Genomic DNA, 270,619 nt, shown 5'->3' on the forward strand with positions numbered 1-270,619 from the left:
ATTCAAAGTAACTCGTAACTCTGGTCGCTTCATTCACGAAACGCACTGTACTATATAGTCGGGCACTGGGACACAATGGGCGTGGCTCTGCGCACTCGACTTCGAAATCCAGAGACACCGAGTTGCAGGAACACATTGCACGTGCGTGAGTGCAACAATTGTCCTGCGAACTGCAATTGTGTCATGTCCTGATCGCTGCTCGATCCTGTTTATCCTGCACTGTCCAGCTCGAGAAGTGTACTTTTCCATTTAAGATCAGCGATGTGAAAATTTCCAAGACGTGATTTTTACGTTGTTTTTTCCTCAAAGCGTAGCCATTGAGCCATTGTTTGCGCAGTTCATTAGTTGCCAGGACTCGAGTTCATTTCGGTGGACACGTACATGTCGGGAAAATGCCGCCAAAAACGGTAGGACGGATTTTCCTGCCAAGCTTTGCCGCCTCAGCTGCGGTTGAGTGTTTTTTTGTGTGCTTCTTGCGAGTTTGGTGCTTCGAACATTAAACTAATTTATCACCAATATATGCCAGGATCCTGGGCGCAGGATGGGCTGGGAAAGGACACCCCTTTCGGTGGGAATCGCTCGTGTGTTGGACTTTTGTGTCTACTTACCATAATGAAAACATTTTCAAATATTTTATGCAAAGTCCTGACATGACCTTTGCCGAACCTCAACTGCCGCGTCTCCCGTTGCGCTCGATGTCCTGTCCCGAGTGTCCCGAATGGGAACTGCAGCACACACATGTATGGATATCTCATCCCATCCCTTACCGGTTCGTAATTTGCGATCTGAACTAGTTTTCGGCGTGGCTCTGTCATTATGTAGATTTTTCAGTCCGCGAGTACACGATCGCCCCACAAAAATTGGAAGGGGAATCCGAATACTTAGTGGAATACACCGATGTTGTTGCTGTTAGTCGGGATGTTCCATGTTCATCGGGTTTGTTTACGGGGGTCATCAGAACTGGGATTTGTTCTCACAGGAAATATATGTGTGCTAGACCATAAACCTTGAAAGCACAAAGAGAACCAGATAACGATCCAGTCCAAATGTATCCACCGGCAAATGGGAAAAGGCAACACAAAGCCGCAATTTGGCTGGTGAAAATCATCGAGGTCGATCCATTTGCAGGACCATATACCCATTTATATGTGTAGCTCTCCTACATATCCGCCTCCGCCGCGATGAGTGACTGCCGGGTTTGACTGTCTAGGCCGCAGGTACGTAGCGATTAACCGCCGAGCTATTGCCACCGCAATTAGGATCGCATCGGAGCGGGATGCCCGAGATCCCAATAAAAGCCAAATTGAATCGGATTTGGGAGCGGGCAACTAGTGCAGGACCTGCAAGGATGCAGCTGATAATGGCAAAGAATTGCGTCGTCACAGGTTCACAGAGATGGCCGGCCAAAAAGGAAGACAAGTAGTGCTGGGGGGGAAAAGGTAGAACAATTTTTTAACATCAAACGAATAAAGGTCGCTCTCGCACACTCGTATTTACTTTGGAAAAGGGAGCTCCTGATTTGTTGCAAGATTTCTTCGTAAATGGCATAAAAAACCGCTCGAGAAACAAGGCGACAAGCCGTGGGATCGCCGTGGCTGCGGCTGTGGATCGTTGTTAAGATTGTTAATGGCACCCGACCTGTTCACGTCCACGATCTCACAATGTTGGACAATTAACACGGCCCAGCAAGAAGAAAGCCAGGTTTTTGGAGGCACATCCTTGGGAATGTCGGGCAGAACAGAGGCCGCTACAGAAATCAAGGCCCCCTATTTCATCGCATTTATCGCATTCCCGCGCCCCTTATGAATTGTTCATATTTTGTGGATCATTCGGGCCGAGGCAGTACCGCCATCAGCTGATCCAGGGGATTAATTATGTTGACAGGTTGCTGCGATTCAAGTGCCTTTGAATTGGAATTAACTTCTTGTGTAATATGTTCACGTTTCATTCAAGCAGCTCCTTTCATATCTTCCAGGAATCTACGTAACATCCTTCGGCTTCCCTTAATTTAGAAAGTGTCCAACTTATGTAATGTATGCCATTTCCTTTTAATGAAACTGTTCTTTGATGTTTCTTGGGAAATGTTGCTTAGCTAATATTATATTATATGAAATATGATATATATATGATATGATTTGCATTTGGCAGGTCCTACTTTTTCTGTGCGTACATCTGATCCACAAACTTCGAAATGCTGGGTCGGACTTGCATCTCGCTGAGCTGTAGGTCGACGTAGTTCTTGGTTTTCCGATAAGCTTCCACATTAGTGTAGCAGTGATGGACGTAGTTCTGACCCAAACTGGATAGTACGGCGTAGCGGAGATCTGACTTGGAAACTTTTCGAAGAACAGGTTTGGGCTCAGGCACTAGGGGAGTGATCGGCAGAAGGCTCGGCAAGGATGGGAGCACTGGGCTAGAGTCGGGTGGAGATATCTTAAAAATAACTTTTTGAACGGCTTTATCACTGGAAGTTTGTGGCTCCAGAGTTGGGAGCACTGGACTAGAGGCAGGGGGTGGTGGAGATATCTTAAAAGTAACTTTTGGAACAGATTTACTAGGAGTTTGAGGCACCTTTGGAGCGGGTGGATCAGCAGACTTGTAGGGCACGGCATCCACTTTCTTTCGGATGCTTAGTAGAAGCTTTGCCGAACTGGAAAGACCCTTCTCCAGTGCCCTCACCTCGTCTGAACTGGGTTCGAATTCCAACAAGTTGAAGCTCCAGCGGGAGATTCCATTGTCTTTCGTTAATGCATAGGCATAGTTTCGATCAGATTTTCTGGGGGTAAATGGGTTATAAGCCGTGGGTTCTACCAGTTTTTGAAGAAGCAACGATCTGTTAGTTGGTGGCTTGCAATTCTCCTCTAATTCTTTCTCTGCCTGCCCTACAGGAGCTTTGAGTGGCTGCGAAATCGTGGCCTTTGGTTTATTTAGGGTCCCAGAGTTTTGACGACTTCCATTAATTGTACTTTTCTCTTTCGCCTTGCGACAGTTCAATAGTTGTCCCTTGATCAGATGTGGACTCGATTCGATGGCACGCTCCATGTAAGAAGTGCGACCAAACAGCACCATGGCGTAGTTTATGTTACCCGTGCCGTTCCTCACGCTGACCCTCTCCAAATCCCCGAAATTACTGAAATAGGTGAATACATCCCGATGGGTAATGGCCTGGTCCAGGTCGGGAATGAACATCAGGCGATCGTTTTTCGCCTCGGGAGGCAGTCGTTTGGGTGGCTGGACTACCACTGTGCCAGGCTGGTACGGTTGGAGCTTCTCTTGTAGGGAATGGAAATGTGCTAGAATAGTGGAGGATTGAAAGTCCGTAAGAAGCTCAAAGTCCCTAATAGCCGCCCTCACCTGCCTTTTCCTCATAGACACTAGCTTGTTCAGTGATTATGGCTTCCCCAAGCTGGGCTTCACTAATCCTGGCTCTTTTTGGCGAAGGACACGAATCAAGTCCAGGCAAGTCCAATGGCGTGTTGGTCACCCCCAGGGGTTCAAGGGAAATCAATGAGCCCCACGAACTATCCATGCTTAGCAGTGTTTTTAAAGCCAAGTTGAAATATGCTTGGTTGATATACAATCCCAAAGCCAACCCGATCAATGACTATTTATTCTTAGAGTCGTGGAAGGGTAGTTTTCCTTTAAAAATTGCGATTCATACCAATAAAGTCCCACATTTTTACGCAGAATCAAAAGTCTATCCCCTGAGGTTTCCCCAAATCCTTATGAGTCAAACCTACTCAAACCTTTCCCATTGCATAAATATAAATTGCACTTTCCGTTCATTGAGGCCTGGGAAAATTTGTATCCGTTTCGCACAAGGAAATGATTTGGCAAACTGAGCACAAATATTTTCATCGGAAATTTTATAAATATTTTATGAAACTGAAGGATCAAAGTCGAAGCCCCATTCAAGGTCCCCAGAGTGGTTGCCGTGCCATGAATGAATATTCGTAACGGTCGGCATTCCGGCTGCGATTCATGAAACTGTTGCCACCAAATCGTGGCCAAATGAAAGGAACCAGTAGGCCAAAGGCAAAAACCCAGCTGGAATGCGTTGGGAGTTTGAATGTCGCCTCAGGTGACAAATTGCAAGGCTTGCACAGGTTGTTCAGGTTGCACATAGCCGGTGTAAAAAGGACGACGACTCAATGACGCGGCAGGTTCCGTTGAAAAAATGTGCCATTTCGCACCTCCATAAAAACGTGTCCCGAATGGGTTTCCCTGCCATTTGCCATCAATGGACTGGGCGGCCTTCGGTTTCGGTTGCATAATGTTTGACTGCTGGGCGGAAAGTTGCACATGGCTTCTAATGTGCGATTTGCATTCGCAATCGGTCAAGGGTGCACAGGATGCAATGAATGTTTACCCAACTCGCAGGAATCAGGGCGCATCCTTTTCACCCGTTTAGTTTTCACATCCTTTGCCACCCAGGTTACGTAAGCCATAAACAAGTGGAACATGGCAGACTAATAGACTTGTTGCCAAGGCCGCAGAGATCGCCTCCTTCTCACGCCTCGACTGCATCCGGGATTCCAGCTAAGAACGCGGCAATATCCCTCAGATACTCGGATACTTTGTGCGGACGTGAACTTGGCCGTTGAGCCATTCAGGCATTCATTGATTCATTCATGAACATTCGCCCGCAAACAATAAGGACACAACTAGCAAATCTCTCGAGCACTTCAACGAACAATGAGGAGCCCAAGCAAATTTCTGTACGAGGACATTCGGTGTTCTCACGTTCATTTCGGCGATTTCCTTCGTCTTTGGGTGTTTTTTCGGCTCTTTTTTAATGTTGGCTTAAACCTCAAGTGACCGAGGGTTTGATGATGATTATGATGAGCTCACAGGGAATTTGCGAAAAAATAAGCGAGAGAGGAGAAAGGAAAGCGGATACTCAGCCACTCAACCGGGTGTCCCGGCATCCTCATCAGCCGCCGATCATCCCGGATATAGTTCGATATTTTTTGCGAGTTCGGTGCTATGGCTCTTTCATAACGAAATTCCCTGGAATGCCCCAAGAACACATAATAATCAGCAGATAATGCCGTTGATTATCTCGGGAATGTCTATTCATCGCCTGGCGCTGTGTCCTTCGAGTCCTGCCGCCTCGAATTTCCCTCGCCGTGTGCGGCCTGCCAAAAAGTGAGAATTTATGAGGTTTTCACCAGCGCGGCGCTGGTGGTGAGGGAGTTTCCCTAGAAGTTGCGATTGGAGCCGTGCGGCAACTGTGGGAAAACTGCATTTTCCGGCCTGACTTTGGTGTCTACCAGGAATTTCGGCTTTTATCACGGATGCGAGATGTTGTCGCCTGTCGCTCATTGTTTGTACCAAACACAATTTAATTTGATTACAAATCAGAGACAGACACACATTTGCATTCAAGTCTTTTCCCAGCCACCCCAGAACTTGGGACCAGAACCCGCATCCGAATCCGCATCCGCATCCCTGTGATTTGGTCAAGACATTATGCAGTCGCTCGATAAGCACGAAGTCTGTGTCATTGTCGCCTGATGAAGATGAATGATGTAATAATTCCGTCATAAAAATAACGCATATTCAGCACACTGCTAGCTGGATGTGCAGGGTGGATTTGCTCATACTCGTACTATACAGCTTTAATGCGAACCGGACCAAATTAAAGCTTGGAAATCCTCGGCCAGCTGCCAGCTCAACAAGTTCTGAATGCTGTGTGTATACCATGGGTTTTCATTTAGAACTGGTTTACTCCGCCTAGCCTAACCCCATCATATCCATTTACATTTATCGCATTTCCCGAAAATCCCGAGCAGCTTTGATGTTTCCAAAAATGTCGGATTGTCGGGCCGGGAGGAGAAAGTCGAGAAATCCATTAGCATGCTCAGTCGGGCAAATCCATCATAAGCCATGCCTAAAAAAGTACCTAAATCCCCGTTCGCCTTGACCCTTCTTCAGCTTCATCATCTTCTCCCTCTTCAGAGTATCTTGTGGATGCTATGGTCGTGCATCCTTTTGTTTTCCAGATACTTGGATACTTGTTTTATGTCTTCGTTCCGTCGGCTGGTTGCCCTCGCCTCACCTTTGGCTTCGTTTTCTACAACTCTCTTTTCTACGTGGGCCAGTCTTCGATGGATTTTGTTTTGATTTCGCTGTCCGTTCGGTTGAAGACCCCATTCCCATTCCAATTCCAAGTCCCAATACCCGATACCCATTCCCGAAGACCCCATCCCATCCCAAAACCCCCACACCATTGCCTTTTCCGATTCTTTCCGCCTTCTCGTTTTGTAAAGTCAAAGTGTCGAATTGTAAAGATCAGTCACCTTTTGGTGGATCGCAGGCCTAGGTGGCACATACATAAATGGATGTGTGCATATGTAAGGCATCCATCCCATAGATACATAAACATTTACATTCCTGCCCCCTTTCGACGCCTTCTTTTCGATCACTGGGAAAAAAGAGTTCTGATTCATTCAGATATTTGTAATAGTCCATGGTTAGCTACTGTAGTAAGCACTCATTCTGGATGTGTTTTTCTAGAATGTACTCCACATTGCAATTTTTGTTTTCTTCCAGTGCAGTGTATCCCAGCCATACCCCTTTATTATGGCAAGCATGTCGCCTTCTTCCGCTGCGATTCCACTGTGTGATCACGACCAGGCTCACTCCCTGCCTCCCCAAAAACATATCCAATCCACCGCAGAAGGTATTCGAGATCGGTTCAGTTCTATGGCTGCACGCTTATTTGTTTGTTTGTGGGCTCCAAACTGGTACTGGCATCCGTTCCAGGGCGTTCACTGTACCCGCTCGGGTACAGTCCTCTCCTGCCTTGGTGTTTTTCATGATTTTTCTCCAAGGGGCGCACGTCCAACAGGTTTGTCTAGTAACGAGTACGTGCAGTGCCGCTCCCCACCGATTTTAATGCTTCTGTTGGCTTCTAAGAACCCAGTTGTTTTCCTTTCGGCTCTATCTGAATGCCGATCGAGCCCCCTTTCAGTTGGGCTAGGAGTCAAGTTTACTTACCTACCTCACCGCATCGCTGTTTGCCGAGACTTTCGATGTTGCGGCATGGAAACTCTGGCGGAAACTCAGGGGGAAATCGTTCTATAAGCCGATTTGCTGCCGGCGAAGACGGAAGGAAGTTGACCAAATGATGATGCGTGGAAAATACTAAGCAGCGGCACAAAGGTTAGGAAGTCAGGGCAAAGACCTCCAGCGGACAACTTTATTTGGGGAATCATGAATTTTAATGTGGTCAAGACATGAAAATTGACGGGAAATAATGTTCCAAAGACAGAGAAATTGGAATTTATCCATTAAAATGTGGGAAAAGAAATAGCCATTAGGATCATTTGATGCATATTGAGTAGTTTTTAATTCTGTGCTGTTACAAAACGAGAAATTTAATAAGAACTTCCCTTAATGATCGTATTGATTTTCTAATTTTATGGCCCCTCGTTAATGTTTTAATGGCCAATAATCGTTTAGTAGACCCCAGTCACGCCCATTTGGTAACTCGAGTGTTTCGCCCACGCAGTCGATGCCAAATTGAGATGTTGCATTTTATGGCTAATTGATTTTAATCTCCACTGCCTCCTTGGTGGTCACAGAATCAGCACACAAGTCCCTATACATTTCAAAAAGAGGCCAAGGGAAAATACAGATATGTCTCGATAAGGTGGTCATTTTGCGCACCATCATCATCTCAATTTTTGGAGAGCAGGTCCTCTGCCCGGGGCAAATAATTATGGCAAACGCAGATTAGCTGCGGATGAATGGTTCCAGAGATCTCTGGCCAGTTATCAATGGCACCCACAGTGAGGTCCTTGCAGCCACGTCTATCTGAAGTTTCGGATCTGCCAGATGATAAACGCATCAATGAACGGGACTGTCAACAAAGAGGAAAAGCGAAGGGAAGATATGCGGCAAAGGATTTCATTTAGTTCTATTTATTTTCCCTGCCAGTCAGCTGACTGACCCGAGTTTTCCAACCCACTTGAGGTCCAGCCAGATAATATCTGAGTAACTCCACCTCCTAACCTCGTTGCATGGATTTTTTGTATTTTCTAGTTTTCTGTTTTCTGTTTTCTGAATTCTGTTATCTGGGGTAGAGCAAAACGGCCTAGGACAAAGACATTTTTTGGCGCTCTTTTTCCTGGCTCGGGGAAACATTTTACTGTGAAAGGATTTTTGAAACGATCTTTCAAGAAAAGGATTTGCCGCACTGCTGTTCATTTCTGTTCATCGTTCGGCCGCAGGACCAAAGCCAATAACTCCTAACAGTGTGTGCGCATTTCGTAGTCGGTATCTGCAGACTCACATCGTGAGTTAGGTCGGCTTAGGACTTATATTTCCATTTCCATTTACTATTTTCCATTTCCAGAATTTGCATGTGCATGGGCTGAAACAATATTCCACCCACACAGAGACGGGGAATATTCATTAGGGAAAGCCAAACAAAACCAAACAAAACAGCGGCCAAGTTAGTTATTCTCTCGATGCTTTGCCAGCAATATTTTCAAGTTAAAGCAGGCTTATCCTGCAACCAAATCCATGTCCTGCTGGCCGGGTCCCATTGTAAATTGATTAACTATCCGTCCACAAAGGCAACTACAGGTTGTTCAGTTGCAGTTCGGGTAAGAGCTAGTTAGGAGTTAGATCGTTTTTCAGCATATCTAGGATGGATCTGCCGAACCCGGCCACACATGCAGGACCAATATTCCAATGTCTATTGAGTCGGAAGTAAATGTGCGAAATGGCTTTGTTCCCATATGAGATCATCCAGTTTTTGTTGAGCAAAATGCGAGCTGGCAGATGCCAACTAGTTTTGAATATCGGGTATACATATGTGGATAGATGGATGGATCGATCCATTGAGCAATCTGTCGTCAAACAGTTGCCGCCCTTAGTCCTCGTGCTCATCCCAGGACAGGTTCGGCTCATATGCAAATTATGTCCAAATTGTTCAACTTCCTGGAAGCCCGCACTCATCCAATAGTTCTATGTAGGTCTTCTAGTTCGGGTTTTGGTTTTTGTTTTTTGCACAAGTGTTTCCCTTGCACCGGAAGTTTTTATGATTTTTTCCGAGGAACTTGAAACAGTAGCTGGACTTGCGTAATGTTTTGCCTGAAGAGTCCTGAAGAGTTTATTGTTTTTTGATCAGTTCAGTTTTATTGTCTCGCAGGACTTACGCTCGTGCGGATCCTTTGGAAGATCCTTCGGCGGCAAAGATATATGGGGAAATGCATAATAGTTTTTCACACTCTGCCGCTAAAATCCAAAGGATATTGGATCGCCCGAATTTTGACTCGAATGTAAATTACCTTGATTGTTTGAACAGCGTGTTAAGAGCTAGGAATCGCTATTGTCTATAAGGATTTTATTTTCTATATGTGTTATTTAAGGGAATTTCAACAACATTACAGGGGAATTGATACACTGCTTTAAACCCGATAAGATAAGGATTTCTTGGCTGCTTTGGAAACATTTACATTGCGATAATGATTTAAAATATTAAATCAATTGTTTTGCCCAACAAGCAAGAGTCGGTCCATTTGATGGCTTTGTGAGTTTAACCACAGATCAGAACTTCAAAGATACGGCCGAGGTGATGCAAAAACCAAAGAATGTATCTACTTTTGCCATCTCATTGGGGCATGCTAATTGCCTTTGGCCAGAGTCCCAAAGAAATGAGTTGTAAATGAGCGAAGGCAACTTGCTGCAAACAAATCGTCGACATTGCCAATGTCCTCGAACCGCAGGAGTGATGGTGTCACAATGCTTTGAGGTGGATGCGGATTCCGCCAGGAGATCATTAATAAACCGTTTTGCCAGGAGCCAAGGATGCACATGAAACACGCCGACTTAGAAAGTCATTCTAATGATAATATCATCAAAGGACTTTCGATCCATAACGGTAACCAATTGATTCGCCACCATATAGATGTGTCTATATACACATATGTATCTATCCTATCTTTAGATGGAAATCAAACAGTGAGCACACGCCCACAACCTCAACTAACAAGCCGTGAAATTATTTTTTTATTTTTCGGGTATATGTATCTAATGGGCGATGCATAAATCGCTGCATTATGAAACAGCAATTAAGTGAGGGCAATCAGGGAGTGAAGGATCCTGCCACAAATTGGTTGAATGACCCCCGAGATGATCGTGAGAATCCGAATAACCCTTCGATCAAATGAGTTCTGAAGAGGTTACACTCTAAAAATTAGACGATTGCGTTTTAGTGTGTCATTAAAATCGGACTGTTTGTCTGCGATCTGTGGAGTGTTTCCATCGAATCCCTACCATCTCACATCCAACGCTCCAGCTCAGTTTTTCCGTTGCGGAATCAAAACATATAATTTTCCCCCTCCCCGAGGAACAACAGGTATGGATGGAGGGAGCTAGAAGTAGAGCTGAGAATCTCGGGGCACAGAGGAAAATCCAATACATACAGGTAGGAGGCATATAGGCACATAGGGTCGGAGCTAAACAATAGAACCTGTTTGACGGAGGGGAAAGTCCAACTGGAATCGGGCCCTCATATAAGAAGACCTGCTGAGATTTCCTGCCGCAAGGAAATGGGAAAAACAAACCCGAGAGCAGAAGGATGGGCAAAGGAAAAATGATAAATGCCAAGCAAACAGGTTGAGGACAGGTACCAGGAGGGGTAATCGTAATCTCAGCGGCCTCTGGAGGGGGTGGACTCGCAATCACATGGAAGACCCATCTCCCAGTAGCCCGAGGAGGCCCAAGATCGAAGCGAGACCTGCACGTGGACGTGAATGTGAATGTGGTTGTGGATGCCCAGGATCCATCGAGGTCGTGATGATGAAGCCTTTTCTTCTCTATGCGCACTGCGCACTTCCAAACGTCAAATACCCAATAACGAGTTTTGTATTCAAACGCGGGGAAAACGAGTTGAGGATCTTGTGGTTTTTATGGGGGTTTGGCTTTTTCACAGATTACCAAACAATTTTCCATTCTTCTCCACTGCGCAGGCGTTCCAATGTAGATGACCAAACAAAGGGGCCTGGGGAATGTGTGATATTGGGATCCCTCGTTGGCCTGGGAAAATTGGTAAAAGGGCTGCTGGAGTCCCTCCTTTGGACCTCGGACAGTAAACATTAGAAACTGATTTTTATATGAGCTGATCCGTGTGCTTAAGGTCCGAGCCAATGCATTTGTAAATTAAATATGCATTTTTACGTCCAGTTTGGTATTCGTTGGAGATTTCAAACAAAGGAGATGAGATGAAATCAATTTTTTCAAATCATCATTATGGACTTTATAAATGGGTAGTGAGTTGCTTGTCTTTCCAATTATTTAAAAATATCCAATCCAACTTACTGACCTCGGACAGCATACATAAACATTGGAGAATCAGAGCTCAGATGGACCGACATCTTGGGAATGTTTTCATTTCATTGGCATGTAAATAAAAGTCTCAAACACATGTGGACAATGTTGCAGGACAACGGCGGCATAAACAAAACCCGATCGCCGGGTTTAGAACTCAATAAATTGCCGCTGATCCTGCGAAGTCGCGACTTTTGACCCAAAGTCGAAGACAATTTACTGGACGCTGCTAATGAGTAGCCAGCCAGGGGTTACTTGAGATCTTATCAAAACACAGGACACAGATGAAGACTCACAAATCTGGCAGGATAACGGTAGCGGCGATCGGTTTTCATTAGATCCTTTTTAGCGCTGCCGCTCCGATTTGTTTACGGCTACGTGCTTATTACGGGCACCCAGAAAATAAAAGAGGAGAGTTACGAGCGGTTCTGGAAATCCGAGTCGCCGGCGCGGAATCCTTGAAGTGGTCAACCTCTGGAAACCCGGCCATATGTCGTCGACATTCTTGTCCTCGGTGATATATGCATGTTTTCATTCTTCTCCTCCGTTTTTTGGCTCTCCATCTCGGGATCCTTGGCATGTGGTGTTGATTGAGCAATTTGTGCGATCCTATATGGCATGGTATATGCTATATGGTATATTCTATATATATGTGGTGCTAGTGTGTTCATTGATTTGGAAGCTGTCAGCGTGGCTGCTCCAATTTCATGGCCGATTTGCTCAAGTGCACTCTAATTGACGATCAGATCGAATCCGATTCGGCTTAAGGACTATCTGGCCCTGAAACTTGAGGACATCTGGTGTGTTTTTAATTATGGTTCAAGGTTGCTGGGCCAGAAAGGGTTCATCTGCCTAACGGTTTGCCCAAAGGGTTGGGTATCGAATTTCTGTTTATATCCCTATATTAATAATCAAAAGAAGAGCTTTATATAAAAGTTTGTTGTGTTCTTTAGTTACAAAAGAAAGACGTGATATTTTGTTTTATATAATTGTTATATCCTGGGAATCTTTGTAACCTCCCATACCTTCGTAAATAGCTTCCCCGAATCCATCAATTTACGACCGCAAACATTATCCAATAGCTATAAGGCCACCCAACAATTGAAAAGATCATTAGCAGGAATAAGATCGTAAAAATTCGTGACACGCGAAAATAAAGCAAGTGCCGCCCACTAAAAGACCTGCCAAAAAAAAGGACCTCGACAGCCATGAAATTGCAACATGCTGCAGTCGGTGCCATTACCCAATCCTTGGCCGATCGGCAGATAGATGGACCTCCCGGGAAATCAAAATGTTCAATTGCACACAATTGCGGACTCGAGTGGCGTGCGAAGGACAAAGGACGAGACAGAAGGATGACCGAGGCAACAAATTTATAGGGACACAAACACGGGCCGACTGTCGGCGTCTTAGAATCAAATGCACTGCGTCATCGGCGAGCTCGGCAACCAAAATATATCATAAATGCACACAGGTTCTTGAGTCGCCTTTTATTTTCTGAGGTTTTGCCGCCCTTTTATGGGTTTTATTCTGTGCTGGTGGGGAAGTGCTGGTGGTCAGTGGAATTCCTAGAAGCCAGGCAAATACAAAGAGACTGGGCGAAAATATTATGAGAAAAAACACAGGGAGTTATTAAAGGAGTCCCAGCCACTTGTTCGTATTTCCCCAGCTATATGTACACTTTTCGATATTTCTTCAATAATATTTATTTGCTTGGGTAAAGGATTTGTTTGCTCCCCCAAGGCTGTTTGACTTTCGAGCCATATTCCCAGCGAAGGAGTGTGAAGGAGTTGGCAAGCCGATTATGATTTGCCACCACACAAGTCGAGGTCGAGCTCTGGTGACGCGGGTTTTATGGAGGATTTCGGCGCAGGACTTTGGCTAACGTGTCAAATTGACAGCAGGACACTTCTTCCACTGGCACTCCGATCCTGCTGCAATTTCGCACGGTCGGGAGGGAATACCTGCGCCTGGCCCACGCGGCGCTCGGTGCGGGGTATCCTGCCTGAAGATCCTGACTCGATCCAAGCTATCCAGGCGATCCAGACACCGAGCTCATTAAGCGTTCTCCTGGCTGGCGCCTATCCTGCGGAGTGCTCTCAGTTTGGTGGCTTTGCAATTAACTGCATTGTTTTTCGACCCGGGCACACGCGCAACGAGTGTCCTTTTTCCGAACAGGACTCTGCTGTGACAATCGCTGCGTTTTTCACATTTTTCACTCCTTTGCAGGCCAATCTAATCGCGTTTTGCTCCTTTTACTTCCTCGCCCCTCCACCCGCTGCTTAATTGCTGGGATTAGAAGAGTCAGGACGCAGGACATAGAATCCAACATATGGCTGAGGTCCTGCGATAAAGTAGCCCCGATCGAACGCCCCCCATTTGGTTGGCGAAAAAGAAACGCGAAAAACGTTGGCCAAAACATGTGCTGGACAAAGTGCTCCTGTGGGAACGCCCTCGCTCCACAAACGTATTTTATTGATTTGCCAACCCATAAAGCAGAAATCAGGAGTACACGGCTACCTGCCCAAAGGACCGATCCTGTGCACTTGAACTAATTGACAATTGAAAGGTGAGAGATCGCAGTTAGCTGATAGGACCAACGGATTTTTGCGCTCCTTTGTGCCCTGAATTTATTGCGTTTGTCGAGAGGTTCGTCCTTTGTTTTCCACACAGGTTTCCCACTGCTCGCACCAAAACAAAGTGCCAGTTTCTGGCTCTGACATGGACTATTAATTTGATTTTTATGTGCACTTGTGCAGTTCGCCCTCGCCTTTCGCCTCGATCGTTTTATGGCAGTTTAATATTTTTGCGCCTCGTCTTTGTTCGCAGGAAGCCACACAGGGACCTCCAAGATGTTCTATATGGTGCATGGTATATGGGATACAGTACATGCCCCCTCGGAGCGACCTACTTATAGGGTAACATGTATGTGGAACGATCGGTGGCGGTGTAACTCGATCGCTTTTTGGCAACTTTTGAGTGCTGAGCACATGGTGTGCTACGTGCCTCCAAAGCTGGAATCCCCTCAAGTGTCCATTGATGTGAGCTTCCTGCTGCTCGGACAGCTACTGGAAGGATTAAGTGCCCTTTTAATGTGGGAATATTGTGATGAACACGAAAATTATGGTTATCTTGGGGGCAGAGAGCCCGAACAGTGTATCAAGTTCAGGTTTCAGTGAATCTGCCCAAGAAAATGTCAACAAATTGTAAGACGATGTGGTTGCCCTCGAAACTCTGGGTTCATTAGCACTGTCCTTAGACATTCGAATCGATAAACAAGCATTAACTGGAACAAATCTTCTCAATATATGTCAATGAAATTGATGATCCTCTTTAGAAGTCCTGCGTAGAATCATCAGATCGAATTAAATGTAATGGTTCTCGAACGACTGTGCCGTTTGTCTACGGTTTGTCACTCAATTTCGATCTTCTTAATTTGAGATCATCCATTTATAGTTTTCAATTTTTGTTTCCCTGTCTGAATCCACTTGTGATTCTCCCAGCTGGAGTTCCAGGAAACAGATCATTGCAAACCCAAGCTCGCCCAACTGGTGGTCAACTAGGACCACCCCAAATGACTCGAACTTTCCGGGTCCTTTGTGCAGCGGGCGGAACTTCCCACCGAGCTGGTTCCACTTGAGAAGGTAGCCATATGCCGACGCCTACGAAACCAATCCAGCAATAGATCCTGCCATTCCACCCAAGTGCAGCACGTCCTGGCCTGTTTCCGAAATTAATAATTGCAACATTTCGCGCTAAGTGAAACCAAAAGTCCAGAGTTCCACTCTTGTTGATTTTCGAGTCACACATGGCCGCCAGGAGTCAGTTGGTCAGTTTTATGGGTGAATTACCAGATCGCCAGGGGCTGCGCCGCGTGAAGCTCGAAAAGGGCCGAACAGGGCCGAAAGGACAAAGGCAAACAACACCCACCCATGTGTGGGCCATATGAGAAGGTCCTTGCGTGCGTGACCGTTACAAACAAGCCGCCCGATGACTCAGTGCTATCTGTATCTGAACCACGTATGCATATAGTCCAAGGATCAGGACGCGGGTGCGCAGGCGCGCGTCAGTTGGTCTGCAAGTCCTAACCCTTAAATGCAGCCGGCAAAGTCGAGAGCTCAAAACTCAGGACTCAAAACTCAAAAACTCCCTCGCCCAGCAAACCACCCTGTTCTAGTTTAAAGTAATGCCCAAAAACTACACCTATCTTAGAGTCGAAAAGTATACAAGCAGCCGCCGTTTGGCGCGCCCACATTGCCCAAAGTTGTTGTCCTAGAATATTTTCATTTTAATTGTTATGCTGATGTTGGCACGAGCCAACATATGTCCTGGAAACATCCGTGTGGAGTGTCATTGACTGGCGCTGCTGTTGTCTTTTGGCGCCCAATTCTCGAAAGGAAAACTCCCTGCTATCGCCACTATCGGGGGTTGTCCTTCTCGAGGAAAACTGTTAGTTCAGCCACTGCCACCGCCACCGCACCACCATCCACATTATATCACCACCACCAACGATCACCACCGATCAGCAGAGCGCGACCAAATTATGCACAAGTTGCTCGGCTGCAGCGCTTCGCTGACCCCGTGTCTTTTGCCTTGGGTTTTTCGACTGCGCCTTCAACTTCGACTTCCAGCCCGACTTCTGCTGGCTGTCGACCTTTTGGGCCTCCTTTTCTGGGTCGTGGAGTGGGAATGGGCCAAGAGCACGCGCTTCCACAAGCCATTTCCTCCACTTCCTCCACGACAACCGAAATGTAATGAGTCGGCTGTGTCAGGTGCATATGCAGGATGTACTGAGAGAAACCACATTCCAAAATGATAGTTAAACCTATTGTCAAAACAACTCGAATGTCTTGATAAGACGATTAGGAACCTGGAATACAAATACTCTTTGCTCATAATATATATTATTATTATTACTATGCCAGAGTCATTATAATCATATCTTAATAGTTAAGATTAAGATCGAAGAGTGGTTTTATCAAAAATGAAATATCATAGTATTAGAGTAATGACATGAAATTAGGAGACTAGTAAATTCTATAATATAAAAAAACATTTGGTAAGAAACATCCTTAATCGAAGTACAATACTTTTTCCAACTTTTTCTTTCACTGTTGTGTCGAAATGACCCCGACCGCGACCCCAACCCTAAATGAGCTATGAATTTTCTTATTTTCTAGCCCTCTCGCTCCATCCTGCTGGCTAGGACGCGCCGTCTCTTTCTCGATCGCGTAATTACAGCGGCCAAGTCGAAGTTTTTCCTTATGAGCCAGCCAGGCCAGGTCAAAGTGGCACTACCACTTCCACCGGCACTTCCACTGGCGGCACTGCGACATCGGGAATCGAATGCCGAGGAGCGGTGCTCATTAGACCAAAGCATAGAGGGTGCATAGACATCTGTAGGTTGCACGTAGCACGAGCTATGTCCTTATGTTTAGCGCATTTCGTTGTAATAATTTGAAATTTTGATCAGGTGTTTCTTTTTATGCACTTTGGCTTTCTTTCCGCCCGGCCGGAGGAAGGGGCGGGGTTCAAAGGGGAACTAGGAGCGTTGAGGTCGACGGACCGTGTAACGCAACTGCAACTGCAAGTGGCCGACTGTCTTGTCTTAACCTGGCTCAAAACGCTCAACAAACGGGCAGGAAACTCGGGGAAAAAGCGCGCAATTTCGGGTGGTTCTTGAGCTGGGCTATTTAGCATTTGAACCGTATCGTGTTGGGGTATTCACTCGAGTGAATGCCAAAAGCCTGATTTCGCAGGTGTGGAAATGTTTTCCGGTTGCCCAGCAACACTGCAATAAACAGAAAGACTTATTCTAAATGAATTATATCTCTATAGTGGCACTTCCTGTGGGCCCAGTTATATTCCCAGATATATATTATAAAGACAATGCCCACACTACACCCATTTCACGAGCTCCACATCTGCTTCGCCCACTCTCCAAGATGTGGGCACTCCTAGTCGCGATTCCCTGGGCAACAAATGCGTTGGTGCAACCTGATCCAATCCAATACGACCCGATCCGATCCTCCTGCGTCGGCATGGCTCTGAACTTATTGAGCAATTTAATTTTTTTGGGCGGCAGACATTGCATAAATATAAATATTTCGTTTGCATGGACAGCCTGCTCCAGCAGACGATGACTGCACTGCGAGTACTAATGAGTGCCAGATCAAAGCCAATTTCAGGGGCCCACGTAAAGTCACGCAATATTGTGTGGAGGCAGGATGCCAGGATCGCCCTGAAAGAATGGGGAGCGTCGTCTTGGGCATCCAGGCAAATTGCCCTTAAAGGGGAATAATGAAAATAAAGATTTTAGAAGTATCTGCAAGACACTGTAACTATGTATCTGCACACTTGTATTCAAAAAGTTATGTTTTGATTAACTTTTAAAATAAATTCATTGCTGTTTTTTCCTCACAACGAATCCGTTCGAAAGAAAGTTTGTTACTTAGGAACTGTTTTTTTAGGGTATTTACACTATCGACTTTGTGCACTTTTGGTGTGTTCTTAATTTGTACTTGCAATTGCACAAAGTTCCTTTGTTTTCTTCGCCAGAGAGAAAAGCGTGCAGCGCACGTACCTTTGAAATGATGATCCCGGCAAATTGAGTTTCAGTTCTGGCTGAATGGGTTTTTGGGAGTGCTCACGAAAATTGACGAAAAATGAGCGAAAACGTGCGATCCAATCGAGCCACATGCAAATCGAAATCGAATCGAAACTCTGAACCCAAACACCAGCGGTCTGCGGTCCGAACTCGAACTGAAACCGATCCGCTTAACTTTCCCGACCGGAAAGTGCATCTGAAAGCTGACCAGCGGACAATGGCCAGGAGTTTACAGGGGAAGAGGTTAAGCGATCTACAGTTGGGTAAAACAAACAACTCGACGGGCTGAGGACAATGGAAAATCCGGTGCAGGCTTTTCTAATGCAATTAAAATTTTCTTGTGTCGTAAGTCAAATGCGAATCGAAGCGTAACCCGTTGGTCAAGCCAAGTGTTTGCTTAGTTGCGGTCAGTTGCGTTTGCTCAAAGGATCAGCGTTGGGATGGGATGGGATATTATGTAACCGATCCGGCTCCTTTTTATTCCAGGGGTCAGCGGAAATCGCGTTAGGGCATCGAAATGCCGAAATTAAGCGTTAAATGGAAAAACAAAAGCTTAATCTCAAGAACAAGGCCATGAAAAGACAAACTAAGCGGCGCACAAAGGAGCCATAATTGCGAAGGGGTCATTCATGCACTCCGCGGCATTGCAGGGGTTGCAATGGGTTAAGCAGGATGGGTGGGTCTGGTCAAGAAACGGCAGCGGGATCGGGTCGGAATCGGTTGTAAAATCGGATCTCGATGGGGTGGACACTTGAACCCGCTGCTGGATGGTCAACGGCGCATTTATGACGATGGCAACCGGTTTTCAAGCTGCGGTTATTTGCAGAGTTTTGACGCTGGCCGCGTAATGAAGATAAACGATTTACAATAAAATTTTATTGTCTTTACACCACCGTATAGCGACTTCGAGCATATTAATGATTGGCTGACCACCGAAGAAGGACGAAGGAGTCGAAGACGATAGCCATGCGGGACAGGACCCTGCTGATAATGCATTCAAAAAGGTGTCTTATGCGCAAATCCTGTTTAGATAGGACACCCAGCATAACGTGCTCAAGTGACAGGGATACAAATGTGATTTTTCTTGACCGTCCGATTCGCCAGGGAATCAGTTGATTAGGGAAATTGTTTCATTAGGTAATTCATAACAACTGCCATATATAGGTCCTTTCTGGCACACTGTCGCCACTTTGCTATGATATTTTTGAGTTTGTTTTAAGAACTATAATAGATTGTATGTTTCTTATGATGTCCTTGCACTTTAATCAAATCTATAACAAAGATCTTTCATATTCAAACTTTAAACTTCCTTAATCTTCATAATATTAGAAAACGTTGTCATGGTCACCTTTATTGTAGAAATATTCTTGGCATATTTCATGTATATTTCCATAGACATGTAAAGTAAATGTAGCATGTCTTAGTACTGTCGAGTATGGCTAGATGACGCTTTTATATCCTTTGTAAAAGCTAATGTAAAAATATAGGCTCAACATAAATATCATGATATAGGAAAATATATATATCATTTATCATCATTGGACATATATATCCAGATTTATACTTTCTTAATGGTTCACATATGAATATGAGCATATAAATTAAAAAAAAAGCTAACATCCATAAAAAACTATATTGGTATGCGGTAACTATTGAAAATTTAACGATTCTTTCAAGTTTTTTTTACAGTCTTTTGCGTAAATCCAAAATATATTTGCTTGTTGTCGCAGAAAATATGTGAAAGGTATTTGTTTTAGCATTTTCTAAATCTTAATTAAGCCGTAACACAGGGATTATCCTATTAACGCCGCATCGAACCAATAAATGCAATATTAAAATCAAATAAATATCCAATCTCTCAGAATTGACAAGACATTGAAAATCCAATTAATTTTGATGAATTTTTATCTGCTGCACGTAATCTTTCTGATGAAATCGAGCGTCAATGCTCGACAATTACTGGGATTGGATCTCGGGGAAGACCTTCATGTCCGGAGGCCATTCGCGATTTGATCGGATAATGTCCGGCTTAATTGCACGGAACTTGCCAAAACAGCGCGTAATGAGGGGGACCCATCGCATTCATGCGGCGGAATATTGCAACCCTCAGGGGCAACCCCAAGATTCCATTTTCGCATGGGGTTGAAATGGGGTCTCTTAACTGCAAAAACCTTACATATGGCGTTTTATTTTGCTTACGCATCGATTAGCATCTAGCTGCAATAAAGTCCCCCAAACTTGGGGAACTCCCAGGAGTGTCCACTGCTGACCCATGCCTAAATAAATACTTTTAACCAATTCAGCTCACTCGGAAAGAGGGCAGCACTTAAAAGCCCTGTAAATTGTGGATTCCCGGTTCTATTTCCGACGTTTTATTGTGCTCGAAGGGTTCAGCAAGTCGGCGCCTTTGACAAACGAAAGTCAAAATATTTTTATTAAAATTAAAATGCTTACGCAGACGAAGGTTTGTGGTTCTATTTTTTCATTCGGGTGCAATGGCAACCCTTGGAGCCTTTTGTCTATGCATGAATTATTATGGGGAATCCCCGGCTAACGCATCCCTTACATACATTCTATATTAATATGCGGCGCAGTCTAGCCGCAAAATTTTAATCCTTTTAAGTGAGGCCGGCAGGCATCGGGCAAATCGTTTAATCTTTTTATTGAATGGCCCTGGAGTTCTGGGCAATCGAAGGAAAGAGTTTCGCATCTGTTTGGCGGGCATAAATCTAATTTCGAATGGCCGCCTGTGTGTGACTGAGACTTCCCAACTCCACCTTCTGGCGAATGCAAATCGTCGGCGGCTTACTGTTGTCATAACAATTCCATTAACGAGGACTGTCTGTCTGATTTGGCATATTTATGAGCTTAGGAAATTGAATTGAATTATTCAGAGCGACAAAAAGGAGGCCTCTAATACATGATGGTATCGTTGCTGAAAGTGAACTGTATTGGCGGGGGTTTCCTTCTTTCTTGACTCGCAAAATGATTGTTAAATGTATTTGATACCAGATCGAACAATCGTCCAAATAATGAAAACATTTTGGCATTTGGTAAATGCCCCAAAACCGCACGAATGCAATGTGTCTGGTCTGGTCTGGTCGGCGGCGCCCCACGCACCATCGAGCATAATAAATCCGATTCGAATCTGATCTATGCCAACATCAGGGGTTGACATTTAAATTAACACCCATGTGGTAATGTGGGCATGCCGCCTTTTTGGGGTTGGAATCAGGACCTGTGCGCCAGGACTTGGCTCAGTCCTTTCGCTTAGCTGCTGGCAGTTGGTTGGATTCAAAGGCTGTTGCTTTGGTTTTGACATTTAGTTTTATTTTTCGCTGTAAATTTTCATCGGTACAAATGAAAATGGAAACTTGAGTATAACTAACATACTATTCAATTTCGTTTAAATTACATAATATTAAACTAGATGCTTGCCATTAGATTTCTCTGCTTTATTTCCCTCTTTGTTTGCTTTGTTTGCTGCTTTAGTTTCAGTTGTAGTCGATTTGTTTCCCTCAATTGTCTAGTTGGTGTTTACCATTTTTACACAAATCAAAAGGAGGATCAGCTCCAACTAAATACTATAAAGCGGTGCCATCGGCTGGCTCTGTGTAAGGGTGTTATATATGTATAGGAGATATTGGGACGACAGAGGGTCGAGCACGACAGAAATGCAACGATAATACGGCAAAAGTACGTACAGAGTTGACTAAACCGAAACGCGTATGTGTGTGTGTGTGTGTTTGTAGTTTGAGGGAGATGACGGCTGTCTCGGTTGCTGTTTCGCAACCGCTTGCTTTTGGAATTGGATTAAGTTTTAATTTAGAGTTGCAGTGTTTGTTTTCGGATTCGGCATGTGGGGATGCCCGCTTACTCCTTGCGCGCTTGACGCTTGCGTGTTTTTGTGTTAGATTCCTAAAGAAAGGAGGACGAGATTAGTTCTGCTGGACACAAGCAAACCTATTTTTGAACGCACCTCAGTCTGTGCGGGCTCCCGGTTCTCCGCCGCCTTGGAATCCTCTTCGTTATCATCTAAATCAGACTTTTGGTTCTTCTTGGGACTAGCAGACAGCGGTGTGCTCTCCTTGCTGGTATCGCCAGCGGCCCTTTCGTCGCTCTCCTCCTCCTCGGCCTCGGGCTCATCATCGGGCTGAGGATCGTCGGACTTCTTGGCCTCGGCAGCAGCCTTTTTGGCAGCCGAGTCCTAATATGAAAGGCAGGATTAGTAAATTCCTTAAGAACATCTCAAGTGAAAGCTCGAGCATTACCTGACTCTTAGCAGTACCAAATCTACAGTAGATGGTGAGGGCAACCAGCGCCACAATGGCCACCAGGCCAACGCCCCAGATCGAGGGATTGGCCTTGGCTAGCTCGACTACCTTATTCACGAATGAGTCCTATGAAATGAGAAAGCCAAAGAATAGCAGTAGCAATTACAGGTGCAGGGTGCAGGGCAAATATGAGAGGTGTTCATGTGGGTGTACTGTAGGCACTTCTAATTTAAACTTGAAAGCGAAAGACAAGACCGGGGCCAACCTCTTTGGCGCGTCGGTAGAGATAGAAAACATAGCAACTGGCCGGAATGAGCAGGTACACGAAGTACAGGGCCCACCAGCCGGGCTTGTAGTTCATGCGGCGCATCAGGCGGTGCCAGAAGGTTTTCTTCGAATTGGATAGAGAAGTCTCTCGATTACGAATCCCTGTGTTTATTTGTGAAGGGAAAACGGAAGTGGTTAGGGGCTTAAACTTACCGATTCACGATCGATGTAGCGACGCTTGATGTCGAAGCTGTTGGCGGCAAAGTCACGGGCCACCTCCACGTCGTCCGTGATGATCAGGTTGTCGAAGAGAATGTCGCTGGACATGGACCACAGCTCCAGACCCACAGCGCTCTAAATATAGTTAGTTTGGCTATAGCAATGTGGACAACGAAAGCCAAGCAAATAGCACTTACGATTGGCGTCATTTGGAAGGGCTTCAGATCCTCAAAGAAGTCTGGATTGGCAATCTTCCTGGGGGCCCACTTGCCCTGGTAGTTGGGGTTCTCGATCATTGGTGCACGCCACTTGCCCTTGTAGTTGGGATTGGGGATGAGCGGAGCCTTCCACTTGCCACAGCCGGGAGCCTTCTCGCACACTGGGTTGTCCACCAATGGGGCCTCCCACTCGCCATCGATTTCGGCATCCCAATCCTCGGGTTTGGTGGCAGTTGGATCGAAAATCATGTCGGGCTCATCCTCGAGCCAGCCATTGGGCATGACGGCATCGGTATCGGGCAACTGGGGTGGAGCATCCTCATCCCAATCCTCGGGCTTGTGGGCAGTGGGGTCTGGGATCTTCTCTCGCTCATCCCAAGATTCGGGCTTATGGTCATTGGGGTCGTCGATCTCCGCCGGCGGGTTGACTGGTGGCTTGAAATCGGTCAGCAGGGAACCCTCGTTGATGATCTTGTGGTCAACGCGAATCTCAAAGCTGTTATCGGGACGGACCACCAGCTGGTACAGATGGGGTAGCTTGTCCTTGAATGGCTCTTCCAAACGGTTCCTGAAAGCAAAGAACAAATGGGATTATGATATGGGATTATAAATACACGGCGGTTTATCTGCCTCTTCAGAAATTCAGCTCATCAATGGGGGCAATAGTCCACCATCGGTGACGATGAGCCAAAAGGGTGATAAAGGTCTAAATTGCAGCTAATACACAAGTGAGCAAAGGTGATTTCGGAGAATTTACACGTATGCGCAATGCCGAACACCAATTTTGTTTCTATACAACGCTCGGAAGCTTTCAAGCAAGATGTTAAAGTGTAGATTCTATAGATAGCGATAACGCTTGAACGAACTGCTGATTTCCCATCTGCCGAAGAGTTGTGTTCATTTAATGGACTCACTTTGGCTTGTTGCAGTGCTTCTCGGTGATGGTGCCATTAATTGGATTGACGTGCCGGAATATGAAGTGCATTTTCACATCGTTGCCGCACTTGTCCGGTCCAAACATGATGGTATAGGGTGTCTTGTCATTGAACTACGAGTAAACAGATTCGGATTCGGGGGTTGTTTACGATTTATGCTCTTTGGGGTTCATTCTAGTGTGATCTATGAGGGCATTGGCCCCCGCACTTACCGCTTTTAGTTGCTCCGTGTCTTTTCCGGCGGACAAAAGCTTCAGATACGAGCCGCCGCACTCCTGACCCTCCTAAAAAAAAAACGAGAATAAGCCGGGGGAGAAAGGGAATTGGGTCAGTAAGCGGGTATTAATTGGATTTGCCCAGCGGCTGATGCAATCCCAGAGCTTTTCGCTTGGTGACGAACCTGCAACGTGACCTCATACTGCACCACCAGCGGCTTGTCCGACTTGAATTCGAACGGCTGGCGGAGAGGGGCGGCTATGGCCGCATGCTTGGCCTTTGACTTGAGCACCAGACCCAGGTCGTTAGCCCAAACGATGCGCTGCGGCGACTCCCAGTTCCAGATGCCATCGTACTTGGAGATCTCCTCGGCGATGTCGTCCTTTTTGGCCTGCGACAGCACCCACCGCTTCCTGGACGCCTCCACGTCGTCGAAGTGGTCCGCGAAGTGGAACTTCTTGGCATCGATCACCGGGCTCTCGTAGGCCAGCTTCTCATCACCATCGATTGCGACGGGCTCCTCCTGCAAAGCATATTTGGAAACATTATATAAGGTGCCATAAAATCCGAAGCACGCGGTTGTCAGTGGGGAAAGTGATAAAGAGAGGGAGAGAAAGATGGGTGGCCAGCATGGGTTTAAATTGGAGAGCGCTACACCATGGATCACCAGACTAGTTAAAGCTATTTAATAACATGCTCTGTAACTTAAGTTGCTATTAGCTTGACCTCATGTGCAGCAGTAACTCCCCTAGAAACATTAATGACTTGCATAATTTCTAGAGAAACAAGCACGTTAAATGGAACCCCTCTGCTCAATAAACTTCTGATGTAACCTGTGGAGCAACAGATTAGCGCATTCTTGGGGCTGCCATGGGGAGTTGCTATCTGCTTGACCTCGTCTGTGGGTAAACAGTTTTATTTTCCCTCGCATTCGGATTTGTTGCTGGAAAAGTGAGACACACTCGCATGCTAATTGTGGGTCATAAAGCGAAGAAGCCGGCCGCACCACCCCCCCCATCACTCTTCCCCTACCCCCCAGCAACCGCGTTCGCCTTTTCTTCTAGTAGCTTCCACTGACGTGTACTTTTTTCTCTCGTTTTTTATCTGACGAACCGCATCGCCGACCCACTCACCTGCACATCCTCCACGTAGCCGTCCTCGAAGTCGTCCGACTCCGTATCCAAATCGGCGCCATTGGCCGCACTCAGCAGCAGCAAACTGCTGGCGAAGAGCAACGCCAGCGCTGCGGCCCGGTTTCCTCCCATTTTCCACGCCATTTTCACCCACTTTTCGCTCGCTCGCTGGCTGCCTGGCTGGGATTTAGTATCCGCGGAAAACCAGGTGGTGGACTCACTTGTGCGCGCTGTGCTTTTCAACTGTTTTTCCCTACTGCGGTCTGTTGCGGAATAACGAGAATCGAGATCTGGCACGAATAACTATTTGTAATTAAATTAATGTAAATTATACATTTTCTCTGCTGCGCTGCCTACTGTGTTCTGTGCTTGCTCTTCCCCTGCTTTGGTATGACGCCGCAAAGTACAACTGGTCACACTATCGTGGCGTTGTACCCTACCGTAGGGTATTATAGGTTTTAAGAATGAATTTATGCTAGATAGAAGGGTAGTAGCTAGATTATTGAATAAGCGGAATGTTCTTAGGAAGAGCACAGGAGGTACAGAATGTAATTGATTTGATGCTTAGATTTAATGACAGTGCTAAATAAAAGAAACGAATATGTTAGACTTATTATTTTTATATACTTACTTGCTATTTAGTAAATTAAGAATGCATTTGTTACCTTAAGCATATCGATATGCCTCACTCCAATCGTCGTTACAGGGTTTGGAACTTCGATAGGCTTGTAGTAGAGACTTACCCCAGACGCTGATTGAATGTTGCATACTTTTCACTGCTTATCCTAATTAATACATAATCATACTACAGAATAAAATATATAAGCAAATACAATGTAATGAATAAAGAAAAATTGGTTACAAAAGAAAAGAAAGCTGTATGTTTTCATTTGAGACATATAAATTCACATAAACAAATAAAAATATTCGTTTTTCAGCCATAACTTGAGAAATATTGTCAGAAATATGGATTGCCATACATCGTTGGACTCGTAATCGAATTGCCCATACAATCAAATTAAAATTCTGGAAAAAAAATTTTGAGCCAATTTTTGCAAAAAATGATGATGGTACCCCTTACAAAAAATTCAAAAATGGACAAAATATGGATTTTGGAAAATCGGTCAAAAAGTGATATGCCATGTTACTTCTGGTCAAAAGATACACAAAAAAGTTATTTTTATAGATTTCTGACTATTTTGAGCCAAGTAGTGACAAAAAACGTCAAAAAATACCTATTTCCCATTTTGATTGTTATGCCTCAATTATATCCTATTTTTGTTAATTATGTATGTTAATTTTTGTACAAGTTGTGATTATAAGTAGGCAGATAAAATTTGCATGGCAAATTAATTAATTAAATTAAATCGGAATTAGGAGTATCTAGGACACGTAGCAGGCACCACTCTAGTATTGTGTTGTTTTCCCTCGCCGTCCATATTGAAATTAATATTTGTGCGATGTGCGATTTCCACTGAAATATTGGCATACATTCATTTTCCAACGGACATATCTGAATCAAACACTTCGTGGCATGAAAGTAGTCTTGCATGTTGCAATTATTTTAAAAGCCCGGCGGCTCAATTAATGCCCCACAACGGGAATGGCTAAGCCCCCCAATAAACTTGATGGCTGGCAAAAGTTTCCCTTTTCCACGCGTGGCTCTGTAAAATAAAGTGGCATGCATTTGAGCATAAAATTATAATAAAAATTCCTGGCTTATTGGCAGCATTTGTGGGTGGGGTCCGTTCGATGCCACGCCTTCTTTATGCTGAGAAAATAAGTGTACAAATTTAAGGAAATAACTATAAAGTTAATACAATTTAGAAGCATTGAAGATACGAGCATATGCACATTTGCCACACAAAGCAACAGGTGTGGGATGTAATATTCGAGATTAACAGATTTTTTCCCAGTGCACATCCTTTAACTGTGGCAACTTATCTGCGGCACGCGCAATTCTGCTGCTGCTTCTATTGCTGCCACTGACAGTTTTTCTTTCTTTTTTTGTTTGCAACTGCATACAAAAAGCTTTCTGTTTAATGGAATATTTAACACAATTTAAAAAGTTTTTTTCTAAAGACAAACAAAGACTCGGAAGCACACATGTGGGTGGGTGGTGCACATACATAGTGAGGGGGGTTACGGAAGAAGAGGCAACTTTTGTTGGAGCCTCCGGACTGCAGAAAACTAAACGCACAGACATTTCTTTTTTTATGGAAATTGTGTAATGACAGTTAATGAGGGTACTACATAAACAGACACAAGCACACCTCCAACACTCACACACACACTCGCACATGCAGCTTTCAAAACGCCCCACCTGAGCATAAACAGCCAGTGTTGTCAAGTGTTCTATTAACAACGAGGCCAGCTTACCAGCACTTGAGCCGGATTCCTGCAGACGACGATGATGTTCCACTGCACAGTAAATGTGAGAATTTTATATTTCAAGCTGTTTAACATTTGAACTAAGGTCCCAAGATACAACTCAACATTATTAGATTGCACCTTTCTTTTCAATGTTTTGCCCCAAGTAAAAAAACATATATTTAACGCTTATGATAATGATAGGACTAAGCAAAAGTGTTGCAACTAGTTTGAAGAACGAGCTTTTAGATAAATCTCAGCTAATTACGAATATATAAAGCGCCTTTCAGGAAGCCGAGCGCTGTGCAGTACGAGTTGCAAACTTCTGGGTAATTTATAATAACATTTACCTAGCACATAAATATCCCTGGCTGGCAAGAAACTGGGGCCCAATGTGCTCCGCTTTTAAAACAGCAGCTCTTGTCTACACGAATTACTCAAAAAACATACTTAACACACTCACCCTCTCAAAGGAATTAATGGAGGGGGCGCTGAAAAAGGGGGCGGGTGGAAATGGGGAGTTGCGACTACGGGACATCAATGTTGATGGCATACCAGAAAAGTTTTGTTCTAAGCTTTTGGACAGCACCGGCAGAATCTCAAACATTTTCACCTGCAAGCAAATAGCGGAAGATAGGAGTTTTCCGTGGAGTGGTGGCGCGGAAAATGAAGAGCGGGTGGTCGACGGTTTTTCCGGGCGGGAGTGCGGTGAAGTATCCGTGTGCAGGAGAGAGTATCAAAACATATGAAGGAAGCGCTGCTACAAGCGCACGAGTTCAACTTAGTGTGTACTTAACTTCCGTTACATGGCCGCCAGTTCACCTACACACCTGACTCACACCGCTGCAAACAAATCCTTTCACACGCATGGCCAGCGCAACACATATACATGTACACGCAGAGAAAAGCGGGACTAAAAATAAAGCTATTTTGGAAAAAGGGGTTAAAAGAAAAATAAGGGAAGGGACTATACTTTCAATCCAGGTTATTATTTTAGTTTTACTTGCTTCGTTTCGCCCTGCAGATTTTCACTTCAAATTGTAAATATTTTTTCGCACTGCACGTGTTTGTTTGTTTATGCCAAAAGTGTTGTAAAGTGCGGCGCTTTGTCGGCAGGAAACGCTGAAAATTTATTACCGGACAATTTTGCCAGGGGCATAAAAAAGAGAGCCCCCACGAAAGGTGGGCGGGGCAATGGGCGCCCAGGGGGCGGAAGGGCCTAGGGCCAAGGTCCCCCCTGCCGCCACCAACCCCTGCTAGCCAACGAACACAGACACATGCATATGCATAGTTTGCTGGCCGTAAGTGTATGCAAACATGCCTAAAAAAATCTGGAACAGTCGAGGGGAAAGGAAATGCGGTGCGGGGGGCGGCGGCTGCGGAAAATGTGTAAGCAGGCGGGCCATTTTCCATTAAAAATTCAAAATGCCCGGCGCCCAGCCCGCCATTAACACCCAGGATAGCTGTGTGTGTGGGTATCTGAGTATCTGAGTGTGTGTTCGGGGAAAACCTCTTCAGCTTCACATTTCCCGGCTTTCCTTTGCTCTTCGCAACTCCGCTTTCAACACCTCGTTTTCTCACCTTTCGAATGGGCTCTTTCACTGTGCTGTGTGCTGAGGAATTTGCAGCGCCGTTAAAACCGAATTGATTTGTTATTCATGTTTTCTGACTTATGGCCAACACTTTCGGCTTTCCGCCTACCATTCAATTGACGTGGCCAATGGCGCCGATTTTTCCCCCTCCCTCCGCCACTTTGCCACTCCACCCGCCAAAGGAAATAGTGAAAATTTAATGCAGGCACTGAATTCAGGCACGGATTTCACAAGGACCTGCGACTTTTTCTTTTACGGAATTCCCTGAAACTGCGGAAAATCAACAGATTACAAAAAGTGTCTGAATATAAAGCAATGTGCTTTAATTTAAAAAATAACCCTCAGTTATTCTCGATGATTTCTTCATTAAGAAACAACAATAGAGTTCTTTATAAAGGACAACACTTTCTGCTGCTGAGCAAACCGCTCCTGGACATTCCCATAATAGCCGGTTTGTACTGGAGCCTCTGGCTTGGATTTTATATTTATTAAATTGCCGCAAGGGGAGCATTTAGTGCATGTTTGGGAGCAGGGAAAAGAAAAACAACATGAGCACAGTTCCTTCCTGACTAACATAAATGCTCGTACACACTAACTAAATAAAGTTTAAGACTTGGAAAATGTGTATCATAATATATGGGTTTGATATGCAGAAACTGAGACGTAACTCTTGTATAATTTGTTTCAATTTCAAAGAATTTACTATTTAAATGAAGACCTCATTAACTTAAATTTGAAAACAGCTAAACAAAAATTGAGGTAAGAGATTTAGAAGGGTATGCAGTGGAGGGGACTTGCGACACAAGTGGCCAATAGCTCGGCAATTTAAATGGGAGCGAGCATTCTCGAATGAATTAAAATTCCGCATTATTTTTTAGCGGCACAAAAAACGGAAATTTTAATTAATTCAGAGATGTGCAAAACAAGTGCATAATTGCAATTAATGCATAGAAAAAGCCGTCCTTTCGGAGACGAAAAGGATTAGGTTTTTGGAGTGTCCTTACGGCTAATTCGGAATGTATTTAGATTCCAGGTCATTAAGTCCCATTCATATTCGTTTCGAGACTCAATCCGCCGCTTCAAGCACTCAATCTTTGTGGCAACTTTTACCAGCCAACTAATTTCCATTCGTACCTTTCCCTTTTCACATTTTGACAATTCTTTTCCTTTTGTTGAGCTGGGGCCTCGGGAATGTCTAAATTTTAATCACCTTAGTTGACAAGTCAAGACAAATAAAAGCGGTTCGCCGTTGGGGCGTGAAACCAAAGTTCGGCGGTGGGAAAGTGGGGATTGCTGTTTTTTGAAATAATAAATCAGGGCATAGGCGAAAATATTTAAATTTAAATGTTTCGGGGCCGAAACGTAAACAGGAGCAAAACTCCCGGGGCGGCAGTCACTTTCATTATTGGAAATATAAATCACTTTCTCTTGCCGGCAAAACAAGTCTCGGCCTATACACCCTTTTTTTTCTAATGGGTGGGTGGCATGAAGAAGGCCGTGTGGCAGGATGGACGCTTGTTGTTTGCTCTCCATTCTTTTGGGCGCCTTAGTCTGCGGCAAGTGGGCTGCACGATAAAAACAAACAAATTCATAGCTAATAAAATTGCTAATAAATAAACGAGAATGGCGTAAGCGCAAAAAAGGGACACACGGAGCGAAAACAAAGCAGCCGCAAACAAAATATACCAACAAAGAGTCGAAAAAATGCTCATCATCAACACACACACACACCCACACTCACCTGCGGAAAGGGGGTGGGAAATGGGAAATCGGGGCAGGTGGCAAAATAATGTAAGGCTAAAGCGACGCCAACCTGGTCGCCGCATTGACCAACAGCCAGCGGCTATTTTCGGTGGGTGGCTTGGCTGGGCGCTCAGGTTAGCAGACATTGCATTAAACAGGTAATGGGTTAAAGGGGCGCAGCAGGAGGGGGGCGTGGCTCTCGAGTCGCGTGCGCCTCTGCCAACAATGGCTGCACTGAAACAAAAGTGTGTGCAAAAGTAACACATCACAAGTTTGTCTGGCTCAAAGTAAAGTCTTCAAAGGTACTAAGTATATCTAAGGTTTAAAATTATGTTACTCATACTACATTTTGTCTTATAAAGAACAAATTTACACATGCGATTGAACCAGATTCCTCCACAAATACTGTTCAAAACCACCTTCAATTAGTTTTCGCCGTGTAATAATTTTGTATGTAGCTTTATTTGCATGTTTTTGTTTTTTATCCCCACCTTTGCTGGCGTTATATGCGGCGTTGGTTTTTGAAAATTTATTACCAGAGACCGCACATGCTTTTTTAACTTTTCCTCGCAGCGGTTAGCTTAGTTGCCTGGCCACATTTTTTGGCTGGAAATTTTTAATCAAAAGAATGCTGGCCACACAAATCCAATTACATTCTGATAAGAAAGGCTTAGCCAATGGCCACATTTGTTCTTATGCAAATCAGCCCAGTTTATTAGCCCTTTATGCTCTGTTTTCCCTCGCTTCTGATGATGCTGATTTTTGCGCTTATTTTTTTATATTTTTGTTAGTCCACCGCAGGTGGCGGAGCATGAAAAGTGTCCAGGCTGCAAAATCACATCGGCATGGTCAGAATGACAGACCCCCGGCGTGGGTCGGGTCATCATTCGCTGTCCTCTTCCCGGCCCATAAATCTTCGGGATAAAAATCCGCTGAGGCAGCGAAACTCCCCAGCCACTTACTGACTTACTGACTGACTAACTGACTGACTAACTGACTGAGTGACTGGCTCATAGAGGTCATAATTCCCGTGCAATTTCAGCTTTTGTCCCCGTTTAATGACTGACGCCCTGCTAACAATTTGCATTTTTATGGAATTGAGACATTTGACGAGCTCCAAAGATGAGCCAGAAATTAATGTGCAGCATAAAGATTGCTACGCCCAGATTGCAGATCAACTTTTGATGACAACTCGGCGGGGTCAAAAGTTCTTATTCCTGTTTTTGAACAAGTAAAAAAACCTGGTATACAGACAGCGACGAAGTAAATATAAAAGCCAATGAGTGGGGAAATTGCTTAAAACAAAAGCCAATTAAATACTTTTCTCTTTCCAAGAACTTCTTTCAATATTTAGGGTTTGTATTGCTTTGAACTTACTCCTTCTTGGAGCTTAAGCTTAAGCTTGACCCCAATGAGCTGTAAATAAGAAAAAGAAAACCCGGGCTTTAATGCGAAATTAATAAACCAAAATCAGCTGCTAAGCAATAAACTAAACTAACAGAGCCGGATTTTCTTAACCCAAAGGCGACCTAAATAAACACACACACACACACCAGTGAGCATCCAAGGTCGTTCTTAGGCGCGTAAATAAAACGGGGGGCGTGACAGGGGGCTGCGGGAGCCGAAAAACCGCAAGAGCAGAACGGCAAACGAATTGTGAAGGAGCCGACAAAACAAACCAAAGACAACACAAAACACAGAGTCAAAGAAATAAACCAGGCAAATAATCCTTTAGCTTAAAAAACCAAAGAGACAGGAGCCGGGAAAAAATTTAGTTGAGAGCGCGACTCTAACGAATATGAAGTACCACGCAAAAACAAAAAAAAGAAGATAGGGTAAGCAGTAGCTGGCTAAAAGCATGCTGCGAAGAAAATGTTGCATAGTGTAATAGTTTTTTTGTAATTTCTAATATTTTCTCTTTTAAGTTTCGAAAACAGCATATACCCTTGCTGAAAAGGACTGTTTTCGAATAAAAAACATCGAATGACAAGAAAAGCTAGGCGAGGTTCGAATGAGAGATGTGGCAAAAGGGAAAAATAGGGCATCCTTATTTTGTTTTGTTTTGCTTTGTTATGTCAGCCTTTTTTTTTTTTTTTTTTTTTTTTTTGGAGTAACTAATTCTATTTATTAAGATTTCAAAAGGAATCGTTCAGTAATTCCTCTGAACTTAACCTAATGTGTGATAAAGATAAATGAGACCAAGTGGTATCTTAATTATAAAGTACAAAAGAAAATGTAATATGTTATGTTATCCTCCGGGTAAGGAGATCGCTGGGGTGTACCCTCTTCAGTCTTCGGAGAGAGATGGGATCAGCTAGGATAGTTGCTAGTCGGTTCGGGTGGGCCATAAGCCTGTCGGCATAACGGCTGCTGTGGAAATTAATCTGATCCCCAAGAAGGGTAACTTTCAGATCTCTTTCGATGACTATGTTCGTCACGTACCAGGGGAGCCCAGATGCGTGACGTGCAGCTCTTGACTGGACCACACGGAGCCTATTAAGCTGGGATTTGGCGGCAGTTCCCCACACCTGGATGGCATAACTCCACGTTGGAGCGAGAATGGCTTTGATTAAAAGAGCCTTAGAGCTCATTTGAAGTTTGCTGGAGTGGAAGAGCCAGTCGAGCTTTTTTAGCTTCGCCAGTGACTTTGATTTGACCGACGTGATGTGGGCCCCCCAGGTCAGTCTCCGATCTAGATGAACTCCTAGGTAGCAGTGCGATCTAGCATTGGTGATAGGGCTTCCATTGAAGGTCAGATCTGTGCAGGTTCCGGGTCGCAGGGAAAAAGTTACACAGGCTGACTTTGAGGAGTTAATGGCCACATTCCATTTGGCAGTCCATTTTTCGATTGCGTGCAGCCAATCCTGGACCGCGTTGGAGGCAGTTTGCAGTGAAGGATGAGACGCCAGCATGGCAGTGTCATCGGCGTAAGTGGCCAGGAGCAGCTGAGCCGTATTTATTTCTTTTTTTTTTCAGCTCTATCTAGCTGACTTTTTTTTTTAAAGCGAACGCACCGAAGGGAGGGAAACGGGGCAAAATCCACACGGCCGCATTATCCTTTGCTTATCGCGATGCTCCTGCGACCCTCGAGGTCGTGGGCGCTGCGAAACGAGGGGGCGTGGCTCGCATTCAGACTGCTTGGCGTCGTCGACGCTTTGAACTTGCGTCTTTTGATTTCGATTTTGATGCGGATCGGTATCGCAACGTTCGTCTGTACATATTTTTGGCATTAATTTGCCTAAGTGTTGGCCTTGTTCGGCGCGCTGAGATTCCTGCCGGCGATAGGCGGTCTAATTTTGTGTAATGAAATAAATTAAAAGTCCGTAATAAACACACACTGTCAGCGGCGACAATCAGAAGGCGACGTCATGGCAAATGGAGCGGATGTGGGGGGGGAAAAAAGGGTGGGGATTGGCCGCAAATTGGCTTGTTAATGATTCATTACGCATACGTCACGTTGTGCATGACAAATGAGAGAAAAGGCGGCACAATCGAAAGGAATGACATGGAAAAAGGTTTTTTTACCCAAATTTCCAAAAGGAAACTTATTGTTCTTTGGACACATTCCTTGGAATTTGAATCAAAGAATATTAAAAAAACAACAGTGCACTGCTCCTAATGAACTCCTCAATCGTATTCAACCCAGTTATGGGATTAAAGACTTCGTAGACCGGAATGATTTCCATATGGGTTGAGAACTTGGAATCAGCTTAAAGTCTCAGGAAGAACGAGAATGAAGTGGAAAATTTAGATGAGCGGCGGCGGCAAAGATAAACACAAAGTCTGCTTGCGAGCTCCAACTCCATATATACCCATTTTGTCCGATCTACCCTCTCGCTCTCGCACACTTTTCTTCCCCCTTTTTCACACATATGCATGAGCGCTTTTGTGTACACAATTTGTTCAAATTGGGTTCGGCCTTGCTGTCGAATGTTTAGCCAGCGAAAAGAAATGGCCGCCATCTGCATTTCCGGCTCTGCTCCCCGGAATCCCCTCAACCCGACCACACACACACCACACACACACTGAAATACGTGCTCGTATGCTAATTCAAAGCCAAACTATAAATTTGCGAGCTGGCCGCATATTAAAACGTTTAATTCAATATGGAAGGCGTTTTGCTATTCAAACTTTGGCCAACGCTCGCTCCGAGTCTGTCCGTCAGCCTCGTGTCCGTATATCTGTCCGTCCGGCGGTTTATCCGTCTGTGTTTGTTTAGGCAAAAGCTTAGTCAGGGACACATATGCTTAGCCAAAAGGGGAACAGTTGCCAGAGAAAGTATTCTGACATAAGTCAATTGCTGAGAATTTAAGAATAGGTTTATCCTGTTTGAAGTTAGGATTGTTTCAATACATCAAATTAAGTGACTATAAAACAAATACATATGCTTAATGATTTTCTGAGGCAGATGAGTCTGCGTGCACATACTTCTCTGACTCACTGTTCCTGCTCAAGTGGCATCCACTTGTCTTTGCCCTTGGGCTGCGCAGGCATCTGCGAACGTGCCGCCCCTTGTCCCGCTTATAATCTCATCTGTGACACTCGTTGAACTTGTCGCCATTTAGTTAAATCAACAAAAATAATTTTGTCCAGCGGAGGTCCTTCTGGCCACACATGCCCGCCACACAGGCTCACGTACTCCCGTCAGGACGTAGGTCGGAAGTCGGAAGTGGAAAGTTGAAAGTCGGGTATATCTTGTCCGTCGCTGCTGCCACATTAACGTGACTTTTGCAGCGCCCAGTTTTATCAGCATAATTTAGTTTGTGCCCGGACTCAGGACTTCGGACTTTGGACTTCGGACTTGGGACCCGTTCAGCTGCGGCCTGCGGTCCACTGCATTAGTTAGAGAGTCCTTTGTGCCAACTAGCAGGGTTAGGCGGTTAGGCGGAGGATACTAAATCGGCCCACAAGGGCTTTAATTAAGCCGCCTCTGCTGTCGCAAGTGAATTATTAAAGCGCTGCACGCCAAGTGCGAGAAAATATGAACAAATTTGCCAACATGCACAATCCGGTAATTCAGTTGGCAGTCGAAAGTCGATTTCGTCGACCACACGCTGTGATTTGACTGAATCACTGAGAGAAAAAGCGGGTTTAATGTAAAATACAAATAGTTTCAGTTCATCAGTATATTTGCAGTGCAGCTGTTTGATTAAATGTTAAATATATAAAAATAAAGTTGATTGAAATATTTGTAAGGTATTTCTTTCTGTGCGGCCAGCCTTATGAGCCACTAGCAACAGGCAATCAACGGTTGGTAACTTTGTATTTTTGAAGTAGTTAATAAGTCCACCTGGCTGGAGAAGGGGTTTCGGGGGGAGGGGGCAACTGCCAACAGCCATAAAGACGCTGACTAAGTGCAGTTGGCCGAAAGCAAAAGCGCAAAAAGAAAAATTCGCTAAATATGCCAAGTTGTGAACTCAATTGGCGGCCTCTTTAGCAGCCGAGGAGTGCGCAAAAGTTGGTTAATAAAATCGCAGCAAAGTGTTAATAGAGGGATATTCGAGGGGAGGGCGAGGGGGCGGAGTTAATGGCTGCGGGACAAAAGGCAGTGACAAAAGTGTGACGAGTTGAAATGGAAATGCAGCTCATCCTGGCTTTGCAATCGAGCTGAAGAACCGACTGTTATCCTGGGGAAACGCCGCACTTATCGAAGCAAAGTCGAGATCTTGGCTTTGCACTTGGCAGGGCTGACCTCATAACGGTCCTTCTTATTAAACGTTTGCTCAGCGGCGAAATCTTAGCGGCTCTGTGGCGGCAGCTAACCGCATTTTCCGACCATTTCCACCCGATTTTCCGCCTCTGCCCGCAACATGATGGCAGGGCTAAAGCCAAAACTGTTGCGGATCGGCTTTCGCGTAATTAAAAATTGCGGCTAGTGTTGGCCAGCCGACCGTGCAAAGCCCCCTTCCCCCCTCTTAACGCTTTTCCACTTTCCCGCAGGAAAGGCAGGGAAATTACCGGGGGGCTGGTTAAAGGGGCAAGGGGCAAGGGGGTGCTGGTATCGTCCTGCGGTGGGTCCTTTTCTGCTGATGCTGCCCTTAAATGCGCTTTTTAGTTTAGACCAACATAAGAGGTTTTAGCTCGCAGCGGGTGCCACGCCCCTCCTGCTTACGCCCCCAGGTTGCAGCCACGTTGAATAATTTGCTTGCACACAGCAAACTAAAAAAAAAAAAAAACAGCGAGGGGGGTAACAAGAATAAAAAGAATATTTCAAATTAATTAACGCTAATGAAAATGTTTAAAACTTGAAAGTTGCAGTCACTCGAGTGTGAGGGGATGAGGGGAAGTGGCAGGAGGATGGGGAGGGGGCAGTTGGCCAAGGGGTAAGGACTGCAACTAACTTGGCTGTTTGTTTGCGCCTCAGACAACTCGGCGGAACTCGGAACAGAAAACAAGGTTCTGCTTCCTGTCTTCCTTCACTGCACTGAGAAATGAAATTGGGTTATAAATTAGAAGCAAATTCGCTGTGAAGTTTTGAAAATGATTTACCTATATATAACTACATATAAAGATTAATCAAATTTCTAGGAAATAAGTTGATGTAGGATATTGATGAGATGGGTTTCTTTATCATACTGCCAGCTAAGTAGCTGAAATTCTTCTCAGTGCATTTCCACTTTGACTACTTATTTCCCATCTGCAAACTGATAGTTTTCATTGGTGGAGTGGTGGTGGAGGGATGGAGGGGAGGGGGTCGTGCAAACAAAGCTCCGTGGCAAACTTATTTGTTTTTACATAGAACATAGTAACTCTGCGGCGGCCCAACTGTTGCGCAATCGAACACAAAGCAATTTTAATAAATTTTATGGCACATTTATTTGCATGGCACCTGGGACGATTCGCTTCGTTTGGCCAGAACCAATGCGCTCGAATTATTTGTCGAGTACATTCCGCATTGCATTTGCTTTTATTAGAAAATGCTATAATATTTCTTGGCAAAGTTGCGTTCGCATTGTTTTGCTAACTGGGAAAACAAAAGGAGCTTTGCGCGAAACTTTTCTATTTTGCGAAGGAGCAGGAAAAGTGTGAGCTGAGGCAAGTGGACATTGCACGAGGGTCATAAAAACAATGAGTGCAGTACAAATATATATGTTTTATAAACGCAATTTTCGCCTATGAGTGGCGAGAACTCTTCTGGCCACAAATTGATACCAGCAAGTTTTCTTTATTTCGAGAGGCTTAAAAATAATTGCGTAACTTAAATGGCTGAAAGCTTGGCAAACAGAGAAGCAAGTGAATTTGTCTGATTTTTTCAAGGCTTAAAAATGAGTTTGAAAGTATCTCTTTCTTTTGCCTTTTCTGCAACGAATGTATTAGTTAATTAAAATGTGTGCTCTCGAGATGCTCAACGAATCTTCTAAATACACAAGCGGCTCGAAAAACTTTTCCCAAAAATGGGGCTCACATTTCGGCATAACTTTTGATGCTCACTTTAATTGCACCCTTAATGTCAAGGCCCAGGATAAAGAGTTGTGGCTCGTATATCAAAATGTGAAGACAGTTTTTGCTGGAATACACCTACTCAGACATCAAAAGGTGAGTCCTTCTGGCCCGGCCAAGGAAAACAGGACGTGAAGTGCGTGTTTGTTTTGCTATTTTGCTGTTTTGCTGGCCAGTTGCAGCCAGTTTGCCAGCTGAGCGGCTTTTGCTGGTTTTGTTTGGCTGAGATTTCTGAAGTCTGATGCCAGTTGTGGTGACAGCTAAAGTGTTGTTTCAACCAAATAAATGCCGTGCAAACTCATGCAACGCCGCCAGGTATCCTTGCACAGTGGATATCTGAATTAATATGCGCATGAATGTCATAACTCTTCAACTAAGTATGCTCAGTAATAATAATAATGTTTTGATCTTAAATCAAAGGAATGTAACCTTTCAAATGTCTTCATTATTTTCTGCACCAAAGTATCCTTGCCATTTAAACCCAGACCACTCTCTTTCTTTTTTTTTGGTTTAAACAATGCACTTTCTCATGGCTAATGGGCTTGTCACTGTCCGCCGGAGGCTGCCAGCTGTTTTGGTTATTTTAGCCGGACAAATGCATACACCGAGCACCATAATCAAGTAATTGTTGGCGCTGGTGCACCTGCCTCCCCTCGCCCCGTCAGCCCTGCGTGGTGCCGCGCTGGAAATAAAGAATCCGGGATTAGGCTTTATTTCTTGCTGGCTGGCTGCTGGTCGTTCGGTTGATTTAGTGCCCCCGCTTAGAGGGCCCGACAATTGTGAGCGACGCAACCGCTGACACTTAACTGTGAAAAATTGTGAATTATTATGGCAGTTTCCCCAAGCCCCCGACATTCCCGACTTTTCCCCCCATTACCATCGCATTTTTGTAGGCAGGCGCCAGTCGGTGTTCTTTGGGATTTCCTTTGCCTGTTTATGGCTGCGATTTGTTACGCACAATGGTGCGTGTTGGCCACAAGCGTTTCATCGGCCACGGAGAAACCACAAAAATCACAGGGCTTAGTCACAGCCAATAGGTCGGAGATCCTGATACCCTTACAGTAGCTACGAGATTGACAGCAGCACAGTCAACTGCAGTAAAATTTGATTGGGGTACTTGAGTGTAGCGAATTAAGCTGATAGGATATTAATTGCAATCGGCAGGGTTCTATTAAAGAAAAAATGGATTAAAAGTTATACAGGATACACTGGTCATAAATTTATGACATTACAAGCTAGCCAGATTTCCAAACTAATCGAGGATAAAATGTTGATGTTTTTAAGGTCAGGAATCGCTACGTTTTCTTATCGCATCGATAATGTTTCCACCATGACTAGCCGGTTCATGGCTAAATCTAGATAGCCCCAACCTAGGGCATACGGCTCTAATGAGGGAGAAGGAGGTGTATCCTTCGCTGACTGGTAACTGGTAGCTGGCAAATGGTAACTAGCAGTCAGGTGGGTTGAAAGGCCAGCAGGCAGCCCGGGTAAACAAATAATTCAAAGTCATTTGTGCCATGACTTGGACCCAGTTGCCAGCTGCTCCTGCTCCCCCATTTGCTCGTCAGTTCCTGCTAAGCTGCGTTGTCCTGGAGAAGAGGACGAAGGGATTTGGCCAAGTGTGAAAAAAGTGTCAACGCTTTTTGCCATGTCCTGTGATTATGACGCTAAAGAGGGACCCTGATCCGAGGGAAAACCCTAAGCAATTGGCCAGGTCGAGTGTTTTGACTGTTTCGGAGCTATGTTTCTATTTGGCTTTGCGTTCCTGCATTTGGTATCCGCACTCGTTTTTGGTTTTGCCGAAAAGTAAACAAATTTATTCGGGCTATTAGCAGATTTTGCTGATGTTTAGAGGGCTTAGCCAAGAATTAGAGCCTATTAGGAGGTGTATCTATCATGTTTTGGTTGGGAGCTTCTCATAAATCAGGTTATTCTAGTTGTATGCATTCCTTTCTATGAGAAAATCACTAGAATTTCGCATTGCTGCAGCTGCCTGAGCAGTAAATTTAATATCCTTGCGCCTTTAAAAAGGACGACCTCGCTGCACTGGCACACCCATTGGCACAATTTTAGACATAAACAGTGTTTACCTAAAAAGATGTTTCAAGCCACCTTTCGTGTTTTAGCTTCCTTAGCACCTCATCGCCGAGTCCTTTATCCTTTCTCCGCCCTCCTCCCAATTCCCTTTTCGCCGAGAAAGGCGCCTCCGCATGCTGTTGGCCTGGGCAAACAAAAAATCTCATTAATCCATTAAGTATACGCCAAGAAAAAGTTCAAAGCGTCTGCTCACTCACACACACACACATTCGCGGCAAGGACACTTCCCAGCCACCGTGTGTATTATAGTAATGTGAGTGGGGGTGTGCGAGTGTGGGCGTAAGTTTGTGTTCAGTGTGAAAGAAAGCCTTTTGGGAGCACTAATGAGTTTGACATTGTTTCCTTCTAACAAGCAGCAAAGTTGGCCCAAAGTGTGGGGCCGGGACGGGGCGGGGGCATGGGCGGGGCAGGGTCCAAATCAGTGGAAGCCGACTGCATCGCCAGACATTTTACCTTGGCATCTTTTCGGCGTCTCTATTACGATTTCCGAGGCGGAGACGCTGCGAAGTCCCCCAAATGAATTTCATTCCATTTTCCACATCTTCAGCTTCTACTTACGCTTTTTTCACTAATTAAAACCGTGTTGATAGCCGTTTTCAATTTGGCTTCCGGCTGCAGCTTAAAGTCCATTGCGCTTATTTCCAATCTGGGTTAGTTGATTTACTAAAAACGGGTTCTTGCAAAGAAATCTATTCTGCTTTCCAATTGAAATTATATGTGGAACACTTTGTTATTGTTGGTAAATTAAAATCTTGTTGATTCGCTCTTTAGCTTGGCCTCCAGTGAAAACTTAAAGCTTCTAGGGCAACCGATTTTGCAACCGTTTACGCTTACTTTTTTCACTTTTCCCGGCATGAGTAATGTCTCCCTTTTGACTCATTTGGTTACACATACACATGCACACACACTCACACTCCGGCACCAACTCATGCATGCATAAATATCCGGGTCTCCTTTTCCGGATTCTCTGACTTTCTGCGCATATTTTGGCTCTGCCGGCGTCGATTGTAAATTAAGCCCTAATGCGCCCATTTGTATGCTGCAAAAATTGCCGCTTATTGAATATTTAGCGAGCTACCTGACACAAACTTCCCGCCCGACCTCCTTGGCCTAATGAACTCAGTGGGGATTTGGATTCCAGAAATCGCGACTTAAGAAACCGAAACTTTTGCATTTTAAATAATTAGACAAGATACAAGATATAAGCCAGTTGAAACGCCCCCCGCAGCTGTTTGCGATCCCTTTTTCTTGTCCGCTTTCTTTTTTGGCCCATTGTTTGGGCCCGATTGCGTATCACATTTGGTTGACAGTTGCCAGGCCCATGAGGAATGAAGAGTGACTGACTGGCTGACTGGCTGACAGGAGAAATGAGCCGGGATTACGGGCCAGATAAGCGCTAAACAAGCAAATGAAGCTCGAAATTCGCCCGAGGCCAGGTGACATTGATGGCAACTTGGCCTTTTCCATACAAACTTGTCCCTTTATGAAATTAATCAGCAAGAAAAGCGTCACATTTCATGCTTGGAAGCATTTCTAGCAGGCAAATAGTACCTTCTTGGAATTTGTGGCGACTAAAAATATATTAATTGCATACTTTTGAACACTTCTTTAAGCCCTAGTGAATATCTTGAATCTAGTGATATCTGTTAAAGCCGAAACTTGTGAATGGTTGGTTCTAAGCCACCTTGCTGGCATCTCTGCCATTGCAACTTTTCTTTGGCCTGCGAGGCCGATATAATGCCCAGGAATTTGATTAGTTTTAAGCACTTTTCTGAGAAATCCAGTCCGGTTTTTGTGTGGAAACCCTTGCTTGTGGCAGAACATAATTAGAATGAAACTTTACCGAAACGCCTTTTCATTCGACTGCTCCGTTGCGCCATTGTGTGTCTTTCCACTGAAATGTCATTTAAAAATATCCCTCGCCTCCCCAGGAACCAATCCCAATCCCACCCATACATTCCGAGCTGCCTAGCTCCCGAGCCCGTCTGGCAATCGATACTTCATTAAGATATCGTGCTCTGGTGCCTAGACGCTTTCCGTTTACGTTTCCCTGATTACTTTGCATAGTTCCTCCTTTGGCTTTTACTTGGCTTGGCTTTGACTTTCCTTCTTATCTGCCTGCCGGGATTCTGAACTCGGTTCTTTGTCTTTTGGGCCCGGCTGGCAAATAAATCGCAAAATCGTATTAGAGGCTCGAAAATTATTTGCCACCGGATGTGTGCCCATCGTCGGAAGTCGAGGCCGTTGGTCTGATGGGCTGACATCCCGGTTTCAGTTCCACCCTGGGTGCTAGTTTCACTACCACTCCCAGTTCCCAGTTCCATTTTTAGTGCAAGATCCTGGGTGAAAGGTTCGGGGGTTCGAGGCCTGTGTTTATCACATGAACACAATCAAATTAGCGCACATCGAGTGCAAATAAGCAGAGATAGGACCAGCTGGTACCGAGCAATCTGTTGGCTAGAGTTGGAGGTTGCTTGGTTTGAGGTTCTTGGCTAGTTACTACAAGTTTGCTCAAGAAATGGCTAAGTTTCAATAAGGAACTTGGTGTTTAGAAGAAGTGCGGAACCCACTTTAGCCAATCATACATTGGCATTCCATTGAATATTATGTAGGGATCAGATATTGTGGCAAGTCTGTATCTTTGTATCCACAAAAATACTACAGATTCAAATGTAGAGCGCCTTCCAAGTGCCACGGCTAAGTGGCGTGGCCAGCTCATTTGGCAAGTTTGTCGGGGGATCGTCTTTGAGGTGGCCCGCCTGGGGTCTGTGGCAGCTCCTCTGGATCCTGCTGCTCCTGTCCGCCCAATGAACTTCGAAACGAGGAGGAGGAGGCGGAGAAGGAGCAGGGGGGCTCTGGGCTGACTCACTTTGTTGCCACTCTGATTCTGGAGCTCCTGCTGCTGGGGATGTCAGGACTTTTGTTGGCTGCTGTCAACGGACAACTTCGCTCTGTTGCAGCTCGCAGTTGCATTTGCAGTCGCCTGACAGCTCGACAGAAAATATGAGCAGCCAAAGGGCTTGGGGACCAAGTCGGAATGGTAGTGGGGATGTGGGAACTGCTGACTGGGAGTATGTGGAGTTCAGAAGGAGCAGAGGGAGTGTATATCCACTGCGCTTGTCGCCTGTCACATTGTTGTCATGTGGCTGCCATCTCGTGCAAGACGCCTGGCCTTCGTTTAATCAACATTACTTGTGCTTAAATCAATTAAAAACTAATTACGTTTCATGCCCTGTTGAGCGCAACTTTGTGGCTTTTGCCACATTCCACAGGAATTTCGTGCGGACCAGGAGAAGAATCCTTTGAGTCGGGCGCCCAGGGGCGTTAATAGAATCTCGCCGTTTTTCCAGGGCCCCTCCACAACGTGGCCAAAAGTCTGTTAAGGCCAAAAGCCAGTGCATCTGCCGCATTTGGCTTTGACTCATTTGGGGAATTGCAACTGCTGGCTGCTCGGCAGTGCAAAAATTAGACGACAAAGGTGCAAAGGATCTTAGGTGCGTATCCTCGGGTTTATGAGTGCGGGATTGCAGGTGTTGCGCACACATGAATGTTTCAGTGCAGAATACTAATTACGAATATTTTGTTCGTGTGTTGCAACTGCGGTCACACACCTCGTGTTGGGACACTCCATTTTTTTTTAATTTTCCAGAAAATCCTACATCGTTGCCCTATATTTTGAGAACATCGTTTCAAGCGTGTACAAAAAATGTATAAGGTTATCATTGCACCAATTAGGAAACACCTGAAAGGTGGGTTTCCTGTCTTATTCCAATAATAGTTTCCCATCGGCATGATTTTCCTGTAAAACTTCTCATTTAGCATGTCCGCAATTAGTCTGTCATTTTCCCCTGCCACGCCCACCAAACATTATTACAGCCCCTTCAATGGAGAGCGGCGCTGGCCAAAAGCAACCAATCTAAACTGCAGCTAATCACAAGCTGCAAGTTGAGTAGCTCATAAATATGCATTTACACTTTTGTCCCGAGGAGTTGACGTATTAATTTTTAATATCATACTGCCACTGTGCCTCTATGCCTCTATTCCTCTACAATTTTCCAAGTTGGCAAGTGGACAAAGAGCGCCAGCTAATTAGCCAGCTCGCTCAATGGCCAATTGCCACGCAAAATCAGCCAAGGGTGGCGGCTACGACAACTACAACGGGCCGGGCCCAAAGTCCGCCAGTGCGGACTAAACACAGCGTTTAAAGCCAAAAAATAAACAACAATTTAGTGCAGATTAGCGCCAAACAGGTGAAGTGCGGACGGGATGGGCTGCAAAGGGATGGGATGGAAGGGGGGTTCTCGGCTAAAACAGGTGGACGGATGGGTGGGGGAGGCAGAAGGGGAGACGCCTTTTGTTTATATTGTTGTACGTGTGTCGGCGTGGTGCCATTGTTTCAGCGTTCTGCCCAGTTCAGGTGGAAAACGGCCAGGAGGGAGCGATGGGGGGCAGGTGACATTAGGCTCGGGTTTGAATGGAGCTCGAGCTGCTTACATGCATTGACTGGGGCTACAGGATGCACGGAGGAAAATTCGAGAACTATCTATTTATTAAAAGCTTTTACAAACACAGAACAAAAAATAAAATAAAATATATTAAAATTATTATCTTACTAAGCGTAAGAAAGAAATTATTATTTAATAATAAGAATTAAGAATTATTTATTGATCAAAATGAACATTACAAGCACATTGTAACGAAACCTACTCAAGAATTTTTCTCTCAGTGCTTGGAAGCCTAAAGAGATGGGCCAAAAAGGCAGGGATTCTGCCTTTAGTTAGGCTAATTGCTTGAAGAGCACACAACAAATGGCAAATGGCAAATGGCGATGGTGATGAAGGGAATGATGGCGCTGGCAATGGCGACGTTGATGGGGATGGGGATTGGCCAACTTCCGTTTCCGCTCGCGCCGCTGTTGGTGGTCTTGTTGTTGTTGTGCATCTGCGTTAAGCTGGCAAACTAATTAGATTCGTGCGGCTCATTGGGCCACTTTTGATTTGTGCTGCAACTGTGACTGCGACTTTGCCCCACTGGCGTTGGGGGCAACTTTCTTCGAGGATGCAGAGATTGTGCGAGCAGATGGCTGGAAACTCACAGAAGGGGACTGCATATTTTGTTCAAGTTCGAGCGGAAGACTGGAGGAGAAGCGATTTTTCATCAAATGAAATGCACAAGAAAACTGCGCCAGAACAACAAATAAAAGCAAATGCGACATGTGGCTGGCAGGAAAACAAGACGGCAGAAAAACCCCAAAAGAAAGTTCAAGCCAAGCCGCAAAAACAAAAAACTTTGTGCCCCGAAAACGAAAAACGGTAAGAGCAACAAACAGCCAAAAAAAATTATGCGAAATTTAATTTGACTTTTGTTGTTGTGCCCGTCGTTGGCGTTGTTGTTGTTGTTGTTGGCAGTGGCAGCACTTTTGCGCTTTCCATTTTAGTTTCCTGCCAGCTGGCAAATGCAGCAAGCTGCGCCCGGGGAGCGAGTTTTCCATTTTCCTCCCCCCGAAACTCGTAATTTGCCAGCTTGGCTTGTACACACTTAGTTTGTATTATTTAGTTGCAGTCGAAGGGGGCCAAATCCGGGCGACAGAAGGGGAAAGTTGGAGACGGGGACGGGGGCAGGGCACTCCATGTGAGCAAGAAATATGATTATCTTATGCATGCTCCGCACTGCAGTGGGGGACTTAATAAGCCAAAGGGCAGTGCCAAAATGATGGCCCTAAAACGATTTGCAGTGCCCATTAGGCGGGTTTACCCACAACTCGACATTCGAGGGAACTTGCTCCTCTGATCAGGATACTTAAGACCCACAAGGATAACTGCCAGTCTACCAAGAAGTAGGCAGTGCGAATAAAAACTATGCATCTCAAAAGGATTAAGAAAAGATTCTTATTACCATGGTTACCGCCCAATTTCTAACCTCTTTAGTATCAAGCGATAGTCACTTTTATTTGGAGCTACAAATTTTTAAGGAGTGCCAAGCAAAGTGGTTTTATGTGTACCTCGTAAGTGGCGAGTGTGTGCGCCAAGTTTGCTCCAGTTTCCCCATTTGATTGGCGTCGAAAGCATTTGGCATTACCTTTGATTTATACTGACAATTGCATTGCCAATAAACGTGTTGCTTGATGCAACTGCCACATCTAGCAGCATTTGACTATTTTGGGGAGATAAAACCGCTTTAGCTGCAGATTCACAGCCAGCTTGGGGCTTTCTTTTGTTTTTCGAGAATGAGAGCAATTTGCGAGGGTCAATTAATAATTTATAAGGGTGGAATGAGCCAGCGGGTGGTTGGTGGTCGGTTGGTTGGGTGGGTGCTGCCATGCAATATGCATAATGTGTGCCCTTTGATTTTCTGCTTTGGCATGCACATTTATTTATATTTCATTTTGGCGCTGCTGTCCCTTTCGGTTTTCTTTTGCTGCTTAGCATTTCCTATTTATGTCGAGGACCTGGCTAAGTATTCGGATACAGGAAACAGGACACAGGATCTAGTGGGTGGGGGGTGCTGCCAAGGGGTGGTTTGCCCCATCTTGCTGTTTGCCATGTGTGCTGCTGCTGCTGGGGGTCATTTTGTTGTTTTCGTTTTTGCGGCCAGCAACGGTGCGAGTATAAAAACTAAAAACAAGCAGCGTCAGCATCAACGTTTTATATTAAAAACAACAACCGCAATGGTGCACTGACAAAAAGGGGGGTTTTTTAGCTGCTGCTGTTGGAGAAAAACAACAAACCTTGAACGGAAATACATTTTCCTCCCCTAGGTTTTTAAATATTTGGGTTAAAGGGTATTTATATAAAGCTTCCTCATTACCTATGCATATATTGTTTTTTAAAGAAAGCCGTTTTTCGCTCACTGCAGAAACAACTAGATTCTGAATCGTTAGAGGGCAACCAGCAACAAGGTTGACGGAGGAAAAGAAAAATAAAGTATTTACACTCGCTTTTAGTGGGTCCGATCCCCCATTTTGCCACCCACTTGGGGCATGTTTTCTAATTTTTGTGTACGCTCGTTGCTGCTGCACGTTGTTGCATTTTATTTTTATGTCGCACTCATACGCTTTTGACTTTTAAACTCCTCCGTTGAAGTGTATTTAACATTTTCTCTAATGATACTCAGACCGAGTAGCATTTCGTGTCTGTCCGCCTCTCCGTTTGTCCGTTTGCCCGCTTGTCTGCCTGTCTGTCCGTCTCTTTCTCTGGCTGTGCACCTGTCTCTTTCTATGTCGCTGTCGCAATAAGCCGCTCTGCAAAGTTGGTAAGTGGCAGAGCTTCCCGTTAGCTGCGGTTGGCAGTTGTCAAAGTGACCTCAAAGAACAGGGAAAGATGGAATCTTATGTGAGCTCATCTGTAAGTGTGTCGCCATGACCCCACGACCCCACATCCCCGTCTCGTTCACCCAGCCGAATAGCGCCGTCTCTTTCTCTAAAGAGCTTTGCTTGTTTTGAGCCTGCATATATGAACATTCAGCTGGGCTTCTTGCACCACCTTAGCCACCTGAACCACCCACCCAGACCACCAAAAGCGCCCAAACCCGGCTAATGCATTTGCGTTTGTCTCTTTATTCATCGTCTTTAATTTGCCCTGCCCTCAAGGCCGACTGTGTGTTTGACATTTGAGGAAAATGTGCTTTTATTTTCTTTGAAAGGATTTTAAAGGATCTTATAGGTTTGAATAGTTCGAATATGAATGATATATATAGATAGGTTCTTACGTCTTGATGATGATTAAGGAATTGTGAAATTTTCAGTTAATGCATTGAATTTTTCAAGCAGCTTGAATATGTGTTCTGAATTATAGTTTTAGAAACGTGGAAAAACAATTGCAGTTATGTCCGAAACTGTACCAGCCCGCTGCAGCGGCATATCCAAGGCAGCTTTGGGGCGAAATCGAGCAATCACAAATGGAAATGTCGCCAATTGCAGGCGACGTTGTTGCATGGCAACAGATAGAGACACAGATACGTGAAAACGGCGACAGGTGATGCATGTGAATGGCGAGGTGGGTGGCAAGGAGGGGGAGTGGGAGTAGAACAAAGTGGGTGGGTGTAAGCTACATGGGTGGGCTCGCGTTGATGAAGTACGCACTTGCAGCAACTCGACAACGGCAACTCATTTGATTTACTTTTCATTTCCGGCTGCCTTGCAACAACACCTCCGCACCTATACACCCATACACCTTTACAATGCACATGTGTCGTTGTCACACACACCCACACTGGCACACTCGAGTCCTCGAAGCTGAGCGTTATGCAATTATAACTTTTGTCATTAGCAACTTAAAATGCAAATTGCTGCAATGAAGCGTCGTCAACGTTGTCGTTGTCGTTTTTGTTGCCTTTTTGGGCACTGCTCCGTGGTCCGCAGTCAGTACTTCACTCTCAACTGATTCGGTACTGGGGATCCGGGATTCGGGACTAGGGATTCGGGGTTCCCAGCAGTGCCCTTCATAGTGATGCACTGCAAGAAAACATTGAACATTGTAGGGATTATAACCCTTCGTTTTCATTAGACCACATTCCCCTTATGAAAAGATTCGAATGTTGCTCTCTCTGTTTTTGGTTCCCAAAATCCTTAACTGTCGCACTTATCTTGGGAATAAGTTTTTGCTTCGAGTGTATTGCTGCTGGCAGGGCGTGGCAGTTATTTAAAGTGTTATGACTTAAGTTGCTGTCGTTGGCTTTTAAGCGTTATCTAAGTAGCTCGGCAGCCCCATATCAGCCATATCAGCCATATGGTGGTGACATGACGTCCAAAAGGCAACTGCCGCTCTACATACTGCCAGTTTCTTTGGGCGGGAGTGGAAAATGGGAAAGCGGGAAAACAAAGGGCTCCTTGTCAATTAGCCATCTTCGTCGCAGGTTAATTTGTAAGAGAGTTGCGCGCTTTTTGTGCAACTGCCATAAAGCTGATATTCGGGGTGTTCCCTTCTTTTTGTCCATTTTTGCAGTCAACACTGGTGTTTTGTTTTTCGGCGCTGCGATGGCAACATGCAACATTGTTGGCGAAAAAGCGCAAAAACTATGCGCAAGTTCAACAAGAAGTGACCATAAAAGCTGTGAGTGCACCTTTGCCTTCTGGCTCGCTTGAGTGAAAGTCGTCGGCAACCCATTCTTTCCCATTTGGCTTTCTTTCTCTCCCAGTAGCAGCGCCATTTTCACTGCCTGGGCAAAGTCACGCCGAGGAAATTAAACAGGAAGTGCGGCGATTTTATGCACTTCCTTCCCTGGGCAGTTAAATCATTAAGATGTGGTCCATTGCTTATAAATAAATTGTGGGGGCCATGGGGGAAAATGTTTTACGAGGCATTTAAATGCCGCAAATTGAGCTGTTTCTGCCGGTTTTATTCGCTCGTCCCCTGAGGAATATAGTTCCATAATTGACTGACAATTCCTCATGTCGCGCCGAAAACACTCGTCATTTCTCACAGATCATTGACACCTCAATCGGGCTTCTTTTCGCATACCCGTCATCCAGTTCATTGGTTTTGATTCCCAGTTTTTGGGTCCCATTGTGCCAGCTTCCATTTCCCTTTATCCGGGATATAAAAAGGTCGGGGGGCAACTAGTGTCGAATGCTGTTGCTGAGTTGATTAAATTGGTGTTAAAAAGTTTAAGTGGCTGTCAATGTAGGACAGTTAAATTTCTTTGCCGCATCTCCGCTTTTTCTTTTGCGATTTTCCTCGTTGTTTTGGCCATAAAAGCACGCCGCTAACGCAAACGGCAACGTGTGTAGTTCAAGTGCGCACTTTTGGCCCACTTACACGGGGGTCGCTGTTTTCGCCTCACATTTCCTGCGAGTCCTTGCCCTTCGACCACCACTCCACCCCCCACGATTGTGCCCCTGCCCCTCTGTCGAGTTTACCGTTAACGGCTAACGGTTGTAAGCTCACGGATATCCTCAATCGTCAGGCTCCCGTGAACTCCAGCAGATAAATTACACTTGCGTGCAAGGATCAGGGATCTGTATCAGGACCTTTCTGGATGGGAGTCTTTGCGGCACACAAAACAGTTGTTGACAGCACATTGAAAAGATGAGAAGAGGGCAGATGAGTTGCTCAATAATGACATATTTAAAAATCTTACATAAATATATAGAAAATTGAGACTAAATTGAAGTTCTCTATATTCCCCTTACCTAGAGTAACTTGTTTTAGCCCCGAAACCTGCTTATGAAGCAACAATTTATCAATATCACGTTACACTGATCCCATAACTCATCCTCAAAATCGTGCAGTTCAGTGTTGGCCAAAGCTGACTGCGGATATAAGCTTACGACACGTGTCTGGGCTGTCTAATTGGCAAAACGAACGATTCTATGTGGCAGGAGCGCTTCTCGCAGCTGACCACGTCAGCTCCACCCCATTTCCGCCCCTTTTGCCACGCCCCTCGCGCATCAATCCCCCCCTTCGCCTTGATTTCCGCTCCCCAGTCGAGCATTTTCAATTAGAGGGCGAGTGCGCTTTCGATTTGCGTATTATTTATAGCGTCCGCAAATCGTGCACATTATTCATAAGCCCTCGGAGAGCGAGGGTCGGCTTAATGGCCAAATTGAAGGGGGCAAGCTGGTCCACAGGGGTGGCTATATCCATGCAGCTACCCCTCATTGTCGAGGACTAAGTAATCTCGAAGAGCGCGAACAGTTGGCTTAATTCCACTTCGGTGGCTGCTCTAAGGAACAAACCATAAAACTAAGGTGCTCTAACCAAATATACTATATAGAGCTAAGGATAAGGTATAAATTCACGATATGCATACCTTGAAGAGTTCTTGGCCATCTACCTTTTTATGTATAAATTTAGAGGCGAACTTAAAGGTATTCTCTTCAATAAGCTCACGATTGACCAACTAGTTGTCCACGTAGATCGGCCGACTTTCAACTGACGTGTGTTCCTTGCGGTTGAGTGCAACTCACCTGCATTTCCACCCAGGGGCGCGTTTAATTCCAACGCAGACCTAGCCACGGATCCGCAGACAGGACCATGATATGCGGAGTTGCAACTTTTGGCCAGTCAGTCAGTGGCATTCATTCCCATGTGCGGCATTAGGGATGTGCGTCAGTTTGCCGCTCAAAGCTCAATGAGCAATCGAAGGTGCTTAATTCCATAGCATTTAAGTTAGAAGTGCAAATTTAGCTATCAGTCATAAAAATAGGTCCATAAAAAGCACTAAACTAGCAAAAGTCAGTGCCATTTGTAAAATATCTTAAGGGCGATACGATTTTACTGTATTCAAACACAAACATGAGTTGCAATTGGCCACCTCTAGGCTGCAGAACCAACAGGTTGGGGGAGTGGGTAGGATGGATCCTAGCTGCTGCCAGTGCCATTCATTTGGCAAGGGAAAGACCCCCAAGCACTTAAGACGACCACACAGCCCAACCAAATGTCAGTACACAAATCCACCTAAGTCAACAGGATATACGGTTGCGCACCGGATCCTTGGCCTGAGGTTATGTCGGCTATATGGGCAGCAGTTTAGCAGTTCGGTCTGCAACTGACAACTGCCCTTTAGGAACTTGTGGGGTCTGCTCCTATAACTTTCATTGAAATTATCCTCGTTCCGGGAATAACAGCCGTGAGATGTGCATTTAAAGTAATGAAGGAACTCCCAGTTGAGGTCCTGTTCCACAATGCCAAATCGTTCCTAACAGCATTCGTCTACGTCAGCCTCTGTTACTGTTAAGCTTAACAGCTGTGAGAGTGCGCACTGCACGCGGCCATGCTCTTAAATGTTAAAAAACGCTGCTAATAACAGCTATTTCGTCCACTTCCACAGCGTTCCGCTGCGTTGAGAAAGTAGTGCACTAGGTAATGGTTCGCATGCCAAGTTCACATTTCGGCCGGAGATAAAATATGTGTTTCTCACGGCGCCTTAAAAGAGGTTTCCCTGCCACCCACTCGCACACTTTGGACCCACTTTTTTGGCAGCCATAAGGTTGCATGTTCGGCCCCAATTTTCCGGGCCTCAAAGTGCCCCTTAAGTATCCGTATATATGTATGGCGATGGGCATGGGTATGGGTATGCACTGCATACATACTACATTTCGAGACCCGGCCACTTGATAAAACCTGTTGAAAGAGGGGTCGTTGATTTATTGACTTGGTCGGGGGACTTTCGACCATATTTTAATTAAAAACTCTTTCATATTGCCCCGAAGTTTGCCGTGATTGCACAGGTTTTTGGTTTTATTATCATTATTTCTCGGACTCGCCGGCACTCGAATTCCCTCAGGTAATTTTTGGCCAAAGATGAAGCATATCGGCCGAAAGATGCAGACACCTAATAAAACTTTTGCGACAAGAGCCTGAATTCGAGTGTAACGAAAACAAAAACAATAATTTTCGAGTTTTCCACCAGAAAATAACAAAAAAAAAAATAAAATAAAAAGGGAAAATGATGCCGAAGCCGAGCTGGATGGTCCATCGTCTCCCATTCAAGGATTCTCCGTCTGTCACTGGGACATTTGCAGTTTTCTATTTGCCATCTTGGGCAGTAGTTGTTGTTGCTGGAAAACTATTTGCCATCTCGACAATTTCCCGCACGTGCAGGGCATCGCAAAGCGAAGTTTTTCGATTGCCGGAGATGGAAAATACGGAAAAGTGGGCGGCCCGAACTGGCAGGTGCAATATTTCAATAAAATATATTTACGCAAAGTAGGAGGACAGCAGAAACTTTCGATGATTTCATATTTTTCCAACCATTGAAACTAAATTGGCTAACTGAAGGCATTCGGCAGGTTAAATGCGATTTTTCCCAGAAGAGGGCGCATTTTACGCTGGCGCCGAAATCGGCAATTAATAACAATTAGAATCTCCTAATTGTGGATAATACATAACTCACTGGCCGCGTTTGTGTCTCGTACTTTGTGAAATAATTTATGCCGAAAGCGTAATTAAATTAATTAGGATTAACTTTGGCTGTGCACGCATTAAACTAGCTTTGATTAGCTTATGTTTCTGCATACATTTGACAACTTAGACATGCAGATACAAATGTATCTCAGTCTCGTTGTGTGCCTTTTGCGCGCCTGTTTGTGTGTGTGTGTGTGTATCTGCGACTGCTGCGTGAGCATCTGTATGTGTGTGTCGCACATGTCGCATGCTGTTTAATCTGAATGTTGGCTTTGGGTTGCTTCGGTAATCATAAAGATGGAATAAGCGATGAGCTGTCTGCATGTGCCAATTTGGTTTAGTTATGCCCACGCATTGTTGTTGCCTTTGTCCTTGTTGTCCTGGCCATTGTTGTTGCTGTTGTTGTTATTGTTTTTGGCTACGTGGCACAGCGCCAACCTGAATGGGTCCTAGTTTCATTTAGATCTTTAATTCCGACCATCGAAGTGCTATCATGCACGGAAATGAATCAGGAATGCTTAAAGGAAGTACTATGCTTGTCGCTACTAATACTTCTGAAAACTTACTGCAAGCTCAGCTGATTATTTTCCAAGCTTGTGGCTTCAAACCACTTTAATTAGAATCCAGTTCCCTTGCTCGCCACTTTTCTTAGTCCACATCGGCAGTTAGTTCCAGTGACTTATCAGATTTTTAATGATTTTCCACAAGAATATATGAGTTCAGGATTTATTTCTGCTTTCTGTGGCAGTTGGTCAGTGGCTGGCGTTTTTCTAGTTCGGACTCGTCTAATTTATGTCGCGAATAAATGTGTCGCAAATCATTACGCGGGAAATATTTCTACTTTTTTGCCCCATACCCTTGTTGTGCCATGTGATTGTTGGAGTGTCAGGGCGCTTTATTTAATGGCTTGGAAGTGGAAAAAATAAACAAACAAACACATAGAAATGGGGAGTGCCGGCGATGACGAGGCATTCGAGTTGGAGGACATCAGACGAACGAGCCACCTAAATATAGACACAAATCACAAAAACTCGGCAGGCGAAAGGAGCAAAGGCAAAACAGGACCCATTGTTGATGTTGTTTCTGCTTTTGCTCTTGTTTTTGTCTTTGGCGGTGGCAGAGAATGAGCACATTAAATCAAAAGTGGTGCATAAAGCAGAAACAGGAGCAGAGGTCACTGGACGCTCGGGGTGGGGCAGTTGGGGTGTTCTGGCGGAGTTTACATGGGGCAAAGAGCATCGAGTTGAAAGCACAAGGATTAAAGGCGGCAAAGGACGACGAAAACGAGGCAAACGTTTAACGCCTGCAGGATATTTATGATCATGAATTTTCTTATTGTGCTCCTAGCTGCTGCCACTGCACTGCAATAAAAGGTACTTGAAACTATTTCAGAGAGAGGGAACTCCTTCTTTGTAGTCCATATAATTCATTTGCATACAATCGTTTTAGGTCATAATATTCTTTAATACAGCTTAGCTTCCTAGGCCAACTTCACCATTAATCAAAACAACTTCTTGGCCATTTTTTTAAGTGTACTCCCGTGGGCGTTAGTCCTCCGCCTGCCCCTCTGGCCACGAAGTCTAAGCGATTTATTAAAATGTGCAGCGGAAGGAGCAGCAGAGATGAAGACAGGACCTGCGGAGCTGAGGAGCACCGAGCGGACAGCTGAAGGAACTGTGTCCTGGGAACCTCCTCAGTGGCCTCGACCTCCTTCGGCGGCTATATTTGGACTCCTGCTGGATTCCCAGATCGCCGGCATCGATGGAGCGCCGCGCCCACCAATCGACAGAAATGAGTTATAAAACCTCAATAATCTGAGCGAAATATTTATTCATGTTTAGCACGCAGACGAGGACGAGACGACCTCGATGGTATGCAAAGAGGCGGTGGTGGCGTTGCTGGCGTTGGAGGAGCCTTGGAGCGGCCATTACTTTATTTACATCATATCCTGCAGGATGTGCTTGCCACACCGTGCTCACGACTGTGTGCCGCACTTACAGCGAATCAATAACAAAATAAATCGTTTTACAACCGCAGGACATTGTATTGTGTTACACAAAAGATTGCCAGCACCGAGCCACCCAAAGGATTCGATGGATTCAATGGGTGGCCCGGTGGGCTTCCCCCCAACCCGTGCCACTCCATCTGCACGGAGCACGGAGAAAGGATAAAGAGAAAGCAGAAAGGAAGCACGGGCTACTGGCAGGGCCAATGAAAGCGAAAGAAACGAATCGAGTCGAATCGAAACGGAGCGAAACGATACGAATACTTACACTTAAAAGAAAGTGGTTTACACAGGTAACTGCAAAAAATTAAAGTTAATAATACGAAGTACATCTTATATATTTAATTTCAACATTCAGTAGTATTCTAAAATGTAAAGAAAATATCTCTTTTGCTAGCTGAGCTCATAATTTAACAAGAATAGACCTTTTTGCGCAGTGTCGACTTCAGCAACAACAAGAAACAATGCCAGGCACTTGGCAGAGAAAACAAGCAATGAAAGGATATTATAGTAAAAGTATTTATACAGCGAAAGGGACAAAGCAGCACAGAGAACCGAATGGAGCACCTAGAACATTGAGGTGGTAGATGCACTACGGCGATAAAGTGAAAGGAAGTAGAAAGTATAAATCGTTGCAATCAATTTTCGCTATGTGCTACGAATTGATAAACTGCACCAGCTGCAGCTGCAGCTGCAGCTCTCATCCAACTCTCCTCCAGCGATTCAGGACACTCCAGATCCAGGATCCAGGAGTTTGGAGTTGGGAGTCGGGTTCGCCTGTCAGTTGCCAGTTGGTATGTGGGAGGCTCTATTTGGGTTACCCACATAGCACAGAAAAGTGAGAACTTATGGGTCACCATGGGGTGGCTGGTTTGTTTACGGTGTGCTCCACTCAGAATCTTCCGTCTAAACAAGCTGGGACTAATCCTGGCTTCGATTTTGATGAATTCCCCTCAGGCTTTTGACGCAAACTGAATGCGAAAGTTCTAGTTTCCAGCTTCAATTTGTGTTCAACTAGGGAAGATATGAATTTAATTCGCGGATTAGGCGAATTTCTTTCTCTTCAATGTTTCCTTTGAGCAATATAAATCGCCTTCGAAATGGGAATCGAATTTAGAAACTCACCTATTTACCTATTTTCAACGCGGAAAATGTAGTTTGCTGTGACTGCAAACTAATGTTTGCTAACTGGCGATAGTTCCTTATGTGTTCTCTCAGGAAATAATATGAGAAAATCACTCTAACATGATTTGACATACGGAGGAAAGCGGGAAGGACGAACACATGCTGACACATGCCGGCAAAATATTGTGTATACGCCGCGTTGTACGCACAATAAAAACCGAGTTGATAAAAGTGGCGGCCGTGGCAGCAGCAACAGCATCTGAACAGCGACTGCGAAATAAATATTTTATAATTTAATCAACATAAAAGCAACAAAGCCGAGGGGCAAAGGACGCGGCTGTTCGGCCGACGCGGCGGTTAAGTTAAGGAGACAATAAAAGCAGACTACATACGTCGCGCGATAATGCTTAATGATAAGCGGAAGTGGGCGGGGGAATGGCATACATATAGATATATGTATATAGAAATACAAAATACTGGCGGCAATAGGCCAAGATGTTTATCACACGAGTGAGACAATAAAAGCGGAGGCAGCTCGCTCTCATTTCGCCATCGCAGTCGCATTTTCCACATCTCCGCATTTCCCATTTCCCATTTTCCCGACGGGAGGTCGTCGACTGGCGCTGACAAATGGACAACGTCTGATAGACGACAGGCCCGTGAGCGTTTGGAGTTGGACAAGTTTATATTTGCATTTATTTCTATTAGGCGCACATTTGTCAAAAGCTGTTTACGAGTGTGTGATGCTCGCTCCGCCCAAATCCCGCAGACATCTTTAACTTTTGTCCACTCCACTTTATGCTTTAAGTTGCCGCCCGGAATTCGATTGCCGATGCCTTAGACAAGCGGACTCATCAAAGTAATAAAATATTTATTCGGTATTGTTGTGCACTTTTATTTGACATCATAAACAAAACCCACAGAAGTGTAAACAAAGCTCGGGAAACGAGTTCGCCCCCCAAAGATGCGGTGTTGTTGTTGTTGTTGTTGTTGTTATCCTGTGACTCCTGTTGTTGACTTATTTAAGACATAAAGTGCTCACGAACAGACACACACACACACACACACAACCAAATACTCAAATACACAAACACACGGGTAGAGTATCGACACGCTTACGTGTGGGCGTTGCTAAATTTAACGCCTTTGTGCGGGAGGAAATACGCAAAAAAAAGAAAAACCTAAAACCAAAACGAGGAAAGCACAAATGAAAAGCTATGGAGGGAAAACAAAACAAAACCAAACAAGGAACCAAGTCAAAAACGCATAAATTGTTGGCGTTGTGTGTAAATGCTTCTTGACATTGCTCTAACTTGGCCGGAATGTTTCTCCGCTTCCCGCTTTGTTTTCTTCTCTGGGCTTCGATTCGAATTGGGATTCGGATTGGGATTGCCATTCGGATTGGGATTCCATTGACCTCGTTGGCGCGAATCTGGCTGATTCCACAAGTGAGCCGAGCAGTTGTTTCGATGGCCAACTAGGCTGCGCAACGCTAGTTTTTTTTTTTGTTTGTTTTGTTTTGTTTTTATAAAGTTATGTGGCTTACAATGAAAAGAATACTGCTGAATATTAAATATAATCTCAGATTAATACAATAGCTGCATACTATCTACTTAGTCCATTTCCACCTTTTCATCCATCCACTTAATTCCTGCAATCCCAATCCCCACTACCCTGTCTGCTCTTTATTTAGCCTGCTAAGCTCCATATGCTCCAGACGAGCGGATAGATGGGACCAGACGCAGTTTTTGTTTACGTTTGCCACCTTGCTCCTTGCCGATTCTGCGGATCCTGATTCTCCAGCTCCACGGAAGCGCAGCTTCTGCAGGCGCTGCTGATTCTGCTGCTCATTCTGCTGCTGATTCTGCTGGCGGGCGCTTACGTGCCACGCATATAAATTATTGTACCTCGAGCGTATTAAAAATGTACGAGTGCTCATCTTGTTATCCTGTTGTGTAAGCGGATTATGTCAGGCATAAATGTCATGCGTTGGAAGGACCGCAATTCGCTGCTCCCCCCGCCAACCCCCTCACCGACCTCAGCACACGACTCGCCTTTTGTTTTCCATTTCGTTTGGGGTTTTCCCCGCCGCCTTTCCTTGCCAATATGTTGATCCGCCGATTTGTTCAGCAGTACTACGTGTGTGCTGTGTGTAGTAGAAGGCCACTTTGTGCACTATTTGCCATTTGGCCATTGCGAATTCACTTTTATTGAAATTTAAAACCGCCGACAATCGACACACGATGGCCCATAACTTGCGCTTAAAAACCGTAAGCCGTTCATTTTGGCATTGGCAGCGTGCAGGGCCATTTGGCAGGCAGTTGGCTGCTTCGAATTTCAGCAATTTCTGCATTTCGGTCAATAAACCCGGCGAGTGGGTGAGTGCACAAAAAACGTATGCAAATATTAAAACCCCCCTTTTCGCATTCGTGTGTTTGCATTAGCTCAATTTTTATTGTCCGCCCCAAAAGCGCCGACGTGGCTGTGGATTTTCAGTTTTGCCGCGGCTTATCGCTGCCATGTTCAGTTGGTAGAATTCGAGGCCTAATGAGAGCTACACCGTTTGTACATACATACGCATATATGTGGATATATGTTATGTATCTGACAATTTGCGGACGAGCTGCTAGCTCGACTGGGGCGAATTAATTGTCACAAGTGTATTCGCATTCCGAAACACGGCGGCCCATCACTTTGTTTGCATTCCATTTGCACGACAATAATTATTCGCATTTTGATTGGATTACCTGATCGACTCGGCGGCAGCGGCTACAAGTTAATGCTTGGCAAAGCGGAAGGAGCAAATAATTCCATAATTCCATAATTAACAGGGCTCGCAAAAAGGGCGCCCACTGAACCGAAAATGCGGCCATAATGAGCCAGAAATCACAGGCCGTCGGCAAATAAGACAACAATCATTCTGGCCAATGCTAGCTATATAAATTATATTATATTATATTATAGTATATATATTTATATTTAGCAATCCTTTCACAATACTCTTTATTCTTGCATTTAAATTGGCCGCACTGTGGTTTGGTTCCTCAGTTCTTATCAACAGCAATGTCCACTTGAAAAGGACGAGAAGGACGTTCTATGGTTCACAGATATGCCATCATGGCATAAAGCCCTAACTCACACACACACACAAATGGATATGGGAGGTACTTGGCCTGGCCAAGTTGTTGTTGTGGTTGCTGTTTGCGTGTTTTTGAAGCGCCTTTGAAACTGCCGCTATCGTCGCCCCCACCAACACACACAAACATCTACATACACACACTGGCTCACAAATTATTTGCAGCTTATCAGCGCGTTGGCCGTTGTCCATTTTTATGGCCATTTTGTTTTGTTTTCGTTTGTTTTAGTTACTCAGCGGGCGGAGGGGGAAGGTGGGAGGGTGGGACGTGACGCGTATGGCAGATGGACCACAAAGTACTTACACACACAGACACACAAGACGAATGGCCTTGTCCGCATTGTTTTATTCCGTTTCCCTTTCCGTTCGCTGCCTTTGACCTCCGCTTCACTTGGGCTTGGCTCTAAGTTGGCCCAAAACATTCGGACAGGCCCCGAAATTGATTGTTCCGCACATGTCTCGTGCAAAACTTTGGCCACAGAAAACTATCAGCAGTTAACCACAAATATGTTTACCCCCAAATGCTCAGATGTCATATGTAGATTGATAAACCCCAAACGTGCTTTGTCAATAAAGTTTTCAAGTCATCTAGTTGTGGACTTGCTATTCGACATTTGCCTTTTGATAAGACTGTGCTTGAAATGTGTGACTTTTTGGCATTTTAATAAATATGGTACGTAGAACTATAATACTGTTTAAAAATATGCAGTTAAAAGATATTTGCAGCGTTCTTTCAGCAACATGAGTAAAATATCGAACTCATATTGTCCATTTGAATTAGTTTTGTACAAGGTCCATTGAGTTATAAGCTTCCTAAATTCGACCTTGTGATCTAGTGCTGCCGAAACACATGTCAATGAGCATGCATTATTTATGGGAGCCCAATTGAGTGGCTGATTCTGTGGTGGCGCTGCTGCTGATTGAAACCCAAAGACGACGGCCAGGTCAGGGGTCAACTGAGTCGGCCATCAATAAATCGGCCGCTGATTGCCGTCCTTGAATGTCCTTGCTTGCCCACTCCTGGCTGCCAAATATACTGGGGCCATGAATCGTTATTAAATGCCGCCGCAGCACTGGGCAGCTGAGGAAACCGCTTCTCGCAATTAATGGGGATCGATCGCGGACGGGCAACGCTGCGTATGCGCGATGTGGGGCAAAGCAAACGGGCGGCGCATTAATTAAATGCATTGAGTATGAATGCAAATGCTATTGCATCTCATTATGCGGCACTTTAAGTTCTTAACTTTTTAATAATCTCAGCGTATATGTAATCTGCTTAATGTTGTCGGAATAAAGCGGAATATAATGCGGAGAAGAAGCGGCGGCCAGTTGATGGTGGACAAGTGCCAGCGGCAAATAAGTTAAAAAGCATTTAATGCAGCGCCAGCATTAAAAATAAATAAAAAATATGAAAATCCTCACGCAGCTGGTCCGCGAAACTCACCGGCGGAGACAGCAGGGATTCGCATTCATAAATTATTTGTATTTAAATGAGGCTGCCACTAGGCTGTGGGTTTGTCAACGTGCCTGTCCGCAGCGCTGTCTGCGGTGGCTTTAATTAAATTAAACAAAATAAGGCCCGGCTGCAATCGCTGCAGGCCAAGACTATTTTCGTAACTATCTTTCTGGGAGTTGCGAGTCATTTACGAGCTGCTTGCCATCATCTTAACTGTCGCAACGTGCGCGTTTGCCACACGGAGCGATTACCGAAGGACCAAAAGGACGAACAGCACCAAGACGGTGATGCAGAGTGCAAACAAACAAGCCCGCAGCTGCTGCTCCTTTGATAAGTGGCTGAGTTTTGATTTTTCATTTACATATGCTAATTAACCCGCCGAGAACAACAAAACGGCGAAAGGCGCTCGTTGGCCGGGCAACTGAAGGATACAAGGATACAAAAGATGCTGAGTGGCTTACGAATATCACATTAATTAAGTGCAGATCACACTCCAAGGTAAACACTCTGGAAATATGGGAAAAGGGGATGGCTTTTCCTCTTCCCAACCCCTTCGACTTGTGGCTTTTCCCAGATAACGAAGGATGCGGTTTGGTTGAAGGGGTGGATTGCGGCTTGTCGAGGATTCCTGGCGGTTGTGTCGCATTATTTTTTGTCGACCTATTTGCTCAAAGCGAAATCTAATTACATTTGCACAGACAATTTACAAAATTCTTGTCTATGGGATAATGAATGCAAAGTGTCGGCAGGATAATGATTATTATTGTGACAATAATGTGATGGCTGATGGCACCGAAATTCGCGAATAACAAGCTGTCAATCTCACTCGAATTAAGCCCCAATCAACGATTGCTACTCGCCTGTCTCCATTGTCATTAAATTGGGTAAAATCTCTTCAAAGTGCTGTCGTCCAATTTTCATGTCGCTGCCCATCAATTTTTAAACACTATGACTGTTTAAAAAAGGCCAAGATATGCGAAAAAAAATCAATCATAACAGCTGCCAGAGCTTAAAAAATATGCAGTGAGTGCCGTTTGTGAATTTTTCACCATTGCAACATCAATATTAAAGTGCTAACTGAAAGCCACAAAAGAAGAAAAAAAGAAAGAAAGAAAAAAGATATTCAAAGGCAGATATTGCTGGTGTCTTTGGCACAAACTTTCTGGTCGGCAAACACAAACAATTGACAAAGTTTCGGGCTCAAGTGGTAAATAATACAATAAATAACTTTCCCAAATGAATTAGATGTGGCCCAGAAACAAGACCAGCTGGAAAATTGTGACTGGGATTGAGAGTACGTGCCCAGAAGGGAACATCGGGCTGCAACTTCATAAATTTCTTATTTCGCTTTAAAGAGCGACACTTTTTGCCCACTTTTCGCCCAGCTTTTCCCATTTCCACGCTGCTCAGTGACCGCAAAACGATTTTATGGCCGCAAAAGCGCCGAAGAATCTGCGGATGTTGCCATAAATTCCACACTTTCAGGTAAGACGAAGATATATTGATTTGTGGCCCAGGCAATTAGACACTGCCTTCTAGGGGCTAATGTATCCTGTTTTCGGAAACCGAAAAAGTTTTCCAGGCACTGCATGATCCTGTGATCACAGGCGAAGAATGTTTGCCTTTCTCGGGCAAATGGAAAGTTTTCTCGCAATTGGAAAACTGTTTACTCATCTGGCTGTTGTTAGGCTGCCGAAAGTTTGGCCAACAAATCTGGACAGTTGAACCAGTTTGACAATCAAATTCTAGGCAAAACAAATTTTCCAAGGTGCACTGCGTTGGGCATTGTGTTGGACTTTATCTGTGCCAGTTTCTTCTGCCAGGCAAATTACTGCCACAAAAAGAGAGCAACTTCGGCCATGTTGGCATAGCTGTTATTACATATTTGCATTGTCGAGTTCCGGCAACTTTTGGGCTCACAAATGGCCAAAATGCCAAATTAAATGTGCTGCAAATTGAATTCGGAATATGTTTGCTCAGAAAATGAAATGCATTAGAAGCCCCGGGGCAAGTGGTATGCTAAAAATGCATTCCCGCATTAAATTTACTAATTAACAACAACATGCACTTCGCCCAGCGGATCTGCAGTCAAAGCCAGATTTAGGCTTAATTAATATTTGATTTTAGCAAGGACTCCGGCCTCTTCGCCTGGGGGCATGCCACCATATGAATTTGTAGCAATTCATTAACATTCAAGAGAAACCCGAAACATCGTGTGTGCAAGTGCAGCTACGAATATGGCCAGAAATAAATATATTTTCCAGCAGGGAAGCCCCTGTCGCAAAAACCCTTTCAGCACCCGGGCTTTGAGCTATAAATAAGAACAACAATGCGACATTTTCAAGGACATTTTCCTTGCCCAGCTGGCCGGTGCCGCTGTGGAATTCGGCTTGTTTCTTTTTTTTTCGTCCTTTGGGCTGGGAAAATTTATACGACTTGCTAAAATTGCACATAAATTAAATTTATGTTTTATGAGCGTTGTCCTTGCCGCTGTCCTATTCCCCGCTCCCCCGCCCCCTCCTCCTGCCCGGTTGTGTTTTGTTTTGGTTAAGTTTTCGCTTGACTTTTCTTGTTTTTCCCGTCTCTTCCTGGGTTTTCCTTTTTGTTTTTGGGGCCTAGTCCTGGTTCTAAGTTTGGTTCACGTGCCGGAAAATCGCATTTATTTAATACGCACAGTAAATTTTCAGCACTTGGAACTAAATAGACGCACATTTAGTGCTGCCCCGATAGCTTTTCCTCCCCTCCCACCCCTCACCCTGCAGTTTTTCCGATTTTCCCAGCCTGTCTGAGCCCCTACATGACATTAATAATTCACTTTGCGCAGTCAATTTGGCCAAATCGCTTTGGCTATTCGAGATGGCGAAAGTCCGGCCATTTTTTTGTCTCTTCCGTCGCTGATGTTGATGTTCATTATTTTTAAACGTCGCTGACAGTTGTAAATCTGTCAGGCTTATTAACCGTTAAATGTCACTTAACTGTCATTCGTTGGCCATAACAATTCGACGCGAGCCGCGGGCCAAGCAAATGGAGTCTGAAGTCCGGCGATGAAAATGTGTGCATAATTCTGCACCAAAAGTTGTACATAAATTGTATGGATAACGTGGAGGGGTTGGGAGTGGGAAATGCCATTGGCATTAAGTAATGAAAGCTTGGCACTTTTCCCCCCAGCCGTAATTATTTTCCCCGTCTTTATTACATTTAAATGCCAATTTATTGCCTTCGATTAAATTATGCCCCGCCTCCGGCAAAGAAAATCGTGTGATATATATTATGGAAATGATTTACTGTTCGCCCAGAATCCTCCTACACAGAACTTTGTGGGCTTACCAAGGGATAAAGCCGAGGTCTGATCAAATATGGAATATATTTTTGTGGCGAATAACAATCGATCGAACTGGTTAATAAATACAAAACACAAAGAGTGACTCGCCATGCGGGGCTTAAAAGGCCTTTTGTGTTTATAACAATTCCAAGCCAAGCTTTTTTCGGACGTTAACAAAACCTTTTAAGGTGGGTTTATTTCATTAAAAGCCGAACAACTAGGATATGAAGTCAAAAAACAGCATTTGCCCATGCACTGCGGACCGGACTGAAACGAATACAAATACATTTTCATAAATCTGGCAGCACTTTAATAATTTCCGCTTATCTCGTCTACTTGCAGCTTGTTGTTTTTATGGGCCTGACCGCTTCTGCTCCGACTTTGCCATTTTATAAATCGCTTGACACAGCAACAAGCAGCCAGGATCGGCCAAAGTACAAAACTAAACAATGCAGGCTCAGTCTGGGAATCAGATCCAGAGGCGGAGGCTACTTTGTAGCCATGTCTGTGGCATCAGAGTCGGAAAACACAGGGGAAAAACGAGGAAATAGGGGGGATACATACATACATACATAGAGGAATATGAAAGATGGCAATAAATATTGTGCAGGCATTAAACGCTGTCTTATTTCACTTGCAAGGCTGTGAGTCTGTGAGGAAGCATTGAACTGCCGGCTTCTATCTGTGAGCTTGTTCCGGTTTTCCACTCTCGAGTGGCAGGAGCAGCTTTTCTTCGCCAGGCATTTCCACACCATTAAATTGACAATGCAATAAAATAGCCCTGGGCCAGATGCTAGCCGGCTGACTGAAGTGCGTTGCATACTTCCAGGACTTTCTCGACTTCCAGGACACTCGGGCAGGGGCATTAATAACACAAACAAACATTCATCTCCTGGCGGGGAGCGTTTGCCCCACAACCGCAGTGCTTTGCACGCCAAATTAAGTAAACTAAATGGTTACAAATAGCTAGCCACGCCCCGATTTCCAACGCCCAGACACTCTTTTGCACACAGAGAGAAAATGAACTCATCTTCTAACAAACTTGAATTTTTGTCAGTTTGTGTGGTTGGAATTGTGGCATACTGTTGAGCACTCATACTGATTAGTATCTGTTTTATTTCATTTCCATTAAATGCTTCGTTTTTCTGTGTGCATTATCAATAAAGCACATTTGTTTGCAAAGCCAGTGCAGTATTTCAAAAAGCGATCCGAGCGTTGGCTGCCAACTCATTGCCAGATATCTCTTAATTCTTAAGTGAAGCGGAGCATTGGAGTTACGAGTTACGAGTGCGAGTGCCTCAAAGGGAGCAGAACCTCCGACTTCTCGGACTGCCTAAATATTTCAGCACACGAAACAAGCAAATCGTTTAGTGCGCCCAACTTCCGTTTGGTGAAAGGCAACGGAAACGCTGCCAGTTGGCCCACACTCACACACGCTCAGATAGCCAGGACATGCAATCACTGCTCCCGAGCATGTGCATGTGTGTGTGTGTGCTGCACATAATCGCAGTTCACTGCCCATCGAGGCACTTGCAATATGTCAGACCACAGGACGACGACTGGCTGCCCAAGATACCAAAACGAAAACGAGTACTAGCACCACTTTCATGGGCCTTGGCAGCGGCCATCGACCACACCGTCCATCGGACATCGTCCATCGTCCATCGCCTATCCACCATCTAAAATCGACCATCCGACCATCCGACATCCGATGGCCAACACTTTCGACGGCTTTTGTCGGCCTGGCCGACGGGAACAACAACGGCCATACAAAAGGAGCCGGCAAGATGAAGCCAAGCAACTTTACATGCAGGTCCAAGAGGTGTTGAAAGCAATTGGCGTTAGAAAAATGTATTCAGCACCACTCACACCAAAAGCACTGAGCAAAAAAAGGGTTACAACAAAGTAGATAATATATAAAAGGATAGAAATATGTAAGATACCATTCTATCACATAAGTGAGAAAGTGATTAATACTCAATGGTAAATGGATATATTTCAGGATTGGTATACCATTATACACCCTATTTTCGCACAGTGCTCTCACATGAAGAGGGCTAAAACGCATCGAGGCGTTGACAGCGTCGACGAGAGTGGGGTTATAAAATGGTAGGGTGCGGGGTTGGTGGCTGGCAATAAAAGGATGTGCTGGGGAAAACCAAACGTGCCTAAAAATGCAGAAATTTTCTAGCTTGCAAAGCGTGAAAAGATAGTTTGCCATCAGCACTAAAGACCGCTCCACGAACGCCGACTTTCCCCCTGGAAAAACAGCCCCAGTCCGCCGATTTTCCGCATTTCCCAAGAAAAAACCTCCTGGCTCCAAACCAACACTTCTGCCGCCTTGTGGGCGTGGCCTGGTAACGCGAAAAAAGGTAATTTCTCTTTGAACAGCTCGACGCTGGCGAAAAGGGGGGCGAAAATGAATTGCTAGAGGCTGGCTGGCAAGGAGCTGCCTCTGTGAGTGTGTGTGTGTGCGAGGGGGTAATGATTTTCCATACACAATTTGTGTGGCTCCAATATGCAAAATAGTAGACCATAAAAGTCAGCCGCCTCCCAGAGGTGTTAATTTGAAGCAAATGTCGGGATGGGATCAAGTTTAGGGGACTAGGAAAAGAATTTTGGGCGCTTGACACTTTGCTACACCGAAACAATGACACACGATGAACTTTGGAATAGATGGAAAGGGATTTATATTTTATTAAAGATCTGGTGTACAAGTTACTAGTGGCCCCTCGGAATAAGTGCAGCCAAAAAGGGATAAGGCTTAAGTTGTCCATGGAAATGATTGACTTATGCTGATATGGCAACCGCTTTTGGGCAGCTTGTTAGTGGTCCAAAATACACATTTCCAGGGATTGCTGGAGCTGGGGCCAGCTTGATTGGACACAACGATGATTGGAGCCGGATTGATTATTTCTCAGGGCAATTTAAGTGGCAGTCAAACAGTGCTCCGGCGTATCCATCATCTCACCCGGAACGGAACGGATCGGAAATTGCTCCCCATGCAGCGTTTGCCGCCGAAAAGTTAACTATTCGCCATAATCGAAATGGCAGGAAAGCATATTTCGCTTTCTATTTCCAGGCCTACACAGCCCCCAGCCCCCAGGAGCATGCCCTCAGGTATCGTTGTCAAAAATAACAACATCAACTCAACTAACTGCCAAAAAAAAGAAGAGAAAAGATCAACAATCAGTGGAGGGGGAAGAGCCTGGGAGTAAATTACAAATTAAATCATAAAACGGAAGTGACAGCGTGCGCAGCACAGAGCACAGATTTGGATTTATTACGTGACCAGAAACATTAAACGTTTTGCCATTAACACACGCGCTTTGGGCCAGGACTTGAAGCACGGCTAAGAGGGGGGAGGGGGGGAAATAGGATATACAAGTAGTGTGCAAGGACATGCCGTGTATCTCTTTTATCTGTATCCGTATCTGTATCTCTAACTAAGCCAGCTGGCCATGCGAACTCAGTTACTCGCTTGGCCACGTTAATTGTTTTTGCCACTAACTATGGTTTTTAGTTAATATTATTTTAATATATGCTCGAGCGGCTTAAAAGTATTGTACGATATTTGTGCATTGTCTGTAATCGATACCCCGTTTCTTCAGTTTGCCTACTTCAAAGAAACCCATTGTTTGGCTGCCAATTATTTCGAGCATTGCAATTACTCGTAGTAAGTTAACAGCTAATAAATTATGCATTTGGCCAAACACTTTCAGGGCCAGAGAACTTTGTTTTGCGGTTGCCAATGACAACTCGGCGCGGTGGGGTAGCCAATTATTTTGGCCTTCTTTATCAGGGCTCAGGAATCCGGCAGTCCAGTCGCTCATTATTCACTTTATGCATCAGTTAATGCAGGCAATAAAACTCGTTTGTGTCTCCGTGTGATTTGTCAAGCACAAAAGAGCACCGGCCGAGGTATAAAGTAATTTCCATTTAATTGACATAATTGCGCACACTTCACATATTTAATCAATTGTCAAAGCAACACGCACACACAAACACTACTCAAGCGACACTCACACACACGCAGTCCCCCTACCACACACACACACACACTATCGCAATTGTCTGTTGCTCACTTTGCCGTTAAGCTGACAATGACAGAAATGGCAATTTTATTGGCAGGCTCCGGCTAAATGGCCACTGGCATAGATAAATATTTGTTGGCTTGCCAAAGCGCGCCACACACGCACACCCCACACACACACACGCATGATGGAAGGAGGAGGGGCTCCAACACGTTCACACTGCCGAGCCAAAGCTTTCACTCAAATGTCACTTATCGCCTCACCGACAACACACGCACACACACACACACAATCGTCCAGCACTCAAACTTCAACCATCTGTTTACCATACATCCCAATATGTGTGCCATTATGCACTGGGCGAAAATACGCGCTTTAAGTATTAATTGTGCTTAAAAGGAGCTTGCTATTGAATAATTGTGAGTAGATGCATATTATGGGTAGCTAAATTCACTCAAATCTATCTAACTTCTCCATTAACTGAGTTCTAAGTTCTGTTTAATTAAGAGCCCATTTTTTTGTGTGCAAATTTGTTTTAGACTTCGAGCACTGAGATCCGTGCCATGATGACAGACAATCCCGGTAGAATCTGTTGGCTGTTCAAATATATTTAACGAGGGCCTCCCGATTATGCCGGCTATATATGCATACATGTGCGTGTGGAACAAAAAGCCCACTGTGCTGTTAATTACCCGACATGAGTGCATAAATATGGCTCAAGTCGAAAGACCCTGCGCACACAACTCAAGGACTCAAGGACGCTGGACTCCGGACTGCGAACGTCCGGTGGTCCTGGCCAGGACAACTCAAAAATGGCCAGGAGCTGCGGCAGCGGCTTGCAGTAATTATGCAATACGATTCATTATGGCGACGATTGCGGCCACAAAAGGCGATGCCGGCAATTTAAGGCTCAATCAGCGAGTGACCACAACAAAAGCGGCTGCCCAGAAGGCGAAAGAAAATCACTTTAATTACGATTAATTAATGGCGCTTTAAATGGCGCCAATGCAGCGTAAGTCGTTGCAATTCATTTGCCGTAATGCGAGAGGCGGATGCATATTTTCCGGAACCTGTCACTTGGCACATGCACGCAAAGAACGCAAAGTACTCATCCCGAAAGTGTCCGGAGCAGGAGCTCAAGTTCTGACCCTTTGAAACTAGCCGAAAACTAAATTTCAAGGCTCATTGCGTGCACATAATGTGGCCAATGTGGGTGAGGTCCTGGCAGGACCTGCTCGGCCCCCTCCATCCCCTCAATCCCGTCGTTGCGATGTTCAGTGAACCTCACTAATGGAGCGGTCGTTCGGTCACACACACGAATCCATTGCCAAAAAGTTTGACTTTGTTTGGACGGACGTCTGATGGTTGGTCTTCAAGGATCAAGCGCAGAGATGAGAGGACTAGGCGAATTTGCATATGAAATACAAAAACGTTAATGATGCGTAAAATGATTCTGTTAGCTTGTAAAATTTGCAGCACCCAAAAGTCGGGCCATAAATGAATGAGCACATTTTTGTGTAAGTCACTTGTTAACCTGTTGATAAATTTATGTCCCAGCATGCGAATTTCACACGCGTTTGATTATCGATTGGCAAAAACACCACACACCCACCACTCCCAACCGAAAAAAAGTGGGCGGTAGAGTATTAAAAACCAGCGCAAATCACATGCAAAATTATGAAAAACGAGCTCCAGACAAGAGGTCCCAAAGGCGTTGGCCCGACGGCTAAAACAGGTGAAAAGCAGGTGAAACGAGTGCGAATGAGTCTGGCGGGAAGCATAAATCATTCAAATGCGAAAATCAGTTAAAGCATAATGCGGCTATAAGATTGTCTGTCTGTTTGCGCTGGAAAAACAATCAAATAAAAGGCTGTGCAGTGAAAAAAGAGGCGGAAAACCATAGATCAATGTCGCTGATTCTATGAATTTATGCGGCATTTGGCATTAAAGTGAAACCAAATTATTTAAATTTAAATGTGTAACATATTAAAAACAAAGCTTTGATCATTTTCAGGTGTGGATAAACGCGCTCAGACGTCAAAGAAGCCCGTGCAGGAGTTCCCCAAGGAAGCGTTCTCGGTCCGCTCCTCTACAACGCGTATACGGCTGACCTGCCGGTGATACCGAGCCAGTACATTATGGCAGCCACTTACGCCGATGATACTGCGTTCCTAACAACAGCAGATACCCCAGCAGAGGCCTCCCAGACTATGCAGGAGCAACTAGATCTACTGAACACGTGGCACACGAGATGGAATATATCGGTAAACAGCGACAAGTCAACCGCTACCACCTTCGCAACTAGACGCGGCACTTGCCCACCAGTTAGTTTCAACGGGTTCCCAATCCCAGAGGTAGCCAATCCAAATTATCTTGGCTTTACACTGGACAGGAGACTTACATGGAGACCACACCTGCTAAAGAAGCGGAAACAGGCGGAGAACCGAGTCCGTGAATTCTACTGGCTGATGGGCAGACAATCTAAGCTACCGACTTCCACTAAGCTCCTTATCTACAAAGCGATCATAAGGCCAATCTGGACGTATGGCATTCAACTGTGGGGCACTGCATCGAAAAGTAACATCAACATTATCCAGACATTCGAAAACAAAACGCTCCGCACAGTCACAAACGCTCACCCTTTCCACGATAATGCCACTATACACGAGGTCCTCAGCTTCCCCTGGGTGAAGGATGAGATTAAGAAAAGCAGCAGGCAGTACATGCAGAGGCTTCAAGACCACCCAAACAACCTGGCACAAGACCTGATGGACACCAGTCAACGCACCAGGAGGCTGCACCGATCACACCCTTTGGACCTCTCTGGGATTAGACACGCAAATTAAATTAAATTATACACATACATTATTATATACTTCATACATACAATATCGACAGTTATTGTATAGTTTCGCAACAATTTATGTAATCAATTAATTCTCTACCGTTAAGTTTAGTCATCAAATTTAATGATTGTCCGCGAAGGACAGTTTTAAATTAATATATCCAAAAAAAAAAAAAAAAAAAATTTTCAGGAATCATTTATTCCAGGAATTTTCTCCACGTGCACACTTTGTTTATCCAACTTTGGCTCAATGAAAATTGAGTATGATTTCATTGGCTTCTGGACTTGAATTTTAATTGCCGCCTATCGATGATAATTCCAAGAAATGTAAACAGATAGTTCTGTGTTCAATTTAGTCATGCTTTAATGCCATTGATCGGCTTTTATAATTTATGGCCACATAATGAACTCACCGATTTACCCACTTGGTGGCCATGATTTTGGACGCGGCTCGTCATGTGACAGCGGCTACATGAATAATTTAAGTGAAAGTTACAACTTTTGACAACAAATCCAGTGACTAATTAAAGCCGACGTCGGATTTATGTGTCAAGCGTTTGTCAAGCCATCCAGCGGACTGACTGTCACGGCTGGCAGCCAAAAAGTTGCCACTAACTTTGCGCCCCTCTCCGCGATTTTCCCACGCTTTTCCACAGCCCACCCCCATGCACCATCCTTTCTCATGCGGCACACGCTACTGAAATGCAGCTGTGCGATTAAATTAATAACTGCAAAGGATTAAAAAACTAACAGCCATGGCAAGGACATGGCGCCAAGTCATCTGCTCCAGCTGAAAAAAGTAACTTTCGCTGCAGCTAAGCTCGCGCAGGCTGAGTTTGCCCCTTGTTGTCAAGGGTGGGATGTTCGGGAGGGGGCCTGGCTGGTCCCCAGGCTCTCATTTGCATAATATTTACTTATGAGCCGCCTCCCAGCCGACACGCCCCTGCTGGGCCGCCCCTACCCTCCCCTCCCCTCTGCCGAGCAGCAGCATGGAGGAAAATAATTTGCTAAATTATGTCTTAAATAGTTAACAAAGTTTGCACGAAAATGTGCGGACCTTTCTCGGCCAGCAGATTTCCCAGCGATGAGGTAAACAAAACGAGCTGCACGCCCCTGAATCTTGTAGTTGCACGCCAAGAAAGGCAAATAAGTTGAATTTATCAGTACGCCTTGTGTTTCAGAAAGGTAAATTCACAACAGAAGCCTAAAACAACTTACTAATTTCAAGCGTTGTTGCCCCAAAAGGTTTTTCATTTAATCCAGCTCAATCTGTTTACACCTTTCTCTAAATTGATATTTTATTCCAGTTTCTTTCCCTCAATTTGGCCCCCAGTGTAAGCTCATTCCTGGCTGCAGATGCAGCTAAGTCCTTGTTAATTTACTCCGGCTCCCCATCATCGCCGTAGGACAAACAATGGCTTTGATGGAGCAGCAGCTCCGGCCAATGCAAACAAAGATCAGGACTGCAACTGCAAACGACGTGACAAACAGCTCGCCCTTCGATGGTCGAAAACTTAAACTAATTCGCTTTAAGCGAGCTTCAGATGCAGTCAAACAGCTCTCAACCCCCAAGCCCCTGCAATTTTCCGGCTTATCTTCACATGACGCCGGTTGAGTGGGGGGAATCCTCACGTAGACCGGCCCCCAATCGTAAATTTCGCCCCGAAAACTTTCCATTAAGAAGCTCAAAAACAGATACGCAAAGTTCCGGAGTGCTCATCGCGGGGGCGCGACATTGGCCGTGCAACAAATCACGGCCCGAAAACCGAATCCTCCAATCCTCCAATCCACCAGTACACCAATCCCAATCCCAAAACCAGACCAGGCATAATGGAAATCCCGTTGAACCTGCCGCGCTGTCCGGCGGAAAATTCCGGGGGAAATGAGGAAAGCGAAAAGGAAAGAAAGGAAAAATAGACGTTGCAGGAAGTGCACGCAGTCTGTTAGTCGGGAAACGAATATCATAATTTACTTTGTCACCCGCTGCGAATTAGCGTGCCAGCCATGTGTGTGTCTCCACAGTATATACAGATCTATATACATACATATAAAGATAGATAGATATATACGCGACCGGCCACGCCCCCTCGGCGGGCAGGAGGCCGACTCAGCGTGGCGCTTAAAAAGCCGGAACATTTTAAACAAAAGCCGAGCTGAAGGCTCTCGAACTCCGACACTCGAAAACTTTCGGCAAAACCACTTAAAAATTTTGTGTGCGCTGACTTTAACATACGATAAAGGGTCCGTGGGAGGGGGGAGTTGTATCCTGGAGTTGGAGGGTGGGAGAGGGGTTTCTGGGTGGCAAGGGGGCGGAGCCAAAGACGAGCAGCCATTTTGGCATCTCCAGCCAGACAAATAAGCCACGTTGCAGGCTCAGATTGCAGTCGCTAAACGAGATGGCGGACGCTCTTCCCGCGCTGCACTGGCGGAAAAACTGATACAAAACTTGAACTGCTACATATAAAGATATTGCATTAGGGATAATACCACATGTGGACTAGATGACATAATGCTTAAGGTCACATACTCAACATCATCCTTCAGCTCTTCAAAAGTCTGCATCACATTTACTGCACAACCCATAGTTTTCGCTCAGTGCACCTCCTTCTGCTCCAGCCATTTTTGTGCGCTAGTCTGCGAGTTGGCCACAATGCAAATTAATAAAAAAGCATTTGAGGCTGAACATTCTTACCAGCTCGGCTAATAAATAACGCGACGGCGACAGCTTCATTTGTTTAAGTGCCTGACAGAGTGGAACCAAACAGAAAAAAGCGGCGTTAGGCCAAATAAATAAAGTAAAACTGCGAAGGAAAAGTAACGAAAGTTGGGTAGAGAGTGTCAGACGGCGTTTTAATCGCTCCATCAGCACGGCTCATGCATATTCAAATGAACGGCCCAAAATATCTCAATTCGGCTGGGGACTTAAGTGCACTATTTTGGGCCCCAGGCACTTGGCATTGGACACTGGCCCCTGGAATTATGAAATCCATTTGTGTGGTCATAATTAATGGGCACACTTCGCACAGCTCAGTCGAGGATTCAAGGATTCAAGGTCCTGCGGAGGCGATTGCCTCGGCATTAGCAGCCAACAAATTATCCCTGATCGAATCGGAGCGCCGCACTAATGCGAATAAAGCATCCAATACTTTTTATGATGTTAGCCGGCTATGTGATTACGATACACAGCAGCAGACACACAATCCATTTGCAAAGTCATCACGTATACGCCACCGCGCACAGCTTTGCTCACTCACTCACTCACAAGCATTTAGATTGCTTCGCCCGCTCCGGCTGATTTCGTTTTTATTCGACCAGAGGACCATTATTTCCGTTGTTATTTGCCATTATGACAATTCAGTTAGTCAAATTCCGTTACGGGCTTAAAACTAATTTGAGATTAAGTTCCCAGATTCAACCACTGGGTATTTTCTGCAGCATTTTTGTGCATCAGCACACCCAAAGAGGCAGTCGAGAGGAGAGAACAGGGCGTCGAAGGAAGCAAACGGAAAGCGAAAATGTAATAAGTGATTTACATGACTCGAAGGAATTCCACCGCAGGGCACATGAAATCGAGAAATCGTCGAGTCGATGCCAGAAATCGATACTTCATTAAGATACAACCGAAAGGCAATTCGTGCCATAGACTCCATTCGAACTGCGGAGTAGAGTCAGGAAAGCAGAAAAGCAGGAAAGCAGGAAAGCAGGGCCTAACGACCACGCATCGTTGCCTTCTGCCGCTCCATGGCCTATCTAAATGGTTAGATGACTGATACGACAGTCGGAATCATACCAGCACTCCAGCTCCACTTGCTCCTCCTGCGTCCTCTCAAAATTCCATGCCCAAAAACTCCATTCAAGGCGAGTGTTTTCGAGTCATTTTATTGACCCCCAATTTTTTGGGCCCAACCAAAAGTGACGAGCCCAATGAATGGCGTTGACAGGATGGCGGCCAAAAGGGCTTATGCACTCGGAAAAATCACCATCTGCATAGCCATCATTCAATATTTATTAATGAACGACCACACTTTATGATAGAATGATTAATTTTTTCAATAGGAAAGACATTATTCCTAAAATTCATTGTATATCACATTGCACAGATTTGAAGGCCCTTTTTTTCAAAGTGCAGGATATCAATTTGGTTGGCGGTAATAATTCACATGGGACGACAGTATCACGGATTTATCTAACTGAATTTTTCATGCGCAAATTTCGGTCGCGTATCAAATGCTTGTCGGGGCCAAATTGAAAATTTGTGGCCTTTTTTAATGCTGTTGTCATATGTTGTCATATATTATGAAAATGTTATACTCGAACTGGTCAGTCTGCGTTCAGATCGCCTCGGTGCAACTGCATTATAATGTTAATGGCTGGTGGTGACCTTAAAAGGGGGCTGGCAATTTGACCATTGCAAAAATACATATGTATATACGTGCATATATTTGGGATTTTAATTATTTAAGCCGGTGACAAAATGACAACAATCGAGAGACCCGCAAATAATTGCAGCGGAAATTGAAATTATGTTTTGCTTGGTCTAATTTTCATTCGGCTTTGGGATTTGGTTTTCCACATTCGCTTGGTTAGCTGCAATTTAAATGCTGCCCTGCATTTAAGTTGCATTTTTAGGAGGTTGCCAAATTAATTTTGTTCCTTTCATGTGGCTGGCGTCGTCTCATTGGGTTAAAGCCGATTAGTTAGTCTATGAATTTCAGTATCATAAAAGGCTTACACAGGGAGAAATTTGATTTTGCCTCAAGCTGTAGTGCAAGATCTAAGAAATCTGTCCGCTGGAATTTATACAGACGTGCGTTTGCATACTGCATGCATATTTGGCTTTATGTTTTCGTTCCATGCTGTCATAAAATTGTATTTAGTTATGCACAAGCATTTGCATTTTTAGCCAGTTTGTATCAGACACTTTGGCTAACTTGGCTTAGTCTTACAGCTACTTTCGACAATGGCACACGTTCAGCTCTACATTTTGGCCCTTATTCTGACCACTTCCATGTGGAATATTCAGACTAGTAATGGATCGGTTCAGTTTATGCTGAGGCTGTATTTTCACTGCTCCTCCAAGGAAATAGTTTCACCTTGCAGTACTTGTGAGAGATCTTGTGGACAAAGCGAAACCCTGGATTGTGTAAAGGACTGTCGCTATGGATGCATTTGCAAGATGGGTTGGATTCGCAGGAACAGCACCTGTATTCCAATGAGCCAGTGTGAGCAAAAGGATCTTTAAAGCAGCGAAAGCCAACAGGTTTTTTCGACTTAATTACTAAGAGCTAAAACTCAATTAGAAAATTTTCCCCTGGATGAGCGAAATCAAATTTCACAACTCCCGCAGCGTTAATTGAAGATTCCTCAATAAAAACGAATGGAAAATGGAAAAGGGGAAAATGCAAACTCGTTAACCCATTAAACCAAACGCGAGACTCATGTTTGATCCCTGCTTCTGCTTTTTTTTTGGGTTGAATGGAGCAGGAGAGGGGAAGAGGAAAGGAAAGGAAAGACGCACATCCAGCGAAAAGCTATTAAGACATAAAACATTTCCAACACCTTCCCGGAACGCCTTCGAAAAGGGAAAAGTGTGGCGGGAGAAGGAAAACTGACACGGAGCAAAGAAATAGGAAGTAGCAGCAGAATGAAATGTTTCTAATTCAACGAAACGCATTTCAACGTAATGAAAATGGAGAAAAGGACCGGCAGACAGCCACGCCCACAGTGCCGTTGACATTTTTTCGGACCTGCCGTTGACTGACAGCTGGAAAAGTGGGCTGGGAAAATGGGAGTCGGTTCTACGGGCTAAATGGGCTGCGGAGCGTGAGCGGAAGTGGGTGGTGGTGGGCGGAGTCCAAGGACATGCGTCGCTGGGCGTGCCGTTCGCCTGGCTTTTCGTCATTGCCCTGCTCGCAACACTTTCCGCTTTTATTTTATAATATGAACAATTTCCTCCGTTCGCCTTTCCATTCGAATCGCTGCCACTTTCGTGAAAAATGCACTCCAAAACTTTTCAATTTGAGCAAAAGGAGCTTCTCAGATTCATCGCACACCGCCCTTCTTCTTCTTGTCGTTGTTGTTGTTGCTGATGTTGTTGTAGTGTCGTCCTTGTCGCTAATGACAATACACTTGTACTTCGTCCAGAGTGTGCATGTGTGTGTGTGAGTCTGTGTGAGCGCGCATTTACGCTCTTTACTTATTTGATTTACGTTTCATTTCCGGCTGCCATATGCTGCCTCGCATACGAATTCAGCCAAGGAAGCAGCGTTTAGCTGCATCTCTGCAGAGAGAGAAAAGTGGCAGCAAGTATCGCGGTGTAAAATGTGTGAACAAAAGTACAGCTCATTAGATACTTATGCCTGGGAGGTAATTAAACTAAATATACCATTAAATAGAGAACTATAACTTTAAACAGAATCTTAATATTATGTAAAATAAATACCATATCATCATCAAACGCTAGATATATAACTAATTGATATATAACTATGCATATCTAGTAGTCAGTTACTTAATTTCCCGTGCAATTTGAGTGTTTTGCACTAAGTTAGAGTGTGTGTGAGTTTTAAGGCGACACACACTAAAAGCCCGGTTCCGTTATCCCGCCTGCACTCGCACACACACACACACAAGTGCATGTACGTTATGCAATTATAACTTTTGTCGTTAGCAACTTTAAGCAACTTTAAACGTAAATTGCCGTCGTGAAGTAGCTTTTGGCGCACGCTCTCAAGCGCCGCCATTCACACACATACATCACACATGTGTATGTTTATACACAAACACACTCATAGACACACTTATGCACACACACACACAGGAGGTTATAGTTTGTTGTCGGCTTTGGAGCAAAGTGTGTGAAAGGTGTTTTATTGAATTAAGTGGGTTTAACGGGATTTCTATAATGCCAGCGACAGTCGGCAGAGCTGCATATGTATTTATTGTAACTACAGTTGCTAGTTTTGCAGCCCGGGAAAATCGCAGTCAGTTTGCTGGCACGGAAGCTGTGGCACTTTTGGTTAAACTTTTCGTATGTAATGCATATTTCATTTAATTTTTTAAGAGTTGCCAAACCGAAAAATGTGCAAATGATGGCGAGTTTCGGGGCCGAAAGTTGTAAATTGCCTGGCAGCAGTCAAGTGGCTCGGAGTAATTATGCAAATCAAGCTGAGGTGTTGCCAAATTCCGACAATAGATACGAGACGTATTAGCTAATCAGGCAAGTTAGTCGGAGTTCGGGCAACTTGACCACAGCTACACTTCCGACCATAAACGTGTGGGCATTGCAGTTATAATTAATGGGAAATGCCTTCCCCATTTCCCCCTTTGGCTTTTCCCCCAAAAAGGAGAGAGCGTGCTGCATGCAAAACTCATTTCCACTCGAAAGCCTGCTTCACTGCAGTTATTTCTCATGTTTCCAGCCGCACTTGATTGCCTTCACCTTTTTTCCTGTTTTTTGGTTTTAAGGGACATGCAAGGGTTTAATGTTCGCATTAGGTCCATTTACATTCGTATGTCGTGTTCGTATTTTGTACACAATGCGGGTTACCAGCGTTTTTAGTTTTAAATATCTTTAAATATTAATAAGCCATTTAACTGCCACAACACGTTGATGCATGGGGCTCAATTAGGCTGCAAATAGCTCGAAATTGTTTGCTTAATAAACGTCATTCATCAAATCGACACGTGCTTTTTTTTTCTTTTTCGACGCTTCGACAGCAGGAAAACACGCAAAGTTTGTGTCGATTGAAACCCACGACCTCGGGCCCGCCCAAAAAATGCAGGTCAGTGGGGTCAAGGGGCGTGGCAGGTTCTTGACAGCTGCCCAAGTAAACGAAACACTTTCGGCAAGTGCCTGGCTAAGTGAATTAATGTTGGCTCAATTGTGCCACAATTTTAGTTAATTTTCTGCCGCCGTGATCGCGCATCAAAGGCAACCTAATTTGCCACATCGGATCCCTCGAGGATTCCCATTCAATGCAATATTTTCCTCTGTTTGCAGTGGCACTTAGCATCGCAATTGACGTCCCGTCTGCACTGCACCCTTGTCGTCCTTATAAAAAACAATATAAATATTAATGCTATTTGCGTAACAATTCAATTCGAACGAGAGGGTTGGCAGATCGGCCTTCGGGGTGCGGGGGAAACACTTGGTCGCTTCACACGAACTTCGCTCTGAAAGCGGGAAAATGGGAAAACGAGCCAACGGGGTGTTGCATATTAATCACAGGCACTTTCCGAGGTAGAAATGCCTTATATATCAGTCGACATAAATTCACAAGCAACTGCACTGAGAAAAGTTGCTCACTCCAATAGGCGGAGTTTTTCAAGAGATGTTATCTGTTTCTGTAGACCTTAAATCAGTTCAAAAAGATATGACTATATAGCCATAAGTTAAAGCCATAAGTTAGATAGCAGGAAATCAAATTTTTGATTCTGAACTCTAAAATATATTCCCCCGATTGTAACTGCAAGTTTTTCCCAGTGCATGCGGCGGAAAAAAGTGCGTATGTCCTTTGAGGAGCCCGGAGTGCAACTCGATGGGCGGCTTAACTGCCGAGGGTTGCACTCGTTTTAGGTTGTAAGCCGATGGAAATACTTTAATCCACTTCACAGTGACACCGAAATTAAAACATACAAACGGGGCCGTAAACAACCCCGAAATTGTGGCAAAACGGGAAGGAATCACTGGCTGAATGGGACGGGGGGGACATTCAAATTGGCTGCTATCGCAATTATTCATGCGGCGGCGACATTCATAAAAGGTCCTCGCGATGCAGGCAGTTCGGTTCAGTCCGTTAAGCCACCAATACAATTGCAGCTGCAAAGGACTTTCCTGGACTGACGTCACTTTGACAGTTGCAACACAAATGCAATTATCACTTTATTTTAAACGATTTATGTGCAACACGCCAAACTCGCGCGCACTCACACACACATATGCATACACGGGACGCACGCACACATGCAGAATACAGGACGCAGGACATGTAGACATGACAACGACGACAGCGGCAACCGGAAACGGAAATGGCAACAAGCGCAGCCACCAAACGAACGGCCCGATGTCCGCCGCCTGGGGAATGCGGTCAGAAAAGGTGTGTTCACGTTCGCCGGCATACAAATACAAAATACCTGGGATAAAAATACAAAATAGTGGAAAACACTGCCATCGATGTTGTGGAAGGCAAGTTCTCTGTTTCGCGGTTTGTCACTTGGCGGCAAATTTCAAGTTAAAGCCGCCAGCTTACGAGGGCTAAATTAATACGAGTATTAATTCACGCAAATTGGCAATAAAGTGGAATAAAGCTAGCAACGTTGAATCAATGGGCAATAGAGTAGTAGTATGAATATTCTCATTGTTGCACAACAATTTGTGTGTAAAAATCTATTACATTTTCCAGAAGTTAGTGTTTGCGCATGGAATTTTGTATATCTCTTTATCAGAATCAATTCATCTTTAAACAATGCTGGAGGAAATGCATATTGTTTCAATATTGCTCATTCATGCCTGAAATCTGAAATACCCAACCGAATGCGAGGAAGAAAATGAAAACTACGTAATATTCGAGGAGATTCGAAAAAGAGATATGCTCCTGCAATAAATAAAACCAAATTGCTTACTGCCTCTGTGTGATGCCCGAGAATACCTTTGCCTTTATTTGGAGAGGAAAGGAAATCGTACGCTTGGCTTGTCTAGAATTTCAACAGCCCATCAAGTGCAGGGTTCGGACTTTAAAATTTGCAGCATTAACAATGTCAATTTATTTTCGGGCCATTCCCTGTGGTATTTGGCCAGCCAGACGAGTGTAATTCAGGACATGCATGTCCAGCTTGACAAGCTCGAATTTAGATTTGGATTTCCCCTCTCGCCTGTGCGCTTGGTCACTTATCGTCCTGCTTATCAATATTGTATTAGTTCTGGATATTCGTATGGCCCTGCAATTGCAGCAGATTTTCATGAATGCTGCTTTTTTAGTTTTGCGACGCTGACTTATTGAAATTGACAGAAGGTTAATGGCGCTGAATGACGCTGAAATTGAGGCAGCAGCCCTGGCAATTTAACACCCCGCTGGGCAGTCGAAAAGTGGGCGGCAAGTGGTAAGCGTCCAGAGGGCGGGGCAGGACCTCACCACATGACAGCGATTCGCAACAGCCGCTTAGAGTTGTGAGCTGTGGAGAGCGGGAGATTTGCGATAAAAAATGATTGCACATGCGAGCGTTTTGGCTCGAAATTGCAGCATTTGCGGCATGGAAATATATTTAGATGTATATATGCAAGGAGATCTACTATAGATAAATTGGAATCCGAGGGGGTGACTCTGGTGAGACAATCGGGCACCCTCTGCCCTGGATTTGCACTTGCCGTTCGGCATTGGATTTGGTTTCGGTTTTGCCTTCGCTTTTGCCTTTGCATTTGGCGGGTTATCAGTGGCCCGGCCATAAATCACTGTCAAGTGTCATTCGCCCACGAAGCAGCAGCAGCAGCACAGCATCCTTTATCCTTTATCCCTGATCCCAGCCGAGGAGGAAACTTTGGCACATCCCCATCTATGCGCTACATGTAGATAATATACCGAGCGGTATCAACTTACCACGAACATGTGCTCGGGGGCAAAAAGGTGCAGTGCCGGAAGCTGCAGCAGCCACTCAAATGCGACCCAGGACATGGAAACTGCCTGACGATGGCTGTGGAATGGGAAAAAATCGAAAAAGTTGCTAATTAAAGTTTGTGTTCGCTGGGAGGGCCCTGAACTTCGCCCCCTTGAACTTCCGGCCCCCAGCGAAAGTGTTATCCCCAATGTCATCTGCAATTGCAACTCAGTGCACTGAGAAGTCAAGTCATACTATAAATATGTTTAAAATTAAAGCAGTTATTTCAGCTATATTAAATATGAACTACTAATGTCAATTGCTTGAATGAAGTAGATAGATAAAGAACCTCCCAATTTGCTTTCAATCAAGTCCAAATATTTCTTTATTTGAATTTCTGATTTATAAATCCATTGAAAAGCTTTTGACCTGATTGACCTGATTTGAGTGCTACAGTTGTAGCACTTTATGTTTCTGTGTACTTTCCCCCATTTGTTGAACGCAGCTTGCATTCGTCACGCATTGGTTGCCATTTCGCTGCGCTGTCTGTTGGCGGAAAACCGCAGGGCGATTGAGCGAGTGAGTGACTTTCGCTACCCTCCGATGCCATGGCTAATTTCCGCTATTGTTCATAATTTTTATTGCGCTTGTTGCGAATTAGTTTCGGTTTCGCCCGACGCCAGATCGCGATCCCTCATCAATGTTGCAATTTTTTGCAATTTAAAATTTGTTATAAATCGTCGCTGGTTGAGTTTAGGGGTTGATCCTTGATGTTGCCTTTTGCTCCCTTTTTGAGAGGCGTTGACAACGGCAACAACAAGAAGTGCCTGCGATTACAGGACTGCGAACACGATTGCAGTGCGACTTCCTCGAGGGTGGGTTTTTCAGCTCTTCCGTTCGCATCTTCAGTTGCATCAGGATATGGCTTGCGGGGGTGGGTACCCTTACTCTGCTTATGGCTATTAAATTGTGGGCAATTGACCGGTTCGAGGGGTGTGGCTATCGTTTAGGGGCAGGTGCCTGAGGCACTAGGATAATTGCGGAAGTAACACGCTGATCAGCACAACAAATTATTGGACTAGCAGTTTTGTCAGATGGCAAATTTATTGCGAAAGAAATCGTATTCTGTATTCAATTAAATTGATGGTAAATAATAAAATTAGAATATATTTTGCCAAGAAATAAAATATTTCAAGGATTTAAAGACTGTGTTATCGTAACATTTATTTTACAGAGCAATTTATAAATAAAATGCTCATGTAATGTTCGCATTAACAGAACATTCGATTCGAATATATTGTTAACGTTCTTCGAAAATTAAAAGTAGAAAAAGTCTGTAATGTAAACATAACATAGACCAAAACTAGTTCTCCTCCAACTGCAGGTTCACATCATTTGGATAATACCGAATGTTATTTTTTCCACAGGCGTTCTTTTTGCGAATGTTATTAGCAGAATATTTTGCTTTCCAACCCCTTTCCGAATGTAAGAAGATAACATTGCACTAAAAGTTGAGCGTAGACCTCTGTTCCCTGGCCTGTTAAACGTGATAACAGGACCACGTCTCAGTTCGAATGTAGACCAACTCTTAAAAACAACATTCGCACAGGACCGAGGGGTGATTTTCGAAAATGTTACGGAAACCTTCTATTGCGGTTGAATGTTCTGTAAACAAATCGGTCACAGGACAACAGTTGGCAGCATACACAATCACCGATTTACTGATGATGAAATTCAGGGGTTATAAATTTGTTCGAAGTCTTTTCTAGACATTACAGCTATTGGCGAGTACTAACATTACTATGAATGTACTAACAATGTTACGCATTTTTACTGTTCAAATAACTGTCAACAATAAATAAGAAGGTCCCTTGCTTGTGTAGAACTCCAATATGTAATGTTTTGAGTTATTTTATAAGAATTTTAAATCAATAAATTGTTCTAAATATTTTTCGAATATTGAATATAATCAGAAAGGTGGATTATAAGATTTGAAAAAATAATTTAAGTTTAGCCCGTTTATTATAGACTAGAATATAACTTATTATTTACATTTAAAAATTGTTTTCATTCAAAGAACTGTTATATGTGGCCGAAGCTAACTGCGGTCCGCCCAGGACCTCATTTTAGTGCCTTAGAAATTCCTCAAACACTTGCTGCCATCGTTTCAGTTCTATTTGTGCCTCAACGCTCGTCACCTGAGCGATTTGAGCAGGTCGTATCCGCCAAAGAGCGCGTCTCTTATCAGTGATAAGGCCAGCGCAATTCGGAGTTCTGTCATGGTGAGTTTCGGAGTTTAAAGTGGAACAAGCGCTCTCCCAAAGAGAGAGAGAGAGAGAGTCCTTTCGCTCTCGGCAGGACGACAGCCGAGGCGTCCACCCACGCACAAATCTAGGCAACAGCACACACTGAAGCTCGCAAGGAAGTTCGGCAGACGGCCGTGTGTGTGGTGGAAAGCCGCTGGAAACCCGAAGTCGGCCACGAACCACCGACCTTCTATTCTGGCGGGGTTTTCCGGGGGGTGTGGCGGTGGTGCAACGGCAGTGGCAGCGGCAACGGCGGCTTCTGCCTTTCAGCTGGGAATTTATTTGCGCAAAAACGAAGCGGCTCAGTTTCGTGTTTGTTGTGCGCTCGTAAGGATGTGTCCGCTGGCGCTGCCGGACTTCGTGCGTTCGCGTCGCGTGTGTGCGCGTTTATCCTGACGCTGAATGTATCTCAGCCAAAGCGGCCGAAACGGGCCACGAAAAGTGCTTGAAAATCAGGCGAATAGCTCAAGTGAATGCCAGAATAATAATCATGCATATTGATAAAGCGTTGAGAGAAAATCAAATATAAAATGCGGCAATCGCTGTCCAGTTCCGTGTTAAGTTTTTATTTGTGTTCGTGTGCTTGGATTCGGGTAGCAGGATCCCAAATACCGACGATCTCGAGGATAAACCACTAACTGATAGAAGGTCCTGCGGTGCGGAAAATAAAACACAGCAAAAGGTGGTTATCCCCAGATTTGGTGACCCACAAGCATAACTAAACGATTCGAAATCGAGGCAACTGGATGAGAACTGGGTGAAAATTCCAAGCTCGTCGTACTGCAGCATATTTAGCATTTTGCATTTTGGGGCGGACTTTTGGATTTATGTTGACCCACTTCGCTAAGCGATTTCCCTTTCAATTTGCGTCTTGAAGCGACGTTTTAGCCAACTTATCCCTCGGCCATCTCAGTTAATTAGTTTAATTAGTGAGTGTCGTGGGCGGCAGTTGGTTAGTCGCTCGGTCTGTTCTGGCCCAGAAATCGGTTTGGCATCTCGAGCCAAAATTAAGACCCTTTCTGGCGCAAAGTTTTATTCGAAACTGCTGACCCGGGATTCGGTCGGTCATGCCCTGCCGCTAATAGCCGACATTATTGTTAGGATTCGCTGGGAGTGGGAGTTGGGGCTCCAAACAAAGGGCCATTGGATCGACTGTATGTGCCATTGAACAAACACCCAGCCGAAAAGAGAACCCTTTTTGCGCCACTTTTCCTAATGCCACGACTGCCATTTGTTGGGGCAATAAAAGCCAGCCAGCGACTTCAGTAAAGATGAAATGAAAATGAAATAAAATAAACAACAATGGCTGGGCAAAACTAAACTAAAATTTATTTGCTTTGCCACTAAATTTGCGCTGATTTCGGCAGCAGCTCTACTTCACTTCACTCTCGCATTATGTTGCCCCACTCAAAAAATGTGTTTGTCAACAAAGCCAGCGGAGCGCAAAAATGGTCCTTGGTCCTTGCACTAAAAAGCAAAAAAAAAAAAAAAAAAAAAAAATCGAGAGTGTTTGTGTGCTTAACCTTTTGGTGGAGCCGGATTTTTGGCTCGACTGGTGTGGCACACGTTCTACTATTTTAGAATTTGCGGCACGTGCCCAAATTGCAAACATCAGCAAATAATAATATAAATTCAGCCAGCAGCCCGGGCATCCAAACCGAATTAGTCGAGTGTCCTTTTTACCGATGCTTTACAGTAGTGCTTACAAGATGATTAGGCGTATGTGGCTGGCATGTGATACATTTCGCTGCGCGTCGTGTAATAATTTCATTGTTGCAGCTCTGCAATTTATAATGCGGCAACAATTGCAGTCGCACTTGCAGCAAAGGCGTGCAACTTGTTGTCGCTGGGTGTAAGCCCACCCACCCCTGTGTGGCAACACACTTGAGGCACACAGCCACTGCAGTTGCACTTAAGCTTCCACCGCTGCAGTTGTTTTTCTATTTCTATTCTCTCTCTACTTTTGCACACCCATTGTGAACCCATCTGGCATTATAATCCGCATCTATGTGAGCCGTTGCAATTGTATACAGATGCAAGTGCGCGTATACAGTGTGACAAGTGTTTTTGCAGGACATATACATCTTGATTGTTCAAGTTGAAGCTGACTCGATCTATGTGTTCGAAGTTTGAGTCCTGCAAGGACTTCGGCGACACCTCTGGCCGTGCTAATTAACCAAGTTCCAGCATTCCCATTTAGCTGACTGCTTTTCTTTCATGTCAAAGCATTTAATTATACTCCTGCATTTACCCGCTCCCTCGCTTTTCCCGCCTTCCCGCTTTCCACCGCGCTTTTCACTTTTTTTCCAACTTTTTTTTACTGCTGGACTTTGCCTGATTTATTTATGCATTTACCTTTGCGAGTTGCCCGGGGAGGAAGCTGCTGTCATGCTGCTGGTTCGTTGTCTTAATTCATTTTTTATTCCAACGTAAATAAGCTGTAAATTACAACTTCTGTTGCTCTGCTGTTTCCAGCTGATGTTGCTGCTTTTGCCGCTGTTCGCTGCATATTTTGTATGATTCTACTCCGGCAATTCCCGGGCTGCTTGTTGCCTGCCTCATGCTCCACGCTGCATGCTGCAAGCCGCATGCCCCGTGTCCCGTGCCTCATGCCAAAAGCAGTGCCATATTTTTTCGCTCTTCACTGACGACCCGTCCTTTTTTTTTGCATACACAGAGAAAAAAGTTCAGATCAGCATCTATTTTAATTGTAAATCACTTCAAAAAATAAATCGAATATTTTACACTACTACTAATGGTCAAAAGGAACGGTCTGGACGACAGTGGACTGCGCTGCACTGCGTTTGGAATTATGTGGAAAATTGAAAAAATGTTGCTCAACAACACAAGTACAAGCAGAAGTAGAAGTACAAGTTCCGAGGCACTTTAATTGCCATCGGGCACATTGCGCCACTCTGCAATCCACAACCGGTCATTACGAACTGGATTTGGGTGGTCGGGTGGTTGGCTACCCCACTTCGCTTTTCCATTTTCCGGGGCGTCCGGGCGGGTGAAACTTGTTGAGCGACGACCACTGACGAACTGCCACCGGAGATGAAAATGCTTTTCCAGGGGGCAATTGTCGTTAAGGTGCTTAGCGTAAGGCGTTGACTATTTGAGGTCGTCTAGCCGCGACTATTAATGGGCTTCTCGCTGGCTTGTCTTCATTAGGAGTCCACTCTTTCGAGGAATTACACAAGCCCAATTCTGGTCGAGAACAAATAATAGCGATTAATGGTGGCACCAACAACATCAGCACCAGTCAAATTGGGTGTTTTCGAGGGCATTTGCGTGTTACATCGTTAAAAACACATTCAGCTTGAGCTATTACAATTAAAATGTTGTACAAGATCCAATTAAAGCCAGACAAGAACATATATCAACCGCAGTTTTTAATCCAGAATTTGCCAGATTCTCAAGCAAGGTCAATATTTGCGCTCCTAAAAAATCATCTCTTTAATGGTGTTTTCTTTTTAAAGAGCGCTCAAACAAACTTGCGTTAATGCCGTTTCGTGGCCACGAAAACCGAGCGACAACAGCAGCGTTTTCATGAAAAACCTATTTGCACAAACCTGGTTTTTGTGTACGAATATTCATACGCACATTGCGGTGTCTGTGAAAAAGTCAACGAGTTTTTTGCCGGGGTGTGTAATATGGAAAATAACTTCAATTACCAGGTGCGGCGTGTGTAATATTTTACCAGCACTCCTTTCATTTTTTACCCAATCACAATATTGTTTATAAAATGCAAATAATACCGGAGAGCAGCTCAGCCGGCTGAAAAAATTGAAACAAGTGCCTGAGTTAAAGCCGGGAAATGCCAAAATCTGAGGAGTGAAATGAGTAAGAACTCCTGAGGCTTGAAACTATTGGCTATTATTAGTCTGCACATCGTGTTTTCACTGAAACTTGCCGTGAAAGTTACTAATTTGAACTTTAAATTTTAACGTCAACACGGATGGTGGCTCAGGGGAGCGGCGAGGGGTTAACAAAAAATAAACTTGCAGCCTGCAGCAAACACATTAAAACAAAGTTTTTAAAAGCAACCACAACATTTACGTCATGTGCAATGTGCGGCGGGTTGCGTTCCGTAGTGTTGTTGTCATTGTTTTTGTTGGTGTTGCACGAGCTGCTGCCAAAGTTGAAAAGGGGCGCAGTGGCAAGGAGAGGGCGTGGCAGCATACTCTCTCTCTCGCTGTCGCTCTTGCCATTTTTATAGTCAAAAGCCAAGTTGTTTGGGCCAACAGCAATCGCCATTTGCTGCCACATGTTGTAACTGTTGCCGCATTAAATGTGCAGCCCGCCTCCGGCGCATTTCACTTTTACTGTGAGCCACCCGCTTTTACAACCACCCACTGGGCTGCACCACTCGCCTGCACCACCACCACCACCACCAGCATCTCCACTTTTGGCCACATTAGTTGACTGCACACCACCAGCAGAGATTTCACTCCATTTTATGCTGTCAGACTTCCGAGAGCGCCGTTCGCGCTGTTCTCGCTTGTTGTAAAAATGCCAAATTCATTTTCAGCATATAAACTTTATCACACACACACACATGCACATGCACTCGCGGACTTTATACTCCCTGCTGTTCCGGACTGACATCTTTAGTTAATTTCGCAGCCGCAAAAACTAAAACGAAAGGGATAGTGTGTCTGTCTGTCCGGATTTTAGGAGAGCGTAAAAGTCCCCTAAAACTGAAAATTGAAAAAGAGTCCTGCTGGAATCAAAAGAGCCTGACAAAGGAGAAGAAGCCACAAAGCAAAAGAGTTGAGATTTGTATAAAAGGTGTTTAAAACTATACAAATGCATCGCGAAATATGCATTTTAGACATCTCTTTTCCCGAAACTATACACCCAATCGAATTGAATGCCTAAATCAATTGCAAGCGAATCAAACGCGCTTCTGTTTACCCAAAAATTTAATTACCATTTTTCTCTCACTCGTATTTGCAGCTCGTTCAAAATGATCACCTAAAGCCAAAATCGGTGCAAACAACAAAAAAAAATAAAAATAAGAAACGAATAACACGTGAATAACTAAAAAACGCAACAGTTCATAGCGCAAACAAAGTTTAATTGGCATTGGAAAAAATAAATGTAAATTGATTTCGAAAAACCCAAGGGCAGAGAACCACAACCGAAATCCTACGAAATTAAACAAAAACCAAAGAAACCGTAACGCAAACCACCGCAAAAATTGCTTTAGATTAACAAATAGAAGAGTACGGAAAACATAAAAACCACTCCACAAATCGCATCAAACAAAATGACGCAGCGCATATCGGCCACATACGGAAATCATCGAGGGCTCATCATTCCTGGCTTTGTGCTGCTCCTGATTTTGGCCACCTTGCCTGCCACGCGGGCAGGACGAATCTTCGGTAAGTCCTGGAAAAATATATATGTATGCGAAGGGGGGCTGCGATCAAAATTTCTATCAGTTTTTGTTTGCGACTCTAATTAAGACGGGCAGTTTGCAGCTAATGGAATTTTTAATGCCGCGAAAGACGCAATTTGTGCGGGGCTCCTGGCATTCGGCACTCCCACTCCTTGGGCCGCAGGACCTCCTCCACTTCCTGTATTGGTTTCGGGTCAACGCGATTCATTGACACTGCAAATGGGGGTACAGAGGGCTCATGTTCTTTTTGTATTAATTATAATTACAGAAGGTCGCCTTTTTTATGCCAGCAGTCGACGTCGTTTACATTAATGAGGGACGTCAATGTCAAAAATAAACAAAGGCCCCGCACTCTGGCTTTTCGTATTGGAAATGCCAACACCATGTTTTTTTTCCCGTGCAATTGTTGCCTTTTCCTTGGCTGTGTGTCTGTGAGTGTGTTTGTCTGCATTGTTGATGTAATGAAAATAATTACATTTCTTGTACGTGGTTTGTAATGCGCAGCAGAAGAGGAGGAAAAGTCACCAGATTTGGGACACACACACACTGCCGAACTAATTATGGTAACTGACAAATAAATAAGTAAACATGGCAACAGTTTTGTACACATGGCGATAATTTACATTTAATTATGGCAGCATAACTAGTTATTCGCCACAACTGCCGAAAAAGGGTTGCTTTGCTCTGCACACTCCCATTCCCAACTACCAACCGGAGTCTTTAATTGCAGGCAGGTTTTGTCTGTCTGTCCGAGTTTTCCGGCTTTCCCTGCTTTTCCGACTTTCCCTCCAGTGCCATTAGATTCGGTCACAGAGCAGCGCAGAATGGCAATAGTGGCAACAACTGGAGAGAGCAACGGCAGGCAAACAGTGAAAGCGGACACAATTCGACCAAAACTGGAAAACCAAAACTTTTGTTGACACACATTTTTTCACGGCCCCAAAAAGTGTGCTTCGAAATGTGCACGCAAATGAGCGCAGTTCGCTCGTCATCAAGAGCTGCCATAAAAAACGGTTGGCAAAACAGGCGCTAACACAAAAAGCTACCGCATAAACTAGTGATGACAGTTGGATGTATATCTCAAAATGGATCCGTTTATTTGGAGATCATTCTGGGTTACTAAAAAGAACGAAAGTTCATGGGAAATCTCTATAAAAGTGATGCGATATAATTAGTTTTTATTTCCTCAGTTCGATTGATTCTCTGCATTTGAGGTATTAACTTTATTCTAAAAAAGTGCTGTATTGAAATCATATCCTTTGCATTTCTATAAACACCAACAAAAAACCCTTGAGTGAATTGAAACTTGTATGCATTTAAAGGATTAACATTTATGATTTAGGCATCACTGTCACACACACACACTCGCTCAAAAAGCGGTTCCCAATTACGAATGCGAGTGTGTGTGTGCGATGGCATTAGGTTGCCAGTTGGCGGCGCTTTTTGTCAGGCATTTTAATGTCTGCCTTCAGCCGCAACTGCAACGGAACAGCAATAAAACTGCAGGACACACACGCACACACTCACACAATCTCGGCAACCGCACACAGATACACATTCATATATAGATACATATATACGACCATGAAAGCGAAAAGTTTACGCGCTTGTTTGCTATAATTTCGATTGTTTTCACTGCAGTAGCAGAATCAGCAGCAGCAACAACGATTGCGGCAGCCTGCCACGCCCCTTAGCCACCCACACACAGACACAGAAACAGACACATACACATATACGGATTCCAACGCCTTTCAGCTCCCAGGACAATTGTGCACCATTCTGCAGCAATTTTCGTTTTATTGATGTGCATTGCCGCCATTGCAGCGAAGTTTGATGCTGCAACTGCCACTGCAACACACAGAAAATAAGCTGTGTAAGTAGCACACACTTTTACTTTACTTTTGTTTGCGTTATGTACTTTCGGTTAAGTGCGAGAAATTTATGAAAAACTTTTGAAAATGTTTTCGCAATTAAAGTCCCGGCGACACAAAACAAAGCGCGCTTCGAACAAAACGGAGTGCACTTGGTCTACTTTCCTCTGCTGCCATCTACCAACTACCATCTAACACTTTTCCATACAACTGGCTTAAGTGGGCGTGTAACTGCAGCTTGATGCAGCTAATTGTTGGCATAAACGATGCCACCCAGATTGCTTCAGATGCAAAGCCAGGCGAACAAAGGGTCTTCCTGCTGAAAGCTAACTGTGCGGGTGGAAAATCAGCCAAATTGGTCAGTATAATACTGCAAACTAAAGTATAAGAATTCCTAGATAGAACATGCCCAAGAAGATATCCCATTTTTCCGAGTGCCTAGAGAACTGGCACTCCACTCCCCCATGAAGCTCATGTCGCATCAATACAACATAAACTTAATGGCTAAGCAATAAAAACAATGGTGGCGGAGAGTCGCCATGAATAAGTCAGGCAACTGTTTCGATAGCCCGGCCATACGAATAAGTTGACTCGGCAATTTTGGCCATCAGAACATATTTATTGGGCCTAGAGCGGCGACACGTGTGCTCGAGTTACCTGGTTTATTCCCCGGAGAGCAGACGCATTGTCTCTTGGCCATTTAGGAGTAGTCGAGCATTAGGCGCAATTGGTGAATTGAATGCTTGAATGGCGGCGCTGCCTTTGTTGGCGGCTATTAGCCCGGCTAGAAGGTCCTTTTTGCCGGCCGAAGTCCGATCCTTTTCACACATCTGCAATTACAGGGGCGAAGTGTGTGGTGTGGGCGTCGCAAATCGTTTCGCCTTTGTTTTTAAATTATTCATGTTCTGGCTAAGAGCAAACAGCGATTTAGGACTCCCCCGATCCGAGAGACACGCACTTTATATTCAGCTCATTGGCGACATCGAAGGGCGAAATGGCAGAGATTTTATTTGGTGTGGGCAACGTCCTTGGCGGCCATCCTGTCTGGAGTAATTTCTTTATTAGATTCATTCGGGCCCTCTAGGACATTCTTACTTGCCCGGGGCAAAGTTAAAGGCAAAGGCGAAAGCCAAGCGAAGCGGACGGCCAACAGAGTCTAAAAACAATTTTCTAAATTAGTTTTTGCTATCCCGGCTCCGACTAACGAAACTGCAATATAGCAGAAGAAATTGTTTAAGAATTAAGTGGAGTGGCCGCCGGAGGACAAGAGTTACTTCTGCACATCCTTTAATAACTTTAAAAGCACTCGGAGCGCTTAAATCCAGCCTTTTCCACACGTTTTGCAGTCTCACAAACTATAAATCAACAAACCAGCCAACCATTGCCTTACGGCTATAAAATATTCAATAAAAAAAAATATGTAAAAAGACTCGAAAATGTGTGGCCATTGGGCTTTTTTTTTGAGCGATTCGAGGGCGCAGCTTTATGACAACAATTTTTAATCATTATTAAAAATACAGGAGCGTGAAATTCTCCGCCCGGCCAAAAAACACGTTCAATCAAAAAATGCATCGAGTTTTCACCTGCCTCCATTATGCAATACAAACACAACACAGCCAATGTCAGAATATATTTTCACTCTTTCATAGCATTTTATGCACATTATAATTAGTGTATAATTAAGTAAAGAAAAGTGAGCGCGAAGCGTATAATTTCGAAAATGGATTTACGAACCTGACCTGATTTAAAAACCAGTGTCTTTTTTTGCCCCAAAAATGTTTTCAAACGAGGTAGATAGTTGTTCCATGACTCCTTTTAAAGTAATTAAATTGTAGTATTTCAAACTGACAACTTAGTTTTTATTTGCGATTTTGCCACTCTACTATATAAGTGTGCTAAAATAACTTACAGCTTGCTTTGCACATCGGCAAGCAAACAGAAATGGCAAATCCATTCGCATTGACAAACTAAAAGTGCAAACAAGCACTGCTTTGACATTTGTTTGGTTTGCCACAGCAACGAGTACATGGTAAATAATGCGGGATATTTGACTTTTGGGAAAACAAAAAATAGAAAGCATATGAAATAGAGGAAACCGAAAAATAGAAAATAGTTCCCTCGGCACGGACATGCCATGCATGTCATCAAAATATGACAGAATCGGGGCCCTTTCATAATTTATGCGGACATTGCGGCCACAAAATAATACAATGCCCACATTTGGAGGAGCTGTGCATTTTGCAGCACAATATGGATGGCAATTTGGGGCTGCTTTGTTGCATCGCCTAGTCGCTCGTCATTGGCATTTTCAATTAATGGAAAAATGTCAGCGGGGCTTCTCGCGGCCCTGGGCGCAAAATAATGGACAAAACTGCAGCGGGTCCCATGGAAAACGACACATACATATCAATTAGCAGGTTGCCGGGGGTTCAAAGCCAGGTTCTCCGAATCAAATTTGATTATTCGCCACGTTGCATTGCAGGCGAAAAATCTGAATCTGAATCAGAGTCAGAAGAGAACCAATCAAGCCATCGGTGTACTTGAAATCCGATATTACGTATACGCCGAGTGGACTCGATTTCTGCTTGTTTGCTTCGACATTTACTGAAACTACGGCTGGCCGCTCAACTATGCCAGGCAATTCAATTAAAAATCAAAACGGCAAATTCGGAATATGCAACTGAATATGCATGCACGTACATATATCTATTTATATAAATATAGTGTGCGTTTGAATGATTTGTAGGCAAAAATAAAAGGAGATGGCGAAAGCGAAAAATATTGGAAAATAATAATGCAGTCGAAACCAATGAAAACTATTTCAGCAATGTGCAAATTAAAAAAATAAACCAATTTCTCGGCAAGAACGATGGGCGAACTGCCTTGTTTTGTTTTTCCCGGTCGAAAATTGCAAATAATATTTTACGCTTTTTACACAAATTTTCTACCACGCTGGCTTTTGTCAAAGTTGCTGCTGACTTTATTTTGCCGGATTTTCTGTTCTCGGCAGTGTCGTTATCGCCGTCCTAGTGGCTAGCTTTGAATATCGAAATAATTTAGTTACAAGTTTAATTAAATTTGGGTTGCAGTGAACGAAACAATATGTTTTGGCTGGTCAGTGAGATTTTTAGGAGCAAGGAATTTGGCCACCAACAGCAAGTGAGCTTCTAAAACCAATGAGTGTGTGTGTGCAAGCTAAACATGGCAGTTTTCATCAACCTTTGCTGGCTAAAAAATATTCCATTATGGCACCGAACAAACGGAAATTAAACTTTCATTACAATTGTCCTGGGCAAAGAGACAATTAAGCCATTGGGAAATTATGAAATTTATGCAGGTCGTAAATCTTTAACAAAGTTTCGGGACATTTGCCGCTCGAAAAAGCAAATATAATTCCCTCAATGTGGGTCATTAAGCAATTTAATTGCATTTAATGTTTATTTAGGCAACATTTCCAACCGGACGGCAATGAGTTGTGCAAACAACAATAATTGATTAGACAATCAAACTTACATCTGTAAATATTGACGATTAAAAATGCACTCGCCTGGGAATTTAATGGAAAAATAATAGAATCAAATATATACATATATATATTTAATGTAGTAACGCCTTCGGTTCTCTGCGACTTTAAGAGCAAAACCTAAGCTGGCAAACTCAGCCAGGACTCCCTTTGTATTCCTTGGACATCATCGTGCGCCCATTATAATCCCGGCTAAGCTGCAGCGATTATTGTCTAAAAAATTCATGTATTTCATTATTAGCCAGGTTGCCGGCGGCCCAGCATTTCCGGCCAGCTCGTCCTCGGCCCCACCAGCGGCTGTTCATTTGCTGTCATAATTTAATTTTTGCCACCAGTCCGGACCCGGGAGTCCGGAGTCCGGACTCCGAAGTCCGAAGTCCGGAGCACAGCCCACAGACAGTAGCTCAGAGGCGGAGGAAGGAAGAAACGGGGCGCACATCCTGCGATGATGCTGGCCTCGTCTTTCGCCTTTCGTCCTTCGTCTCCTGCTCCTGCTCATCCTACACCTCCAGCGGCATTGTCTGCAGAAAGTCAACATAATCCGCAGAGTAGCAGGCTCCGAAAATCCCAATGTGGTCGCCGCTGTGGCTCATTAATCCATGCAACCGAATGGCGGCCCTCCACATGGCCTGTTTTGTTTTTAGTAGCAGCCGTCTCATTCCGGCAACTACTAAAGTGCACTTGAAAAAATGCCATTTAATTTTAAATAAATACCTAACTAATTAGAATATTAGAGCAGATTCCACTGCACTTAGGAGCAAATTGATTTAAAGTGTCTAAAGATGCGTGGTATTCGAATAAGTTCCTTGACATTTATAATTGCCTAATAATTTCATAAATGCACCACTATTTTTTCCGAGTGTTATACACCCTCCCATCTGTGTTATCCATAAATCAGCTGCCTGCGGGCAGTTCATCATCATCATCATTATCGTGGCCGCCGCCAAATGAGCGATTCCCCATCTGGACTGCGAAATTAGTTGCGTTGCGCGCATGAATGTCACCATTGCTGTCGCTCAATTTGCTACACAAATTATAAACACCGAATGGAAATGGTAATAAAAAATGTGACAGAATCACGACTCAGTGCCGCATCCTGTCCAAGGACCCTTGCAATCGCCGCGGGTACCCAAAGAATGGGCGACCAAGTTAAACTTTGCCGAAATTGAAATGCCGCTGGCTTATTTAAGCATTTATTTCGGCGTTGGACGTCGGGCGGAAAGTCAATAATGAATAAACTTGCCCCAAGCAGGCGCAGAGCTTTAAGAGTCCAACAGCCACTAACTGTAATGAAATTCGCATAAAAATCATTTTGCCACTGTGCGGGAAAAAAACGTTGACCGACTTGAAGCCCCACAGCAGGAAAATGGCAAAAAAAAAAAAAAATGCCGAAAAAAGTAAAAAGTTTGGTTCACTTAAAGTTGCCTCTGGATTATGGGGATTGCACAGAGAATAGGATTTGGACGAATCTTCTTGGATTATACTATTTATTGTTTAAATTCCAATTAAGACACTAGCAACATGTGTAATGTAGTTATTTTTGTTAAAGAAGGTTTGTTAAATTCCGTCCGCGATCTCATAAATCCCGCAATCACTTTCTCCCAGTTTTGGCCACTGTGCAGGCCGACTTCAGTGGGCCCAATTGCCATTGCAGCTGGTTGGCAAGTGGCCCAGACTTGCGTTCTTGCAGACGGCCAAAGGATAAGGCCGACTTGGCCAAGAGCAGTTCGTGATGTCGCGCCTATCACAACCAATTTACTAACGAAGCAGATAAATCCAATTTCTGGCCGACAGCAGCTTAGCCTCCGCGCTGGGGACTTGAAAAATACTCGGAGAGGCAAATAATAAATAAAAAGCACTTCCGCTTGCTGGGGACAATTTCCGCTTCCGGTTGACCGGCGCCTCGGAATATTAACGTGGGTGGCATTTGGCTTATTAAGCTCATCACCGAGTTTATTAGGCTCTTAAAGCGTTTAGCACTAGTCGCTGATTTTTTCGAGGAAGTTGGGGCCTTTGTGTGGCGAAAATACTTTGATGCGACCTTAAATTAATTAAACGAAGTAATTACAAAGTGCGAGAAAGCGCCGAGCCCGAGTCAAAGGAAGCACTCTGCAGATTGGAGCGTGGTTACTCGGCTTCAAAACACCTTTGGTAGGAAGCGGCAGGCAACAAAGAACAGACAAGTTGCATTTTTTCATCAGCCACAGCCGCAGGGGGCTGGAAATGCCAGGATCTGAGGAATCCGTTCTATTTGCAGTTCATTGCCGAGAATTTTAATCAATTGCAGCCGGCAGCAAAGTCCGTAGCTCCTTGACCGAGCTGCAGCTCTCGGTTTCCTCTAAAGACATTTTAATTTCTGCTACATTCATTTATTATTGTTTGCCTTCGGATGCCCAGTGAGTTATTATGCAAGTTGCAAAACAATTTGATACCAACTAAAAATAAGGAGCAGCCAAGGCGCTCAAGGAGCAGCAACACATGGCATGGACATGGCACATTTATTTTTGGGCCGAGGATGGAAAGTTTTAAATTAAATTTCATCTAGGACTGTGCGTGCGAAGACCAAGATGCACCAGCTGCAGTCTGACCCAAATACCAGGCCAACTTCCCTTTTTATTCTCGTTCCCCACCCTTTTTCCAGCCGCACTCGATGGATAGATAGATGTAGAGTTTTTGACCCGCTGCCAAGTGCTTGGTTTTCATAGCAATCCGGACTTAACCCTACAAAGGCTCTAGGCACAAAAGGACACCCAGTTCATGTTTATTCCCCACTTTCAATTTATTAAAAACTAATATCAATCTAAAAGTATGCATGAATCGTTGCCAGATTTTCAGCAGTTTTTTTTTTAACTTCCCTGCGGCTGGCAGCGTGTTAAAGCCGCATTGAAAACGAAATCCGAATCAGGAATCGCCTTTGGGCACTGACTTCCATCATAATACAATTTTTATAATTTAATCAAGCTGAGAGCTGCATGGCATCATCGCCCGATGTGCAAATAAAAATAAGTGCGACAATAAAACAAAAAGCCAAACAGAAGCGATGCCGTGAGTGGAGATTAACAATGGAGGCGTCGCACTTTTTACGACCATGGAGAATGGGAATGAGGAGGAGGAGTCTGAGGAGCGAGCGGAGCGGGAGGATTGGGATGCGGATGCTATGGCATCGGTGGCACGCATTTGTCATACACTTTTCGGGGCAATAAAAGGATCCCGACGAAGGGTTCCCCGGCGGCTGTGAGATTTGCTTTTGTTTCCCGCTTTTACGGCCGTCGCCCGTCAAAGGGAATCCCTCGGATACAGATACAAATACAGCTACAGATACAAATACAGATGCAGATGATAGACGCACAGACACGAGCAGTGTCAGTCACTTTTAAAGCGCTCTTTTGAGCTTTGGCGGATCATAAATCTATTAATTTTTATTACGGAATTACCAGCGAGCTGTCAGGAGGTCAGCGTGTGTGTGCTAATTACACAACAGCTCGCTCGATCAATCAAATTTCCCGGATATATACTCGTAACTGTGCCAGGGAGCCCATGAATGTGGTGATTAATTGGCCATTGCCCGCGGATGTGTACGAATTTATCATATAAAAATTAAAGTAGAACTCACGATTTTTCAGGGAATACGTACGTGGGCTTACACGCAAAACCAATTCGTCAGTTAGTCGGATTAAGTCCCCCTCTTCCGCACACACACACTCAGACATACATATATGCATTTGTTTGTATCAAACATTTGATACCCATGAATATTTTAAAAGCATTTCGAAAATTGCTAACAAAACAGAAGCACAACACGAGCGGAAATAAATGAAATACATTTGAATAAACAGGCTTACACATACTTAAACAAATGCACATGTTACAATACGGATACGGATGGGTGGTTATCTCTGTGTGTGTGTGTGGGTCATGTCAACCACTTGTTATTTGCAGGATGAGAAGGATGTTCGTTGCTGTGCGTACAATTTATATCCGATTTTAATATTGAATTTCTGCTAAGACAAAGCCAAATGAACTTTGTTGTTCGGCTGAGAGGAATTGGCAAAAGGGATTTTGCCAAAATAGGTTGCCAGGCAACTGCAACAAGGATTATCTGCCAGTGTAAGCTTGTCGTTAGTGCACTTAAAGAAAATCAAAGCTATAAACGATGGATTGCCAGCGTAGGCCCATGTTACTTAATACACTTTTAACTAATATGTAAGCATTGATTTCGCCGCATAAGCCCAAAGGATTAACTTTTTATCCACGTAAATAATACACAATTTTTATCGCTGTGTGGCTTTTCCTGCCGTTGTCGTCGCAGGGAAATCGCAATCGGATATGATTTATAAAACATTTACTCACATGCACGACAATGGCCTAACAAGCTCAATCATTGTGCCTATTTACCAGCGATATATCTAAATCGGGCCGATAATGCTCACATGGCTGCCCCAGTCGCGTTGCCAACGAAATTTTACTAATTAAAGCGGCATATGAATGGGCGTTTGAACCGGAGTAGTGTGCCTTTCAAAGGAGCAACTTGCTCACGTAATTGCCACGGAAATCTAATCAGACTTTCTGATGTTGTGTTGCCATTGGGTGTGCGTGTGTGTATGTATGTGTGCTGGGACTTTTCCTTTCCAGGGAAAACTTCTCGCTCGTTGGGACTCATGCGTGGGCCCACAAATGGAAATGCATAAATCAAATTGCTAGAGATTGGTAACCAAGCAGAGATAAACGCGTATTATTATGCCGTCAGATGGCTGGGAGTGGGGTTCAAGGAAAATTCCTGCCCTAGTCGCTGATTCATGTTTCTTATCATCCATCAATCAATCGGCAGGGCACAGGATATTGTGCCATTATTAATAGTCCCAGCCTACAGATGGGATGTATTTAAGCAGCTCGGCCTGCAGGCCTTCCTTTGCTCCGTACTCCTGGCTCCTCCTCGAAACTTGCGAAACAATTTATCGAGCGGAACGCAAACACACAAATAAGTGGGTGAAATATACGTACTGTATGCAGAAGTGCATGTGCACTAGGGTGTCCTGCACTTCAGTTATACAATGAAATATGATAGCTTTGTAAAATAGCAAAAATCACTCAATAGGCAACGAAAGTTGGTAGAACACACACTCAAATCCATGATGACATCTTTGAAACATAAAACCCAACTACATACAAATTAAGGAATTTTTTTAAGCTCACATTCGCAGTTGGTAACCCTATGCTGCATCGCTTAAAACTTCGCAAACATGCTTCGAATCACCCTAATGTACACAGATGCAAATTGATGTCGACAGGCAGCCCAAAAGGCGTTGTGTTGGCACAACTGGAAAAACTTTTCCCGGGCATCAGAATGCCGAGTGCCAGGCCCAGATTCTCCGTGATAGAGAGAGTGGGGAATATGGGCAAGCGGAAAATGGGGAAACCTCACAGACAGGCCGACCAAGACCAAGTATTGTCCTCGTGGCCAGGCCACTTGGCGCATTCCAGACAAGTGAAAACTTGACAAACTGGGTCAGCCCAAAACGGGCGGATTGGGGGCAGCAATTGGCCTCCTGCTTATGCATGAAAATCAATCTAAATGCAGGCCACAAAGCCTCGCCGGCTTGCTTTCCAATTAATGCATTAAGAGCTTATCCAAACGGCTGGCAAATGGAGTGCATCGCACGGCTGGCGAATAAATTGACGATTAGGTGTGACTTTAGAATGTGATTGGTGGTGCCATTCGATCTGAATCGGTCAACAGTCATTTCTTATGAGCAGCACAACTATTAATGCAAGAACCTATGCATTTAAAACCTACCTAAAAAGCTCAACTTTTAAAATTCCATAAAACTTCCGTATTTTTGTAAGAGCCATCTCCCTGATTAGAAAATTTACAGAAGCATTGTCTTAGGCACTTTAGGTGATTTCAAATCCCCAGTGATTTCTGTGCCACCTTCGATTCATTTTTTCGGCAATAAAACCCAGCATTTTCCGTCTGCAACTTTGCTGGGGTCATGCAAATGAGCCTGTGGCGAAATGGAGACCGAAATATAATGCAGTTTGCACGTTGACCGCAATGCGCCCCCTGTGATTACTCTTTTCGATTTCTCGTTGCCGTTGGTGGGCGTTTTGGCCAAGTCAAAGGCAGCTGGTGGCCCGCAGTAAACGTTGACCGCATGATTTGTATCTCAAATGGGCCACAAATGGGCAAGCATACACACACAGCAGCCCATGCACTCCACACACACAGCCGTACACAACGAGCTCATAGAATGACCAGTACAAACATTTATTGCTAATTGCCGAAAGGACATTTGCATAAACTTAACAAAAGCCAAAGTTTTCCATGTAGGCAAACAAACAAACGACAACTTGACCACACACAAATGCACTGGCCACCAGGCGTCTTCGAGGAGGTGGGCGGCAGCTCGGTCGCCGTGGGCGTGGCACGTGCAATTTCCCAGCCAATCAAGCCTACCACCCAGCCCCAAAAAGCCACCAACCCACAGCTATAACATGATTCAATTTGCGAGCTGCACAAACTTTAGTCGGTCCCTCAATTACCAGTTTATAATTGATTTCCCCCAGCAGTTTGGCAAGCGAACGCTTTTAAAACGTTTAAACTGGCCAAAATGCTTTCGTTTACCGATGAGGTCGATCATTCGAAAGCCATTTGACGTCAAATAAATGTTAGAGAATGTGAAGCATTTGGCAGCCGAATTTAGTGAATTGGAAACAGCCTTTGCCCACCCATCAGCAGCTCAGTAGTTGCGTAATTATAGCCGAGTGCAGCGGCACTTGTGCATTTTATTGGCTTTAATTGCCGGCGTCACACGCGGCGTATGAGTAATGGCAATTTAGGGGCGCTTCGCATGACACACTTCAACTATTTGTTATGCAATGTACGCTTGGCCTAAATAGGTGCTGAACGATTGTGCAGGTAGAAAAAAAAAAAATAACATGCCAAAATTAATTTCATTCACATTCTACAGGAAAAACGATATTAATACTTCCGGACATAATTTGATACCCCTATATATCAGTATTGGGAGAATTAATTATTACTGAAACCTGAAACATTGTTAAAGTGATTGTTATAATCACTTATGTAGGTGCTTAAAGGATGTAGTAGGCTTTACACTAGTTAAATCCATAAACAAGTTATTTCTCTCAGTGCCTCTTCTGGTTGAATGAGAAACTCCATTCCAGTGACTGTCCATTTGTCCTTTTATCGCACACGCACATAAATTGACCAAATTAATGCGAAAACTGAGCACGCGTCGAGAACGGACTGGAATGGATCGGAGGAGCCAAAGGTTTGCCCTGCCATGTGTTTTAATGAAGAGCTCCACGCAGGCTTTTCCTTTGACTTTGACTTTCGCCTAACGATGACATCAATGGAGGCTTTCTCCTGACAAAAGATTTGGCTAAGTGCCCTTATCAAAGTGACAACAGGCGCAACTTCGTTCTGCCTTTCTATCTTTCTTTTATTATTAAGCCGCAAAGTGGGAATACAGTGGGTGTTGGTCATGAACGAAGCGCCTCTTCTGATTTATTGTATTGAACAATTTTGTTGACTATGGTTTTTAACAATATTCTATGGATTTACTACTGATTAAATGATAATAGTTTATAAAAGGATAGTATGCAGCAAGTGACTGTATCCACTGTATCGCTTAACCTCATTTCAGCTTGCTTTTCCAGTCATTTTCTCATCTTTCGACAGCCCGAAGCCATGCAATTTCAATTCCCACTGGATCGTATCTTGCATTTCAGCACGCACTGTGCATCATGAGTTATTGATAAAACTTTCTGGGCCGTCGGGGCAACCACCCACAGCAATTATAAGGCCGGCAACAATTTGTTTATGTGGCAATAGGCCAGGCGAAAGGCGAAGAACACAGAGAATTTAGCATAAAAACGCAGCACAAAATACGAAAAGGACCTATGGAGTCCTTGGTCGGTGAGGAAATGACGCTATATAGCAATGTCTGCCTGGGCTTGCTCCACATAAAGAACAGGAAATTGTATTTTTATAGAGATAGAACGAGAGAGATAAGGCGGAAAGGCGAGTCGGAGGGAAATGAAAATCTGTTTATGAAGTCATTGTGCCGCCAATGGGGATATCAAAACCAAAACCACTGGATACCGATGTTGCCGCTGCTGAATTTGCTGCACTTGTAGCGGCAAGATTCGCAGTGCTAGCTGCTTTTATTTCGGTGAAAATTCCTAGCACAGCTTTCTCCGGGCTTCTATTTGCCATTTAAATGGAAAATTTCGAGTGGCATTTGCAAACAAAACGTGGCCGAAAACGCGGCGAAAAGTGGGTGAATATAAGCCACGACGTCTGTCCGGAAAACTCGAAAATTACATCGCGGGAAAAGCGGGAAACGGAGCGTGGGTGGTTGAATCTGCTCTGCCCTCTGCAATTTTTGCAATTACAAGCCGGCAATTCTCATTGTTATGGCCTTAATGAAAATGGCTGCAACCATTTTGGCTTAGACCCGGCATTTTATATTAATTAATATTAAACATAAGCTGCGGATTGCGGGGGTTGGCTGGTATAATGAAATTTGCATATTGACGCTGCAATTTGATTGATGAAAAATGTAATTAGTTGCCCGGCAAACTGAGTGGGTGTATGTGTGTGTGGGTGAAAAGCAAACGCATAATTGCGAAAATTCCTCGCATTGCTGAGTTCGGAGTTCCCAGCTCCGTTCTGGGCTCCAAAAATTAATGACAAGTCCACCAGCTGGCTGAGTGAACTGTCAGCATTTGTCTTGGCCACAAGTTGCCGCAAATTCATTTGCTGCCACGGAAGTTTCGAGGCACTGACCGCAGGAACTTATGTGGTAGGATGAACACTCATAAGGCCCACTGTACCATGTAGTAGCATAGTTTTAGGTATGAAGCCCATAGTGGCAGATCATATCCCCGTTAGGAATAAGAATATTATTGTTATCTCGCTCTTACTTATAAGCTAGCATTAAGAGATAAGAATGTATACCTAGCTCACTCAGAAACGCATACACACTGCAGAGAGCATAAGGAAAGAGGAATAGGCGAGACGCGACATTCGGTGGCGTGTGCTTAAAGAGACAAGTTGAATAAAGGCTTTATGAAATTATTGAGTGCATAACTTCATTTTTCGGCGTCCACACTTAGTTTCCCAAGTCCGCCAGAGGAGACACGCGGACACCAGGACACCCGGGCACTTAATGTCCGGAGTTTTCCCGCTCCCATATTGACACTGAGCATCCGCGACAGGGCGAGGCAAATAGAACTCCAGCTTTTTGTGGCCATTTCATTATCGAGTTGCAGCTGCAATCAAACCGAATGCAACAAAATAGTTTAACACCCCGGCGCCTGAGTGAATTGCCACGGAAAAATGGTAAAAAATGGCTAGAATGGGTACAATGCCACTCGGCTTGGCTTTGTCCTGTTTAATGCTGTTAGCAGCTAGCAGCAGCATTTGTTTACTTCAATGTCATTCAGGCTGACTGCCGAGAAGGATGATGCACTGCGAAAAAATGCTTGTCACAAAGGATATTAAAAGAAAAAAAACTTTAAGCGCCAGCTATCTATTGCCTTTAATAAGTACAGCTTTTAAATATATGGAAATATTTCGCAATTGTACTTTGTGCTCTTCATTTTTCTCAGTGTAGGGGCCAATCAGTTGGCTTGGCTTCTTCTCTGCTGGCGAATAAACAAGCCAAAATCACAAAAAACGACAGCGCGCCGACAGACGCAAACATTTTTGGACTGCAAACTTTTTCACTTTTCGCCTCGGTTCGTTTTGTATTTTGCGCTGGTTTATTTTTTATCGCTATTCGCATTTCATTTTGATAAATGGCGCTGCCGCCGTCGGCGTCCTTGTCTAGTGGGCGTCAGCCAAATGTCAGCCCATTAAGCCAACTTGGCTTCAAACGGATTCGAGTGACCCAAATGATTTCGGTTCGAACTGGCCCGGTCAGTGCAATTTAATTACTGTTTATGCATAATGATCGTTAGTTTTGCCTAATTAAGCACCACTTGCCCGACACCGATAACATTTTGCGAAACAACGAAAAACTATTTTTTTGGGGCCTCTCCACCTGTCAGTCGTCGTTAGGCAACACCCCAAATTGAAATGAAATGGAATTGCATTTGGATGGGACAATAAATTATGCAAATCAAGCAATTACCTGGCTGGATTCGCTCGTTTTTCGTTTTTCGAGAGATGCTGGACACTCCATTAGTCGGACTTTGTCACCTGTCAGGACTTTCAGGACATGCAGTGCAAAAACATTTACCAATTTGCATAAAATTTGTATGCTCATTTGCTAAATTCACAAATTAATTGCCGTCACACTGGCCCACTTGCACACCAGCGCACGTTGCGCATACGCCGCGTGGCCGGCCAGTAAATTTACCACGGCCTAATGAGCCAGTGACCAAGTCAACCGCATATGCCGATAGTTATTGAAAGTTCGAGAGCAAAACGATGCAATCGGTAACCAAACTTGGCTGCCGCCACTCGAGCATTAAATTTCGATCGAATTGCAGGGCTTTCGATTCAGATATGCACAGGAAGAAACACCGCATATGCCACGAAATTCAATTTGAACAGCTACCTTAGATAATGAATTGCCCATACTTCACTTTACTTCCGTTTAGCCAACAGAAATACCTATTTATGGCTAAAATCATAATTCAGGCCTAGAATATTGTGGCTACCCTTATTTCGTTAGTAAGCCAATTAGGTAAATTACTACTACAAGTTTTCCACACTCTCTGTGTGCCGACAGTCGGTCGGTCTGAAAACGTAATCCAGTGCTAAGCTACTGCTTAAATATAAGGTAAACACCACCAATTAATTGGAGCAGCAGTGATTTTAAGCTGGCTGTCACCTGCTGGGCGTCCCATTGAAGGAGAACCGCCTCGAAATGTAATTTCCTGAATTGCAGTTTTGAATACACAATTCGCAATTCGCTCGTTCAATGGCACTGTTCCACGGCAGACGACGTGCTCATTGGAGTGACTGTGGAGGACTGTAGAGCCGTGGAGGACCTTCTCTGGGCACTCACACACACTCACTCAGAAAAGGACTCTGAATGCTCGAGTGGACAGGTAATGGAAGCTGTCAGAAACTGCGACATCACCGCTGTCAGTGGCTTGTTTTTTGTATTTTTGTGATATTCGCGGGCAAACAAAGCGGAGCGGCGAAGGAAAATAATATGAAAATGCGTGGAAGAAAAGATGATTTGCCCAGCCGTATGCAAATTTATTCACTTGGACGCAAATAATACAATTTCAATGGCATTAATGAAAACAATTTTCATAAATGAATGAAACCAACAAAATGCGACAGACGTTCAACGAGCCGCATCAAATTTGGCTGCATGCGAAAGTAGCTTAATATTTAAATGACATACACTTCTTATTTTTTTGTCAGTTCAAATTTCGCTTCCATTCGCAACTGAATGAATATTATATTAAAGTAAGCAATATCATTTATAAAAATCAGTTGCATATTCCCAACTACTTGTGTTATATGTTAGATATATTGGTGTAAAGTACGTCAATTTGCTTTCTAAACAATCAATATGACTAATCAAATTTTGAGTATCTGCTCCCTCCTCCTCCTTATAAATAAATCAGACAAACGAGTAATTAAAATTATTGTTTAATGGGTGATTTAGTATCAACATTGCGTTATTTGCAATCATAAGTATGTCACAGAGCCAGACCAAAACAATACATTGTGCAATTAGCAATTCATGTTGTGCGACTATGTCAATATAACTTTTCTAATTCGAAACTAGAACTAATTAATAATTATTAAAATATGACATAGTGTTAAATTGGCAGCATTTAAATTACGAGTTTGACTATAATAACACATTTATAATAATTACCTCACATGAGCATATCTTAATTCGATTCTTCAAATTAAATTCACACAAATAATATTTTTCACTGTGTTTTCCTTTTTTTTTGGTTAGTGACCAAAGTTGGACACTTAAAATTTTTCATTTCTCGACGCGGCGGCAAAGTTTGCAGACGAATATTGAACAGCAGTCGGATTAGAAGTGGGTGAAAATGGATGGAAATGGAAAACTGCAGCTCATTGGGGCGTTTATGGGCGCTTTGGCGTAATTTCTATTATTTTCCATGGCCGGCTGTGGCGCACTCAAAAAGCAAACAATTAAATGTCCAGACTGCGCCCGTGGGCATGCTGTGAACAGAACAAATTGAGGTCAGAACGGGTAAAACAGTTGGCAGCAGGCAGGCAGTCGGTGGGAAAGGAAAACCCAAACAACAGTTAAAAGAAAATTGGCTACCACAAAATGAAGTCGACTGGGAGCTGGAGAGCTCAAGGCTGGATCCGAAGCTGAGCCGAGAACCGAGAACCAGAGCTCAGAGCCCAGGGAAGCTGGAAAAGCGGAAAACTGGGACCTGGCCATGGCCACACGCCAAACACTTGTATTTTGGGGTCATAAAAGCAGGGGAAAATTGTGCTAATTAACCCTAAAAGAAAGCTTTTCCCAGGCGGACGGGCGTGTGTGTGTGCCTCTCTCCAGTGAGAGTGCATTTAAAATTATTTTGCACATTATTGCCGCTCATTGTTTTTATAACCCAATTATTATATAACAAACTGTGCGGCTGCTTAGAGGCCTCGTCTGCTGGCAATGCGAAAATAGCTTTTATTACTGTGCTCGGTGCTGTCAAGTGGCTATAACACGCATACGACACGTTGCCCGGCCCAAGAGCCCAGAACAACAGTCCAAATATGAGTAATTAGTCGTAAAAATACAAACAATATAATATTTAGCATGTGATTACAGGTTGCTATCGTTATGATAGCCCTGCTGCAAACAATGAATCACAAACAATTTGCCGACTAACAACTTTTAATGTGTGTTGGCAGCAGCAAAATAAAACCACACACACACGCACGCACACACGCCCATTCAGGACCTCACGAAAACAAACAAAGGTCCTATGCAAAACCCAAAGCAAACCGAATTCCGGAAAAGAAACCGTACACCCGGACAGCAAAACACCTAAACAAACAGCACGTGGTCCCTGGATGCCCCTAATATTGTTTTTCGGCAGGGAAAACAGAGCCGAAACCCAGGTCTTTAATAATTTCACTTGATAGTTCCTCGGGGGGCCAGGAGGAAAAGCACGTATATAAAATGCTTATGCCGGGAATTACTATCAAAAAGGCATTAGGCAACCATATGCGGCAACGATAAATGCGAGCAACTAAATTTAAATTTAAGCGGTTGCCAGGCACCACCTACAAAACAACAAGGAGAGCAGTTACACTTGAGTACACCTGGAAAAAGGCGATTATAATTGGAAAAGCTCTATAAAGCTCTAAATATATAGAAATTCCTGAAATTCGTAGATCAGCTAAGAAGGAGTCTCATGGTATGCAGTGCAAAGAGAAATCACCTTGAAATATATCATACTTTTACAACTGATTTATATTTTTCGCCGTGCCTTTCATCGTTGGCAGATAGGTAAGACATACGTGTGCACTCAGCGGATGTGCGTGTTTGGCAGCTGACTGGCTTGCCCCCAACTCTGCAACTGCCTAATGCCGCAAAGTCATTTGGCGGCTTATGTTGCGCCTTTCGCGAGCGACCGACAAACAAACAGTATTGAGTTTAGGTGAAAAATATGCAAAAGGCAAACAGCAGCGGCGAAAAACAAAACCGAAAAACGGAAACGGAAGTGGGGGGAAAGTCGACGAGCAAAAGGGGGCGGCAAATCGCACGCACAACGCAACTTGCCGCTGATCATTTATAATGCGTTTGCGTTGGCACAACACGGCGTATGGGTAACACGATTTTCCCCCAGAAGCCCATAAGTTGTATTCGGTGTTTGTTGTCACTGCTGCGTGCGTGGTTGCCATTAGCAGAGGTTCGTTTAACGCCTGGCTAAATATCCTTGCGTAGTCCTGCAGACAGGTGAACGCCCGATTCCCTGGATTCTCCGAATTTAATAAGCAGACTGTATGATTTTCATCAAATATTTTTCTAGCTGAATTCAATTAAATGAATACAATTTCTGGTGGAGCGCGCCAGCATCGATAATTTAACGTAATTTTCAGACGTCCAGGTGCAAATTATTGATCAATTTAAAATATTTCAAATTTGATTTTATCTATGGTTCGATTAGGCAACATGCTACAATTTTTGGCAAGTACAAAATAATGTTTAATTGCGCTTGAATTCAATGTATTTATTAAATGGCAATTAGTCTAGCTATTTTCATGCACAAAAATTGAATATTTGTCAATATAATTAAAACATCAAAAAAAATTAAATTTCTCCAAACGCTGTTATGAAAGAATACGTTTAAGAAGAATCGAAAGCGTATTTATATTCTTCCCCTTCTCAACTCATTCCCCTTGGCTTTCTGCGCCTGCAGAGCTCGTAAATAGACCCTCTCGAGTTTCAGGCATCTGAAACACCAACGCGTTCGCGCCTTTTCCTCGTCACTTCGTCGACGCTTCCAGACGATGATAAATTAATTGGTTTTTTATTTATGACGCGAATGGATGTATGCGGGGCACTGACACCCGACATCAGTGCCTTCTGAATACTTTGCCAAATTGTCGCCGCTCGATGCTGTTGATGTGTGAAAGGCGGCAGGGGGCGAGGCTGCCGCCTCGTCCTTTCCGTCCGATTCATTGCCTACTATTTGATTTACGCCCAGACGGTGGCTGTCATCGATTGATTGGGAGCAAGAAACTGCTGACCTGGTCCCTGGTCCACTGTGTTCAGGGCCAGATTAAAGACATCCAGTAGCTGCGCCAGCTGCCTCCGACAATTTATTAGCAAATGTAATGAGCAGAGTTTATTAGCCGACCGGCTCGTGTTTGCATCTAATTGAAATTTACATGCACACCGGACATTCCAGCATATCCTGACGGCCTTCCAGCCGACCACACCCCTTGCCTGTGTGTGTGTTTGTGTAGGCAGAGCAAACAATTGTCATCATTAAAATAACGGCTAGGATGCAAGGACGCACACACGCAGTTCATGAGCATCGCTCATGTGCATCTGCCGAACAATAAATAAAGACAATTTGCAGCTGCAATTATTATGAGAACCGATAAGCCAGCTAAGCAGTTCAACATATGCTTCACATGGGGCCATTGAAACAGACGGTATTCACATAAACCACCCCATATATCTCTATAGACAAATCTGGGTCACAGTGTGCCCGGAAATGTTAAGCAGCTACTAGAATTGTTTGCCCAATAGCCACTTAAGGACACGTAAAGAAAAAGTTCCTTAAGTAAAAAAACAGTCAGTTAGCACGGTGACACTTTCCATCAGTGCGACCATGCACTAAAACGACTCCAATGTACTAAATTGAACGCAATTACGCATAAGTTTTGTTGTTAAATTAAATTTTTCTTAACCAAACTGTCTAAGTTTTTTCTCACTGTGTACTTTCCCATCAACTGATGAAACTGCAGCTTTAAGTTGTCACCATAGGCAGCTAACTCGATTCGTACGAGCAAACGGGCTGCGTTCAACTTCAAAGTGCCTCGAATTAATCGGCAGATGCACAATTATTTAAGGCCTGTCTGGGAGAAATGTTAAGTGCTCTGTGGTTCTGAGATGGAGAACTTTGAGTGCCAGAAGTCTGGTCTGTGCCGAATTGCAGGTGAGCATGGCATTGGTCCGAGATCTTGTGGCCTTTGCCTGTGGCCGACCAATTTCGAAAACCAATTTGGCCAAAACCAGGGAAATTCCTTTGGATGTTCCGGCAGCAGCATAAGCAGCTGTGGCAGCTGTAGCAGCAGCACACATGACCATTCGATGTCATTAGCCCAAAGCTAAAGCTGGACACAAAAATTAGACTAATGAAAACGAATGGATATCTAGATTAATCCAATTCTGTCGCCTTATTTATAGACACAAAGGAAATAGAGCGCCGAAAAAAGGCATTGTCACGGCAACCCACTTGGGCGGATTATTTTTACCAGGGCAAACCACTTCATTAGCAAAGCCACAAAAAGTGCACATCATGGTTTTGAGGGCCAAAGCGAAATCAATAACAAAGTGGTGTCATTAGTGGGGCGATCTTTTCTTATGCCCCACCATCACGCAAGCTCACTCCCTCCCACTCCCATTAAATGATGAACTGCTGCTCCGCCAGCTCACAGAGCTCATAGGCAAATAATCATGGCGCATTTTAATGAGCAAACCAGCGCTTAATAGTTAATGTTTGTTGGGGAGAACGGGCGACGATGTTGCCAGTGCTGTTAGCGGCAACTATTGCCATTGCCGTTGCCTCATCCTTCTGGCAGCTGCCGCAGCACGCGCAGGCAAACAAACTCCAGATGAGTGGCAGACAAGAGCCATTTGCATCTGAAGGCATTTAAGTTTTGCATGCTCTGTAATTAAAATAAAAAACACGCGCAAAATGCATTAGAAAATCTAGCCCGGAGCTTAGCAGCCACACCCATCTGGAAATCAGCGGCAATGACAACAGTAACTTTTGCCTGGTGGCTGGAAAGCTAGACAGCGGCTCACGTTGCGTATACGCAACGCTTGACGTTTGTTTGCTCTGCTAAAACGGAGAATCTCTGCAAAACCACCTAGTGTCCTCGTGTCCTGGTGTCCCGTTTATTTGCGCAGCAGGAGCGTGCTATTTGTGTTGGCTGTTTCACTTAGAACGCGCTTGCAACCTGGCCTCAGGTGTTCCGCTCCCTTATCCCCTTTGACCCCTTCGAATGGAGCAAAAACAGCAGCCACAATGCGACGAATGTGTGGATGGACGGGTGGGTGGTTGCGCTGGCCCATTGTGGTGGCATGCACCGCACACTTGACCTGCAAAAACAGGTACAATGGCGGGTGCACAGCGAAAAAATGTGAAAGCCATCGGCATTCGATACAAAGATAGAGAATACCTTACGCAGTGTTTGATCTCACATCTGTGCAACAAATTATCAACAAATTTATCAAATTATTATCATGCATACACAATTTACACACTAATACATAATTTTTAAGTTATTTCTCTCCGTGCAAAGGCTACTAAACCAGGCCAAGCGCTGAAAATGCGGAAAAAATCAAGCTTAAGGTGTCGTTCTTCTTACTCTTCGATGTTTGTTTGTTGCAATTTGCCGCAAAATTCAATTCTCGCAAGTGCATCTCCACTCCACTCCTCTCCATTCCATTTACCCTCTTTGCAATTTCAGCTTTTAAATGTTTCCAAGTACTTAGCAAAAATGTTGCTGCCAGGCCAAAAAACCCGAGGGCCACACAATGAGACACTTTTGCATTTCCGTCAGTCACACGCAAACGCACACATACAAAGAGCAGTGCTTTTGCTAAACACTGTGACGAAACAAAATATAAAAAATTACAACAAGTGGGTGGTTCAGTGGGTGGCGACAGTGGGTGGGGCGTGGCCGAGGTTGACTGAGTGGTTAGCTGCCTGCTATGGGGCATTACATCTGTAGACGTCAACTGTGTCAGCTAGCTGATGTTACTGCCGTTGCTGCTGCAGATGTTGCCGCTGATGCTGTTGCTGCAGATGTGGCTGCTGCGATGTGGAGGACGTTGCTGCTGCGGCGTTGAGTAAACAACTGACCCACTTTGTGATGAACAGGCCGCACGACTACCACCAAATACCAAAGCGCAGCAACAACAGCTGCACACTCTATTCATCATATTGCAAGTTGCGTGGGAACCACAAAGCGTAGCATACTTTTTGGGCGAGAAAAAACTACGAGAGGCAGCCAGTTTGAAATAGGAATGTAATTAAAGTGCTGGCAACTAAACTTGGCTAACAACTAAGTGTTTAAAGTGTTAAAATTCAAAAATGATTGAATAGGATTTAATACATATTTATGATTATAATCTAATCATAAAAATAACCAACCTAAAGAAGCTTAGTAAGCTACTTTTTTCGCCCGGTGTAGCAGCTCTGATGAAAAGCCGAGAGTTTGGGGCTTAGATGGATAAAATATGCGGCATTTAAATAGCGCAAAAATATCTATGAAAATATTTTTGCTGGCCAGACAAGCCGTTCCGCCGCCTGTGTTTGCATTGTATTCGTTATTTTTGTTCGTGGAAAAATAAATACGCTCCCCATTATTTTCTCTCTGTGCGCCAGTGTGTGTGTGTGTGAGTGTGTGGGTGTCAGTGGGTTGTGGGAAAATTTTTGAATTTTCGCTTTTGCCAGATAACACGGAAAGTGGAAAGCCAGAGTAACTGCGCTGATCCTGAGCGAACATTTTCCTTTTGGCATTTTGGCAATTTGTCAGCGCTAATTTCACGTTGATTATCCCATACACACACACACACACACACACACACATACACACTTATCCGCACATTCGTGTTTATACACATATATAGATATATATATGTGGGTGTATTGTTGTGTTATATAATCATGACTGCTCCACTTTGTCTGCTTTCCTTGGTTTTGCCTCGGCAAGCATTTTGGCGCTGACAATTAAACGAAAGTAAGATAAATTGTCGCATTTGTTTACAGTTCAACTTGTCGTTTGTGTTTAATTTAAGCGAAATTTGTTGGGTGTGTTGGTTGCGTTGGCTCTTCCGTTGGCGGAGAATGGGTGGTTGAGGCGGAGGAATCGGAATCCGAATCCGAATCGGACCAATCGACAAGATATAGTGGGGCCAAGAGGAGCTGCCAGTTAGCCGCTTTAATTTATTAGACAAGTTGGGTTCGCGGCATTCGCCTTGCCGCAAATATTTCGCCAAGGATGAATTCTCCAGAGTCGTGTAATTTGTTGTTCACTTCGCCCAATGCCAGTGGGCGGACTGGAAAGGGCGTGGCAATTGGCTGGAATGGCTTGTGAGTGGGTCTTTTAAGTTTTGTTTAAAGCTGCTGAGAGCTTGTGGGCTTTTCCTGTATTCTAATTAACTTAAAGATTTAGTTTAAAATGAGAGTAGGGAATACAAGTAGCAGACACATCTTCACCCTTATAAAAAGTTGTTTAAACCATGTGAACGGACCTAGAAAATCCCTTTTGAGTCGCCATGCTTCGCTGGCTAGCCCGCATTTCAAAATGCAAACACAGATGCATGCGGGCATCCATTAGCATAAACTTTAAGGACATCCGCAAACGCACAGTGACACGCGAGCCGAAGAGCGGAAACAATTTTAATGTCCTGCGGCGGCAGCCACACTTGCAGCATGTGGAGCGAAGGTCCTTGTTCTTGGGGTTCGCAGCGTTCCCGGCGCGGGGAAATCATGGAAATCGCGGAAAAGCCAGCGGCGGGCCAAGCTCTTTAATGACGACCGGGAGTTAAGTAATTTTCCTTGTATTTTCCGGCGGGCGGCCTGCCTTTGGCTTAATGCGCTTGTACCTGTTCACAGATCCTGTTTCTGTTTCAGTTGCTGTTGCTGCTGCTGCTGTTCCAGTTCCTCCGGCGGCTGCAGCCCGCAGTTCGCTCCAGCTGTTGCTCCTTTGGCGAGTGATGCCAATGGCTTTCGGTGTCATTTGCGTCGCAATTCCCACTACTACAGCCAACCGCCGAGCACCACCCACTCGAAAAGCCACCTCTAAGTGGCCCACTAGCACCTCCCACTTCTTCGTTTTCTACTTGAGCACAATGTAAATTTGATTATCGCTCAGGCAAATATTTGTCAGCCACTCACCAAGTGGGTGGCAGTGGCAGTGGCACTGGGTGGTGGATTTTCCTTGGAAATGGGGGCATCTGGATTGGCTGCCAGCTTTGTTGCTGACATATTTATCTAGACGTTTGCCACTGACATTTTTGTTCACTGCCAGTCAAGCTTTTGCCCTTCATCTACACGGAGAACAATTCCGAGCTAATTGTGTTATAAAGTTTGGAAAACATAGCGTAGAATTGACAGAATCTGAGACCAAAACAATAAATAGTTTTAACTTGTTCAATTGGAATCAACACAGTGCACATTTCGAACGCACTACTCTTTTATTTTCCCTGTAACAAAACACGACTTTTGTTTAGCTCGTCATGATTAATTAAAACTTGCTCCATATTTTCGGATGTTGTGGTGCTATTTGTTGCTGTTGTCGTATTTGTTGTTGTTTTCCAATTTGTTGTTGTACATCCTGTCGCTGTTGTTGTTTGTTGTATTGGTGTTTGTATTGTTGTACCGAATAGTCCAGTGTGAACATGTTTCTTTTTTACCACGCGGCTTTTCAACAAATTACACCAGGGCCTCTCTTCTCAATTGATGGGCGGAAAAGCGGAGAGGGGAAAAGTGGGCGGGTCAGTGCTATCGTATCCCGGAGAGGGGCGTGGCAGTGGGAAAGTTGCGGGCAACGGATTTTGGACTCATTAGGCTCGTTCACTGTTGGTGTGAAAATTCAGCAAATATGTATACAACACTGGGAGGTCTACTGCTCTGTCTGTGTGGGTGTGTGAGGGGCATGCCCCATGTATGTGTGTGTGTGTAGCGCGTATGTGTGAGTGGGCGGGTGTCTATGTGTAAACACAGGGCTTAATGAGAAAAGAACTTACTCTGCTATTTGAGTTTGGTTCCTGGGTGTGGGTGCTGTTCTCTGTTTCCGCTCTTTTTCTCCGTGTCGCTTTTTGTTTTCGGTGATGTCGGCGTGTTTTATTTAGTTTACACAGGTGAGGTGTTCATATGCATGTGAGTCCGTGTGTGTGAGTGTGAGAGAGAGTGGTGTTCCTGTGTGCGTGTGCCAGGTGACATTTCAGACATGCAAACACAGCACTGTAATTTCTTTTCGATTTCTGCTTTTTCTCCTCACTGCGGTTTCAAATTAAAATCCTCTTCATTTTGCATTGCAAATAGCGCGGCGAAGAATAATTTTCCAGATAGAACATTTCTGGGTGGAAAAGCAGTGCTCTTTAATCTTTAAACTATGCCGAGCTGAGGAAACAATAAAAGCTTACCGCCGGAAGCACGTAAAACAATGGTCGATCCATAAAGAAAATAACTGGCGATTTAAATTAATTACCACGAACTTCGCGTAAATCACGTATTTTTAATTGCCAGCCATTAAAAAAATAGTATAAAAGTGTGCTTTATGCGTAGATAAACTAGTTTAATGAAAAATCGGCAAACAATTGAAGCGTGGCTTATAGAAATGATAGAAAATCTAATGAAAAATCACAAAAAACCTCGATCATGGCACAGTTCATAAAATTAATTATGCAGGGATTTTTGCTTTTTATTTGACTCCTAAATGCAAATAGATTACACTGAATATGGAATATGAAAAATCAAACGTAAAGCTTCTGGCAAACAAAACGATAAACTTAATGCTTTTAGGCAAACAAGAGTATCCGGTTCTTTTTTTTATAATTTTAATTCAGGTTTAATTTAGGTTATTACTGCCCCACTGCCGTAGTCAAAATAAGCAAAATTTTTGTGCGCAAACAAGAATAATTTATGCAGGAAGTACACATATTTTTATCGCTTTTATTCTATTTACAAACTCATATAGATCACGTTTAAAAGCGGGACGTAAGAGGAAATAACGAGCAGCATCCACATTGCTAATTACTTCTCATTATGCAGGCTATTTAGCTTTAATTACACTAAGCTCCAAGCCACGACACACAGACGCACACACTCACAGCCTGGCGGCAGGACACCCCTCACACACACACACACACACTTTCACGGACACAGAATCACTCACAAATACAAGGACACGTGGAGAGCACTTCGAAACTAGCAAAAAAGCGCTCAAATGCTCGAAATTCGCCGGGCAAAAGTGGCAACAGCATTTGAGCCTTTCACTTTTCACCTGGCGAGGCTTACGGCCCTCGGCTTAACCGCTGGCAATTCCAATTTACAGCGCAAAATGTGCAGAATTTTCCATTTGAATTTTGGGCCTGAACAGCGGGGAAAACTGTGAAAAGCGGACGAACCTGGTCGCCGTTTGCCCCGAAAGGGAAACGCTCTTGTGCGCCAAATTGCTGGCTTTCGGCTACGGAAAACAAGGAATACGGCTGCAATACACACTGGGCGCGAAAAGTATGCGGCCATAATGAGGCAAGCTGGATACATCCAGTGTGTTCTTTACGATCAATTTTCAGGCTTTCAATCCGGTTTCAGTTCGCTGGGGCTCGGTTAATTATATCAATTTAACAAAGGGGCCTTCAAGTGAGCTTTCCGCACACACCTGGTCTGCGGCGAACTCTTTAAAGCATCAATATAAAAGTGCACTAAGAAAAATCGAATGTATTCAAAATATTTCTTTAAATATTATATTTTTCACATCGTAAGACACATATATAGCATAGCCTTACACACAGTTCTAAAACTTAAATTTGAACTTCAAAGTGTACTTTAAAGTGCCAGGTATTTAAACTCCCGACCGCTGACCAATTCTGTTTACTTTTCCGCCGTGCATGTGTGGGATGCTTCCGTTGGTTTATTTGCATTTTAATATGCCTCGTATTTTATGAGGCTTTCATATTGTTGTTGGTATTTATAATATATTTTCCCTTAAGCCGCATTTGTGTAATGAAACGGAAGGGATTACCGCTGGCCGCCGACTGTCGGTTGCCCCGCAACCCGCAGTTCGCAGTCCACCGTCCGCATCCTTGAACCACCCACGCAGTGGAGATGTGGCCCAAAACCCCGTACACGTTAACCCTTAACCCGCGCCCATCTTTTGGCCTGAAGTTTAACGAAATTGAAACACATTTGCCTGACAGTTGCCATCAGCTTGGCTTCAATTCGATGTCAGCATTATTGACTGATCCCGGGTGCCTTGGAGGGCTTCTTTCTCCTCAGGCCGGATCGCCTGTACATATGTTTACCCAAGGCTGAAACACTTCAAGTTGCCTAGTTAAAGTTAAGTGTTCGTGGGTGGAATATGCGTGGGTGGGCGTGGCCCTGCTCAATCATATTTCACATTCGCCACTTGTCAGCTTTTATCTCGTTTTCGTCATCCCAAGAAGTGCCCATCTTATATTCCAGAGTTTCCCGCTCCCGAAGCTTGTCATAATTTCATTATTTGCTGCGTTCAGGCATAAAAAAGGGATATTGTCTGGCTGCCTGCGATGAATGTGTGTGTGTAAGTGTGTGTGTATGCGTGGGTGGGTTGTCATGTGCACGATGCTGCTCGCATGTCCTTTCCATCGACGTCTGCACACGCCTTTATTGCTCGGCTTCTGTGGCAGTCGGCGGCCATCGCAGCATGACAGCAAAATGTCTATACAAACAGCAGACAGGACGACAGACGGACGGATGGACAGACGGACGGATGGAAGGGCGGCCAAACACAGATACGCACCCACACTGCTAGAAAATATTAACAAATGCTTTGCGCATTTCACTTCTGCAGGGTATAAAACGAACTGGGACAATTAAATATTTTTCTAAAGAAATTTTTAATGAATTCGTTATGAACGAGACTGAAAGATTTAAAAATGTTCATCTATATCTATAAAAAGGATCTTACAAGGACACCATTGATAATAAGATTCCAAGAATCTTTTCCCATTTCATAATGATTCAAGTGAATTACCCCACAATGAACATCATTTTTTTCAGTGCCTCCATGCGTGGCACATCCTTTTCCAACCCGCTGACTGACAGGCCACGTGCCTCAAGTTATGAGCCTCGACTCGGCCAGGCCGTCGAGTTGCCAGTCCAGCCAAGTGTTGTCCATCCAGCACTGGAGCGACCAAAACTTCAATTTTAATTGGATAATTACTCATCCAATCCGGGATTTAATATCGCCTGAAGTTGATGCACCGCACCGGGGGCTTGGGGTGGAGAGATAAACTGCGGCATCCTTATTCAATGCTCCCTTTGAAGCTGCCAAGTCTGCGGCTCGAGTGGCATTTCCCCCAGTTCGCTGGGAAAAATGCATCGCAATGGTTTCCAAATAGATGCACTTCAAAGTGCAGTTGCAGGCCATAGAAAGACTGCAACTTGTTGGTGGCACGAACGCAACCGCTTCCACAGACCATTCACAAAATGGGCACGAGATGTGCGCAGATGACACCCGGAATGTGCTGAAATTGAAAGCCAAACACGGTTAGGTTGTTGCCAAAAGGGCTTACTGCCCCGCCCGGCTGCCAAATGGCTTTCCATTCACAAGCCCCAGGCACTAAATGCTCCCCAAATCGATGTAGCTGTATGCAAATAAACACGAGTACTTCTCGAGCAGCCAGCAACAAAGTCTGAATATTATAAGCGCCACACTCCAGCTGCAGCTCAGTTCCAGTTCCAGTTCCTCGGATGAGCTCAGCCATGTGAGCTCCCATCGTGGAGTGTTTTTACAGACAATTGACATGGCAACGGGTCAGAGGAGCTCACGAGATGGCAGGACAAACAATCAGGGGCGGCTAAGTGCTGTAATATTGATGCTTGCCATGCACAGGACGAAAATGAAAATGGTTCAAATTTAAACTATCTAAAAAGATGTGGAAAAATACTCGCCTTTGAATAATTTCCGGATTTTGAACAGTGTCTAATTCTAATTAGTTTTTCAAAAACTCCCTTCTCTGCATAGCAACTCCTTGAATGTTTCCGATTCTCCCCCAAACTTTGCTAAAAATAAAAAACCAAATCAATTATATCGCAGTGCATTATCCTGTGGCAGGGGCTGAATATATTTCCGTTGAAGCTTCGAGCAGCGAGGCATGAATTCAATATTTTCATCTTTCATGCGCTCCGCCGGTTTTTCCGCCAGGATTTCAAAGGCACAAACCCCGCTCCATGGCAGAGCCAGAAATCCCACTGTCTGCTTGTCCGTTGATTAGAATCAACATAAATAAAATTAATTGTTGCCGGTCGAGTCGTCCTCGTCGTCGTCGGGGGTTGCATTCAATTTGATTATTAGCTCAATCCAATCCAATCCAAAGCGAACCGGAAACCGAAGGAACACCCTTCGGTGGTCGGGCAACTTATTTCGATTTTGTCGTTGGCTAATTTTCCTGTGGTCCAAAGCAAATCCCTTGAGCACTCGCCGCCTCAATGGCACAAAATAATTATAATTTATTTACAGCGCCCGTCTGTCTGTCTGGCTGGCTGATTGTCTCACTGTCTGGTTGCAAGTTCGAATGTCGCTCTGTTTGCTGCTTAATTGCCAACTTCTAGTACGAAAACGCTTTTGGGGCAGTCGTCAAAAAAGCCCCGTCATAAATTTTGTGCTATTGTTTCCTAAACTCGGGGCCATTGCATCAGGAAATTAAACAGCGATTCGCCCTCTGTTCCTGGCCATCCAACTCATCTGCATTCGTCAGGCGGAATATGCAAAAACGGCCCCAATTCCGCAAGGACACTGAGAGAAACCGGGATGACCGAAGATTTCCGACTATATTTTTGTTCATACCTAAGATTTATGGCATATTCCTTAGCTTTTCTCCCTCTGTACGCATTCAAATTCCTCGGGATTCACTGCCGCAGTCCAAAATCATAAATTACACCAAAAATGACCAAACAGCGAGTGTCGTCCTCCGTATTATGCAAAATTTCTGCTACAGAGTTCCACACTGAAATTTAATTTCAAGAGAGAGAAATCAAAAGACAATGAATCGATAATTTATAAATGCTCCGATGATCGTGGCTTAGTGAACAAAAGCAGCACTCATTTCGCCATGGCCGTAATGACCAAAGGGAGAAAGGGTGCAGGTTCTAGAGTCCAGGGTCCAGAAATGAATAAAACCGAGCTCCGAAAACCGAGTGCCGAATACCCATTTGCTGGATGGAGCGCCAGAGCAGCAAGTGGTGACCCCAACCTTCCCGAATCCACTCGAAATGCAGTCGTTGTGGCAACCAGTTGAGTTGCAACTGCCACTGCCAATGCCATTGCTAAATGGTGGGTTTTCGGCTTTGGCATTGGCATTGGTATTGAGCAGTGGAATCGCATCGAATCGCATTGAATCGTTTTGGTTTTCAGCATGATTTCTCAATTGATTGCAAGTGGCATCGGAGTTTTTGGGCTCGGTTTCGGAGTCGTAGCTGGAGATGGGAGCCATGTCATGCCTAATGCTTATTACCAACACTCGGACGCTTGGCAATTTATGCAGATGCCAGTGGAGATGGAGACGCAGCTGCGGTGCGGATTCAGCTGCCAAAGCCGCTTATGCTGGATGCTTCTTGGCCAACTGCCCATCGGGCGGGCAGTCGATGTGTTGTTTCTATAATTTTAATTGGAGCTCCAGCGTCCGCTCGCAACATCGAGATCCCAGCACCGGTCCGAGGAGAGCCAGGAATTTTTGGCAATTTCCAAAACAAATATTGCTCGAAAGGATCTGCTCCGGCATGCATGAAGTGGTGGCTTCGTACTCAGGTGACCGACCGGCTGGGCCACCTACCAAAATAGTTTAGAGCATTAAATTGCTTTCACCACTTCCAACTGACACACAGTGCATGGGGGACTTTAGATATATGCATATACATCCAAGTATATATATGTATTTTGGGGGAGGGAGGACGGAGCATGGAGTACAAACTGTGAGCACTGCTCCGTAAAAATGTTATGTAATTAAAATGCCTTGCAGATATTTTGCCCAAACATTTTGCGGCTGCTTTTCGCTTTTGTGTGCCAAAATATTCCTTTCCAAATAACTTGAGCTCCCCTTTTATGAGCAGCCGGCGCTCGCAGCCCCAACTTTCTCAATGGAATGCCCCAAATTCTGGCAAGCTTTCACCACTTTCCTTCATCTTGGTGCATGCAGCGAAAAAGTGCAGTCTCCGTGCCGTACTTTTATTACTTTTATTACCCAATTAAATCATGCACTGTGTGTATCAACATGCATTGTCCTCGAATAATCTCAAGTGCAATTGAGTTTCGGAATACAATTTAAGTTGGAAATAATAATAAACAAGACTGCACTGAGTATTAAAACACATATAAAGGTGTATAAGATACTTTTACAAGTATGAATCCATTGGTAAATTCCAAAATGTGGACCCTTTTTGCCTTTCCTAGCTCTACACAACCACGTTAACACTTGATGTCTTGTTTATCTTTTGCAGACGTCACAAATCTGGACTACGTAAAGGTGAATGCCGAGGCGGGCAAGAACGTGACCATTCCGTGTCCGGGGGTCAACGAGCACTCGCTGGTGGACACGCTCGTGTGGAAGACGGCGTCCACGACAATCGCGCAGTTTGCCAACCGGATACCCCTGCTCCACAGTCCGAGGGTGAGTAAAAGGATATGAAATACTGAGAAAAATGCAGAATCATATTCCTAATAAATACAAGAGAGTCTAATTACAAGAGAGGAGAATATAGACTCAAGAAAGGTGACATATAGGATGCGTACAGAATCTGCATAACTTAAACGCTTGTCAAGTCGAATTTATTCATTAAAGTTTCTGGATTCATTCTCCTTTCTGCAATTTTCGCCCTGAAATGGCCCTCCAGTGTCATATCAGAATTCATTTCAACACTTTGGGGCAGCAGAGGAGCTGGGCGCCTCCTTGGAAGGACGAACATCCCTGATATATAGGACCCTTCGTTCAGGGTGCAAAAACGAAGCTGTTAAAATAATTGATGGCCGGTTGCCGGGCGGCTGTTTGAACTTTGCCATCCGGCAACCGTCGACAGCGGCGATGAGTACAAGAAAGTGCAGCGAAAGTCCCGACAACTAAGTGGCCATCAATGGTGGCAAGATCGGGTGCGAGAGCGGGGCAGATCGGGAAGGATGGGGGATCGGGGTCACCCAAGTGCAGTGCAGCCGGCGCGGCTAATATATTTTAAATGTTTGATAGTTGCACTAAAACAAAAGCGACATGGCTGCGAAAAAAAAGTGTTCAAGTGCCTGCCAGATGGCAGAAAAAGGAGGGCCAAAAGTGATTGCAATGGCCTTAAACGCACTCGGGGGGCCATTGAGGCGGCGCAAACAGAATGACGAAGTTGCCTCTTCGTTGGGAGCAAGATGATGGAGAATGCTGGGATGTCTGCACAGTGGGAAAAAGTTGAAAGGGGAAACTCAATTCTATAAAAGGAATTGTATCAAAATTTTAAACAGAGCTCAGAAGTGATATTTTTCCTTAACTGGCTAAGGCTTTAGTACCTGATTTCTCCCAGTGCATTGGCAAGCTCCTCCCTGGGCTGCTGGAGGAGGCCAGCCAGCTATGTGTTAAATGGCGGACTGGGACACTTGAGCTGCAGGCAACCAAAGTTGGTCCCAATCCGCCTTCGGCGCCCGGCTCGCATTTCTTGGGCGGAAGTTTGCTGCAAGTGCGGCGGCTGCTTCTTGGCCAGGCTATTATGTGTATTAAAAGTTTTTCACCTTGGCACAGTGGCTGCTTCATTTTATTACAGCTGACACATGACCCCTCCTCGCACACACAGGCACTCCAGGACCCTGTTGAGCTATTAACTTTTGTTTTATGGCCGAGACTAGAAATGATTCATGTTTGCCCAAGCCAAGCGGACTAAGGAGATCCACTTGGCCGAAGGACGAGGGATTTGCCTCTACAAGCTTTACTTGTGTTTATTCCCCCTTTTTTTCACCCGCTCTGCATTTGCTCTGGTCATGTGAGGCCAAGAGGGCGTTGAATGTAATTAGAGTTTACTGGGCACAAAGTGTAGGGGATATTAAAAATTCCACATGGTAAATTCTGGCAAATATTTTTCGGCGCTCGTCTAATAATAATGCCTGTCGGAGCCAACAAATTACCAGAATGCAATCGACCGAAACGCACACACACTCACTTGAATATGTGGAATCCAAGGCTGTAATTTGAGGCCAAGGATGCGGCAAAAGATACAAAAGTAAATAACAGGGTCAGGCATCCGAAGCTAAGCCAGATGCACTCTTGCTGCATGCTGCAATAACCTACCGAAAGATAGATTGCTGGCAATGTGGATGAAATAATTTAGTTTTGCCATTCGAAACAAACATAAATTCGCCCGAAATATACATTTGCATTATAGAAATTATTTTCGGCTTCATGCAATTTCCAAATTTTCTGCAAATCAGAACATAAAAACAAACAAATCTTGAATGAATTTACTGCCAAAGCAACTGGCTTCATGCTCAAGTTGGGCAAGACACATAGTTCAATTATGGGCAGGAGCCTGCATTTGTGGCCAAAACAAATTTGCCGAGGAAACAGGAAAAACTTTTAGGCTGGCTCGATGACAGAGTTCCTAAATTTTGTTTTCCTTTTCCCAGACATACATACACACGTATGTACATATGTGTGTAGGACTGGCTGCTATTTAAAAGTTTTCCCTCCCAAAAGTGGAAACTCTTGTCGCTCGACTTGCACGTTGTCAGGCCCTAAATATCTAGATTTTAATTTCCATATCCCACCAACGAAGTTCTAATTAAGTTCCCTCCTCTCTTTGCAGATTCAACTTCTTTCGGACAACTTCGGCCTGCAGTTTTCCCCGTCATTAGCGAGTGATACCTCGGAATACATATGCCTGGTGAACGATCGTCATATACCAGAAGCCATTGTCGACTTGCTAGTCCAGGGTGAGTAATGCATTCCATAATAAAGGACTTCACCTAAAGCCAATATTCATCCAGAAAGTTTCGGTTTATTAAAGAACTCGATCGGAGAGCAACCACTTTTCTGTATAGTTTTTTAATTTGCATTGTAAAGATTCCATTATTTTCTTTTTCGTTCCCAAGAAAGAAGCCATTGGTTTCATTTAAATTATCCCACTCTGCGCTCATTTGCGCTGCTTTCTTAATGAAACGCTTAACTGCTTTAATGATTTTTCCGGTTTACTTGGCCAACATCCGCTGGCCCCAGATTCCATTACCGATATGTCTTCGATGCCCTTCATTTCACCATCGATGCCACACTCCCTGTTTGCATTGTTGTCGCCCTCGCCTTGACATGATTCCCATTTGCATTCCACTGATAGCCGCCACTTTCTCTCCTCTCTTCCCTGCAGATGTGCCCGATCCGCCGGAGCGACCATTGTTGATAAGTTTCACATCACGCTCGGTGAATTTATCCTGGGCGCACTCGCAGCATCCGCGGAATGCGCCCGTCACGCATTTTATTATCGAAACGCGGTAAGTGTTGCCATGCCGAAGAACGAAGCGCCGCCAGAGGTGCCCACTCTGAATAAAACTAAAAACTTTAAGGGATATTCATTTAAGACCTATAGTACTTGCAAGAAATAACTTTAGAGTACATATGCAAAGCTTTCTTTTATTGAAAATAGCTTAAGATATTTCGAGAAGGTGCACTAAGTCCCAACTGACCAGCACTCTCCCCCCAGAATGGATTGTTTTAGCTGATGAAGTGCCAGTGGGCGGGTGGAGTGCACTTGGGCGGACGGACAGACGGACAGGTGGTGGCGGAGAGCTGTCTGTGGCGATGATGGACGCGCGGCCATGATTGACACATGCAAAGGCGCTTTGCCAAAGGATGCGAACTGCGGCTGACCCCATTGCGCTAATGAATTAGCGAGCAAAGGATGCACACCATCCGCCATAATGCGCCCATCAGCGTCATTCGGATGCTGAGCGGCTAGCCACGCCCACTGCCCCCTGCCCACTGCCACGCCCCCGCCTTTGACTTGAGCCACCCACCTGATTTGCGCGAGCCCATTCAATTAAATTAATGCGGCTATAGCTGGGTTAAAGGTACAGCTGCGTTTGAAATATTAACGTTAAAGATGGCATTCATTGCATGGAATATAATATTTCCATCATTTTGAGAAGGAAAGTAATAGGGATAACCACTAAAAATCAAGGCCAAAGCTTGATAATTTATTTCTAAGGGTGCATAAAAGTAAGCAAGATATTTTGCTTTCAATTATGAGTATATTTTATAAATATATTTGCACCGTAAGCCTCGATGCGTAAATTCCGCCCATTGGTCCGGCGGTACTCGTACTTTAATTAATATGTAAAAGTATGGCGACATGCATGACATGCATGACTACGGGTATACGCACTTCACTTGTGCTCCATTTAAATAGAAAAGAAAGCACAGGCACGCGTATAAAGCCATCTGTGCATCGATGGGCATGTGTGTGTGCGAAGGGGGTTCCCCGGTTTAAGTCGAGCTCGCACACCCATTCACACACACACATGCACACATACGCCTGCCATTGTGCGGCACTGGCTATTTTCCGAATAACTTGAACTCAATGCGGGGCATGAAATAAAAAGCGAACGCCGCCAACGCGGTACAAAGGCCAAGCGAAAATGTCGGCAAAAAATACCAAAAAGCGAAACTTTTTCAATAAATTTCCATCAACTGCAGTAGCGCAAGGGGAAAAGGGGGCGTTGGGGCGGTGGGTCTGGGGGCGTGTCCTCGACAAGACACTGGCTTTCCCGGCACAATCGATGACAGCCAACTGGAAAGCAGAGCCTGCGGTGCATTTATGCAAAATAAGAAATAACTGCACCCACACAAACACTGAAGGAAATGTGAACACGCGCCGCCGCCTGCCAAGTGCACTACACTGGGAGAAATTAGTGGAGATCCGAGAAAAGTTTCTTAGAAATAAACACTAAAATATATAGATTATTGAGTCACTGACAATTCTAATCAAATAAAACGCTTTACTTCAAGCGAGAATGTTTAATACTCGAAGTTAGTAGTATTTCTCTCAGTGCACGCACAGCTTATACGCAGCATAGCATACTTTTTTGGGCAGCGCGTTCTCAAAATGAAGCTGCCCTGCCCGCTGCCATCTCCATCTCCATTCTCCAATCTCATTCTCCAGCGAGGTGGAGCTGCAGACTGCATTTTATGTAAATTCGCATCGACATGGGAGTGAGTCTAGTGGAGTCGAGTCAAGTCGATTCGAGTTCTTGATGCTGTCGAGGAGCCCCTTATCGACCCCCGTTCCCTTTATTTCACAACGCCTCTTATTTACATTTTCGCTTGATTCGGTTTATTTGCGCATATGCAAACTGGGGGATTGAGCTGGTGGGTTGGGGTGGCAAGTTGGTGGTTCCATATGCACATGAGCTGCCATCGAAATTGAAAGACGCCAACGTCAACGGATGATGATTATTGAGATGATGATGATGGCGGGGACATCCTTACGCTGGATTTGCCGCCTTGCTCGCATGCAATTGAAATGGGCTGCGGATCAGGATCAGGACCAGTATGAGTATGAGTTGTCCTGCCAAGCGTTAAGTCTATCCATAAATTGCTGCCCCTCAACTGTTGCACGAGCTGCACAGCCAGCGGGCAGGATAATGTCATCAGTCGGCGTATGTATGTGTGTTTGCACATACTGCATTGATGTTTTGTATTTTGCATATTTCAATGGCATAACTTTCGGTCAACCGAAAACTGGGCCAAACTCTGCGGCTCCCCACTTGCCACGCCCCACAAGCCCACTGAACTGACATGTTTATCAACTGCTGCGGATACTGTTTCCCGTTTACCATTCACCCGATGACACCGAAAGCCCAAATAGTGGCGAAAAAAGCGCTGGCTATATCATTATGCGATGTCCGCTCGCTATTCAGATACAGATACAGATACAGATACTTCTTATTGGACATGAAATCTCACTCAGCTGCGTTTTCCGTCGCATGATTTTGCAGCATGTTCATTAAGTTTCTTTTTGCGGTAGATATGCGAATAAAATTAATTAAATCTTACGCTTGTAAAAACATTTTCGTTGCAAATTATTTTTTGTTTACCTTTACTTCATGTAAAATACGTTTAAAGGTATAATGAACTATGAAATGTTAGCGAAAACACATATAATTGGAAAAGGAGAAAATCAACATTGCTTAAAATGTTGTAAATAGTGTGCGAGTATGCACTTTGCCCTTTTGATTGCTTCAAACTTAAAGAATAAAATGGCCTGCTGTTTCTGCCAAATATAATGTTTCTGGCCATAAATTGTGCCCTTTTTTGACCAAGTGCCTGACTTATCTGCCGAGTGCCTGGAGTGCCACTATTTGTCCATTATCTTTAAGGACTCGTGGCGCAAGTAAATCGTCCTGTTTCAACAACTCGTGCATGAACTTTGGCCCATAGCCGTCGGTCATGTAGAAGCGATACCCATGGAGGGCAAACACAAGCCCAGCCAGATGCATAAATAACTCATATTTATTTGCTTAATATGGAAAAAACGTAAGCAAACATTTTTAAAGCAGCTTACCAGTGGGGCAAAAACATCGGTGCAATAACAGCAAAAAGCATCCAATACATGTCCGTGGAAAGGCCGCAAATTTATTTGCCATTGTGGTTACTTTGCCGGAGAATCCCTCCCCCAATTTCTTCCTTTTTCGTTGTTTTTTGACCGGGGTTTCAGGACCAGGTCCCCAACATTTTTCATATGTTTTTCATTCGGGCCAGATGATGGCGGGGCATCGCCTGCCATTGTTCATAAAGTCGCCAAACAATTTTTTCCCAAATGCAACGAGTCCGGGGGCCCAGTGTGCCCCGATGTGCCGATGTCCCCGATACCGGAATATATATGTGTGCACTATATATACTCACTAAATGCCCACTGCCAACGCAAACAGATGTGCTCCACTCAACGCGGAAGCTGCTCGCACGCATTTATTAATTTTAATCATTTTTCTGACACAATTTCCGCTGGCCGCACTTTTTTCGTTGGGTCATTTGCCCCCTTTATTGGTTGTCGCCATTCATGAAACGTTGAACATTTTTCATCGGCTCATATTTAAACACTTTTTAATCACACCATGAAAGCCGCACCGAATCGGTAAGCCCTATTAAAATCAAACTTTAGAAGAGGCATCGCCCCCCACAAATGTATGCCTATGTTTTGGCGCTGGAAGAGGAGAGTGTGCCAAAAAATATGCTAAAATTATGTGAGTTTAAACCAAAATTTACTACACTTTGAAATGTGCCATGAAAAATGTTCATTGTGCGAGCGGCTGCGAGTAATTTATATGCGCGGCAACAACAATATAGGCGGAATACAAATATTCCTTCATTTTTTTTTAACGTACGAGTATTCGGGTGTATTTTGTACGGCCGAAAGGCGCATAAATATTTTAGTGCCTATGCGCATCGCCCATTTCACGTTTGGGGATCCGAAAAAGGACCCAAACCACCCGCAAGTGTCATGCAAATCCGCATCCGTTTTATATAAATTTTCATAATGCATTTTATGCCCCATGGTTTATGTATATTGGAATCGCTGAGCGCTTTTCTCATTTTCCCGCCAGATTGGCGACGTAAAATATAGATTTCTGAGTTTATTTATATGGACGTGTGCTGGCGCGGCGGCAATTGAGCTGGTAATTGCAATATAAATGCACAATAATGAAATGATTCGTTCAAATAATTTGGCTGAATCAAAATGTTTTGTTTGGCCGCAACCCGTTTGCACCATTAATTGTTCATTGAATTTCCCGCTGAATGAGTCATCAGCATACACTACACATTAATGAGGTCAATAAGCCGGCGGAACTGGCAAATTCGCGTAATTTTAAGCCACTTTAATTAAAGCTTCAGTAGTGATATATAATTTAAATATTTATTATTTTCCTAACTGACTTTTGCAGGGAGGGCGAGGATGGCATTTGGGAGCAGCTGGCCAGGATCTACACGAAGACAAATGCAACGTCATATCAGGTGACCGGGCTGACGCCCTTCACCGTCTACAGCTTTCGTCTCCTGGCGGTCAACAAGCTGGGAATCAGTCCGCCGTCCAAGGAGTCCTACTACATAGTCACGCTGCGTGAGGGTGAGTCCTTTTGCTGCTTGGCTTCTCGGATCCTTCGTGCTTACACACACACTTTATTGACGCCAGGATCGTAAACTATTCGCGTAGGCGGTGCCACATAACATAACGTAACGCATGGCTGTAGCACCGGGCAAAATTACGCGACACATGACATAACAGTTTTTACAATCGCATTAATTTTTCATTTCAATTCCAACGACTTGCCCTGACTTTTAAGTGCCGCCAATGAAAAGTTGTCACAGGCTCGGCCCGTTTTTCCCCCCATTCCCCACTTTCCCAGTTTCCCAGCTTTTCCCGCAACTGCCAGCAATTACTGCCTCATAAACCCAGAGTCTCCTCACGTTGTATACGTTTAATTATTTTTCCGCTGACGGTAGGCCATCGAAGGACCTGCTAGGCCCGGCCAGGTGTGTCGTCATTTCCCGGAGCTCCCCTGCTTCCCGCTTCCTGCTCCACCGCCCTTGCATCTTCCTGCTCTAAATGACATTAACTGCGACCGCCTATAACCCAAAGAAAGCTACACTTGCGGGCGTAGAACTAGTTACATGTTTCTGAAAAAAAATTGTACTTATATTTTTGAGTTTCAATAGTGTCAGTGAAATTGTAGCTTGGAGTGCAGAGCTTAAAACTATGTTTTTCTCCTAGATAGTTCCCTTGTTTTTGACCTCAACTGTCTTCACGTCCTTACTATGAAAGTAGAAACACTTAAATTTCAGTAGCCGCTTTCGTTTCATTAACATGCGATGACAAAGCCTAGAACTTCACCTCCCGAAAGTTGGGGGAACCATCGTGGAACTATAGGTTCTGCTGGATGCACTAATTTTGGGCCGCATGCCTCGGAGCTCCGTGTCATTTGGCCGACATTTCACCTGCTGGTGTGACTGCCACAGACAATGATTAATCGTAAGCCGCTGCGTGTTCCACATGTAGCATATACATATGTATGTAGCACCCCCACATATGTACAATATGTATAAATGGACTCCAAAAAGTCACAAAACTTTCCGTAGGCTTTAAGAGCGCGAGACACATTAATCAAAGGCAAAGTAGCAGTAGCAGCGGCAACAGCGACAAGCTATTAGCAACACATTTGTCTTACGGACATTGGAAATGACTTTGCCGCTGCAGTGTGAAGAAAATTAGCTAAGGTCCTTGAAATTTCCAACATAATTGGACGCAAGATATAAAAGTTATAGTACACCAAACGGAAAGATTGAATTTGTTGTTTAAATATATATTAAATTTTGCTTAATTTTTGATGCTTATTTTTCTTTGATTTCTCGCAGTGTATGTCGTTCGGTTGGGTGCGAAATTCCATTTATGCCGCACGCACAATGGAATGCGACCCAAGCTGCCGAAGCTGCAACACATGCGGTTACAAATTAGTCAATAGTGTGTAGCCGTGTCCTCGTCTTCCGAGCTCATTAAGGTCCTTTTGGTCCTCCTGCTGGGCTGTGTGTGTATTTGTGTGCGTGTCCTGCGGTCGCCGGCCATGTTGCCAATTTGTATAAATTAGGCCTGCGGCATGCATAAATTAACCAACGGCACTTTTCATCCGAGCATACGGAATCGCTGGCCAAATCGCAAATCTAAGCAGCGGAAAAGCGAGAAGTTTTCAATTTGCTGAGCAAACTTTGGACGCGGCATCAATGTCACAAAATATCTTTTAATTTATTTATAAATTCATTGAGCTATGCGAAGAATTTCGCCCATCTTTCGGTCCTGGCAAAATGCCAGCTCATCCTAAGCCGGGCGCACCTGCTACACTCAGAAAAAGGCAGGGAAATAAATTAAATACTTGAAATTACTTCACGAAAAAACAAAAACTATAGTTAGGAAAATACTAGTTGTTAGATATCACCAAGTAATTTTAAAAGCTTCATTTTTTTCGTTAAATTTTCTTAACAAAGTACCTATTTTTGTCCGTGTATCTGCGCGACACACGCATCATTTAACCTGCAAGTAATTCCCGTAGACAAGGCTAAAAGGAAGATGGTTGCGAATAGGAAAGCCGTCCATAGAAAACGTAGGCGCAGAGTCCGGAAACCCACTCCCACTCCACCAGGCCAAAAAAAGAACAGGCCGTGGCACTTGCAACTTATGTTGCGTGACAGTGACAACTTGACAATGCCACAGACAACGTTCCGCTTTACATGACAGGTCAGAGAGTTTTCGGTTGAAACTTTTGCGCGGCGTTTTTAATTTCGAATTTTTGAGCATTCCGTCGAGCAACTTTTGCAGCGCCAGCCAAAGTTTCTGGCCTATCCTGGGCTCATTCTTTAACCGACTTAATCTCTTACAGCTCCCACGGGCAAGCCCATACCGACGACGGCCCACAACACGTCCTCCACCTCGGTGTACATCTCGTGGAAGGCTCCGCCGCCGGATACCATACTGGGCGAATTCCTTGGCTACCGCATCACATATCGACCTCGCGATAGGGACCCCAACGATACCAAGGAAATCTATATACGCGACAACACCGTGGAGGTGAGTTATTTAGTTGTACGGGCCAAAGATAATTGAATTTCACGTTTTCTGACACCTCGCCATATTGCAAATGCAAGCGCGGGGTCCAAGTGCACTGAGAAAAATAAATTCCGAATGTAAATTAAATTTTTATGATGTTAAGTACTATGATGAGTACTTTGAAACATGCATAAATCTCATTTAGAATGTGTTTGAGTGCCTTTGGAATATAATTACTCTTCGTAAGCGTACATATTTGTTTGCAGTGCATGGATAGAGGGGCACCATTTCGTGTTCCGCCTGCAGCGTCATTCAATTTCGCTTTGGTTTCGTTTCGTGACTGTCCGCTTTGCCACGTGCATATCGTTTTCTTTGCCACAAGTACTGCCGGCTTTTCATTCGGGCTTCGAATGGCGGGGTTCGGCTTAAAGTTGGCCTAAAATGTGTGTGCTTCTAGCCTGTCGCTCGGCGGCTTAAAGTCACATCAGCGGCGTATTAAAAAGTAATTTACACCTGGCGAAAGGTGAAACATTTCCCACACACCTCGACTGCGAGCGGGTTTACAAGTGTTTTCCGTTTGCCCACCTGTCAAGGTGTTACCATATCTCGTCGGGGGAGCCCGCTATCAGTGGCAATTTGTTAGCGATTAGTTCTCAGCTGGGGCCAGTCTCCTCCTGTCTCTAGCCCAAGGACCCCAAACAGTGGGTGTGTCTACCCAGCTCCACGGGCCACATAGTTGGGCACGCAAGTTGGCTAATGAACTAGGCAATTGGGGAAAATGTCGGGAAAATGGGGGCGATAACAGAACAAATAGCTTGGGAATACCTTTCAATAAAGGGCAAGTTTGGCCGCTTTATTTCAGTTTGATAAATTACACTGGTAGCTATCTGTCAATTTGTTAAGATATTTGCTTTAAATAGCGGCAAACTTGAAACCATCATTATAAATATTATTAGTTAAACGCAAACGTACTTTTGAAGCTACTTAAACTTGAGTGCTCTTCTCAAAAAATAGCCGCCACCTCAGGTATTTCTTGCCTTTCGTTTAGATGCTCTAAATTTTAACGATTTCTACTGCCATCACCTGGCTTTGGATGGACTTTATTCCACCCCAGGGTGCAATCCGAATCGCTGGCCATTTCGGGGGCTCTTCAAGCGAAGCACTAAAGTCGAGCACTGGGAATGCATTTCTGAATTTGCAGCTGCATTCCGGATGCACTGCGAGGGGATTGGCTTAAATATGCAGAAATTATTAGCGATAATGCTCACGTACGACACTCGGCGCGGCGGACTTTCCAAAAAATAGAAGAATCACACACGGCTGCTTGGAGGATGGGATGTTGGGAGGATGGAGGTGGGAGCTGGGCTTGATTGCCACAAGCGTGGCACGCTTTTGTGCTCGAGTGCATATTTTGTCCTTATCTGGACGCAGCTACCCGTCTCACTCTGCAAGTCCTTTCCATTTTTCTCTCTTTTGCATGTCGCTGGCATGTTGAAATATTATCCTGCAGGCAGAAACGTGCGACTTTAGTTGGACTTCTTCTTTTTTCGCAGCAGTAAGAACACGCAGAAAATTTTCTAATGCCAAATTCTCTAAAAAAGACTTTTCTATGTAACCAAAAATATTTATGGCACAATTTAGCGAGTAATCATAGTCATTATAGCTTCTTTCTAATCGGACAAAATAAATCATTTCTCGAACGCATAGCGCCATTTTTTCTCCACGTGCATGTGTTTTTTGTGCTCAAGCCACTTTGGTGGACTCCAGGACATGGCTTTCTGTTATTCCCATATCGCAGCATCAGCATTCAGGATCCTGCGGCTTCTGCCGACCTGCCACGCCCCTATCTCGCCGCCGCCTCCCATGGCCAGCGGCATTCACATCGAGCTGTCACGTGTGAGGTGGAAAGCGAGCGGGACGGTGGATTTTCCAGCGCTCGCCCGCAGGGCTAAATTTGCCAATTTTCTAATTAAAATTTCTGCGCCGTAAAGCATAAATTTCGCAACTTTCACGCAGATAAAAGCCGGCAAGTCGAGTCACCCGAAACCTCAAAGGAAGTTGCTCCGCAAAAAAAAGTAAAAAAAAAAAAATTTATAACAAAAATGGAGGCGAAAAAGCGTAGTCCGACACTGATATTGTTGATGAACAAGAGGGAAAAAATACTCTGCAGATAAAAGAGCAAATTCAGTTGGGGAAAATTGTGAGGTTTTTGTTAGAGGCATTGCGATTTGTTTGACAGGCGAAATGCTCTATCTGTTTGTAGTTCCCAATTTCAGCCTTCTACCACCTAGATGCTCACTTCGTTTCCAGTTCTCCAGCACTAATTAACGCAGAAGGGGCGAGAATATTTAGATGCTTATCCCCCCACTGCTTCGCACTTTGCCAACTTATGCAATATGGCAGGAAGTTGGCAACTTTATCAATTACATTATATCAATTACGCGGCCCGCCCTCGGGCGGTTCCAACTTTCAGCTGACCATAAAAATAAAAGCAGTTGTAAATTTTCGGCCTCATTTACTGGTGACTAAATAAAATGGCATTATATGACCGCCCACCATATACAAACACTAAATCCGAGCGCTCAGTTTTATGTGCGCAGTTCTAAGCACAGTGGCGGTTAAAGTTATACCGCCAGTCTGCATACAACTATTTGGTATTCTAAGAAGTAAAATGAAATGCTTAGAAACATTTGCAAACATATATTGTTAATCGTCTGAGCGGCCAGAACTATGATCTTGACCGCAGCTGTGGCTGGATGCCGAATTGCTGGATAAGATATCACGCTTTTGGCGGAAATAACTGCGACTGTGGCTGGCGCCGTCTGAAAAGCCGAAAGCAGCCACTTAAGCTGTTGGCATGGCAGTCAATCCGCTGCTAAGCACAAGCCTGGAGTTCGCACAGTCGAGAACCCGTTGGTTTTGCGGTGGCACCGCAGACGGGCTCGCATACGCACACATGCACACCAGCAGGCAAATTCGGGCGGGCAGCGCTCAAATGTATGCTACATAATTTGCCCAAGGCAACTGACCATTTGCGAGCACATAGATTCGCATACACAATGTGTATTACACATGTGCGCTGCTTTGGGCCATTGCGAGCCACTCTAAGTCTGCGGCTTGTTTTATGGTTTGGCACTGCTTTTGACCTTTGGTTAAAACCTTAATCAGCCGCCGCTCGCGAAATTCACATTCAAAGCCACCGGAACGGACTCACTTATGGCAAAGTCCTTCGCATGCACAAACAGAAAAGTGCGAGGATTGAGGACTTTTAGAATATATATTCAAGCGAATGTCCTCGGTGTTGGTAATCAAGTCGAGGAGTGTCATAAATACTCATTTGATTTGAATGGTTGTACTTCCTTTGAATTTCCCAGTAAAAGACAAGCTATTTCTCCAGCATTTTTCCCAACCTTGTCTTCTTTTTCGCACTGTGTACGCGACTGTATGTGGAGTGGCAATTAAGGCAAAGACTACTGCTCGTTGCCCAAGCAACTCAATTTCCTTTTGCACCGACATCGCAGCACTGCAAATCAATTTTAAGTGCTGCAATTTTCATATTTGCCAACGGCAACGCACAAAAGTATGCAACGCGCAATTTCCGCTCCAAGCATGCACAATGCTGATGGGCGAATGGAAGGGGGGGAGTTGGCGGGGCTTGGGCGATTGGGTGGCGCTGCAGCTGCTGCAGAGAAGCACTTGCTGCAAGTGCCCCACTTTATTTTGTTAAGCGCCTTCGATGGCCAACAAACGAAAAGTCCTTTGGTGTGTGTGCAGCCAAAAACAAAATAACACCGAAATGGGTTCTCAATTGGAAATTTTTTCAGAGATATTATACAAAAATTTCATGTAGCGGCATAGAAAGAATTAATAAATCAATGAAATCGGAATTCAAAAAGAATTGCTTCATTTCCTTCACTATCTTAGTAATATATAAAGTGATTATATGAGTTTCTACACAAAATACTAATTATTAAAATGAATATTCCCACTTCTCTTGCAGAGCCATGAAATTCAGAACCTACAGACGTACACGCAGTACAAGGTGACGGTGCAGGTGTTTAATCCCGAGGGTCTGGGCCCGGAGACCACCATCCTGGTGATGACCGACGAAGGAGGTGAGTGGTAGAGTGGCAGCGCCCTTTTGCGGGGCAGAATGCAATGCACATTCCCCAGATCTCGAACATTATCAATGATGCATGCCGCACAGTGGCCTCGCTGGGGAATTTGGCCTGTCAGGCATGCAAACGATGGCCACAAGTCAAAAAGTCGATCGCCCCAACTATTTTTCACATATCTGAGACCCGCAAAATTGCAAATATTACGGCTTATTGACATGCCAGACAAGTGACCAATCCGACCCCGAAAATGCCAGAAAAATGGGGGGTTATATGTTATGTGGTGTGTATATCGCATATCAAATGCAGTACAAGATGCAGATGCAGCAGCTTCAGAAATAAATTCGCCTTTGTGTGCACTTTTAGTTTTTCAGCTCCCTGCAACATTTCCATGGTTTCACAGATGCGAGTGGAGAAGAGCAAAGCAAAGCAGCAACTTTGAGATTCGCTCAACCACAAAATGCCTCCGCCATGCAATGAAGCAAACAAATAAAAGTTTAACTCCGGCCAGAGGCTAAGGAAAATATGTTGCAATTTTTCATATTTTCCCACCCTTTTTGCCCGGATGGGGAAAAAGCATCCAGCTTCTTGCCCGGCATCTCGAAATCCGCTGCAGACCGCAGTTCGGTGTGCGAACTGTATTGAAATGGTAGAACACTCGGCCAAGCAAATAGAAATACAAAATAAATATTGCTTACTTAAACTTTCGCCATATGCTGCTCAGTCAGCAACAAAAACTGCCCAGGCATGTCCTTTCTACTTTTTTACTTCGGTTCGGTTCTTTCCCCTTTTTCGTACCCCATACTTGTGAGGTATTTCAGGGTATACTGCTTTAAGAAGCCAATGGAATCTATGAGTTACTACCAAAGATATAGTTCCTGAAATAACAATCAAGCTGCGTTGGTTGATACAAAGAGAGGTATCAAAATCGTTGCCGTATCCTGCTAGTCCCGCTCCTCGCCGCATCCTTTCTATTGTTGAATCCCCCGGCTCCTGCCTTCCTCCTGGACCGCCACGTGGATTTCCGCTGGCGGCGTCTCACTTGGTATCACCAGACGCCGCCGCCGCCGCTGGTGGAGCGGAAGTGTTGATGCCATAGTCGCCGGCCGGCTGAAGTCGGCGGAACGTAAATTATAAGCAGTCGGTCGCTCGGTCGGTCATAAATAAATCGGGGCGGATAAAAAAGTCCAACGTGTGCGAATTTATCGGAAAAGCGGCAGGCGGACGAGGGAATTTAATTTCCTGCAGTCAGCGCAAATCTGTTTGCATAAGCGCGTCTTGGCCAAATATTGTGCCCGGATTTAGCGAAGGAAGTTTTTTAAGGCGCGCTAAGACTCGAAACTCTTTTGAAAGTTGCCCAAGAGCTTAGCGGCATAATTAGCATAAAATTCAGCGGAAAATCCTTTGCCAGCGTCACGGGGAACGGGATTGGCCGGAAACGGAATAAAATCAGATTCGATAAAAACGAAAATACGATGGCACTCGCCCGTATGGATTTTCCCTCCTCCGGGTCATATATATAAGCTGCTTTCAGCGGTAGCGAAAATATAACTCGGGATTTTTGCGACAGCTGGCATAACTCACTAATTTCCGAATTTTTCACGTTCCTTTCAATTTTTGTTTGGCTATATGTTGGCATGTGGATGTGGCAAGGTGAAGTGGCAGGTGCAGACGGGCGGCGCTTTCTGGGGATTTCCTGCGGCTTAGGCAGCAACTTTGGCCCAGCTGCCCCGCCCCCGCCCCCTTCCATTTGGGCCTAGTCGATGCGCGTGGCAGTTGATTAATTACCCCCGAATATTTGCCACAAAGCAGCCGCAAGTGGCAGTAAAAGGCGAAGAACAACATCCTGCACTCGAAAAAGAGATTTCATTTCTATACTTTAAACTTTGATTTAAAAGATATACCCTTGAATAGTGTATCTTTCCCTTACGCATTCTTAGCCAGCATATGAATTGAATTTTCAACCCGAGAGGAAAAGCGAGCCAAGAACTTTGCACCACGACCACATGCGGTGAAAATTATGAAGCCTTGCAGTGCGGCTTAGCTGGGGGTCAGAAAGTCGCGGAGTCAGGGAGCCATGAAATCCGGCAGTTCCTTGGGAGAAGGGCGTGTTGTGTTATCCAGCCAGATAATGCCCTTAGAAGGAACTCAACGATTGCAAAACAGTTCTAGGGCTTCGCCGGGCTTTCGGCTTTGCCCTTCGAGTTGTATACTCGTCGAGCAGCTCGACAGGTCGTCTTTGATTAGATATTTTCCACTTTCCTTTGGCCTGTGCCTTTGTTTTTGCGTTTTAACTTCTGACATTGGCACGGGCTTAGAATGCCCCCCAAAAACCGTATTGTCTTGCTCGTTTTGGCCGGCACGCACTTGGATTTCAGTTGGCCGAGACTGGGAGAGGGACCTGTGGCCAAGAATAGAGTTTTTTCCTTCTGTGCAGTGCAGACAGCTCAAGGGGCCCCAAACACTTGTCGCTTTCGAGACAGAAGGACACAAGGACTCGGGGACCGACAGCAGGACAATCGTAATGGCTTTTTGCCCTGTTTCTTGATAACTTCATTTCGTTTCGTTTCGTTCCATTCGTGTGTACATGGCAACACTTGATGGTCTTGTCCTGGCAACTTTTGACTTTAACGCGTCCTGTTACCCAAGGCTTTGGGCCCTTTGACACGGCCTCTTGTGCCTGGACGAGCCGAGGAGCCGAGGAGGTTACCAGGTTCGGGGGGATCACATGCAGTGAAGTGAACTGGTTAAGACCTCTAAGTCCTCATGGCCAAGCAACTGGAGCGTTTTGCAATTTAATTTGTCTACTTCTTCTACTCGAGGGCGTCTGGCGGGCATGGCTCTTTAATTTCAAATTTATAATTCAAACAACCTGCAGCCGTAGGAAACTGACTTGAGCGCCATTTCTCTCTCAGCCAAAATGCAAAATCAACGCAGCCAAAACAAATGGTCCATTAGACTCGTTGTTACGAGCAAGTGAAGCAGAAAAGCACGAAACACTTGGGAAAACTAGGGAAGGCCAATCCAATAACGCAACATTACAATGTGTAAATAAGCTAAATATCTTTCTTAAAATTATTAATCAATATCTCCGCCAAGTGCTCTTGCATTTAAGATGTAGAGTTTCGGAATGAAGCCATCTATAATCTTTAAATTTAAAAGGATGAGGAGCAGTGCATTTTCCAGCTGCTCTATCCTTGAATTCCCCACTCAGCAATTTATCACCGCCCGTTTGTCAACGCCTTTGGGAGGGCGTGGCACGTGGCTGCTTATCGCTGCTGTTGCATCCAAGAAAATTAATAGACACACGCACAGATCCATCCACCTTTCGGAGCGAAACATAAAAGGAAAAGACGACGCACTTGCATTTTGAGGAAATGTTGCCACTCATTCCGAGCAGGAAACTAAAGCAAATGGGAAATCCATTTGCAGCGCGGACTGTCAAAAGCTTGCGGTCGTCTAACCAGAGTCCAGAGTACTGCATCCGCCGGCGACTAAGTTTTGCAGCAGGACCCTCAACTTGCAGCTACAAAATTAATTACCTTTGGCTACTTGCAACTAGCTGCGGTTCAGGTTCAGCCGTTTGCATGCACTGAAAATCCTCGTGGAAATCGGCCACGCCCCCCATCCGCCTGGAAAAACAACGCCCACCTCTAAAAGATGGTTCAGCGCATCCGCTGGCTGCTTTTAAAGCGCCAGCCGCAGAAAACGGACCAAAAAAAACCCACTCAGATAGTGGCGCATAACCCAAACTCTGGGCACAAGTTTTCCTTCGTGGAAAACTGCGGGCGGCTGGCTGGCGGAAGTGACAAGCTGCATTTCGTGGGCGGTGGAGAAAGTGGGGTGGTGTAAATGCAGCGGCGGCAACAACAACAGCGAGAGCACATAAAACACCAGGGAAAAAACTTTCCTTGGCCGTAATGAATAGTTAATACACTCGCAGGTGGAAAGCGAAGGACTAATTGAGAGGGGAATAAATCGAAAATAAAGCGCATTATGAGAGAAAGGACAGTGGGAAATCTTTAGCTTCAGTTTACACCGAAATGAACATGAAAATGTATATAAAATGAAAAACATTTATAAAAAAATCTAAAAACAATAAATGAAACATGTTAAATGCAACGAGCACAAGTCTTAGGCAGAACATTTAAAAACTGAACTTTATCAGAAAATCACAGTATGCAAATCAAGCGGGCCAAGCCTTTTTGACCAACTTTTTTCGAGGCAGGGTAGTAAGATGATGCCCGCAGCAAACAGCGGTAAGACAGTCATGGCTATTAAGGAAAGGGGCGGGGCAGGCGGGAAATGGAGGGCGGAAAGGAGCAGAAGGACGAACCAGCAGCAGGATAAGGTACAACGTGAAAAGTATGTTTTAATAAAAGCGGAAATGAAGCAGCGTTACCGTTATTTCCTGTTTGCGCACAGTTTTGTTTGCGGCAGAAAAAGAGGCAACAAGAAAAGAAAGTGTGCAAGGAAAAGCGCAGCAGGGCCAGCTGCATTTTCACTCGCTGCAAAGCCAAAAATGATAAACCGCAAACCACTTAAAAAAGTTGCAGGCAACAGCAACGCAGCCAGCGCAGCAAAAACTTTTCCTAAATAGACGAAATTAATGAGCAGCAACACGGGGGTAAAGGAAAATCCCTGCCGCCGGCTCAGATCAGATTCTCGGGATGCTCAGGATACCCAGGACGGGCAGGACTCGCAGGAACTTGCAACAAGCAAGCTTAGTCACCGATAGTGCAGCGAGGGCCTTTACAAATTTATTGATCCCGCCTTTGAAACTTATTTAAAAATTTGGAATGGGAAATTTAAACTTGGTATCCAACTTCATCAGAGGATGGTCAGTATAAAGGTGTGCAACAATTCAAATAGTGCTTCATGCTTTTGGGCACCTTTAAAAATCAGTCAATGGATAATTTCCTTTTTCCATTGTTCCTCTGAACATCCTATTACTTTCAAAGACCCCAACTACGTAAGAATATTGGCTTCTTGTTTGCAATCCCATTTCACCTTTGTGTTTTCCTTATCCTGCCCCACATCTTGGTCTCATAATGCGCACACATATCACTTTTGGGCTGGGATGGGACTGCCGAGGGTTTTCCATTCGGAAAATCAGGCTAATAAAACATTTGCAAGCAATCAGAAAGTTCCAGCGCTTTCTGCGATGGATGTCATTGCATGTCTGGGCGGCTCCTCTGTCTTCTGCTTCTTCCTGTGGGCGCCGGCAGGCAAACTGTAATGCAAAATGAAAGCCCAAAGACGCTTTTCGCCCAATTTTCCCGGCGCGCCTGCCATTTTCCACGAGTTGTCGGGGCACTCGAAGCCGGGCAAGTCGTCTGCCAGAATGAAAACGAAATGAAAGTTGTCGGAAAGTTGTTGAAAATGGCATTCGGCGTTGACAAATAATTTCATATCATGTCTGCGCTTTTTCGCCAAAGGATACCCCGCATCCAGTCGCCGCCTTTGATTTTCCTTCATTCCGCTTTGTCTGCGGGATCAATTTCATTTGATTTTCGAGCGCCTTTTGGGGGACATGAGACTATGCAGCCATGAGTCTATTAAGGGAACCAGCTATGACCTCAGTCTGAGCTCTGTTACAGGTGTATTCTGCACTGGCAGACACAAATCAGATCCTTCGCAATGTCCTCGCAAAATACTTCCTTCCCAGGATGCGCGTAATATTTTATTTAGATGCTGCTAATTGAACTAAAGCACTTAGGGACATCTAAAGTCGAACGTAAGTAAGCATTTTGAAGCGAATTTCCGCGTAAACATTTTTGCCTCTGTGTATTCACCTGACATCTCCCTTTTCCTACGACTCATCCTTGGAAAGTTTTCCTTTTTTTGACAAATTCCCTGCTCTCGTTGCGACACACACTCAATCACTTTGGCCCCGGGCGGATTTTAAAGTCTTTAACTTTTCTTTTGACTTTTTGTATTTTGATCCGTTGGAGGGGAACAACAATCTTTTTTCCTGTTCGATTTCTTTCGCATCCTTTTTTTTGTCTGCAGTTCATAGTCAAAAGGATTGCAATAACAACAAGGACAAACAGGGCAGCCGGCAATCTTTTTGATGGCACCTCAGTATCGCAGTGTGTGTGTGTGGGTGTGTGGGCGGATGGGTATCTGTGCTAGTGTGGGCGTGGCAGCACTCAGGCGTGCGTGTCTGTCACCGTTCATGTTACTCGGCGTGTGTGTATGTGTGTGCGTTTTGGCCTGGGGGCTTTTGCCGCTTTGGGCTTCGGCAAAAGTGCAGAAAATTTGTGCAAGTTACGTGCTTGATTACATTTTTCCAAACTTTTTTCCCTGTTATTTTCCTCCGTTCCATTTCGACCATTGACGGGTGTTCGATAAGGTTAAGGTTCGCATAGTTTGGCCAGCACATGTGCAGACACTCGCAAAAAAAATAGGTGGTAAAGGTCTCAGCATTGTAGAGAACGCCCAAAGTACTTGGGCATTTATTTAAATACGAGTGCGCACTGTTTTTCTATGTGTACTTCCCAATCCATTTTTCAAATCCAATCCACTGACGTAACGATTAATGGATAATAGACCTGACACCTGGGCGTCACACAATCACAATCGCACACGTAAAGCTTTTAACAAATTGTGGTCGTGTATAATCGGCTTAAATTAAACAAATCTAAGCAATTAAGTGCAGAGCAGCCTTAAATCACCAAAAAAACAAACGGAAAATGCAGGACAAAGCCGGCAATCAGATGGCAAACAAAGTAATCAACCTAGGGCCAAGATTGCATGACATTTTGCCAGAGATCGGCTTAAATCACATTCTGAATTTTCCGACAAAATGGGTCGAGACAGAAGGACTGGCCGTTACTAAAGTGCCTCCTTCCTCGAGCTGTGTTTTGGCCTAAATGAAGGTTCTCTTATGATTAACTGACTTCTCTACCAGTTCGATTGGTTAATCAAGACGGAAATGAGTTGAGTTCTTAGTCCGCAGGGGGAGGGTTGTACCACCGGGCGTATGATCTATTTCGTCTGGCAACTTGGATGCTGTGCTTTGGACACAGGACACACAACATGTTGCAGTCACGGCTGTCTCCTCCTGCGTCTGTTCACTCTGTAAAATTAGTTTTGCACTTTGTACATTGTCAGTGGCATTCTTTACATTTCTTGTTTGCCCCCAGCTTGGGATCCCTGCTCTTCTGCCCCTCAAGTCCTTCCTCCTGAACTTTCGGCAGCTCTAACTCAGTTAGCCTGCCCAGCTGCGGTCCATGTGTGTCTGTCCTTGTATCCGTATCTGTGTCTGTGTCCGTCCATCGTCCTTGCAGCCGCATCTGTGTGGGTGTGAGCCACTCAACTTCAGCCTGTCATGTTGCACATCGTCTCGGTCGGTGCACTGTTAAAAATGAGTGCCTGAATCAACAATTGTTTGTTGAAAAGCACAAAGAAAGATATCAAAACTCTAATTAAATAAATAATTCTATAGATTACTTTCGGTTATATCAAGGCATTAGAGATTTCTTTCATATTTAAATTCTAAATATTAAATGGCAGCATTTTCTATCAGTACTTTGGCTTTTTGTGAGTCCAGGCTGCTCTGTATTAGTTTCCGCAGGCGACTTTCACGTGGTTAGTTTGCTGCCGCAGACAAAACTATGCACATTTAACGCTAAATGTGCCGCCTGCCACTCCCCCTTTTTCAGCAAGGACCACTCCTGGCCGCCGTCCCCTTTTTCGTAAATCAGCTCTGGCCAAAGCTTTGAAATTTATTTAAATGCTCAAAAGCTCGTAATAAAAGAGACGTAGATTTATGCAGCCGGCTGGCAGATGGCAAGTGGAAAGTGCCAAGTGAGGCTGTAACCAAGTGGCAGCAAGTAGCAAGTAGGCAAAACATTTTGCCCAGGCCTAAAGCCCAAAGCCCCAGCCCTAAGCCTTAAGGCCATGTGTGTCTGGCACTGATTGCCGCAGAAATGTGTATGTGTGTGTGCCATGTACACATGTGCATTGCACATTTTCATTTGCAGTTTTGGCCCACTCCCCACGCACTTAGCCAAATTGCAGTCGGCTTGGCTTCGCCGCGCTGTTTTGGCCAAATGTCTTCGCGCAGTCGCCATCGCAGAAGCGTTAAAACCGCATTTTCAAACTAACACCAGCTAGAAGCTCATATGCAGCATCCTTTTAAAAATGTAAATCCTCGGAAATTTTATGCACATTGTCGTTGCTTTTCTTGCTTTCTTGTTGTTGCTGTCTGCTGGCTTATATAAAATTTTGTAAAATTGCATTTACACCACAAACACATTTGCATTTGAAATGCGCCCCTCGCTGTTGTTGTAGTTGCTGGTGTTACCCATGTTGTTGGTGGTATTACAACTAGAAGAGACCCGATTGCAGGACAGCGGAAATGTCCTGGCCAAAAGGCGCACAGTGGTGCAAAACATCAAGAGAAATGAGTAGTTCCTAAACGATGATGATTTAAAGGGAAAGTTGCATTTAAGATGGCTCCCATCTGAACAACAAATCCAAATTTGTTTTATCATAAGAATCAAGTGCACACAGAACTAAAAAGCTAGAGAGAAATACGAGTCTATTTGGTGTACTCAAATATTTGGCTTACTTTCGTTGGAAAGTACAAAATTTAGAAGTAAATAAAGTGAATTTCTCAAATGCTTTTCCTTTGGTGCCACCGTCCATCTGGCCAAGTTGCTGGTTTTATATTTTTTTACAGATTGTTTAGTCTGCTGCATTTTGTTGCAAATGCCTGGTAGCCTGGAAATCCTGTTTGTCCATATCCTTGGCACACAACATGTCGAGTTTTGCATCTGCAAGGCGGCAAGGACATCGCCAGGACTTGAATTCAACTCCCTTAGAATTTGCAGTCAAAGAGCCATTAATTGAATCAGAACGCTCATTTGTGGGGAAATTATATTGCCGCTTTTGATGTAGTTGAAGATAGAAAACCTTTGACACTCCACAAAGGCGAAAGGGGGCAAATGAATAAGGGGGAGGGTGGGGAGCGTGGCAGGGGCATGAAGAAAGTGGAGAATGGGGCTTAGCAACCGGCGACGACTGAGAACTGTGATTACAGCTTAGGACGCAATTTAATTATAAATAGCGCCAATTAATCAGGGCTTTCTGGCTTGTTCGCCGGCCTTAAGCCGACACAATGACAACCTGCAATGACCGAGAGTCCTGTTCTCCGCTCTTCTGCTGTCCTGCTGTCCTGGCCATTGTCTTCACCTATTTGCCAGCGAATTCCCCGCTCCGGGCAGTTATCCTGATTTGCAGCCATTGTGGGGACCACGCCCAGCGTTTTGCATAACTTAAGCTCTTGCCAACGGGTTGTTCAGCCCTCCTTTCCTGCGTTAATTTGATTTAAGCATTTATGGCATGCGGTCGCTCGCCCAGCGGAATTTTCTGGCATAAGGTCAGGTTTTCGCACTTTCGGGGAGTGGCACTTCTGCGCAACATATTTGCAGGCTTTGGCAAGCGAAAATCCCTGAATAGTGAAAAAAAATATATATTTTGGAGAACAAATTACAGCTTACTATAGTTAGCTAGCAGACTGCACTGCAAAGCATTAAAGTACTAAATTTAAGTGATTTGCATTTAGCCCGCAGTCGCTGTCAACTCTTTCGAAAAACAGCGTCGAAAAGAAAACATTTCGCAGCGAGCACACATCATGCGACCTTCGCACATATTTCAAACCCAAAATTGCGACAACCGAGGGCGTTACACGGTGGGAAAGTGTGCTTCCTACCGCCAATATAGACGGGAAATTTCTATTTTTCTTTTTTGGTGGGTTTCTGGTTTCGCTTCTGGGAGCATGCAGGTTCCATATGCGGTTCCACCTGCGTCGAGTAAAACGCATAAATTTTATTCAATTTCTGTCATTTCACGAAATGTATAAACACATCACGGCGCCTACAACGCGACGGCCACGCCCCCAGAACCGCACACCGCACCTGGGCCGAGCATCGAACCAAAACCAGACTCGCACCGAAACGAAAATCCAGCCAAACCAAACCAAGCCAAACCATAGCAGACCAAAGACCAAACCAGAACGGCACGGAACAGGCCTCCCTGCCTGCATCGTACATTTGCGGTTATGTGGGATTTTTCGGGCCTGAAATACAGCCAAGTTCAAGTTAATAAATCTGGTGCAAAACAAGTGGCTGCCACCAAAAAATTAACTTTAATTAAAGCGTTTTAAAAGATCAATAAGATCATCTTATATCAATATAAAAGTAATTTCCTAAATATGCTCTATTTTCAATCAACAATTTCAATACATTCAAGTTCGAAAGAAAACATTATTTCGCCGCGAACTGTAAAAACGTACATGTGTATATGTGACCGTTTAACCTGAGCGTTACGTATACGCCGTGTGTGCTGCATGGCCAAAAAGCACGCGCCCCAAATAATATTTTCATTTTTCTGCCACTCGAGCAGCGGAAAAGTATTTTGCGCTTAAAGAAGCGCCAGGAAGCGACAGCGGATGTGGCCCAAGGAATGCAAATAAAGCAGGAATAAAATAAGGAAAACACAGTCTTGAGCCGGCCACAAAGGATATGCCACATAAGAAGCTGCCCGTCGAAGCCCCAGAGCCCTGGGAAAACGGATAACCCAGAAACCCAGGGCAGGAAACAACCGGGGCAACAGAAGCAACCGAGGGACCAAGGTGCGGGCCACTCGCTGCGAAGCCGGGCTAAGTAAATTTTCAAAACATTTTGCTCGTCGTTGCGCTTTTGTCGCATTAGCGTACGTGATAACGTCATGGAACAACGGCCCCAACAAAAGCGGGCAAAAACAAGCAGCTAAGGCAGCCCATATGTATGCTAAGATCTAAAATAAGTATAGGTGTACACTGAAAAAAAGGAGCTCAGCTGTGCTGGACTGGAAAGACTAGACAAGTTTCAGTTATATAAGCTATACAAGCTCGGAAAATATCATATTTCTTTAAGTTCCATAAACAATCCACCAACATTTCTTTATGTGTGTGTTTGCATCTGCTTATTTTGCAGACTCCGCTCTATTTTTTGTTATTTTCTCCTTTCTCGCTGAACGTATTGAATTTATTTTTGTAGTAGCTGAGGAACGCCTTCATGAATAAGATGGGAAAAAACAAGCGCACCGAGGAGTCGAGAAATCCAGATATTATCGGCACAAACATAAACTTCAGCGCAAAAGTTTTAAAGTTGGGTGGAAAAAGAAATATTTTCGATTGCTGCTGGTAAAGCTAAAATGCTGCACAAATTTCAGCGAAATTTACCCATAATTGATGGCTTTGGTTAAGCTGAAAACCCATCGATGCCCCACTTCGAGCCACTTGACTGAAGCATTAGAAGAAAGTTGCCAAGCTGGTTGTGTGCCAGTGTGTGTGGTGTGTGTATGCACTGTGTGTATATATCGACAGTCGACGTTCCGCCACAAATCAATGTAAATGGCATGCATGCATTACTCATACGCAGTGTGGTGCGGGGCGCGTGGAAGGATTCGAAAACTTGCAGCTAATGATGCTTCAATTGCTGCTTCTTATGAGTTGCAAAACGTTGAATGAATGAGCGCCATTGCATTCAATGGCCCACGAGAGTCTGTTTTTCGGGGAGCGGGGGTGCAGCAGGGAGTCAAGGGATCCCAGGACCTTCAAGCAGCAGTCTAAGTAAAAGCCAGCAGTCGGAAAAGTGGGTGGGATGATGACGACGACTAGGACGACTACCACGACGACGTTGCTGATAATGATGCATGCGGCAAATCAATTTTGTTGTATTATGCCAAAAGTGTGCACAAGTGCAGTTGCCAGGGGTTTGGGGAGGGGGAAAAAGCATTTGGGTTGGCAAAATGCGGTGGAGAAAATCGTGGGCGGTGGGGCAACATTAGCACTAAGGTTCCACCCAGACGCTCAGCTTTTATGTTGTGCCCTCTGCTCGCTGAATGATTTTCAGCTATTTTTTGTGTATTTTGTTTGGTTTGCCAGCGGGTTTTCCTCGCTTTTTATGTGTCACGCCCCCGCAGCAATGCCATTTTTGTGTCGTAATACTTTGGGGGCATGTGGCATGCTCCAACATCCTTCTGCGCTCCACTTTTTTTCGCTCGCAAGTCCTTAAGCGACGCCTTATTCAAGGAGCTGCTCTATTGGATGTGTAACAAATGTTGCACTTTCTATACAGCTGCAGTTTTTCTCCGCTGTCGAATTAGTTACTTTGGCTAGAGGAAAACGAAAACGTATACATTGGAAAGGGATTTTCGTTGATTCGCCAGCCTCGAAACAAATTAATAACTTTACACATTCTTTTGGGATTTATGTCCTAATGAGTTGTTAGTTTTGATCGATTGGATGATGTCAAAACGACTTTTTATTACTTATTGTTTACTGAAACTAAATAATTAGTCTGTGTATTCGAATACTTCACTACTATTGACCAAAGTTAAACTTTAAACAGCATGTATGTAATTCATAAAAAACGCGCACAAATAATATTTTATAATGGATATTTTCTCTGGGAGCATTCCAAACAATTCAGTCGTAATTAAAACAAATTCTGCGCACCACATATGCAATGTTTTAAAAAAGTTTTGGTTTGTGTTTGTGAAACACAAAAAACATCTGAAATTATATTGACAAAACAAAAGTGCAAACAATTTTATTAACCTTCGCATAAGTGCAGACAAAATGTGTAAAATACACAACGAAATGGAAGGATGAAAAATTAAATTTTTATTATAGATTGCTGGCTTGAAAATTGAATTGATGTCGTTCGATGTTGAGTTTCATGACCCTTTAACGACTTTATAATCGAGCATCAAACAGAAAAAAGGCAGCAAGAGTATAAAAAGGAAATCAGAGCGCTTCTTCGATTTTTTGGGACACTGCCGAACTGTTACAACATTTTCATTTCAATCTTATTAAAATGTTACACTCTCCACTCCACTCCACTGCCCTTCACTCGCTTTGGGCACAATTTGGTATTGAAATAAGTTTTTAAATTAATTTTTTGTTAGCTAAAGTTGGCCAAACTGAGCTGAATGGCATCCCGCCGCCCCCTCACAGTTTCCTACCCCTCAGCATTTTTTTCAGTGAAGAGATTCTGAGGGAAATGGGCGTGTGAATGGACCAATTGTGTTCCATATTGATTGAATCGAGGGGCAGAGCCTGTGCCTCTGCCTGCCTGTGTGTATAAACAGCAATTGTTGGCTATTTGTTGCAGCCAAATTGAAAAACTTTTGCTACTGGCTCGGCCTGCCCGCCACTGATTGACAGAAATGTTACAGGGCAGCAAAAAATTGCAATTAAATTATAATTGTTGCCTGACTGCCTGCCCCATCGACCCGATTTATTTTTGGGGGGAAAAAATCAGTAAAAAGCGTTCGGTTCGCCCCCAAAAAGTATCTTACGGAAATTTCCAATGCCACAATTGCGTGTTTATTTATGAAAGCGCTAGTAACGTGCCCCCAGTGCAGCAGAATTTTCCGAATTTCCACAACTCTCCACCCCGCCCCCCGCCTTGTCTGCTACAATTTCGTGTGCATTTCATTTGCCACATTGTTGAAGCGCTTTTAAACCGAAACTCCGAACTTTTCTCCCTTTTTTGCGCACTAGCGCATAAATCACATAAACAACGTTCTCTGATTTCTCGCATATGATATTTGTGATTTCCGTAGAAGGAGATGGATAACCAAGCAGAGAGTTTTCTGCAAACATTCCCAAAAAACAGGGGAAAAAAGCTATACAAACATCCAGTAAAACAAACAGAGCAAAGCAAATAAAAGATCCAAAAGATACCGAACCGAACTGAAACTCCTCCGTGATGAGCAATAAAAATCAGAATACAATGAGACGACAGCTGAGTTATTACATTGCCTTTTTGGCCACGATTTGTTATGATTTCTCCTGAGCGCTTGCAACATTGCAATGCATTTTATGCTGCTATTAAAACATATATTTTTCCGCTTTTTTTCTGCTTTCGGATGCGTTCCGCCCTCGTCGAATGCATCTTGATTTTTCGCGTTGATAAAGTTGCCAGGAAAATAATTTAGAACCCCCGACATGTCACACACACATCTTATGTAGTTTCGTGTAATCCGGTAGCTCATTGCTTATATCTCTCTGGCCATTTGCCATTTTTATTTCACTTGCCACACTTCTGCCACCGCCCAGTGAGCTACATTTTTCAATTTACTTGGGGACAGACTCAGACCTAGACCCCAAAATAAAAAAAAAGATACAGCACAAACCCAGGCAGCCGGCAAAACTTCAGAGCTCCCTTCGACGTAAATTTACACATTTTTCTGCCACATTAAGCGGCCCAAGCCGGGCTGGTTTCATTCGAATTGGGTTGAGTTGGGTCGTGTTTCTGCCGGGAAATTCCCCAAAGTGCAATAAACATGCGCGCTACAGTGCCACACATTCGTATATCGACACTTTCGATGGCCTACTTAAATGCAAAGAGACAAAAAGGGCGAAATTGGATCTGGCCGATTCCCTCGAAGCATCGTTTTAAGCCTTGAAATATGGCTTGGATTATTTTGCCAATCAGCAAAATTTAAAAGTGCCAAATAATGCATCCTTAAAACGCATTTTTGCATCTGAGACACTCGTTGAGTTGAAAACTTATTTAAATTAAAATTTTCCAATTCGAAGATGTCGGTTTAAGGCTAGGTGTCCAAATTTTAAGCTTTTCTTTCGTACAATTAAAAGTATAAGTCAATTAAATTAAAAAACGCATTGAGAAACGTCTGTTTAAAAATGAAATAAATAATATTTTATTGTCTTTCTCTAACTTTCCATGTGGGCACTTTAAAAGAAAGAAGTCATTCAGTTTCTGGCCTCAATCCTCGAGCGAAAGTTCTCTATTTATTCTAGTTTCCATCTATACAAGTTTATAAGTATACAGATATATAGAGGAACATTCAGACTTCGTATTGTTAAACACTCGACGGTTAAGGGCTGCACAAATATTTATTGTGTCATTGATTTTGCCGCTAAGCCGTCGACGGGATTCAGTTCAGTTCAGTTCGGTTCAATCGACTATCGGCTTTCGACTTTTCTTCGGGTCCGTGGCCTTTCCTTTTCGCTTTTCCCATTCTCCGTACTTATCCAGAGCACTGCAGTCGGCGGAAACTTCAGTGGGAAAGTGGCGGAGCAAATATTAAATATCACCCGGCGAGGATAAGGAACAACAGAGGGAAAACGCAGTCAGAAGGACTTGCCAGCTGATTGGATGTGAAATTTAATTTCACACAATGCTATTGGATGGCAGAGGAACCCCACTCCCCACTCTAATTTGCAGTATAAGCTGCGAACTAGAGCTTTAAAAATTTATAATAATATGCAGCCGTGGGAATTTACACTTCTATTTGAGGTTCATTTAATTGCGGCGGCAGGACTGACCAAAAAAAAATGCACGAACATTGCTGACTTGATTGAGTTACACTTCTAGCATATCACCAAAATATTTGTTGCAATATTATTGAAATACCAGCACTCTTGGCGCGTTAATTAATTAAAATTCCCTTCTCTCCTTCAATTGCAGGTAAGTCGATGCGTTGCGTGCTGCAATTTATGCCCGGGTATGTCAATATATCAGCCAATAATTTGCCTATGACTTGTCAGTGGTTTAATTAAAATGAACTGCAGCATGAAGAGTGCACACATATAGCCATATATCCATATATATATCCATGCCACCACGATGGTAATAAAATAGAGAGTTTCGCCAGCCGGACAGCCAATGGCGTGTAAATAAAACTAATCCAGAGTTGAGCGACCGCATAAATCAGCCGCAGATCGAAATGTTGCAAGGTGGGAATGGGAATGGAATCAGAAGTGGGGCAAAATGGGCAGTTCGAGCCAGTCAGGTGAATGTAATTATAAATCATCGGTGCTCAGCCACACATATGCAATATAAAAAGGTAGCTGCAGGCCTAATTGGCTTGCCACGAGTGAGAATACACAACATGCATCAATAATTCATGAAATTAAATAGCCTCCTTTCCGCAGGACGGGGCACTTGATAGACTCAACTCTTCTGACAGGTTCATATCACGTCACTCATACGCCCCGTTTCCTGCAGCTGTCACATAAAAAGCAGACGGCAATTTACATATTTATCCCCTTGTTTAGACGCACACAGCTGGCAGTTCTGACGAGCTGACAACATCATAATAATAAATTAAAATATATTAGCGCTTAATTAAAATTATCAATATACCCCGGCCACATCGCGATTTGTCACCGAGTTCGAGTTTGAGTTGCCCAGACTCCTAGTCCATAATTCACAGCGCCTCCTGACAGCAGTTGGCGTGTTTTTGCGGCCTGGCTTAAAAATAATAAATACTTTTCATCTAAATCCATATTTATTTAACGGCAATCGCGGGCCGCACAACACAATTAATTAAGTGCGCGGCTTTATTGTTTATTTAACGCCTCGGCTTCGCCGGTTTCGGCCAGCCTTGTCTCATATGGGATTTTAAAATCGTGACAGGCGCTTAGCCAGGCGAAATATTTTCGAAAACATTCCATTTCATTTGGAGCGGAAAAAGTGGCGCATAATTAAATATGAAAGTGAGTGTTTAGTGCGCTGTGGGTGGGATTTAAAATGGAAAACAGTGAAAACATTTATAATGCCTGGACTTAAATTCAAATATAAATAATGTCGGGATCATATAAAGCAAATAGAACGAGCTGAAACGAACTTCCCTGGACATTTGCCAGCTCATTTTTCACCTTAGTCAACTAACTGCGAACAGGACTCGATTGCAGGACTCCCGGCATATCCGTACGTGAATATAAATCAATCAAGCTCCAAACTGCACTACGCCACATCCTGCCCTTCAGACGCAGGACTAATCGCAGTCCTGGCAACTGGAAATGTGGATATATGGACATATGGAGAGGTGATGTTGTAATGAGTGCCGAGGATCGATTTCCGTTTGCAATAACTCAACTCCAAAAGGCGAAATCCAATCTCAATAGCATCCTGGTGCCTCGCAGAAGCTACCCACACCACAGCGAAGGACCTTTACAAGTGTTTACAGTTATTAATCTGATTATATTTAACGTGCAGAGCCAGTGGCAGAAGGAGTTATCTACAAATACGGCATTTCCACGTTATCTGTGAGGGATTCTCCGTGCCCCCGCCACCGGCTTTCCCATTTTCCCTCTCGACTGGCGCACATTTCACTCGAAACTTTTCAAGTGCCCATATAAGTAATGACATATCAGTCTGACGACGTCGACTGTTCTTGGATGTGAGTGGGCGGTGGGTGGTGCTTGGTGCTTGGTGGGCGGGGTTGAAGGTTGAGTGCTCTGAGAAGCTGGCTTCTTGTCAGTCGTTTTGCCAATTGACAGGATGACAAGTGAGCAGCAGGAGAATTCCACTCGTACATACGGAAATATGTAAAGTTAAAACAACTCAAAAAGAAAAAAGAAAAAAACAGCAGCCAAAAAATTTTTGCTATAAAAAGTTTTCAGCTGCGACAACTTTTGCTTAACTTTTGCCAGCAAAATGTGCAACTCTCAGTGTGCTCACATATTTGAATCTATATCTATGTAGATGTGTTGCATGTAGAAAAATACACTCTAAATTCAAACATTTTAATGTCGAATTTAAGTGGTTAAAAACTCAGCAGTTATGACAAGAGAATTAAATATCAATTTAATATGTAACCTACCGGATTCCCATTCCTCTTAAATTTGCAGAACTACTTCTCGATTGAAATCCCTTGTTTTTTGGACTGTGCACTTTTATTTAATACATATACATTTTGAGCTTTGTTTGGTCCTGCGTGTCCTGCTCAAACTTGCCAGCAAGATTTAATTAATCAATTATAACGATAGCAAACTTTTTTCGCCCAGCTGGTAACATGACAGTCGAAAAAGGAAGCCGGAAACCACAGATAAATCCAAATGTCACAATCTCTTTAACAATTTAAACTAAAGAGGCATGGACTTCGTATATTTTTCGGGGCGTGGCACTTGCAAATTGATGCGTTCCGAAAATATAATAAATATGCAAGCGACATTATTTATGTGACAGCTGTGATTCTTTTGCGAACCTAGCTGCAATACACTTGGGCAAAATAAATCCAAATTAGAGACGGTTGCCAAATGCATTTATCAATTAATAGAGAGGGAGATTGAGAGCATTGTGCTTCGGCCACAAAGGCTTTATTTAACTGACTTTGGTCACTGGATGCTGGTCACTGGTTGCTGGCCAGGCTAAACCTTTTAGTTGATCAATCTCAACGGAAACCTCTTGACAATTAATTGAAAATGGTTGGCATGTGGAAAAACCTCAAAACTATTGAGAGTACAAGTGCAGCCGTCTCGCTTTCGTCCTTTGTCATCTGGAGTATTGCATAAAATATGCCAATGTTCTGGGATCTCCGAGGACTCCCAACGACAACGCATTCATCACCATTTGCTTAAAGTGACGCCTCAACACCCACACACACACACACATACATATACACTGGCAAAAAAAAGGAGAGTGTATCGCACGCAAAGCACAGTGCAACTTCAGTTCATCCGGAGTGAGCATTTTTTAACACTCATACGCCCCTTTGGCCATGCAGCTGCACACACTTCGATATGCCCAACTTTCTCTGGCATATCCCTGCTATATTTTGTCATATTCCCTGTTGCAACTGCCATTGTTGTTGTCTTTTATGGTTCATCAAAGCTTCAACATTGTTTGGTCACAGTTGTTGGCCAACATCTCCTCCTCCTCTCTCCTCCCTGCCCACCAGCCACCCTGCCTTACATTTTCCACTTCCCATTTTGCCACCGCTCTCGTTCGTCATACTTCCGTAGCTGTCTTGTGAAATTTTTCCGGTGGGAGTTAAAATATGCACAAACTGATTCCCTTTGCCAGTTTTCCCTCTGTTTTCCTTGTTGCCCCTTCATCCCCTCTGCCCCCAGCTGTTGGACTGACTTTTTCGCTTTGGCCCGCAAAGTTGCAAAAAAACACTAAGAAAAATTAGGAATCATTCCACTTCGAAAGTTTGTTTTTTTTAACTACATTTTAGCTTATTGCTGATCAGATCCACCGTAATCTGAACTTTACAAGTGAGCACCCAACTCATAAAAAGAAAAACCATTTAGCTACAATTTGACAAGTTGATTTTGGCAAGTGTAGTTCGCCCGTCAGCCCTGTAGTTATGCTCCACTGCATGTGCAACTTGTCTGTTGTTTATGACGCCCTGCGCTGCCACGCCCTCTCCGCCACACCGCCCCTTCTAGACCGTGTGTGGTGGTGTGCGTGTGTCATCATCATCATCAACATCATCATACGTCTCGGTTTCGTGCTGAAATCGCAGGCATATTATCTACACACACATGCACACACCTTGACGACATAAATGAGACCTGGCGAAGGGAGAGCGCAAAAGGATAAGGGATATGGGATAAAGGATATATGGAAAAGGAAGCAGATCTCAACACTTGGCTGGCGCTCCAAATGGAAACCACTTTGGCTGCTGGCACCGGCACTTCCCACAGATTTAAAACTTAACCTTTAATTTGCACCTTTTATCTGACCCAACTTTTAAGCTCCATCGCCTTTATATTTTTATGCCCTCTTCAAGTTCTTTTATCCGTTTTTGTGGCTCCTCCATTGCCATAAAACTTGGCCACACCTGCTAATCAAGTTTGACTCTATAACACGCTTATCCCCTAAGCTGTTAACATTAGAAATTTAAAATGCTCAATCGTAGAAAGCAAAAGGATATTGTGTTTGAAAAATATCACAAATTAGACAGCTAAAGCTGTGAATTATTACAGACTATCAGTAAAAAATGTAAGTAATTGAAACACATTCTAGTTTCTAATTAAATTAAACCAACTATGTGTGATCATGTGCATCTCCGACACAATTTATCTTTGTCTGCTCATTTTGCGCTTGCACAAATCCAGAGAAAGAAGTGGAAAAAAACCAGGAAAAGCCAGCCCAAAGAGAGCAGCAAATATTTTTCAATAAAATTGCATTTTTCCAAGGAATTTATTGAAGTTGCAGCGGTGCACTGGAGCAATGGAAAACCGGCAGTGGTGGCAGCTTCGCACACATTTTGCGAAGATTGTTTACTGTGAGTAATGGCCCAGACAAATGGCAGCCAGCTCAACAGACTCCACAGACTCGGTGCTCCTCGATTTGGAGCTGGTGATTCCATTGTGAGGACGTTGGCATGCAGATCATTGCAGCGACAGAAATATTATTATGCCAGCATTATGTACACAATGTTGTCTGCCATTTAGTCAGCTCTTTCGACAACTCGGCACTTGATTCCGAAGTGGCACCCCCAACAAAAGCCCAGAAAACCACTCTCATGTCGCATGCCGCACGCTGCTTCATGCTCCGTAATGGAAATCATAAATTTCACAGCCTGTCCCCGAGCTCTTGAATCTTGATGCGGCCTGCAATTGATATGTCTGGGTGCACGGGTTGATCATCTGACATCTGATGGAAAGCCCGATGAACAGGTGGTCCGAAAACCACACTTCCTCTGTCCTCGGGCACTGGCAAATTACTCTCAGTTGCAAAATAACACTTTTGTATAGTTGATTTCAAGAGAGACAGCTAAGATTTATACCAGTTTGTTTGGTTTGTTCCGTGTGAGACCCTTGCATATGTTTAAAACAAAGTAATTTCGAAAAAATAAAACGGATTTATGAACTTGAAAACACATTCATTCGCTAGATTGTAATGTGGAAAAGGCGAATCCACTGAGGCGTTTTAATAGCATATCTTTTTTTATTCCATAACTCGCACTTTTATGCGCAGTTAACTTTTTGTTATTATCACAAAGCCCACCCTGGGTGGGCATAAAATCCAGAAAAAATCATTAAAAATTACCCAAAAACTTGGACGACGTTTAACTGCAATATTTTTCACTTATTTCGCCGGCACTGAGCGGATAATTTCCGCTGCTTTGTAACGGCAACCGGCAAATTGCATTGAGTGTGTGAGCATGAAATTAAATTCCGTGCAAACAACAATAACCCTTTGAGGCAGCTAGGAGCTCCGGCAGGACCATCATCATTATCCCCGCCACACCAGCAATAACAGAAACATTTTGTGGGGCGGGGCGCAGGGGATTTTTTCTTTGGCCAAAGGGCCGGCGGGCAAAAAGGTACGACAGCCAAATAAATTGAATCGAATTTAATGTCAAAAGAGCAGCATATAATTGGCCTAATGCTACGGGTGGCTGCAACACGGTGTCGCACGCAATAATACAGCACAAGCTGCAACTGTGAGGCACCAACACTAACACAAACCACAATGCACTGGGAGAAAGCGGTACAAAGGTCATAAAAATATAGCTATTAAGAAGCGATTATTTCATAAACAGTTTATTTCAACGAGTTTAGATTGCTTTGGGTTTGGAAAACAAATACATGCCCTAGAGGTTCCCTTAGTTTCTCTCAGTGAACTCCTGCATTCGGTGACCTCTCCCCGTTTTCTTTGCCACCACCTCTCTGTTTCAGTTATTGCCTTTGTGCGTTTGGCGCTAAAAGCGCAAAATTCAGTTTCGTTTTATTGTTCGTTAGTTAAACAACGGGGCAGAGGGTGCGGGAGTGGGCGTGGTAATTGCATTTCGCCCACCTGTGACGCTTGGTTACCTTTTGGCACAGCAGCTGGCAGAAGCAGCGGGACGCGGGGCGTAAGAGCAATGTTTATACGCAGGCAGCAGGCACATCACACAAAGGATGTTCGCAGCAGCACTCACCGCCCCAAAACAAATCATAAAACAATAATTAACCCACTGCCCCGGGAACTCGAATCGAAGTCGAACCGAATAATGGCCAAAACCGCCCTCCGATCCCAGTTGGGAGCAGCAGGCCAGGCCAACAGGCCAACGGGCCAACGGGCTAAAGGAAAGCTTTCAAAGAGTTGGTAACCGATCCCCGACTTGAGCTCTCTCTTGCTGCAGCAGCACACTGGCCACATAATTGACCCACTTAGCTGGAGGCACAGCGATTCCATTTCATTGCTTTTGTGGTTCTGCCAACGTCCATTTGACATGTACCCACTTGACTTGGATATTGGCCATCCGCAACATGAGCTCGGACTTCGAGTTGGTTGACCAGTCAGGCAGCTGCATTTGTTGGCCCGAAGGCCATGCGGAGGCTGGATTCGCAAACGAGCATTAGCTCAAATCAGGATAATGCCGAGTAATCGTGTTTGGGAGCAGCTCTACTTTCAGTAGACTTTGCATTCCAAATGGAAACATTAGTTAGCAAGGTGATTCGGCATGGTTTTCTTCTTCTCCGTAATATTTTTCTTTAAGGAAACGCCGACTTAATTTATGAACATAAAAAAGAAGTATGTTGGTGTTGTTATCTCCACTTAGCTGCACATTCTCTCGAAACCATTTATTGTTGTTTAACTGAGTCCCATTTTTAGAATCATCCGGCGATAATGTATTCATGGCTAAATACAAAACTCACAATACACGGATGTATCCCCTGGCAACTTGTTTGCCCCTGTTCGGCACGAGGATTTTCAATGACAGTGCTGATCAAGAAGCTGGTTCTCCCATTTAGCATTTATCGCCTTTCAGGGGGAATCTCTTATTCATAGCCGTGTGCTCGGCTCACCGTCTTACCGGAGCGCTTTGCACATAAATTTTCCAGCGTTTTTGTCACAATTTCTTATCTCATAAGCATAAAATTAACAACCAACAAAAATGGCGACAAAATCAACGTAAGAAAGAGGGATTTGGGTACTGAGCGTTATTTAAAATCGACGCCTGCGGCGCAGCTATAAAAATTTGTGCGCGATAAAATGGAATTATGAGGGCGTCGAAGGCGGAAGGACGACGAGGACAACAAGGACGACAAGGACAACAAGGACGACAAGGACAATGATGCGGGTGCGAGGGAGCGACACGTGTTCTTATTAATTTTAATGCATATTAAAAATCGCATCCCTCAGGGCGTGCCTTTAAAGCGAGGGCGAACCGGATCAATAAGGACCCCAGAAGAAGGTAACATAATGGACCCCGAACTCGTAAAACCCCCCAAAACCACACAAGAAAAACCGTCATGTATACGTATACGTATGTACTAACCACACACACACTTGTGCATTTGCGAGGGACAGACTTATGTTTATTGGGCTTTATAGCATAGCGCTCATCTCGGCGCAGCTCGATGGTCCTGCGGTTGTCTCTCGGCCCACGTTTTTGTAGCTCTGTTAAAACATCTTAATAGAAAACAGATAATTCATAAAATATTTACTAAGTGGCTAGCTAACACACACACACACACAATCCAAGTTATAAGGCCTCTAAATCAGTCGCTGGCAGGGGGCACAAATGCCAAAGGCAATGTACGCCCATGTAAAATGAACCGAGTTTCTGCCACAGTTGTGGTTATGATTTTTACAACCGCCACATCATGCCCTCTCTCTTCGTTCTCATTAGATTCAGAAAGGGTATGCTCGACTTTACGAGAAACATGCGAAACTTAAAAAATATTATATGAAAACAAGGCAACAATGCCTCTGTCAAACTTCTTATGGCATTTTTAAATAGAAAATGGTTTGATTTCGACTCACATATGTACATAAAGATGGCTCCAGCATTAGGTGTGTTCTGAAAATAAAAATTAAAAAAATTAGTAAAATTAGCAATTCGTTGTTCTATCTAAAAAAGTACTGATAAAGAAAAGAAATTTCTTGTCCTACAGTATTCCCCATTCGACGCGTTCACACCAGCGGCCATTCCGTCTTGTTCTCACTGCTGCTCACACTTTACACTGTGCAGATAAATAATGCACAAAAGTTGTTCATTTAACTTTGCTTGTTTGTTTCATTTCATTTGGTCTGCCGGCTCCGTTGTCTTGTTCGCCAGCCGTTCCTTCTGGTGTTTGGTTTCCAGATTCGGATTCGGTCTGCCATGTGCCGCGAATAAATCTCGGAGGATGGTAAAGCGCGGGTAGCGGAAAAAAGTTAAGAAAACTCATTCACATAATTTTGCAGTTTATTGTGAGCTGCTGTTGGCCCCAAATACACACACACACAGACACCTGGCCGAAACGAAGTGCGGCATAAAGCTGCTCTAATTACCAGGACCCAAAAACGGGGCAAAAGAAAACCATAAAATATAAATAAAAATCATTCATTTCGTGCACGTTGCCGGAGCCTGGGGCAACTTATTGTACTCTTCCTGCTGCTCCATACATTTATCCTTAGGATCCTTGGGATCCTTAGGCTCTGCCGTGCGACTCCTTCCGAGCGTTAAATTTTTATAGGCTACACTTGGGCGCCGACCAAGTTACTGCCACTTAATGAATTAACATTATTTTGATGGGTTTTATGCTTTTTTTATACTCCGCCTGCCGCACTTGCCCCACAGCAGCTGCGGTTGCCATTGGCTATTGGTCATGGCGGGCAACACCTCGCCGGATGGCTTTTAACTTTTTAATAAGCCACAAATAATACGGCGGCACAGAAACATATTATATTCGAGCGTAAGCATAATTCAAATCATTTCATTAACATTTTCGCGGTCCGCGCATCCTTTTTTACGATTTTTCACTGGCAGCTCGGGGAAATTACTTTTTAAGTACTTAACTTCAATGCAGCGGCAAAAGTTTTGAGTTCTGCAGTAAAGCAAAACACTGAGGGATAAAACAGCTTATAAAGTTGCGCAAAATACCTGTTCGTTTTGGGAATGCATTAAATCTAAATTGAGAATGAAGGAAGTACCAATAAAAACATACAAAAAGTTACTAAAATTATTTTAAAGCATTAATGTATATGAATATTATATATATATAACTTTAATATGATATTGCTTAAACAATAATATTTTTCCCTCAGTGAGTAAAAACCAAAAAAAAAATGAAGCACTAGCGCCGAAGTGAAAGTTTTTATTAAATGCATAAAACGAGTCAAAGTCCTGGGCTGCCAAAGGCTGTATGCCACATACCTATATAGATCCCTATACGTATACGCCAGGACTTCGACTGTGTGTGTGTGTGAGTTTCGGGTGTGGGCGTGTTTTGGCTGTGTGCGTGTAGGACCATAAATCTAAGTGCTTTAACGCCTTTGGGGCGACTTGGCAACGCCTACTTTTGCGGCTGATGTAACTGCCAGTTACCAAAGTCTGCGTCTGTATTTGTAACTGTATAGGTGTATAGGTGTAGGTGGCTGTGTAAGTGCGGATGTATGTGTGCTGGTTACCCGCTACCGTTATAATGAGTTTTCAAGTGGTTCCCTGCATAGGCAGGTAATTTCATTCTAATGCCTAATGATGTATCTTCCGTGGGCGGAAACTTGCACAATGAAAAGGGGCGGTGCTGGGGGAAGGGGCTGAAATTCTATCCCAACTATGTTAGTTAAACGGATTTTAAGTGCAGTGATTATGATTGCATATTTAAACTATTTTATGATCTTGGAACCATTACGCATAATTGTGTGTTTCGAACTAAATTGCTACTATAAATTGGGATATGGCTGTATAAGCTTAAAGGTTGAAATATATGCTTATATTTTAAAAAGGTATATACAATATTTTTTGATAAAATATAGTATGATATACCGACCTACTATAAAGCAGAGTGCTATATTTAAATATGAGCTCATTGGCTTCTTCTTTTTCCTCACAAACCAGTTGTGACGTTTTATCTCTTGGCAACTACAAACTAATTACAATCGATAAGGGCAATTCAGGCTATTAAATCCAGAGATAATAGGAAATATCCAATATTAACGTGTACTTGCCCACCGGCTGCTATCGAAACAAGCTGAGCGATAAGCAGATATTCTACAATTTGGCACATTTTATTGGGAATTGGTAGTTGGAAAAGACGCAGCGAATTCAAATTGCGCGCCAAAGGCGTGGGAATTTAAAATTCTGAAGAAAGGTCGAATTTCCCCCTACTCGCTGGTACCAAAAAGTGGCGAGTTCGAGGCACACCATTAAAAGAGCAAAAATATATACGAAATGCTCTTATACACGTCGTTCTCTTCGCCGCAAAATGTGTATGTGAGCGAGCAGCTGCCGCACTTGGACGGCGAATTCATCTCAACGCCGCAAACGCGGCGAATGTATCCGTCTCTTTCCCTGTCATCATCATCAGTCGCCGTCGTCGTCTCGTCGCTGTGGTTTTTATTCCGATTGTGGCCAGGCAAAAAGAGGCAAATATCTGGGAAAATTAAACAATATCCTAAGTGAAACAAACTAAAACATGAGTTAAACAGTGTGTGAACTGGGAACCTATGAAAAACCGAAAGAAAACCGTGAAAATCGCCTGAAAAGCCAGGTGTTTAGTTGGTGGTTAGAAAAGAAAGAACTGGCTTCTCTGTGCGCAGCAGCCGCCTTTTTTCCGAACGTAAAAACCTATAGGCAATCCATCAGATACTTTTGTATCTCTGGAGCAAAGATACGCTAAAAAACAGTGTTAAATGAAGTTAAAAGCTGCCAAATGGACGGCAGTCCAAAACAAACAATAAAACCAACATTTGTGTCACATCAGAAAGATATAACGAAACGAAAAACCCAATAATATAATCCCATACGAATTCAACAAGAATTATAGTTCCAAATTTTTTAGTGTTGCTGCCTCTTCTTCGGCTTCTTGTTTTTGTTGCTCCCTTTGTTCGCCTTTGTTGTTGTTGCTGCTGCTGTTGCGAATAGCATTTTGTGTACCTTTCAAGAAATCAATAAAACAACAAAAACGAGTATCTCTCTCTCTCTCTCTCGCCGAGGCTCTCTCTCTCGCTCCTTATATATATTTTTCTGTGTTTTGTTGACATTTTGCCGCTTTGTCTGCGGCGAATGAAGCTCGGCTTGGAAAATATCATAATTTAGCATATTGAGCAGATGCGAAATTGGACAAAAACCACCGGATGGTGGAGCAGAAAACAAAGAACCCCTGTGAAATTTTAAAAAATTATAAACTGCGCAAATTCGCTGACAGTTAAATGACACAATTCCGGCTGAAAACTTTTTTTTGGGGCTGGGCCGCACATTTTCTGCAGCGAATTCGTTACCCCCTCCTTCTGACAACCGTACTTCGCATCCGTAACCGTAGCACGTGCACTGCTAGTCCGCTCTATTGATTTTTCGCACATCCCACGGGCGCCCATTTTCCCGTTTTCCCTCGGCTTGCCACCCATTTCCCGGTTCCGGATTCTCGGCGCTAGCTGCATATGCGCATGTTCACTCCAAGCATTTTCATCTATTTTCGCAATCCCAGTGCACTGACCTTAGCCCATGACTGTCAACATTTTCGGACACACTGCGCGGAATTTTGTGATCTTAGCAAATGCAGTGCAAATATATAGCTATATACTTAACTATGATGCAATTAATGATTGTTATTGGTTAATATTGCAGGTTTCTTGTGAAACTAACACTTGAAAAGTACATTGTGTACTTTTTGTATCCATGAATTTGTATCTATTTAAACAATTAAATATGTTAGGTATTTCCAGTTTTCTTTTATACCGATCATTCATTTTTCTCAGTGCATCAGCTACTTTTCCGTCACTTGACTGCATTTAGGTACACATTTGTTTGGCTTACAAATTAACGCCATTCGAAGTGTTGGCTGGATAAACAAACAAGTGATTTTATTTCATAGCGTCCACAATGTGGGCCATTCATAAGAGGCGATTGGGGGCTCCGGTGGGTAAACAAACTGAAACTGCTGGTACTACAGCTGAATCAGAATCCCAAACAGAAACAGATCCCCAAGTGGGGCAACTCCTCTTCGGAAGTGGAAGTGGATGTGGGTTATCAGTGAATCTCACGCTCATTACGAGGTGGGAGTAGTCCGGAGTTTGTATTTGTTTGCTCTGCAGGTAGTGGGATTGCAGCACGCGAGTGCTTCCAGGAAAATGCATTCCATTGCGTTTGGGAATTGGGAAATTGTTCAAAGTATTAGCGCTAATAATTGCTTAGAATAGGAACGCCACTCTAGAGAAATGAAATTTGTATACAATTTGTATTGATTCGTTCTATTTTAAATGAAAACCCACTCCTTTTAACAAGTAATCGGCTTATGTTGGTTTTAGCGGACCAAAACCGTAGTAAGCTCTACTTCCGTTGAAGAAGCCCACGCATTTCCACATTTTCTTCCGGTTACCTGGGATATTACTTCCCCTTCCGAGCCATTTTCACTTTTTATCAAAACCCAAGACAGATAAATTGTCTATTATTTGAATGGTTTTTGCATCTACAAGCGGGGCACTGAATAATGGACATCATGCGGAGCCCATGTCGTCACGATATGTCAATATGTCCAGATTTTGTGAACAGAAAGAAAAACGACACAACCCACTACTACGAAAAAGAGAACTCTGAAGAGGCGACTTCCCACTGGTTTCGGCCTGCAGTTGTCAGGCAATTTTCCTTCTTCCAATTGATTTTTCCACTTTGCCCGCTGTATTTTTAGTGATTTTCAATTATCTGTCAGTTGTTGTCGGGTCGGGTCGGCGGATAATGCAAATCATCGTCGAGTTCTAGAGCCGTAGAATCGGGCTTTAGAATCCGTGTTGTCCACTCGCCAGTCTTTGACCCGTTTAGCGTTATTAAGCACTTACTGGCCACAAATGGCCGACAATTGTCGCTTGATTGGCCAATTTCCCCGTTTGGATCAGCGACTTTGGACGCGACTTCGACCCGCTTAACCATTTCATTTTATGGTTTTCCCCCCGCCATTTTCCTTCCTCGCCGCAAATTCAATAATATTTTGTGTTTCTATTTTTATAAAGCGCCCTTTTACTTGTGGGGCACTCCAGAACCAGCACATCTGTGTCTGTCTGCTAGAGAGAAAAATACAGATATCGAATGTCACCAGCAACTTACTTATGCTCTAGAAGATTAGTCAGCCACCAAGAAAATTCTGATTCTGAATCTATAACAGAAACACAAATCACAACTTAAGCTACTTAACTTTAAACATATAATAGTGGGACTGAAGAAAAGCTATTTTCGTTGCATACGATTTCGATTCTCCTGGCTACAATATCCCCTCATTTTCTCCATAATTTCTCCCAGTGCAGTGCTGAAGACTACACTTAAAGCTCCGGCTCGTTGGCTTACTTTTTGCATGCGGCAATTTGATGAGCTGCTAATTAGCAGCTGCGATTGTGGTTGTGCCTGTGGATGTGGCTGTGGTTAGCTGGCCAAACACCATACACCACGCATTACTACAGCAGATATAGTAGTACGGTTCAAGCGACTCGGAGACCCCGAGAATATAGCGTGCTGGGGCTAATTCTGAATGAATCAGCACGAGCTCCCAGTAATTTGCACTTTGTTCAGTGCAATTGGAGAAGCCAGCCGAGTGAAGGGGAACGGAAAAGCGATGGAATGTTTCACTTATCCGGTGTCGTTGGGGTTCTGAGCATGCCAATTGCAGTGCTCAGGTTAGGCTTATGGATTGAGATCGATTAGCTAAGCATACGTTATGGTGTGCACATCATAGATTAGTTTACTCATGGACTCTGGAATGGAAGGAAGGAATGTCTTTTTAAGAGGGATCTATTCTTAAAACATTAAAAAAGCATACATACGATTTGCTGGCTACATTTTCCGAACATCGTTTGGTTATGCCACATTCGTTGATCGCCTTCGGCGTTTGCTCTACGCCCAATCATTAATTTTACGCAACTTTTTGTTGGCTTCCCTGTCCGCCGCAGCCGCCTTAACCCCCCGATAACCCACTGGATCATCTTAACCCACAGCTGGCGCACACATGTCGTCGCAAAGTCGTTTGTGGGCATTGCCAATTTGTTGGCAGACTCTTCGGATTTGGTGTATATATGGGCATATGCCTATTTATACGCGCCCAGCCCGTGTGCGCACACTTATGGCGGGCAGTGTATCTTTAATGCGGCTGCATCTTCGGCGGCGGATGAACCCCATTGAACTCTTTTCGTTGCGAGGGATACGAAAACGATAAAGCGCAGGAAAGTGTGAAGAAAATGCGAAAAAGCGGCAAAGAACAGAGAGGAGAAAGAAAGATAGAGAGAGAGAGAACTGAGAGACAATGGCAGAGGAGTATTGAAAAAATGCAATAAATTATCATAAATAAAAGTAAAACAAAAGAAGGCAGAGCTTTTGCTTGATGGGGTTCAACATGGGTTAAGATTTTTTCTTCTTTTTTTTTGGGTTGGCCCGCTTTGAAAAATGTGTTACACAAGACAGCAAAAACAACAACAGCGACTTTTACAACATGGGCTGGGTACAACAAAAGTGAATCATCGCAAACAAACCGAACTTGATAGCTCTGCTGTCACAAATTTATTTGAGTCTAAATCAAATCATCAAATAACGAGGCTATAAAAATAATAATAGCACTATATAGTTACCTAAATGGTTATAACATAAAAATAAATGAAAATTGTAGGGACAGAATTGAAACAAAGTGAACTGATGAAATCACACGTTGAGTTAGTCATCTCAAATAATTTTATGTATTATCTTTAGTGCCAAAATGGAAATCATTTAAGCCGAACGAATTAAGAACTAAGTATAGCAAAAACACAAGCAAGCACAAACTATAAAACAACGCACAAAAATGTTATAAACGAAAGAAGAAACACTGAAAAACACCAAGTCCTACTGAACAGTGGGACAAAAGCGCACAATAAGTGAACGAAAAAAAAAACCAATACCAAAAAACGCACAAAATCGTGAAATCAAACGCAGATCATCAAAACGACCAACGAATCAAAATGCCACGCCCCCAGCACCACGCCCTTCTGAGAGCAATGCTGAAGTTGTTGCTCTTCGCCAGTATTGCGGAGCACTGTGCCACCGCCCTGCCCACCAACTCCTCCAACTCGCCATCGTCGCCATCGCCCTTCACCGCCGCTTCACTGCCGCCCACCACTGCATCATCGTCAGCATCACCGGCGGTCATCAGTGCCAGCTCTTCCGATCGCAATCTGGCCGATCTAGTCAATCCGGAGGCCGAAACAACCGGATCCGGCTGGGAATCACTTGAGACTGAATTTAATCTGGCCACCACTGTGGACAGCAGCACCCAGAAGACGGCAAAGGAGCCGGTGCTGGGCACCGCAGCCACCTCCATTGAGCAGCAGGATCAGCCACCGGATGTGCCCGCCACCACGTTGGCCTTCGCCAATGCGTTTCCGGTTCCGGTGGCCGGCGAAATGGGAAACGGAAATGGCAACTATAACGATGCCACGCCGCCGTACGCAGCCGTCGACGACAATTATGGTAAATAGTTACACAGCTTCCATAAAATATATCTAAATGAAAATAAATAGGTAGGAAGAAATCATCAAGGTTGCCAAAGTATCTTTGGGTTAAGAAAACATAAAAGCAACAATGAACCGTGATTCATTATGGAGTTCGTGCTTTAATTAAAGTTTATTTTTACGTTGTGCAGCGACTTGAAATCACCATCAATCAAGTCCGAGTCACAAAAATTCGAGCAATCTTGAGGAATTGAACAGCAATTAAAGCTAATGATATAACCCCTGCCCCTTTCAATAATTTAAGCTGCAAATAAGCTGCCGGAGGCCAGCCAGAAAATCACTCCGTTATCAACGACAAACGAAAACAAAAAGTTTGATGGGCTTTCGACAAGAATTGGCAATTATAGTTGCTAAACTGGGTTCATTGACACCGCACTTTTACGAACTTTCTCAGCCAACGAAGGCCTTAACCCCTGACCGCCCCTGCTTTAACCCGCTAAGCCCCTTCGGCGAAGAAGAACTTGTAGTTACTCAGTTATTATCTGCTGAAGGAAGAACAACAAAGTACACAGATAAATCCAACATAACAGCAACAACAACAGCAATTGCATACTTCAAGGCAATTAAGAGAGTTTTCATTTCCGGTTTGGCACGCAGCCCCTTCTTATGTGGGCGGGGGCAGCGGAAAAGTGGGCGGGGCAGCGTCAACAACTGCCTGCCTTCCTGTAATATGGCAAAATTCTCACGCAAAACTTTGAGCTTTGGCCAAATGAATTATTTAACATTGTTTTTGTCTGGCCAGGTTCCTGCACGGAGAGAAAAAGGATTGCTATATAACATTATTATTATCGTATTAATATTATAACTCCCATATTCTATATCTCCGTATTTTAATATATCTCCCTACAATATAAATCAAATTAATTCAATTATTATAATAAGTTTATAGTAGCTATAAGTTTAATATCTTACTATTGCTCTGCCCAATTTGACAATCTTTTCTTGTTCTGTACTAACTATTTCTGGTTAGTATATTTATATACCTTCCTGGCCGGCCAATGAAATATGTCTGGGGGAATTGACAAGCAGCCGTCTGTCTGCTCGTTAAAACTTGGCCAGCGGGTGCCAAACAGCCACAATTCATTGGAAGTGAGCCATGTTTCACAATCCCCTGCCCGGGTTTTCCTCGTTTTCCTCGCTTTTCTCTCGTTTTCACACAACGGGACACGCGATGCGCACAGGACACAAAACAATTAACAACTTAACTTTTATGGCCCACAATTATTTGGTATTTTATTGTTAAGCTGCAGCCAACTATTTTTATGGGCATGCCATTAAATTGGAGCTGCCAGCTCTTAAAGAGGTCTCAAGAAAATCGCCCGAGATGAATTTGCATGCCACCCGCTGGAATTTCCCAGCGATTTGCGTGCCCCTGAGCCAAACAGACTGACAGCTGGCAAATCGCAGAGCCCTGTCCTGAAAACTGGCCAAAAGCTGCCTGATTTGCTGACCGCACGCAAAACCTGTATTAAGTTGCACTTTGGGGGCAGGTGCTGCGACCACGCCCCCCTCGTATAAATAAGGAAATATGGTGCACAAGGTGTGGGCGTAATGAGGACAAAAGGAGTTGTTCGGTTCAACTGGCTCAAGGTTCCTGTCCTATGATTTATTGAAGCCCCAGGCGAACTGATGACTGCGAGCAGCGAAACATTTTAGGTAAAAACCCAAAGCAACGTACATAAATCAAATGGTGCCATAAAACCTTGATTTAAAATGCAATCACAGCCAAAGCAATTTGAAAACTATGAAAATAGCAGCTAACTGCCAATTAGCTCGTCCAGTCAAATAGATCAGCTGGATAAGTGCAGCAGAGCGAAAATTAAGTAAATTTTATATAAATTGTCGAACAGAATCGTCATTACAATGCCTCGCTGCTCGTCAGTAATTACTAATTACTATTTCAGTCAAACGAATTCATTAGTTTCGTTTCCAGAAATTACTTTCCAGCGATAATGTATATAGTATCTTGCTCTAAGCAATAAACGCGAATGGCTGGAAAATGTAAATAATTAAACTTCTGATCGACGCAATTAACAAAGCAATCAGTTGATAAGAAGTGCGAAGTTATGCAATTTTTTCTGTAGCGAGCTTTGTTAACTCATCCCGCTCGAAACACTTTAATTAATAAACCTGCTGAATTTGGGTTTTTCACAAATCATTTTTCGGACCTCCCTGCTGTGAAATTCCCACCGAGTCATTAGTTTAATTAATTGTTTGCCCCAACTTTTGTGCAGTCAAGTGCCAGAGGCAGGCTCCTGCTGCTCCACCATATTTTGCATATATTTCGCTGGCTGTCGAGAGTTAATTTTCCGTAAATTCATTTTCACTTCCGAGGCGCAGCTGAGAGCTGTCACAATTTGGAGTAACACTTTCGGTCTCGTGGCCCCGATGAAAAGTGCAGCTCATCAAGTGAGCCGCCCACCCACGGGTCCCATTTCCCCGGGAAAACGGGCCAAGTACCCAGTGCTTGAGAGGCTCGAAATTGGAATTGAAATTTACCGAGGCATGGGGGAGGCAAGTGCCCCAATCCGTTCTCAAGTGAGTGTGTGAATAATATCTGTCAGATACTTGCAGTTCGCGCACTGAGTGCTGCCAGCGAACAGTTTTTGATAGTCGCAAAGTGTCGCGAAACAGATGCAATTAATGGGATTGAACTATGAAGTATATTAAACGTTAACTTTTGATCCTTGATAATGTGAATAGTGTGTGGCTGAAACCGCAACGCCAGCAATTCGAACTTAAATATTCCAGTCGCAGCTTGAACTTACAGCAAAGTGCTTGTCACATAAACTGACCCCTGTCCATGATCTGTGTACGTATAGTATGTATATATATCATACTATATAGCCGCACTCAAAGTCCAAAGTCGGACATGTCGCAGGCGCAAGGTTTGAAAGTTTCTAATACAAATTGGCACAACTTTCGGCTTGTCAACGGCAAACAGGCAGCAACTTTGCTGCGTACTCTCCTATTTTGACAAATGATTTGCGTCTCTGCGGAAAAGCCGAAAAAAAGAGCAAGAAAATAGGGAGGAAAAACAAAAATTCTTAACGAAAATAACTACGTAAAACCGAGTGGAGCTGAGAAAACTTTGATTTTGAACTTTATCCAGATCCAGTGGAAACTTTCTCTCCATCGACCCGTGGAAATTTCACAGGACACTGAGTTATGAACATGACTTGTCAAAAAATACATTAAAAGTGCAAAGTAGTGGAGCTGGCTTCTCGGCGAGGATGAAAACAATCATTTAGTAGCCAGCAAATTTGGCCCAACTGAAAAGCATAAATCATTGAACTTTTTGCCAGCCACCACCTCTCTCTGCTGCTAGAAACACACTTACATACTTTCTATCCTGGAAAACAGCCATCAATCATTTGGCTGGCTTTGCTGCTGTCTTGATTTTAATTTGCAACATGGCTCAAACACACGCGCTCGAGGACTTTCAGGACTTTTGTTGCACAACCGAAAGGCGTGAATCGTGCTCAAGACTCCTTTGGCACGACTCAGCAATGATAAGCCAGCTGACTAGACTTCCCAAGGACTTTTTATTCCTGATGGGGAGTGAACAATGGCAGGAGTTGATTCACTTTGAGTTGCGCTTTTCACGACCTGTCACTGGCGTTTTTCCTCTGCTCCTCTGTTTCCACAGCCACGTGTGGCTGAAAAACAGCCAGATATCCACACAAATATGCTGCCTACTTATCGGCTGCCGCTAATTTATGAACTCCCACAAGGACCTCCGTTGAAAAATGACAGAAAAATGTAGGAATGTTCTTTATGAGGCTTGTATACTCTTATTCTTATATGCACGCGATAAGAGTAATATTAAAATGAAAAACATGAGCATTTATAAATGTTCCCTTGATAAAACCACCGATTGAAGATTACATTTTCATAATTGTTGGGGTTTAATTGTGAGGGATTTCTGAATCCTACAAGCATAAACAAATATGACATTTCGAAGTTCTTCTAAAAATAAATGTCCTTCTTTATCCCCAAAATACACTTGGCAATGGAGTAATGTCCTTATTCTGTAAACGAAAACATTTTGATAGATGGCCTCTGTCGCAGCGACAAGCAAAGCTGGAGAAAAACGAAATCAAAATCAAGAACATAGATAAGCCCTTTTTTCTGGGAAAATTCTCGGCTTTTTATAGCCCAACCACGTGCCAACCCGCATTTAGACACGCCCACTCCACTCCACGTCGGTGGGCGGTGGGAGGGAGATAGAAAAATGTTGCCTCGGCGACAACTTCCGCCTAACTGCACTTCAAAATGTCAATTTCTCTACCACCCGCTGCCCATCCAGATATCCAGATGGATGGATATGGATAGAAAAAACCGAAGTAGGAAATCAACCCCCTGACCGACACGCCTACGAAAAATGGCATTCGAGGAGGAAAACTCACAGCTCGGCCTGCATGTGTGTGCTGGCATTTTCCCCCTTCCCCCATCCCTTGCCAGCACTCCAAGTCACTTGTCATGGAGGCCTTTTGTCTGCCAAAAACCCCAGCTCCCGACTGAGCGGCGCTTTAAATCATAAACACCTTGTTAGTGCAACAACTCGACACTTTGAACGTGACATTGATGCCTGTTTTTGTGCCGGCGAACGGAGCCCAAAACAGTTTCCGTGTCTCAAGCATCGAAAAACAAGCGAACTCCTGCCGGATGGTTGGGTCTGCCCATGTGGATGTGGCTGTTGAAATGAGAATGAGAATGAGGAGGAGGAGGATGTGGTCGTGGTGGCCCGAGGTGATGGTGCTTCCATGTGCAACTTCCTGCCGATAACCTTTTGCGCACACACATGCCACAAAAGCTGTCGCCATCGTGTTAGCCTTATCGCCCGCTCTTGGCCATGAAGCACAGGCAAATGCAGCCATCAGCAGATCCGTGACTCCGGACCAGACAGCCGCCCTTAATTAGCCAAGTACCCCGTTAAAGATCGGCTTAAAGTTAATTTTAATGTTTCAAACCAAAGAAATGATATTGAAACTCTATTCTAATTCTATTAAATGTGTTTATTAGCTTAAATAAATAATAACATTCCCTTGAAAATACAACTAATTCCCAGCCGACTAAACACACCATTTCTATTTCCGGTTTCTATTTTCACCATGGCAATAAACATTTCGTGTATCAACCCTTTGGGGCAACACACGAGTTCTGTTCTCTGGCTTTGACCCAAACAAGACATATGTCAAAGGTTTTCAAATGTTGCAAATTAGAGGACATTAGAGTTCGGAATAAAAAAGCCAGCGGCACATTATGGCTAAATTCCTGTCCGAAGACTTGCCATTACGCAAATTACAGCAATTTGATCCAAATGCCTGCTCGAGAAACGGCTTATAATCAGGGGTATTACCTGAGTTCAACGAACTTTTCTGGTAAATTTGGAGGAAATCAAAATAATTGAAGGACATTTTAGCAGGAAAGCAGGGGCATAAGAAGTTAGTAAGTCTCTAGGCAGATATTTATGCACTTTAAAGTCAGTTTCCAGCCCGTTTCTTCTGCAATCAAAGTTCTATAAGGATCCCCCACACACACACCCACGCACGCCGAGACACCCACACACATGTGCGCATTCAAAATGGCCACCACGTTACTTCCGCTAAGTGCCGGATCCTTTTGGTCCATTCACTGTTTGCTCTTGGCCATCAAAGCTTTGGGGGACAAAACTTGGCAGCATTTTTATTTTTTCACAGCTTGTCGCTGATGTTTTTTTGCCTCTTTTTCATTTTCGGGCTTTATTTCGCATAATTTTTGCGCCTTTGTGCGAATTCTCGGGGCGGTGGAGCCTTTGACGCCATTTGAAAGGCAGTCACCTGCGTTTTTTTGCCTTCTTTTTTGTTGGCGTGTGTGTGTTTATTCTCTAATTGTTTGTTTGTTGCTCGCTCGCTCTTATTTACTCTCCGCCCGGGCCGTCGCCTTTGTTTAGTTTTTACGTCTGGCCAAATCCGTAAAGCAGCTCGTAGCTCGTAAAGTTGGGCAACAACAATGAGACATGAGGAGCAACAACTAAATAAGGCATATGGCCAACAACAATGCGGACTCACTCTTAACTTCTGTTTATATATCTTCATGTTCGAGCCGTAGTTTTCCCCGCTTTTCCTGCTGCTGCTCGTCGAGCCATTTGTTGCTGTATATATATGAGTATTTTTTCGAGGCTCAGACAACTTAATGCTATTTGCTCCTCACACACACAAACACACCTTGAAGTCCTCGAGCTTCTGCCTGCTTTTGTTTGGAGTTTTTAACAACTTGAGCACGTCGTCGGTATTGGTTTTTCCAGCCACCACACCCGTTTTCCTAGCGATTTCCCACCTCCGACTACATTTTCCTAGTTATATTTTTTCTACTTCCTGCCTTTGCCTTTGTGAAAATAATCACGCGCGCTTTTAAGTGAGCACAGCACCCCCTTAGTTTTCCCGGGCTTTCCTTTCCGGATTTTCCTTTTCTTTTTCACACTTGGTTACTTCCGGCGCGATGGCTGAGCAAATAGTGGGAAAGGCGCATCTATTGTATTCTTTTAATTTGCCCAGACATGTCAAACGTGGCGCCTGTTCCCCGAGTATCTTGAGCTCAAAGTAAAGGACCAAGGAATCGGATTTTCGTAGGAATGGCAGTCGGTAGGGAAATTTAATTGTAATTAATTACTAGTTATTGTGTTAGAAATACAGAAATGCCTTGAATTTTAAGCCGCTTTGATTGATTGATAGGGCATATCAAAGCGCTTGTTCCTGGTTCTCAATAATTTATGTTTTATTCGCCAAACAAAAACCAATCAGGAGCTCCCTCCAAGTGCTCACATAGTCACCTGTCGAGCAGGTGAGCTTGCCAGCTGTCTTCTGCGAGTGGCAAACCTATTAACTTTTCTCCCCCCTTTTCCCATTTTCCCGCTGCTGCAAGGACATTTATCGCTGGCTAAGTGAGTGTGTGTGTGTGGAGCACTTTGTTGCTTAATTGATTTTAATACAAGCTCCCCCCGCTCCTTTTGCGCCATCGGTCCTCGAGTGAGTCGTTCGCCTTCATAGTTCGAGTTCGAGTCTATAAATTGGCTTTTTCCTTTCCCTTTTTGCAGATGCAGCAGCTGCCTGTCCATTTCCCATTTCCGTTTGCAATTGCAGGGGCACAGGCCAAGGATGAAGTACAAGAAGAAATCCAAGTGAAAGGGGTGGAGAAATGGTAGTGAAAGGAGCGGGGTGGGCAAAGGCAGCGGCAAAGGCAAAGAAAGTAGAAATGCCATTTATTGAATTGTATAAATTTCTATACATCGACAGGGACTGTTTATTCTGCCCAGCCAACTGTTCATGTATGGGCTTCTCTTTTTCTTGCTGGCCTACACGGAGAAAAATAATAAATACAATATGTGGACAAAGCACTTAAAGTATAAGTATACATTGTGGCATATTTATAAACTTCTTCATTAGAAACACCTTGTAAGAGTGTCAGAGGAGTCTTAATAAGTTACCCTAAGATCCCCGCCGATTTCTCTCAGTGCACGAGGCAACTTGGGGTGTGTGTTTGGCTAAGCTTTATCGCATTTGCATGGCAAAAGTCTCGGGCGGAGTAGGGTCAAGTGGCCGTTACCGTTCCTGGTCCCGCCCTCGGGTCACTCATTTGTTCTTTTGATTGCAGAGCGTTTTTGCTCGTTGGCCGGGCTTTTGTTGTATTAGTAAAATAAATTACCATTTAGTGCTTTTTGCCACTTGCACACACACAAAGGCAATCCACACACGCGCACACACACAAGTACCCTTTGGCTGTCACACATGGTCGAGTGTTGTCCTTTGGCTTGCAAATGAAATTATTGCCAGGGCTTTTGCATCCGCTGGTTTGCTGGATTATAAGCCACCATCTGTGTATCGTCGTGTGTGCCTGTATGGGTGTGTATCTGTGTGCATGCATATGTGTCTGTATCTGTGTGTGTTACCCCACTGGCAAGTGCAGGCCATAATAAATGGCTAGCAATCGCATTTCCGTTTCTTTATGCGCTTCGATTACGATGCGCTTTACTTGCGCCAATTCTTTTCTTCTGTTCCCCCTCGTAATTGAATATATAATTTTTTCTTCCCTCTCCCTTGCACACAAACACACACACGCAGAACACTCTCACATACATACACACATGACTCGCCTGCCATTTGAATATAAATTGTTTTATCTGCTACTGCAAAATATTCATTTCAATTTATTTTACTTTTCTTCATTCGATTGCTCGGCTTCCTGCTCTTTTTACGATTGTATTCTCCCTCTTCCTGTTTTTTCTTTATTAAATAAATTATTTATGCATTGTCATTTGGCTTGCGCCAGTTTCTATGTGCAGACGCCGCTAAGTATGCCAACATATTTTGTTTACAAATTCGGGATTACTTTCGAAAAAGTTGTTGAGTTTGCAGAGGGACTTTTAATACATTAAACAGCTGCGACGACTTTGATAACTCACGAGTTGGGGAATCAACTTTTATGGCCGTAAATTATACAAATCACGGGTATATTCGAAAGTTGCGTAGATAAATAAATAAAAAATATGAGCATTTTAATATTTAAAATCTAAAAACACATTTTCAAGAAATTGTATAAGATTTTCCCAGAGATTAAGTTTCAAAACGGAAATATCAAAGAGGGTATCTCACATTCGACACCCACCCCTTAACTTTTGTTTGACTTTGTGCTTCTAAGCCGAAGCATATGCACCATGGCCTAAGAACATGGGCAAATTTAACTTTTGACTTTTGTACTCATCCCCGCCACTTATTTACTCTCATTTGCAGTGCCAAGCAAGCCGCAGAATCTAACCATCCTGGATGTTTCGGCCAACAGCATCACGATGTCCTGGCATCCGCCAAAGAATCAGAACGGAGCCATCGCCGGTTACCACGTGTTCCACATCCACGACAACCAAACTGGCGTGGAGATCGTCAAGAACTCTCGCAATTCGGTGGAAACCCTCATTCACTTCGAGCTGCAGAACCTACGTGAGTTTAACTACGTTTTCATTTGGCGCTTATTTAGCGTAAAAGGTTTTCAAACTTTTAATTTATTCACTCGATAAATTTGGCGAAAGTCCTGGTCGATCAAAGGGTTTTACCCGCCTGTCCTCGCCGATTGGTGACCCCCGTCAAGTTCCGAACTCGACATTAAACTGTCAACAGTCGAACGCCCACGTTGTGAAAAGCGGCGCACACTTTTCCGAGCCGCCCCCTCCGCGAAATAGAAATTGGGAATGGAAAAGGGCTTGAACCTGCCGGAGGACCTACCTATTATTAGCCATAATTGAGGCTCCAGCCAAATTGTTTGCCAGCTGCTTTGTAATTAAATAGTTGCAAGTGCTCGCTTGCCACTTTCTGTTTGCCAACAACAACAACTTTTGACGCTTATAATTTGAACACCCCAAAGTCGGCTAATTTTCCTGGTTAAGGCGTGAGCCGAGTCTTGTGGGCCGGAGAATACATCCGCAGGATATGCCGCATCAGGAGCAGCTACTTAGAAGGATCCTGGTAGAAAAGTGGCTCGGTTTTTTGGAGGTTTTTAGGCGCCTCCGGGGCCACCATGCAATTAACTTGCTACAAAGTTATGCGCCGCATTCCACACTCTCATGCAGCTACAGCCACATTGTTTAATTTAATTACACGACTTCGGATGCAGGATGCACCTGCTAACTTCTGCTCGCAAATTCCGCGGCAAAGGAGCCTCCTTTTTGCGGCATGCTGGGCCGCCATGGCAACGTTTAATTATTTCCAAATTTAATCCAAGTAGATGTCAGCCGTTTCTCTTGTTAATTAAATCCAATTTAAGCTGACAGCGCCGCTTGAAGCAATACCCTTTTGCTTTCTGTTTTTCCTCGCCATGAAAAATCAATTCACTGTTTTTGTTGCCGCTGTCCCTTGCATTTTCCCCGCGTAAAATTTAATTATAAAGCCGCACAGCAGCCCCCTTCCCCTCCTTTCCCTTCCCTTCCCCAGCAACCAGTGACATGCGGCGACGCATCTCATAATAATAAGCAGCGAAAAGATGCCCACCGCTCAATTTAAGGCGGCAGGTGGCATGTGGCAGGCAGCGTGGCAGGTGCCTCACATACTCGCGGAAAAACAACTGACATTCCCTGCAAGTATTTACGACCAATAAATGCCTCAACTGTCGCATCCAAATGCACTCGACTGCAAATTAAGCAAATTAAAGGCTTACGAAGTACAGGTCCTTGAATAATTATGCTTGCTTTTGATTTTCCCGCACTATAGTTAATAAAGAAGGTACTGATATATGTAATACTTATTTTCAGGACCCTACACCGACTACCGTGTGATAGTCAAGGCATTCACCACCAAGAACGAGGGCGAACCCTCCGATCAGATTGCCCAGCGTACGGATGTCGGAGGACCCAGTGCCCCGGCGATTGTGAACCTCACTTGCCACTCCCAGGAGTCCATCACGATTCGATGGCGAAGACCCTACGAGTTCTACAACACCATCGACTTTTACATCATCAAAACGCGTTTGGCTGGCCAGGATACGCATCGGGACATCAGGATTAATGCCTCGGCCAAGGAACTGGAAACTGCGGTAAGTCTTTATATTTAAACTTAAGTTTAGTTCGGATATCCTGCAACTTTAAAGATATGTTTAAACTGACTAACAAAAGCCTGAAAAATGTATTTCTGTATAGAACGGCGAAATAAATGTAAGTGAATTAGTCCCTTTGGAGTCTGGCACTAATATTTCATGCGCAAGTTTTTGAGAAAATAAAAGAGTTTTCCCGCGCTGTTAGCCAACATTTTGTTGGCCTGCCAAGTGGGCAACAATGTACACCTCACCCCCCATCCCCCCTGCGATATGTCAATCGAGTCGGCTTATCGCGGCCATTTGGCCCGTTCTGCGGCCCATAAAAAAGGAGAAGTTCTATGATAAACGGTCTAATACAGACAGATATTCAAGGGGGGCTAAGCAGAAACATGGGGAGCGGCAGTAATAATTGCATTTTTATGCAGCAAACAACAAACGGCATAGAATAAAGCCCACCTGCCACGGCACCTGTAAATATTTCATAAAAATTCTACATGCAAAAAATCCAACACACACACGCGTTGCAATCCGCCAACCTGCGAAAATAAATTAAATTTATGTTGTTTTTCCTGTCCGCCTTTGTGCCGCGTTTTCCCTTTTTATTTAGCGCCCGAAATGGATGGAGGAAAAAATAAAAAATATAAAAAATACGCCAAAGTAAATAAATAAAAACAAAAAGTTTGTCGTGGGGAATGTGGCGAGGCAAACAAATTTCGCAACAATAAAATGTTATCATACACATAGCTGACTTTTTCCATATCTGAAAACTAGTTGGATCCTTGTTTAGTCCTGTTTTTTGCCCTTCCCCCCCAGGATCTCCTGTCCTCTGTCCTCGCCCGGCTTTTGTTTTTGGGCAGTTAAAAATATTTTTGTAATTGAAATATTCTGCAGCGGCAAACAAGCTGGCTGTTGAACAACTAAACAACAGAAATGGCAATAATTCTACCTTTGTTTTTCATTGTTACTATAGTTTGCGAATATGAATGCCAAATATTTAGCTTTTCCGTATGAAGGAGAAGGAATTCAAAGTTAGATGGAAACTAAATTAGAAAATTTGCTCGTACCCAAGGAAAATTCTGATTTGGATAAACTAAATTAGTATGCATTTTAGAAATTTGTTAACGCGTTTTCATTAACTGCAGGAATTTTCGAGGAATCAAACATGAAACATTGTATATTTGTAGTATTTGAAAGTTTAGCTTTAAGTTTGAATTTACATGTACAGTAATAAAACACGATACTAAAACTACTTCTCTTATTTATATCCTTGCAGATGATTCTTCAAAACCTAACAACCAACTCGTACTACGAGGTCAAAGTGGCAGCGGCAACGTTCAGTGTCATAAATCCAAAGAAAATTGTGCTGGGCAAATTCTCGGAGTCAAGGATTGTAAGTAGCGCATAAAGATATCAAGTGCAATCCGCAGAGCGAACCAACACCTGCCACATGGCGGAAAAACTTGGCATTTTGTTTTGGGCCACACCAAAACGGTGGGCGGAGAGGGGGATGGCAGGGGGCGTGGCACGCCATAAAGTTGGCAGCCTCGCCGTTGTCAGTTTTCATATCAGATTACATGTCCAAAAAGGAAGCATGCTGCTCCTTTTTTTTTTTGCTGAGAAGGTGTAGCAGAAAAGTTATTTTGTTGCGAAAATTCCAAATTTTCCTGGGCAAAATATTCAGAGTATGTTGCTGTGCTGCTCAAGTAACTTTACCTTTTTACGCGCCCACCTATTCGGTTTCTATGCATCATTGAGTTCTCGCCGAACGGACCCCGGGGCGTATGCGTAATGTGAATCTTAGGCGCGTTTAATGGACTCCACACAACAATGGAAACAGTTACAACCTCAACATTGTCTACACTACAACAAATTGTATTATTTGTGGGAATTACTTTAAAATTTCAAAGAATTTCCAACCAAAATAGTAAGAACTAAAAATCATATTGGTATTAAAGAAAGGTAGATTTTTCACTGCACAAGTAGTGGCAAAGCCATATCCTTTGAAAAACCAGGAAGGCTTTTTCCTGTGCACCTGCGTTTATTGACATTTCAACCTGTCATAACAACATCCTTAATGACATTCCACACAAAAGCAGACGCACCCACCCCCCTCCCCCCGCACACACACACACAGGCCGCAAACTTTGTTGCATGCATAAAATATAATCCAAAGTTGTGGCAGAAATATAGCAATTTAGTTGACCTCAAGTTTGTGGCCAGGGGGTGGGGTCAACTGGGCGGGGCACACGCCCTCATAAGTATGCAGCAATATTTTTCGTGGCTCTAGCTGCCTTCCTCCCTCCCTCTCACATCATCCCCCCATCCCGCTCATTCATAATTCATTGCCATTGTTGTTGTGGGCCCGCCTGAATTTCAAGTGGCCTGCACCTTTTGGCCGCATTTACATGGCCCGCTGCCATTTTCCGCTCGGCGCACACAAAAAGTCCCCAACTCCGCGCGCAAATGGCGCTCATTTAAATCCTTTCTTTTTCGGGTGGCAGCAAAAATCGTATGCAAAATGCGGAAATAAACAAGCGCAAATAAAGAGTGCGCGAAAAACAAACAAAGGCAGTGGAAAATCAACAAAAAAATACAACTCGAGTACGATGATAACTGAGGCACACACATTTGTAACGCATTCGTTTCATACGAGTACACAGGAAACAAATGTTGGGGCATATAAGTACAAGTAGTACTTGTAGTAGTATGGTGCTTTTCGTTACCTATCGGAAATATAAAATATGATCACAAAGCAAACGAATTTAAAGTAAATTATTTGGAATTCATAGTTTTCTATTGATACCAGTGTCTTTCATTGGAAATTAGGAGTTTCTCCCTTATTGATAAGAAGTTAGGAATTCCTATATTCATATGCCGGTTATCATTTCATCCCTTTGGAACACAAAGGCCTAATAAAATTTTTTAATATCTCTAACCTCCTCCAGATTCAACTGCAACCGAACTGCGAGAAGTTGCAACCGCTGCTGCGGCAGTCGCATAATGACTACAACCTGGCCGTTCTGGTGGGCATCATCTTCAGCTGCTTCGGCATCATCCTGATCATCATGGCCTTCTTCCTGTGGAGGTAAGTGGCGCTCTGTGCCGTGATAACCCGAACTGAATCCTAAAATAAGCAGCCCAAGATACAGATGCAGCAAGTGCAGATGCAGCAGCTGCCTTCTTGAGAGAATCGCGTGCCGTTCCATAAATAAAACTGGGAAAAGTGTTGTCAAAGTGCTAAGTGCAAAGCCCTGTACTCCCACTCCATTGATGGAACTTAAAAATAAACCGAAAAAGAACCAGGCACCAGTTGCAGCTATAGAATCTCGGAATTTAGAATCTCCCAACTTATAGCTGAATATTCTCGGAATTTGCGCTTATAATGGCTCGTGGTTATGCCGCAGTACAGAAATTATCTGTGATGCGCTACTGACTTCATTAAACGGCATACTTATCCAATTACCGAATGAAATGCAGAAAAAGCCGTAATCCTTTTAGACCAATTCATAATTAAGGCAATCACTCGACCGTTTCTGTCCTCCGTTTCGAACAAACAGCAAATAGCAGAAAACTTGAAAGGGAAGGTGGGTGGTGGTTGGTTGGGTTTTGGTCACTCTCATATTTCCTGGAAATGTTAATTAAAATTCAAATCGCAAAAAAACACGAGAGTCCGTGGCGAAGCCAAAGACAAAGACAAGCAAAACAATTTTAAGTTACTTAAAATCTTTATTAAATGTAAAAGTGGTTAACCCATTGGCCAGAACCCAGCAATCCCCCTGCCCATTCCCATTCGGATACGGATTCGCATTTGCCGGGGGCAGTGGCAAACATTCGAGACGACAAAATGTGTTGGATAAATGAAAAGCGTTTTTTATAGGAGGAGCAGCCCCCAACCCCCAGCCAACTTCAATGGCTGGAATTTTGCATATTTTCTCTGTCGAAGCGATTTTTTATGCTGCCGCGAGTATGCCAAATGAAAGTTACCCACGCCCACAGTTTTATTTTCCTTTTTTTTTACCCCTTCTCGGGTTGCCTAACAAATTAATGCCATTTTATTTATTTTTTACAAATACCCTGCGAGCAGAGCAGAACGCAAAACAGCGTGAGGAGCTGGAAAAGCAGAAGGTTAGAGTGTTGCCATCCCATTCTTCGAGTTACCCAAGTTTTAGAGCGGAAAAAATTATATTTTATTAAGCAAACAAAGGCGAATTTCTACAATTTCCTTTTCAATGCAAACAAATGCAAAGTGGCGACTGGGTGAGAGGCGAGAGGCAGCCAGAACAAAAGTCAGCCAGCAAAAAAAGGAAAAAATCCCGAGAAAAGCGGTGGGAAAACATGAAAAGAAGGGTTTCGCGAAAGGTTGGGTGAATATCTTCTCGCAGAACTCAATCTCAATACGAGGCCCTTGGCAAAATCATTTACATTCGCAATTACTTTTGCGAGCACTAATCAACGTTTAGTGGCTGCCACTAGGAGGCACGAATGCCACAAACTCAAGGGATGTGGAAATTATTTTAATAAGCGCTGTGGCAGGCTTACTAAGTCCTGGCCACACACTCCGGAAAACTGGCAACTTGGGCGGCAAGTGGAAATACTTTACAATTTCTTGTGGCAACAATTTGCTGGCGGCAGCGATAAGCATCATTTTTAGCCAAGGAAAAACCGCTTTTTAGAGCAGGAAAATAGTTAAGCGAATAACTTAGACGTCATGCAGTAAATCATTATTGTGCGGTTTTATTCCAACTTTCAAACTTAGTTGATTATCTGCACTGTAGCAATAGGTATCTGATAGTCGAGCTGCTCTTCCCAAATCATAGATATTAGAACTCAAAATGCGTCCAGAAATGGAAAAACAAGATGTCAGTAGTACACTGTCTTCTTGCCAGCGGCCAGAACTATTTTCCATTTGCATTCCGACACCAAATCATAAAAAGTTTCCCCTCTACCGAGGCCCCACCGTACGTGGACTTGTGTGTTACTTTTTCATATCGAATGCAGTTGGGAACATTGTTTTTGTGTCGACGGCTTTATTTGCCGGCAAATGTGTGTGCGCGAATAGAACTTTTCCTTCCCTATGCCGAAAATAGAAAAGCGAGCAGAAAGTCGGACAAGAAATTGTTTTTGGACAACGTATTGGTAACTGTTGCCAAAAAAGTTCCATTTCATGACAACGCTGCAAAAAGTCAAAGTCTGCAGGGTGTGGGTGGTGCGGAAAAGGGACAGTTTTCCTCTAGTTTTTCCCAATTTCCCGCCCTTTGCACCAACTTTATCAACGGTATCGATGAACCAACTGCCAGCGTTATCAACTTTCCATGGCCAAATACCGACCAATGCAACTTTTATTGAGGAAGTTATCTGGCTGAATCGATCGTTTAACAAATATTGATTCCCCCGTAATCAGAAAGCATTTACTGATTAATTAACTACTTTGCTGGGCAGCAACAATAGCAGTAGACTTAATTAAGCAAATACGGGGGAAGAAAATGCAGTGCAATAGCATATGCAACTTAAAAGGTCAAATCAATGTCATATCTAGATGGGATTAACAGCATTATAGTATTTCAACTGGAATCGCCACAGTTGATACTCTCTACAAGCTACCACAAAGTTTTTTACTTAAATTTCTTCAACTAAGAATATAAGTAAGTTTGGAAAACTACATTTATTTTAAAACTTTCCCTCGTAAGCAATGACTACTGTACGAAAGTGGGAAGGGCAACTGGCTTTTTACGACTGGCAGTAAAAACGTGCCAGTTGTTATCAAACAGCTGATGCGGCAAAGCTCCGAAAGCTCGCTCTTTTTTTCTATATCTCTCAGTCGGGTTAAAGATCGGGGTGCTGGGGAAAAGCTCCCTCACAGCGCCGATCGCCAATTGCCTAGAGTTCAGTTCTCCAAAGCACGCGCGTGTATAAGCACGTTTGTAGATCCAAAGATACTTCGGTAGCACCCAAAAGAAAAAAAGCTAAAGAATCGAGCAAACCGCACAATAATAAACCTTATCAATAAACAACGCTGAGAAAAAGAAGCGACCAGTGCCGAGAGACACCGCCAGTAGTGTGCTCGTTTCGTCACAAGAGCAGCCTCATCATTGAGGCAAATTCGCGCGACGGTGTGTTCGTAGTTATTGCGTACTATTTTTGCAGTGAACTGGCGACACTGCAGTTGCCAATATGACGAGTGACGTAATTTGTGCAAGCATGTAGGCGCAGTTCGCGGGTACACGCAGCGAAAAGGGAGCCACTACACACCCATATGTCGTCAGGTGGCGGCGAAAAGCGCTGCAGCAGCCCCATGCTGCATGCCACATCGGAAGTCGGTGGTGCAACTACTGCAACGCCGCGGCTGCTGCGCCGCAAGTCGCAGCGCGGAAATTGGTTTACGTAAGTTTTTCGCAGCCCTCACGTGTGTGCCGAACTAAAGACGAAACATAAAGTTATTAACTAAAAAAGCCAGGCTGCATACCAAATGCGCGGCTCAATGTGGCGGGCGGAAGTTGACAAATATAAATAAATAGATTTTTTGGTGCGTAATAGAGACGCGAGAAAAACAAAAGTCTTCGATAAACAAGCACAGAAGTCGAGAAAAACATATGTAAATATATGTGCATACTAGAGTATGTGGCGGTGGAATTTCTTATTTTCTAGTACTATTTACTTTTCCGTCGACAGCCAAAGTAAACAAAGCCGCATCGCAACGCCATCTCCCGTTGATAAGAATTATTGAAATAATTATCAAAGTTCTCGAGTTTTGTTTATGCCGAAAACTTCGAGAAGTAAACAGAGTGACTTCTTGTGGAATTTCCCAAAACGACAGATCAGTATCGCTTTCAAAACTTATAAGAATGGAGCGGAAATCTTGGGAAGCAAACTTTTTATCATCGAATTGCAGATGTGGAAATGTATGAGTTGGATAAGGAACCCTATAGATGGAACGCTTATCATAAATATTTCAAGATTATTCAGGCTAGTAGGTGCCATTGAACCTGCTTTATTTTCCCTTTAAAGCGGAAACTGGAAATGAATCGATTCGATTTGTATCAATACAAGCATTCGAAACCAAGATTATTAAGAGCCATATTTTTGGCAAAGTGCAACGAGCCACAACACGAAACAGAATGAAAAGTTGGCAGTACAGTGCGGACCAGTGGTGAATTGCCATTATGTCGTGCACTTTCTCCCAAGGCTGCGATGCGAGATGGCGCAGTGAAATGGCCAACTTTTTGCTGGGAAGTTGCCAAGTTGTGCTGGCTGCTCTGCTCGAGTGCACTTGTAGGCGAAAGTTGGTCCAAAGTTCTGCGCGCTCCTTGTAATCGCTTAAGCCAATTACGAGAACTTAACCTCAATTTGTGTATAGCAATTGAACGGCCATAATGCCCGTTCGCCTTTTCCCTATTATTGTCACTCACTTGGAGCGGCTTTGGTCCGAGTGTCCTGGCGAAAGGATTCAGTCGCACTGTGCTCATGCCTGGCTGAAAGCGAATGCCATTAGTGCTGACCACCACCTTCCCGCTTCCTGCTTCCCACTATCCATCCACCTGGCCACCTCAGCATCCTTAGCATTTTCACCTGCTTATTTATGCATTCTGATTTTGTGAGGAGCTTGTCGTCGGCCACGCCCACCTGACACCTTTCGCTGATTTCGCCCCAACTGATTGCAGCTGCTTCATAGTTTCCAGGGCTCTCAACTCTGGCAAAGAAAATTATTTTCTCGCTGTTAAATAGAATTTGCACTCGCTGCAAAGTAGCCTTCGAATTGTAAGGACTTTCGCTCCAGGAAACTAATGGGATTTAAAGAACAGGAGGATCCTTCTACACAGTGTATGTAGGTTAATGGGAATAGTCAACTCTGGGACACTCTTGCTATTTGTATTGATAAGTGGCTGGTTTGGAGAATAAACAATCCTTTGTAACACTTGGCATTTTATTCGACTCCTTTCAGCAGAAAGTGCTTCCATGCGGCCTACTACTATCTGGACGACCCGCCACACCATCCGAATGCCCCACAAGTGGACTGGGAAGTGCCCGTGAAGATCGGCGACGAGATCCGAGCGGCTGTGCCCGTCAACGAGTTCGCCAAGCATGTGGCTTCCCTGCACGCGGACGGGGACATTGGATTCAGCCGGGAGTACGAGGCCATCCAGAACGAATGCATCAGCGATGATCTGCCGTGTGAGCACTCGCAGCATCCGGAGAACAAACGCAAGAATCGCTATCTCAACATCACAGCCTGTAAGTCGCAGCTCTGTTAGATAACTACCTTTTATGACAGATTGAAACTAGAAACCTTAATGACTTGTTTTTATTACGAACAATTATCGTTAAACTACTTGTAAATCACAGATGACCACAGTCGGGTGCACCTGCATCCCACACCGGGACAGAAGAAGAACCTGGACTACATCAATGCCAACTTCATCGATGGCTACCAGAAGGGACATGCCTTCATCGGCACCCAGGGTCCCTTGCCCGACACCTTCGACTGCTTCTGGCGCATGATCTGGGAGCAGAGGGTGGCCATCATCGTGATGATCACCAATCTCGTGGAGCGCGGGCGGCGCAAGTGCGACATGTACTGGCCGAAGGATGGCGTGGAGACCTACGGCGTGATCCAGGTCAAGCTCATCGAGGAGGAGGTCATGTCCACGTACACTGTGCGCACCCTGCAGATCAAGCACTTGAAGGTGGGTTTACTTAAAATAGCTTCAATAGTTCACTAAATTAACAAAAATATACTCCAAATCCCAGCTAAAGAAGAAGAAGCAGTGCAATACCGAGAAGCTGGTCTATCAATACCACTACACCAACTGGCCCGACCACGGAACACCCGATCATCCCCTTCCCGTGCTCAACTTCGTCAAGAAATCCTCGGCCGCCAATCCCGCAGAGGCTGGTCCCATAGTCGTGCACTGCAGGTGGGCTACTTCACTTCAATGACTCCAAGTATTGGATCTATAATTACTATGTTATATCTTCATCTTCTAGCGCTGGCGTCGGTCGCACTGGCACATACATCGTCCTGGACGCCATGCTCAAGCAGATCCAGCAGAAGAACATCGTCAACGTCTTTGGCTTCCTGCGCCACATTCGTGTTCAGAGGAACTTCCTGGTGCAGACCGAGGAGCAGTACATATTCCTGCACGACGCTCTGGTGGAGGCCATCGCCTCGGGGGAGACCAATCTGATGGCCGAGCAGGTGGAGGAGCTGAAGAACTGCACTCCCTACCTGGAGCAGCAGTACAAGAACATCATCCAGTTCCAGCCGAAGGACATACACATTGCATCCGCCATGAAGCAGGTTAACTCGATCAAGAACCGCGGCGCCATCTTCCCCATCGAGGGCAGTCGGGTGCACTTGACGCCCAAGCCGGGCGAGGATGGCAGCGATTACATCAACGCCTCCTGGCTGCACGGCTTCCGGCGACTGCGGGACTTCATAGTCACCCAGCATCCCATGGCGCACACGATAAAGGACTTCTGGCAGATGGTCTGGGACCACAATGCGCAGACCGTCGTGCTGCTCTCATCGCTGGATGATATAGTAGGTTGCATTAGATTTCCCATCGAATTGCGATACTAATCCAATGTACTCCACAGAACTTTGCACAGTTTTGGCCAGATGAGGCCACGCCCATCGAGAGCGATCACTATCGCGTCAAGTTTCTGAACAAGACCAACAAGAGCGACTATGTGAGCCGCGACTTTGTCATCCAGTCGATACAGGACGACTACGAGCTGACGGTCAAGATGCTGCACTGTCCCAGTTGGCCAGAGATGTCCAATCCCAACAGCATCTACGACTTCATAGTCGATGTGCACGAGCGCTGCAACGACTATCGCAATGGCCCCATCGTCATTGTGGACAGGTGAGTCTAAGGAGGTCCTTTTGTGCTTGTGAAATCATCTCAAATTCTTGCATCTTTCATTCCTTAAGATATGGTGGCGCCCAGGCGTGCACCTTCTGCGCCATCTCCTCGCTGGCCATCGAAATGGAGTACTGCAGCACGGCGAATGTGTACCAGTACGCGAAGCTGTACCACAACAAGCGACCCGGGGTGTGGACATCCAGCGAGGACATCCGCGTCATCTACAACATACTTTCATTTTTGCCTGGCAATTTGAACCTGCTGAAGCGCACGGCGCTTCGGACTGAATTCGAGGATGTGACAACGGCTACGCCGGATCTCTATAGCAAAATATGCAGCAATGGTAATGTTCCACAGCATGTCATACTGCAGCAGCAGCAGCTGCACATGCTGCAGTTGCAGCAGCAACACCTAGAAACACAGCAGCAGCAACAGCAGCAGCAGCAACAACAGACAGCACTCAATGAGACAGTCAGCACACCAAGCACCGATACTAATCCAAGCCTCTTGCCCATTCTGTCATTGCTACCGCCCACAGTTGCTCCTCTGTCCTCCAGTTCATCCATCACACCACCACCACCAAGTACTCCAATACCACAACCCCCACAAACCATCCAACTGCCATCGCATTCGCCATCAGACCTGTCCCACCAGATCTCATCCACAGTCGCCAATGCAGCATCACCGGTCACGCCAGCAACTGCAAGTGCAAGTGCAGGTGCAACACCAACGACTCCAATGACACCAACAGTCCCACCCACAATACCTACAATACCATCACTCGCATCCCAGAACAGTCTAACCCTTACTAATGCCAATTTCCATACTGTTACTAATAACGCTGCTGATCTGATGGAACACCAACAACAACAAATGCTGGCCCTGATGCAACAACAAACGCAACTGCAACAACAATACAACACGCACCAACAACATCACAACAACGTCGGTGACTTGCTGATGAACAATGCGGACAACTCACCAACCGCCTCACCAACGATCACCAACAACAATCATATAACCAACAACAACGTCACAAGCGCAGCACCGACAGATGCTCAAAACCTAGATATTGTAGGCTAAACTAAAGATAAATTTACAGAGAGGGAATTTAAATCATTTTATAAATGTTTAAATATAAATACTTAAATTTAAACCTTACACCTACGTACATAGCGATGTATTTATTAACGTCTAAGTCGTTTAAGTGAGAGCAGAGCGTCTAGCGCTGTGTCCATAAATTATTCAACTATTCGTTTTACTTTAACTTACGCCCCCTACTCTCAGTTGTTCCCCCAAAACTATCTAAATTATTTTGTCTTATGTAGTTTTTATATCGTAAACATAGGTTTTTATACACCATACTTTACCCACATTTAGTCACAAGGGAAAAACAAAACACGAACGAAACTCAGAAGCCGCAGTGAAGAACAAGAATAATCGCAAATCTAAAGTGGAAACGTAGCAAAATGCACAAATCGAACAAGTAGAGTTAATAACATATTTGTCTAATCATTTAAATACGCTGATTACACATAACTAACGTTAATGCAGGCTAATGCTGCACACAATTGTGCCATGATCTTTTAAGCTCCCCCAAGCAAACAACTCCTATTAAAGTAATGATTATTAGTTGAATTGAATTAGTTGATTGAGCACTCAATTCGAATCGATTCAGTCCGTCCTAGTATCTGTTATCCTTTTGTTTTTTGCCTTCCTATCAATTGGTTCCAGTTTTAGACAGTTTAATGCAAAAAGACAAACTCAAGCGAACCTAGCTACAAATTAATTGCGAATTTAGTGGGCACTAAGCCGAGTTACCGAGCACTCTACACCACACCACACATCACTGTAAATCCCAATCAAAGCTAAGTAAATCACACGATTTCCGCACAAAGCACAAGAGCATCACGAAAATTTGTAAATACAGCTCATATATACAGATACTGTATAAATGTCAGAGGTCAGAGAACCCAGCGCACTCTGCAAAGCTAATAATATTGTAAAAATAAAAACTAAATTAAGCGAAGGCGGCAACTATAAGTGTAAATCGGCAAGTAGTCGCAAGCAAAGTATTATTAAACTATACGATACGTGTGAAAAGTGAGATAAAAGAAAATCCCAATGAAAACCCAAGCTTAAGTTTTGTTTTCCTCTATCGATGCGTAAATCTAGCCTGTACAGTTCTTAAAGTTAGCCCCGAATTATGATTAAACCTAGCACTCTGAATGGCCATAGCCAAATGGTTTGGAGCTCTCCAGATCGGGCAGATAGAAAGTATATCCCCCCACAAGTAATTTAGTGAATATTTTTACATTTTATATGTAAAGTATTGGTGGAAAAGAAGAACATACGAAGCGATGAACAAACATGTTTTAAAGACTGGTTTTTTGTACACTTTAACTTGAATAAGCATGATACTGATTATGTAAATGATTATTATGAACGAATGTCAAAGGTCCTTCAGTTGCCCCCCGCAAGACCTGTCCCGAATGTAGTTTCCACCCAATCGCATGTAGTCAGACTACTTGCGGCTGCAGACCGAGGATTTGGGAGCACCCTTCAATATCCGATCGTATCAATCCAATCATTTGTCAGCTGATACCAAATAGGCGGCTCTACATGTTAACCAACCAACTAATGACCAATTTTGTGAGATTATGTTTCTTAGGCACTAGACCCGACTTAGGCTAAGACTACTTAAACGCTAGAAGGGCTTGTAAATTTCTCATACCGACACCGGCGGTGGTAACAAATGCTTCATCTGTAATATAACGACAAGAACCATATTATTTCGAATACTAAGGCAGAAAACTATGCATTTTAACTGTTAAACACATAAATAGTAGTGCGTATGATGCAACTATAGGTGGATATTTCCATGCATTATGTACATAATGTTGAAAGTGAAAAGAAAGAAAAGAAAAGCTTAATCAACTGCATTGCGATGGAGCAATGAACACCTTTGGTGATCCAGAGTTCTACCGAAATCCCCCAATTAAATGTGCACACTCTTTTTGAGCAAATGGAATCCTTTCCGCGACTAAACTACCTTCACACATTAACTAAAGTAATTGAGAACGATAGAAACAAGGCCACAGATACAACAGAAGATTATCTAATTGACGGTGTTATGCAATTTATAAATGTGATGAATGTCAAAGTTAAGCGTAAACAATTTAAAGGCATCCGAAGAAAATACAAAAACACAAAAAAATACAAATAAATATAAATATATATATAAACAAACGATTCATGAGAAAGAGCTGAATGTAGCGAGAACTTAAGTATCTAAGCATGCCCACGATTTTAGAGCTAAGCGAATAGATGAAGATACAAATAAAAAAATACAAATACCCAGAGGCAGACCATAGGTTTTAAAGAACGAACGAAGCATTTGCCCCACATCCTGACAGGTTCCCGCAGCTTGTAGAGGCCATTGCAGCAGGAGGAGGCGCCACAGAGATCGGACAAGGTCTCGCGATAAACAGAATTAATGATATGAGTATATGTATGTACACCTAAGCTAATCGTAAGCCAATGAAAGTTGAAATGGACTAAAGATACATGGAACAGACAACATTGAAAGCGTCTAAATAAAGAACATCAAATTGCAAACTCACCCTAGCTGGGCGGACGTGTCTCCACGGTGAACTCCACGTGCATCAGCCCGAACTGGCTGCGGGGCAACACATCCGGGGTCCAGGTGACCAGGACTCCATTGCCGACGTAGTCCTGCAGAATAGAGGTTTACTAACCATCTCTTTTAATTTCGAGTCCCAGCTCACCTTTGGTGCCGCTTCGAAGAGTATCTTAACCATATAAAGGCTGAGTCTCGGGTAGACTACCCGCTTTTTCGGCTGACCCGCCACCTGTGGCTCCATCCGTGGACGCATGTAGGGAACGAAGTGTCCTTCTGGATGCCGCTCGAAAGCGCGATCCAACTGCAGCTGTATGTTGGAGGTGCTGAAGATGCGCTTTGCGGTGTGCGGACTCGCAAAGTGCCAGGTGTACTTGCTGAGGCCTTTATGTTTGCCCGATTCTATCACAGTTAGCTTGTCCAACGGACGTCGCTTGACTCCAGTACTGAAGCTCTTGCAAAAGTGCGAAAAGGTTTCCTTGTGCACATGGAAGTTCTGTTGCACCGAGCGCTTGGTAAGCGTGGCGTCTTCCGTTTCCAATGGCTCGCAACTCTCGTTTAGCAGCTCGATTACATGATCCAGCCATGCCGAGTAGGATAGAGCCGGCTGAACGGAAACGTCCAAGCAAACTGATGCTGCCGATGCTGCACCATTCACTATTAACTTCCTTTTGGCCGGCAGAGAGGGCTGCTTCACGGACTTCACCTCGGTCACTATTTCCGAGAACTTGACCGGTGCCTTCTTGACCACCGATATGGTGGCCAGCTCAATGGGCAGCTGATCGGCGACCACAGAGGGCGTGGCCTCGGTGAAAATGGGCGGAGCAGCTAGGATGTTGTAGGGTTCACTGATCAAGGGCAGTTCTATGTCCTCGCTGCAAATATCCAGCTGGTCGGTGGGCTGAAACTGATCCATCAGCTCGATATTGCAGTCGGTTAGCTCGATGGGCTCCGCATAGACATCGCAGTTGGACAAGAGCTGCGAGTCGTTGGCATAGTGGATCAGGGCATCGTTGGTGCCCGAGGTGCTTTGGCTAGAAGTGGCGGCCTGCATGTTGTCCAGGTTAAAGACGCCCTCGGAGAGATTCGGTAGGCCAAGCTATAAACACGAAATGGTTGAAAACTGCTCGAGGTGAAAGGTATAACTCACATCTAGTTGGTCGCCAAAGATGAGTATGTCCACCTGCGGGTCTAGCTCATCCACCATGTCCAGGCTGAGCCGCAAATCCTCGGTGGCCACGTCGCCCAGCGGAGTTTCCAGCTGCGACGGCATCCAGAAGGTCTGCAAACCGCTGGTGAAGTGGCCATAGACACGTTTTCCCTGCGGCGAACTGAGGATGCCAGCCAGGACGAGCAGCAGGTGATCGCAGATCTCGTCCTGCATCACCAGCGAATTATCTGGCTCCACAATGATCTTCAGTTTGCGGCAGGCGCAGGCGTAGCTGCTCTTCTTCTTGGACAGGGCATTGGCAGAGACGGTGACGTGCAGTCGAGCCGCTGGAAAGGATTCGGAGCGCTCGCACTTGACGGCGAATGTGGAGTGATTCAGGCGCTGCACTCCCGGCAGGTGCTCCTCCTCCTCCGCGTACTTGTACAGCTGCCAAAGGTTCTGCTTCTGCTCCAGGCTGATGTTCAGGTTCCACAGCACCTCGCGGGACACGCGGTAGACCTGCGCCTTCGCGAACTCGGCGCCCAGCTCCCGGCAAGCCTTCACATGGACGCAGTCCGTCGGTTCGCCTCCCGTTCGCTTGCACGACTCCACGAAGCACTCCGCCTTGCTGGACACCACTGCAGCGTCCGGCTGCAGCGAGAGCGTGACGTCCTGGATGACCACAAAGTTGCGCGGCTGCTGCTCCTTCTCCTTGGTCCTCAGCGAGTATACAGTGGAGCCTGGCCGCAGCGACACCAGCTGCACGGCGTCGAGAACGTTCCTGCGCTGCGGACACTCGGAATTCTTGCAGAGCAGCGCCCTGTTGCCGTTGATGGCGCCGCAATGAACACACTTGCGAACGCCGCGCATGGTTCTTGCATCTTAAATTCCAGGAAAATGGCTACAAAATTCGCTTATTAGATTTCGCAAAAGTTTGCCGGCTTTTGATTTGCTTGGCGCAGTGTGACCGTTTCGCTCGCTGATGCCAGCAGGGCTGGCACGCACATTCTACATATTAAATTAATTTATAACGGGAATATACTCTTATATTATTGCTACGGTTTTTGCATACACTGTACATATATTTTACTTTTATTTTACATAACATTTGGGCTATTCCAGCCAGCTTGTGTAGAGAGCGCTCCGCAGCCCTGGTCGCATCAGCCGCATGTTATCGATAACCAAATTGGCTGCTTCAATAAGAAATTTGTTATTTCAATTTAAAGTTGACTTTCCGCTAAAATGACGCATCCGCTGGAGGCGCCGCAGCGCAGCCGCAAGTACCCATTCGTGCACATGCGCATCGCGGACCACAGCGCGCTGGACACCATCGAGGGGCGCCACAACTGCCGCCTGTGCAACCGATCGCGCAAGTTCTTCTGCTACAGCTGCTGCGTGCCGGTGGGCGAGCTGGAGGAGCTGCTGCCCCGCCTGGAGCTGCCGCTCCAAGTGGACATCATCAAGCACAAGAAGGAAATCGACGGCAAGAGCTCGGCGGTGCACGCGGCCGTTCTGGCGCCGGCGCACGTGAGGATCCACACATTTCCGGACATCCCCGACTACCGCGAGGAGACGGGCGTGGTGCTCATATTCCCCAGCGCCACTGCGCTCACGGTGCCGCAGCTCTTCGCGCGCAACGTGCAGCTGCAGATCGGCGACAACTACGGGCTGCCCAAGGGCCACCACATGGGCACCATGCTGCGCAGGCGAATGGACGAGGTGGAGGTGAAGGAACTGCAGGAGGAGGTAGATGAGCCGGAGCAGGCGCGGCGAACCTGGACGCTTGACAACCTGCCCGTCCGCCGAGCCGTCTTCATAGACAGCACCTGGAACCAGAGTCGCGGGATCTACGCGGACCCCAGGGTACGTGGCCTGCGAACGGTGGTGCTGCAGAATCGACTGTCGCAGTTCTGGCGCCACCAGCGCGGCAGTCCGCGCTGGTACCTGGCCACCATCGAGGCCATTCACCAGTTCCTCCTGGAGGTGCACATCAATGCCTGGGGCCTGAACACCGCCTACCGCGGACTGGACAACCTGGAGATCACCGAGGGCTTCCATCAGCTGGCGGCGCCGCTGACCAAGCAGGCGGCTAGCGAGGATCTGGGCAGGGAGGCGCCCTACAATGGGCAGTACGACAACCTGCTCTTTTTCTTCGCCCACATGTACGATCTCATACACAAGTACTACGACCACAACGACCTCATCGCCTACCGACGACCCATCTAGCGTTCTAAGTAGTTTGTATCGGAATTAATGGATATATATTGGATGTAGTGAGAAGTACACGTAACTGCTGGTCTAGACTACTGCTCCCACTGGTCCTACTGCTTCTTCTTCTTCTTGCCCTCGTCGCCGGACTCGGAGCTCGACGACTTGGCGTCCGTATCGATGGGCTTCTGCCACTTGAGCGCATTGCGACGGTACAGCGGCCACGGCGGAATGGTGATCTGCGCGGGAATCTCGTTCGTTTAGCAATGGCTGCGCTACCGCGACAGCTACTCACCAGCGAGGAGAGCACGAATCCGGCGCCCAGGATGTACACGGTCTGCGAGAACTGCTGCACGAAGGCTCCGTAGACGAGGCCCACGATTCCGAAGAACGTGATGATGAAGCGCGACCAGCGCTCCGCCTTTCCCTGCCCCGCGAAGTCCTGCGGCGGGAGAGTGCGTTAGTGTTAGTGCCAAAGGCTGCGCGGCATACCTACCATATGCGTCTGGATGTCCAACATTTTGTGCAATTCACAAGCTGCGATTCAACAATTTTCGCGTAAACAATTTTCTTTGCGGCACGTCAGCAGATGAATGGTGTGACCGTGCTAGCGGGAAATGCCAGCGGATGGGAATATACTGGAATTGGGCACTCTTTCCGAATTTCCCTTTATTTTTAAGCATGCTTATTTCCCTCTTTTTCAAAATTAATGTGTTTGAAAATAGGGAAATTGTATGTAGCATTAAATTGTGTTTTATTATGCAAAAAAATATAAAATATGCAAACAAAATAAATGAGTTTAAATAATGCGGAAAGTATGCATCTCTAAATGACGTTTACCTTTGCAGACTAAGCTCTTGAATAAGTTTAATTTACCTCTTCTTTCAATTATGTTTTCTTATGCAAAATATGTTCCACCAAACAAGTAAAATAAGTTTATAGAATTCGAAAATGTTGTATCTTTAAATTATTTTTTTAATTTTAAACCATGCAGATTAATGCAAAACAATTGCCCATTTAAAATACAGTTTATGCAGAAAGTGAATTACTTGATACATATATGCTTATATTTTTTAAGCAATTATAGTAATTTTATTGAAAAGGCTTGCGATGTGAATAATCGCTCGTTGTTCATACATATGTATATTTGTACAATGCGTTCATAACGTGGACGTTCTGGCTTGTGTGTCACTATAACTAACTAAATAAGTTAAAGGGCGAAAAGGTGAATGTAAAGTGTATGCTATGGTTCCTAGTCTCGAGGACCTCGCGGCTCCCGATGCATGGCAGGACTCAGGCGCAGGACTCACACCCTGGCGGCCTTCGTGCGCCGCAGCTGGACGACGTTGATCACGCAGACGAGCAGCCAGGCGAGCAGGGCGATCCAGGCGAAGACCAGGGTGAAGTACAGGCAGGCGGCGGTGTTGATGCGCCCGTAGCGCCGCCGCTCGTACGACACGCTCTCCACCAGGTAGTCCATGAAGTCGAAGACGGCGGCGCACGAGAGCCGCGACTTGATCACGGGCACAATGTTGCCCACGCCCTGGATCTCCTTCAGCAGCGACTCCCTGTAATGCTTGCAGGTCACCTCGAAGCCGTCCGTAAAAACGGCCGAGTAGACCAGTTGGTACACGGCCATTATCGTCGAGATGACGGTGGCGGGCAGCCCTACGGTAGTTGGGTATTATAAATATATATATTTAGTTATGTTCGGCGGCGGTGGTTACTCACAGTAGTAGGGCGAGAGGCCATCGGGCGTGAGTTCCGACTCGGTGGTCACCACGATCATGTCGCCGGAGCTGCAAGCAGAGAGCAGAGAGGTGTAAGCAATCAGTTGATGGTGCTACAAGTTGGAGCCCATGGCATTACTCATAGCCAGACGAACGAACGAGTGTGGCTGGCCGATTAACCCCATTGACCCGCAGACACCCGATGGCAATCACCCGCACTCTTACCGCTGGCGAATGGTGGCCGTGCCCGCCTTGGGCTTGCCCCGCCCGATGCACATGCGGTAGCCGTGGTAGACGCCTAGGACAACGGCGAAGAGCAGCGGCAGCAGGAGGCCGTAGGTGGCGAAGTGGCAGTAGGCGACGTTGCCGCCCTCGAAGCTGTTGAACGTGCTCTTGCCGTGCAGCACGCAGCCGCAGTTGGTGTCCGGGCAGGCGTTGAGCACGTACTGCCAGTGCGTCCAGGCCACCGCCGAGGTGATGCAGCAGACCAGCGAGGACACGATGGCCAGCGGGTAGAGGAGGGACAGGGCTCGTTCCGCGTAGTACGACATCGTGCGAATGTTATCGATGGCTCCTGGGATCTGAAATAGGCGGACTAGTGAATGAATAGTGATAGGGAATTACTACATCTTCGGTATCTTTGATCTCCAGCCAGGTCAAGCTGATCTTAATTCAACTTAAAATGCTTATGGTAATGGGCAGTCCAGTTGATTAGACCTTATTAATTGGGCACTTTACGAGCACTCAAATTTCTCATCTAATTGTAATTACACCCAATTCGTTCAAGATGTTTGCTTAAGCGCAATTGTGGGTGGTCGTTTTACATTTTCTTAAATGAAAGAAGAACATTATAACTAGCTATGCTAATTTAACCGCAATTTTGGCGTTGTAACGAAGCACCATTGAAATAGATACTTTCGTGCTTAAGATCTTAGCTTTCAACCGAGTTACTAACAATTGTCTAATTAGTTAAAAACTCTTTTTTTGAGGATCGTGAGCATCTCCAATCAGTTGAAACTTCAAATCGATAACTTTGCAGCAACAACAACAACTCTTTGGGCGTCTCTTAACACACACACACTCGCACCTGCACACCCACACAGAGAACAGGTTGCAACGCGCACTGTACCAGATATAAACAAACTATAATGTTTGCAGCTACTGCATTCGCTTTCCTTTTAATCAGCTGAGTATCGATTGCGCAGGGCGGTCAATTGTTCGCTAATGCTGTTTATTTAACACATTTCTCACAGAATTCAGGGATAAACAGGAAAACTGCACTGCTGACACATACACGCACACAGGCGCACTGCAGGCACACCTACGTTTATCGATATCGATAGGCGGGCGCCCGAAGAAGCAACCGAACGGTTGAGCGGCGAAGAAACGACTGAAACGGTCGAACAACCGTTGTTTCGCCACTGCGTTCTGATCAGAACGTGTCGAGGCGCTAGTGCTAACGCTTATGGCCGTCTGGCAGCGCCGAACGGGCCAATTCAAATGGAATTTCCGTTACAAGTGATCTGTGTTTTAAATTTTTTGATTAATTATTAGGGGTTTTATTTAAACTAAAGCGCAGTTTGTATACAGTATTTCATAACTATGTTTTCGAGCTATGTAAGGAATGCACTTTCCGAGAACTGGGCCTAATCAATTTTCCTAATAACTTGGAAAACTTTTGCAAACTTAGCGAATTCCCTGCACCCACTGCGAGCGTATAAAATCGCAGTTTGCCGAGGTGAAAAGCATCAGTACTCGCAGTAAATCCAATCATGGCATTCTCAGTAGTCTCCAGCCTGCTCCTCGTCGGGATCTGCTCTCTGGCCTGCGTCCAGGTGACACGGGCGGAATGCTGCACTTCCCGGGAGCTGTTGGAGTTCAAGATGGACAGAGGCGACTGCGAGGCTGTGCGTGCAATTGAAAACTATCCCCACGGCTGCGAAGTGACGATCTGCGCCGATGGAGTCGCCCAATTGGGCACCTACTGCGGCCAGGGACCGTGCAACATCTTCGGCTGCAACTGCGACGGCGGCTGCCTGACGGGCGATTGGTCGCAGGACTTTGTGAGGAGGAACCGCCACTACGGAATCCAGATCATTAAAGTCACCAGGATGCCATTGTAGCCCCGTGTTCGCCCATTTATCACATGTATAAACAATAAAGTGAAGCTTTAATTGCATCCAGAAATTAGTAATTCATTAAGGGCAGTTTACTTTATATATGCATGAAACTGATAAGGTTTTTCCAATTTCTAATCAAATTATATGTAGTAAGCAGTTTAATCTGATTACTAGGAACTCTTTCTAATGCTTATTTGCAAACTTAAATTCCAAGTACTTAGCTATTAACTAAAACTATGCAAACTATTCAAGTTAAAAAACACAACTATCACCAAAATCTAAGATGATATAATAGCTTTCTGCTTCTTATGCTGATTTTTTTAATTAAATCCAGTATTCAAATCATAAGAAGTGATTTTTTGTACGAAACAGCGGCACTTATAATTTCTGTTTCCCAACGATGGGCCACGCCCCCTGGGCAACCGCCCCTCTGTTGGCCGCTCGCCATGGGAAAAGCAAATGACGCCTGCACTCGCAGAGATCGCCCGAATAACCCCTCCATAGCCACGGATACCCACATCCCCAGATGCCCATGTGCCCATGTACTCCGCATGTAGTACGATCAACTAGCCGAGTGAATTTTGGCATAAACCATTTTCCGCGGACGCCTGATTTTCTCAGTTTTCTCAGAGTTGTGGAGCCGTCGAGAACGCGGAGCAGTCGCCCATGTAAAGCCGCAGAATCCGTCGATTTCCGCCGGAATCTAGCAATCCAGTTTGCCAGTAATTTGCCACTGAATAAGTGAATTTGCCAAGTGAATTTTCCCAGTGGTTGCAACTTGCAACGAAAGTGCGAAAGTTACGAAACTACATTTTTCGCGTTGCACTTGCAACCCCAACAGTTTTCCACCAGATCCACCAGCTGAGGGAAAACTATTAATAAATCGGGCGAAGGGTGAACAAATTGTGATGTGACGCCCCGCTTCTCCCCTCCCCCCTCAAATCAAAAGGCAAAAGTCGCAAGTGAACAATGTGTGTTCACTGAGTTTGCATAATTGTGAATTTGCTATTTTAATCGCCTACGGGCATCAACTAATTAATTAATTAATCGCTTTACTTCTCGCACTCGTTTATTTGTAGAAAGTGTCTAACAATTTCGTTTGATCAACTAATCAAATGGGTAATAAACATAGTAAAAACTAAGTTTTAAGGAACCGCTTTTGCTTGCTTACTTAAAATACTTATGCTTTTCAGAAGTTAATAAATATCTATGCCTGTTTCCATATGTATTTCCTATAAATGTGCTCCAAAATGTGGTAATAAATTAACTTGGCTGCTGCTGTACTAATTTCTAAATAACAATTATTTTAAAATGCCTAAAATTCAGTGTGACTAATTGGGAAAGCCTTGCAGAAATAGTTTAGCTCATGAATGAATGTATCTCATAGTATGTATGTTTGTATCTATAGCACATACTAGTATAGCCGGCACATCTCCTCCCTTAGCTAGATACTTAGATACATGGATTCATAGATAGAAGCGGACGGATCCAGAAACAGAACCACCATACATACACACATACAGTGTACAGCTGGAACAGCGAACACCTTCAGCTTTCCGGCTGATCCCAATCCAAATCGCGAACTAGAGCGCAGTGCCCACCATGGATAATTGGAATGTTTTGGCAGCGCAAACCTCCTCGCAGGCCATCGGACTCCACGACTCGGGTGTGGTGAAGACCCGACTGGTGAGTACCCTGTACATAGAACATACACATGTGAAGATATAGATATAGCTATAGATGTAGTAAACAAAACAAAGCCAGACAGACGAGCGATGGCGTATATATAGAATTCTTGGCAACAAACATCGTGCACTGAGAAAGTAAAAGGGGTTCGAAAGCAATTATTACTATTAAATGTAGTGTGCAAAAGCAAGCAGTGCGGAAATGTATCTTAAAGTAGGCTCTAAAGAATAAAGCTCAGAAGTTTATTCAGGTGCATCTAAAAGTATCTAAGAAGTAGAAGATGGTGAAATATCTTAAGATGATATCATAAGATCCATTGGTTATCCGTACCTATAAAAGGTGTTGCATACTTTTAGACACCATAGTGCAGATGTTAAATCTCTAGAGGAACGCAATAGGTACGAAGCACTTTCAGATACTTTTAGTAAAATATCTGGAGATACTTTTAGACAGCTTACTAATGATTTCGAATCTCTAGAGAAGCGTAATAGGTTTGGCAGCGATTATCACCACTTCACCAATGTTTCTCCACGTGCACCGCCGGGTGGGTGGTGCTGGTGGTTCTAGTGGTGCTGCTGATTCTTAGAGAGTGCGTGAGTGGTGGGGCGCCCGTGAACAGCACAGCTGATGCATCCGAAAGTAGAGTGATAGAGTGATGCGAGGTGGCAGTGCTCTCGTTACTGGCGCTGGTCTATAAATACGCCTAGGGTTCTCTTGAGTCTACTACTGCCTGGCGGATCTTTGGAGATTCCGATGGCACGTCGATGGGAATGCGGCTCGCAGTAGCGCGAAAGTAGCTCGATACGACGGATATTCTCGGCTCGCAGGCAGAGCACGCGTAGTTTGTGCTATATAGCTATATTTTATATAAGCAAGTGGTTCCGAAACATCCACACCCAGCCATGGATATATCCACCGATATCTGGGGTCAGCTGGCCGTGGAGGCCTCGCAGGTCTACCTCTCCGACGGCACAGTTCGCAGTCCCTTCGCCGATACGGTACGATGTTGGGAATTGCGATATTACCAAGGGAACCCACTCAGATCACTCGAAACTGGGAGAGCATAAGAGAGTGTATCTGTAGAATCACTCACCCGTAGAATATATAGCACCACATTCGAACTATTCCGATCTGTCCGTTTTATGCGCCCATTCAAACGTTTAGTTCCATTTAGAGATCATATTTGAATCATTTAGATCTACTTTATATCGTGACTCTCATCCGCAGACCATTGAGAAGCTGCCGGACAAGGTGCTGCTGCACATCTTCTCGTATCTGTCGCACCGCGAGATCTGCCGCCTGGCCAGGATTTGCCGACGATGGCGCCAGATTGCCTACGACACGCGGCTGTGGAAGAACGTGAGCCTGCGACCGGAGGTCTCCGGACTGCACGTGGGCTCGCTGGAGATGCTGCTGCAGCTGATCTCGGTGAGATTCGGGCCGACGCTGCGCTACATCGAGCTGCCCATTGAGCTGATCACGCACACGGTGCTCCACGAGCTGTCCGCCAAGTGCCCCAATCTGACCCACATGCTGCTGGACTTCTCCACAGGTGGGTTCGTGCGCCACGGCGCCGATTGTCCGGCTTAAACTCTAGAGTGTCTATACTTCGTAGCCATGCAGCTGCACGACTTCAGCGAGATGCAGGCCTTTCCCACCAAGCTGCGCTACATGTGCGTCTGCCTCTCGGAGGTGATCTTCATGGAGGGCTTCATGCGCAAGATCTACAACTTCATCAACGGCCTGGAGGTGCTGCATCTGATCGGCACGTACGAGAAGTGCGAGGAGGAGGAGGAGGAGATCTACGAGGTGATCAACGTGCACAAGCTCAAGTCGGCCACGCCCAACCTGCGCGTGATCAACCTGTACGGCATCAACTTCATCGACGACTCGCACATCGACGCCTTCAGCTCCAACTGCATCCAGCTGGAGTGCCTGGCCGTCAACTTCTGCAACAAAGTGACCGGCTCCACCCTGAAGACCCTGATCCAGCGCTCCAAGCGCCTCACCTGCCTGCTCATGAACGGCACCAGCCTGAAGTCCGAGTTCGTGATGCAGGCCGAGTGGGACAAATGCGCCCTGCAGGAGCTGGACATCACGGCCACCGATCTCTCGCCCGAGTGCCTCGTGGACATGCTAACCAGGATCCCCAGCCTGAAGTTCCTCTCAGCCGGCCAAATCAATGGCTTCAACGACGGCGTTCTCAAGCAGTGGATGGAATCGGGCACCACCAGGTGAGCTTAAACAGTAGCTCCTCTATATAAACACTCCGATAGCAGTATGATTTAGGTCGCTCATTTCCCTGGACCTGGACTCCTCGGACAACATCTCGGATGAGGGGCTGCTCAAGTTCATTCAGCGCCAGGGTCACCAGCTGAGCGCCTGCTGCCTCTCGGGCATGCCCCACATCACCGACCAGCTGTGGATGAGCATCCTGCCCCTGCTGGGCAACTGCAAGTAGGCGATTCTATTGGGCATAAAATGAAAGGAGATGTTCCTATGAGCTTATAAACTTAATCTGCAGGATCATTGTCATGGGCACCGCGGAGAAGCTGGGCGTCAACATCCACGTGGACCAGCTGATGGACACCATCGCCTCGAACTGCGGCAACTTGGAGCGCCTGGAGCTGCGCTGGGATCCGGACAACCTGCGCTTCTCCGACAAGAGCCAGAAGGCCATCGATATTCTGCGCGTCAAGTGCCTCAAGCTGCGCTGCATGGTGCTCAGGTGGGTCTACATTAGACTCCTATTTCTATGCAGGATTTACATCAGTATTTCGCTTCCAGCGATGGTCGCTACTATGAGACGGTCAAGGCCAACTTCGAGCGTGCCGATCGCATCACCGTGGTGCGCACCACCACCTGCTGCCGGGTGTCTCCGTACCATCTGCTCCGCAACTACAACGATTTGATTTTCAACTGAGCAGTTGGAGTGGCTTGGAGTTTCAGAACTGAAAGGCAAGAGAGGATGGGTAGATTTTGAAGTAACTTTGTGCACTTACCCGATTGCAGAGCTCTGGAAGGGATTTACCCACCAAAGGGGCAGGAGAGGCAATGTTTCTGTGTGTTTTCGCTTACAATTAGACTGTTTTTTAATGTTTTCTGTATTTTCCGCTTCTTTCGTTTGATTACTTTAAATCTAAATAAACGTACATAGGTAATTTAAATAAAAACAAAACAAGGATTTGCTTATACAAGTTATTTTTACATTACAAAATTATACAACGCTACTTTTCGCCTTGCTCTCGGTTTTTAATCATTTCAATCCGCGTTGTTTCGTGTTTTGTTTTTAACTAGATTTACTTGGTAACTTGATTAAATCATTTTCAGACTTCACCACATAAAATGTTTATCTTTTTTGCGTTTTAGCGTTTTGCTGATGATTTTTACACTGCTCTCATCCATTGCAAACTTAGGGCTAATTTTTTTTGTGTGTGTTTCAACATTTTTGGATCAACTTTTTACCATAAACTTAACGTACATATGTAGATCATCTCCGTTTCAATTATCGTCTCATTACCGATCAGCTATTATATGCATGGTATATAATTTAGTTAAGCATGGCTGCGTGAGTTATACATAAGTAATGTCTGTGCCTATGACGATATCGGATCGAAGGTGGGTGCTGTGGTCGAGTGCTGGGTGTTGGTGTGCTGGTGTGTTGGGAATAGATTGCTCTTTGGGCACGGGGAATAGAGAAGCCTTGGGTAGCTACGAAGATTTGCATTTATACATAAGTACACTAACAACACACAGAACGTTTCCAAGTAGTAAGATATATATAAGAAACGCAAGGTACGCCGAGCGCTCCCGTTCCGTCCGATCCGAACCGATTCGGTCCTATCCTACCCTATATATGCGACTACTGCTGGTCCTGCGACATCCGGAACATGTGCGTCGTGTTGCTGGCCGCCGCCGTGGCCACAGCAGCAGCCGAGGTGGCCGTCGGCGGCGGCGGCTGGGCGGATGCGGACATGTAGCTGCTGTCGCTGCTCCCGCTGGCGCTGATTCGGTGAGAGGCGCTGCTGCTGGCTACGCTGGCCAGCGAACGTGCCTCGCCCACAGCCGCTGCGGACTCCACGATGGCCGACACTGCCTCCTCTCCGATCGTCGCCGCTGCGCTGGAGGAGCTGCTGGCGGCCGCCTGTTCTGGTGCTTCGACTGGAGCGCGCTCCGGAGAGCGTCGCGGCGCAGCTGCGTTGTTGCCGTCCTGCAAATTCAAGGGATAGATAGATGTACATTGAAGCTAACGAAGAGGAATCCCCATTTGATACTCACGTCTCGCGGGTATATCCGTATCGGCTGCTCAGCCTGGGCAGCTGCCGCTGGCTCCGCCTCCGGCGCATTCTCATCCGCCTTGTCCGTGTACATCATGATCTCGTGGCACAGGGGGCAACGATCCTGGACGTACAGCCACTTGCGCAGGCAGACGCCGTGGAAGAAGTGGCGACACCGCGTGATCTTGGCGGAATACATTTCCTGTATACAAAACGATAGTTGAGTCACGTGGAATGCTACATACAATGGATACACTACGCACCTGATAGCAGATGGCGCAGACATCGTCGAATGCCTGCAGCTGGGCAGGAGTTGCCTCTGGTAGGGCTGAGATCTTGTGGACCGCCGAACGCCGCTTCATGAAGACCGACCAGCCCGCCCGTGCCTCGCACCAGATATTGAAGTAGGCGTGGATGCACATCATGATCGCTCTGATGGCGCCGCCTGTAGCATTTTGGGCTATCAAGTTATAGTTATCGGTACACAAAATCAACCAAATAAAAATATTACATGCACACATAGAACAGAAAAGCTGGACACGTACAAAATGGACTCGATATCGTGATGGACAGATCCATCACTCGCGCTTACTCATAACAAGGACGGGACACGCTGCGCGCAAACTTACCAGACTCGAAGACCAGAATCCAAGCACCGTTGATGAACAGCAGGATGCCGAAGCAGAACTCCACCGAGTTGCCGAACGCGCGCACATAGTACAGGTAGTCGTCCAGTTTCTCCCAGAAGAACTGCCGCCGCGCGTCCAGCAGGAAGAGCGTGTAGGTGGCCAGCGAAACGAGAACCTGCGGTAGAAGTAAAAGATGTAGCTCTTGAAGCGGACAAATCGCATTCGCACGCACCTTGACGATGACCTCCACGGAGAAGGCGGTAACCGCCAGCAGCCAGGTGGAGATGGATCGCTGCGACCAGAGGTAGTAGAGCAGGGACACCGGCATCACCACGAGGAACGCGCAGACGGAGAGGGCGCGCACATGGCGCTTCCGCGAGGGATTCCGTGCCGCACTGAGCGACATCAAGATGGGCGACACGATGTTGTGCAGGAAGTGCAGCAGAGCGGTCATCAGCAGGCACAGATTGCGGCATAGCCGGATGAAGCGTTTGTCCGGCGACAGCGAGGTCAGGCCCGTCTGCAGAGCGAGGATGTAGAAGAGCACTGCGGAGACAGTGCCCAGAGACTTCTCCTCGTCGTTGTCGTAGGTGAGCAGGTACCACTGGAAGCCGCGTCCGATGTAGTGGCAGATCATCGAGATGACGCCCGTCATGCCCAGCACCGCCGTTAGGGTCTCACAGCCGTCGACGAGCAGCTTCTGTGTGGCCGTCATTAGATCCAGGGGCTCATCCGATTCCGTCGTGGCCAGGGCATAGCCTCCTTGGATTAATCTGAAAAGCAAGGTGTTCTATTCGATCATTATGTATTTAAACCAGTTAATCTGTTTGCTTCGGCCATTAATAACAGAAGATCCAAATGGACATAAAATGTGATTGATGGCCTTGTTCCATTGACACATTAACGCTCCAAATGCGAGAATTAGAATGTTCCACGTGCATGATTAACATAAATTAATGAACCGCTTCGGAAACGAAACCCACCTGATGGTCCAAAAAACCCTCAGAACGTTGGGCACATTGAGCCTCTGCCATTCGTTTTCCATGAGCGCCGACAGTCCAAAGTTGGACACAAAGTTCATGGCGTACTGGTATCCGTTGTAGACCGTCCGACTGGCCTCCATGGCGCTCTGCATCAGCGTGATCTTCGTGAGGATGATGGGCGTGAAAGCGGCCACCACGGGCAGGTGTTGCACCACCTTCGCCGGCAGCGGCAGCATGGCCAACAGAATTGGACTAGCGAAGATGATGGGCATCGATCTCTGGACATTCTCGAACCTCGGTCCCAGGTGGATGTAGGCGAACAGCATGCCCATGAACCACTGGGCCATCAAATGCGGAGCCAGCGACATGACCACGCCGCCCGAGTCCAGCAGCCTCGTGGTGTTCAGCGACATGAAGTCCTCCAGCATGCTGGGACTCCGCTCCATCAGCGCCAGCGCACTCACGTTCGACCAGTAGGACAGGAAGGTGAGGCCCAGCGAGGTGAGGAACATGTAGACCATCACCAGATGCCGGGTCCAGAGCATGAAGATGCACGCGGCGGACAGGAAAGCTGCAAAAGCACACAAATTGTGAGTCAGGTATATCTACGTTTCGCTGGCGTTCAAAGTGCTCCCGATAAGCGGCCCTTGGAATTCTGGATGATTTCGTCAGCAGGTCGGAAACAATGAACTCGAAATAACTTAATTGCCTGTGTTTACGTTTTGGGTTTGATGGGAATGCTCAAGCTAGCAATTCACGCTTTTTAAGGGGTAACTAACAATTCATTCATATAAATACTTGGCCTTTTTGCATTACATTCGATTCTGCGATTACTTGTTATCTCAATTCTACTCATATCTTAGTTATTTTCTAAGTAACTGGGGACTAATCCTTGGTGAAAGCGTTCCCAGAACGCTTCTATGTGCCCTTGGCGAGGCAAAGTAACCCCTGCAGATGACTCACCGAACACGCAGAGCACGAACTTGACCGTGGTGATGCTGAGCACATCCGCCAGCGTTTGGTCCTTGGACAGCTCGTTCATCAGCGAGTTGAAGCCGGAGCTGAGCACGCCGTTCGTTTTTGCCGTCTGGGAGGCGTCCTCGATGCTCTGTTCCAGCACAGATTGGGCGGAGGAGGTCATGTGGGAGATGGCGTCGCCGGCGCCGAGTCCGAAGAACTCCTTGATGCTGGCGAACGGATCCTGGCTGGATGGCACCGCTGGCGCTTCCGTGGGCGGATCCAGTGCGCCACTGGCCTTGTCCTTGTCCGGATAGAGCCACGAGTGCATGCCCATTTCCATCTTTAGTATCTCATCCATGACCATCACCGGTGGCACGCGCATCATCACGTCCACCAGGCCGAGAACCTTCGTCCGCACGGACATGGCTCCCTATCTGTATCCGTAACCGTATCCCGTATCCTTCTCCGGGCTTTTAGCCTCCTCGCTTTGCTTTGCTGATCCCGCGTGACTAGGCACTAATCGCGAGCCAATCGAGCTCCAATCTGCATTTGTTGTGGATTCGCCTTCGTCTTGGATTTCGCAAAAAAACAAAAAATAGTCGAGAATGACGATTTGGCTGCCCGCGAGTGTGTGAGTGTGTGGGTGCGTGTGTGTGAGTTCGCCCGCAGCAGGTGCAAATTCCCGCTGGCGCGTCGTGGAAAAAGGGTGCTGCTATCTGCTTGGTTTCGTTGCGGCAGGCTGCTCGTTTGTGCTCCGCTTTTGGCCACACAATTGCGCTGCGCTCTAAACTTTACACTTTTCACAATTGGTTTTTGTTTTTCTCCTCTGCTTCTCCTCCTCCTTCTGCGACCCAGCTATCGATTGGCGCTGCTGCCTATCGCTACGGTCGCCAGTGCTGCTCCGCGGCCCTGCTTTCGCACGACTATCGGTTGTCGCGGCCAGCTGATAATGTGGCGCGCTTCTTAAAATTCCCTCTGCCTTCGCTTTTTAAAATTCGCAGCTGCGAAGATGCGCGTGTTGCTGCGTGTCGGTCTGGGGTACTGGTAAATTTAGGTATTCTGTTCAAAAACTACTTTCTAACGGGTCTGGTCTAGCCTTCTGTGTGCTATAGAGAGACAAAAAAAATTCGGCAGAGTTTACTTTAACTTGAAATCGATTGAGGTTTATGTAGCAATTTTGTTACTACTTGTTGCTTTAGTTATTGTTAAAACTTTTAACTACATTTACTTTTTAGTTTCTAACGATAATTACAGTTTTACATTTACTCAATGTAAAGCCTTCGCTGGCGTTAACAGAGCTGTTAACTGATATGTCCAGTGTTGACTAGTGCTGCTGTTAGCTTGGCGCGCTGTCTGCGAAATTTAAATTTGCTCGGAATCCAAAAAGCAAAAACTATCAAGCTAGAATACTTGATGAAGGAAGGTATTTCATTTAACATTATGCTTACGGAGAAACGAGCGAACCCCTGAAAACATTTCCTCTGCTCATATTTCCCGAAATGCCCGCAGTTTCTAGTTCTAAAAGCGAACATTTCCTGCATTCTTGCGAATGCGCCCAATTCCAATCCGTATCCGCAGGGCCCCGAAGTCGTTTACGTGAATTTCCTCAATTGTTCGGCCATTAACTTTTGCCATTTGCCACCTTAATTGTTGTTCTTTCTTGTTTGTGGCACACAGCGCTGGAAGACGCCCCACTCCGCAATCCCCTACCCTTTTTGCTATGCAAATGCACAAATTGAGGCAACGACAACGGCAAATGCGATGCAGTCCGCTTTTGGGTTTCGTTTTGGTTTCGTCCCCAACGCAACGCTCGTAATTATGCGCAATTGTTTAGCGTTTAGCTAGGAAAGTTCAACTAACATAATTGATTTTTCATGCCGCGCCACAAGAATTTTAAACAAACTGCACAGGTCATAACAAAACACACAGCCGGTTACTCAGTCGAGGAATGCATGTTTGTCGATTTTCAGTACTTCAGTTGTAGTAGTAGAAATGAAATACATGCCTAAATACATACATTGCATTTTGTTAATATATTGTAGCCAATATTACTTATTTCCACCTTGGTAATTTGCATAGTTTTCAGAAGTTTTGGGCTGGCGCTTTGTGTTGCATACTTCGTGGGGCTGCGCAGTGCGCACTGGCGATTTGAATTTCATTTTGGCGGGACGGGCAAATAGCTAACACTCCCAGAGGCACTGGCCCAATATGGGCCTCATATATTCAACGTAATCAGTGTAATTGTCAGCGCAATGAGCCGGGCGAATCGCTGGGATACTGGGAGCCCAGTTCGGTGGCTCCAAGCATCCAGGATCCGCTCTCTTCGCGGGTCTCACGCACGGCAATTGTATAATTTATCGCTCCAGTTCTAATCGGCAGCTGTCAGGAGGACGCCTGAGCTGTTGGCCAGGTTGGTTGGCCAGTCCAAGATCTCGGGGGAACGATTTAATTCGCTGGCCATATAAGTCGGAAATTTGTACGTTGATTAACGCGCCAATCGTTTTACACAACAACGTACAAAGTGTCGATGGTCTCCCATTCCCCGCTCCTCGGCGATTTACCCCCGATTTAGACCCACTTTTTCAACGGCTGCGGCTCCAATCGCAGTTTCATTTCAGCCGTCTACGTGTGATTTCATTGCACTTGCAGCTGCACAGCGACAATATCGTTGGTCTAGCAGGAAACTGCACTTTGTATTGTCTATTCCCTCTCAACGCGGATTTCTCCCAGTGCAGCCAAGTGGCCAGGAACAGCAGCTATGTACATATGTATGTATATGCGATGGTATGAACGCAGAGCAGTGCGTTCCCAGCGTGATTACTCGCAGATATCATATAGAAATAGACAGCTGGAAACCTGCTGGGACGCCAAATGAATTAGCTGCCGATAAAACGGTTTTGATATCTGAGTTGCGAATATCAGATATCCACTAGATACCACTACTGTTATACTTGTATATAGTTTGTAGTAAATATGTTAAACAGTTAATGCGATTCTTAGTTTTCTTAGCCTACTAAATGGAATAGGAAAGAAATCTTTATGCCCAATATACTTTGTATGTAGGGTATCAGCAATTGGCGAAAGGAAACTTAATTTTATAGATAACATCCCATGAATAGAGGTTCATAACTCGAATCATCATGGTGATAAAGTTGTTAATGCTATCAAATAATTGTTACAGTTGACTTTTAAGTTTCTCACCAGTTTAATCGCAGTAAATGGCGATATTGAGACCTCTTCTGATGGTTCGAGATACTTATTGTTGGTTTCCATCCAGCTGAAGGCATATGCCACCGGATTATCTGCGGATTGTGCCCACTTCCTTTGTTTTTGTGCCCCTTGGCTTAATTGGATGCCACTTGCAGCTGAGGGAAAGGATCAGATTTTTGAGTTTGTCATAAGTGAACCCAAACGCTTCCCGTTTGTTATATCGCAATGGCTTTTGGGTCCAAAGCCAGTTGGCAACAGCAGCAGAGGGCCCAAAAAGCGACGGCCCAATTATCTTTTGCATTCGGCGAATAATTAGGAGCTTGATTGACATGCGGATAAGGAGACATACACTTGGAATGCCATAGCAAATTATCGAACGGCTACTGTGCAGCTCCTGATCCACAAAAATCAAAGGCCGTAACGACAGCGACGCGGCAGGATGGGGATGGGGATGGGGATGGTGGCTGCTCGCTGGAGAGGATCGGGCTGCGGTTTGGAGTTTGGCGTATCGGGATGCCGTTGAGGACGACAACGACGCCTTCCATTTATTGGCTGATGCTGATGATGCTGCGCCTTTGTCTGCACATGGAGTGGTAATCTGATGCTGCAACGATACAGAAGCCACTCCAAAACAATGACCAGACTGCCGGACCGGGCCAGAGGATGGGGATAGGGATGGGGATGGCGATGGAGCTGGATCTGGAGTCGGATGGAAACTCGTTTCGGGGCATCGCAGCAATTACAATATGTTTAACTACGTCAGCGCCTTATCTGCGGCCCCGAGGACTAACACTGCGCGAAAAAGGGCATTACTTTCAAGGTTGAGAAATAATTTTAAGGTGAATTACAAAGGAAACTGCTGCATATCATTAATTTAATCTACATTTATGGGGAGGCATATAAAATTGAGCTTTAGTCAGGCTAAACTTGTTGTGTTCGTATTTTTTCTCAGTGTAAGCCTGGACATTTTGGGACCCGCTGCCTCCGTGCTCCGCACAGAAGTTTCTCCCCGGCCGTGTGTCAGCGATTAATCCAGCCGACTGGCTGCCCCATCAAACGGCTTGTTAGCCTGGATTCGGATTTGGGATTCGGGGTAGCAATGGAATGGCATCGAGTGGAGTTGGGAGCTGAGAGTCAGGAGTCGGGAGCCTCATCATCGATTGTGTTATATCGATGGCGTTGCTCCGCTTCTGGGACGCGGTCTGGGGCCGGAATCTCATTTGCGATTAAGTTCTTATGGCCACTGTGCGCATTTCGCGGAAAGTTGGCCAGCAGATCTTTATTGTTCGATTGGTTTATTTATAATAATTAGGTGCGCCGTGCCAGCTCCTTCTCTCTTAGTTTATTTTATTTTGTTTATTTTATTTTATTTTATTTATTTCGCCCGGCTTATCGACTGGCTGGCTGGCCCATAAATTCTTCGAGCTCGCACCTTTTTATTGTGCGCACTCACACACGCGGCTTCCTTCTGCGCAGATTGCAATCGCGGGCTGCACATGCGCGTGGAGCTCGGAAAGTGGGGGGATCCGAGTGGGGATCCAAGTGGGTACCCAATTGGGGAACCAGAAGCAACTGCAGCGCGTTCCTTTGGTAAATTGCTCACATTAGCAGGTTGTACGACTTATTAAGTAAGCACAATTTGCGTGGCCGCCGCACAAAAGGAGCAGCAGACGAGGAGGCAGGGGATCGATCGCTGGATACCCGATCCTGGAGAGCTGCGCCTGCTGCAAGTAATGGGTTGCCGTTAAAGGTGGCGACCGGGAGCCGCCTATACCGACAAGTGATTGTTTTATAATTGCAATCGCAATTGCAGCTTGCAGCTTGCAGTTCGATCCGCTAAATTGGCCCCAAGCTCTTTGGCATCGAATCGCATTGAATGGCTTTGGATCGTTTTGGATCGCCTTTTACCGCATCCTATCGCGTATCCAGAGATGTTGGGGGCTGGTCGTCGGAATTGGCAATCCATTTGAATGAATAATTGCTCAATTACGAGCAGAGCCACCAAACGAGTCGCACTTGCTGGGCGGAAAATTGTTTTCCGAATTTGTCTGGCTGCTCTGGAGTCAGCATGGGTGCGGCTAAAACTTAATTGGAGCGGACTGCGGAAAATCTGCAGCTAAACGGGCTGCATTATTCACAGAGCTGCAGGCCATCGTGTTGGATTCTCCAGAGGATTAACTAGCAATGAAAGGCTGCAGTTGTGATGTAAATATATCAATAATACACTAACTACTACAAGCTACTTGGTGGACCAATAAAGTTGCTATAGAGTTAGCACCATATCATTTTGAGATGGCCAAGCCACATCCTAATTAAATCGAACTATAAACCCAACAGCCATCCAGCTGGCAATCGCAGATAGTGGCGCATTTGAATTGCATTTTTATGCCAGTGGCAGAGGCGATTTAAGCACCCAGATTAGCCAAAGTCAGAGAAGCGCGACAAAAATGGCGCTAAGTCCGCGCGGAGACAATAAGAGCCATAAGATGTTGGCCTGGCATTAGGGTGAAATCGAGAAACGAAACTGGACCAGTTTGAGCGGAAGCAGCCGATGGCTTCACATATGAGGATGGCAGCAGAAGCAGGAGCAGAAGCAGGAGGAGAAGCAGGAGGAGCAGCGGGATCTGGAGTTGGAGATGGAGCTATGGATCTGGGGCCATGGAGCTGCATCTGGGATCTGCGACTGTGACTGTCTGCGGGCACGTAAGAAATTTCATACTAATTGGCATAAATACCAAGTGTTTGAGGAGAGAGACGTTGCTCGCTTTGGCCCGGCGACACTGACAAACGGACAAACGGACAAACGGGCTGACTGACTAACTGACGCACTGACATTGAGAACCGGCAAAATAAAAACAAGCACAGTAGAACTTGGCTTAGACAAATTAGGAATGAAATATATAGTTAAATGTAGTCTTGATAAAGAGGTTCAATTAGGTGGAGTTATGATAGCGATCGGGCTCACCTTTCTCCAATAAAAAAGACGTTAAAGGTGACAATAGTGATTAAATCTTATAAACCCGAGTAGCACTATTAAATAAAATACTTCAAAGTTAATGCTATTTAAATATCGAAATTCAGTTTAAAGAAGTATGAATATTGATTGCAGTTCCGTGTCACCTTTCTTGAAAACATCGAAACATAACCAAAATGGCCTTAAATTATATATAGTTAATATAAATTAAATGTATACAAGATTGTTATATTATTCATTTTACGTATGGCTAATCCTTCATAGCGATGTCCGACTGTGGCTGAAAGCAGCGACTAACGCTTGTCGATGAGATCTTCACCTTGGCAATCATTAATCGTCTGCCAGCGACATAATATCGATGATGGAGCTGTGTCTCCAGCGACTCTCGTCTAAGCCAGTTTGGGTCTCTTATTTTACCTGGTTTTGTTTGCGTTTCGTTTTGTTTGTGGCTTTGAGCCCCACTCGATCGCTCCGCTAGTTGGCCGCGTGCAAGGCTGGAATGCTCATCGAACCAATTGAAATTGCTGTGACAACAATAAAAATTCAACTTTGGGGCCTCTTTTTGCTGCTGCTGCAGTGGATGTTGCTGCTGCAGTGGATGTAGCTGCTGCTTGTTGCATGTTGCTGCTGCCAGTGGCATTGCTGTTTTTGCCGTCCGCCTGATTGACTGACAATTAGACGTGGCTAAAATGTTGACTGATCAAGCGATTTGTAGCTGTAAATTCATCTCTATTTCGTCCAGCCGAGCGCGATTTCATGTCCGCTGCCTGGGAATGCTGCTGGTTTTTCATCTCCCAAGGAAAACCTCCCACCTCCCCCCCACGACTCGTTTTGGTTTTATTGCCTTTGTTCGCTGGCTCATTGGCTCATCGGCTGTCCTGCCTGGCGGCTACTTGTCGCTGTTAAAATCCAATTAATCGAACAATTTACTTTGCTGCGTTTAGCAATGGTGTCGCTTTTGCCCGGCTATCTGGGCACGGGCTGGGATTGGGATGAGGAATTGGGATACGGATACGGATACGGATTCGGAAGTGGGTTGAGTGTGGGTACACATCTGTATCCTCCAGGCAAATAGATGCATACCAAGGCAACACTGATTCAAATTTACATAAATATGCAAATATATCTTAATTGATTTGCAGTACTTTAAACTTAAGCACCCAACATGTGTTCATATTTATCAGCTAATTAGGCCGCTTTGCATGCGATCGCTTTCCAGCCAGTCCTATTATTTTCCCGAGCCGCCCCTTTCCCCTCTTCCCTGTCCCATTTTCCATTTGGCTAACGATCTGTAAGTGTTAAGACATAAATTACTAACCGCCTGGCGACATGACAGCGCTACAAAATGCGGACTCCTCCGATCCCCAAAATGAGCGGGGGTCCAACCCTTTGGCGCGCAGCCGAGCATGATTAGTGTCAGTTTTTGTCACTTTAATGGCGGGCTAAGAGGCCGGGGCGGTGCGAGGGCATTAAAAAAGGAAGTGTGCCCTATAAAATGGGCCAAAAAAAGGCCGCTCAACTGCAGCGCGACGCTTTCGTTAATAGACGCTCGAATATCAAAGTGGAAAACTTCAGAGTAGAGCCGCCACGCCCGCCCCATTAAACCACAAAATTTATTGCGCCAACTAAACGAAATCTCGGCAGATCTGTGACAGCCCAAATCGGGGGAAAATCGAGGTGCAGTTGCAGCTCCACTCCACTCCACTTGAATCGAATCGAATCCGCGATCCTTAAACAACTCAATTCGAGTGTTGTCACTTTGTTTTGTGCGCCACCGAATGTTGAAAACGCAGCTCATTAATTTTCAAGTGTAACTTTTATGAGGCATTTAAATGCGTGCGAGCATCAGGCCAATGGCAACATGCCATTATGCCGCATCCCATAAATTCGGCGCATCTCCCTATGCCACTGCATATACATAGTGCCATGCCTGCCCCACCACTTGGCCACATGTTGCAGTCGCCCCAGCCAGCGTGTCGCACATACTTGAGATTGCATTAGTCGGTCTACGCCCCCCTCCCCTTCCCCACCCCTTCAAGAAAAGCGCAGCGTGTGGGGGGAAAATAACAGGAGAACACTTGGGGCAGCGGAGAGTGATCAATGCAGCCTCATCTGCCCGTTTGCAACCCATTGCATTAATAATCCATAACTCCGCAGTCGGGGGAATCAGCGATGGGTGCGTGAGTACGGAAAATCAAATATGCAACATGAAATATGTAAATATATAAACCTAGGAAAATTAAGAACGAAAAATAGCGACATCGGTTGTGCTCTCATTCTCATGAGAAGAAACCTTCTTGATTTCAAGACGAAAATGATCTTAATTTTGATATATTCAGAGGGAAGCAGTATCTGAGAATGGTTCGATCTCGATCTGAGATGCTGATCATGATTCGATCTTGGCTAGATTTTGAGATCGAAATTCTAAAATCTAGATCTGTTCTTCTAATAGGAAAATGAAAAAGAATATAAAACCTTAAAGATTAGATATATAATAAGATACTAGTATGTATGATCTATAAACAGCAGAAACATCTCTAGTTGCCACCCACGGAAGAGGGCATCCCAGCCATCCTGGCCTAGTGTCGATAAATCAAGAGCCCGAGTGGAGGAGGCAAACGAGATGGGACACCTCCACTTCACTCGGGGATGCGCAGGGATCCTGCTCGGGAATCGGGTGAAATATCGTCGCTGCTAATGCTGTTAATGAAACATCGTAATTATGTTATGTTTCGGGTGGGGACTTGGGATGTGTAGAGCACCCTACTTAGGGAAAACGCGGCTCGCACAGCACATTAATTATCCGCCGGCGGGGGAAAGTGAAAGTGCGGTCGGGGAGGGGAAAATATGTAGTACAGGCCAGCGGCAAACAGACGGAAAACGAGGGCAAATACAAATGTTGTTCGGGATAAGTGATCTGAATACGACATCATGTATTAAAAGGATTTGTGCAACCACAACAAGCGCTTCAAAGAAGCCGACTTCGATCCCATTTTTTGTTAGGAGTTTGTAGAGAAATGCAGTCCACATTGCCATTAGGTGAAAGTAAGCAGAGCTGATAAATTACTAACAAACATTTGCATTATGCCAATGATAATGCATCACACGAAACCACAAGTAAACATGTTTTGGATAACAACTGATGGTAAATAGTTTCCCACTTCTTATTTCACTGCTTTCCCACTTAGCCAGTGCCCACTGTAGCCACAAGCCCAAGCTGTCGATCGAATTATTCGCAAATTAAGCAGAAACAGCAGGCGCTCGCCACGCCCCCCAGCCCCCAAGGCAAGGGGGCGGTGCTGCTATGGTCGAACTCATCTGAACTCGAGCGAAAAGTCGACGACGGATGGAGCTTTTGCTCCGTTGACTTCATGTCGCGGCGTTTGTCAGGCGATTAGATAACATTGCCATTAATCGCCGGCAATTAATTATGGAGCTCCGCTTTAAAGTAGTTATTATAATACCGAACTGTCAACACCTACTTGTGAGGCAGAGAGGAGCTAATGGCCCTTCCTCCTCCCTTCAGCTGCTCCAATCTCCTTCCTTGCCAGCGATGGCATTTCAGCTGCTTTCTAGCTGAGTGGCATAATACCCATAAACCTATTATATGTGTTCACACGAGTATATTAATCATTATATATAGTTTTCAGCACTTTTTAAAGTACTTCGAAGTATCTTTCAGATATCTTTAGTGTGAGTGGAGAGTATCTATATTTCCTACTTACTAATTTTCCCAGAACTGTTAGCTACTATTTTGGAGTTTTTCCCCAAGCCAGTACCACCACTGCCCCCACATCCCCCATTTGGGTGGTCGGCCACTCGGACTCGGGGAGTTGGAAACTCGTTTGTCCCCCTTCACGTGGATGGGATGTGTAAATGTATGTTAATTTGGCGATCGTTAAATACGAAAATTTGTTGGCTTTATTGTCAGCTGGGACCGGGCTCTTTGTCTTTTGCATCTTTAATTGGTTGGTTAAGGTTGGTTTGGTTAAGCCATATGGTCTCGATCTGATTTGTTAGCGTTAACCTGTGGTAGCTTTGCGCTGGCTTCTTGTGTGGGGCTCTTAAATTAGCGTTAATCGGGCGGACATAAAGGCTTAATTGCGGCTTATCGCTGGCTACAGCAAGTTGATAACAAGGAAATGCCGTAATAAAGAAATTAAAATGGCTGAATACACGGCGAGAATGCTTCTACTTCTTGTTTCGGCTTCCAGTTGCACAACATTGTTGCAGCGAAGCATCAGCAAACACTTGGGATATGTTTTTTTTTTTTGATTCCCCAGCCCCATTTTTCAGAAAACATTGGCACAATTGGAATTTAATGGAGTCAATTTGGTGCCTGGTGATGCATAAACTGGCCAAAAGCAGTGGATTGGTGTGAGCACTCTTGAATGCAAAGAGCTTCAAAAGTCGCAATGGAATTGGAATGCTGCAGATGCCACTGCACTGGGAAAGATTAGGGATGCCTACCTATTATTGGTAGCTCCATCTGCAGAGCCTCTGCTCATATTTCTCTCAGTGTACTGGCCAAGTTGCTCCTGCTGGCCGCTAACAATGCAGATCAAGAGATGAGCGCGTCCATTTCGGTCTGCGGATCGCCATTGTTCCACTTGGCATGTTGTTGTTTTAGGAGCTCGCTAAAAAGACAAATGTGGTGTGCGAATGCGGATGTGGATGCGGGGGAGTTGCTCCTGACTTAGTAAGGCTCCAGTTCGAGCTAGTAAGCCAGTAAGCCAGCTAGCCAGCGCGTGTTAGTTCCACTCGTTAAGGATTTACGAGCAATTTTTATCACTTTGAGGATCGCTGACAAATCCGGCAACAACAATGCAATGCAACATGCGCATAATAATGGCAAGTTGTCCGGCATACAGCATGTACATATAAATACATATATATATATATATATATATATATATATATATGCTGGTGGGGATATATGCCATGGCTATGTGCTATGAGCCATGAGACAGGAAGCGCACTCGGCTGTCTCATCTTTGTCGCTGATGTGGCCAAAAGTGGCCAATAAAACCCCAGCGACGATGTCACCGGGCAGCAACAATTGCAGCAGTTGCAGTTGCTCTTGCAGTTGCAGCAGCGATGACGACGAATTATAGCAAAGTAATCGCAGTGGACTCTCCAGTTGCCAGTGCATCCTTTGTCCACCTTGATAATACCCTTTCAAGGAAGAGGATATGCCAAAGCCAATTTTGATTTACCTTGCTATATAAGTATTATAAATATATGCAATATATCATGCCATAAATCAATTTATACACTATACTAATCAAGTAAATTTATATATTTATTATATTTATCTATTTATCACTTTGAAAATCCTAGAGTATTCAGAGTTTCCCAACTTTATTTTCCTCTGCACCTTACTTATTTATTTCGCATCTTTCCCCCTTATTTTTTTGTACATTTTCCTTGGCCAATATCGTTGGCGGCTTTTGGCGTTGATTTCCCTTCCAATTTATGTGACATATTGATTTTAAATTGATGATAGTCTATTTTGCGTTGGCCAGCCAACGGAGGAGCGAACAAAGCCGAACGAAACCAATTTATTTTAGCCATTTTAAATTGGCATTTTCGCTGGGTACGCAGCAGCGTCCGCTGCATTTGGCCAATGCGTTCGGGCCAGGCTCATATGACTTCATCAGCGGTTTATTGTCGACGGAGACGAGTTGGCTGGCTCTTTGGACTTCTGAGCTTCTTCTTCTGGTTTTCTGGGCTTCTGGCCTTCTGCTTTTCTGGCTGGGAAAATGGCAGCAGACTGGCCTGCCTGCTCCATTCATAGGTGCGCATTTAAATGCAAATTTAATTCAATTAATGATGCATCAAATGCAGCCAATGCCTAATTGCCATGCGATGATCGTCGTCCATGTCCCGCGTATTTATTTTTATTTCATTTCATTTACTTTTTCTATTGCCCATCCTGCAGGATTCGCAGCAGAAGCCGCAGCTGCCGCTTGACAATATGGATGATTTAGTAGTCGCTGCCGTTGGGTTGTCGTGTCTGAGGCACCATAGGCGTAATTAGACAAGCATTGTGCAAAAGCGTTAATTAAAAACCGCAGAGACACACAGCCAGTTGCCATTTTTCCACCGACTATTGACTGCCAGCTGCGCCAGCGCCACGACTTCAATCTCACACTTGGAGATACATTTGCAGCAGTCACAAAACTATAGAAGTTCACTACTAATTTGCTCAAAAAACTATAAGGTACATTTCGGAACACTTTTATCTATATCGAACAGTTTATGAAAAGTTACTCCAAAGAAACTTCAAGATACTGTTAAGAACTGGTCAGCTTCATTTTAAAGTTCCTAGTTCGTTGAATATGATTTATTTCAAATTTCTGCCATTTAATGTAGAATGTATTCCCTTGCCAAAAGAGCTTATTTTTGCAAGTGCAGCTCCGCAGTGTCGATTCCGTAATGAGCCCGCGCATCGATTGCGTAAGTTCTCCGCGGATGCATCTGCTCCCAGTTTCCAGGGCCCATTCTCATTCCCATCTCCCGAGTTGCATGTCCCCAGGTCCTCGAGTCCCATTAGTGCCCCCGTGCAGCGGGGATAGGAATGGTGATGGCGCTGCAGCAATCAGCTAATAATTTCCTCCTAAGCGATCAGTGCTCGAGCTGTCATGGGGCATGAATGGGGCTCCATGCTCATGCGTATTTATGAGCTTCATGGATTCCTGTTCGCTGTCCGCCCAGCGTTGAGTGCATGGGATTTCGGATTGATTTTGACGCCAATCGGTGGCGTCAGGGGAATCCAAATGGGATTTTGAAGAGCTTATATACATTGTAGAAGGGGTCACAGCTAAAGTGTTAAAAATGTTACAAGGCTCAGCCTCAGAAAAACTTGTCAAACCCTTAATATAGCTAGCAATATCAAAAAGTTTAAAGTAAGTTTTCACATTTTTCATTCATTGCCACAACGAAAAATAAATTAGGCATCTTCAGGATGATAAGTTTCCTGAAATTAGCCAGGAATCCTGGCCAGCTGCAATCCCAGTGGCTTCGTGGACAGAAGACCATGCCGGTGTACGACTACCGTTGCCCAAATCCACCCAAGTGGGGATACTCGGCCTTCGGGCAGAACCAGAAGACATGGGGCGAGTGGACCTGTGCCAGGTTGGATGACCTGCTGAACTGGGGACGCAAGGGATCCCTCTGGCCGCTGACCTTTGGCCTCGCCTGCTGCGCCGTGGAAATGATGCACATTGCGGCTCCTCGCTACGACATGGATCGCTACGGAGTGGTGTTTCGGGCATCTCCCCGCCAGGCAGACGTGCTCATCGTGGCCGGAACCCTGACCAACAAGATGGCACCGGCCTTTCGAAAGGTCTACGACCAGATGCCCGAGCCCAGATGGGTTATATCCATGGGCAGTTGCGCCAATGGTGGTGGCTACTACCACTACTCCTACTCGGTGGTTCGCGGCTGCGATCGCATTGTTCCGGTGGACATCTACGTGCCCGGATGTCCGCCCACCGCCGAGGCCTTGATGTACGGAATCCTGCAGCTGCAGAAGAAGGTCAAGCGCATGAGGACTCTGCAGATGTGGTACAGAAAGTAGAGGGTATTCTTGTTAGGATTTCAGTAAATAAATGATACCTTGTTAAGTAAAGTGTTTTTGGGGTGGTGCAACCCATAAGTAGAGTTAGACTTAAATCGATCCCAACCTAATCCGATCAATGCCTTACCCAAAACGAAGTCAAAGAGTTAAGCGCATCAGTTCCAGCATCCTGGCTCAGAGAGTCGCTTAGTCAGCGGAACAGGGCTCGTGCTCACCTGCAAGGATCGGTTTCATGTCCCGCCAAGGACCTCTTAAAGCGAGTCCTGCAGACAATGCGCGGAGACAATAAACACTTCTGGCGGCACTGTCTCTCAAGTGGCGATGAAATATGAAGGGTTCTTGAGGCATATGAAAGGATTTCGTTGTTTCCCATTTTTTCGAGCCAGCCCGAAAATCCTTTTTGCGAATCTGGCGACACCGAGCACTTGAACTTGGTGGGAACATCATTAAATCCCCGTTCGAGTGCGGTGAGTGCATTAAATTGTGGGACAACTAACGCATTAGTGTAATCCATGTGCGACACACCCACAAAAGTGGCAGATCCTCGACCTGAATGGAAACTCTCGAGAGTGAAGGACTTGAATGAATGAGCACCTCCTCATTCATCGAGCGGCGAGAAAAGGACCTGCACACTCTGAAAATCGGGACAAAGGCGCAGCAGGCACCCCGCCGATCCTCGGAGATCCTGGGAATCCTCTCGTGACTCGCACAATTCCTGCGAATAAGAATGGCTGCGTGGGGAAATTAACTTGTCTCAATCGCACAGCAATAAAAATTAATAACAAAGCCACTGGCAACTTGTTTGCCTCCATTGTGCAGGCATTAAATAAATTTAACAGCTCAATGACTTGTCGAAAGGTGCTGGGAGAATCCAGGGGCTCCTGGGGCTCCTGGGTCTCTGCAGAATCGAAATCAGTGGACCGTTCGCAGCCAGGCAAGCATATCTTAATTAGCAGACCCCGGCCCACATTAACCTTAATTTTGCTCTTTTTTATTTTACCGATTTCTGCTTAATTGCGGCGCCGAGGCGCCAACGAAAAAGCTTCGCAAGTGCACAGGCAAAATGTTGTTAACAATTTGGAAAGTAAACTCAGTTATTCAGCAAGAATATCCAAGAGAAACTCATTGATATAAGTTTTTCCGAATATCTACATTATTTTCCAATTTTTTAGATTTTTTTCAGTGCACTTGCAGCGACTTTTCGCCGGGATTTCCAGTGGAGTGTCAAGCGGCGCATGCTCAGGATTTGCACTTGAGTGAAAAGCGGGTTATCTGGAGACGGGGCCACGACCACCGTGGTGGGTGCTACCTGCAGATCCGCAGCTCGCCAGCGATTGCTGGGCAAAAGGAGTGGGTTCGGCCAATGTTCCACGGGCAATAAATTACGTCAGACGCGCAGATCGGGAAGAAATGCCCAACGAATTGTGTGTGTTTAACACCTAATCGCCCGTAATGCTCGCCATCCGATTGTGAGGTCCTCCAAAAAGTGTACAAAAAAATAAGGAGACTGACTCGCCGCCAAAATGGGTGCAACAATAGATATTCAGAAAGCAGCATCTAGCGTTCATTCATTCATTCGTTTGGTGCCCCAGTGTGGCACTCATTCATTCATTCATGCCTCATAATGAAATTGTTGGGCTCTTTCCCATTTTATTTGAGCATTGTGAGCTGGCGGAGATTTATGTTCATGAATGTAAATGCCTTCTTCAAATCTTTTTTATTGGCATTATGCGGAATTGATTTGTTGCCTCGTTGGGCTCTTTCATAAAATTATTATCACACCTTGGGAATTCGAGTCCAGAACTGAATCTGATCTGATCTCCATTCTTTTGGGCAGAGTTATTAAGCTGATTTTAATTGCGTTCCGTGCGTTTGGCTGCTTTGATCGGGCCTCGTAAATCTAATTTAGTGTTCTTCGAAATTTAGACGTTTCCTAATTATGCAACGGACGAACGCCAAAAAGATCTTCTTCTGAGTGGGGCGATGTTTTGTGCCTTGTTTTCGATCGGATTTGATTGAAATTTATCGCCAGTGCATTGACTACAGATCCGTAATCTTCGCTAGGGCGTTGTCCAATGTGGCTTACATAAATATATTGGCCCTGACCAATCTTGGCCCAAAGTTATGGGAAGTCGTCAGCGCGCTAAGCCGTTATGGATACTTTACAAAGCCATAACGATGGGATCTTGACATTAGTTATTCGGGCTTGTTTCGGTCATCCAGCGATCATTTGTTGAATAAAAGTGAAAATTTGTTATTTGTTGCACTCGGTTTGTCGTTGTTTACGGCGATAGGAATCTTGATTTATATTTTAAGTGGGGTTTATTTGAAATCAAACTTAATTTTTAGTTATCTCAAAAGGTTTCGAATGAACCTATTTCTGTTATAGAAGCTTGAAGAAATTAACCAACTTAATGTTTAAGTTTTTACGATTTTTCTCCATCGTTATGATCTTTTTGGCCATCACCATCGTCGTCGTCATCATCATCGGTGTGTTGGCCCAAATTAGTCGCCAAGCTGCCAAAACGTTTAGTACGCAGCTCTCACCAGAGAATTTCAGTTTCTTCCCCGCCAATTGTCCATTTGTCATGCGGACAATAACGTTGACATACATTCGACCGGGTCCTTTGTTTTTGCCAGTTCGCAAAACCCAAACCCAAATCGCAAACCCAACTTGGGGCTCATTTTCAATGGGGGAAGAGTGTGTGGAGATCCACTGCCCGGCTGCATTGCGCAATAAAACAGGAGTCGCCAAGGAATTGAGAAGGAGAATCCATCATTAATAAGCCCTAAAGTGGCTGCCCGATGGCCGCTCCAGGCGGGCAATAAAAACAATGGCCAAAATGGGCAATGAGCGGCCAACGCAGAGTGGCAGCAACATGTGCACTTGTTGATCTTGTTGTAGTTGCAAATGCACTGAGCAAAATACTCAGCCTAATTAAAAAAATCGTCAACATAACATTATTTTGTTTGATATAAACACGCTATATATTATGAATATATTTATTTATTATTTTGTTATTTATGGACTATTTCGCTCAGTGCAGCTCCCTTGCTGTTGCAGCTTGCAAACAAGCGAGCAGCAAAAAGCTGCAACAGGAGGAGGAAAAAGCCAAACCGCTTTAGGCCATTTAAGGCAACGCAATTAATTATTTTTTAACTGTTTTGTCATTTCGGAATGCAGCCAGCAGCCATCGTTGGCCATCGATTGGTATTGGTAATGGAATTGGTAATGGTATTGGTATTGGTATTAGTACTGGGCCTCCTCTCAGCCTTTTACCAGCTTCCTTTGGGCCTTCCTGCTGTTTTTAAAGGACTTTGACATGGCCGCATCGGTAGCTTTCGCTCGTTTGATCGCTTGATCGGTTGATCGATTGATTGCTGCAACCTGCAACGTGCAACGTGCAACCTGCGATGGGGCAAAAATGCGCCGAGATTGTAAAACGCGTCTGTAAAAAGCCGTTGCGTTAATTTGCCGCTGCCGATTGGCTACCGAAATAAAAAGTAAGATAAAATACGTGCCATCTGAGACATCGGCGAAAATAGAAAGTTTTTCTCGACTTTTTTCTTGGGTAGCCCACATGTACATATGTATTGACTTAATTTTTTTTGATCGCGGCAGGTCGAGGCGAATGAAAATATGCATATAACAAATTAAATATTAAACAACCAGTTGGCTGCGACTTGTGGTTGTGCTCGTGGTCGGTCGGGCAATAAAGACAATAAAAATTCATACATTTTTCAAGCAACCTCGAACAAGTTGTTGGCCGCCTGGCCGAGCTTATTTGCTTTGTCTGTTTTGATTATAAAAAGCATTCAGCTTTAATTTGTCAATTTCTTAATTGGCGTTTCGTACGTTCCACATGCCGATTGCCGTCCCTCTCGTTTTGTATCTTGTGCTGTCTCTCTCTCTCTCGCTCTGCGCACACACAGATACTCGCGAATATATGTATGTATAGAAAAAATGCCTGCTCAGTGATAGAAGAATTTTAACAAGCTTCGGTGTTTCGGAATTTCGTACGTGAAGAATCCAAAAATGTTTTACGCAATTAAAGAATCTGATAAAATGTCTACAAGCGAGGATGCCAGAAGAAAGCAAAAGCAGAAGAATCGCCGGGATCCGCCCGATTTCGCCAGATCGATCACTTGCCCGTCGGTAAATATGACAAATTTCGAGGAACCATCACCACATCGGGTATATAATGCAGCAAAAAAGGAGGCGAAATCAGAAGCGAATGCACATCAATATCAGATGTCGTGTATCTGCGCTGCATCTGTAGCTGTAGCTGTATCTGTATCTGTAGCTGCGTCTGTAGCTGTAGCTGTATCTGTATCTCGGTTTTGTTGTGGCACAAACCAATTAAGTCGAGATTAATTGGCCATGTCAAGTGGCGTAATCGAGCGCGAACACAGGTTTGACATTTCATAATTATTTCAACTGTGTGCCTGCCTGGCTGGCTGCTCAGATTCATTCTCATGATCGATCAATCTGTATCTGTATCTGTATCTGTATCTCTGTATCTCTGTGTGTTTTCAGTGAGCGAGTGAGTGCGCAGCGATGCCTTGATGCGATAGATACTTTCGTACCTACGGGTTTTGTTTTGTATAATTGTCTGTTTTGATATGTTGATTTCAGGCGATAGCCGCATGGGGCCACTTTGGATTATTGATATTTTCATGTAATTATGTTGTCAGGTGTAGGCTTGGCTGGGGTTTTCTGGAAATGCCAAAGATTTTACTGCGATTGTAGCTTTGTTTGGGTCACAAAATGTTAATGGACTTGCCTGCTAATTGTTTGTTATCATAACATCAGCGTGTTTGGGAATTAACTTTAGTAGCTGTACTGGTTATCATCATCATAAATACTTGAGTATCTTATAGTTTATTCTAGTTTCTAAGTCGACATCTCCTCACGAAGGTTGCTCTACTTTGTCGATCAGAACCTTCCATCTTTCAGCCAACTTTGGCATTCCTTTGCAGACCCAGTTGATCTTCCACCTCTCAGTTGATCATCAATCTGCGAATCTTTTATTGGATGGGGCACCGTGCAATCTGATCGCCTTGGAACCACTTTGTTACCGGGGTTCAAACTTTCTCTGGGCCACTCCGCACCCAGTTTTATCACATATCGCCCATCGCTCATCCTATCCAATGCCAATCCCTATCCACATCCACATCCACACCCACTCGGGCACTCGGGCCACTTGGGGCACCATTCCATGGGGCTCCACATCCCCAGCGCTCATTTTGCCGCTAATTTGACAACAATTTACTGTAATCACAATCGATTCGTGTTTGCCAATTTTTTAATTGTTTTCAATCCTCTTTTCCTTGGCCAGCCGCAGCCAACTCCCGTCCCCACCAGACACACGATCGAGTAATTTACGATGGCCTCATGGTGATTGGGTTCGCCGGCACAGCGCATGACACCCAAACTGAAAAGCCAGGAAAGCCAGCAATGAAAAAATAAAACCAAATAAAGAAAAACCCAAGGCCCTGAAGCCTGGCAAATACCCATGCCGAGTTAAACAAACGAACTCCATTAGCAGATCTTTACTGGGGGGAGCTCTGCGGTTAGTTCGTGCGAACTTCTAGGAATTATGTTGTTCCAATTAAAATAAAAATTAAAATAAAAATTAAAATAAAAGAACACATAACAAAGGCAGCCCACAGTCGACACTTGGGCCCCTTTTCCTGTCGTTGTATCGATTTGTGAAGTGCTCGTCGATGGACACTGAAAAAAATAATCAATGAAAATGGCTAAAATTTAAAAGTGTAGAATAATAGAATTTAGATGCAACGAAAGCTCACTTAAGAAGCTTATTCACATTATTCACTTATTCACTTAAAGATACATATTGTATTGAATATTGATTTGGTTTTAATGCGACCTTTTCTCCCAGTGCATGGAGGGAGGTGAGTTGTGGAAAGTGTACTGGCGCTGGCTGATTTCCATTTAACCTGCTGCACCGGAGACCCAAGGATCGAGGGACCGAGTAACCAAGATACCAGGAGACGGAGGAGCCAGACAACTGGGGACTGCAGCTGCACCTCGTGGATGCGGCTTGATTTCTTCGCGCACGATACGAATCGTGGTTGCCTTAAAACGACTTTAATATGTAAATTCGATTTCGGAAGCCAAAGTAATTAATACTAGAATGCAGCGCGCTGCAGAGGAGACTGAATTTAAAATTAATCCAAACAAACGGATAAGCGGACCCCGAAGGCAGCAGAAATGTTAATTTGCCTCCTCTGCGTTTCATCGGCGGCCCAGGAAGCAGCATTCTTACGATCGGAGGTGAGAATATTTCTCAACATCGCGTCGATTAGGACGGATATTTATGCGCTGACCACGCGGATTCTTCTGGCCCTTCTTCGCGACTTGGGCCCAGGCCATTGGAGTAAAAATTATGCTTGACATATTGGTATAAGTTTCGCTTTTAATTATGAATGGCATTCTCTATGGGCTGTGGGCTATCGTGTGGGTTCCCCGATCCGTATGGTATATGGCATGGTATGGCATAGGGCCTGCTGTGAAATCAGAGCTCTGCTTGGGTTCCAGTTTTGAGATACAGATAAAGATCTCCATCTGCGCTGGGGCAGCGAGAAAAAGATACACACACACCCGAATACGAATAATGAAACTCATTGATGTAGGTAAATTATCGCTCTGTTCTTAACGTCGTGTTTTCGTGTTTTTTAATTGGACTTTGGGAATTTAGTGAAAAATGCTAATTAGTTAAAGGGTTTTCAGCTCCGTCGTTTCGTTTTGGGCTCGCTGGGATTTGTTGGGATTGCATTTCATTGATAATATGGGATAGGAAAGCGGACCCGGCCATCGGATTCCCCGAGATTTACGTTGATGTCCGCTGACTTTTCTGACTCGCCTTCAAGCATTTCTCTACTATCTATAAAATTAGATTAGCATTTAATTGGTTAATGTGCAGCCAGCAACGTTTGTTAATTGATTCTCGGAAAAGCCAACGAGAAAATCGGTATCTGGTTTTAATTAACAACTATTTGGGTGCTGCAGCTACCGACTATCGCCTGTTGCATGTTCTCCTGATTTGGTAAAATTTCTGATTTTGATATATTGAATGCCATATCATTCCCCGATTTTTTATAAGTCTTCCATATGCGTGCACAGTAGCCGAAAGTTTTCGGTTACAGAGAACTTTGAGTTTTTTTTGTGCCACTAATTGGTTATATGGATCTGTCACTCTTCGTCGGTCATTTGTCGTTGGAAATCTTTTTTGTAGATTCCCCGGCGAAGATTTTCGGATTTCGTAAGCATGACTTTGGTTTATAATTTTATGCGAGGTCTGCGCATTGTCTGATTTCGATTTCCATTCGACTTGGCATTTGTTATCAACGAAATATTTCGATCTCGGCTGATAAGAGCGCTCGTAAAGCGTTTTTATCCAAACAGTAGATGATACAAGACCTCCATTAACTGGGTCAATCCACCCCACTCACACACAGATATATATGTGCACCAGCATCGATAAATTCCCAAACAAAATGCCTTTGCCACTTGTCAGAGGCACAGAGTCCGGGCCATATGCCACACATACCACCGAATGTATCTACTTGCCACATTCAACGTCATCAGCATCAGCATATGGGCGCTTTCCGAGATCCGAACATGTTGTAGGTTGTCTTGTCGTTGCCTTGTAACCCGATAGTTTTGTAGTTTTGTGGTAGCGCACTCATAAATTCTGGCCCACAGTCCCGCACTTCGCAGTCGCATCTCAGGTGTTAGGTGGGTCGGGATGCGGATACTCTTCGCAAAGATACATATCGGAAAGATACATGTTTCTGTATCAAGCGATTATAACTTTAAAAGTTCGAAGATGCCTGGTCCATTTAAATTTATTTTATTTTAATAATTCAGGAAATCTTTTTGACACCTTTTCAAATATTTCAAGCAGGAACAGCGCCATTAAAAAATATTAATACTCCGATTTAAGCCACTTTATGACTCCGATAATATAAATATTTAATGGTATTTAAATGGGCAATAAAGAACATGAAAAGGAACGAAATCAATAAGGTTACAAAAAATACCTCTTACATGCGCAAATGTATATCTTTTGTTTTATGAAAAGAGAAGAGAGAGAGCATTTCGACTTCGGTCTGTAGAATGCGTCCGATTTCCCCTATTATTTTCAGTGTTTGTTATTTATAACTATTAGACTCAAAGCTAAAAAGTCGATTTTGGCTTTTACAGTTTCGCTGCTCACTTGCAGGTTTTTTTTTGCTGGCTGCTGGCTGTTTTTGTTGCTGCCGGACTTGCCATTATTTATTGCACGAAAGTCATTCCTCTTAATAGTCATGCAAATTAATTTTTGCTCATTTGTACAACAATAAAAATGTTAACTAATTAATTTTGATTGAAATTTGCATGCAAAACGCGAAAATCAATTTGCACGCGTCGCGTTGTATTGTTTTTTCCCCCTTCGAGATCTTTGGGCTCTGATAGCTCGGAATTAAAAATTCGATATTAAATGAGCATAATAAAATGTAGACTAAGCTAAAAGCGGCACGCCATGGGGCAACTAGTTCAGATCGAAAAGCGAAAGTCTGCGCTGAGTTTTGGGGTTGCCAAAGGTGTTGTATGGAGTTATGGGTGTTATGTGGCTTCTGAGGGATGGTGGCTCCAAATCTCGGAGTTATTCCAGAACAAAGGCTGCTGATACCCAATTAGCGGAGGCATAAGGAGCGTTTCGGCAAAACGGAAGTCATGTTAATTAATTTCGACTATAAAATCCAGGCTGACGAAGTTTTCGAGGCGACACCGATAGCAATCTGGCGAGGAAGCCGAGAGCACAAATGGAATGCCCAAATATTAACGATAGAGGACCCTTCCTCCGGCTAAAGCATCCGAAAAAGTATCCAAAGTATCGTGTATCTTTTGTCCTCTCCTTTCGCTTTCCCCAATTTTGCTGACTGTGCCCAATTATAAGCTAAAGACATTGAAATTCGCTTTATCGCGAATTCGTTTGACCGAAAGCGAGGAAGCCGCTGCCAAAAGGGAATGCGATTTATATATATACATATATCTACCGAATATATGTGTATATATATCTCAAATTAGCAAACATTTTATATCTGTCAGCTACTGTTCTCCCTAATTAATAACAAGATGCCTTTTTAATTCCGTTTCGTGCGTTTTGCGCGCCGTTGCTCGTTTTAATTGCCCTCGACATTGGCTCAAGGAACTGCTACCAGTTCTCCTCCGTTCGGTTCGGGCTCGTTACCAAGGCAGCAGATATGAGATACTCCATACCATCTACCATCCACCAGCTACCATCTACAATCTACTATCCGAAGGAACCAGGGGCAGAACCATCCTGAGCGGATGGACTGGGATGGGAGGCGCCTGCGTGCCATGGTGCACTTAATCGGCCCTGCTCGTAATTATGGCTAATTCCTTCCGTTTATCCACAAAGAATGGGTTCTATGAAATTATTATTATTCATTTATGGTCTGCATCGGCAGGGAATTTGATATTAATGTGGCAGTGTAAACAAATTATGCCCATGGTTGGTTGCACCATGTTCGCAGGGCTTGAAATGGATGTTAAGATGCTCTTTTTTAACACGTTTAAGAAATTATAATTAATTGCTCCAATAAGGAGGGAGAACCAACTAAAGTTCCATATAATTATTACTGCTGATATTATAATCTTTCAAATCTGTTGTTAACTTGAGGGACTTTTAAGTAAACTAATTTCTTTTCACTGTCTCTTCTAACTTTCAATCCACTCTTACAAAAAATGGGACACAAAAACACACTGCAAATATTCAGGAAGCTGCAACAAACTTGCAACTTTGGGACAGGCACCCATTGTGCAACTAGATAAACACTCCAATGGTATGACACTCGGTTGACGCAAATGAGATCGAATGGTCGGGGTGCGAACATGTAACTGCCGTCGGGCAAATCGAGGCAGTAAGTTGGCCAACTGAATGGCCAGAACGGTGTGGAAAACCCATTCCGACCTCACTGACCATAAATCCAGCGGGTCCAGACATTTTAGCCAACTTTGCTGCCTCGCGAGTTGAGTTCGCTTGGGCTTCCCGCCCCCCGCCAGCGAAAATAGAGGGGAAACCTGTTTTTGGCCAACAAGTTTTAACCACGTAAACCCGTTTCGATCGCAATGGTAACCGCCTACCAGCAGTGAGCCAAAAAGGAGGAGGAGCTTTGCCCAAGATGGTGACTGGGCAGAAAAATGGTGGCCAACGCTAATAGCGATCGAATTTATGGAATTATTTCATTGTTCTAGGAATTTGAATGCCCCGCAGAAATGGCAGAAAATGGCCACAATGGCAGCGACTTTTGATAAACGATCTTGGCCACGGCGAAGAAAAGGGTTGCGATACAGAGGGTCTCCAGGTTTACTGGCTTATTCGGGGCACTTCGCGCCCAAGGATGACGGAGGGGCGTGGCAGTGGGAGCCCAGTTGATGGCTTCATTATGCGCAGTTGGCCAAGTCGAGCAAGTCGGCCAAGTCGACCAGGTCGGTTGGCGTTTCTCCTTACAAATTGGCTGATTTAATATTTTTGCCAATTAAGTCGCGCTATCCCACGAAAAAGGCAGCCATAATTGGTGTGGCAGCATAAAAATCACATGAATACATTTCCGCTCCATGGCAATTAAGTGTATGCATGTATGTATGTGACCGATTGGTCGGAGTGTATCCTTCGGATACAGAAACACACCTGGTCCACTCCATTCCGTTCGAGATCATCGCTGCAAGTGCAAGTAAATTGACTGCTGGTTCCACTCTGCGGCCTGTCATTAAATGCCTGAACAAAATTATCTTGTTAAAATTACAAATAACACGAACATGAAGTAATAAAAACGTACGGAATGAATAATGTGCGCCACGTTAAATCGCTGCTGACTGACGACGATCTGCGGATCACAAAACCAGTCTTCGCTCCTCGGCCTCTGCGGTCTCGCAGTCTCTGGCCTCCGGTCTTCAGTCCGCCAGTCTGCGCTCTTCCCAACAACCATCCAGCATTCAGCATCCTTCAGCCATCCATCCATCTGCTCCAAGTGCTCAGCAGTTGTTGGCTTGCTCAGCATTCTTATAACTTCATTTTATGTGTCGATTTTTAGTGCTCGCTGCGCGGTTGCAGTTTCGTGAACTTTCCAAGTTAATTGGTTGGCGATTTGAGAGCGCTTGTAACGACTGCAAAAAAGACGTTGATTTTTTCCCCATTACCAATCGCCATGTGAACTGTGAGTGAGTCCACAGATTGGTCGCATAGTTTGGCCAGGAGCACTCGAACTCGAACTCATCAGCTCAGTAGAATTTTCCAAGAATCTTCGCAGCTCAGCAGGGCTAATGGAAAAGCTTGCTTTTTTCAGGATGGAAAGGGTTTAGAGATCAGAGTCCATAAAAAGTTATTAATTTACTTCAAACAGTTGCAAGTAATTTTCTATATAAAATCAGCATGACTTTGTGCTTTACATCCTTTAAGTGGCAGACAATTCTACATTAAAATTTAATAATATGGTTAAAAAACACAGAAATCCGTGAGAAAAGTGGCTTCACGCAATTAGCTCAATAGTACTGCTCGAAATGGGCGGGTAATCTCACTCTCACCTTTCCCCACAGAAAAAACACACTATCTATGCCGATCCGGGCTTGGACCAATACTTAAAGTTCCGTTGCCGATTTTATGCTCTTCACGTAGCGCAGCCATAATAACTCGAAAAAATCATCGGTAAAAGCCGAAAAGTCGGGCCCATCCCCAGGTATTTGGCCAGGTACGTTGCCCTTCTTTCACTTTGGCCCCGATGAGCTGGGGGGCTACCTTTTAGTGCACGGTTAAAACTGCTTTATGTCTTAATTAAAGTTTATAGCGCGTTTTGCCCAAGGCGTCAAAAGAGAGCCAATGCGCATTGGCTGTTGGCCAGCTCAGCCAATTCAGCCGCCGCCCGTTGGGCTGCTGGCCAAGATCATGGGCCAAATGGGTTTTACTCGTGGTAAGCTCACTTGAAAATATGTAGCATATTTTTTAAATTTCAATACTCATAAATAAAATATATATTTCAAAAATGATTGCGCAGAGATGTTACTTCGCTCATAGTTTTTGTTGCTTTCTATCTAATTCCTATGTTTTTGCACTCATTTTTTTTTTGCAGTGCAGCGGCCGAGAGCACCTTGGCATGTGTAAGTGTTGGGCATGTACAAATCGCTTGATTGGCTTGCACTTAATTGCCAATGGCTTGCAACTCCCACTTGAGTTGGCCCTCGGATCAGCCATGCTGCTTTTCGCTTTTGGCCGCTGGTTCCTGGGCATTGGACCTGGTTTTTAGTGCTCGACGAGGTCGTGTCTGCGGCTGCTGCGGCTCCTGCTAATAGGCAATTAAGCCCCAAGTGCTACCTGCCATTTTGTTGTGTGCCAAAGGTGTTTCTGTTCCGCGGCCATGGCTAACTAAGCCTGGCTAATGCCTGTCTCTAAACCCGTCAGCGGGTTAGAGTTCAATGTTAGTCATTAGCCAGCGAAATGCTTGACGAGGCTACTCAGCATATCGGGAGAAGAATCGAATGTCCCCTACCAAGTTTTTCTCGATTTTAACTTTTTATGCAAGAAAATAATGCATACAAATAGAAAACTGAGAACGAGAGATCGGTTGTGCTCATTCTCAAAAGTATCTTTTTGATTTCGAGACGAAAACGATCTCAAAGATTGTGGAAGAGAGCGAAGTCTGAAAAATGAGAGAGACAACTGAAAGCAAAGTCATTTGCAATCTGATGATTCGATCTTGTCTAGATTTTGAGATCTAAATTCTCAATTCGAGATCGGTGATTGGTGCACCATTCTTTCCAAGCTCACTCTATTAAATCAGTGCTTAAATATTAAGCATAACTATTCAAATGGTTTCTAATAGGAAGTCATCTGAAATGACTGATTTCTCAGATACTCGTAGTAACTCGTTATATAGTATATGCATTTCAGAGCCACCTTTCCAGAAGCTGTCGCACATTAGTCAATTATTTGTCAATTGCTCCACGAAAGCGGACACTCGGAATTCCAGAAATCCGGATCCTCCTGGCGGAGGCTTCACCATCCTTTGGCGGAATGGAATCCCCGCTGGTTACGCAATTAAGCAAACTTCCGCTGGACGGCGAATGTCGCCGCTTCCGAGGCAGCTTTCTTCATATTTTGAATGCCTGGCGGCTCTTTAATTGCGTATACGCCGTGTGTAACGGTCACTGGGCAGAATGACTTAATTAACTCGTCTCCGCCCAGCTTTCCTCGCTTTTTGCCCGCTTCTGCTGCTTTTTATAGCGCCTCTCGCTGCAATTATTATGATTACTTATTATTGCGGCCTTTCATTTCAGTTCAGTTTAGTCCGTTTCGTTTCGTTTCGGTTTGTTTGCGGGTCGGCTTTATTTTTTCGAGTCTCGCAGTCGGCAATTTAATGGCCGCGCAGCCAATTGCAAATATTTCCCAAATTGCATTTCATAATTTCGCTTTTTGTTTCGGCCCGGCCAAGTCATTTTCCAGGCAACTGGACGCGCACTTCCCTTCAAAAGCCAGCCGATGGCTAAGTTTATTGTCGCAAATTAAGAGGCTAAGTAGGAGGAGGAAATTCCTCCCCATTCCTCCCCAAGCGGCAGCAAATTGGCAGCTTAAACCACCGATGCCGCTGGGAATTCGAATCCACCGCTTCCCTGTAATTTCGACCAATAAAATTACCAGATCGCATTAAAGTGATCCTAAAAGCATATAATTTCAACGGCCTCAAGTGCCGCTCATTGGTCGTTCTATTGCTTTTAAATCCGATAGTGCACTCGAAAAATGTAATATCGTACATTTAGCAACATTAAAAAATATATATAATTTGGTTATGCCAATCTGGTATTTATCTACTCAATAAATATAACGCTTGATCTTAGGTAGTTAAGAGGCTAATTACCATTAAGAGTTATATTTCTACGATTTATTTTTTTTTTAATGTTTCAATAAGTTTGTGCCATTTGAATTTAACGACAGTTTTGTCTAAGTTCATTAGCATTTTTGCCGAATTGACTTTCGCCCTATCAACCGCGCTCATAAATCCATATGCGCACCGAAAATTGGTGGTAAAAAATTCCATCAATATGCAAAATTTTTCAATTAAAATTGGCCAGTCAAATGGCAGTTGCAGCACAAAGGGCCCAAAGATAACTTCGCCATATGCACAATAAGGATAACGATGGCACTCGGCGAAAAAAAAAACAAGGATGGCGGCAAGGACTCGCCGACAGAAGGACGAGAAGGAGGCGAACGCACAGCAATCGACGGCAATTTATGTGCACTCAGCGCCATTTTCACTTCATTGTATCGCGGCCAACGGCAGACAGCAAAAAATTAATAAAAGCCAAGTAAAAAATGGAGCAACAATAAAACCGAAATGGCATCGCACACGGCCACCGAACAACCAACAACCAAACAAACAAACAAACAAACGAACAAACAAAAAGCTGCAAAAAATCATCATGAAGAAGGTGCAAGCCATTGTGAGCCGAGCGTCAACGGCAACAACGACTGACAGGAAATTAGTTTCCATTTTTTGATGAATGCTTCGACAGGATTGCTCCGCCGATGGCGTTCCCTTTTCCTTTTCTCCTTTTTTTCCCAACTCTTCCTGTCGGGATGCTTTGGGGATGCCAGTGGATGCCCAGGATCGTCAGGCAGCGCATAAATTGCCAGCAAACAAAACGTGACAACCGCTAGCCACGCTTCACTCTGACAACAACAAAAAACAAGGCAAAATACAGTGTAAAAATATTTAAAAAAAGCTGCTCAAACACGGCTAAAAAATATGTGAAAGCAATGCTGCAACTTCCTTTCGTATATTTATTCAACAATAAAATATTAACAGCGGCTACATAAAATAACAACTCGAAGTCCTGCGGCACCTGAGATACCGCTTAGATATATTTTGATGCTAAGATCTAGATCACTTATAAGACCGGAAACGGAACATGGAATTTATAGGTGTTTCCTGTTCTCAAGAAGCCAGCAAATTTGTTGACTTTGTTTACTGTCTGAAAGTACCAAAAGATGATGGTTAAGTAGCTCAAGTGCCGTCAAGCCCAGAAATATTAATTCCACGTAAGCAGAGCAAAGTCCTTTCAGGGACAGCCAACTGGCACTATCGCAGACATCAATTGGCAGCTTCATATATGAACAACAATCAGGAATACGAATAAATATGCGATATGTACGTATTTATAATCGCCAGAAGGACCAGTTAGTTCTATGGTTTCCTGGAAGTGTTGTCGAAGCTTTTGAAAAAGAAACACATAAAGCAGCGCAGCTTGTCACTTATATGTGGCATAAATTGCACCATGTGTTGCCGAGGAGGGGGGGCGGGGAAGCAAATGGGGAAAAACAAATTAACAAATTAAAGAAGCGGGTGTCATAAAATCATGGACTGGGCCCCATTAAATTACTCGAATTTCGAGTCACAAAGCCATGATTTATTCGCTGCCCGGCCGAGGCATTTAAATGCGCTTTTGATTTACAAATAACAAATAAATGTTGTGATGAGTGGGATCTCTGGAATGCCGCCGGCTGGAGCAGCTGGTATACCCAACTTGGAGCTGGGATCTGCGATCTGGGATCTGGGTTGTCTTTTTCTTCTTTTTGGTCACGCTCGTAAAACGGCAACTAAGCGTCCAGAGCCACCAAATATCTCGAATGCTGATTAAAACATCTCCAGCCAAGCGCTCCTCCTCCGCCCATGAAGATATCCACATCCACTTAATAGCCCATTAAGACGTTCGCCAGCTGTAAATTTCGGGATGACTTGGTTTTGGGCCCCAACTGCCTGGCGGGCGGCATTAACATCTAGCGAGAAACAATAAATCCTTATTAAATGCCCAGCGAGCCACGAACTATTAACTGATTTTCTTTTGAGTATTACCTCGCAGTGCATAAATCAATTTAACAGCCACACACCAGCAAAGGGCAACTCTTCCACGGATTTCTGACATTTTAATTACTGCTTACGAATTTGATTTACCGTCGATTATGATCGAACTCAATTCCCCACGATGAATACGTTATGGAAGCGTTAGGGATTGTATTCTTATTGTCGTAACACCATCAAGTTGGCCCAAACACATTTTATGGCTTAATTTACTGTGGAGTATCTAAATGGGGTTTTTCTTTGTTTTGCATTTTTATAATTAGATCTCCACAATCCCTTTTGAATTGAAATGTTGACCAGTTGTTAAGCCATTAAGTTTGAATTGCTTCTTATCAGTAACGCGATCGAAACGCTGTCTTAACAACTACATTTGTTAATTAATTGCATAATGTGTCACGATTGGTGGTCTTTTAGACACTTTTCAACAATCATTCCGACAAATATCAGAATAAAAATGGGCGTAAAAGCTCCTGATTTTTATTCAATTGTAAGACAAGTCATGACTTTTCGGATTCTCGATATCGTAAATTACCCTGACTGGATCACTAACACGATCGAATTGACAGTGGTACAAGTCCATTTGTTAATTAAATGTTAGACAAGTCATGATTGGTAGTTGGAATAAAACATTTCTTGATCTCTAATTGAATCAAAAAGTTAGCACGTAAGGCTTTAGCTGAAATATTGATTCTTGACTAATCAGAGTCGACTTTTAATTAAGTCAACTTGGTTCGTTAGAAATTCGTCTAAAATTCAAATGAATAGTTGATTGATTTGTTGGCAACATGTTACAAAGATAGTTCTTAGTCTGCGGCTTGTAAACAAATTCATTTGTTAATTATGCTGGCGGGGCAATAATTATGCCACGATCAGTAACACGATCAAAGGTTAGGCCCTGGTCTCTTGGCCATGTTAGTTGCAATCAGCGAATACACTAAATACTTGCCCACAGACCGCTGATCGTGAAAATCAAAACAACATAATCATAAAATGCGCACACTAAACGTGGCGTTCTTCTTGTCCCCGATGTTGTTTTAGGTTGTTTTTCCATCCTTTTTCTCATTTTTTTTTTCGTTTCGGTATTGGGTTTTCTGTTCACTGGGCTCTGCGTTCAAATGGCACTTGGCCCAAAGCGTTGACTCTGGCAGGAGATAAGATCGGCCAAAGCCGCGAGGATCGCCTTAGCCGGCTGCCGTCTAGCTGCGCTTTTATTATCTGCAGGATCGCTCGCTGGGCATGCAAATTTCCGATGGCAGCCCAGGATCCAGCACAGCTCTGGGCCAAGAGCTGCCGGCTCCCAGATCCCAGATCCCAGCAGCTCTTTTGGCCAACGCATGCCGTAAATCACCACTTCGGCTACAGCAACAAGAGCTGCAACAAATTTACAACAACTATGCCGTGCCGCGGCTGCACGATCAAAAAAAATTGAAGCGAAATAAAAAGGCCAAAAACAAAAAGCGAGAGGAGCGGGAAAAAATTGCTTCCAGCTTTTTCGGTCTGGCCCAAAGTCATGAATCAGTTTTTCATAGAGCGCACCTTTTGTTCCCCAGCCAAACAGCCAACAAGCCAGCCGGGCCAGGCGATAACTTCATTTTGTGGCTTAATATGCTTGTTGAGGGCCAGGTAAGTAGTTGTTGGCAAAAGCGTGAACTCTCCAACACCTTGAGCATTTTGTGTTGACACAAAACTGAGCCCAAGCCCGGGCCAAAAGGCTTTCCCTGCACCATCAGCGGAGACCAGAGGCTATGATAATAATTTTTCCAGAAGGCATTCGAGGTTGCCTGCTGCTCTGGCTGCTACTGCTGATGCTTTTGCTGACGATTAAGCGGCGCGACAATTTTCCAAAGCTGCTGATCGTCCCCCTTAGTAACTTGTGCACTGGGAAAAACTGTGTGTAAGTGCATCTAGATTCGTTTGTAATGATCCTTCGAGCCGGATACATTTGTGGCTGCATATTTTAATCCAATTCTAACAATAGAAGAGTGTCTTTTTTGAATATTTGTCTCTCAAGCCGGATAGCTGCTTCAGTTTGGATGCGTGTCTTTTAAGCTTGATGTGATGTTTTAGATGGAGAACGCAAAGAAACTGACCTCACCCACTTTGGTCCTTCGAACCGGACGCAGACTTCTTACCAACTTCGGTTCCCAGTGTGAACCGATCCGCCGCCGCATCCGCCTGCAGCCACCCACCCACTCGCGTTTTGGGTGCTGAGTGTTTTACAGCCTCCGGCACTTGCCTTCTTTTCTCGGCCCAAAAGGGGCTCGGCGAGGCGGCCTGCCTACCCCGGCCAGCCTCCTGGGCTGCCATTGCCCCTGGTCCTCCGGACCGGAGTCGTGAGCTCGGGGCACGATTTTCCATAGCACATGCTGCGTTCTGGTCGCGGAACGTGGCCGCTTGTTGTCTTTGTTAGTGGTAGCAGTTAGTTGACTGCACTTACCACTAAGTTAAGATGTTTTTGTCTCCGCAGTCTGTCTGGCCGAGGTGTATGCGCAATTATCGTGGACAGGCGAGTCCCAGGCCCGCGGATCGGGATCCAGCAGCCAGAGCGACTCCATCGGAGCTGGAACTGGAATGCCGCTGCTTAGTTTTTCTTTTTATTGATTTATGATTTGTTTAACACAAAGGCGCATTACAATGCTCCGAGTGGGCTTTTACGAAGAATTTCCTGGTCTGTCCTGACCGGCCAGTCAGGCAGTCAGGCAGTCATAAGCCCGTTTGGCTGGGCCATGCATTTAAAATTGTCTTTACCAAATTTGATGGCAGCCTTAAACTTCATGCCACATTTGGGCCGCAACAATAGTTGCAATCACGGAGCCGGTCCTCCTCTGGCACTTTCAACACTCATAAACCAGGCTTAACTTAACATGAATGCAGCTCGGGTATCAAAATATTTTATATGCACTCCCGGCTCCCTTTCCCATCCCGCATCACCCATCTCCCCCAGCTACCCCATTGTGCTGCCAAAGGGGATTTGGTCGTTTGCATTTTGCATTTAGCATTTTGCATTCTGCGTGGCTGCCGCCTGCCTGCGCTTTTTGATTGGATGTCCCGAAAGCGGCGTGGTGGATGCTTTCATTTGGCCAATTTATTTAGTAATGCTGCAAAAATTAGACAACTGAATTAATTTTCACAGCGACAAAAAGCTTGAAATATTGCTGACCAGAGATTACAGTCTACTGAATTCAGTAGGGCCCCTAGTGGGTTCGTTAGCAAAAAATATGGAATATAGTAAAGGAGCATAGCTTTACTAATGATATTGTAAGTACTTTTAGAAATCAGAAGTATCTGGCACTGAATAGATTCTGCTTCTGTCTATCTTCTACTGTATGACGAATTGCAGTTAAATTGAACTTTCGGCATTAGATACGCCCGAATGGCCGAAGATCATTAGACCCGTCAATTTCCCACTTCAAAGTGCGCTGCTGAAGAAGTTCTATTGACATAAGCCCCTGCCCCACCAGTTGCACCTTCGAGGGTCCCAAATCCGAGGGCCCCCCGAATAAAGTGCCAACTAAGCATGAGTTGTGATAAGTCGAATGGAAAACAAATCAACGATCTGGCTCCAAGCCGTCTGGCATATTAGCCACATATGCCTTTTAGGGCCGATGACTTGGCCCAGACGCCCAAACGTCTGCCAGATTCGATTGCATTGTTGATTGATTTATTGATTGATATTGAGCACGGATCGGAGGCTGGAAGAATTGTAATGATGAAAAATTAACTCTCGTCAATGGGGAGATGGAAATTGAGGATGGAGGATCGCTCCCATGATGCTGATTCAGTTGAAGGGTTTTCTATGCATCTTCGGTGCAGAGAAAAGGCTTTTCCGATGATCTGTTGGATTGTTAACAATTATTTATTACTCCACCAAGGGCCGAGGGTTTTCCATTTCACTTAGCCAGATATTCTGATCGCATTTTCTTCATCAAAGGCCAATCATCGTTCATTGAATTCGATGGGAAAGCAACTGCTTTGACAATCGCCCCCCCCAAAAGCGTTCATAATTCCCAAACTGATTAGGCATTCATACCGCCCAATGATTAATAACAATTGCGGCCAAACATTGTTAACCCCAGGTTAATTTACGCTTTAATCAATTGGGTTCATTTACACCAGTTCGTGAGATGGAGCTCAAGTCGAGCCCCTGGGCAGCGGTCATTTGTTCTGATCGATCCATCGGTCCATCGATCCGTGGTCGGTGGATCGTCTTGAAGTTTCGGAGTCAAAACACTTGAGATAATTGCAAATTGAATTATTGCTGAAAATATATTGAAAATTACTATATTTTGTGCTACAACACATTCAAATTGATGACTTGATTGATCGTCCTGCCTCGATGTCTTGATTAAAGGAGCGCCGCCTCTGCTTCTTTCGCCCCCCGCCGTTTGCCATCCGTCTCTTTCTTGGCCACAGCTGGCCGTCTCATTCGCGCAGCGGCGCTCGATGAAATTAAGTTAAACAAATTTTATAACACCTTTGCTCCGGCACACTCGCCACTTACTTGGCCGCTCGATTGGAATGCAATCAGTTGTGATTTTTTCGCTTCTCCTTTACAAATGATGATGATGCCGATGACGAGGATCGGCCGAGTAGAGATGGGTAATATCGGGCGGATCAGGAGGGGGCCAGCCTCGTAGATTACTCGCGCACTTAACCTCATTCACTTATAACAATAAACTAAATTGCAGCTGGCCAACAAAGTATGTAGTATCTTGTAGTTACATCGGTGCAGTTGTTAACGTACCCCCCACTTTCATATTCACCACCGAACAATGAATGCTGTGATTAAGTTGAACGATCGATGGAAAGATCACAAACCATACCACCGATCGGTTTATTGCCAACAGGGGGTAGATCAGGGAGTTTTCGAACACAATCTTGAGAGATCTATATATTTTTAGGTATTTATATAAACCAATTTATAGGAAGCTCAAGTCTCTGAACATTAAATACTTCTGACTCTTTAAATCCAGCTCACCAACTTTGTGAACAGCCCTCGCTTTGCCGGCTCGTCTCCATTTAATGATTGGCAATTTCAAAAACACCTTCAATGCGGCTAACAACGATGCCATAGCCCAGATCAGAGATCCGAGATCCCAGAGAAAGGCAAGACGAAGGGCTTTTTGATGGGGCTTCGACACCCCCGCTGATCACTGATCGCTGATCGGTGATCCACGGCATCAGGGGCTGCCCAGTAGGATATTTATCGTGAATTGAGTAGTTAAATTACTCAATTTTGATCCCAAGTGCTGAGTGGAAACATCCCGAGGCGGCTGAGCAGCCCAGTTAGTTATCAGCTCTGAGATGTGTACAAATCTCAGGGCCAACAGACCAGCTGCACTGCTCACTTACACTGGGCAACATGGAAATGGAACTACGAGGAATAGCCATCAAGTAAAAGGAGAACTAACATTTAGTAGGATAATGAGTGTGTTGAACAGTGCTGCCTTCCTTTGGTCGCGATCTTAGATCCTCAGAAGATGCACAAATGCAGTTGGACATGGCTTGTATTCATATGCAGATCACGTGGCGATCATCGCTCCTAATCGGACGTAAAGAGAGAGACGGGTGGTGGTGGCTTTTGGTGCGCTCTCTTTCCGACCGCCTGACGGAGAACCGGGTCGCCTGCACTTTAATTAAAAGACGATAAATTTGCCAATCTCAATGCACAGGAACTGGCCTTGTTCGAGTTGCGGAGAAACTCCTCCTGACAGGACAAGTTTTGCGGGGAGGGCGGTGAACGTGCAGTGATATTTATTTATTGTTTGTACCCAAAGTGGCAACACAAAAGCCAAGGTGTTAATTTGTTGTTGGCCCGGCCAGGCCAGAAAATGCACTGAGAGAATTATTGTAGATAGCTGACATCGAGAAAACTTAGATAGCATAATTCTACATGTAATGTAAGACAATCCTTGACCCACATTCTGCGCTTTTTCTATATATATCCAAGTTATGCTTACATTTTAGCATTTATGCACATCTTGATGACATACTTTACACTTTTTTTCAAAGTGTACTCTTTGGAATTGGAGCTGCAGCCTGCCACAAGTCGCAGCTTCCATTCATGCTTCTTTTTGGCCTTTTCATTGACGCTAACGAACATTTTTGTCCGATTTAATCCCATTTCATGGTGATCCTGCACAATTGCTGGCCGCGTTTGCGCCTCGCATTGGGCCAGGAAGCCAAGGAAGCCCAGGCAGACCAGGGAATCTGGTCAAAAGCCGCGAGGCAACGGCCCAAAGGCTGGACCTCTGGCAAGGGCAATTTATTTGGCGCGCATGCAGACGACGACAACAAATTCGAGTGCCAAATGATGCCGAGCTGGTTTCCTTGGCTCTCTGACTTTCTGGCTTTCTGGCTTACTGCTGCTGGCTTCCAGTTTAGGTTGACGTGATTTATTGGCCCACTGCCACTACCTGAGGGCGTTTTGTCGCAAATTAGTTGCATTCGGCTTCTGTTAATTTAGCAACTGCTAGTGCCGCCCCAGCTCCGACCAACTCCGCCAAACTGCAAAATGCAACGCAAATTGCGATAATTTATCGAAGGCTGACCGCGCAAAGTTAAACAGAAATTACGGCTTTTTGACAGCCCCACCGGATGGCTGGTGATCCTCCTCAGCAAGTGAAACACGCTCAACAAATCAACGCCTCGAATTGCTAAATTTATGCCCCTCTGCCGCCGATGAGCAGCAGGGGCCACCTTCGGTTTAATATTTTATTAATTTGACATATCAACTCGATTGTGGCTAATTGCGCTAAACGAACCCGGCCAAGATCAACTTCAAGGTGTGGCGACGTGCATCGCGAGCTTAAGCCAATTATGGCAATGAATGAACAGGAAATCTTTATGATTTAACAATATTGATGGGCAGAGGAACTAAATGGGATTATAAGTATACATATAGATGGATTCATATTTAAAATATGATATTAATACCCATTGATTGTTGGTACAGCAACTTTCTCACACTTTTCAAGTTATTTACTTGCTCATCAATCACCCTGCAATGAGGTGGTTCACCAGGGGAACTGGCTAACTGGCTTCCCCCATCGGTGAAGTTGGCCATTTATCCACGGCCTGTTTGCGGTTTACTTATAATTTCAAACACGCCGTTCATCTATTAGCAGGCCATTAGGGATGGGATGAGATGCATCCGAGCACATGTCAGCTGTATCTGGGCATCAGCCAATGTCAGTCGCGTTTGCAGAACGTGTGACAAGCGGACTCCGCCATTGTTTTGCCGATATGTATTACATGGCATATACCCCCGGTGAATCTATGGCCACTCCACCATCCATTCGGTTATTTGCTCAGACATCCTCTGGTGTCTTAATTATGTCAGCGGGCAATCGTGTGTTAATAATCGCATATTTATAATCGTATTAGCTGAAAAGCAGAAAGAAGTGCTCAAGACAGAGCAGCAGATACCCATGGGCAGGGGGGCAAATTTGTTCAATGGGTCGATCATAATGGAAACCCTGCCACAATTCCTGTACGCCATTCATTGACACTTCACAGGCAATTCATATCGAGTAGAATGCTCCCATTCTCATCAGGATTCGTAAAAAGTAAGCGGTTGACAATCGATTCCGAACGGGTCATAATATTAATTTGTAATGGTTGCTGCCTAAACAATTCGATATATTCATGAGGCAGATGCACCAATTTACACAAAGCAAAGGTATTTCAGCCTAAGTGGAAATTAAATTTGTCCTTGATATATGTCCTTTGGAACTTGTTTCCCACAGAAATATACTCACAAATTCTTAATACTTGCGTGATAACAATGGTAATAGGTATTCGCTAGTTTATAAGATCGTAGAATTAATTAATTAGTTCCTTTCTTATCTTGTCACCTTTTCCCAGCTAGTGTCATCCGATGCCGGAGGAGTTGCATCCTAACACTTCCATCCACTTCAAGGACATCCCGCCGCGTGCATAAATCACAACAAACTCACTGGAATTCGCCTTAAAAAACAAGGCGTCGCGAGTCCTGGAAAATATTTGACACCGAATTGGAAAGGATTTTCGGTAGCGGCGCACTAACTTTCATGTGCGTTATCCTTTGTGTCATCCGATGCCAACTGTTTGTCCAATCATATTTACAGCGAGTCGAGCTACATGCTTTCTGGGTCATTAAATGCCATTTCATAAACTGCAATATATATTTTTTTGTGAGTCCTTCGTCTAATTGTCCTCGAATGGTTTGGGCTGCCGGGCTACGGTGGCATGTGAAAGTGAAATCACGCGCTAACAATTGAAAGGATTCATTAATAAACTGTCTAATAGCATATCCATATCTCGAGTGCTGCAGCCGCCGCATGTCCTTTTATTTGGCTCCTTGTTAACCCTCCGAAGCCGATGATGATTCCCCTAAACGATGAGATGCGCGGCGTAAAATGTTTTACGCTTCGTTGCATTGAAATTCATTTGAAAACGATTTTTCTTTCAGGCCACGCACACAAAGCCCATCTCACACACACACACACGGACTCACACAGATGCGCACAGAAGTGAAGTTAATTTATTAGACGTTTTGTACGCATTAAATGGCAGAAGGACATCATCATCATCGAATCGCAATCGGAATGGGAGTGGGAATGGGAATGGGAGTCTATTAAATTCGTGTTCTGCCCTTTTGTCTGGCTCGAGTGCTCGAGTGCCTGCTCATCTGCTGCTCCTGGGGTTGTTGTTTGTTTGTCTCCTGGTGACTCCGACTTCGAATCAGGATCGGCAGCGGGATCAGGATAGCCGCAGGATCACACCGAGCGTGCACTGCAAAAGAAGGGGAGTACGCTTTCTTCTGCTCAAGTCTTTCTAGATCCTAAAGACTGGTTCACTTTCACAAATACTCCGTATGACTAATTATTTGAAAAGTGCTTTTTATGTCTGTGTATATATTCTGGTATTTCTTTAAATATTTCTTATATATATTTTCTCTCAGTGCACATAACAGCATCGCACTGCGGCTGCCGCTTTATACCGCCGCCAGGCATCTTTGTCGCCTTTAATTTCTCGTTAATTGTGAAAATATTTATACTCATTTGTGCATTTTGCACCTTTTGCCGCCGCATCCCAGCCGAAATCCTCCCCTATCCTGGGCTAATTTAACACTCGGGGGTTGGTCAGGACAGGACGGGGTTGTCGGTTGGCCCGGCTTGATTGCCCAAAACAATTCGGACACAAAAGTCATTAGGGGTTAACTAAAGTGGCGATGAATTTACGAAAATTTCTATGTGATTTATAATGGACTGCTGCTCGGCCGGGTAATGAATTCCATTTAAATTAACATTGAAATTTATTTGGCCACTTGAACTGGGGGCAAGTAGCCAGCTTGACTTTGCATCTTTTCGCCATTTTCCCATCTCATCTGTCGCATCTGTGAGATTGTCTAGCGCAGATATCTCAGGATGCTGGTCGAGCCTCCGAGGAAAGTGAGAATTATGCCTAATGAATGAGGACAATGGTGCAATTGAAAACTTGTTGGTAATTGAGTCTAGTCGTTTGTGTGTGTGTGGGAAAGCAATTCCAGGATATTGATAAGTCAAAGGGGAAACATTTATTACTTGGCTGATTATCGAAAGTTTTTCAAGGGACTTGCTGTTGTGTATTTCCCACTTTCATTAAGAGGAATATATTCTATGATTATAATACCATCAAATTCTATTTTGTCTTCGAATAATTATACCAAAAACCCATATGAGATAAGCGTACTGGGTAATCAGTGTTCATTCCTTTAATAAAATAATCATTTTATTATGCTGAGTACTGAGTAATAGCCGGGTATTCCCGACCCGTCAGTTTTCGGAGCTGTAGCTTCTGGATCAGCCACTGCTGACACGCCCGACATGCGATGATTTATTGACGTGGTCAAAACATGTGTTGGAAGTGACAGCCACTTGCGGCATCTGCAACGCCGTCGGCGCTGACGCCTCCAATTCCCAACCATATCCACATAAAGATCCTCTATCCAGTATACAGTATCCCGTATCCTGCGAACGGAAAACGCCGCGTGTGTTCGCCGCATTTTCACGGGAATTGTGTTGTTGCGGTTGCGCCCAACTTGTCTGCCACTAACGATCCCTAGCAGCGGCAATCAGTCTGATCTCATCTAAAGACTAAAGACTTTCCCTCTCGAGTTTCCGCCTCTGGTGCTGGTGTGGGAATAATTGGATCGGGATCAGGTTCGCGCTAGGAAACCATCGATCGTGCTCCGTGCCCCGTAATTATCAATTATTTTCAAACAATTAATAAACATTTATAGCAATTTACAATTCGCGGCGCTCTTCCTCGAGCGGAAGCAGCTGAAAAGTTAAGAGGAAATAGCTATAGTTTATTAGCTAATTGATAATTATGCACATAGAGAAAAGTTAGATGCATTCCTTTTAGTATCTCAAAGCTAGTATATCTTTAGATTCCATAGTTTGCATGTATATCTTTTGCCTCATTTTCATCACTGAAACGCAACATCCTTGCCCTGCTAATTCAAGACTCATTCAATGAAAATCAATATTCAGCGTATATAGTAGTGAGTTCCCATGCGGGGTCCCAGTTCCGACTGAGATTTTAATCGCCCCTCGTCAGCTGCCCGCTGGGATACTTTGGACGTGGTGTTGCTGGGTTCCTGGCTTCCTGGATGTTCGGCACGCACAGTTAGCTGCAAACAATGGCGATGGTGATGGCGAAATTTGAATGCCGAATTCGAAACTATGGCCATGACAGCGGCGGCCATTTTGCGCTGAAAGGATAACAATAATAATACCCTCAATCGGAGCTGCCCGCCTCACTGGGCGTTCATAATGTCACTCTGGCAATTGACCAGCATGAATGTGCCCAGTGGAGTCGAGTATAATTGCCATTCCCCCACCCATCCCCCTAATAACTACCAAAATATACTATATGTAGTTGTATATGCATATGGCACTCCCTTCGAGGGCGAAACAATCACATTCGGAATCGGCATCGGAATCGCCGCCATTAATGCAATTGCCGAAATGTCATTTGCATGCCGGACCTTCCCAGCCATTTAGCACTGCCCCTCTCACAATGACAATAAATTTGATGAAAATTGCCTTTCATAGGCATTTCATGCCTTGTGTGTCAGTAGTTTGATTAAATTGCCGCTGTTTCCCAGTCGAAAGTGTCACATTGGGAAATGCTTGATCGAAGATTGATGGCCACAAAGGGCAAAAACTGTTTGGGAAAACAATCTTAGATCTTATGGATCCTATGAAATGGGCTAGGAAAATGGCTGAAATAGGTACATAGGAAGAATGATGAATACCAGGAATAATTATGAAGTATCTTTCTTCCCTGCTCACTAGACACCGCCGAAACTCTTTCAGTTGGCGTGAAAAATATGAGAGTTATTAATGAGCCATGGCCTGCCAGGATAGCTCCCACCGAGGGTAATGCATTTTGGGCCATCCTCCGGGTGAAATGCGATCCACAAAGAAAGCGACCGTGGCGGAATGTGCGACAAGTGTCCACCTCTGGCGCCAGATACTTTGCATTTTGTATCTACGAGGCACGCTTCGCGGAGAAAGTCGCCTGCGAGGCACAATATTTACCACTCGAGAAGCGTTCTCTAATCGCACTAACTACCGTTTAATGTTTGGACCGCGGAGGTGCCACGCCCACTCGCAGCTCGCTAGTGAAATGCATATATCATATTTTCCGAGACTTCAGTAATTTTTCTCATATTCCATAATTACAGTGCCGTGCTGAACTCGGCGCCATAACTCAGAAAATTAGACAGGCAATTTCAATTTTAGGAGCCCGAGTCCAAGTCCAATCCCATCGAAATCGAAAGTTATCAGCGCTAATTGTCAGACCAAGTCTATAAATCTTGTGCCGCGGGAGAAGAGTGTTTCCCCTTAGCAGTTTGGTAGTACTTCGCTTAGGGTTAGGCTTATCGCACTGCCACATAATTACACGTCTTTTGTGCGAGTGCATCGCCGGGTAGATAAGCGTTTTGGGGCAAGTCAAGCGTTATGCCTGCCGATTAGATGGAGACGACAGCCTCAATTGCGTCCGAAGAAGGGGAGTTGGGATCCACGGCTTGGGTTCTTCATGGTGATAAGCCTGGGATGGCTGTCAGCGATGTTATCCTTTTTATGTTATTCAATTACAAGCGCTATGTTTTAATTTGAGCTGATAGTGTTTGGTGGTGGAGTAAGTCCCGCGGGCCTAATGGAAAAACGCTGATAATTTTCATAGCTTATTAAATTAGTCGAGTGTCTGATTTAAGAGGTTTGTTGAACTCGCTGCCCAAGCTACAAAGTGAATTAAATAAAATCGAAGTGATAAGGTATTGGAAGTTTGAAGCAGAGATGTAATTAGAGTCATGCAATGAATACTGGATGATTTTGCTGCGGCAGAGATATATGAAACACCTAATTGCTGGCCAATTTCTGTGATTTTTCCGCTCGTCTTGGCTTTGGTTGCGGGCCTGGTCCGAAGCGATCTGCAATTGCCCCGGTGCTGGACAATGCCGGCTCATTGTTTGGCTGCACCTTTTCGGCGCAGTCGGCTAAATCAGCGGCATTGTCTGGCATCTTGGCCCGGACTTTCGGCCATTGTTCCTATCAGTGGCCGGGCATTGTTGGCCGTTGCGAAATGCCAAACAAAACGAATCAGGAACGGGCCAGGAAAACAGACACAATTTTACACCTCTTTGTGAGGCGGCCGTGTTTCGATTGTATTTTAAATAGGTTCAAGTGAAGCGCATCTAATTGCCAACCGAGTGCCAAGTGTGTTTTGGCCTTAACGCCTTCGAATTTCGGCTCTCTGTTTCAGTTTCTGTTTCGGTTTCTGTTTTTCCCGGAAATCAAAAAGGTGCTGGAGTCCGGCCGCTGATATATGAAGCGTGTCAACGGCATCTTTAGTGGTTTTTAATTTGGAAATTGTCCTGGTCACTCCCCCAGAAAGTGCGAATCCAAAGGGGCGTTCGCATTGCGTTTGTCCAACAACTGTCGATGGTGCATTCCCCTAACGATATCGAGAGTTTTGGACCCATTGTGTCAATTGCTTGTTGGCACTTTAAATTCCAGACAATCGGACAGCCCGCATGGAAGTTCTGGCCAACAATTGGCAATTAAAGCATATGTGCGGCGATATTCCTGGATCGCCTCATTACCGAGATGTTTATCTTTGTTTATCTGCTATCTGCTGTTTCGCCGGGAAACTGTGAAAATCCCTCGCATATAAATATATGTTGTGCGGGAGTCCGGGAATCTGCACCCTCATTATTTTTGGCTTTATGACGAGCTACAAGCCAATTATGTTGGGATTTTCGAGTTGAGTATCTGGACATCTGTCATTAATCGATTGGCGACGGCGAAATAAAACTGAAATCGCCATAATTGGCTAACAAAGTCGTCAGCTGTCGTCGCTGCAATCTGCATATGAAATCGACTTCGGACGAGTCATGTCCAGCTGGCAAATGTATCTGTATCTTGGGCCTAACTATTTCCAAGCCAGACCAGTCGAGTGTGTGTGGTCAGCTCACGTGTCAAGCTGAAGAAAACGGAGGGAATGATGCCCAAAAATGATTTAATAATGAACTCGTCGGGCACAATGGATGCAGTTGCGGACTATGAAGTGCAATTCCCCCTAAGAGCTGCTCCCTTGACATCCAATCTCTGCTGACAGGCCAATTGTTTGATTGTTTCGCTTCGCCAGAATTTCAAAACAGAAAAAAGGAGGACTCGAGTATTCAAGTGCCTGTATGCAAAAGATACACACTCCGGCACTTCAGCTCTTTCAGGCGTTTGATGGGTGTCAAAAAGGCAGCGTTTCCTACAAGAGGATTAGCCGGATTTGGTCCTTTGTGCCGAGCAGATCAGCCAATTTGAAAGTCAAAGTGCAAACAGCATTATGCGCTTATGGGCCATACAAGTTGCACCTCTTGATTGATCCCCGAAAATTCCTTCAGCCACTTTCTATTGTCCGGAGACGAGAGAGCAGCGTAATTAAAAGATATTCTTTGGTCGAATCCAGCTCTGCTGAAAGCCAAAACAAATCCGATTTGCCAGTGGTTATAATCGCAGATGAATTGGCTGTGGGAGAATATCTTTGACGATAGTTTTGAAACCCCCGAGTACTGGCCAAAATCAATTGTGCACTTGATGAGCTATCAGAAGGCCTTTTGGCTATTATATTCAGGTAAGTCCATAGAGGATTTGAACATGTTACTTTCAGTTTATTTTGCTTTGATAGGATATACTCTTCATTGTTTCAAAATATGAAATATATACCCTACACATCCTGGTACAACTGCTTCCCATATAGGCGTCATTAAAAATGAATTTCATTGCACTCCTTGGATTTTCAGTTTCGTATTTCATGGATGCCCATTTGTATCCCACTAACTGCTACCAACTGACTCCGGCTTTATTAATTAGCGGGCCATAAAGCCCAAGCCAAGTAGCTCACAAATTTCAATCAATCCAAGGCGCGGGAAGGGTTTCGAAGACTATGGGTCAGACCTAACCTTAACCTTAACCCAAGTGTCGACTTTGTTGTCTCCTCGGGCGACTATTGATATAGTAAATTTCCAAGGAAATCTTAGAGATGCGTGGCGGTTGATAAGCGTGCTGCAGCATTTAGTGGCAGATGCAACTGTGCCTCATTGTGTTGAAACGAAGATTTCAGAGGTTTCAGTTTCGTTTCAGATTGGTGCTGGGTCTGAGTTTTCCCTGGGACTGCGCTCCACACACTCGCCGTGTTCATTAGCCACCATAATTTATATGAGCCAACATATTTATTGAATGTTTTGGCAGACGTCTTAACGGCTAGCTCGAGACCCAGGGCTTGTGTCCAACCATTTGGCTGGGCCCAGCTGCCAGCTAGCGAGTGTCATAAAGATGCAGTCGAAAAAATTATAGATAGAGATCTTACAAGGATAAAAGAAGATATAGCTTATCTGTATTCATACACCCTGTTGAATTGGACCACATATAATTTGCTAATATAAAGATAGTTTTAATAACTTAATATTTTCGGATCATATAGTTTCTCTATACTAGTTTCCATTATATTTTCCAGTGCAGTAAGCTAGTGCCATAAAGTTGGGTCAGCCAGGCGACAGTTGCCACGAGGTCTGGAGTTAGTTTCTGGCATTCTGGTGTTATGGCATTCGAGCATTCTGGCACCTGGGCATTAGGAGCACCACCAGGGTGTGGTGCCTCGGAGTCTGCTAGGTTTGCTTTTGGGCTAAGCTCACAGCAGGCAATTATTTTAGCTGTGCGAGTGTGAAAATAATAAACCTGCCGATAGAGTGCAGCGAGGCGAGTGTCCTGCGGCTCCTGCGCCGCCTACTGCCTCCTTTATCCGCTCAAGTGCGCACTTGAGATGCCAGGCAGGCTATCCAGCTGGCCCTGGATTCCACTCTGTGTCCTCAGGGTCCACAGGGACACCCTACCTGCGCAGTCGGCACTCGAGACGCTGTGGGTGATGCCAAGTGATGGATGAGCCGAGACGCTGGGCGAACGGCAGGATTCAAGTCGCGTCGAGTGCTTGTGGTGTGTCCTTTTGTTTGGGCCAACATTATTCTTCACTTTAAATACCAATTAATAACTGCAGCTGAAGCTGGAAACTGAAACTGGAACACACAAGTGGACGAAGTGGGTCCGAGTGCAAATATCACTGGATCAGCCGATCTCTTAACTCAGTTACACAATCTTAAATTGCATGCGATTTAGATCTACAGCTGTTTGTGATATTTGCGAGGTAACTATAGTTTTTGTCAGTGCAACTACCTCTCTCCTTCTTTCCGATCTGGCGTGAATGCGTCATAATCTTGACACTTGAAAATGATCGCAAATATTTGCCGAGCGACCGCTGACGGAGTCGACGACAACAACTTGAAACAATTAATGTGGCATTTGTGTTCCGCCGCATGACTTTCGGCTTCTGCGCTCAGATCCGCACCTCGGCAAACAAATGCTAATGGGTATGACAAGTCAGCCGCCGCCACCGCCACCGCCGCCACTTACTCAATTACTTTGACAAACATGGAGAGCTGGACGTGGACGTGGACCTGGACTTGAAGATCCATCCCATGGCACACATAGCCCATCGTCCAGCATTCGGAGTATTTATGATTTGTTTGCTCATCGGCTGGGACGTTCCAACTACCAAGCGTCAACATTTGCCATGCAAATAAACCCGACTTCGAGAAAGAGATATAGTAGAGGTTCGGCTCTGTCAGGTGTCCGTGTCCACTGGCCAGTCGGCACTTCTCTTGGTCACCGGCCACCACACACACACACACATGCCGCCTATTCAGAAGCTGGCTACATCTATTATGACTTCAAAGCGGCAACGCGCGCCAATTGTTCTGGCGGATTTTCTATAAACTTTGACTCACATTTGCCAATTAACTGCGACACTTTGAGTGTGTGTGCCACGCCACCAGCTACCGGGCTCTATAAATAAACTCTATCTAACTGGCATCATAAGATAAGCCGAATTTCAAATGCACTTGCTCTGAAAACCGCATAAAAATCACTCAATGCTAACAACTAAGTTTGAGAACAAATATAAGAGAAGAACTTTATGTACTTATATATAAATTTATTAATAGTTATTATTATTATTTTTATACTTATTATTTTTATGTGCAATTTATATCTCTGCAGCGCAACTTCTTTCAGAAAGGGTATCAAAAAAGCACCGCGCGCGCATTCAAATCGAATCAATGGTCTTCCGAGCCACGAGAACAATTGAGCAGCGTCAGCTTGAGATTCAGCTGCGGTGTCCACTATCCACTATCCACTGCCCAGTGTCCAGCTGCAGCTTTCGTTTGGGATCGCAGAATCCTCATTCAGTTCAGATACAAATGGCAGAGGAGCCGCGAAACGCTGGCGGCTGTGTGCGATGTCAATTAGCAGCTACGGAATGACACTTTATGTGCGTCGCGCGAGAAGCCTCAGCCTCAGCTTGAGATTCAGATTTTTCCTGGCTTCGGATTCGGATTCGAATTGGCTACTGGCCGGCAGAATCGGAATCCTTGTGCAAAGTGCAATCAGTGCAAAGCAGAAAGCCAACGAAAGCCAGCGACCATGAACGGCCAACGCAGTTGACAAGCAAATGTGCCGGGCCAAGGAGCCAGAGATCTAAGCCAAACAAACAATTGATATGGCCCAGACGGGCTCTGTGACTTGGAACCTCGAACGAGGTGCACTGGAAGAAAAAAGTGCAAGGAAGTAATGGCTTTATAAGCCTGCATGAACTTCAAAGTGTGCTATTTCTTCAAGAACTTAATGTATATACCACAAATTGATTTCGATAATTTTCCACTCCTTAGCTCGCTCATTTTCTGTCCGTGTACTCCATGGTCATGGAGAACAGTAAGAGCGTTTGTCCACCTAGAGTTTGGGAGCTTCTGAAGGCGAGCACAGGGATATGGATACGCGGCGATATGCGGACTCGAATCGCCGCAAAGTGACTTGTAAACATTTTAGCAACTTTTCAACTTCAACTTCAGCTTCAACTTCAACTGCGAGTTGAGCCCGGGCCTAATGAACTGCGGTGTCCGATTGGCGGGACACACGGGACAATCGTGTGATTGTCAGTGCAGCTTGCAATCGCGTCTGCAAATTGACAAGATAAATACATTTAGCTAATTTGATCTTAGCTGCCCGAGTTTGGGGCCACTCCGATTTGGTGTTTGCCTTCAAGGAAGCTGCGGATTTGTACGCATAAAGCGTGCAATTAAGCTGTAATTAAGCGGCACAAAGGAAGGCCGACAAGTCGGCCATTTATGGAACAGAGAGAGAGTCATCGTCGTCGTCACCGTCGTCCTCCCACGCGAAAAACAATCCAAATTCATTAGCCAAGCGACGACAAATAAAGCCAAGAGTCCACAGAGTCGGCAGGGGTGACCCTGCCCACATCCACCTCCACAACCAGATCCACATCCACATCCAGATCCGAAAACCCCCCGGGATGCGAGTAAATATATGCACAGAGAGGTGGTCCTGGCGATGGTGGCACATAAAAGGCGACAGAACCGCACATCCTGCGCCAGGAAGCAGCCGGCTGAAATTACAAAAGTCAACCCCCAAAGGCAGGAGGCCATAAAAACGCTTGAAAAGCGTATGCTCTCCATGGCCCCCCAACCTTGGCAGGAAAATCCAACCAGCAACCCCGTGATGCTGGGGGCCAGAAACCGAAACCGAAACCAAAAACCAAGCCGAAGGCTTTTGAAAAATTGCAAATTGAATTAAGCCAAAGTTAAATGCCTAAATGACTCGGGCCAAGTATCCTTGCAGCCATCTTTTCCCCACCAGCAGGCACCAGCTCAGTTTTTGGGTATTTGGTTAGCCCGTCGGGTGGAAAATATTTCGGCGGCAGTGGGTGGTAGTGGGTGGCTGCGGTTTGGCACGTGATGGTAGCTAATATGCTGCAAGGATAAGGCGCACGCGGAGAAAAAGGACACAATGGGCATGTGGAAGCTATGGAAATCAATGGAAATAGATAGTATATGCACATATATATTTCTGTATGCTCTATTTTAAGAGGATTATGGGCACCGCATACGCTGAACTTTGATGAGATTTAAGATCAGAATTGAGACTGTATTCATTCCAATATAATATAATATAAATACAATAAATATAAGATAGATAAAAGTTGAGATAAAGAAACGTCTAAATAGTACTGAACCATAATATCATTCTAAATGATCATCCATCCAACCATCCAACAAATGGTGGCAATATTACGACCATTTAGTGGTAATAAATCCGTACGAAAGGCCAGTAAGTTTCCACTGTGCGCATCGTAAGAAAAGCCCACACAGCCAGCAACGAACCATTCCGAATCCAAACCCAATCCCAATCTCAGTCCAAGCCCAAAGGCAAGCCTGCTGGGCCTGGTCGGGATTGGAGTGTTAGTGCTAGTGTTATTTACCAGGCTAAATTATTAAACGATTGTTAAACGAGCGGATAAAGGATGAGCGTGAATGATGATGATGATGATGCTGCTCCTGCTGCTGGCGGAGAGGGAAAAAGGAAAAGGGCATGGGACTGGAAGGCTGACAAGAGGGTGTAAAGTCCTGGCATCGTGGAAAATGCAGGGGGGGAGGATAAAAAGGAAAAGCGGAGGTTGCTGCCTTGTTAGCTTGCCAGCTGAAGGGGAAATTTGATATTAGGTAAATTTATTTGATTTACATTTTTATGGGCCAACCGTTTGGCGCTCGGGGTGGGTGGATAATTCCCGGCTGGGTGGCATTTTCCCTCTTGTTTGCCAGCATCGTCCTCGTTGTCCTTCTGGTCCTTCTTGTTGTCCTTGTCTCCGTTGTCGTCGTCCTGCGCTTATCGCACATAATGCCGGCAATGAAGATAAGAAGCTGTCTAGGGTGGGCATAATACGCTGCACACCGCAGCGCACTGAATAAATAGAATAAGTTGAATAAATAGAGTAAATACAAAATGAATTAATAAAAATGGCAGCAAAAAATAATAATCATAAACGAGTTTGCGACGCACGACCAGCTTTTTTGTTAGCCGCTACAGAGAGAGAAATATATGAATAATTATATCAAGAATATTTACTTTGAATAGCTAATATGTTTCAATCATATTTTCGTGAGACTAGATAATGGACATCATATAAAAATATACCTTTTATCTTGTATTTATTAAGTTATCCTTTAATCATGCTTGTCATTATACTAATTATAATCACTTAAAATCAATTAAAAATTAATACGTTAATTATTTTTGACCGTGTGGTTCTGCCTGTAAGCCAAGAGGGTGATATAAAAAAATTAAAATAGAGCAAAAGAGCGCTGTCAATCAGCCAGCCAGCCACAACCACCCAGATCCACCCACCCACCGAAGGCAATCAGTGCCAAATCAGAACTTTATTTATTTGCTTGTTGTTTGCCAAACATTTACGCCATCAGCAAAACGACACCCGAGAGCTCGTTAAATGCTCAGCCATGCGGATGTAATTCAATAAACGAGCGTTCTGCGCCATCATCAACACCCCATCGTTTAGTAGTGTGTGTGTGTGTGTGAGGAGTGGAATGGCCCTGTATGGGTGTGTATCTGTGTGAGGCAGCCGCAATTGCCACAACAGCCGCTGTGACTAAATGACTGACTGACAACCGCAGGGTTTTGCAAGGGGATGGTTTATTTACTCGGCGAACAACCCCTCGAAAAGCATCGCATCCCCAGGATCCAGCATCTCTTTTCGTCCTGTGCAGTGCCGTTTATTGAGCCGAGTTTCGCAACAGCCTCGTCCTGCGTCCTTCGGAAATTTCTGAACTGTCAACATGTCAACTGTTTGCTGGTCGCTAAGGTTATTTCTGTGCGTGGAGTGGGTGGCTGGGGTGGCTTAGGTGGCTCTCTCGCTCTTTTCGCATTTTCGGCCTGTTTAAGCGATTTAACGCATAGCAAGGATAATGAAATTTTGATTATGCGCCGCTTGGCTGGTTGTCCTGGCACAGTGCCGCCCTCTGTGGGGCGGACTGCTGGCTGGGTCGCTATGAAATTAGCGTCGTTTAGGAGGTCCTTTGAAAGTTGGGGAACGGGATTAAATTCGGCGAGCTGCTAATTATCGTTGGAAAAGGATGTCTGCGCAGCTGCAAATCTTTCTAAGTTATTTAATTAGAAGAGTGCTTAAAATATAAACGAGTTAGTGTCTTTAGTTTGATATGAGCAAAAGAAACTATCAAATTTGATTATTCCATTAATAAAACAGAATCTAGCGCTGTTCTCGTTTCCAGCTGGTATAATAAACAATTTGCTGACTGGGTAATTGCTCACTCTCGGATACAAACAATTATGCAATTCAATTCGGAATTAATTGCACAATAAAACACCAAATTCTCATTTAATTGCCTGACAAAAAAGGCACACAAAGCAAAGCGGCAACCCACATAAATATGCAACACCCGCACACACCCACTCAATCATGGCCAACTATATACATCCAAACAGCCCCACCTCTCATTCCACAGCCATAGCTTCCACAATCAAACTGGAATCGGAACGGTCGGCGGGAAATATAAATTCGAAAAATTATGAAAAACTATCAAAACATTTACATACGCTCGTGGAGGGAAGGAAAGTGAGGAAAACGACGCGATCATTTCGATCCACGCACTTAGTGGTGGGCAGCAGGCTTTTTATTAGCCAAACCTAGCTAGTTTTCGATATTTCTCAGTTTTAAGTTTTCAAAAACAAACAGAATCTGTTCTAAAGTATATTTCTAAATTTATTTGAAAGTGAATATATTATTTCTTGTTTCACTACAAGATCAAACAACTTTATGGGCAAACAAAAATGCCATACTTCTATTCACATAATATATAAAGTGAATATTTTTTTAAAATATTTTTTAATATTTTATAAGTTAGTTTTTTAAATCTATCACAGTCATAACTACACGCACGCAAATCGGCGGCCATTTATCAATTGACCAACTTGGCCGAAGCGTGGACTTTGTTGGTGCTTTTGTTATTGGCCGACTTGCTGCTGCTTTTGCCGGTTTCGTTTCATCTCGAAGTGGGGGGATCGAGAGGGCGGGGAAGGGGAGTTGAGGGGGCTGGAGCTCGCTTATGATGTTTATTGAAAAATTAATTTGCGCCTCGTTGTTGTATTGCTTTTTTCGGCGCTCATTTGCGTATTTCAAAGCGCAATGAATAATGATGGTGGTTAAGTAGTGGAAAATAAAAGAAGAAACGCTGGACGTGCTTGGCCTGAGAAATTAATATTTGTAATTGGCTATAATTGTTTATGCCAACGGCACAAAGTCTAGAAAACGAGACGCAGACAATGATATTAACGAGCTGAGGGCCTCGCATCGCATTTTGCCGCCATTTCGAAATGTTTAATTGAAAAGAAAGCGGAATTGCTGGGCATCGTAATAAAGAGCTCAAGTTTTGGGAAGTAGGAAAAATTTTAATCAGTCAAGAGGGGCGTTGGAAAAGTGGTAAGAGGTATATCAAGTGTTAATTGAATGGCTGGGAAATGTGTGAAGTTCATAAATGGGCTTACTGCCTGCGTTTCTTTTAGGTGTAATTAAAAAAGATTTTGGAAAGAGTTTTGAAAAAGTTCAGAAATGATATAAGCTTATTTTTATATTTCACCCATTTAGGCAAGAACTCAAATTAATTGGCTAGAATTTCCCCAATCAGGCAGCGTCGTTTCATTTTCAGCATCGTTTGCAACTAATTAAGGCAACCACACAGCCATTCGTCAACTGTTCTAATTGAGCTCTTTATTTTCCACCCACTGGCAATTGTCATTAAAATCCTTTCACCAACTTGCCGCCCGAAAAGCCGAGCGAGCACAGCCCGCCCACCCGCACAATCCGCCGCCCATTTCCCATTTTCACAACTTGGTCCTTCGAGCAGCGGAAAACAAAGAAGCAGCTGAACAATGGCTGGCAAAAGTTTTCAAGCCAACAATTTCACATAATAATCCCTAAAATGAGTTTAATTTGTAGAGCGAGAATTATAAAGGGAGCGGGGTACTCCCCCCTCCCCCTTTCATCTTGCAATTTATGGAGCTTATGGGGGTTGGGAAAAATCTATATAATCCTGCATATTTCACATTTATATGTATGTGATTGATTCGGCCGGGTTCCCGGGACGCTCGATTTATGTGGCCTGATCCGATTTTTATGGCTTATCTCCTGAGGTGGAGCAAAAAGGAAGAAAAAACATAATTTCCTGACCGAGATTGCAGCTTTGCGATAATGCCGCTCCGTCCGACGTTTGATGCTTTTTGGGCCCTGATAATGATGGGCTTATTATTTATTATATTGTTCTTGTACGCTAAGGACATGTAGGAGTGCCAATTAAAATCGAAAAACCGCCTGGTCTATATATGTATAAATATTACATACATATTAGGGGTACATAAAGCTTAAAAATCACGCCAATTTGGACAAATGAAGTCATAAACGAAAGAGAGGGAAAATGGAGATGGAAAGCGGCAAGGAAAAACCAGAAATCCAAAGTGGAAATGGACAGGCGTTTGCCGCCGCTGCTTGTTATAAAATGCTAATACGCGCAGCAGCTCGAAAAAAAAGTGGAAAAACGCTTTGAAGATTGAATTATTCAATAATAATTAGGCGTGCGACAGGGACGGCTATACTGCGGGGCAGCAACACCATCTCTGTCTGCTCGGCAAGCGTGCGGCAAACTCACCACACTGAGGCGAGAGCGAAAGAGAAAAGAAGGCGGAACAAAAGTCAGAAAAGTGGAGAAATACGAGACTCACACCGGAAAAAAAGAGCGAGCGAGCTAGTCTTGAAACCAATAAAAATGGTGTCGCACGCGGTGCACTCCACCACGGGAGTGAGAGAGAGGCACGCTCTGCACAGCCGGTTTCCCACCACCAATCGTCGAGTGCGTCGGTGTGGGTGAGTATCTGTGTGGCAGGCAGCGGTGCATCCGAAACTGCGACTACAGTTTCAGTCGCAGAACAGACGTGATCTCAAGAGGACGTGTCTCTCTCTGGAAATAAATAGCCCCTGAAAATATACAAAACGCCGCGTGTGACAGTGTGTGTCTGTGTTTCCCAAGCGTGTGATGAACGAGCGCATTAATTGAAAGATAATCAAAACAAATTAACAGCAGACCATGTCTCAATAAACCAATTAACCGGCGCACCTAAAGCACAGTATTAACGAGCCACAGTTACACAAACGATCGAAAGGCTTTATGTTAAAGCTCAGCCCAGCGAGCATGACAGTTACAGGTCTGCGCCAGACGATGACCAGTCCCACGGTGCCGCCGAGCAGCAACACTCCCGCGGGTAACCTCATCATCACCAGCAGCAGCAGCAACAGCGGCAGCAACAGCGGCAGCAACAGCGGCAGCAACAGCAGCAACATGAGCAGCGGCAACATGACCAGCAGCAACCTGACCAACCTAAGTCCCAGCCACCCGGCTGGCCTGAACGCCCTGGCCAGTCCCACCTCGCCGTCGGCACTGTTGCTGGCCCACCAGCAGCATCTGCTGCAGCAGCACCAGCAACACCAGCAGCAGCAGCAACAGCAGCAGCAGGCGGCGGCGCTCCAGTTGGCCGCAGTGCATCCGCCGTCCCACCATCTGCACAAGACCACCTCCCGACTGAGCAACTTTAGCGTGGCCTCCCTCCTGGCGGACACGAGGCCCAGAACGCCACCCAACCAGGCGTCGGACGGACCCCAGAACCTGACCAGTTCGGCGGCCACCTCGCCCATCTCCCAGGCCAGCAGCACGCCACCGCCTCCGCCGGTCAGTGCGGCCGCCCAAGTTCCCGCTAACACCTTCCATCCCGCCGCCGTCGCGCACCACGCCCACTTGCTGCAGGCCGCCCATGCGGCTGCGGCGGCACATGCACAGCACCAGGCGATGGCCGCCCAGCTGCGCCAGCAGCAGCAGCAGGCCGACGCCCGTGCCAACTCGCCACCCGCCTCCACGAGCTCGACGCCCAGCTCCACGCCACTGGGATCCGCCCTGGGATCGCAGGGCAATGTGGCCTCCACTCCCGCCAAGAACGAACGCCATTCGCCGCTGGGCAGCCACACGGACTCGGAGCTGGAGTACGACGAGGAGATGCTGCAGGACCACGAGGCCGATCACGACGAGGAGGAGGACTCCATTGTGGATATCGAGGACATGAACGCCGACGACTCGCCGCGCTCCACGCCCGACGGCCTCGACGGCAGCGGCAAGTCGCTGGAATCGCCGCACGGTCCGCCGCCGGGCTCTCACATGCAATCCACGATACTTTCCCCGGCGGCCCTGGCCTCCGGTCATGTGCCCATCCGCCCCACTCCCTTCAGTGCACTGGCCGCCGCGGCGGTTGCCTGGACGGGAATGGGCGGTGGAGTTCCGTGGCCAGGAACCAGACAAATGCCGCCCTTCGGACCGCCTGGCATGTTTCCGGGAGCAGGATTCGGTGGAGGTAAGTGTCGTTATCCACTTCTTTGTGGGGTTTTTACCAGCTTGTTTTCGGTTTTTGTACTTCCTAGAGGGGAAATGATAAACCTTATCTGCTACATGTGCTTAACTGCTGTCCTAAGCGATATTCTAAACTCATTTGAACAATTCGCAAATAGTTTCAATTCAGAGCCTTAAAATCAAAGTAAATACGAGTGCATATAGTTACACTCCATATATTTATTTATAATTAGCCGTAAACTCATAAACATGAACTTCTGAACCCGCGAACAATAGAAATACGCGAATTCCGCTTGGGAGCAAATTCCCCATTAGCAGCCAGCGATGTGTATTCAAAAACGATTTATTTAATGGAGGAATTTCAAACCACCCACCCCACTCATTGTTTTATGCCCCATGTGCGCGGTGGCAACTTTATCTACACCATTTTGTGTCGCATTTTAATTCAATTAACTGCCGCCCCTCGCCTTAATTGGCATCGATGGTGACTCTACGCTCCTGGTCGGACGCGAGCTGCGGGTGCTCCATCATGGCCACCTCGTCGTCATCGTCATCATGGCGATGGACTGGAAGTGATCGTGACTGCAGTTTGTAGTCAAAGTGCGTGGCAATTATTGCGGGGCCTTAAATAAAACAATGAAAAATGCCTGATTGCGCTGGGCCCATTATTTGATGATGATGATGATGATGATGGCTGATGATAGTCGCGTCGGTTCTGATTTGACTCAATTGGCCACGTCTGATTATTCATTGCACTCGCTGGCCAGCGGCGTTTTTCGGTGTTTTCCGGTCTGACAGCCAGCCAACCAGCCAGCCCCCCATTACCATTTCCGAATTGGAAAATCTAATAATAAGCGCGTAAAAAGCGGACTGTCTAACCGACCAGCCAGACTAATTGAAGCGAGTCTGGCTGTTTAACTGGGCGATCTCTATCTGCATGCACAGTTCACACTTTGCCTGCATTTCCTGGACAAAAAGCCGTGGGCCGTAGGGAAAAACTGGGGGAAAATCGGGAAAAACACTCGCCAAGTCACACTTTGATGCCGGACTGACATGTGAACTTTACTCGGCCATCGCGAACTCTGCGTTTCCGCTCCTTAAAGTTGCTCAAACACACTCGAAAAACTCGGAAAGGGCGGTACAAAAACGGCGGGCAAAAAAGTGTAAATTTGCTTTTTATATGCAGACCAGCAACTATTGTTCCTGTTTTTGCTGCATATGCTCGGGTTTTTGCCACCGCAAAGCATTGTTTTATAAAGCTGTCGGTTTGACTTAAAAAAGGGCTGCAAATAGGGTGTTGCATTAGGAAATTTGGGCTTTAAAGTAGGTTAGTTTGAGTATTACCATATTACCACCTCATTCAAATACATGGCATTTCAGAACTGCATTTCTTAAAGTGCCTTCATAAATTCTAAAATATTTCAAAAGGGAGCTGATCGAGAAATCGAAATAAATCAATCTCGATGTGGGCCATCAATTCACCGCCCTTTATCGACCACTTGAGCTATCTTTTGTTCCTTCCCTATAAAGATGCCGAGATGAATAAACTATTCCAAACATTTGCCGCTTATTTTGTCATTTGGCTGTCAACTGCTGCATGTGTATAAAATACATTCGAACAACTTCATTTCATTTCATTTCGTTTCGTATCATTTGGCAGCTGTTTTTTACTTTGTGTTGTTTTCTGGCCCTCAGTCTCGGTCTCAGTTTCTGGTTCCTGTGTTCAGCGTGTCTCATTAGCGCAGCAGGTTGCTGTCTTCTGTGGACTGATGATCCCCTGTTTTTCCGGAGGGTTTCCCTTCTGACCTGCGCCGCTATCTTCTGCGGCATTATGTCAAGTGTTAGGTACTTAGTGCCTTTGGCAAATGCAGAACTGGTAGATACAGCTTGTATCTTCTGGCTACCGTTTGTCGGCTACTTCATGGACTATTAAATTAAAGTACCTTCGATTAGAGGGAACACACACACAGTAGTTTGGTTTTTTGCCCTGCCATTTGATTAGCATCTTCGTGTTGCAATATGGGGAATTCCCTTTGTGCCTTCATAATTTAACTAATTGCAAGCGCAGTCGAGTCCACGTATGCTGCACATGCCACCCATTTGTGCCCCCTTTAACCCCTCGACGGCCCTTGTTACTCAACCACCACGCATTGCAGCTGCAATTCTTGGCAGCCATTATAGAAATTAATTTTCAAGCTGAACAAACGAGCAACAACTTGGGAGTCATTGCATAAATACATAGAGCCAGGCACACACACACATGCACACCACGTTTGCTGGCAAGAGAGCGAAAGAGAGAGGGCGAGAAAACCTGGCCAAAACGGTGGGTGTGGCATGTCAGCAACGCCCACCCAAAACACGCAATTTCAACAGCAACGGCAGCAATTTAAACGTTGACAGACGGCTGCTGGTTGGCGAAAAGCGAGAAGAGGGTTAAGGAAGACCCGGGGCAGTCGATAAGGGGGGCAGCGAGGGGTTAAGGTGGCTGGGGGCCGCTTGCATGCGTTTTAACACCATTTGCAAGGCTCCAAGTCGAAAGAGTCAAAAGCTAAAATAATATTTGCATTCTGCACGCCATCTAACGTGCATACGCTGTACTAAATACACACATGCAACACAGCGTCATGGGCGAGGGGGGAGGGGGCTTCGAGGGGGCGTGTGGCGGTGCAGACATTTTGATGTATGTTTTGGTAAATAAAATTTATTTGCATTAAATTACCAGGCCAGACAAAGCGAAGGTGCTGGTGCTGCGAATGGTGATGGGTTAAGCGCGGGGGCAGTGGGGTGTTAAAGGGGGTGCTAAGTGTGTGTGTGTGTGTGGTGTGTATCTGTGAGGTTGAGAAAACATTTGCTAAATATTTGTAGACAATTGGTAGTTCAACTAATTTGAGCTGCCTGCTGTTGCTGTTGGATGTTGCTGCTGCTGTAGATGTTGCTGCTGCGCTTGTTGCTGTTGCTGTTGTTGCTGCGCTGTACCTGAGTAATTAAATAGCGTTTGGAAGCTGTCATCAGAGGTGGCCCCACCCAGCCCACGGGCTATCCGAGCACTCTTATCTTGCCCAGAGGCAGCGAACTTCATTGCAAAACAGTCCAAATAGATACTATGTGGCACGCAATGTGACAAGATTGCAACAGAGTGGGCAGTGCAACAGCACTGAGCGAAATAGTTGCAGTAAAACTCATCGCTGGCAACTGGTTCCTAGCACGCTGCCCACTAATTAATTGACCCGTTTAACCGGTGCGCTAGTTGGCCAACTGGGCTCCCTGCGCCCAGGACCTTCGGCTAATCATTCAGTTAGCCGGTAAACACCTATTTGGAGCTAATTAAAATCGCACATTATGAAATCGGCCTGAGGTCCCAAAGCGATTGCCGTTTTGACCATAAGCGTGTAATTGCATTAGCCATCCGGCCAGCGATCTGCTCAATCCATCGAATCCATCCACTCCATCCACTGCGTCCAATCCTAGTGCACTCCATATTGCTCAACGGTTTTCACTGCAAAAACGCTACTGGATGTACAAGACGTGGATATGGATGGTGCTATGCGAAAACGCTTTAATGAAGAATTAATTGCCAGCAATTTGCACCGCACATCAATCGAGCCTTGTCACCGCCGGCTATATAAAGCGATTGCTTTGGATATTTGGTATTGGTATTGCTGCCGCTCCGATCGATACGCGTAAATTTCACAATTGCTTGTTGCCTGTCTCATTTAGCAGCTGTTGTTGCTGCTGCTCGATGGTCTTATACGATGTCGCGGCTACAATACACCGGAGAACTCAAATGAATTGAAAATCCATTACAAACATAGGCTAAATGTCACAATTGGCGTTTGTGGCATGTATTTTGCGCTGGCAATGGCGACGTATTGCCCCAGCCGCAGCAGCAGCAGCAACAATGCCTATAAAAGAGCAAAAAGGCGAAAACGAGTCTCGCACTCTGGTTTCAGCGTGCGTCTCCATCTTGCCCCTTGAGCCTCGAGTTATTCAGCTTTTCCGCAGGTTTTGCAACATGCCACAGGCAGTCGGTGGGCGGGGCAAGGGGGCGGCGAATCCAGCTCACTTGCTATGGAAACCCCATTCCAACAATTTAGCGACAAATGAGCAATTAATTTTGAAATAAATGTAAAGCAAACCGAATCGAAACGAAACGAAAAGAAGGCAAGATTGGAGCACGATACTGCATACAAATAAAGGAAATGCAAGTCGGTGCAGTGGAAACTGATTAATAATTAAGAAGGATTTTTATTAATTTTACTTTTTTTAAGCCAGTAACAAAGCTTCGCGCATAAATATGGCACATAAATATTAAAGCCATGCTGCGTATAAATATTATTGTAAGAAAAAGAGTCGTAAAAGTCGAGCGACCAACCTGTGACAAAGGCGAAAAGGGCTGTAAAAGTTTGGCCGCCTCGTTTAAATGCTAATTTGGCCACTAATTTATGGCCAATACAACAAGAGCGACAACAAAATACCAAAACAAGACAAGACAAAATCAAAACTTCACACGGAATGCAAGCTGGCCAAGAAAACAAGCCGAATTACAAAGTGTATATGCATGTTTATATTTAAATATATCGGAGTCGCAGAGTCTGTAACAAATTTTGTGAATGCAGACTTCATTATGGAGACCGGGGCACCTGGAATCAGGCGATTTACTCCGCCTTGTTAGGGGCCCATACAAAACGCTTTTACGACCTGGCCAGAAAGCGAGCCTCACAAATAAGTGAAATTATATGCATATCGGCCATATCGATAAGGCAGCAGCATTAACATAACTCCGCCATGTCACACTAATTACTTAATGAGCCAGTCAGCTCAGGTTTCCCACCGCGGATTATTAGTTCTGATTCCATCGCCAGTCGCATTTTTATGGTCCGAAGACAGTCCGTGCGACAGTTATTTGTTTACTGAAAACATAACATCATAAAATGTCGCATGTTCTTGGGATCAGAAGAGGGAGCTTGGAAGTCCACTTCCTACTCAAATCAGTGCACCATAATATGTTTTGGGTTTACATGCCGTTCGTTTATTGTTGTTTAATGCATCGTTTGCCATTTGCAGAGCATGAAAAGCAATTACAAAAGCAGGCAACTTGGCCACGTTTGTCACTCGGCAATTTCAATTTGTGCAATTATGCGTAAAATTAAAGCGCTGCATATCATTTGCATTTGTCTTTATTTTGATTCGAGTGCTGCCTTCGTTTCTCAGCCTGAAAACAAAATGCCCAATAAATTACGCGTGCCTGGAAAGGAAGGGAATTTGGAGGAGGGTTGTGGGGACCTGGAGATCTGACCCGGACTGACTGCATCTTTAAAATGCCATTTGCATCTTTGTGGTTTTGGCGCAGCCCCGATGGCGAGCTCATTACTTTCATTAACAACACTCCCGGCATGCAACTCGCAACTTGCAACTTGCAACAGCTGCTGCTGCTGCTGCTCGAACCCCCCTTCTCCACGGATCGGTCGTCTTTATAAGGCCTGCACGTTTCTTTTTGCTTTGTGCTGTTTTTTTTTTCGTTTCTTACTGCTCCTCTGGCTGCCTTTGTTTGCCAAAACAAAATGCCCAAATTAAAATTGTTTTGCCGTGGAGAGAATCGAACTGAGATATGGTCGGGGGAATCGGGATTTGGCTGGGAGGAGGAGGAGGGGATTCACTCGGGGAATGCATTTCCCGACGCTACTGCTGCTGCTTTGTCTGACAAATAGTTCAGACAGCAAATTTATTGGCCACTTAAAGGAGTAATTACCGTATATTGTTGCCGCTGCCGCTTTTAGCCAAATTGACAAGGCCAAGGACAGCGGCGGTTGACAGCACATTTCATTCAGCAAGCGGCTGCATTTTGCATGCTTAATGCTACAGTAGGTGTCCCTTAAAGCGGACGAAGCCCTCAGACAAGCAAATCTTGAAGATTGAAGGCGCTTTGGAGTTCTCTCGCTCTTGAGCGGACAGCACAGTTGGCGGATAAAGTGTTAGGGACAAATAATAAGATGAAGTACACAGAGTTTTCCACTCTCAATGAGACTTCAAGCAACAGACAACTAATCAAGACTCTTTCCATCTATTTTCCAGATGCCAACGAACCGCCGCGGATCAAGTGCAACCTGCGGAAGCACAAGCCCAACCGGAAGCCCCGCACCCCCTTCACAACACAGCAGCTGCTCTCGCTGGAGAAGAAGTTCCGGGAGAAGCAGTACCTGAGCATCGCCGAGCGGGCGGAGTTCTCCTCCTCGCTGCGGCTGACGGAGACGCAGGTGAAGATCTGGTTCCAGAACCGAAGGGCCAAGGCCAAGCGCCTCCAGGAGGCCGAGATCGAGAAGATCAAGATGGCGGCGCTGGGCCGAGGAGCACCTGGCGCCCAGTGGGCCATGGCCGGGTACTTCCACCCGAGCCTGATGCACCTGGGATAAGTGGCGGCCCAGTTGGTGGGCCACGATCGCCAACAGATGCGCCACCAACGCCCACTGAGCCACAGTGCCCACGATCATCTTCATCCTGGTAACCAAATAGCCGCTGGCGGCGGTCCTCGAGCGGAAACCCCCAAAATTTTGCTGTGATGTTAGCGCATTTTACGTTACGATACTTCCAAATGTTGTTTCAAATGCACACCCTGTAAATAACTATAAGAAGCGGAGGAGTTGCACCCGATTCGAGCAATCGAACCCTGTATATAGCGAGAGCAAAAAAGCAAGCAGAAAAATGTTTCCTAATTGTACATAAATCTAGCAAGTAAACCCAATCAATTCAATTCAAAACCTTCGTTCGTTTGTTTCGCATAACCAATTGACATAAGAACCGAATGGCATTCGTTTGCACAAACCAAGTCAATAAGCGTAAATTACCGATTAACTAAATTCATATTTGATTGTATTGTATTTTGCCAAGTAAGTCAGTCTAGCTAATGGATCGATCGTGTATTTAAAAAATACTTCTAAGCACCTAAACTAAACTAATCTAATGCTATAACTATGCCGTTAAAAGTACTTTACGATAATACCACAGACCTATACATATAGTTCATACACGCATAAAATATTATGAATACCATATAGCGTTAATCCTCTGTAGTTGTTTAATCGTAAATCATAAAATCGAAATGTGAAAAAATGATACAAAAACATGCGAAAAGAGCAGAAGGAAAATCATACAAAATCATTGAAAAAAATATATAATTATACAAAAAAATTATAAAGTTCTGTTTAATCTGTTGGTGGAAAACTATTTCACAATATGCATATTATTTTATTTAGTTCAAACACATTTTCCAGTTCAGTGGACGAACGAATCTATTTTCCAGCTACAAAGTGTGTCTCATTCGATGCTGATTATGAGAATGAGCTCTCCATTATCGACAGCCTCGTGAAATGTCAGGGAAACAATATTTTGTTTTGATTAACACGTAAAGTGTTATTTTCATATTTCCAACGGATGATTGCATAAGTGCGATTGCCTATGTTGCAATGCCTTGCCATTGCAAAACCATCGCAAATCGAGAATGTGAAATTGGTGGCCGCAGCAAATTGAGCGGGAATATTATATATTATATTATTATAAACGCAGGAATATTTCACAATTTCAGCATTACTCATTTTTGAGAATCCAGTAAAACCCAACATTTGGCGGAACATCCTTATCGGCTGGCAATTAATATTTAATTAATCAGGCAGTCGGTTGTTGGGGCAGCTCAACTGGCCCACATGGCGTATGCGTATCGCTGAGCATTTGAATATATATATACGTACTAGCAATCGGCGAATTACGATTGCGATTGAGTGATTATCAAATTGTTTGCATTATAATTTTTATTCCTGCGCGATTTGTCAATTTGCCAGGCCGGGTTCAATAACGAATACATTTTTTATTCACTTTATTTGTTGTTGACAGTTGGCCGAGCGTCAGTGGCAATAATCGCCGCTCCTTATCGCCTGGAATTAAAACCCAATTAATTTAATTACAAATGGAAATAACTCGCCGTCGCCGCAGCAGCGAGCAACACGTCAAATAATTTAGCTGTTTTGATTTATTTACGAATGGCAAACAAGTGTTGCTGCTCCTCGCAGATCAGCGCAGGTGTGTTAGTGCGTGTGCGCTCAATAAATAAATTAAAATATTATTCTTATTATTTGCCAGCTTTCGGCTGATAAGGAAAGAAAATTTCCGAGAACTCGGCGCTATCAAGTGTGAACAAATATTGGCATAAATGTTTCAGACGCGGGTTTCTCCTCCGTCGATGAAACTGTGATAGAATAATAATAATGTCAAATGAAATATAATGTGATTATTCATAGAGAGCTGCCCAACACCAATCTACCCGAATCTGATATCAACGGATTGATTATATCATTTGCAGGGTATATAATAGCCATAATGTAAATCCATTCAAACAGTAGCAAGTTCACCTGCTTGCCCTTCGTGCGATTTGAATATAATTTGTTAACAATTAAGCTGCAATCGTGCGATGTTTTATTGGGTAGCAATAAAACAATTACATTTATTATGCATTTACTGTTCATCAAGAATTGATAAATGAATTCTCCGCGGCAGTCGACCGTTTTTATCTCGGATGTCAAATCGATTGTCGCCGCAATTAATTACGCGTATATAATTACAATGCCTGCCTACGCAGACGCCAACGTCTGACGCCCAGGCCCCAATCCCCGCCAGAATGGCTATATTGCTCCGCATAGGGCGATCGGGGGAATCAATCGGGGGGATCAGACTGGGGACTGGACCCCTCGCCCGCTTATTAATTAGGCCCGGCCTCGCCTTCAGGTATGCGTATTCGTATTCAGGTAGCCGCAGGTGGCGCTGCATGCAAAACGCAGCGCGCCGGAAAGTGCAATGCGTTAATCAAAACGTAATCAAATCATTTGGCAAGCGGCAAACAGCCTGAAACTGAAACAGAAACAGAAACCGAAAAG

At 44.7% G+C, this 270,619-nt stretch overlaps 13 protein-coding genes across 28 annotated transcripts; 7 read left to right on the forward strand and 6 right to left on the reverse strand.

The window, feature by feature from the left end:
* Positions 1-1,909: 1,909 nt before the first annotated feature.
* LOC6612685 lies at positions 1,910-3,540 on the reverse strand. The gene is made up of 2 exons (XM_002037152.2): positions 3,355-3,540; positions 1,910-3,272 (listed from the first exon to the last, which is right to left on the reverse strand). The coding sequence occupies exons 1-2, from the start codon at positions 3,527-3,529 to the stop codon at positions 2,152-2,154; spliced, it is 1,296 nt and encodes a 431-aa protein (XP_002037188.1). The 5' UTR covers positions 3,530-3,540; the 3' UTR covers positions 1,910-2,151.
* Positions 3,541-21,258: 17,718 nt separating this feature from the next.
* On the reverse strand, positions 21,259-25,586 carry LOC6612686 (calnexin). Of its 2 annotated transcripts, none has more exons than XM_032721247.1 (9): positions 25,213-25,586; positions 24,264-24,602; positions 24,076-24,147; positions 23,843-23,976; positions 22,908-23,496; positions 22,705-22,845; positions 22,490-22,615; positions 21,930-22,157; positions 21,259-21,868 (listed from the first exon to the last, which is right to left on the reverse strand). In XM_032721247.1, the coding sequence occupies exons 1-9, from the start codon at positions 25,354-25,356 to the stop codon at positions 21,824-21,826; spliced, it is 1,818 nt and encodes a 605-aa protein (XP_032577138.1). In that variant the 5' UTR covers positions 25,357-25,586; the 3' UTR covers positions 21,259-21,823. The 2 variants fall into 2 exon arrangements, with proteins under 2 accessions (XP_032577138.1, XP_032577137.1); XM_032721246.1 differs by lacking the exon at positions 22,490-22,615 and adding an exon at positions 22,222-22,350 and having other exon boundaries at positions 25,213-25,584.
* Positions 25,587-76,169: 50,583 nt separating this feature from the next.
* LOC116801604 (chymotrypsin-elastase inhibitor ixodidin) lies at positions 76,170-76,661 on the forward strand. Its single transcript, XM_032722194.1, has one exon. It carries the CDS (start codon positions 76,183-76,185, stop codon positions 76,462-76,464), a length of 282 nt encoding a protein of 93 aa, XP_032578085.1. The 5' UTR covers positions 76,170-76,182; the 3' UTR covers positions 76,465-76,661.
* A 7,986-nt stretch (positions 76,662-84,647) lies between these two features.
* Positions 84,648-191,056, forward strand: LOC6612691 (tyrosine-protein phosphatase 99A). 6 transcript variants are annotated; one of them, XM_032720363.1, is made up of 19 exons: positions 84,648-84,803; positions 89,081-89,508; positions 121,848-122,017; positions 124,179-124,305; positions 124,734-124,857; positions 129,304-129,485; positions 131,788-131,975; positions 135,955-136,069; positions 176,043-176,246; positions 177,551-177,831; positions 179,105-179,221; positions 180,777-180,916; positions 185,771-186,060; positions 186,172-186,512; positions 186,577-186,743; positions 186,814-187,369; positions 187,426-187,694; positions 187,763-188,037; positions 188,740-191,056. In XM_032720363.1, exons 2-19 carry the CDS (start codon positions 89,394-89,396, stop codon positions 188,775-188,777), a joined length of 3,699 nt encoding a protein of 1,232 aa, XP_032576254.1. In that variant the 5' UTR covers positions 84,648-84,803; positions 89,081-89,393; the 3' UTR covers positions 188,778-191,056. The 6 variants fall into 6 exon arrangements, with proteins under 6 accessions (XP_032576254.1, XP_032576252.1, XP_032576251.1 ...); XM_032720361.1 differs by having other exon boundaries at positions 84,688-84,803; positions 185,774-186,060; positions 187,763-191,056; XM_032720360.1 differs by having other exon boundaries at positions 84,689-84,803; positions 187,763-191,056.
* On the reverse strand, positions 159,351-193,442 carry LOC6612692 (uncharacterized protein C2orf42 homolog). Of its 2 annotated transcripts, XM_032720366.1 has the most exons (4): positions 192,485-193,442; positions 191,483-192,433; positions 191,318-191,429; positions 159,351-159,625 (listed from the first exon to the last, which is right to left on the reverse strand). In XM_032720366.1, exons 1-3 carry the CDS (start codon positions 193,352-193,354, stop codon positions 191,319-191,321), a joined length of 1,932 nt encoding a protein of 643 aa, XP_032576257.1. In that variant the 5' UTR covers positions 193,355-193,442; the 3' UTR covers positions 159,351-159,625; position 191,318. The 2 variants fall into 2 exon arrangements, with proteins under 2 accessions (XP_032576257.1, XP_002037195.1); XM_002037159.2 differs by lacking the exon at positions 159,351-159,625 and having other exon boundaries at positions 191,311-191,429.
* Positions 193,443-193,656: 214 nt separating this feature from the next.
* LOC6612693 (DTW domain-containing protein 1) lies at positions 193,657-194,787 on the forward strand. Its single transcript, XM_002037160.2, has one exon. It carries the CDS (start codon positions 193,727-193,729, stop codon positions 194,708-194,710), a length of 984 nt encoding a protein of 327 aa, XP_002037196.1. The 5' UTR covers positions 193,657-193,726; the 3' UTR covers positions 194,711-194,787.
* On the reverse strand, positions 194,720-195,297 carry LOC6612694 (signal peptidase complex subunit 1). Its single transcript, XM_002037161.2, has 3 exons — positions 195,189-195,297; positions 194,988-195,134; positions 194,720-194,931 (listed from the first exon to the last, which is right to left on the reverse strand). Exons 1-3 carry the CDS (start codon positions 195,210-195,212, stop codon positions 194,806-194,808), a joined length of 297 nt encoding a protein of 98 aa, XP_002037197.1. The 5' UTR covers positions 195,213-195,297; the 3' UTR covers positions 194,720-194,805.
* Positions 195,298-195,756: 459 nt separating this feature from the next.
* Positions 195,757-197,829, reverse strand: LOC6612695. 5 transcript variants are annotated; one of them, XM_002037162.2, is made up of 4 exons: positions 197,748-197,829; positions 196,648-197,003; positions 196,424-196,491; positions 195,757-196,360 (listed from the first exon to the last, which is right to left on the reverse strand). In XM_002037162.2, exons 2-4 carry the CDS (start codon positions 196,971-196,973, stop codon positions 195,999-196,001), a joined length of 756 nt encoding a protein of 251 aa, XP_002037198.1. In that variant the 5' UTR covers positions 196,974-197,003; positions 197,748-197,829; the 3' UTR covers positions 195,757-195,998. The 5 variants fall into 5 exon arrangements, with proteins under 5 accessions (XP_002037198.1, XP_032578162.1, XP_032578163.1 ...); XM_032722271.1 differs by having other exon boundaries at positions 196,648-197,017; positions 197,748-197,812; XM_032722272.1 differs by having other exon boundaries at positions 197,717-197,811.
* A 363-nt stretch (positions 197,830-198,192) lies between these two features.
* LOC6612696 (protein Diedel) lies at positions 198,193-198,601 on the forward strand. Its single transcript, XM_002037163.2, has one exon. It carries the CDS (start codon positions 198,195-198,197, stop codon positions 198,543-198,545), a length of 351 nt encoding a protein of 116 aa, XP_002037199.1. The 5' UTR covers positions 198,193-198,194; the 3' UTR covers positions 198,546-198,601.
* Positions 198,602-199,164: 563 nt separating this feature from the next.
* On the forward strand, positions 199,165-203,406 carry LOC6612697 (F-box/LRR-repeat protein fbxl-1). Of its 3 annotated transcripts, none has more exons than XM_002037164.2 (7): positions 199,165-199,264; positions 199,987-200,228; positions 201,456-201,780; positions 201,844-202,462; positions 202,518-202,685; positions 202,753-202,956; positions 203,016-203,406. In XM_002037164.2, exons 2-7 carry the CDS (start codon positions 200,145-200,147, stop codon positions 203,149-203,151), a joined length of 1,536 nt encoding a protein of 511 aa, XP_002037200.1. In that variant the 5' UTR covers positions 199,165-199,264; positions 199,987-200,144; the 3' UTR covers positions 203,152-203,406. The 3 variants fall into 3 exon arrangements, with proteins under 3 accessions (XP_002037200.1, XP_032576841.1, XP_032576840.1); XM_032720950.1 differs by having other exon boundaries at positions 199,174-199,264; positions 199,951-200,228; XM_032720949.1 differs by lacking the exons at positions 199,165-199,264; positions 199,987-200,228 and adding an exon at positions 201,024-201,226.
* Positions 203,315-207,973, reverse strand: LOC6612698 (protein TRC8 homolog). 2 transcript variants are annotated; one of them, XM_002037165.2, is made up of 7 exons: positions 207,081-207,973; positions 206,118-206,688; positions 205,367-205,907; positions 205,135-205,309; positions 204,769-204,965; positions 204,507-204,707; positions 203,315-204,438 (listed from the first exon to the last, which is right to left on the reverse strand). In XM_002037165.2, the coding sequence occupies exons 1-7, from the start codon at positions 207,499-207,501 to the stop codon at positions 204,091-204,093; spliced, it is 2,454 nt and encodes an 817-aa protein (XP_002037201.1). In that variant the 5' UTR covers positions 207,502-207,973; the 3' UTR covers positions 203,315-204,090. The 2 variants fall into 2 exon arrangements, with proteins under 2 accessions (XP_002037201.1, XP_032576839.1); XM_032720948.1 differs by having other exon boundaries at positions 204,769-204,950; positions 207,081-207,972.
* Positions 207,974-220,115: 12,142 nt separating this feature from the next.
* LOC6612700 (NADH-quinone oxidoreductase subunit B 2) lies at positions 220,116-220,883 on the forward strand. Of its 2 annotated transcripts, none has more exons than XM_032721590.1 (2): positions 220,116-220,169; positions 220,218-220,883. In XM_032721590.1, exon 2 carries the CDS (start codon positions 220,229-220,231, stop codon positions 220,841-220,843), a length of 615 nt encoding a protein of 204 aa, XP_032577481.1. In that variant the 5' UTR covers positions 220,116-220,169; positions 220,218-220,228; the 3' UTR covers positions 220,844-220,883. The 2 variants fall into 2 exon arrangements, with proteins under 2 accessions (XP_032577481.1, XP_002037203.1); XM_002037167.2 differs by having other exon boundaries at positions 220,228-220,883.
* A 39,350-nt stretch (positions 220,884-260,233) lies between these two features.
* On the forward strand, positions 260,234-268,866 carry LOC6612702 (muscle segmentation homeobox). Its single transcript, XM_032722187.1, has 2 exons — positions 260,234-261,702; positions 267,771-268,866. Exons 1-2 carry the CDS (start codon positions 260,472-260,474, stop codon positions 268,106-268,108), a joined length of 1,569 nt encoding a protein of 522 aa, XP_032578078.1. The 5' UTR covers positions 260,234-260,471; the 3' UTR covers positions 268,109-268,866.
* Positions 268,867-270,619: the final 1,753 nt, after the last annotated feature.

The sequence above is a fragment of the Drosophila sechellia genome, chromosome 3R (genome assembly GCF_004382195.2).
Source record: "Drosophila sechellia strain sech25 chromosome 3R, ASM438219v1, whole genome shotgun sequence".
Lineage (NCBI taxonomy): Eukaryota > Metazoa > Arthropoda > Insecta > Diptera > Drosophilidae > Drosophila > Drosophila sechellia.

Bases quoted from the DNA above. Each gene is read 5' to 3' on its own strand.
- LOC6612685 (XM_002037152.2), bottom strand. From the start codon at position 3,529: ATGGATAGTTCGTGGGGCTCATTGATTTCCCTTGAACCCCTGGGGGTG. The intron at 3,273-3,354 runs GTGAGGGCGGCT...ATTCCCTACAAG, and splicing joins TGTCTATGAGGAAAAGGCAG to AGAAGCTCCAACCGTACCAG.
- LOC6612693 (XM_002037160.2), top strand. From the start codon at position 193,727: ATGACGCATCCGCTGGAGGCGCCGCAGCGCAGCCGCAAGTACCCATTC.
- LOC116801604 (XM_032722194.1), top strand. From the start codon at position 76,183: ATGGCACACGTTCAGCTCTACATTTTGGCCCTTATTCTGACCACTTCC.
- LOC6612686 (XM_032721246.1), bottom strand. From the start codon at position 25,356: ATGGCGTGGAAAATGGGAGGAAACCGGGCCGCAGCGCTGGCGTTGCTC. The intron at 24,148-24,263 runs GTTCGTCACCAA...TTTTTTTTTTAG, and splicing joins AGTATGAGGTCACGTTGCAG to GAGGGTCAGGAGTGCGGCGG. The intron at 23,497-23,842 runs GTGAGTCCATTA...CTTTGCTTTCAG, and splicing joins AAGCACTGCAACAAGCCAAA to GAACCGTTTGGAAGAGCCAT.
- LOC6612695 (XM_002037162.2), bottom strand. From the start codon at position 196,973: ATGTCGTACTACGCGGAACGAGCCCTGTCCCTCCTCTACCCGCTGGCC. The intron at 196,492-196,647 runs GTAAGAGTGCGG...CTCTGCTTGCAG, and splicing joins ACGGCCACCATTCGCCAGCG to CTCCGGCGACATGATCGTGG. The intron at 196,361-196,423 runs GTGAGTAACCAC...CAACTACCGTAG, and splicing joins TGGCCTCTCGCCCTACTACT to GGCTGCCCGCCACCGTCATC.
- LOC6612692 (XM_032720366.1), bottom strand. From the start codon at position 193,354: ATGCGCGGCGTTCGCAAGTGTGTTCATTGCGGCGCCATCAACGGCAAC. The intron at 192,434-192,484 runs GTGAGTTATACC...TCGTGTTTATAG, and splicing joins TCTTTGGCGACCAACTAGAT to CTTGGCCTACCGAATCTCTC. The intron at 191,430-191,482 runs GTGAGCTGGGAC...TCTATTCTGCAG, and splicing joins TCTTCGAAGCGGCACCAAAG to GACTACGTCGGCAATGGAGT.
- LOC6612698 (XM_002037165.2), bottom strand. From the start codon at position 207,501: ATGTCCGTGCGGACGAAGGTTCTCGGCCTGGTGGACGTGATGATGCGC. The intron at 206,689-207,080 runs GTGAGTCATCTG...GTGCTTTTGCAG, and splicing joins GTTCGTGCTCTGCGTGTTCG to CTTTCCTGTCCGCCGCGTGC. The intron at 204,966-205,134 runs GTAAGTTTGCGC...ATAACTTGATAG, and splicing joins GATTCTGGTCTTCGAGTCTG to CCCAAAATGCTACAGGCGGC.
- LOC6612697 (XM_032720949.1), top strand. From the start codon at position 201,131: ATGGATATATCCACCGATATCTGGGGTCAGCTGGCCGTGGAGGCCTCG. The intron at 201,227-201,455 runs GTACGATGTTGG...TCTCATCCGCAG, and splicing joins GCAGTCCCTTCGCCGATACG to ACCATTGAGAAGCTGCCGGA. The intron at 202,686-202,752 runs GTAGGCGATTCT...CTTAATCTGCAG, and splicing joins CCCCTGCTGGGCAACTGCAA to GATCATTGTCATGGGCACCG.
- LOC6612696 (XM_002037163.2), top strand. From the start codon at position 198,195: ATGGCATTCTCAGTAGTCTCCAGCCTGCTCCTCGTCGGGATCTGCTCT.
- LOC6612700 (XM_032721590.1), top strand. From the start codon at position 220,229: ATGATAAGTTTCCTGAAATTAGCCAGGAATCCTGGCCAGCTGCAATCC.
- LOC6612694 (XM_002037161.2), bottom strand. From the start codon at position 195,212: ATGTTGGACATCCAGACGCATATG. The intron at 195,135-195,188 runs GTAGGTATGCCG...CTCCCGCCGCAG, and splicing joins TGGACATCCAGACGCATATG to GACTTCGCGGGGCAGGGAAA. The intron at 194,932-194,987 runs GTGAGTAGCTGT...ATTCCCGCGCAG, and splicing joins GATTCGTGCTCTCCTCGCTG to ATCACCATTCCGCCGTGGCC.
- LOC6612702 (XM_032722187.1), top strand. From the start codon at position 260,472: ATGTTAAAGCTCAGCCCAGCGAGCATGACAGTTACAGGTCTGCGCCAG. The intron at 261,703-267,770 runs GTAAGTGTCGTT...TCTATTTTCCAG, and splicing joins GGGAGCAGGATTCGGTGGAG to ATGCCAACGAACCGCCGCGG.
- LOC6612691 (XM_032720360.1), top strand. From the start codon at position 89,394: ATGACGCAGCGCATATCGGCCACATACGGAAATCATCGAGGGCTCATC. The intron at 176,247-177,550 runs GTGAGTTTAACT...ACTTATTTTCAG, and splicing joins CTTCGAGCTGCAGAACCTAC to GACCCTACACCGACTACCGT. The intron at 187,370-187,425 runs GTAGGTTGCATT...TGTACTCCACAG, and splicing joins TCTCATCGCTGGATGATATA to AACTTTGCACAGTTTTGGCC.